This window comes from Rhopalosiphum maidis, chromosome 2 (genome assembly GCF_003676215.2).
Source record: "Rhopalosiphum maidis isolate BTI-1 chromosome 2, ASM367621v3, whole genome shotgun sequence".
Lineage (NCBI taxonomy): Eukaryota > Metazoa > Arthropoda > Insecta > Hemiptera > Aphididae > Rhopalosiphum > Rhopalosiphum maidis.
In genome coordinates, this window is record NC_040878.1 from 27,516,636 (window position 1) to 27,788,711 (window position 272,076).

General features: G+C 29.2%; 11 protein-coding genes and 8 non-coding genes across 33 annotated transcripts; 9 read left to right on the top strand and 10 right to left on the bottom strand.

Moving 5' to 3' along the window:
* Nucleotides 1–37,350: 37,350 nt before the first annotated feature.
* On the top strand, nucleotides 37,351–144,485 carry LOC113554641 (protein turtle-like). Of its 9 annotated transcripts, none has more exons than XM_026958577.1 (17): nucleotides 37,351–37,808; nucleotides 75,456–75,496; nucleotides 130,108–130,250; nucleotides 135,350–135,477; nucleotides 135,775–136,003; nucleotides 136,083–136,646; nucleotides 136,707–136,897; nucleotides 136,998–137,216; nucleotides 137,285–137,556; nucleotides 137,620–137,792; nucleotides 138,567–138,644; nucleotides 138,968–139,048; nucleotides 139,224–139,409; nucleotides 139,935–140,162; nucleotides 140,315–140,396; nucleotides 141,384–141,391; nucleotides 143,056–143,233. In XM_026958577.1, exons 3-17 carry the CDS (start codon nucleotides 130,157–130,159, stop codon nucleotides 143,082–143,084), a joined length of 2,562 nt encoding a protein of 853 aa, XP_026814378.1. In that variant the 5' UTR covers nucleotides 37,351–37,808; nucleotides 75,456–75,496; nucleotides 130,108–130,156; the 3' UTR covers nucleotides 143,085–143,233. The 9 variants fall into 9 exon arrangements, with proteins under 9 accessions (XP_026814378.1, XP_026814379.1, XP_026814371.1 ...); XM_026958578.1 differs by having other exon boundaries at nucleotides 141,384–141,439; nucleotides 143,056–143,192; XM_026958570.1 differs by lacking the exon at nucleotides 141,384–141,391 and having other exon boundaries at nucleotides 143,056–144,485.
* Nucleotides 144,486–150,111: 5,626 nt separating this feature from the next.
* On the bottom strand, nucleotides 150,112–175,274 carry LOC113555156 (filamin-A). 5 transcript variants are annotated; one of them, XM_026959503.1, is made up of 44 exons: nucleotides 174,911–175,274; nucleotides 173,247–173,371; nucleotides 172,772–173,116; nucleotides 172,598–172,709; nucleotides 172,309–172,496; nucleotides 172,054–172,212; nucleotides 171,818–171,946; nucleotides 171,518–171,736; nucleotides 171,219–171,447; nucleotides 170,441–170,500; nucleotides 170,185–170,226; nucleotides 170,003–170,121; nucleotides 169,800–169,935; nucleotides 169,617–169,721; nucleotides 169,404–169,548; nucleotides 169,109–169,188; nucleotides 168,859–169,026; nucleotides 159,603–159,761; nucleotides 159,265–159,489; nucleotides 158,532–158,699; nucleotides 158,299–158,445; nucleotides 158,016–158,234; nucleotides 157,765–157,938; nucleotides 157,545–157,688; nucleotides 155,854–156,075; nucleotides 155,624–155,791; nucleotides 155,189–155,410; nucleotides 154,965–155,102; nucleotides 154,732–154,905; nucleotides 154,428–154,658; nucleotides 154,232–154,344; nucleotides 153,955–154,153; nucleotides 153,685–153,858; nucleotides 153,373–153,594; nucleotides 152,891–153,316; nucleotides 152,672–152,818; nucleotides 152,010–152,606; nucleotides 151,660–151,941; nucleotides 151,448–151,586; nucleotides 151,232–151,374; nucleotides 151,017–151,151; nucleotides 150,711–150,893; nucleotides 150,418–150,599; nucleotides 150,112–150,331 (listed from the first exon to the last, which is right to left on the bottom strand). In XM_026959503.1, exons 1-44 carry the CDS (start codon nucleotides 175,272–175,274, stop codon nucleotides 150,254–150,256), a joined length of 8,136 nt encoding a protein of 2,711 aa, XP_026815304.1. In that variant the 3' UTR covers nucleotides 150,112–150,253. The 5 variants fall into 5 exon arrangements, with proteins under 5 accessions (XP_026815304.1, XP_026815307.1, XP_026815305.1 ...); XM_026959506.1 differs by lacking the exons at nucleotides 168,859–169,026; nucleotides 169,109–169,188; nucleotides 169,404–169,548; ... (12 more) ...; nucleotides 173,247–173,371; nucleotides 174,911–175,274 and adding an exon at nucleotides 162,068–162,083 and having other exon boundaries at nucleotides 150,113–150,331; XM_026959504.1 differs by lacking the exons at nucleotides 168,859–169,026; nucleotides 169,109–169,188; nucleotides 169,404–169,548; ... (12 more) ...; nucleotides 173,247–173,371; nucleotides 174,911–175,274 and adding an exon at nucleotides 161,840–162,041 and having other exon boundaries at nucleotides 150,113–150,331.
* A 5,746-nt stretch (nucleotides 175,275–181,020) lies between these two features.
* On the top strand, nucleotides 181,021–185,618 carry LOC113552046 (fatty acyl-CoA hydrolase precursor, medium chain-like). Its single transcript, XM_026954711.1, has 11 exons — nucleotides 181,021–181,585; nucleotides 182,867–183,001; nucleotides 183,070–183,217; nucleotides 183,312–183,497; nucleotides 183,577–183,767; nucleotides 183,827–184,031; nucleotides 184,161–184,253; nucleotides 184,399–184,520; nucleotides 184,573–184,777; nucleotides 184,843–184,993; nucleotides 185,063–185,618. Exons 1-11 carry the CDS (start codon nucleotides 181,307–181,309, stop codon nucleotides 185,463–185,465), a joined length of 2,118 nt encoding a protein of 705 aa, XP_026810512.1. The 5' UTR covers nucleotides 181,021–181,306; the 3' UTR covers nucleotides 185,466–185,618.
* Nucleotides 185,568–188,515, bottom strand: LOC113552048 (IST1 homolog). The gene is made up of 5 exons (XM_026954712.1): nucleotides 188,070–188,515; nucleotides 187,593–187,725; nucleotides 186,344–186,487; nucleotides 186,005–186,157; nucleotides 185,568–185,943 (listed from the first exon to the last, which is right to left on the bottom strand). The coding sequence occupies exons 1-5, from the start codon at nucleotides 188,336–188,338 to the stop codon at nucleotides 185,620–185,622; spliced, it is 1,023 nt and encodes a 340-aa protein (XP_026810513.1). The 5' UTR covers nucleotides 188,339–188,515; the 3' UTR covers nucleotides 185,568–185,619.
* Nucleotides 188,516–189,871: 1,356 nt separating this feature from the next.
* On the top strand, nucleotides 189,872–190,943 carry LOC113552303 (39S ribosomal protein L32, mitochondrial). Its single transcript, XM_026955109.1, has 4 exons — nucleotides 189,872–190,085; nucleotides 190,198–190,437; nucleotides 190,505–190,650; nucleotides 190,708–190,943. The coding sequence occupies exons 1-4, from the start codon at nucleotides 189,989–189,991 to the stop codon at nucleotides 190,825–190,827; spliced, it is 603 nt and encodes a 200-aa protein (XP_026810910.1). The 5' UTR covers nucleotides 189,872–189,988; the 3' UTR covers nucleotides 190,828–190,943.
* Nucleotides 190,944–190,972: 29 nt separating this feature from the next.
* Nucleotides 190,973–193,164, bottom strand: LOC113552302. The gene is made up of 4 exons (XM_026955107.1): nucleotides 192,667–193,164; nucleotides 191,939–191,973; nucleotides 191,349–191,523; nucleotides 190,973–191,251 (listed from the first exon to the last, which is right to left on the bottom strand). Exons 1-4 carry the CDS (start codon nucleotides 193,034–193,036, stop codon nucleotides 190,995–190,997), a joined length of 837 nt encoding a protein of 278 aa, XP_026810908.1. The 5' UTR covers nucleotides 193,037–193,164; the 3' UTR covers nucleotides 190,973–190,994.
* Nucleotides 193,165–195,796: 2,632 nt separating this feature from the next.
* LOC113552419 lies at nucleotides 195,797–198,098 on the bottom strand. Its single transcript, XM_026955302.1, has 2 exons — nucleotides 197,773–198,098; nucleotides 195,797–196,160 (listed from the first exon to the last, which is right to left on the bottom strand). Exons 1-2 carry the CDS (start codon nucleotides 198,096–198,098, stop codon nucleotides 195,953–195,955), a joined length of 534 nt encoding a protein of 177 aa, XP_026811103.1. The 3' UTR covers nucleotides 195,797–195,952.
* A 1,223-nt stretch (nucleotides 198,099–199,321) lies between these two features.
* LOC113551999 (senecionine N-oxygenase-like) lies at nucleotides 199,322–206,348 on the bottom strand. 3 transcript variants are annotated; one of them, XM_026954636.1, is made up of 8 exons: nucleotides 206,161–206,348; nucleotides 205,887–206,079; nucleotides 203,100–203,336; nucleotides 202,858–202,999; nucleotides 202,289–202,585; nucleotides 201,049–201,199; nucleotides 200,660–200,826; nucleotides 199,416–199,715 (listed from the first exon to the last, which is right to left on the bottom strand). In XM_026954636.1, the coding sequence occupies exons 3-8, from the start codon at nucleotides 203,285–203,287 to the stop codon at nucleotides 199,416–199,418; spliced, it is 1,245 nt and encodes a 414-aa protein (XP_026810437.1). In that variant the 5' UTR covers nucleotides 203,288–203,336; nucleotides 205,887–206,079; nucleotides 206,161–206,348. The 3 variants fall into 3 exon arrangements, with proteins under 3 accessions (XP_026810438.1, XP_026810437.1, XP_026810435.1); XM_026954634.1 differs by having other exon boundaries at nucleotides 205,887–206,348; XM_026954637.1 differs by lacking the exons at nucleotides 205,887–206,079; nucleotides 206,161–206,348 and having other exon boundaries at nucleotides 199,322–199,715; nucleotides 203,100–203,287.
* A 2,347-nt stretch (nucleotides 206,349–208,695) lies between these two features.
* Trnam-cau lies at nucleotides 208,696–208,767 on the bottom strand. The gene has a single exon. It is a non-coding gene; the product is annotated as a tRNA-Met (tRNA).
* A 585-nt stretch (nucleotides 208,768–209,352) lies between these two features.
* On the bottom strand, nucleotides 209,353–209,424 carry Trnam-cau. The gene has a single exon. It is a non-coding gene; the product is annotated as a tRNA-Met (tRNA).
* A 2,506-nt stretch (nucleotides 209,425–211,930) lies between these two features.
* On the bottom strand, nucleotides 211,931–212,002 carry Trnam-cau. Its single transcript has one exon. It is a non-coding gene; the product is annotated as a tRNA-Met (tRNA).
* Nucleotides 212,003–213,293: 1,291 nt separating this feature from the next.
* Nucleotides 213,294–213,365, bottom strand: Trnam-cau. The gene has a single exon. It is a non-coding gene; the product is annotated as a tRNA-Met (tRNA).
* Nucleotides 213,366–214,397: 1,032 nt separating this feature from the next.
* Nucleotides 214,398–214,519, bottom strand: Trnal-caa. The gene is made up of 2 exons: nucleotides 214,482–214,519; nucleotides 214,398–214,443 (listed from the first exon to the last, which is right to left on the bottom strand). It is a non-coding gene; the product is annotated as a tRNA-Leu (tRNA).
* A 14,608-nt stretch (nucleotides 214,520–229,127) lies between these two features.
* On the top strand, nucleotides 229,128–233,844 carry LOC113552420 (dual specificity protein phosphatase 14). The gene is made up of 4 exons (XM_026955304.1): nucleotides 229,128–229,151; nucleotides 230,968–231,251; nucleotides 231,449–231,683; nucleotides 233,460–233,844. Exons 1-4 carry the CDS (start codon nucleotides 229,128–229,130, stop codon nucleotides 233,667–233,669), a joined length of 753 nt encoding a protein of 250 aa, XP_026811105.1. The 3' UTR covers nucleotides 233,670–233,844.
* Nucleotides 233,845–237,154: 3,310 nt separating this feature from the next.
* Nucleotides 237,155–237,226, top strand: Trnam-cau. Its single transcript has one exon. It is a non-coding gene; the product is annotated as a tRNA-Met (tRNA).
* A 677-nt stretch (nucleotides 237,227–237,903) lies between these two features.
* On the top strand, nucleotides 237,904–237,975 carry Trnam-cau. Its single transcript has one exon. It is a non-coding gene; the product is annotated as a tRNA-Met (tRNA).
* A 1,277-nt stretch (nucleotides 237,976–239,252) lies between these two features.
* Trnam-cau lies at nucleotides 239,253–239,324 on the top strand. Its single transcript has one exon. It is a non-coding gene; the product is annotated as a tRNA-Met (tRNA).
* Nucleotides 239,325–258,636: 19,312 nt separating this feature from the next.
* LOC113554387 lies at nucleotides 258,637–261,246 on the top strand. The gene is made up of 5 exons (XM_026958208.1): nucleotides 258,637–258,730; nucleotides 259,748–260,138; nucleotides 260,200–260,429; nucleotides 260,502–260,836; nucleotides 260,899–261,246. Coding segments are annotated over exons 1-5 (1,305 nt in total). The 5' UTR covers nucleotides 258,637–258,729.
* Nucleotides 261,247–263,629: 2,383 nt separating this feature from the next.
* On the top strand, nucleotides 263,630–265,381 carry LOC113554476 (tail-anchored protein insertion receptor WRB-like). Its single transcript, XM_026958352.1, has 4 exons — nucleotides 263,630–263,823; nucleotides 263,948–264,113; nucleotides 264,193–264,260; nucleotides 264,971–265,381. Exons 1-4 carry the CDS (start codon nucleotides 263,755–263,757, stop codon nucleotides 265,160–265,162), a joined length of 495 nt encoding a protein of 164 aa, XP_026814153.1. The 5' UTR covers nucleotides 263,630–263,754; the 3' UTR covers nucleotides 265,163–265,381.
* Nucleotides 265,382–272,076: the final 6,695 nt, after the last annotated feature.

Below are 272,076 nucleotides of genomic sequence, written 5' to 3' on the forward strand. Positions count from 1 at the left end.
CTTTCCTCATTCATTACAGTTTCAGTATCTCACACATTATTGATCACTCATTACGTATATGTTTAGAAAATTGTCTATATTGAACTCCTTAAAAACGGTCGGTATCGAATTACCTAAAGTCGTATGTTATTATGATTAGATTGATTATGACTGATATATTGACAATATTATTATATAAGGTGTAACAAGACTATTTGACAAATTTCCATAACAAATATTACTGTATTTGTTAAATAGTCCTGTTACACCTTGTATATTATACGGATTTATTTTACTATAACATTCGTACCAGACTACCAGATTGACTCGAAACCACTAAATCACAGCCCAAATGGAAATCAATCATTCCGCGATGTAAAATATAAGTAATTATAATATCACATACCGGATGGATAACGAACGTCGTCATTACGGAATCGAACGTTGTTGGTGTTGCGTACTTACGTTCTCCCAAAAAACATCAGGTGAGTTCATCGAATAACGTCAAATTAGCTTTTTTTCTCTAACAACGACCAACCTATACAAGCTATATATTAATGTGTTATTCTTCAAAACAATAATAATAATAATGATAATAATAATAATGATAATAATAATAATAATAATAATAATAATAATGCTAATGCTAATGCTAATGATATTTTAATGAAACGCACACTTCTCACCTGGTTCATAATATGTCATATTATTTAAATACGTGGGAAATAAAATACACTATATTAATGTTTGCGTGTCTTAGTGTGCTAGTGCATGTCACCCTCATTCTCGACAGTTCTGTTCTTACGATTTGATGATAATATTGAAGTTATCACCTGCCAATAGTGACAATGGCTCTGTCTTTTACTGAATAGTATTATTCACTATACCATATTATCAGCCAACCAGGCTCAATTCAAGTATTAATTAATGTATTCGAGGATAGACCTTAAACTGTTATTCGTTTTAGATAATTTCTTGTTGCCTGACCCTGTTTCTTTTTTTTTTTATATTCAATTTTGAAACTGTTTATGGTTCACCTACCTGAAAACGATGATATTCAATAATAATTTCAAATATTGATTCACTTAATCATTAATTGTTTCTAAGTACCATTGGTTTAGTTGAACAGAGTCACATCAACATGTGGAGGGCTGTTTTCCAATATAGTAACCACTTGTTTTAACTTGACGTTAAGTGTTTATACAACTATAATAGACTATAATATAATTAGTATCTATAAGTTATACGACTTATGGCTTTATAGTTTCAATATATTATTTGCAATATATTTAATTTCCGTAAAAACGATTAATTGAATTGTATGGGCAGTTAACAATATTATATACCAATATACTATACCTATACTCTTATATACTAGGTAAACAATTACCTAGTATTTTCGATCACTGTTTAAATTTGAATAAAAATGTATATAATATCATTTATTAAACACTTAAAGTTTTATTGTTACACACGTTTAAATATTTAGTTTGAAAATTTAGATTTGAGGTATAATCACACATAGTAAAATTATTCATATTATTCCAGCAAATAGTATTATGCAAACACTACATTATAATATTAACCACTCGGTTATATTACACGATCAGAGTGTGTTATTATAAATAATAATTAGAGTAATAATTCAAACTTACGAGTACATAATAATTAGACTATTGTTGATTCCGTCTTAAAAATAATTAATGTATTGTTTATTATTATATTTTAATAAACTGTAAGAAAACACTGTAAACATAATATAATGCACGCATAATTTATTTAATTTTGCAGCAGTTCTAAAATCTTAATTAATAAAATCAAATAAATATATCATCATACAGTTTGTTAACCTATATTGATAAATACTACAGCTTGACGAAATACGTTTGTTTAATAATTTTATTAATATAAACTAAAGGTATAAACAGAACAATACAAACAATATAAGATTCCATCCAAAAATATAAATGTAAGTTGCGAACTAATGCATTACGTCACTGGTTAGTATATAGAATAACATTATGATTCTGTGAAAAAAAACATCAAACTATTTCTATGGATAAATAATCAAATAATATTATACAATTCATATAGTTTTAATTTTTATATATTTTACTTTATTTTAAATATTGTGCATCATAATTTCTTGGAATATCGCTTTTTGCTTCGCTGATCTAATTATGTATTCTTAAAATTATTTTTAAAACAATAAGAAACTTTTGCTTCAATATTTATACACCGACGTTCTTAGAAAAATAGCCTGCTTCAGAAAAATTGATCTAAAATTTAGATTGGCATTTAGAGAATAAAAAATTAATATTTGTTTGTGAAAATATATAATCATGAGCCGTTTAAAATATTAAATTTAATGTAAAAAAAAATGTTATTAACTTACTTTGATAAGGAATACCTATAATTTTTTGAACTGTAAAAAAATTAACTAAATACATGTAGGTTGTATATTAACGTGATATCACATATTAATATCATGTATATTGTATATTATTGAATAATATTGTATATATATATATATATATACCTTTCAGTAGCGTATTTACGGAAGTGAGATCATAGGTAACTGTTTCAACATCAAAATAAAATTCGAGACATAATTTATCAGTTGGAGAAGTTACTATTAAATTAGCAAGAAAATCAAGAAAATTCAATTTTTTATTGTAATATTTTCTTTGTAATAGCCTATTACTAATAGGTATTCAATTTTGTTTTAATAAAACAATTAATCTCGAATAACGTGTTACATATTATAATTTTGACGACATATATTGTACATATAATGTTAATAAATTATATTATCATTTAAGTAAAACTTAGGAGCTGAAGGGGACACAGCCCCTTTTGAATTGGTAACTACTTGGTAAAATCAAACCCTCTCCCCCTAAGATAAAAACTTAAATACGCCACTGATATACCTTTTACGTATAATCTAAATATCTAAACGGTTGTAAAACATATAGCGTCCGAAGAGGTTCCTCTAAATTGAATCGAAATTATATTATTCAATACATTCGATCCGCTCAGAATCTAAAATATACTTTGTGCAGTCTTCGTGGTGTTGGATGGATTAGTTGAGTTCCGCGGGAATTAGTCAACCTCGACACGGGCAACCGATGTGTCGACGTTTTATCTCTTAAAATCTTAAATCGATTAATCTTCTACAATGTACAAACAAAAAAGTAAAATAAGAAGAATAAGAAGAGAAAAACTCCAATTTAGGGCTATACGCGTAATCCGCTGAGCGATTTTGATCGCCTGTAAAGGACTTTGGTCACTTTTTACTGTAATATCGAAAAGAAACTGTTTGGAAATATAAACTTTTCTCCCCACACACAGAATTGGCTAAATCTAAAACTTAATTTTATTGCTGTACTTATTATCAATGTATCTTATAATTATAACAATTTATTACAGTACTTTATTTAATTTATACACGTACATGATATTATACGTAACGTATCGTCCACTCAATGTAGAATTGTAGGTTTTGAAACTTAAAAGAACACTTTGTCAATAATTCCCGATTAACAAAAAAAAAAAAATTCAAAATCTATCTGAGGTCTAAATATTAAATTTTATGATCGTTTACAAAATATTGTACCTAAATATTATTCTATAATAGTATAATGTTTTAATAATATTACGAAATCATGTATATCAGATTACCGACAAAGTAAATGGGGAAAACTGCAGTAAAATATTTTTTCAAAAATATATTGTAGAACCAGCTTTAAAACTGCATAATAATATGAACGTCACTCACAATTATGGTTAAATAAATTGTATAGGTGGAAAAATGTGTCACGTACATACGCCATTTTAATTGGATTATTCGTTGCAGCGTTTAAGTCATCGCGTGTCACAGACTACATTTATTTTATAATTGTTTGCTGTTTTCAGTGGGATTTTTTTTTTGTACCACACGCATTTAAGTTTTTTTTTACGTGTATATAATGTATAGTAAATGTATAATAATTTTAGTAAAACAAAACAAAAACCTATTTCCGAAAGAAAGTAAAAAAAAAAAATCAATGGTTGCTGCATGGTACTCGTACAACGTTCGATAATGGTAAGTTTGGTGTTTCAATTGAAAATAAATTAGAAAAATATAATAAGACATTAAGCTTTTAAATTCCTGAAGAACTAATAAATGTAAGTCCTAGAACTCATTGGGAGTTATGCTAACACACACTCCCTTGAAGTATATTTTTTTTAACAAATTAAATAAACATCTTTTATACTTAATGAATACTATAAAAAAAAAAAAAAACAATTTTTAGTTACAAATTTAAAATATACTTAAATTATATACATTTATATATGGCCTTGAATGTTTATTTAATTATATGAATGAGAAAACAAGAAGAGTCTTGAGTTCCCCGTTTTAAACAACTTTTTTTATCTAAAATTTTTTTCTCACTTTTTATCCAACTTTTAACATATTATTCTTTAAGCATAAGTTCTATTGCATACGATAAGTCCAACATGTTTTGAGTTTCTCTTTTAAACGTTATAAAGTTGTTTGTTGAGCTAAATGATCTTTTACACTAGGATGAAGAATAAAGAAATGGTAATAGTTTGTATAACAATGAAAAATGGACTTGATAAGACTATAATTGAGAAATTTTTTTTTGTATTTAAATCCCTGAAATCATAAAAATAATTAAAATCATAAATCATTGTAAAATAAATATATTCATTCTTTTCCTTAAAATTTAACAAAAAAATATGAGGGTTCCTTAAACCAATCAATTTTTTGATTTCAAAGGACTGAAAACTAGAAAACCTCCTAAAATCAAGGTTTGCCTTAATAAATTATTATTAATTATTAATACATGCCACTAGCCATTCTACACTTTTCGTAGTAGATTTCATGATGTACAATGTACATACTATTAGCAGCGTATATATTAGAAATGGTACTCAATTATTTTGTTAAGTTTTGTTTATTGTGCGATGCGCGTTCGCAAAGTAGAATAATATAACATCATGTTTTTATCTACGTCTATCACGAATGCTGGGAATTATTTGGACTTCCGGAATTGAATTCTACGGATGTATGTTTTTTATTTACAAAATTATTTTGAGCGATTAATTACTATAATTAATTTTATTACCGTTTAAAATTTTAATCAACTAAGTATTTACCGGGATCAAAAATAAAACGGGATTATAAATAACAGTTATCCGATTAAATAATCATTCTATTGAAATATACAAATCTGAAAAAAATTCAGATTATCTTATAGTTGATAGTTAATAGTTATACCTATGAATTATAATATACAAAACTAAATACATTTTTCTTTTCCAGCATCTTATTGTCTTGTTTATCGAGTATTAATTCAGTTCTTAATAAATGATAATATTATCCATATACATTTATATAAAAAAATTTCAAATAAGTTTTAATGCAATAACATACAGTTACAAAATAGGTTTGCAACAAAACCTTTAAACTTTACAGTTACATTATTAAATATGTTATGATTATATCAAAATATTATTTAATCCCTTACAATTAAAAACAAATGAATATTCCTTTCATTTTTTATTTCAAAGCTTAATTGAAAGATATCTACATTTATGACAAATTAATTTAATTTAAACATGGTTTAAATAAGTATTTCCATATTATTATTGACAGGCTAAAATAAAACTGTACTTAACTAATAATAGTAAACTGTGAATACAATATAAATGAAAATAATGCGTATATTGAAAAAAAAAATTCACATTAAAAAAAAACAAAATATTATACATTTAAACCAAAAATATAACTATATTCTATATCAATTTTTTTTTTTTTAAATGAAATAATTTGACATTAACATGATTGCTGCAGTTATTTTTAATTAAAAACAATAAACATTTAATTTATTTAGTTACGCATATCAATAAAATATATAGATGTGTGCATAGTAAAAATGTTAAGCTCTCAAAATCACCAATCACAACAAATTTATTCTTATTTCGTTTATTATACACCAGTCAATTTATTTAACATAGGACACTTGTTATTTAAAAAATGATTAACTTTTTAAAACATTTTTTGCTTCAAAATATAAAATCAAAGTTATAATATATTATCATACATGAGTGAAAACTTAAAACATACAATACAATATTATGTAAGTATGAAAAATGTTTTCAAAAATGTGAGTATTTATTGAAATAATGAATGTTTTAAGTTAAATGGATCAGCCTGTAAATGCATTTATGTATTGGTTTTGATGCGTAGAGTAGGAGAATAAATCGAGTTTAAGTAAGTATAAAATTTAGAGGTCACTCAAAATTTCAATACAACTATATGGTATAGTTTAATATGTAAACACAGCATACGCATATTATAATAAATACCATATATTTTTATATGGTATTGCAATATAATAAAATTACACTTAACAGGCGGCTACAGCGACGACGACAGTTGCGATACGTGCGTGCATCATAATAATATAATAACGTCATCATACAGGACGATCGTCTACATTTTTCGCTTGCAAAAATTTACCAGTGACATCGTACACGGTCTCGTTACGCAAAATTTGAACGACCTGCGTATAATACAACGGTACATATATTATTGTTATAATATCGCAATATCACGTACAACAATACGCAATAATTTGCGTAAACAAGACGTGTACTTACAACGGGTATATTATGATATCGGATCTTTTCTCGGATGTGTGCTCCTCGAGAGTGCCGGAAGTGTACACAAATAAGTATTTACACGGTACGATATTATTATATTATGCGTGTGATAATAATAAAATACGGCGCGCGGCTATTGTGCGGTTTTTTCCTCTCGTTTTTCCCACATATTTTAATAACGACGAGTCGTATGTTATAATAATAATAAATATAATATAATATAATATAATGTATATATATGTAAATATATTAGTACCATGTGTCGATTAGTGGAAGAGGGGGGGTGATGATGATGGCGGTGTTGGTGGTTGTGGTGGGAAGACGACAACGTATTGAACGATATATTATATTATTATAATAGTGTGTGAGCTGCTCTGTAAGACCAAATATTATATGAATGAACGGACGACGATGACGACAAGAGACAGAGACAGAGAGAGTCAGAGAGACGAAGATGGAGAGAATAAAACGTACATTTATTACGTCCGGACAAAAGGATAATGATTTATAAATTGTATACTATCATATAAAAATAAACATCGTTCACGCAGTTGATTTCAGGTAGACTCTGTTATGTACACTATGATATGATACACGTACGTATAAATCGTACGTGTCGTCGCATTTTTCATCGGAATTAACGGCGCGATTATTATTATTTCTTTTTATTGCTCTCGCCGACGACGTCTACTTATCCCCGTCCTTACCACCAACTGAATTCAATTGCCCACGTATAATATTATTAATATGTATTATGTACATAGCCGTTTAATCTCGGCGCGACGATCGAGTAACGAACAGTAAGTAATGTAAGTATAGTAATATATATTATACAATAATACGTGTAACGATTTTATAGTATATATCAAGTATGTATATAAATATATATAAATATCAGGGCCGGATCTGGAGGGCGGGATGAATCGGGGCACTTGTCCCGGAAGTCTTATTGGTCGAGGGCGCCAAATTAGCAAATAATAACTGGATATAGATGTATTAATAGTTTATTTTTATTACCGTGCTAATTTTATACTTTTCCCCGGGTAAAATATATGCTAGATCCGGCCATGAATATTATTCTGATTTCCGAATATTCGTTCACTTGCAGTCCGATTATAGAGTTATGAAACTAGGCATTCAAACCCCATAGTGTTCTACATTATGAACATATCAGGTATCTATTATTGATCATATTACTATAGCTGCACCTGTGCACCTGTGGTAAGTGAACCTTGTTTCGTCGACAATACCTTTGTCGGGATTTCTTAAAATTATATTCATTTGATCGTATTGCGCAAAGCATTAAAAAAAATTTAGATAGATAAAAAAATACAACTATATAACTATGTAACTACGTTACTATAAATTAGCAGGCGTATAAAAATAACGATATCTATATATCACAATAATACAGTTATGGTGACCACGCATTGTTTCAGTATGCCGGACAGTATAAGTAAGACACGATATTCTATTTCGATGTTGTATCGGTAATCGCAATCCAATGCTGATAACGTCGTATTATTGAGTAAACATGAGCAAGACATCTGAAAACCAACAACATTTTTGTTACGAAAAGCATCAAAATACTGGGACTAATCATTATAACAAGAATAAAACAAAATACATGCGTATCGACAGGAACGGACGTCATATGCAGGCAGTTGGACTACAGGTCGACAAATATATATTTGAACTTTTTAAGAATGAAATAATTTTAAATATTTAGGTACCAACTTAAGCAGCATAAATGATAATCAATAATCACGAAGAAATTAAAAAATGCATCACATCGGGAAACAAATGTTTCTATGCCGTTCTCGAGGTTAATAGGATCGAAGTTGCTATCGAAAAACTCAAAAGAACAATAATTGTACAGAGTATTAATAAGACCAGTAATAATATATACGGACGTGAAATATAGCTCACTACTTAGGAAAATGAAAAAAAAAACTAGTTGTCTTGGGAAAAAATTCTTTGGAAAACGTACAGACAAAAAAATAATTAAAACGACTCAAACACACGAAATTAGATCTAATATTGGAGTATAGGGAATATTCAGAAGACTAATTAATAGAATAGAGAACAAATAATATATTCAACTGGTCACCTAAGGGTAGGAGGTCGATTGAAAGACCAAAGCAGAGATATATTGACAAAAGCAAGAAGGAACTAAGACAACTAGAGATCGGCAATGCTATAGTGAAATAGCTCTGGATAGCTATAGAGTATAGACGGAAAGAAATTTCTTTTGTAGCCGAGGACCTTAATAGCCTCCAAATAAAGCCGATATAGAGAGAGAGACAGGCTGAGAAACAGAGAGATTATCGATAATTGTAACGTTCATATCATCGTAACCACAATAAATGTAGGTGAAGGTTTTTGCACTTTCAAAATACGAACAAAAAGGAAATGATTTTCTGTTCCGTGAGGTTTTTAACAATTTTGCTCCGGGTAAAGATGGTTAACGGTTACATATTTTCATTGTTACAATGCATATGCATTTAATATGTACTAGAATACATGCTCTTTACGGAACATAATAGTGATGCGTGCCTATAAAAAGACGCTTGTAAGTTGTAAGTTATAACTGAAATTTAAGCTTTTTTTTCTGCATAATATTATAAGTGTTGAGATGCCGGTTGGATAGAAATACAGATTTTGTAGTTGAATTTTTAATATTATCCGAAAATGCTGGCTATTCAAATCAACATAAAATTTTACTATATAATATATTTAATCGAATAATTACTACCTTACATTTACGAACAATCACATAACTTAAAATAAAAATTTTTATTGAAATGACAAAAAATAAGAAAAAATTGGAAGAGGTAACCGTTGCCTCTGCATCACAGAATACGATTGAATTGCGATGGTATCCACTGATCACTGCAAGATAACGTTTAATGATTCTGTAAAATAAATTTATCACAGTTTTCATTTTTACAGTATTTAAATAATTCCGACCTCCACACACTTAGGGGTGTTTACGGGTGTATATGAGTAGGCTATAGCAACACCAACATCTTTTATTTTTGACAAAGAATTTATTTATATATATATTATATAAATGAAAATTATGACTAAGTCCTAAAAGTCATAGGTATACCTAATGCAATTTAAAATAATATTGACATTTTTTTTAATCAACATTACAAGTCAGGTTAATATTTGATCACATAGAATAAATACTCATCTGTGATCTGCGTAGCTATAGCGTTATTGATCCTAACATTAATGATCTATTGTAAAATAAATAACAATTATTCCGGAATATTTCGGGATTCTGCAAAATTTGATGTAAAAATCTGATCTCGCATTTTTTAAGCGGCTTTTTCTATTATTTATATCATTTTAGCAGCTTCTTCATATTTTTACTATACTTTTGTATTGTCAACGGTCGGCATTTGGCGCTTCGGTTGTCTGGACCGCTTCGTGCGTCCGTGAAACTGCTGGTCCCGAGATCGCAAAATTCTATAGATTTGATTTCACATGAAACCATATTATATGATATTATTTTATCATAGTCGTGTATTATGCCATCAGAATATTGACGATTGTTATTATTATCGCGTCGTATATATTCGTCGCCGACGACACGAACGACCGATGAATCGGTTTATCGTTTTTACGCGGCCGTGTCATTGTCGTCCCCGAAAACAATAATAATAAACTGAAAACACTCGAGCAATAGTGTCGGCACGTGGATCGTGAATGAGTGAGTGTGTGTGTGTGTGTGTGTAGATACGCCTGTATAAAAACACGTATAAACTCGCGTACTGTAATATCTCCGATTCGCGGTCTCTCGGCTCGCGTACGTGGTTTGGTTTCGTAAGTCCGTCGTCGTGACGCCGCCTCGCTGCAGCCTCCGCCGTATTTTATCCAATCGACGGTGGTTAATTAAAAGGGGAAAAAATCCCCGCTATATACCAATAACCTATCGTAGCCGATCCTTCTCGTTGTCGTTCTTATTTTTCCGCCATACACATTAATATTAGGTACTGTCTCGCGACAAGTCGCATTTTTTCGCTAAATTGTTTTCGTATTCCACCGGCGCGTCGACTTTTTTTTTCTTGCACAGATCATTACACGTCGCCAATGATAAATCCACGCGCACCACAGCGCAAAACCTGCTAACGTATAATCTAATCATTACTATTATTATTATTATTTTATTGTTATTGCAGTTAATATTATTACTGTTGCTGTCGCGAAATGTGCAGCAGCACTGTACACTGACGTTCGGCTTAATTCCCGACAAGTATAACGTAATGGCCTGTACAACGGCCAATAATACCTACAATGGATTCATCGTGCATGCACCGAATGCACTGCCTTTATTTTTCCCTTTTATAATGCATTTATCTGTATTTTAATGAGTGATTTACTAATATCAAGGATTGTTTGATACAAACTTTTTTATTTTAATGTTAAAACTGCTCTCATTTGCTCTAAATTGTTAGGTAGATTATTATTTTATTTTAATGTTGGTGTATTCGCTGTAGAAATTGATGATAATTCATGAAATACCTTATTGACAATCGACTTCCGGTTTCCATGGCTGACCTTGTGCTTTGTTGATTGTTAGTCACATTAAACTTTAATTGGAATTTAAGTCGTTTTAAAATTAAAAGAAAAATCAGTTAGGATTAAAGGATTTTTGGGACTAAAGATTCTTTCTCCTACAGTATCATATCTTATATTTATATTTTATTAGGTATTGACATAAATGGTTAAAAAAATAATAGTTAATGGATTATTTTCCTAAATAAAACAACCAATTCGATTCTTGACAGTCCTTAATTATTATCATTGCGGGAACACAATATATTAATCGAAATTTGAACGAGAAGTTTCTGAATAATTATTCCATGACAATAGATTCAAGTATATGGAAACTATGATAATTTGAAAATCATATAGTAATTAATAATATATTAGCACTTAATGCTTGTATAAATTGTTCGAGTATATTATAATAACAAATAAGCATATTATACTAAACAGTAAATATTACGTATATTTTATAGTAGATATAAAACCAATATATTATATAGATTATTATAATTGGTACATAAAGAAAGTTTAATTACTTAAAAATAATTCATTCAAATTTTGATTTAGTCTAATAAAAAAATAACGTGCTTAATAATTAACAGTAAAATATAATGATATAATTTGAATAAAAGAAGTCTGAACACAAGACAATCCTTAGAATGGCATAAAAATCTAAATAAATAAATAGTACCTATATCAATTAATTATAAAGTATGTAATAATATGATCACTATAAAAAGTATATAAACTTCACAAAAATCAGGATTTCAATAAATACATCAATAATAGATAAAAATGAAACATGTCCGGTGAATAACCCTTTATAATATAATATTGTATATATATATCCATATGTGTACGTATAATTGTTTTAATTACAGTGTAAATGGTTCAGCATAATAAACATTAGAAAAAACGTCACTTTACAGGTGCGTTGCGTTCACTGGTAGTTCGCAATAATATGTAGGATTAAAGGCATAATGTATATTATACACATATATATAATTTCGCGCACGTGCCCAGTATCGTTCATAATATAATTAAATGACAGCCGTCGGCGCCATACCGTGGTAGCTTATGGACTAGGTATATGGTTTGCACGTATAAAATACAGCGTGAACCGATTAGTCAGCCACACTAATTTTCTCAGTAGAATTTGAGACAACGTTGTTAGTCCACTACAACTATTCCATGATTTAAACTCTAATTCAACATTTGATGTTTTTATTTAAATTTTGTCAGAAAATTATTCTGTTTCATTAAATAACAATTGAAAAGTGTATACCGTCATTAAAAAAAGTAAAATACTTAATAATAATAAAAAAATAACGATTTTTTTTTACAATGTTATTTTGTATATTTAATTATTTTAAATTATATGTTAAAAGTTAAAATAATATTTATAAAATTGTTAAAATTTTTCGATATAATAAGTATTAATAAAATAATCACACTGTCTATACTATATATATATTATTGTTAAATTGATGTAACTTGGTGTTACATCGATAGTACTTGTAATAGAAAAATTAAAAACTTAATTTCTTATTTTTACTGAATTGATATTCTTATATTTTTTTTTTTTAATCATATATAATATATATTCTAAATACATTTTTTTTTTTTAATGTTAGCTTAAAATTAATCAATGGAGTCAAAAGTTATAAGATGTAAGATGTATATTTTTTTTTCTTGGACAATATTATAGCGTTACGTATATTTTAAATGATGTAACAATATTTGCTATTTTTAAAAAAAAAACATAACAATTGACTGTAAAAATTGTATACAAGCAAGTAAAAAAATACCATTGTGATTATGTTTGGTTCACGTGATTGTGCACATTTATTTGATTGTAACCTTTGCGTTCCGTTAAAAAAAATTATTACATAATATAAAACTAAATATAAATATACGCAAACATGTTTTAATTTTTATCGCTAGCTATACGATATTCCCAAGCTGAATTAAAGATTTACAATTGTGACCACAAGACATTTAGTGGGTTCTTATTAACTTTCAAACTTTAACTTTATTTCCTCAATTCATTTTTTTAATCAAATTATCTACCTCGCTCTATATTTATTTATAATTTTATAATCGTATACCTAGGTACCATTTAAAAATAAAATTGCTATTTATAATAGCAAAACCAGCACTAAATAAAATATATTGTTATATTGTTATCAAACATAAATATTTGCTATGCATTATATATAAGTACATTTATGTTTTATTTTTTTTAATTGTATTTTAAATAAGTGTATTAAAATTGTGTTGAAAGGAAATAGGAAGAATGCCTAAAATATATGGCCTAGAAATGGCTTATATGGCATAGGCTATGCACTCCCCCCGCCACAACATTACAATCTGGGCACGAATATCAGTACCTACCTGTTTTAAATGATAATTTGATGAACGACTACGTTGACCGATAAAAGTATTATAAATAATAAAAATATACGCATAGACCGTAACAGTATACTACAGAGATTTCATATCATGATATAGAAACAATTAACAATGGACAATGTACATCATTAGAACACAACCTGCAGATGTGATGAATAATTGATGAATTATGACGTGCAGTTTGTTATCGGCTGATGTATATTAGAATAAAGGTGGGATATGAACCAACCATTAACGCGATTTTACGTAATATATTATAATTAAGCATTATATGTTGTAAAATTACATCGCCAAATTAATTGTTATTATACATAAGTATACAATCATAATGTACTTTAAGATTCGACAGTACATTTCGTGGTCCATCGAAAAAATGTGTTGTACACATATATAGCATGTAATAAATGTTTTATGCGCTGACGATATGTTCAAAATAAAGTATATATATATATATATAACAATAATAATAATAATAGTACTTATTGCCATTACGAACGGTGTACTGTATACACAATAAGTACGTCATATATGTAGGTACTCAAAAGTCGACTTCAGTAGGATCCGTAACGTATACACTAGGTTTTATCAAGTGCGCACTCGCAAAACTAAATGTCAAGTCGAAAAATGTTTTCACGTAAAAAGTAAATATTATTATGTAATTCTAAATGTCATGCGTCTATATCGTAGTTCTACACATAGTCTACACGAAATGAAATACGAATTGTATAAACAAAATATAGTGGTTTTAATTCAGAAAACAATTTTTTATTTTAACTTTACCTAACCAACGTTTGGTATTAATAATAGCTATTAAACACAATATTATGGCTTCAACTTACATTATTTATAATATAAGTATTACTATATAAAATTATTTGAAAATATTGAATAATTTCAAGAAAATAATTTAAAAAAAAAAGTAAAAATAATAATAATAATAGATAATAATATAATTTAAAAATATAAATAAATTTAAGCAAAACAAAAAATTTTTGATTTCAATAATGCATGCAAGATTGTAACGTTTCTGGAAAGCTTTTTATTTATCTGGATATACCTGATATTATTTACTTTTTAGTTACTGTAACTATATTAAATTATTATTAACTGTTAAAATCAGCGACGTGGTGAGAGAGGATGTACGACATCCTAGGACGTAGGTGTAACTCCACCTTGACCGCGTTTATTGATTACAAATACTATATTGTATTTCAATATTTCTATTATTTAGTATAAATAAATTTTCAAAATATAAATATCAGTATTTAAAAATATAGTATATTTTATTTTCTCTATTAAATTTTTTTGAAAAAAGGTTTAAAATAAATGCATTTTTTCAAGCTTATACTTAGTAGAAGTTAATAAATATATCATTTATAATTTATAATTAATAATAATTAACTACAAATCAAATAATCAAATAAATTCTTAAAAATTTAAATAGGAACTTTTGAATTCTTAACATTTTTCGGGAATCGTACAAACAAGTAGGAATTTGTTATTATAATAATAATATATCATACTATTTTTTGTATTTCATTATTTTATACATATTTATATATATATATATATTTATAATATATGTTATGACATTTGATATACGTGTTAAAACAGTTCAAACAATTATTAACCATAGAGGGTATTCTATAGTGGCTTATTTATGCATATCCAAAATAAGGTGTCCCAGAACTTTTTTTCTTTAGTAAAATAAATGACTGAAAAGTTGATTTTTAAGTGAGTATACAAAGTTATAAGCTATTATTTTTAATTCATTTTTTAGTTATAACACAATAATATTATTATATATTTATTTCCTTAGCTTTTAGCGTCTGATTTTAGCATTAGGATTTAATGTGTGAAGGGGTTTCCATTACCTATAGGCCCTAAAGGACCACCAAGTTTCTACTGGCATTCTACATTTCTAAGAAGGTATTTAATATTTTTAGATAGTTTAAATTAAATATTATACATTTCATTGATAGGTATGTATGCTATATAAGCTGTAACATAGCTGTATATATATAATGATTAATAATAATATTCCTATACACTCTGGTCACTCTATTTTACGAATTAAAACCGCCAGTGCTAAAATTATGGTGAATAATAATTGAATCAAAGTATAATAATTGAGTTAAAAATCTCGCATGAAACTCACACAATCGTGTTATCATAAATTATGAAATATTATATGTATAATAGCATCACTCAAAGGAAATTTTAGGAATAACTTTATAACCGATGTCAACACGATCGTTCATCATTTAGGATAATATGATATTTCGTACAAACTGTCAAGGATTTACAGTTGTATAAAAAAAAAAACCGTATGTATTTGGTATGTGACGTTTTGTATAGGTCAAAAATATGTCATTTATAGTTTGTACCGCAAAAGTGGTTAGAAGAAATGTCATGTCAAAATATAGGTCGCCGTCACGTGATGAGTTATTGTCGTATATAAATTGCAATGGTGCGTATTAAACAAAATATTAAATATTGTTAAAAACAAGCGGAAACGCGTGTGTGAAAAGAATTCCCTGCAAAATCTACTCCAACACTCGGCGATGGCGGCGCGGCGTAGACAGACCGTCGTTTTATATTAGGTGTATATCTGGCCGCTCGGATGATAATTTATTTTATAATTTCGATTTCCTAATGGACTACCTACGGTGCGTGAAAAAATAATAATATACGAACTGACTTTGGAAGGTACGCCGTGCACAACGATTGCCAGTAAGACAGACTTGGTTATTACATAAAAATCGATTAGATTTCGGTTGGTGCATACGCATCCCGAAACGCAGTGATCGAAGTCCTAACGCTATTGCTTGTCGTGTCATAAATCACTACGGCCGTGGATGATCGTAACGTAATAATTATAATATAACGTTATATCATAAGATATTTATAGCTATACGCCGGCGAGTCGTCGGGATGATTATTTCGTTCACGATGTTCGTAAATCGATATCTGGTTTTTTCTCCGTCAAAACCGTCATTAATTTAATATTGTTTTAATATATTATTGTTATTTTATTCCCAGACCCGACGACGATCACAGAAACAGAACGTCCGGTAAATTGGTTTTCGTTCGAAGATTTTGTTATCGGTACAAACAAATTTAAATACCCGTGTATTTCTACTTAATACATAATAAATAATATTATAGTACGTTTTCGTTGTATTCCACTTATGATTTTTCGTCATCGTATACAACAGCGTCGGAGTGCGATACAAAAATATTATGTCGGCAAACATAATATTGTACTCTATATCGTGTGTACATTATAATAATAATAATAATATAGTATGTGGATACGATATTACTGCTGTATGGCACGTTATTAGTTAATAGTGTTGTATACAAACAGTTAAAACTTGAATAAGTAATTTTAGCGTGTGCAAGTGACGTTTATAAAACCACGTAGTGTATATGGTAAATAACGAGTATCATGTTGTCCGTATATATATATATATATCAGTATATACATAATATTATAATGTATACCAATACGGTTATAGGTATACCACCTATGTATGGTATGTGTGTAGTGTGTGACGATTTCTCCAATTAAAATAATTACTCGGTTATTCCGTCATCGGTTATAATATTATATACTATTTACACAGTACACACGCGTTGTAGTCAAAACAACATATAATATAGTTAATAATATGAATACGCCTACAATAAATAGATAACTATTATTAACCTATGCATCTCCCCATGACATATTATATTAAATTTTCATATTTTCGATAAAATTTAAACAAACAAACACATCTCCATCGTTTCCTGGTTGTATAGTCTCGTTTACCTATAATGTTATTATTAATTTTTTTTTTAAATATTTTTATTCAGTTGATTTGTACATAAATATATATTTTATATATATATATATTTGTTCCTTATCAATAATTCAGCATATAATATAATATCTTAATTAATGTATAAACACTGGTCCTACCTGTAATAAATTTGTTTTAACCACAATATCTTATTAACAACGCATTCATTGAGAGTACCTAATATTTTAGGTCACTGATCAATATAATAATATATATGTATAGACATTTAATGATTTTACTACAGTATGTGTTCTGCTTAATGTGATAACATTTGTACAGGTCATTTTGATTGTATTATCAACTGATGTCATAAGACATTTTTTTATTTTAATTATCATTTATAAATAAACTTACGTATTAAACGAATTAAAAAAAAAAACTAATTACAAATATTATTAGAAAAATTATATAAAAATCGGGTGTCCAATAATTTATTTGGATTAGTATTAGAGACGTCATTGTGTTATGCCGTGATATGAATTTATTTATTATTATTAAAATCAGCTAAAATGTTGACTATTTAAAGCCCCATAATTGTGATTATATTATCCAACGACATTGACTGTTATGAATAAGGCCAATTTAATATTACAAACATATTGTTATGTGTATTCAGAATGGCAACAAAAAATAAAAATATGTGTTTTTTAATTACAACACACGGTTGGTTCTATTAACCAGTGATTTATTTAGTGGAACTCAATATGACAGAATACTTAATATACCGATGGAATCTGATAATAATTCAACAGTAAATTTAATATAATACACATAATTCATTAAAGTATTAAGAATTAAATGCAAACACATATTCTTTAGAACATATAGTTTTAACTATGAGAACTAATTTCATTGAGTGCATTTGCGTATACATTATATTATACAATATACATAATTTCATAAAAAAAAAAATGTTAAAAACAAACTATGTATACAGTATAATTTATTATGAATATTTTTTCGTTCGTTAAATTAATTTTGTCTGAAAGTATAATCTACGTTATTTTTTTTTTTTTGGCGCCAATAACGAATAATAAATTATTCATCAAAACGAAAGCACATTTTCCGACATACGCAAAAACGTCACTCCAATTGAAATTAATTTTTACACTCATATTATAATAGTCGGTATACATGAAAAAGCACATTCACGAAATGACGTACACTATATAATGTATATACATAGCTAACCCGACTAGCCGGCTGGTACACAAAAGTGATTCAAATAGCGCGCAATCGTATGCCCGTGTATAAATAATTAATTTTTCGGTAAAATTTTTGAGATTTTTTGGTTTGGCAATCTTTGTTTTATAGAATATAGATGAGAAAATGTAAATAAAATAATATTTGTATTTACTATATATCTATATTGATCATTTAAACATTAAAAAAAACTAATTCAATAATAAATAAAAAAAAAAAAAGTTTCTATGCATTGTTGATTTTGCAAAGTAAAGTAATAAAGTAATAAAATACAATATTTATGGTGTAATTTGTTCGATAAATTATTTTTTCATTAAATGGAAATGTAATTTTGTTTTTCATTCAAAACTAAAAGTCAATATTGAATTGAATTTCTCATGTTTATACTTCAACGTTGTCATATAAAAACGATTTAATTATAGTTATTTAGTAATTTCTATTTTTTTATTTGAAATAAAATAGGTACATACCTTGGCACTTGTAATATAGTTTAAATAATATTAATGCATTACCATGTTAATTTGAAATTATTATCATGAATGAAAATAGTAATACTCTTATGTACGATATAATGAAGTATCTACTTATATATTATAATAATTATAATATATTTGACTATACAATTTTAGTCAAAGGAAAAATATAATATATATGATATAATTTATGGAGTGGGTACCTAAATTTTATTAGAATTAAAAAATTTAACTTTTACATAACCATAAATATTAAAATATACGATTAAAATAAAAAAAGTATTTGCATTTTAAGTTTTATATAATTAATTTATCGATTTTTATAAATTATAAACCAATAACAAAAATATTATATTTATTTTATTATTATTATTTGATGAGTTAAATGTTAATCTACATATTTAATATAATATAAATTTAATTATTGCCCATTATTTATTTACATTCGTCAATAAATAAACAGTTCATAAATAAAATATTGGCGCAATCAGAAATTCAAGATTTTAAAATGGGGTAGAGAGATCTCCTGAATTTTATTTATGTGTAATCTCTACAATTTGTGTACATGAACTATACATAATATGGTGAATTTCCATTTCGCATAACTGATTTTGTGTTGTTAGCATTAATATTAGAGTGAATTGACCTGTTACCAAACTTAAAGGTAAGAATATTTGGTGTCGTTCAAAACCGCACACTTACCATTCATAACCGTACACATAGATAATAGATACTTATAATAAATTATATTTTTAAATAAATGTAAGATAATCTTATTTTTATCCGTAATTAATTGAAAAGGTCATAAAATAAAATGTTTTATAATATATATTTTCATATTTGAACAATGCAATATTAATGATAAAACAATTTGATTTTTAACTAATATATATATATATATATATTCGTCTGGAAATAGTAACACAATAATATGTATACAATTATAAGTAAGATTAATAACATAACAATACATTAAATAGTATATTATAGTCAAATTTAAATTTCAATAGTCAAGGTATCCACTCACTGCGACTTCCTTTGTGAAATTACTTAATAAATATAATAATCAATTTTCAATCACGAACTTACTGCTTTTTATAATTATTTAATGGGTTATTCCACAACACCACCCCAATAGTGGTTTAAGATTTTAGATTAAAATATTTTAGTGATTATTAATTTAATTTTTTTGTTTATTTATTTATTATACACTGTAAAATGATATAAACAGCTGACGTAATCGTTAAATAATAAATATTGCACCCCTAAAATAAATAATGTAAGTACCTATATAATCAATTGTTATTAAAAATTCATTGAACAATGGGACAAATGTAATTGTTTTTATCAACTCATCGCCAAATTACAAAACATGCGAAATCTGTTAAACCTCCTCATTCGCATACACAATCTAAAATAGGTATAACAATACATATGCGTACTACCAACCTATACAATTGTAGGTTTTAAGTACTGTAAACTTGGGAATTGGAGCAATAACGGCATACTCCTAGACACTTAATCGTCCAATTGTCTCGACAAAAGAATAACTATATCACAGTTGATACCTTTAAAACATAACACGAAAAATTATAAAAATAATTCATATATGCAATTAAGTAGGTATACAAACCTTATATATTAATAGTAAGTTATACCTAGCTGTATAATTACTAGAAGTAGGTATGAATTGTAAATTCACTCAGCTTATTATCATTATTTATTTGATAACATTACCGAAAAAACACAACTACAAGAAAAATAAAACGTTTATTAAATATTTATTTTTAAATAATTAATAATCATGTAATACATGATATGTATGTATATATTTTATTAACTGAATATGGATTTTAATGTCAGGCTGATATGAAAATGAAAATAGTAGATTCTCAAGTACAATCAAAAATATATAGTTTCCTTACTTTATTTTAAATTTATTTTATTTTAATCTAATTTTAAACATACATACAAAATATAAACTCATCAATAAAAAAAAAATGTTTTAATGATTCAACCGGTTAATATAATCAAAATAATTTGAACCAATGTGATCACATTAAGCGGAACTCACTGTATATCGAAAAAATATTCTCTGGATATTATTATGAACCAAAAGTCGGTTACAGGGGGTATGGTGAACCCTGCAGAGTACAGATCCATATTCAAGTATAGGTCTGATGAGAGAACAGTACCTACTTAAAGGGTTTTAAGAGAATATGAGAGTTTGAATTGACATGCGATCCTTAATACAATCCCAAGTAATTTCATAGCCTCGCAGAACATATTATATTTTTAATGTGAAAACCAAGAATACATTTGCGTGACAAACAGTATTAATATTATAATAATATTTCATGTAAATTATTTCGGCTAAGCCAGTAACTAAAGAAGGCCCCTAAATGTTTGTTAAGTATTCGATAAACTTAATTAGTGTTTGGTGTACATATAGTTACGTATAAAAGTTTATGATGAATTTACAAATAATATTTGTTGGTATTATTCAAACCAAATATTAATAACGATTATTTCTTTTTCATATTAGTTTTAATACTAAAAATACGGACAAGTGAATATCGTTCTGCATATACAGTGAAAAACGATTAAGAACGAAGACTCTAAATTTTGATAATCATGGTTACAAAATAATTGTTTTAATAATAATAATATTAGATTTGCGTAGAAGTTCCAGTTTTTTCTTAAATTTTTGTTTGTTTTTCCGGATTATTTTTAAAAATACTAAGAATTAATAATTTGGATTTCTTTAAAATACAAAATAAATTAAATTTACTGTCCAAAATCACCTTCGAAGTTGAAAACCGAACCATTTTTCTCAAATACTTATCGTATATACATACACAAAAAAAAACATACGTAATTGTAAAATCAAAGCTTCAATAAATTCTGCTATTTATTTTCCGCTCATAAACTAAAAATATATTAACTCTCTTTCAAGTCTGTTAATGAGTTTCGATTGAACATCGATGGCCCACGGACACACGGTGCTTTTAGTAAAATGTTATTAACAGCAAACCGGGTACAAGCTCGTATTTTCTTTAGCTTGCACATCTATTAGCAAAATATTGCAATAGAAATTAATATTTGTATTTCACATTACGTAATCGTAAAAATATCCAATGATAATGCGTGTTCAGATACGTGTGTTTACCGTTCGTCGCTCGCATGTGTTCTAACGCGCAAACCATATATGAGTATAATATGACGCGTATTCTTGCAATAGGTACACTTCACCATACGTGTACGTTTTGTCAACTCTATCATGGAAATAACGTTATACAAATACATAGGTACTGACCATGCCATAATAGATCTATACAACAGAACTTTGTTCTATATTCTTTGTTTAAACATTTTATTTAACTTTGTATATTAATGTCAAAACCATGAGCGTATAGTTTATACAAATAGTGCTCCGCGCTGCACATAATATATATTATTATGTTGAACAAACGTCCAAAATAATCATATTATAATCTAATTATTTTATATCTTAACTGAAAATTGTACTCTATGTTTTACAATATAACAGCCCAACCTAAGTCCTAAAAAGTTTCTTTACTGTTTTTAAATTGTCTTAAATGTATGAGCTAAAAAAGGTTTCACATAAAATTACATTTTTACTTACTTATTTAATTGTATTAAGTGAAAAAATAAATAATAATCATTATTCAATGAAAAATAAAGGTACCACAATTATTGTTTTAAATACGCGGTCTTGTGGTAAATAACATGGTTCTGATCGATTTGATGTGATATTTTTTATCTTTTCTATTATTTGTGTAGTTTAAAAAAAAACTAATTTTATTATTTTTAATAATATAATATCTCTCTTATATAACTATGTTTTCGCGTGAATATTTAATACCTAGGTACTCAATTTCCTTAAATTCTAAAAAAATGTTCAAGTCACAAAAAAAGATAATATTATAATAAAATCATATATTTTAATAATGAATTAATTATATTTAGGTATAATTTAGTGTTTGTTTTGCTAGTTATGTCAATTATTTTATTTTAAAGTTATATACAATTAAATAAGTATAATAATATAGTAGTGGTAGTAGTAGTAGTAGTAGTATTAAGTACATAACCATAAAAAGGGCAATTAAAAACAATTTGAAGTGAAGAGAAGGGTTAAACTTTGAGAGTTGAGCAGGCCCCACTGAGGTTTTTTATTTTTCAGAGCCCAGTGGATCATTAAATCGGGCTCGTGAATACGAAACGAGCGGGGAAAAAATGCACCAATAATATATTTCGTTAAGTACGAGGAAAGGCGGTGCACTTGTGAACTGTATATATTATTATATAATTTATATACGTGACCGATATACGCGCACAGTCGTATCGTTTTTTCGCATTATAGCAATATATCGCATGTACGTGATAACAGTGAATAATTGTAACTACGCAGAACGCTTTGAGTTTAACTGATAATATTTACTTTCAAAAAATATTTTATAAGGTGTCCAAAAATATAAACATACTAACCACTATCAACAATATATTAATTTGAAGGTGAATATCTATATAGTATAATGGAAAAAAAATAGTACCTATTGGCAAAATAAACAAATGAGCATACTTGTCAAATCACCCTGTATATTATCATTATAACTATATACATATCGTATAAGCATGATTTAATAATAACATTATTATTATTTATCGATAATTCGTTTGTTTATTACATTGTGTATACCTTTTTTTGCTTATGAGTATTATCATATTCGTAGACGACAGCGATTTGTGATTCTGCATCGTTTCGTTTTTTGTTACAGTTTTATTTTTTTGAACATATAAATAAAAACAGGTGTCATGATTTTTTTTGTTCGTCATTTGAATTCCTTGCACCAATTATCCCGACACAAGTCGAGTGTCACTCGAAAATGGCGTGGTATTCAATCGATATCATATATGATAGAAAGAGAGAGGCGTACAAAAGGCTGCGTTAAATAATAATATTAACAATAATGTAATAGTGTGATAAAAAATAATTAAACATTTCCAATACGTATAATATATAAATCGACACGCATCATGCATTCATTGCACGTCATATTGTAATTGGATTAACAGTTGTATGACTAGTGCAGTACCCACAATACATAATAATAATTGACGAGACAGCAAAATTTATTTTTTATTGTACCCTATACTCCGAAAATATTGCGCATAAAAATATTACATAAACGTATTTTTAAAGGAAAAAAATGTTAGCATTATTTAATTTATGGCCAAGCAAAAAACAAAAGCAATATCATTTTTTTGTCGTAAACATTTTATAATATGAATAAGTTATATACGTAAAGCGACACTTATACGACAATTTTGAAATATCTATTTCACGTGGTAAAATGGACGACGGCATTCACGTCATTTATTTAAGATGTATATATATAAATGATAAATCAGCTATTATTGTACCGTGGTACCTATTATTATTGTGTATAAATAGTATTGTATTTTTTTGCTCAATGCTATTATATTGATGAGCACAAATTCATAATTTAAAATCAATATTTTTTTTCCAAGATAATATTTCATAGTAAATATAGTAATATAGCGTATGTACTTACTATACTACTATGTACATATACATAAAAGGTATGAAATACCAATTTAAAACGATAATTTATTTTTGAAAGAATTTTTTGAAATACAAAATTGTGTATTCAATATACAATATTAGTTACCTATACCAACTATATGTAGATACCTAACCTATTATAAGCAATATTTCTAAACATAATACAATGATATATTTTTACGTACTATAAGTATATGTTAAAATAAAAAAGGTAGGAAAGTGGGTAACTCTCTACAATAGGTGACAGCTTGGTGTATACCGAGTAGTCCCTGCATGTAATAGATGAGTTGAATTTGTATTCAATGATGTATTATTGTATAGGAAAAACGATTCTGAGCAAACTGTGTGCCAGCCTATATCATTATATGGCACTAAGTACATTTTATGATATGGTTTTTGATATCGTTATTAAAGTAATTTATTTTACTATTGATTTTAATTAAGGTAGGTTAATTTTACTTTCTAAAAACATGATAGTTATTATATTATAAATACTTAATTATTAAATAATATAATGTATTTAAAGAATATTATAATATGAATACAACTTTTGTGTCAATACCAAAAGGTTCCTATAACAGTGTGAATATAAAATATCTTAAAATGATGTACTAAATGTATATATATATTTTTTTATACGCTGGTTTTTTTCGTTATTCAATCCAAAAATATTTTCAACATATAATTTTTTTAATATAGTGTTGAATACTGATGATTTCCAAACGTTAACGGGATTCATACTTTTGTCTAAGGATTAATATGTTTAGAAATTTAATATAATTTATAATAATTCTAGATATATATCGTTAGATAAAAGATTTAGTTAAATTTCAGTTTGCCGTTTTTTAATATTATCAAAAACTACTGGTAACTTATAAATAATTTTCAATCTAAAAAGTGCCTATACACACCATATGTTTCCAATTTCTATTTTACTAAAGAGTCATATGTATATTAACAATGAATTTAGCGAATTACATTTTTAATCTCCAAAAAAGTTTACAGCCAATTTATAATAATTAAACATGTAAAACCACGATTGTAATAATTAAAACAAACCGAGTGGACGGAGAATCGTTTCTCATACGTAATATTCATTTAATCATTACTACACCTACTGTGTATTATTGGAGTAAAGTTTTTCATTAATTTATCTTCGAAAGTTCGGAAGTTTTAAATGCATTTTAGTAAAATTTAGATTAGATAATATGTGTATGTGTGTGTGTGTGTGTGAAAAACGAAAGAATAAAGCTAATTATCATACCATAGGTTTCTCAGACTTTAATCTAGAACATTTTTTAAATTTATTTTATATTCTAATGCATTTAAATGTTCGTATTATTAACATTATAAAAATGCATTTCGTTCAGCACTTAACAATGCAACGTACGTTTAACATCGAAGAATATTATTGGTGAAGTTCGCGGACGAAAATAACAAAGTGCAGTAAATATTAATTAAGTAATTAAACCTAATATAAATAATACTCAATCGCATTTTGTTTTCAATTGCATACGCTTAATAATGTTATAATACGAAAAGTTATTTACAAATTATATGTTTAAAGTGGGCGTAGGTATACCTATAAATTCAAACTTTTTACATTTTAATAGTTTAAAAGAAACAAAATCAATACATTTGTTATTTGTACTGACGGTATTCAAAATTATTTAGATTTTACAATTTTTAAGAAAAGCCTAATTATATACTTAAGTACAATTTAGTATAACAAGTTTTTATCTACAAAAATAATTAAATAGCTTATTGGCATTATATCATTTATACGAGGATACTCACATTGTTGCACAATAAACCGAAATACATTATACAAATGTACAAAATTTGACTTTTATCAAAAATATTCTTTTATACTTATAATAATTTATTTCGAAGTACAAAACATAAATAAATACAGTAGCGTTGCACGTATTTCTGTAATCAATCGTGTCGTATTTTCGTATTTTTTTGGATTCCTATTGTTTGATTGCATCTTACATATCTCAACCGGGTTGTGAAAAAGGTAAACTGTGCTCAATCGGGTTGCAGCCATATTATATTGACGTGCACTCGGAAATAGAATGTACTATGTAAAGATTGTGTTTATTTTTTTTATGTAAATAAATATCGAAAATATGTCAACTGTCACTTTGAATATTTACATAAATATACTAAAAACTATTTAACATAATAATATATAAAATGTGACATTTTGCAGTCATACACTGTGTTCTATTTATGCATTTAGTTTTAAGCATATAAATATAGGTCATTGATCTGTAGCTGATGTGAAATATCAATAAAACGGAAGTAAAAACAAAATATAGTTAATTTTTTATTGATATTTTTACCACGAGAATTCATAAGACTACCGAGTTGTGGAATTGACAACAGTACCAATATAATATGTTTAATAGATATTAAGAAAAACGATTATAAAATGCGAATCAAGGTTTTGGCTTTATATTAGTTCGTTTTGAACAGTTGATAGTTACTATCGCTATATATTATTATGATATGATGGTTATTTAAAGGATATTTTTTTCGGAAAAACGAGACAACTTTGAATTGCGCTTTTGATTTAGCTACAGTTTACCGAAATGGCCTTTTTCACAATTCCTATAGGTAGTAGATGCTTGATATTCACACAGTATAATATATACGCTAAAATAAGTTTGTTAACGTCGTAGGTAGGGGTGAAGATAATTGTATAGGCACATTTACATATGAATTATGTTTATCGCAGATTTAATTAAAACATATTTGTACTTGTACAAGTACCTACTTAACGTTGTAGCCGCAGTGTATATGAATAAATATTTAATTTATGGATGACTATTATAGAATATATGCTGGTAAAGGCGCTTAACAGAATAATATGTAAAAAACTGACTTGATCATATTTTTTCAAATAATTTTTATAATAATAAAGAATAAGTAATAGAAATAATAAAAAATGAAGCGTTTATTACATGCATTTCTTATGGGGTGAACCAAAGGAAGCAATTTAGAACGGATGTGCGTTTTTTCCCCCGTCGTTATTTGGTAGTATAGTTTTGCGGCGTAAACGAAATTAAACGAGAAAAAATAACACTGGTATTTTTTTTTATTCATTTTGTTATACTTTATTTTAAAATTACAATGTCTGGCGTACAAAATGTAATAATGTATAATAACCAATAATGCCATGAATGTTAAACACAATAGGTACAAGCGCTGCAATATTACAGGACTTCGTCGTAGCCTATAAAATACATATTAATTATAATTAAATGTTTAATAAATAATAACTAGCAAACACTAAACGATCAATTTGAGAAATATATGAAAGAATGGCTGCGAATCATTTGATAATAATACTTCCCGAGCGTTCAAAGTTTCAGTAATTATTTTTCAAATGAAATACTAATTATTATTATAGTTATATCGATAAAATATGTAGGACATGTGAATATTTGATAGTTTGTAAACAAAATTAACTTTGAATGTTTTATTTTTTTAAATTCGAAAAGGAAACAAAATAAAAATAAACAGTGTACCTATAGATTTATAGATATTATTATTTAAGTATTTGGACACGGTATACTGTATAAGTAATTATTATAGTTTTAATTTACAAATTTGTTAAAAAAAAAAATGGATTAAAAGTTTAAAACGCATAAAAAATAATATTTTTTAGAATAATATATAATCACACTTAAAGTTTGTAAGTATATATTTTATTTTTATACCTAGTATAAAAATTATAGAGTGATTGTAAGCATAACATTTATTTACATTATTAAAGAACTTTTTTCTTTAAAATAATAACTGTTCTAAATTAGCTAATTTTAATTTTTATATTTGTCCGTTAATTTTTTCTACACAATGAATATTGAGTATATTTTGTATAGTTTAACACAAACCATAAAACCAAAATGGGAACCCAATTTTTAAGCTTTTATAATAAATTATTTACGATCCCTCTAGTATAGTTTATATTTTTATAATCCTAAAAACAGGTTAGATAACTGTAAAGATACTTTTGTTTATTTTTTTAAAATCAAAATATCTATTTAAAATAATATAACTATTACTATCGAAAATTTAAAAGTTTAAATCGAGAAAAAATGTTATAGACATCATCTTATTTTGAACGAGAATACGTTTTATAATGTAATTTTGGCCGTTACCAATAAAAAATGAAATTCTTTTCTGATTACATCGTAAGAAAACTAAATTTACGAGATCAGATCAAAATTAGAAAATACGTTTTAGAAAAATGTATCAATAAAAAGGACAAATTCATAAATTATATAAGACACCAGGTCATCAATTCCGATATTTTTATAATAAGCTCTCGACTCGCAGTGTACATCCCGTGCCTCATGATATTGATTACTACGGTTATTGTAATTTGAACAATTTAATACGAAAATTAGAAGGTAACTAATATATTTCTTCTGTTGTATGGTAGATACTGATATTAATTATTTCCTATAAAAGTGCTTACGATAAATATTTAAATTGTGCTTTCTATTCCAATTTACAGGTAGAGAATTGGTAAAGATACTCTTGATTTTGAATGTCTTGAAACCAAAAGTTCTGTTCCTGAACCAACATATAACATTTATGTTGGTATTTTTAATCCTAAAAAAAAAATTAACTTTTATTTCATTTCAATGACCGAATGTGGTTATTATGGCAGATATTTTAACTAAAATAAATAAGATATATGAATAGATGCGTTATTTATTTTACAATTAACACAATTTTACTAAGAAAAATCATGTTTTATAATTAAAAACGCGATTGTTGTTCTGTTTTTTATGATTAATTTTGTTCCTCTTTATTTGTATTAATTGTAAAATATAATTTGTATTATGTTTGTATTAAATATTTATAAATTCAGTGTATGTATATTTATTGAAATTTATAAATTTAAGACTATATATAACAATATAAACATTATAAGCTTTGATCATTAGTTGCATCATAGAGTTTTGTTATTTACTCCACAATGTGCCTTAAGTATAATAATAATATATGTAAAATAAATGCTTGGCACATTATTGTTTAGTATTTACTAACGGTACTTGGCCTAGGTCAGCGTTAAAGAATAGGTGATGCTACTATAATAGCTATAAATTATAATAATAAGCATTATATTGGTATATTATATTCACATCAATTTAGATGTCTGGGAGTTGAATTACCGCACGGGAGTACCGCTGCTGCACAACACTATAATAAAGACTAGCTAATAATTAAAAACAAACAAAAATAATTAGATGGCGTTCACTCGACTATTAAATAATACTGTTTTGAAAAACAACATTTTATACGACAAACAAAATAATAATATCCATTGGCGTTTCCAAGATTAACGTTTTCAGCATTTTTTAATTCAAACTCGGTTACTACGTCCTTTTTAGTGTGCGTACTATTTCTTAGAACGAACTTCGAATTGATATTGTAGTCACACGCCAAGTAAAAATAAATTTGTGACGTGAACACGTGATAATGTCAATACGTCTGCTACCGTAATAATATTATGGTTACATCTGTCAGAATAGTTCCTATTATTTATGAAGTTAATCTCGATCAAACATTTCGATATTAAATGATAATAATGTCATCATGTACTACTATAATGCAACTATCACAAATCACAATAAAATAATATATTGTAATAACTTATAAATAAAACTTAAACTAAACTTAAAACAAATTGGTGGCTTCTATCACAGAAAAAAATGTCCATTTCCGATTGAATTTATTATGTTTGATAGCCCACTGATTATTCTTATAATTTAAAACCTATATGCGGTATTATTGAACAGAAACAATGAAATATTCTTCATAAAAATTGGTTAAAAATATTAAAAACAATGAGATAAAATTTAATTTTTATTATATTTGGGATTAATAATTATGTAAAAAAAATATATGTATTTTTTTTATAATTCCCTGATCTATTAATTATTACGACATTTTTTTTAAAAGGGCAAAAATATTGTTGATAGCTTGATGATATAAAAATAGTTATAAAATACTTCCAATAATTGTGTCAGGGGATTTGGGTAGGCTAAATATTTTAAAAGGTATTTGCATTATATTTTCCAAAACTTTCAACAATAATTGAAATTTGTATGACATTATAATATGAAAATAAAAATAAATAAATAGATAGTAGCTAATTAGGTTTTTTATTTATTTACCAGTGTATTTCTTGAAGGGTAAGAATAATATTTTTTTGAAGTAGCTTTTTCCAAACAATTAAGTGCAAGTTAAATGAAAACTTTTATTTTTCTCCGGTGATTTGAGAGAGATCTTTAAAATTAGCAATTTACCTAATATATTAGGTACTATACAAGTATACAACTACTTACATGCCCGCTAGTCCTAAAATATTATTATTTTGAATATTAAAACAATTACGGAATTATAATATATTTGATAATATGAATATATTTATGTAAAATGTGTAAGCATATACATGACTGAACAGTGTACACGTAGGTACTTGTATAATATTGCAATAATATTTCAAACTTTAAAACTTATTAAATTTATTTAAATTAAAAAAGAAAATGTTATTTTTGTAAACTATATTTAAATTTAATATAGTTTAATATGAAATGTTTTGGAACGTTTTCTTACATATTATATACATTATGGCATTATACGATTACATTCAATTTTACATTACCCATTGATAAATAAGTGTAAATGTGTATCAGAACCGTATAATTAATGAAGATATTATGCATAATTAAAGATCAATAAATTTTAGGTAAATAATATATTAAACCCAAAAAGTTAGATAAAATTGATATTATCGGGTCTAAAAATTATCAGCTGCGAGAAATTCACAGCGTTTATAAAAAAACAAGTCTTTCTGTATATAAGGATCTGTGGTTGTCGCCCGAAATACAAAATTAGACACAATATTATATATATGAAAATAAATACCGTCGATAATGTGTGTTTTATGTCATAAGAGTCAGTTATACGATTTACTGCATAAATAATAAATTGTTAAATTGATTGTAATACCTATTTTTGAATGTTATCTAATATTATATTAATATGTATATTGTAAAAGGATAAGCACACCACGCTTATATGAATATATAATATTAATATTGAAAGTTCCTAGTTTCTATAATCACTTAATATATGAGCCCAAAATTAAGTTCAACCTATGACAATCTCCCTAATTAAATCTGTTACAAATGACAATTTAGTACGGCGGTGCAGTATAATCGGCATGGGTTATACTTTGCGAAATGGTTAATTTTATGTTTGCAGTAAATCGTAAAATAGTTCAAATTAAAACGCTTAAGTTATAAAAGTTTATGAACAGAAATAAATAATATTTAATATTCGTTGAAAATGTTTTGTTTTAAATATTGATAATCAAAGACACGTATACATACTTCGTTAGTATATTATAATTTAGACGTGTTACTATATCAAATCTTATAATAACTACGAATGGACAAAAATGTAATACATTAACGGTACCTAAAATGATACCATATTTTCTATTAGTTTTTTTCAATTTAATATGTACAACATATCAGTATTCTGCCTCATTCATTATTGTAAGTATACAACGTCGAAAAGGCGAAATCTGTAAAGAGTCATAATGATAACAACGTAATCGCAACATATTTATGTGACATTGTTCTACGTCTTATTACTTATTATTTGTCTATCTTGATTTCATGTAATATATAATTTTAAATTGTTGTAAAAAAATTAAGGTTTAAATAAAGTTTTTATAAAATAAAATATTTCGACGTACCTATTTCAAATGTTATTTAATTTTAGTAAGAAAAGCTTATATGGAACGTTTTCAAGCTTTTTTTTGACAAATATTGTAAATATTAATATACATAAATAAAATATAAAAAAATAATTTGTTTAATTTATTAAATTTTAATATGAATATTTGAATTATGTGAAAATTGACAGTGTTTACAGTTATTAGTTTTTGAATTATAATAATAATAAAAAAAATGATTGTTTAAAATTTCCATTTTTTTTCTTATTTTTTATATTTGTGTTTTTTCTGCGATTATTTTTAAACTATTGCAAAAAGTTTAATTTAGACCCATCCAAAGTGCCAATCATATACAATTTGATATCGAAAACTTGCACTTTTGATGATGAAGATTGAAGTATGTTTCTATAATAACATTGACCAATACATATGATTTTTGCTATTTATATTTTGAATATCAAAGTATTCTTTATAAATTATAATAGCATTGTATATACATCGAATGTATTAATATCTACAGGATATGTGTACGTTATAACTATGAATCATATTAATTTTTTGTTTATATTATATGTATTTTTATCTTTCTGATGGAAATTAAACACTTACAAAAATTAAATTTTGACTAAGAATTACTTTTTGTTTATCATATAACAAAAAATATAAATGGATATATATAAATCAACTATCATATAAATAAATTATATTTTATCTATGAAAAATAAAAATAGCGTGTAAAAAAATTGAAATTGATTTTTTTTTTTTTTAATTAACATGTTGACTATTATTTATTTAACATCAACAGTCAAGTAATATATAGTTATATAATATTACTTTAAAATTAAAACTGTAATTGATTTATTTTAGAATATTTAAACTTTTTAAGTTAAAAGTTTTTATTTTAACTTATCAAATTGCAAATTTAACGTACAAAAAAATCTGTTTTATTCTGCTTTTTCTAATATTACAGTGAATTGATAATTTACATATCATTAAATTGAAAGTTAACATTTAAAGTGATCTAAAGCTCCACATGAGCTTTTTTGATATTTCAATTTCAAAGCAATTTACAGTTTAAAAATGATAATAACCTGCTTCAAATTTAAAAATTAAAAAAATCCATGTTTGGGGTCCTACAAAATATTCTTGTACTTAAATTTGATAATAAGTCAATCTATTTTAATGTTAAAAAAGGTGCAAGTATATAACCATTCTACTGTACTATAGTAAATGCCGAATATACCTTATTATCATTGATTAAGTTTCTTCACATTTTAGGTAAGAATATAAAAATTTTAAAATAAACATCAATGGGTCGCGTAAAAATTCCTGTTTCTTTAAGTTGTTAAAAAAAGTACTAGGAATTTTTACTTTTGACTTCCCAAAATATTATCAAGGCTTTTTTTTTTACAAAAAAAAATATTTTAAAGTTGAAAATTTAAGAATTTTGATGCTTAAAAAGATGATTACAGATTATACAAAAAATAAAAACGTTATTTATATACAATCAATACATCATATAGATAGCTCGGCTCAAAATTGAATATTATAACAGCGTAAAACGTTGAGCGTAAAATTTGCTATCATAATTTTTAGACTGTTTGATTTTGTTGATTTTCTTAAATGTAAGTTGGTTAGTAAAATAGTACGTGATTTGTGTTAATAATCATTTTTTTAAATTGATTATAATAAGATATATATTATACACTATATATAATAATATATGGATAGATTTCTAGTTTTATTTTTATGTAATATGATATCCGTAATGTAATGGAAGTTTTAACTATATGCTTGTATGATAATAATGATAATTATTAAGTATATAATAAGATAATAAATGGTATAATTCATAGGAAATTTTTTCCGTTAAATATAAAATTTAACTATACTGTACAAACTGAGCATAACATGGCATTGCTATATATATAATAACTATATATTATTAAACAGCTATATAATAATATATTTGTACTATGTATTATATTCTGTATAATAAAATAAATAAAATAATAATAACACTAATAACGATAAAAAAAATTATCGGTACATGATTGACGACCGTATAAAACACTTTAAAATTATTGTCACTATTTCATTATGCATATACCTACAATATACATAAAATACTTTAATAATATTATTAGATATATAAAAATATATACTATATAGGACTAATGAAAGACTAAGTAGGTTCTACATGGACAATTTTATCAATCTGATTTTATAAAAGTCTTACAAGCAATAAAAATACTAAATAAATACTTGCAAATATTCAAAATTAAAAACCTGTATTGCTTAATGAATAGGATTAAATATACCATAGTCCATATTATGAGCGGATAAGCTCTGCAGCAGTATACGTAAACCTATGAAACGTATGAGTATTATATTATTTGAATTCGCCTTTTCAAAAAGCCAATTTGTTCCAAAACCCAAACTTTTAGAAAAATAAAAATAACTTATCTTGTAACGTTACTCTTGACACCTACAATTTACACCGCTATTAAATACTACATATATTTAATGGTGGAAAAGTCGGTATTCTATTGAAATTTGTAAATATCTACAAATTATAGAACCCAAAAACTGTGATAAAATGTGTTTCCTTTCTTTTTGAATAAGTTGGGTTTCTCAAACAACTAATTAATTTATAAATTAGAATCATAAGTCTAATTATATTTCCCAATTTACATACAAAATAGTAAAAACATCCCCCCTGGCACTTTTACCAGATCGTGATCCAATTCTCTTGTGCGACTCTATTATAATGGATACACAATTTTCGTCTAAAAATACACTGTAGCTTAACTATACAAATTAGTTAGTGCTTATTTTAATTGATTATTGTTCATCTAAAAGCTTTACATTTAAAGTTGTACGCGGATAATAATAACATACGAGGGTGTTTATTTAGGCCTGCATGTGGTAATGGTAATCTTTATTTTGAAATGGGTGTGTTTCGTATTCATATATATATATACATATTGCAAACGTTAAACAGACAAATGAGAAAAGGAATTATTTCTAAACTTAGACACGTACTACGCACATTATACTGCATAGTGTATATTATATGTATACCATACAGACACCACGCACTATACTACTGTTTTACATGTTAACGGACATAACATTTATATCAGGGTCGTAAAAATAACGAATAAATTTTAGTACGGTGCGGCAGTAAACGCGTTTTTTCCTCAAAGTCTGCAGAAAACGCACGCACAGACATATAATATGTGTGTATATATGTATATATATATCCATAATAGTACTGTAAAAACAAATGCGATAGGATTTGTCGTCGCGGTTATTGTGGAGGCCACTTTTTTTCGTTTTGATAAAATCGCTACATATTGTTTTTGGTGAATCGATTTGCGTCTCGAAACCGTTTAAGGTTGCCATCAAAATCGTTTAAATGGTTTAGCAAACCGGACGATATTGTTGCAGTCATCATTTTATTATTAAATTATTTATACAATTACATGAATCGGATGAAGTGGGTTCAACAACGACGTGTGAAAATCATGAATACAAAGTGCGCTTGTCTCGAGTCCACCATCGTGACATCATTGGTGTACACAAGCGATCTTATCATGGTGAATGATGTGGTGTATCAGTTTTTAATTGAATCATGGCATCTGCAGGCTGCAGTGGCCGATAAAATAAACCAAAGGTATTATTTTAAAGAAATACATTTTTTTTTAAATATTTTGTACAGTGATGTATACCTACATACTAAGGTTTGCTGTTTAAAGCTAATACCGAACAATGTTATGGATGATCTACCTTCTACGAATGGTGTGGACTTTCTAGGTTGGATTTATAAATTTTTGAGCTTAGGGTAATATCGTTCCTCGAGAGGAATGGATTTTTTTTACGAACAAATGAAAAAATTAAAAATTGAGTTTAACTGTAAATTATGGGTATACATAATGCGAGCCAATAAATATTTACAAAATACTTGTGTTAATGTAAGTTTTTTATTTTTTTTAAATACTTTTGCATTTTCAACTGAATTGTGAATATTGTCATACAAGTAGCATCGATTATTCTAATCGATATATTATATAAATTTGTACAATTTACGTCTATCTATGTATCGTGCACATCTCATGTAATATATTCATATAAATTATATATTCTTAGAAATATAATCAACGATGTAAGCGTGATTATTTACACTGTTATTCATACGTTTTTTGTCACAGTGAAAATTAAATTTTTTTTTTTTTAATTTCAATTAAGTAAAAAATCCAAGTGTATACATATAAAAATAATGTTTTTGTATCTTAGGCGATGCATTTCAAAACCTTCGGTGGTTATACTGAATCATCTTCATTCTTGATAGTTAAAAAAAGATGCTAATGGCTGGACGGAGAAAAATATAAAAAGGCTCACCTGATACACACACACTTAAACACATACATACATACACACATACTTACATACATACATACATACATAAATACATACACATACGTCCATGCAGCCATACAGGTACAAATATTATAATTATTATTACATCGTCGTTATTGTGACATTATCTCTATAGGCGGCGGTAGTCGACAGTTTATGCAGCCGCGCACGCCGCAGAAAATCTCGTTGTTCAGCAGCAGCAGCCGAAAACTATATTATTATACTGTGTATAGGGGAAAGGAAAAAACGGTGGCGGCGACGGAAAACACGATCCCGCCCGGGGTCAGAAAATCGATGGTCGGTCGACGTCGGTTCAGATCGCCGGCAGTGGCCGACGCCCGAACGCCGCCGCCGCGCACCGGGGATCCTTTCGACCGGAATTCCACGCACACACCAGCACGCACGTTCATTCCGACCGGTTGGTGTATAGTCTCTGTCGTCGTTGCCGCCGAGTTTCCGACGCCGTTATTATTAGGAAATATTGTGTTTTCGTATACGATTTGTCAGTTTTCCGACGAGTTTCCCCAGTGCCTTTCCCGCCGATACGCTATATTATCGTTGTTGGATTTTTACCGGTCGAAGCAAATCCCACACCACCTATGTTTCTCGTCTATTTATAAAACGAATCATTACTATTCATAAAAAATATTAATTATACAATATAATTATAATATATTGGTACGTTTGTGTTTGTGCTTATTTGTGTGTGTGTGTGTGTGTGTGTGTGTATGTGTGTGAGTTCGCGTTGCTGTTAAGTTTTTTTGAAAAGCTATGCCGAGTGCCGAAAACGTCACCGCGTGCACTACTAGAGGATTACGCTGGTAATATTGCCCCTGAAAGAGATATCTCGACCCACACTACAGGTGAGTGCTGTTTTAAAAACATAACATTACCTTCATACATAATGATATTCAGTGATAGTGTCCGTTTAGAGGGTTCCGGATTGTTGGATTTATAATATAGGTAACTACCTGTGTAAGCCCAACAGCCCCTGTAACTATTACGCATCTTCTATAATGAATAATATGCTTATGTATAGATATACCCGTTTGAATTATATTATTGTATAATTACGACTGCACATTTTAAATTTTTGACTATAATAATTGTATAATTGTTATACTTAGGTATTAGCACATTTAGAGGATTGGTCGGGGAGGGGGGCAAAAATATGTGAAAAGAAATCATTACGATATTAGTCACTAATTTTCGTTCATTTATTTTCATAGAAAGATAAAAAAATGGTTTAAAAATAACAATTCAACGCGCCGCACCCTAACCGTTTTTAGGGTCTGTTCAAACACCATAACATAACAAGGCGATAATGGGTTTTTTGCCGAAGAAAATGGGCAGTCATCGAGCGCTCACGCATCCCCTCACCGTATCCTATTATGTTAATAATAAATAATCGACGGTACTGTGAAGTAAGTGATTTTTTTTCGACGTCAACAAATACCGAACGATTTTTCATTGTTCATAAATCGCATACCTGAACCCATCAACCGAACAGAGCTGTGTCGGGTGTGTAGTTGGGAACGAGTATAGAATACTTCATGACGTTACGGAACAATCATAAAATTTGGATCCGAAGAAGAACTCTTGCAAACATTTTTCAAACAACATTTCAAAATATTTTAGTATTATTGTATATACATATAATATTGATCGACATTGATGATATTTATATTTCCGCCATCTACCTGCATATGTAAGCCGGCACAACTGCCTGACCGGTCGACAAAAGAGTCTTTTGAATTCAACTCTCTTGTTTGGGCTCTCTCTCTCTCTCCTTCTCTTTTCACCACCAGACCATGGATTACACAATCAGAACAAATTGTTTGATTCGGCCGAATGCATGTGCAATTTCAGATTATTTTATGGACCATCGCATAACGGCGTTATAATAACACTATTTCCAAATCAAAATATACCCAAAACTGTATGACGAGGTCATTTCTTCAATCTACATTAGAATATGATAACTTATTCTAAAGGATAATCCCAGTCTTAACAATTATCATGTTACTATATAGTATATACAATAAGCTGAGATCGAAATCAACAACCTATAACTTAATATTTCATGGTTTTTTTATATAACATTGTACAGGTATAGGTACGATAATATTTGTATTTCATCTAACTTAACGTAGCACCTATTTTTTGTTAATAAAAAAAATCAACAGTTAAAAATCTCGAAGAGTCATTCCAGAAACATTTATAATAATCTAACAAAAGGTTTCCTTTTTTGTAATTCTAAATAATATTAAAATAATAATACGAAATTGTTATAACTGTAATATATTATGATATTATACTACAAGAAAATATATTTCCATTAAAGTTTTTGGGTACCAGTTCTCGGTAAGCCCGTACACGGTCATCATTCTATAGGAAAACAATATAAAATTGGAGCCGCAGCCGCCAATGATGAAGAAATTATATAAAATGTTATTCGTTAGAGTTCACATGCGATGATAGATTTTTTTCTCACTACGGCCCATATAAATGCTAAACACGTTTTTACGGAGTTTCGAAATTGTGACAAGTATTATAGGTTCGAACGCAGAAACGTAGAATATAATAATATGTAGGAAGAGAAGATGACACAATGTTGATATTGTGTATACGACTATGTGTAGCACACGTCCTCTTGTTGCCTGGCATCTTGCAAAATATATATTTCTTCATAAAAAAAAAAAAAAAAAACGTATGCCTATAGTCTATATACGCAATAGACTTCATTTCGGCGGCGGCCTGAATGAGAACAATAGATGCTTGTTCTACATCGTTTATACGATTTATAAAATAAAATAATGACAATATATAATAATAATAATACATAGTAAACACTCTATTATCATTTTTAATTGTGCGTGTTGTGTTATTGTAATATTGTATATTTGTATATTATAAATTCATGCGTGTGTTAGTAAATAATGTCTCAATGCGCCGCGGCCGTCCGTCGACACGACTTGGGTTCCAATTTCACACTGGCGTTGACGAGGATTTAGTTAAATTTTTAAAACGTTACTTAATAATTGTTTCCATTCCATTAAGTAGACGTTTTAATTACACGGCTTGGTGCAACAGATGCAAATAACTTCCTTCCGACGATTCACCCGCATTCAGTTATCAGTCGGGTACGTCTTTTTCGCCGATGTCGGGACAATTCATTTTCGCAAACGCTAGCGCAGTTTACCGTTACAGGAAACAACCGAGTTAGTATTTTTCGATGATGTTTTTTATTCATCTTACCACTATCGTTTTTTTCTTTTCAGTCTATTTTTTATATTTTGGCGATTTTGTCCGTAATAAAAAAATAATAAAAATCATAATATCTTATAATAAACTGTCTCAATATCGGCTTGGTGTTTGTGTATGCGACCATAATATACTAACGAGATTATCTTAATAATTTTAAGCGGCGTGACTTTAAATTGAATTGCTTGCACGTGTATTGTGTGCGTCGTATAATGAGTCAGTTGCAGCAATATTAGCATAAGTAATAATAATAATAACAAGTTGGGATGCCGCAATTGGGCGGCTGGCTGCGGACAGAGAGAGAGAGAGAGAGAGAGAGAGAGAGAGAGAGATAAATGAATAGAAAAAAATCACGATTCTTTGGTACATGAGTAGGAAAGGCTTGAGAAAATGAAAAAATTATATTTTATCACTTAATCTACGGCTAGAGTTTGGCGGGCCGGTAGGAATGGGCGGACGGCGAGGGAGAGCCGTAGCGTGCTCCAGCGCACGGATTACTGAACTTAATCAAGAACAAAGCTTTCAACCTGTCACAAAGTTTGAACAAGAGAGATATAAATCCGTCTAAACCCCGGTTTTAGACTAACGAGAGCTAGCTATATACGGCGCGCTCGCACTGGCCCGCGCGCGCTCGTGTGTGCGTATACAGTCAGTGCAGTGCGTGGGCGGTAAGCGCGCGTGCGCGTGTGTGTGCGCTTTAGCCGCGGAGTATTTTAAATATGTTAATCGTCCGGTACGTGTCAATTATTCGGCCGACAATACACGCATAGCAATTTGTCAAAAGCTTAAGTGCATACGCGCGCGCCCGTGTGTGTGAGTGTGTGTGTGTTTGTGTGTGTTGGTGCAAGCTCGCAAAGGACTCCGCGGAATGACAACAGCGTGCCGGTGTGTGCGCGTGTGCTTATAATACATACATACATATATACATATACATATATATGAGACCTTTGTCGATATACATAAATGTGTATACATAATATTATGTATAATATACGCACACATTATGTACACGCACACAAACGCACCTAATATCGGCTGGGGGCACCATGCAAATGCCTCGAACAAAAGCACAATATGTATGTATATATTTACCTATGTGTGCTTGTGTGTGGCGTGAGTGTGAGCGCGCAAGTGGTACAGAGAGTGAGGGCGTTTTACCTGGGTTGTATTATAACTAAAACTGTTGGGACCAGCGTAACGGCTGTTGCCGAGCAACACGCCGCCGCCGCACACCAGAGTTTTGGCATTGATTAGCTTCACCTGCTTTTACCACTGGTGTCTCCCCCCCTCCTCCCACTTTACTACCTAAATATCTCGTTCCTGTTTGCTAATCATTTTTCTTTTTACCACCCGGTAAGTTTCTATACACAGCGAAAAACGTTATTATAATATATATTAATATCTGCGCTCGCTATTAATATTAAATACGATACGTGCATAATAAAATAAATTAATAATGAAAAAAGGGTTTGAAAACGCGAGCGAAAATCGATTAAATGCATTTTCTGTGTACACACAAGTAAAATAAAATATAAATTTATACTCGGGCACTTGGCGTTCCGAAATCGCCGTATATACACTTTGTGTAATATCATCGATCGCAGCTAGCCTTTTCGACCGATGTAGCACAGGTTCTGTACAATATATTAATTTCCTTAAGAGGAAAAATATTTTCATACAAACTTATATTATACTATACGCGTAATCCAAATAAAATCTTGACGTACCTATTATTATTATAACGTCATAAATTTTGTTTTACAGTAATAATTCCATAAAATTATTATTATCTAGAAATATGTACACGAGGAGTATTTGTATACGATCAAAATGCAAATTTAAATGTTTTATAAAAGATGACACTTTTTATGTATATACGCCCCCGAGAGGGAAACAAATGACGCATTTTGAATTCACGGCGTCGTCACGGTTGGAGTGCGGCGCGTCTCTTCGACGATAAGAGGCATTTCTTCATTCCGTTCGTTTTTCATGTTTTATCAAATTTCTAGCGCCAAGGTATAGTTGCAATTTATTAGTAAACATATCGTGCGCTATTTCATTCCTTCTTTTTTTCGCTGCAATAGCAGAAAACTCAAATTCACCTCTCTGTTATTATAGGTAAGCTTAAGATATTTTAAAATTAAATTTGAATTATACATTTTTACAATAAATTATATACTGTACGATTCTATATAAAGTATAAAGTATATACAGTATACACGCAATACACACTGATTAAAATATTTATATCCTTTTAAAATAATACATTATTTTATATTTTGTATAATATTATTATACAAATGTATTGATATTATAGGTAGTATTCAAATTTCATGAATTAAATTTTTTTAACTAAACTTTGTATTTAAGTAGTGAGAAAATACTGATAACAAGGCTAATCTTAGCCACTTATTGCTCAACATATAAGTTTATTCTTTTTTTTATCTTTTTAATTTCTGAAAAATGGAGACACTTCGAAAGATGAATATATGCAGGCTGTGGGAGCAATATTTTTTTTACTGCTTACCAATAGGTTGTATGATTTATAATACTATATGTACAGAGAAAAATATTAACGAAAGTTATCAACGCAAAAATTTAATCTGTTTCACAATAAAAGAAATAATTAATTTATGATGAAATGGCAAAATTATTCGTACAAAAACTGCAATATACAATGTTTTATTTTATTTAATATACTCGTAACTGTATCATATTATTTTCTATAAGCGTATATAAGATAATTAAAAATGTAATATTATTTATTTTACATAGATGCATACCTAATACATTTTATAATAATATTATTACACGTTATATGTGGTGGTGGTCAAAACACGTACGATATCGACAGAAGAATAGAGAGGAATCTGAATTCGGTTTTTTTTCGATACGCGATTAATTAGTATTAAATTCCTGTTAATTCTTAACTACGCTTTTAAAATTCTTACTGTGGCCGTTTGCCTTATTTTCAGTACATTTGATTTTTTTTTTTTTTTATTAATTAATCCGCGGCAACAAAGGCCACTGGATGGTTTTTATTCATTTGTAGAGAGGAGGAACGGTAGAGGTTGAAACACGTTTTTTTTTTGTATGTGTGGCAAGGATTTGTCACCAAAATCCCGGGTGGTCACCCATCCGGGAGCTAGCAACACCGGCCGATACGTACACTCATAGCGTTTCCGCAGTTGAGTGTACGATCGCACCACACCAAGCCACACAGTACATTTTTAATCACGCAATAAACGTCAGAACAATATTTAAAACTTAAACGCGTGTATTGTTATGACGCGATGATAGACTGAACATGAAACTTCTTAAAGTGGATGGTTTGAGTCCAACTTCTAAAAGCAGTCATTTTATTACTTCTAGATACCGGTAAATTAATACAAGTCATATTGCTTAAAATTATTACTCATTACAATTTTTCCAAACCCATCAATATCGGTACTCGATAATATCATAAAAAGATTATAAATATGATATACACCTAAATAATAAAGAATAAATTTAAAAACATAATATACTCGTACGCAACAACATAATACTGAAACATTTTAAGATATATAATAGAATAGAATTTATACATGACACAAGATGAAAATTAAATAGATAACTATATGTAATAATAATAACATGTTTGACACATAAATATGTCTGTATCGCACAATATTCTCATGTGCATCTCGATGGGGCGGAAAATTTTTATGGGTCGTCTCTCGTTTGTTTGCTATATAATATTAAAAAAATGTCATGAGGGCACCATATTAAATATTCAATTTATACGTATTTGTGGTATAGACTAAACGTAATAATATAATAAACGTCAACTGATTTTACACGCCACGCAGGAGGACCAACTTCGATACAAAAAATCACCCACCCACTTTTACGTGATAAATTCAAAGCCTTCACTGATAGCTAAAAGCTATACAATAATTATCTATAGTTTGGAGATCAGCTATTTTCGAGCGTGGAAACCTCGTCGTTGATGGACCGACTCCGACTATGCGTAGATCATTCCGATCATGAAATATAACTAAATAATTACAATACGTACAGCAATAAGGGACGCGATTGTTAGTTTTTGAGAACTTAAAAATAGTTCGTACGCTATACAAGAAGTAGATGATATCGACGTCGATCAAAATCTCAACGCAAGAAATGTACAGACAAAAACTCAATCGGAAAATAGGAAACAAAAATATCTCATTCGCTCCGCGATTATTCGGAATGTTGTTTTTTATTTTATTTTATTTTTTATTGTTAGAGCGAAAACCACACCAATACAGCGCAGCACCGTCGGTGCGAGATGGAGGAGTAGTAGGAGGACTGACGATGTAGAGGAGCCGTCTCTAGCCGCGATTTCCTTATCGTTCGGTAGGCAAGGTACCTATACAGAAATGTAAGGCAATAATATACCGCGACCGTGGTGTGCGCGTTTCGCGCTCGATCATTGCGATGAATGGTGATATATATATAAATTGCGGGCGCGCAGCGGGCAGGCGCGAGACCGGAGAAAACTGTGACTGATCGGCGGCGGGGGAAACGGACGCGGACGTGTGACGGTCGTTTTCCGCGTTTCCCCGAACAGCGCGTTACACGAAGAGTGTTATGCAAGACAACTTCGAATATACACTTATATTATACTCGGCAGTGGCGACAAAAATCTATTCTTCAAAAATCGCTGTGTGCGAGTGTACGCAGCAGTGGCGGCGCCCGACGGTGGTTCCGCGATACCTGTCTCCGCGAATAGGTTCACCGACCTACGGTCGCGCGTCCGGCCGTTATTATTATTGGCATTATAATAGTGCGGCAACCGGTGGGTCCGCTGCGGTGGTGCGGTGCGACGTCGCCGTCCGACAGACCAGGAACGCGGTACTTATAGCCACTGAATCGGAAAAATATATAATTTTTTTTTACATAAAATAGATGGTTGCAGAGAATGTTTTTAGCATAATATTGTATCCACGCCATAACGATACACTCCTGATATCAAAAATGTACAACGAGATAATAATAACCAGACAAATTTATAAAAGTCAAACAGAAAAATTGAAAATATTATTGGCTTATAATTTAGTTAAATGCAAATAATTAATAATTCACATTGAAATATTACTAATTTTACACTTAAAAGTTAAATTTCTCTTTTGCATATTATGCCATATCTTTTTATATTATAAAGGTATGAGCAACCATTAAAAAGCCCATATCTAGTCTATAATTGCTGATTGCGATTTCAACTATCTAATGCTAAATCAATATACTCTTCTATCTATATAATACTAACTAGTCTACTGTTAGTTAAAATACAAAAATAAATTCTTTAAGCTTTATTATAACAAAAAATTGTGATTATTACCTAAAAAAGTTATGCACTATATCATTATCGATACCTTCAATTATTTCTAAATACTTTATAGCTATAGGTACTTGAATGATTTGAATATTACCATGTCAATAAATTTAACATATTATATTATAACAAATACTTCAAAATTTAATATTTTTTAATTTAATAAGACAATTATTATTTAATATTAAAATATTCCGGTTTGCATTTTAAATATAATTAATTTTAACTTTCATGTGAACAAAAATTGACCGGTTAAAATAATTGTTTTTCCTATTATTACCGAACAACAATAAATACAGTTATTATTTTTATTTTTGACCATAGGTAGAGGGGAGTTCTTAAGACATCCAACGGCGGCCGTACTATATTATAGGTATAATAATTTATGTGTAATAACCCATGGGGTTAGCGATCCACGGGTTTTTTGACGAGTAATTTGTCTATATTATTACATAAATAATAATTATACTTGTCTTTGATTGGATATAAAATATACATGTATATATGTAATCCAACGAATAAAATTGTATACACACACACATACCTGCAGAAGTGTTTGTGAAGTCATCGATACCGGTATTCAAAAACGGTCGTCAAAATAATAATATTGACTTTCTTCGACCGGTCTTCCCGTGATCTCGTCGCTGTGTGGTTAAAAAGGCGATGGCAGACGGGTTACATACGAAAGGTCAGCGTCTTGGCGAGGGGGTGGAGAGATTCTTAGTCGATCCCGTAGCTGCATCTGTATACATAAACACTCACACATTTACACACATATACATATATGATATTATAATAATACATTCATGTTGTAGACTCGTAATCCTGTTGAAATAACACAGAGCTGCAACTTTCGGAGGGGTGCCTTAAAACCTAATCCAACTGTCCATGGTGGAACTAAGCCTTTGAATACACGCCGAGTATACACGGTCGGCCAAGCACGTGCATTGGTTTTGACACACCTATATCTACATTTAAATGCAGAACATATATACCCGCCCTCTTCTTACCATCACATATACATATATGTATAGGTACCTCAAGAAACGCAATGTAACCATAACGTTGAAATAGTCGTATTTAGCCTGCATCTAACAAACAGCAGGTTTGGTTTCTCGTTTGTTGTTTATTGCCGCGTAAAGGTGTTTAAAGAAATATTAGGTATATAATATATGTACATCTAACGGATGCAACGGTCGATTCGATTCGACCAAACATATTATATACATATACGACTCGATGTATAATTGTTATACATATAATACGTTTTTAACCAACCAGCGGGGAGGGGTTATTTTTTCCCGAAAAACATTAACGAATTTGCCACAGCCGCCAGGCGACTGCGGTGTATATACGTATGTGTACGTTGGGAAGTGCAAGAGGAGGATTCGTCGTCCGTCTGGGCACTTTATGTACATATGTATATATATATATATATATATATATATATATAATAGTTGAGCGCAATAAAAGTCGTGTGGGTCATAAAAGGGAAAAAATCCGAGTGGACGAGGAGAAGAGGTCGGACGACGTTTATTATCAGGTCGTGTCGCCCGCTCCATAGGTACGGGGGCGAGTAGTGCTCCTCTGTCGTCGTGCAGTCGGGTTGAATGAAAATTTATGGGGCGCGCACAACGGAATTTCAGTCCCACGGTGGCGGTGGTGTCGGCGGCATCGGGGGGTTGCAGCGGTTTTGGGTCCTTGCGTCCCGCCACTGCCGCCGCCGAATGTTTCCTTTAATGAGCGGCCACGCCCGGTACAGGGGGGTGACGATGTCAGTGGTAGTAGTAGTGATGTTGGTGATGGTGGTATCACAGTGTTACCAACTTCACCAAGTTATGAAGACCACTGCCGTTGGTACTGCCTCCGCCGCCGCGGTGCGGCGCTCGCTCATCCCCACACGTATAACTACGAAAGTATATAATAATATGCCCTCCCCTATATGGCTATATTAATTTTTACACATTATAGTTCAATTAAACCATCTCGTATTCTCGTGTGTGTCCACATACCTTCGTTAAGGAAATATGCCTCACTATACATAATAATAAAAGTTTATACATAAGTTTTTTTTTTGTTAATTTTATTTTCTGGTTATTTTCGTCGAGACGACATGATAATATAATAGGTACGTATCAAGTACACAATCAAAGAGATTTCTTAAATATACGCAAAAACATTTCAAGACCTGATAAACTATAGCTTAAGCGTATAATATACCTAAACTTTACTATAAGCATATAATACATTAAAATATTCATTACTCTAAGATATAATGTACGTATTATAATATATGTTTTAGTAATCTAATTAAGATTGGTCATTGTCGTATCTCGTATGTATACAATTTATCTTTTATTCGAGTCTGATTACTTTTTATAAAAAAGATTCTTTCAACAAATTTCAGTTAGTTTATAGCGGTTTTGTATATTTAGAAATATTATACGATTCGTATATCAAATTATCAAATTATCACATTTATACAAATATCAAATAGTAAATCATACAAAACGCCATAAATATGTTTTCATAATTTTAATTACTTTTCTCTCGACCAAAAACGATTTGAACATAATATTCTTCTATTATTATATTTTTCTCAGTTTCTATCGTTCCTGACACCGTTTAACACGCTTATTGTTGTGGCAAAGAAGTACTAATTATTCTCATGGAAATATGTATATATAATATCAAGTATTCTACAATCTTTTAATTTTGTAGTGGTGCATTCATTTAATACAATAAAGGTAATATCCAAGAGTTTTGTATAAATTTTAAAACATCATGGAATTTTTTTTATAAAGTGAACTTTGAAAATACGTTTCCATTTGTTTGTATACCGTGTATGCGTGTGTATGCGTGTGTAAAACATTGTTAACACGAAAAATCGTTAAGCTGAAAATACATTAAGTAAATAAGAAGTAGTGACCCAAATAATTGTACGTAATACGTGTACCTACTTTAAAATATACAAGCGCTGTACGTATAAATTTAACTATTTAAGAAAAATAATATACAAGTATAAGCACCCTCTTATAAATTACAATTTAAACGCACTATTCTTTTACTAAGATTTTAAACGATATAATATGCGAGATTAATATAGTGATATTCTCGTGTGTAAAAAATTGTGAACTTTTCTTATATATATAAAGCAATTTTGTTAAAACAAGGTTTAAGCGAGTATTATCATGGCTGGTTTTTGTTTATTTAGACACATACTACTATTACCATGGTATAATAAATGTTTGATTATTGTCTACACTTAAAGACATGCAAAAAAGGTTCACACATTTGCTATTCAAAATATAATACCTATATATCATCATAACTGTTGTCAATTTACAATAAATAACGCTACTACAATATGTGGGGATATAGAAAAATAATAAATTATTTCTTGCGTATATTATAATCGTTTTTCCCGAACGAAAATTGTGATATCAGAAAATACCAGGGCCTCTTTATATATTATAATTTACATGTAATATAATATTCGATGTTAATTCGTGTCATTTCTATTTCTCCCATACCGACCTAAACGCTATAGACTATGGATTTTTCCGTTTATTAATATAAAACTGCTATATTGACATATGGTAGAAATCTCGGAGATCCACGAACCAGTGAAAATATTAGTAAATATAGACATTACGCACATATTTATTGGAAAAGCAAATATTACCATAAAACGTAGGTAGTGTTTTATAAAGTTATATAACATATTATAAACAGGTACATATAGAATAATTAATAAAGACTGACGTGAACGTAAAATAAATCTATTTTTACAGCGTGTATTTTCGTGTTGTATAATAAACAGAAAAAAGATGACGATGGTGGTGATAGACTTAATATTAACTTTGATATGATACTATGATAAAAAATAATACAGAACTATTGGTGTATAAAGGCATTATATATAGTTTTTTCGCACGACAATTTATTTTGATACCACTTGACGCGTGTTGTGAAAACCGTTATTTATATCGGAGAATTAATGAAGTGCAATAACTTTACTCGGTATCTGGTATTAAAAAACTACTTAAACGCCAGTGAAGATATGTAAGAGTATGGTTTTTATTTATAATACTTGCGTGCATACCAATAAGTGGAAAACAATAATATTAAATAAGTTTAACTAAAAAATTTAATTAGTTTATTGATTTAAAAAAAATAAATAAACATTTGTCCTATGTATTATAATATATAGATTGATGATCATTTTTAGTTTTTCAATATTATTATTTACTAGCACATTTAGTTATAATGCCATATGATGTACATGAAAGTACATTGTATACGTTTAATTGAGAAGACACAGTCAATCTACTCGCTAAGAATAGATAAAGATGTTAGATGTACATATAGTCTATTTGATACAAATAGTGTAAAGTGGTAATATAAAAACATTAAAAATCAATATTTTCAAAAACTAAATCTATAATCTTTCAAAATAATTTATGGTAGTATCAAAAATAATGAAAATGTAATTTTCTTAATATATCAAACACTTTCTCATCGTCAGTTTCTTGTTAAATTTAGAATTTATCTCAAATTTCTACACTTTAAAACTTATACTATTGTAAGATAAATGATTTTTTTATTTAATAATAATATTTATTGGCCAAGAAATTACAATTTTCAGTGTGTGTATATATATATATATATATATATATATATAATAGTTCTAAATGGCCCATCTAACCACTGAGGATAACCGCTTATCTATTTAGTATAAGACAAATACCTATTAGGATTTACAACACTAAATACCTAAAATCAAGCTTAAATTTAATTAAAAATCAGAAAATATAACAATATTGTTTATGTAGATTACAAATGCATATACATAGTAGTCATATAGACAATAATATTTTATTATGACGCCTATTTTTAGGAAGCTCATAGATCAGAATAAAATTTCCAAAGTAAATATTTAAATGTATCACAGTGGATATGTTTTACTATTTTACTACGATAAATGATAATATACTCACTTATCAATAATATATACTGTAGTTGTTGACTATAACAATCGGCGATCCTACAGACATTTTTATATTGGCCTAGTCTAGTGATTTATATATAGCTAGTCTACAATATATATAATTAAAAAGTAGGTACACATATTTAATGTAATCAAATAATATTATATATCCGTAAAAATTATTAAGTACCTAGTTAATGTGACAAACCGATATCAGTTAAGATAACTATACACACACAATGGTTCATATTTTAATCGTTTGCTACACAAAATATTATCACAATATAAATAAAATAAGTATAATATTTAAAGTTATAATCATGTATCTAAGGCACCGGTAGATGTATGGTGGGGTTTGTTCACGTCAACCTTGAAAGCTTTTTTTTATATTTCAATTGTATCATCCCGCGGCTGAGGAAATGTTGAAGGACTTGGTAATTTTAAGTGTGTGCGCGATGATGGATGCAAACGGGAAGAGAAAAGAGCTATTGAAAGCATGTATATATGTCTATTATACGCGTTTTAAAAACAAAACAACGAGAAAAGAAAAAAAACGTGAAAAATATTATATTATATATATTATACATCTAATATATAGACAAACGCACAAACCCACACACATACAATCGGGGACGTCGGGGCATCAATTAAGTCAGTTAATTCAAAGGAACAGAAAAAGAATAGAAAAAAAAATATGATACTCACACATACACACACACACACACAGTTATTACATAACACCACAGTAGATCCACTCGTATTTTGTTTTACCCGTAATGTAATTACTACAAAGGTTTTTTCGTCTACTGAATTAAAACCTCCGGTTTTCCCATAATGTTCATGCAAAAAGAAAGCAAAAAAAAAAATAACGAAACTTTGGGTTGATTATTTTTACAAATTAAAAAGGCCTCCCACCTGGTTTTTAATTTAATTATGATTATTTTAATGTACACTCGTTTTTTTTTTTAATGATGTAACCGATTCGTTTGACATTTTAAAAAAGCATAAGCTGAATTACATCTGTTGGTACTATAGATAAATCTTATACACACATGAAAATTCCTTTTAATGGATTTAATGACTATATAATTACATAATTTTGAATACATAAATATATACCTATACATTTTAAAACCATTATTATAATCACGTAAAGTGGAATCTTATTCTATACATTTTCTAAAAACTATATATTCAATAATAATTTAAAAACTACACACATCAGTTGCCATGAATAAATTTGAAAAAAAACTTTTTACACCGATTCAGTAAAAACGAGTAAAAAATCAATAAACATTCATATTATATATAAATACACACACTTATATATAAATATACGAAGAACGTATATAGATAATATAGAATATATAATATAAACAGAAAATAGGTTTCATTGCGCCACTTGTATGCACATAAACGTATTTTATTTTATATTAATCATTGAAACGATAGGAGGTAATGTTTAATTTAACCTATAAGTAGACAGTAATACAAAAATGACAATCTTAAAAACAATACTATATCAAATATATTATATTATATCACCGAAAAACTAAAGTATTTTGCTGTAACCAGTTAGTATAATATGTGTTTTTGTTATATTGTTTTCAAAATTTAAAACATCACGTCAGTAATAAAATTGTAGGAACATATAAATAAATATACATAATATTGAAATAAATCACGAATGCATTTCCTAGGTAGATACATATTATGTATATTACAAACTGTTACATAACATCTCACGACACGCCAACGCAGTGATATCTTGGTAAAGACTTTTAAGGCCGTTCTGGTCTAATGGTTGTGTTTGGTGTTGACATCAATGTTAAAAAAAAGTTTATTATTTTATTTTAAAAAAAATATTATTAAAATAGGATGTGGGTGGGCTCGGTTTATGTACAGCAGTGGGGTAAAAACGGTTGCGCATGCTAAGTGCGACGTGGATCGAAGATGAAGCGCGCGCGCTTTATACAGAAAGATTTAACAGACAGTGGGTATTATTATTATATCCATTGCTTCAAATCTGATCCTCGTCGAATCATTGGAAAAACGTATCATGAACTTCTAAAACTACGTAGAAGAATATAATACATCCTAGTGTGATTCTGGAGAGGCCAAATAACCGTGTATATTTAATGTTTATTGTCTACACCGATCTGAATAGCATTGATCAAAATGTCGCAGTATCTACGTGTCAATTTAAAAATTTAAATTGATTGTTTTGGACTTACTTGTCAATATAAAATTAACAATTAAATAAAGCATATAAGTTGTCTTTTAACGTTGTAACCACAAATTAAAAAGTTCCAACTGGCTTACTACACGAACTGAAACATTATACTTCATACTTTATTATTATTTCAAGTTACACTATTTCAGTATTTATAAGATAGTCTCCCAATTTGTTAGTTAATTTTAATTTTTTTGGACTTCTTTAATTACATAAAAAGTTAATATTTTCTTTATTAAATGCTCAATTTTTTAATTAAATATTTTAGTATACAAAAATAATAATCATCCAGGATGTACAAAAACTAATGTACGATAAGCCATCAATATCAATGACGATGATAATGTGAAAGATATAAAACAATAATATTATAATTTATAACCGCGGAATTATTTAATTATTAGCACATGAGATAATGTTCTTATTGGTAACAATACGAAAAAAATATTAATAATAACTGATTCATATTTTATTATTTATAGTTAGTAGTTTAGTTTCCCATTTAGCCAATAACCATACATAATACAATATTGATTCAATACATAAAAATAATTATATTAGATAGAAAAATATAAACAATTATAATATATTTATATATTACCTATACATTATATATACATATAAAGTATATACAATTATACTAACATTTATTCATTAGTATTTTTTATTTTAAGTGTAATAGAATATATGTTTACGTTTATACCAATATCATTTAATTTTCAATATGTTTACTTCTTGTATCTTACTAAAAGTTATTTGTGCGTTACTAAGTATAAAAAATGATCCGTGAGTCATATTTGTATAAATCAGTTAATTTATAGTTATTTTTGTAGAATAGTTTGTAATATTATTTATATTATTATATAAAATCAGAAGATCAAGATGTGTGGTTTTGTTCATCGTGTGTTGATACCCATATAAAAATGTTATACTGAAATCTGAAGCTTTTTAACAATTTCAAAGTTAATCAACTGACGTTTTGAAGTTAAAATTTTTAATTTTTTTATTATTTAATTTTTTCTTTAAACCCAGCTCAAATCTTTCACATTGAATATTTTGTATGATAACGATAACAAATAGTCAAAAAAAACACAAGTGCTTACCTATACCTACCTCTCAGCAAATAAAAAAAAATGTGTATATGGTATAAGTTGGGCTCAATGCTTAATTCTACACATCACGTGTGATGGACCATGCAGTTGGATCAAAGAAACGGCCGATAAATCTTTGTATATTTATAACCGTATAAGTGCTATCTAAAACACATGGAATAAGTGATTTTTTGAAATTCTATTACAGAAACCCGTGACGAGTAAAATATGTTATTTTAACAGTTATTATTGAGACATACTTATATAAAATAGTCAACCTATAAAACGAAGAAAAAAATCTAAACAAAACGTATAATATAATCTGAACACGTGTCGCTTATGTATGAATGTTTCCCAAACAGGGTGGCTGTATTATTATTACAGTATACACACACACACATAAACCTATTTTTTTTTATATATATGTAGAAATAGAAATTTATTTCGAAGGGCGGACGCGACCGAAACAAAAATTAATGGAATAGTTACCTATTTTCTCAACGCCCCCCCCCCCCCACACACACCTGTGAACGTTATTTATTTAACTTATCTCACTCTTTTTCTCTCTCTATTTCTCTCTGCCATCTCTATCTGCTCCCAAAATTAGATTGTGTTTTGCTTGATTGTTATTTATACATATATAAATATATATACATATAGTTATTGTCTTGTTCGGAGATCGACTATGCAATGGATGGAAACGTCTTGCACACGACATAGAGGAGTACCTGCGGACGACATGGGATTTTTCGGTTCACTCAACTAGGTACAAAATATAATAATATCATTATTATTACACAGACATCATCATATTGTGTGAAAAATAATAACTTCGAACAGACGGATCAAAATGCATTATATCCACAAGCCAACGATATGATGATGATTCTGATGAAGATTTAATTAAAAACCCAATGGAAAATAATGTACGAGTAATATAATAGTTACTATTTACTATTATCTACAATAATACGTAGAGCAAAGCATGTTTGGATCAGTTGGAAAAATTCTATTGAGAAATTGCTACAAATTTAGGCCAACGTTTAAACTGTCGATTATTCCAATTGTGTTAATAAGATTGTCAATTTATAATAATTTGATAGCTACACGAATCTCGTCCTATAATCAACTGTTTTTAAGTCATCGTTTACGGATATATTTTATACTGCAACGTCCTGCAACCTGGTGAAATGATCTTTTTTTAAACTCTTTAATCACCACTAAGGCCCTGACCCTACAGCACTTACTATATCTGTTTCCGGAGGAATATATACGTTTCTAACGGTCCGTCGAGGTGGAATGCACTTAGTCATAAAGTTAGGTTAGTTTCGTATGCCTATCCGATTGTTATTTACAAAATTAGAAATAACCATATGTGCATAATATTTTCATTATGGATAAATTTGGAAAATTATTGAAATAAATCCTTTGTGAAATAATCGCGTTTAACATTATTCATGCTGTATGACGATTTTTAGTAAAACACCATAATATTATATACTCGTAAAGTCGTAAATATCAAGTAGGGGTTATTGTCAGTTCGTTTAATAACCGGCAACACATTTTGCACATTTTGGTGTATTGTATAATGTGTAAAACGCAAGTGTGTTCATTGTTTCGATTTTGTCACGAGTAACACCACGTTTCCGTTTTTTAATCTAAAATGCCCATGAACCGGATCATTTAGACGTATATATACGTCAAAAAATTAAACTCTCAATGAGGACTATCATAATGAGGTTTCATAACAATGTAAAAAAATTTATAAATATTTATCACTGTGACGAATCCAGGTACTTCAGTTAGTGTTATATATAAATTATTATAACGAGTCATGTTCGTCTATGCATGTATATAATATATACCAGAATATACGGGTATTTGCATTCGTCGTCGCGCAAACACATTTCTAAAAGTGGCAACAACGTTAATTCGATCCACAAAAGCTTTTACAGGAGACGCGACTATATTTATACATAATATATGTGTGCGCGCGCGCGCGCGTATGTGTAATAATATGACTTATAAGTTCGAGGACTACACATACACCTTTTTGAACTTCTAAATATAAGAGCTCAAGAATGACTGCATCATGCAGGTACTGTATATTACGTATATAACCTATACTATATGTATATTATATATATATATATTATACGCGTCTCTTGTTATCTCATATATATATATATAACCTATGGTTGTACAAATACATCCGATTCGAGGATTATACGATAAAACGGCAATGATAGAGCAGTTGAGAAGAGTGGGTGGAATTAACGAGTGTTTATTTTTTCGTAACACTCCCATACACCTATATTTAATATATGAATATAATATTATATTAAATGTCAATATAATAAGTACCTACGCTATATTTGTATTGGCGCTTTACCGATTTCAATCATCGTCACTTCGGCTTTATCTTTGCTCTGCTTATTATCACCATATTATATCATTATAATATGATGATGAGACATATCGCATATGTCATCCGCTATAGTACTATACGAATAATAACTTTGTTTCGTATTACATATCCTGAAGTTTATACTAAAAATAATTTTCTTTTAAATATATATAGGCGGTCAGGGCCCTCACATACAATCTCGGGCCCTAGTACTCAAGGTCCATCAGCTCTCCCCCCTTGTGGGGGCCCTGTAGGTTAAAGTTTGATATTATGTTAAGTCGTATACGATTTATGGACTTATTATAATCATTTTTTAAATAAACCTAAAACATGTATACGATTCATAAAATATAATTGATTTAATATATTTTAAGTAAATGCGCTACGAGGATGATAACATCATAAAATATATAATGTAATAATATAGAGTTACAAAATACGACTTATTGTTATATTTAACACGTTGAAAAAATAATAATAGTGTACTTTCTATTCAAACGACATTCTTTTTATGAGCGTATAATTTTCATGATACCAAAAAAATTTTAAAAAGGTCACATAATATATTATAATATCATGTACCTATATATGATGCATAATATAATAACAAATAGTAATATATATATTTTTTTTTGTCGAATTCAAACGTTGCTATAAAAAGCATTACCTATTATATCACTATATATTATATGCGTACGTCTTATAATTGTTATTTGACACACTTACAGTATAAACACCTAGACCCGCGGTGCATGCACTCTGGCGTCGACACCGAATTGGTTTGTACGAATGACAAAGACGAATCGTCTTACACTAAACCTGTGTAGTGTGTACTATATAATATAGTATATGTATAAATGTATATATTATTAAAGTTGGAACACATCAAAGAACATGTACCTACAGATCAGTCGGGCTTTGGGTAGATTTTTCAGTGATACATATTATAATATAAATACTTAGGTATACATATTATATATAATATATATATGTTTATAAAATACTAGCTGTCCCCGTACACTTCGTCGCCCGTTCAAAATTCACCCGCGTTAAGTTTGGTTGCCTATAATACTAACAATGTTAACATTTAGCAAAAGGATAAAAACTATTTTTGGTTTTTTGATTTAGTGTATAGATGATATCATTTATTATTTAAGATATTAAAGATGTAAGTATATAAAAACTTCAAGATTATTTACTTAACGGCGTATAAATGTATAATATATAACTTTTTTCGTTGTCATTATAAAATATTAACGTATAGCTCAATCATTTTAATTTTATTATAAATTTACAATACAAAATACATACATGAAGCTTAAATGTTCACATAACACATTTACACATATACCTATATTCTGATTAGGAATTACGTTTTACATTTTACAATTTTCTTTAATAAATTACCTTAAATTTCTTGACAAACTTTAAAAGGTGTAGGGAGGGGGGGCTAAGCCCCCTAAGTCCTTCAAATTTACGACTATGTGTATATGTACTCGTATATTTATGTGTATACAATTTATACAATTAACACGTTAATAATACACGTTTATTTTAATTAGTAGATGAGGTTTTTTTAATTTAGACAAATTCTATTGTGATAGATACCTTCTTCGTGATATACTCTTCCGTTAAAAAAAAAAAATCAAAAAGAATTGGTAAGTAGTTCCAGAGTTTACCCTATACAAAGATTTTCATTTCACATTTATATAGTTAAATTCATAATATATTTAGTATATTATTATTTGGATTGAGTAATTTTAATTTTAAATTATTTTCAATAACAGTTTAACCATATTATACACTTATAGATTTATTTATATTTTATATTAGATACATCATTTTATAGATTGGAACTATTTTAAATTTTTATACTGTTTTTGTTGTATATTAAAATGTAAAATAATATCCAAAATATACATTATTTACTTAATTTTTTTTGAGAAATATTAACTATATTTGACAATTAAATAATTCTATAACTTTCTTTTTCAAAATTATTGCAATTCAAAAATATTGAGGGCCCTAATCGAGATAAAAATTATCCTATTTTTTAATTAGGACTAAATTACACACGGTGTAAAAAATTTCATCAAGATCGGTCCAGTAGTTTCGGTGTTCATCCCGGATAAACATTATGACACATGATTTCTATATGTATAAAAATATATTATGAAGATAGAAGATTGTATTTAGATAGATTGTCGAGTTTTACTTTTCGGAACAATTCATATCTACACGCCGCCGGCGATAAAACACACACAAAAGAAAAAAGGTCAGGTTGCAGGTAGCTAGAAACCTACTATGGCGGTCGGTCATGGGAATACCCGAAATACACCATGCAATTATACATAAGTATGTAAATTTATTAAAAAGTTAATAAATAAATTAAAAAATTTGAGACAAAAACTATCCTATTTTTTAAGTTGGACCAAAATACACACAACGTAAAAAATTTCATCCAAATCGGTCCAGTAGTTTCGGAGTTCATTCCGGACAAACACTGTGACACGAAATTTTTATATATAAGATATGTCTAATTTTTCTATTTTGTCAGTAAAGTATTCTACTGGTATCATATGATTATACATTTGCCCAAATATCGTACTGTAGTATAGGTAGGTAAATAACGTGCGTACGGCGAATAATAATAATAATTATTATTATCAACCACGGTGTAGCGGTTTTCTGTAACAACGAAAACAATTATTCATTCCTCTCTGGGGCGTATATATCTCGTAGGTAAATATGTGTGTGTGTGTGTGTGTGTGTGTGTATGTGCTGCAGGTATATATTCGGATAATGATCTTTATTTTCATTCGTCGAAGAGTTAAAAAGCAATGTAATTTTGTTTTTTGTAATAGAGAAAAATACCTTTCTCGGAGCCACTGACCTCACGAAAATATTACTACGAAATACGCTGTATATATACATATAATATTTGTATATATAGGTATTCCTAGACTACACTAGGCAGTACATAGGCACTATATACGTATTATACGAAGGTACAAGCCAAGCACGTTTTTTTTTCTTGGTCCGAAGAAAATCGTGTAATGATGGACAAAATACGTGTGCCTACGGTCGAGCTCAAAGTATTAAGAAATATATATGATATATATTATACACGTGCATAAAGTATTAGTTCTGCAATTATACATACATATGTATGTCTTGGCTACGAATGGCGTAAATCAAATATTAAAGTAACATATTGTACAGTACGGCGCGTGGCCATCGGGATTTGTCATATTTCATAAATTGAACACAAAACGTTTAAGTATACTAACGCATATAGCATCCACATAAAGTGTTGCGTTACGCACTCAACAAGCAAATATTGTATTAATGCAATGTGTCCATATGCATATACATAAATATAATGTTTATTATAGCCACGTTAAGAAAATTAAACTAATATTCTGGGATGCTGTACGTATTTTAACGTTTAAATAAATCGAGGTAGATATATTTAGTATATGTGTGTGTGTGCGCGTGCGCGTGCACCTTGGAAAATAAAAAAAATAAAAGAACTTGCTAAAATACCGCGGTGATGTTTTTTTTTCGAATTTCCTTTACACGTTTAGTAGAGCAAGGTACAATATTTAATAATTTTCCAACCCATCACACGATAAATATATTATAATAAATTCTCATATTATGGAAACATATTTATAGTAGCTCCCCGTGAATATAAGCTCAGTGATTATATTTTTCAAAACTTGCACCCGGGCAATGGAATCCGAAACGCTCAAACAAAAATGCATATTTTCCTAACCTTTCGAACAAGAAGAATGTGGACTTCGCCGGAGATACCCACGAAAAAAAATGGGTCGTATAAATGATCTTTTATTTGCATATTATAATAAAGTCTGTTGAAGAATTTAATCGTCGATGATGATGTGAAAAAATGGAAATAAAGAGGGGAAAACTAACGGCCGGGTAATAATAACGAAACTGCAAAAGCTCTTGGCTAAACTATATTACACGGCGGAGGTGGTGTGTCAGAAAACTTACATTATAAGTAATAATTTAATGAATTATTTGACGAATATATTGTTTGATATTGCAACGCTTTTGTGTATATAATATATGTACAACTATACAAGTCAATTTGCAAATTATATATTTTGTACCGGGTAAAAAATCAAGATGGTATGCATTGGAGCGTTTCAGTCGACTATTATTATGTATCGATCGGTTGACGGTAAAACGTTTTTATAATATTATATACATTATGTTATATCTGCGGGCATACGATATGAAGTACGATCAACTGAACTATTTCAAGACTTACCGAAACGACAAAAATGAAAATCCAATCTTAGTAGTATCAAACGAAAACGGTGCACGAACGAAATGAAACACCACAGTTATATACTACGTTCAAGACCTATTACTATACGAATTACTAAATAAAAATGTATTATGTGTGCGTATACGCTCATACGGTATACGTCTTTCTAAAATAAATTTTCTAAGTTATTATAAAAATGTTTAAAAAAAATAACGTAATTTGATAATGATGTGTGTTTCATAACATAAAATAGTATAACTTTTTCTAAACTCAAATTATTTCTTTTGAAAAAACATTAATCATAAACGAATTAATTTTAAAGTAATACCTGTAACAAAGATACTATATACCTAAACGGTTTTCTAATATAATATTACACACTTTCTTCTTATACGATTATTATGTTTTTCAAATATTTTACTTACTTCCGTGTTACTATAACTAAATTTTTTAGTTTACCATGTCACACATGTGCCAACCGTATTTAAATAAATAATTATCGTCAAATGCAACATTAAAATAATTAAAACACTTTGAAGTTTGAATAAATTTATGTGTGCAATCTTGAATACGTTTTTAAAAATTAATTATTTTATCAGCTATATAAAAAAATGAATAATTTTAATAAGTTAAATTACATTTAATGAATGTATAATCCACTAACTCCTGGTTTTTAATAAAAAATATTTAATATAAATAAATTAATTACTCACCATTTCTTATTTTTAATAATTGAAATAGTTTTGTTGATGATAATAATTTTTAATAAATAATAATTGATGGTATTGAGGAATTCAAACATTCGACATCTTTGGAAGAAAAAGTAAAGAAAAACAATCTACAAAATAACAAGTATTTCTAAAATACTAAAAATATTGAATTGTTCTAGAAAAAAGTAATATTTAAAATGTACTTCCAAAAATAAGTAAATTAAAAATATTTGAATTTTCGTTAAAATGCCAAAATAAATGTCTTTTCATTCAAGACTTTAAAAATTTACGTTTTTGACAGTCTTGTTGATAGCTAGTTACGTAATTATTATCAATGTGCATACAATATTCACAACAAAAAATGTGAATAATGAAGCTAGTTGATTATCATGACCTAAAACAAAAATACAAGGGATAATATCATAGAGAAAGTGTTAATGAAACATTAAACGAAGGGTAACACAACTACACAACCAAAGCTCTTAGATGATAAAAAGGGATGAAGCGTGACGTTGATATCAAAAAGAAATCCAAACAAAGAACATACAGAAAACTTAACATATTATAGTGGTATAGTATAGTGTTATTTCTTTCACGGCGTGTGTATACGATGAGATTGAACGCCACAGAGAAAAAATATAATATATATACACATAGTGTGCACATATATTATAATAGAGGGGAAGAAAAGGAAACATAATCAACTAAACACATCCATAAATCTTAAAATATTGTCATCAACGCCATTGGCATACATATATTATTATGGTATATTTTATCGATTTTTGATGAATTCGACGAGAATAAAAAAATCGTCTCTAAAATAACATTTTTATACGAAAATGTTTTAATAACTTTTGTATAATAATTTGTATATGTGTACGTAGGTATTATGAAATAGTCGTTAAGCGAAAAATTTACATAATTATTATACCTGTACTGAGGCCGGTAAACTTTGTTTTTAAAGTTTCGACTATAAATCAAGACTGCAATGTAAGAAAAAGAAGGCCACCCCAAAACTCAATACGAAATCTTTCGGGGAAAAAATAATATATCGGTTTAATGTGTATACTTAAATTATATTATTATTAAATACCCATATACATAAATTAGACTGGCACTCCTAAACGGATTGATATACCAATATATTAGGTATTATAATATTTATGTTTGTTGTTTACCTATTATCAATATATGTAAGCACCATTTGAATGTATTTACGCGTATTTTCATTAATAATATAATATTCTCGAAATTGATATAATTTATTATATTAATAACAATAATAATACGTCGTTCCAGGGTACGATAATATATTTATATATATATATATATATATATTCAGAAAGCTGATTGACGAAAATGATTTATAGTTTCCAGACAACGATCCGTATCCTTTCAATGAATTTATGAATATAATATAATATGATAGGTAATGTATTATCTTATGCATCTATTTTGGAGAGAAATTAATTTAAAATCGAAATTGTATTGATAAATAAATGGACATTTGAACGATCATTACATGTATAATATACCAACGTTAAGCACGGCCATTCCTTTAGCATAATACTTCACGTCACCGTGCCCGGAACACGTTGTGAATTCTATGTGACCATATTGCTCGTACCTATAGTCTTATGTTTATTATGTAAATGAAGTAATAACAATGAAGTATGGTAAGAGAGTAGATTTTTCAAAAAACGAGTTTCTGACGTCGATAAAATGACGATTGCAATAGAAATTCACGAAGTTCGATTTAGTTTTCAGCATTTCTCTTTGATAAAACGTGCGAGTCTAATAGCTATCTATCTAATAAATCGGCAAGGGGGTGGCATAGTAGGGGCTTGTAATGTACGCAACAGCGTGACGAAGGGTGGTAGACACCGATCGTAAGAGGGCGGACATCGCGGAGTACACACAAACGTTACACGTAGTGTGTATACACAAACACACACACACACACACACACATCTATTTATGTATATTACAGTGGTATGGGCGTAGATTCTATTAGTCGCCGCGCGCCGCGTCACCTGGTCAAACCCGATCAATTAGTCGGACAAGCGTTTGTACCTATACATATTATGTGTGTAAAATGTAATATATATATAAATTTGTCGTGAGTGCGTAATACATACATTTGTGTATAGTACGTGTAATCGCGTAAAAGGTCTTGTGGTGTGTGTGCGTGCTTTGTTGGTACACCGCCACCGCCGAGACACGGTAAACACGCGTGCGGCTTCAGCGTCAGCGACCAAAAGTGTAGGTACATATAATTAAATGGCACCCTAGGAGCAGTAGGGGAAGTGCATATTCGAACGGCTTGCTAGTTGCTACGGAGGGTCAAGCGGTGTTGAGGGGGTTTTACGTGCTTATCTAGGTCAGAACAATAAGGGTTTATATTATTATTGTACTTGCGACAATGCGATACTATATATTATAATATGACACCCTCCTGCGTAGCCCTCCTACGCGAATCGTATCACTTTAATATAATATGTCGATGACCTAAATGGGTTCGTTTAATAAATCTCAAAAACTTCAACTGAAACGGTTTTTGTTCGAATCAAATAGAAAAACAAATCGTCCGATAAGTATTACCGATATTAAGGCATATTGAAATAATATAATGTGGCTTTTTAAAAAGTGTTGCGGTAGTTTCACGTGTATTATTATCGATATTCACATAAGAATGTAATTAATCTTTTGTAAAATGTATTAGTGTATATATTTTTTTATATACTCAGCATTTGTTATGACTCGTGTTCGATGTAAAGATATTTAATTGCAGTTTATTTATACGTTAGATATTTTTTTTAACATCTAAACCCTAAGGGCATCTATTATCAAATAACTTATACATTCACACTAAATCATTGGAATAAAATATATTACATACCAATGGTATGACGAAATCACTTGTTTATTTAATATATATTAGGTATACCTATTACTTAAACGTTTTTCGAAGTTATCGAATGATTCATAATTAAATTTATTTCATTACTAAGCAATTCAAAAATGTGAAATCGTTTTATTGTTTGTAATAAAAACATGATTTGGGTGGAAATATTAATCAGCGAGCTAATAAATATTTAATATATGAGGATATTATTAGAATAGTAAATAATGTATTATATTTCGAGAAATTTCCCCACACTCAATATAATGTTAGATTAAACAAATTTAGGTTATCATAATTTTTAGACAATAATATATTATAATATAATAAATCATAAAGAATAATGATAAACGGATATAATAGTTTTGACCTATATAGTAATTGTTACGTAATATTCATTAATATCGTATTGTATTATTTGTATTTTATTTTCTCATATTTTTCATGTAAAATAAAATATTGGAACCCTTCGGCCTTCACAACCTTTTTCTAAATAGATACATAAACTACAAATTATTATTATTATTATTATAATGATTTTGATAAAAACGAAGCTCCGGCTCAAAAAATATGATACCAATTGCTAGATTTGGAGGATTTGCTAGCTATAATGGATATTTAGTTAGGAATTATTTTACAACATTTTCTAACAGTAAAGAAGGATTAATTATATGGCAAAACTATGAAACTCAAAAAATAAATAAGCATTTATTACACTAGGTTTGGTTACTTTTTATATTACATATTATTACTTATTACATTTAATTACTTATTAACTTTTAACTATTTATTAATACTATAGTTTGAAAACATTATGAAAATATGTTTAGACGAATGTATTTATTACTTTTTTTTTTTTTAATTAATCGACATTACTTTCCATACCTATTTGTTAGTCTTCATGTTATGATGGAGGTTTTAAATCAAACAAGCGAGGATGTTTGCTAACAAATTCAGCCAACATTGAATCTTTTTCTTATGAAAAATAAAGCATTTTGACGACATTTTTGATATGTTGTGGAAAAAAAAGTTCTACACCACTATACGAAATCCATTATATTTAAAAACAAGGAAAATTAGTGCTGGCGCAGCTAAAATCTCAGTTGCACTAGCCACGCGTCTCTGAACGCGTCATTACTCATCACATCCTTATGCGATTCACTCGATCGGACGAAATACAATTATACATAATATGTATGAGAATTTATATTCACATTTAACCAAACAGTTTAACCAAAATTGCACTACAACTATTATTATTGAACTATATCCAATCTCCTCTTCCATACGAAATAATATTTTTATCTGTAATATTTTATCGATAAATATATTATTAACATAATAACAATCGAATGTGTTTTTCGTGCTATATAGCGACAATAACATATGATATCCCAAAAGTACGAAATCGTACGTGTCGAGGTGCGTAGGGTTGGAAGTGTACAGACCAACTAGGTATAGGTATACTATACGTGTTGTATAATAACATAATCATCTGCAGTGGCGCCACATAAAAAAAATACGTTGCGGTAGGGTGGTTCGGGGAGGTGTCAGTGGTGATGTTCGAACCACTCGAGACTCGGGAACAGTGGTTAAAACAAAAAAAGTCCGCACACCGAAACTAGCAAAGGCCCGCCGCCCGGGATATCGACATGCACGAAATTCGAGCGGTGGCTGCGGTGGCGACGGCGTGCGCGCAAAGAGCCACGGGGCGGCGAATCGCAAACAAGACGGAAACGCGAGCGGCGTCTATTTCGGTGCTTTTTCTGTGGCGTGAGATTAAACACAAAAAACGCTAGTCCATCTCGACTAGCGCGTCGTGTAAAAATAGTAAAAATATATCATATTTAATCGGAAAACACTGCCGTTCGCATACATATATATATATATATATATATTATATTATATTATCATATAACACGATATAATATATCAAATGCGCGTGCGTATTTCGTCGTCGTCGCGGGCGAGAGACGACGATCGGGCGGGGTAGTATTTTTCGGTCTTTTATCGGTTTATCGCGGCGCGGCATGGCGGGCGGACGGGCGAGCGAGCGGATTTTGGGCGAAACGAGAAAAAGATAACGTAGTCTGCGACGAAGAGAGTGAAAACGGAGTGAATGAGAGAGAATGAGCGAGCGAGAGAGGTTGCGTGTAGTACGTACCAATGTGTGTTAGTGTGTGAAAGACCGAGAGGGAAAGAGAAGACGAAACTGTGTGTGTGTGTGTGTGTGTGTGTGTGTGTGTTGTATTGCACGCATAGCGGAACATTATCGACCGTCGCGCGCGGCAGCCGACCGACGGGTGCCGCGCGCTGCCGGGTTGTCGCCCTCCTCCGAAAAACCGCCACCCGGGTTTGTGCCCCGCTCGGATTATAAGTCGCGCCCGGCAAACAACGGCCGCCGCCGCCGCCGCCCTCGTCCGGCCGAATAAACTATACTCTCGCCGTCGCCGCCTTCATATTATTATTATTATACGCGCGCACGCGCGAGTTTACGGCGTGGTCGAGCTTTAATAATTATTTTCGTACGGATTAATAATATGGGTAATATAGTATTATTATTATTATTATATACTGCGACAATAATTGCAGAAGGTGATAATATTTATTATATTATTGTGCAGCTGCTCTCACGCCGTACAAAATATGTGGTAGCTTGTGGTTTTTGTGGGCGACACCCCTTATTGCCTAACATCAAATTATAATACAAACGCGATGCGGGAAAAAAGGAGAAAACGCCACAACCCACCCTGTACACATATACAATATATATACACTATGTGCGCGCGTAATGATATGTGCTCGTTTGGTTCGGTGGGGTTGTTGGTGTATATGGATTGGCGGTGTGGGCGAACTCGCCACCGCTCGTTTAATGTTTACCTCCGCCGCAGCATCCAAATACTATTATATTATTATTGTGCAAAGGTATACAGCAGTTGTATACGACCGTCGTGATAATAAAATTATATTATATTATTGTGTACGCACGCGGAATTATAGACGTCGTACTACAATACGCTTTTTTGTAATTTCCGTGGGATCAGGTACCAATGTATATATATGAATAATATTATGGCGACGCGGTCAAAGCGTACCTAATATATTGTAAGTTATCGTAACCGTCAGTGGTTTATCACTGGACCGGTTGCTGCTAAATGTTTTTCACTTATCTAGAGTCTAGACACTATATTCGTGGTTAACTATGTGCATTGAATCTGGTAACAAACTAATAGAAAAGTTTATTATAAGTTACAAGTAAGATTTTTACGATTTAAGAGCTTTCGAAATCCATACAACGATCGCAACTGAAATTGTTATTTAATTTGTTCAGTAATTGACCTAATAATTGTTTAATTTTTATATAAAGCAAAATATAGTTTAATATAAAATTCACTAATGTACAACGAGTTTTCTAACAGACGCTAATAATAAAGACATTAATGGTTTTAAATTGAAACGTTTATTTTCTACTGCAATCCCCTCTCCCTTTCAAAACAGTATAGTAATATATATATATATTTATTTAATTAACGCCAAACTTTATACTATCTCCTCGTTTATTTTTAGAAATATTGTGAAATGTTATTGGTTTCCATCCAAATAATGTGTAGAATACGAAAAAATAACCAAAAAACCCAAACAAAAAAATACCTATAGTAAAAAACTTTTCATCGCTTTAAATGATACACGTGAGCATTTATAACTTTATAAGTAAATACAATTTAAAAAAAAAAATAATATACCATTCATCAAAGAAATTTTTATCTTAACTTTTAAAATACTTAATTGTCTCTCGTGTTCGTCTTATTTGAGTAGTCATTATGAGGTTTTCTAGGAAATCCTGAACACCACGAGTATAATATAATTATAATTATTTTATATGTGGAATTATAAATAAAATACAGAGTTTAATTAACCCATATTAGTTACATTCCTCCCTCAGAATTCATCTTAGATATTATATTATTAATTATTGGTCGTGTACTTATATACACGGTACTCATATATCACATACTTTGAGCTGAAAAGTTTTTTTTAGAACTTTTTAATTCGTTTAGTTAATAATGAACTATTTAATGGTAATAAATTACAATAGTTGTATATGGAGATATATACTATATAATGCCTAAACAATAATGATGATATGTTATTAAAAAACTATTTTCAGAACTTGATAATTATTTTAGCATTAGTGTTATTAAAATGCAAATACTTATTTAGATAATATATGAAATAATTAGCTTGCTCATGAAATTAGTAAATTATAAACACAAAAATAATGACATTTTTTAAAATCATTCATTAGTATATCTAGTATCTACCTGCTATACAATTGTAAAAATTATCGGCTTTAATTGTCTTTTTATTTTCTATAATGTATAAAAATAAAAATCAATTATTATACATAATGATAAATTCGTACGGTTTAATGTAAAATGGCTTCTAAATTAAATGTAACAAAATACAAATAAAAATAACTAAACAATAAAATATTTATTTAATTATTTATTTGGAACGGATAAATTCTTCTCTTTAATATAAATTATAATGCCCTTGTTGTTAGAAAGCTTAAAAGATTACGAGACTGGATATCTTATATGTATGTAAGCAATACTTAAAGTTCTAATCTCAGTTTTATGTGTATTTTCACGTTAAAAAAAATCAATCGAATTACATCAAAAATGAAATTCGAATTTATAGAGTTATTATAAAGCCATTTTCAATAAACATTGCATTTTACAATAATATAACATTCAAAATAACAAGAGCTCACAAATTAAAGAAAATAACTAATATTTCTAATTACTTATGAAAATATGATAAGACCACTACAGCTATATTATATAATATGCATAGTTTTTAAATCTTATTGTATGCAACGAAAAAATATAAATTTAAAAGGAAACAAAATGTTTTAATTTTGGCATAAGCCACTCTATATATTATTATATATTATATTAGTATATATACGATAAATGACTTAACGTATATGTTGATAATTCTTTAAAGTTTATTCCGATGTAATAACGTTATTTTTTAATGTTAATATTTTTCTATTTAAATTAAATCTTAAATGAATCGTTAATATTCTTATGTATCTATTATAATCTAATTATAAAGATATTTTATAATCTTAAATAATAATTATAGGTACTTGAATAAAATTGTATGCATTTTTATTTTTATTTTATTTGATAATTAAACGAATTGTCAGCCATTGTGATGCTACATAATTCAATATTTATACGTATATACAGATAAGTTCTGAGGTGATTTTTAATGATTTCATAATGCAGTATTTACTTTATATTATTTTACAGAATTAGTTATGCATAATATAGTAAGTACTTTAATTTAATAAAATATTGATTTTAATGTCTGTTATATTTAAAAAAAAATAATAACTATTGTAGAGTAACCAGCATATTGAGTTTGTATTATTTCTGTAGTTCTGTAGTTTTGTATATATATAATTTTACTTTGTTATCATTCTACGTAATGTTTATACACATATCCCTACTTTTTATACATTTTAAACAAATAGGAATGCAAAGCATACTAAATAATATACATATATATTATATGTTCATACCATAAACGTGTATACTATATTATTATATATTCTATTAATAATTAAAAATTATATTTACAATCAAGATTTGTTTGTTCTCTATATAGTCATAAACAATAATTATTTCAATTTTTCAAAGATTTCAAAAAGTATTTTATCGAAACAACAACAAAAGCATTAATCTTTTTCATATACCTATAAATAGATATTTAAAAATTCAAACATATTATACATCTGAAAATTGTTATTGAATATTTCTTGTAATGATATTGCCTATTTACTCTATATAAACATGTATCTATATGAAAAAATGTGTATAAAGAAAATAAATTCTAAAACATGAAAAAATCCATTAACAGAAATCTAGTAAAAATCTTAGAGAATAATGAGAACATTATTTTTACATAACCTAAAACGTCTGTGTGTATTAAATCAACCGTTGAGTGAATACTAAAGTGATTAATAATAATAATAAAATGTTTGAAACTTTTGCTGGCGTAGAAATAAGGCGGGGCTGAATGATGTGGAGAAGAGAGCGTATACCATATTTCTTAGTCGACATTAGAGAGAGATGAATGGAGATTGTTTAACATAAAAGCCGGCTGGAAGTATTAAAGTTTAAAAATTTGATTACGCAAAGTCGTCCCAGCGGAAAAGAAGGGATTTAGAGTAGAATTCGTAATACTGAAGAAACGGAAAATGTTTCAGATATGACACTTATGGTTACCAGTATAATACGAGAAATAATTTAAATGGCGCATGTTCTAACCGAAAAATGTACAGTTATATGTTGTGACGGTTATCATACATTTTCAATTATACTCTTCATTTCTGAAACATTCAAGAGATATCAACATTTGGTGAACATTATATAAGAGGAAAACATAATGAAATCTGCAGCAGCTCGGAAGTCTTTAATTAAATTATTTTTTACAATTTCAGACAAGGTCATTTTAATAAATACGCTGTTTGTTTTGGATTTTTTTTTAGTGACGATAAGAGAAAGAAAATCGAAGTGCGTATAAATTATATTATACACGAAACAATTTTAGATGATACGTAGACTTCGACTGATCAACACCGTTCATTTTTAGGTGATTTACATTCATTTTCAGTACATAATTTAGTGTCAATGTGTATAGTGTATATAGGTACATCACGCATATTAATCTATTGAACCTGTACAACAAATATATACGCAGTCTAGTCTGTAGCCGATAGGTAGACCCGAGTTTGAAATGCATATCTAATGATTAATTTTAATCGGAAATTTCGCGACATTAAAAAAAAAAGAAATTAAATGTATTTAATAATATACTCGTACATTATATAAAATAGTTCAGTCATTATATGTTTATCATTTTGTATAATTCCTCCCACGATCTAATTAATAGTTATATACAAATTGTAATTTGTAATATAATATACAGTAACATAATACAGGTACACGTAATACGTACAGTATTCCATACGTTTCTTAGTTTTCGTAGAATTTCTTGTAATGTTTTCATAGGCGGCTTATGATGTGTCATATTTTTCAATAACGCTAAACATTTTCGTATATAACATAATATAATTATATAAATATATAGACGATGTAGTGGGCGCGTCAAATGATTAGTATACCCATTAATAATACCATCGACAACGACAGTCAACGTGATTTCAATGACACTATGTTCGATTACGACGTCAGTGGGTTCATTATAATACAGTATTAATGTACAAGCATGTATGTAAATAATATCGATATTGTACCATTGATGTGAACACGGTTGAATACAACAATATTGTTTATATTGTATCGTAGTGTTGTACAGGATTGTTTGTAATTTTTAAGGCAACAACTCGATATTTTTATATCATAATACATTAATAATAAATATAGTGATCACATACAAATACTATATAATGGATACTATTCTGTGGATTCACTAGCTATCTCCCAATTGGATTGCATTTTAGACGTAGGTACATTATGATAATAATTTAGTGTTCTATTTATTTTTTTACTCTCGTGTGATCTCATGGAACGCTCATAAGCCATCTGGAGAAACCGACGCGAATCGGCTGACTACCGCTTAAATCTGCTGTTGTATAATATCGTAATTGAGTAATTCGTAACAAACATGCGCGAAACATGATATTATAATCTGTATATTTTAGCAATTCCCGCGACCCGCGTGTAGATCATTTCGGTCGAAAATCGTGTGGAACATTTAGTTGGAGAGAATAGCGTTCATGTATACGTCGTAGCGTGGCACGTCGTAATAAGAAAAAGAAAAATGTAACAAGTTCAAACGAAAAGATATGTACCGCCGTGAACATTGCCGTCAAATGTATATAGTAATAATATATAATAATATAATATACCTACGTATTTGTATACTGTCATTATTTTATATTATATTGTATTATAAAATATATATTTTGTATCGTTTCGTCAAACGGTCTATTGCATAATGAGGGTATAATATATTGTAAAATACAGTATACACTATGCATACTTATATATATATTATATTATTATACAACGGCGGGTTGTGTATGTGTGTGGAACATCAACCCCTTCATCGCGGACCGTTATGACTGATTTTTGTTTCCGGTTACGAAATTCATATTTATTATCATTTGTATTATTATCGCGATATCGATTTGGGCCGTCGTCGGCGAATAATGCGAGACCATTAGCTGCAGAACGGAGCGGCCAAGACGAATGGTTGTATTATATTTTATGTGACGCACACACCACCGCCGCAGCCAATATAAATTATATACAACTATAATGCACCTACTGAATATATATATATTTATATTTATATACTTTGTATATGTATTGTATATTATGTTTATACTTTATACCTATACCGGCTATACCTACAATAGGTACCTATTATATACGCTTATAGACGTCACTGTGTTTATAAGGGACGGCTTAGCCTTTCTTAAACCCTTTCGATCCCAGTTAAGACGGTTTACTCGATTAAGTCTATGTTTCTATATATATAATATACACAGCTATTAAGATATATACAATATAATATAGCTGATGACTTTCTTTGAATTTTTTAATTTAATTGTATTACCTTTGCACGCGTTCATTGTTAAATGCTGACGCCAAATGATTTCATCGCGATTTAATCGAAAATCGTACTTATTCATAATCACTGTAAATAAAATAATATATATTATATTGTATGACTTGGTTTATTGCCAAAAAAACATTTTTATTTTTCACTGTTACGCGTTTACAGTTTTTATTACATTTAATATTTACTGTGGTCTGTAATAATAATACTCTACATAGCATACACATATTATTTTGGTGTTAAAGTAAATATATGAAATAAATTGATAAATATTTAAGCAAAGTAAAAATGTGTTAATTAAAATCTTAATTAATGACGAATCCTCTTTTTTATTTATAATGTATAAACAGTATACACCTATGCAATATACATTTATACGTTTGCGTTAGTGGAACCATTAATATATGTAATAATACTAATTAGATAGCAAAAAAAAGATAAAGAGTAAAACAATAATTATAATTGTATCAAGGGAGTGAGCGTGTGTGTAAATAATGTATAATAATTAATTAATATCTTGATTTGGTTATAGTACGTATATACTATATACGCACTGCAGCAATATCCGACCTGTGGCAATATTTGTGCAACGCATCGGACCGGACTTATATTTGCATGTAATATGTATGTACATATATAGTATATAGTATAATAATAATAATTAATAATGCAGTAAAATCGACTGTGGTCCATGTCATACCTACATATACGTACATACAATAATAGTATTAATAATAGTACGTCGTGTGCGTACTCGGTGGTCGCGGTTCAGATCATGCAGCTCAGAGGAAACAAAATTTAAAACTCATAAGGGCGGAACGACGTGCACCCAAACCCTTTTGCCTTAGCTTCTCGCCACTGCCGCCACTTCCGGCGAGTCGCCACGTGTGTGGTTTGTAGTTTTGTATACATATCGCGTTCTTGGACAGACGGACGTCCGAAAGCGGTATGTCCTCTCCTCATGCGTACATAATATATTAATGTGTATATGATTTTGAGCGGCCGCGGTGATTATTTTCGTCGGGTCGGATAGAGGTGAAAACGGAGAGACGGAGAATACCCGTAAACGATTTCGCCACCCATCCGTATGTATAAAATATATAAATACCCGACAATCCGCGAGTTCTCTGCCAACAACCGTTAACCTACATAATAATATTTTAAAGGCGCGGGGGACTGCGCGGTCCCTCCTGTATACGCATTTCCCTTTCCGCCCTCGTACTCGGCGGCGAGGTCCATTGCAAATCCGACCAACTGCGCCAAAAATCTGTTCTTCTTGTATTATATATAAATATATATTCCTCCGCGGTATAATAAACATTCGGCGTTATCCCTATCCTATACCTTTACCACCCGTTTTTGCAAACGCCATATATATATAAGTTTATAATATTATATATATATAAGTGTATACGAGTATATATATATATATATATATTCGTATCCGTGCGTGATTATAACTTATGGGTTACGTTAATTGATTTGGTAACATTTTTGTTCCGTTTATTTATATAATACAGACTACTATCGTTCGATATCATATCTCAATGGCCTAAAGTTCGGCCTGTCGATACAACATGCGCACCTATATCCTGAAATAAATAAATAAATAAATATTTGTATATGTGTGAGGGGAGGGATTACGAGCACAGCTGATACAGATTAACTGAATAGGTTGTAGCCAAACTTATAAATCCATATAATATTATCTAAGAATTCTTTAATTTGAAGTGCGATCACTTCTGCTTTTATGAATATCTTACGAATTCAATAAATTCTCAAAGAATTTTCACAATGAAAAAAAAAACTTTAAAATATAAATTTCTTTTGACCGGAAATGCGTTTGAAAATACGCCAAAGGTAATCTAACATAATAATACCTATACAAATAATCATTTATATATAATAAGCTGACAAACTACGTCATGTTCTAGCTTTTCACTTCGTGTAAATAGAAAAATCTGTCAGCCACCTGTAGTAATCGTTTTTTACTTCACGTTCCTTTTGTAGGTTTTTTCTTTTATCTAAGAAAAATGTCCATTAGACTGGAAACCTTTTTATGTAATAAAGAATAAAATAAAACTACTTTAATTTTATTTAAAATCCGTTCGATCATAAAATTGACAACAAAAGATTTTGTATGTACCGATTTACTTATATACAGAGCACTGTAATTTAAATTTCCTCGCATTCTTAGAATATTTCAATATTTAAACCCAATTGACATTATTTTTTCGATTATATATGATAAATCGAGTTATATATAGTTATATTTTATATGTAAATAAGACAAGTAAGAACTGATGATATGAATAAACTCTTAAACCAACTATAGCTATAACATTTATGTACATAACTAAAACTATAATATTTATAATAGTTAAAATATGTCGCCATGTTTAATTTATATTCTTTGTTTTTCAATCTTTAAAATTCATTTAAATATTTACTACATACTACATAAAAAATATTTTGTAGATATTTTATTACAAAATAATTCTATACAGTCAAATCTGAAGACGGCTTCTGATCTGGTGGTTTTATGTCGTATTTTAACATTATTTATGACACGAATTTTGTTTTTATGTTACAGGCGTATTGACTTGGCTGTGGATCGTTACACCAGTAGAACAGGTAAGTGTTTTTATAAAATATCATTTATTTATTATATAAGTTTTTTTGGTTGGAAAAATACCTACACATCTGCAAATAAAATATTACCCATTGAAATTGAAATCTTTTCGAAGAAACTCAATACGACGAAAACGTATAAAGGACGTACAAAAACGTATTCGAGACTTGATTAAATGCCCCTCAGCCCCTCTCTGTTTAGGTGCGCATACGTCTAGGAAAATGTTTTATCGTCTCGAGTTTGCACCGAGTTTATGGTTTATCGGGAATATATATTATATATGTATACACATATAGTTCCTATAGTTATAATGCCAACACTTCAGCAGAGGCCCATACATAGACCGTTTACGAGCATTTTATGGATAAATATAAAATACATTCAGACATTATATATATTATATCCATGTGTGCGTGTTTTATTAAAGAAATGACAACCGTATAACGCAGCAATGAGTGTCAAGAGTAAAACGAATGTTATAAAAATAACAATATTTAAGAGAGAATTTCGAATTATGTTTATATTATTTGGAAATAAACTTAATTTATTGGCAAAAATATTATAAATTTATTTATGTCACTGTAAAAAAAACACATGAAATTATTGTGTATATTATATTATAATATTTACTTAGTGGTTTTCTCAATCACTTAGGTTATAGTGCGCGCACCGAAGATGATATTGAGCTGATCATAATATTATTAATTTCAATCGGCGTGTAGGTGTATAAGTAAAGAAAATTTCGAGATATGAGATAAATAAATGTTCGTATATATATATAGCTTATTTTCAGAATAAGGAAGCCGTAATTAGAAATAATTATTGTTTTTCTCGCGTAGACGTGTCAAACTGTTAAAGATAATAGTAATATTATATGTTATGTGTACGTGTGTGGAAATAAAAATTTTAAACGAATTAATTAACGTAATAAAATTACAGAATAAATCAAAATCAAATGAAAAATACCTATACATGTACATATTCGTTTTAGTGTGCTGGAGTAGAGGGAATTAGAAAGTGGACTATTGTTTCAATGTGTGGGAGCAGTGATTCTATATGTAGGTTGTGTGTGTATGTTTGTGTGTATGTGTGTGTGCGTGTGTAAACAATAATAATACGACGTTATGGCAGTGGTGGAGGAAAGGGTGAAACATAAAGCTTCTATTCTCACGCCCGGAAGAGAAGGACTCGTTCAATTATCAGCCCATCTCTCGGTTTAATCTATTTTCCACGGGTTCTTTTTTCTCATCTTCTTCTTCTTCATTTTTTTCTTAGTTTCCACTCGTTGTTGCCACATATCCCACACTTCCCCCTCACTTCCTGACGTGTAAGTTTACTCTAACCGGGGTTTGTGCGTATATGTGTGTACGCTTGGGATAAAATTGAAAGTGTGTGTATATACCGGGTTGACGAAGAAAAAAAATTGGACGTGACCGAAATCAGCACGAGAGACTTACTTGGTTTGACACTGGACTTTCTTCCGTCACTACGTATATATATATATATATACATGTACATGTAGTTCCCTGAACGAATTACGGGGACACATCCATAGAGATTATTATCAACTGGCTAGGGAGAATTCCTGTATAATATTATTTACTTTTTTTTATCGACTGTGTACTATTTCACGAAAATGACATTACCCTCATTTTTTTTTATTATTCGCAAAATAGGTAGTATAATTATACATGAAACGTGTTAAATATTACAGGTACCTATAGGTAATACCTTCTTTTATTATATATATAAATTGCACTACTGAAATATCGAAAATTACGTTCTAAGTATTTTGAACAGTTTTATTATAGAATGTCTTAGTGTTCCTGATAGCTATTTAATGAAAGAAATGTGCATTGACCCAGACGAAGTGCACGGAGTATGAGATTTTATAATTCTTTTCTGTTGCTTGAATCAGAAAAATCAAATATGATGGGTATGTATACTTGGAAGACATATACAATATTTGCATTTTGCAATACAATGGTATATACCTCGTACTACTGCATACACTAACCACCCTCCCACAATTCAAAACTGTTGTCAAAAACCAACAAACATTTCATAATATACAAAATATTTCAATTCTTCAACCAACAAAACTTTACTAGACGGGTAAAACAACTTTAAAATTAAATTGCAACTTCAGTATTAAATTTCTTCATTCAATTAATGTCATAAACCAATAAATAGAAAAACAATTTTTAAATTTTTTTTTTAAGTGTATAAAAATATGGGCAGTTAACATGTTGGTTAAAACATCATACTGCCCTACGTATTTTATATTTCTACTTTAAAAAAGTATGAGTGCCTACGCTAAAATATCTGAAAAAATAATTGGGGTACTCAATGCCTATAACGCCTCCTCCTTCCTAACTCAAGCATTCGTATTTGCATGCAATTTGCGTCACAGCTCACATCATCTTAAAAATACTCATAATTTATTTTATTGTTTTAAATTGACTTTTTTCAATTAAATTATAATATTCTCTTGAATTATAATCCAGCGTATATTGTATATATTAATTATTGTTGCTTTGTATATCTGCCAACGCTGTTACTTTTATTGATCCTACTCAAACAAGCGGTTTATAAATTAAAAACAAATTTATAATTGGTAAGATTTACATATATATATATATATATATATATATAAATAAGAAACTTTGATTACCGAAAGTCATGTTTTTTGAGTTGAGTCTATATGTGGTTTCATTGTTCCAGTAGGTAGTGCAAATTATAATATGGTCTTGTCTCACGAACATTTTCGTGCGTTGTTCCCTTTTCACAATAAACTGGTGTTTATACGTAATGTGTATGCAATATATGCATATAACTATACAAGTAAAAAAAGTCACTTACATTTTCTTTTGATATATTTTTATTAAATCAATAGTTGTACAAGGTCTTTTATGTTTTCCCTTAACAAAATGCTTTACACTTAAGATCTTTCCCTGTTTTCGTGCATATGTAACAATAATTTATAAAACAAAATCGTTTAATATTATAAATTATTTATATTGTATTCAAATCCTTTCAGTTCCCTATTATATAGAGATTATAATAAAATGTTCATTGTTTATTTTTGATTTATTAATTTCGTCTTAAATACGAAAACATATTTTATACCCGTGTGACGTATATATCATGTATTAATATACTATGTATACTGTTCTTCTGTTCACTAATAATAATAAATTTAATATGTAATTAATTATAGAAAGTTAAAGTTAGTATCATCTATTATATCCGACTTTAAATATATTCTTTATGTTTCGAGCACGGAAAATATTTTAACTACTGCTATTTAAAATAGCGCAATAGTTGATAAAATAAAAAAAATAAATATATTTTAGTACTCCCAATCATAAATAAAGAATGAAAAGGCTTTTAATTCGAGTAAATATACGTGAAACGCTTTGGCAAAGGCATTTTCGGTTTCCAAATCGAAGATACAATATAATGATGCACGCGTATTTAATGTATAAAAAGCAATGATTTTTAAATCCCCGTGAAAAAAGGAAACTCTTTTAAAGTCAACGTGGTGATATGTTAAACGTAGAGACTATACCTCTATACGTAAGTATGCGTAGCATAATGGATGTAAAGGAAAAAAAATAATGAAAAACAAAAAGAGGATTCATTGTACCTACATTACATGCTTTCCAGTCAATGGAAAACGAGAACAGTGTATCGAACAAGAAGTGTGTATGTATATATTGTATATATATATATATATATATATATATATATATATATATATATATGTATACGTGTTTTGTGTATGTTTCTCACGAAAGGCTCTCCGCCGTCGACCCGTATCGCGCAATGGTAAATGATCTCCTACTTTCTTCTCCCTCCCACTAACCCCTTTTTATTTTTATTTATTTTTCGTTTCGTCCTTTTCTCGTTCTCTCGCACTCCACCGTCGTCTCCCGGCTATCGTTTTCTCGGGGATTTTTTTTTTTTAGTCTACATCGACCGACGACGACGACATGGGTTTCGTCCTCGCGCGTATACACATCAGGCGACATCCACCCTTCCCGAAGCACAAAGGAGCCGAAGGGAGCGCTCTGCGCTGCCGCATGAAACGACACCCGGGGGACCGTTCGAATGGCCTTTACGTGATGGACTTTCGAGCTAGTGCGTGATCAATCATCTCTTAGACGCGACACGAGCGCACGCTCGCACATGTAATATATGTATGTGTTTGTGTGTGAGCGTGTGTATTTCGTTGTACAACAATAATAATATTTTCCCAGACCGTCGACTTCGTCTCACTCATCCTCACTAAGCAAAGTATAACCACCAAATCTCCATATCCTAGCATTCTACCATCAAAATTTCAACCAGAATATGACGCAAAATACACACACTTCTCTCAATCTCTCGCATTTTCCTCGTGCGTCGAGATTACAAGACAACTACAGGCATACCTATTCACATATTACAATTTTATATATCATAACATAATAAGTATAACTACAGTATGTATGATAACATATTGCATACGATCGACCCTCTCCGTAGTTTGCATTACACCGCAGTTAGAGTGCTTCTTCTATGGCTGATACGATGTTTTCAGGGCTAAGTGCACGCAGCGATGGACACGTTTACATTTGTTTTTAATTAATGCCCAAATACAATAGATATATTTATATACATTATTATACACACATACACATACCATGTACATCGCAGTACACACGGCGGTCCATCGGCCGGTCGAGGCATATTAATGTTTTGTTTATGTTAAACAAACCGTTCAATGAATAAATTTAACCAGAGATCCTACAGGAGCGAGCGCAGCCCGGGGGAGATATTGAATTATTTAAATTGGAAACACATTTTCTATATGACTATATGTGTATCTATTATTATATATACAGGCACTATACTACGTACATTCACAAGTACCAGCATATATCTGTATACTGTATGTATATGTATACGTATACATCTCAGAGAAATGACGTTAATTTCTGGCATAAAATCGACCAATGCTCGACATTTCAACACGCAATTCAAATATGTAATATTGAAACACATTAGCAATAACTAAACGAAAGATAATCGATAAAAATAATTATCTGCAACATAAATGTATTATACATTTAACCACAAATTACTATATACTAACTAACGATATATGAACCATACCGTCCGTAAAATTGATACGGACCAATAACTATTATTAATATAATTATAATTTTAATATGAATAATACGATCTTGTATAATCTTGTCTATTATATAATTATATTGGTTTTTTTAATTGGTTGCCTTCGTGTATTTAATAACGTCTCATATATATCACATAATGTATATGTATATATTATAGTATGTAATTACTAATTATTAAAAATTTAGGGATAGGATGTTGATGAGTTTTGAAATTGTTTTCTTTTAATCTTATATTCTTATTGTATATCTATATTGTACTAACCCAACTATAAATTTGTTTCATACTTCAATGATTAAGAACAAATACATTTTAATTTACATATTTCGAGTATTTTCACCTATAGGTAAATGCATTTTTTTTAGTTATTTTATTTTTTTTTTTCACATTTTATTACATTCTTTATATATAATAAGTCATTTTTTGTACATTATAGGTAATTATTTTTTTTATTTTATTTTTCAAGGGAAATGTTTACATTTTTAAAAATATTATGTTATTATTCAAGAATTTTTTGTGATTAAATTTGAGCAAGTGCTCGTGCTCGTACTTACGCTTATCAAAAATTATATTTATACATTTTATCGTATAAATCCGATAATTTTTTTTCTTCAGAATAATAAATAATTTTAAAATAAAAAAAATATTTTACTTTTTATGTCACCAACATCCTATTTCTAATAATCATTATAGCCTGGATATACTGTATATTATATTATTTGTGAACAGTGTACATTTTACATAATAAATATAATATTATTCGTTCTATGGTACAAATCATTACGAGTTTTTTCGGAAAATTTTCCCAACATTCGAACGCAAGTAATAATAAAATTGTAAACCGCACATTATCTGAAATAATAAACGTTTACCATTACAGTTTGTAGGATTAAACGCGTTGTAACAATAGATTAGGTACCTATTAAATGTGTATAATATATATATATATATAAATATAGTATATACATTTATACACATATACATATAGTTTTACGAGAAATCGGTAAAAGTTTTGGGAAAAGTTGGATGTTTTATAGAACGTGTAAAAATGCTCACACTGTGTTCTTAGAACTTTTTTATTGCTTTGTTATTTATTTTTCTAGGTATGTTATTTTATTGAAATATTGAAACACGCAATGGTTAAAGTTGTTTTTTTTTCATTGTTCAATCCGTTTGAAAGATTTAGAGTTATTCGATTTCTGAATGAATAAAAATAAAAGTACAAAGATGGCAAACAAATACGTATATGTAATAAATATAACGACATTGGACACTGTTACAGTACAGATAAAGCCTACGAATAAGACTCGGCGGCAATAAGCAAATAATATTATCGTTCAAATTTCAAAAGTGCGGTTTCCGACGGATTCCACAATGTGCAAGAACTGTACAATCGAATAACACGAATGTCACAAAACAGACTCAGTGTCAGATGAAACTATAAAATTATAGTTCACGGGATGATATCGTGTAATGATTGTAATAACGTTAATATATAAACTCGATGTCGTGGGCAAAGTCGTAATATTTTCAATTATCGCGGTGATCGATACCGCTGATGTGCTTTTCGTTAGAACATTATTATTTTGTTTTCATTACTATTCGAAACGTTCTGGGTTTTATTTTATTTACTCGCTTTGATATCGGTCATACCGGCGTGACTCTCGCCGGATATCCAGTGACCAAAATCAATATCCATAATACACCGTGTACAGCATCGCGACGCGCTGGTCAAACACCCACCAAATGACAACAACAATAATAATAATAATAATAATAACGTACACACGCGCGTGTGACTCGAGGTCCATATACACAACACAATAATAATGGATCTATCCTGTACCTCCTCTATTCAACACACACACAATAAAATAATATAAACACTGTATAGATCGCTCAACGTCCCATTTACTTATTATTATCGTCACACGATAAATGCGATATGGTATTGTGTATGCGTATGTACACGCACGTGGTTGTTGTTTTCTTTCGATGAAAACCGCGGAGACCATTTTTCCAATTTGATACTAGAAAAACATACACGTGAATAAACATGATTGACGCCCGTGGTAATATTTGTTTACCAACCGTATACATGTGAAGAGACGACGGTCGGTGTGGCGTCTTCGAACGCGTGAGAACGACGACGACGCGGTTACACCACACCGTAACCGACGCGCCCGCCCGGTTCGTCGATAATGCTCGAACGATATTATGCTCATTGGCGTCTTCCGACGGGGGATAAGAGTCATGATTGTCGTTTTGTTCGCTTGCACACAATGTTTTTTTTTTCGCTTTTTAAATATTATTATGAATAATGATATTTGTTCGACCTAAGACATCCGTGAACACAATAATTACAACCGAAATTACATTTACTCACACACAAAATATTGTTATAGATGCATATATTTCGCTCATTAAATTGAGTATGTCTTACTCGCTATCTCGGAAATTTGTCTGAAGATGCTACAGTCGAATACGAGTCACGATAAACTATGACACCATGTGTATTACCATAGGTAATATAATATTGTTACGTAAGCCCGGTATGGTTTTAGTGTCATTGAAGCAGCGTTAGGGAACGAAAATGAATGGCCGATCGGCCGATGTTTCTTCGACCAGACTGGAGAAACGGCATTTGAGAAGGCTAAAAAGAAAAAGAACAGGAATGTCACTCGATCCTATTATACTAAGCTATCGGTTTAAGCATAATATATAATATAAGTATGGTGTATAACGATAATCCAAACTATTACTAATCGTCGTCCCTTAGTCGGATTATTGAAAATTGTAAAAAAACTACATTTTAAATCTATATAAACAGTATTTTGTATTATTTGTACTTACGTATTTTATATAAGTGCATATAACATAAAGTATAAATACAATTTATTTATTTTATTAAAACATAATATAAATAGGTAATTTTATTGTACATTATACACGTGTCATCACTAATCATAAGTGCAATTGGTAGGAGTGAGGGGTGGGAAGGTTATCAACATACATTAATGTATCCTATTTATGGTTATTCGGTACTTATTAATTATTTTATTTTAAAAATTAATATGCACAGACGTTCAGAACAAAGCCATTAATAAATATGTCATGATAATGAATATGGAATAAGGGTTATAAAACTCAGATTTTTCATTAAAATTGTTCCTCATTATATCATTCGACGGATTTTTAAGAAATTGTGTATTGATTACCTTTCATGATAGGTAGTACAGCAATATTAGGTATTAACTTGAAAATTGGACTCTTCGTTTAACAAATAACAACAGAAAGTTTGATATCATTTTATAATTTGACTATATTTATATATTTATACATATATATATATATATATATAAATATATAATGTTATAAATTGTTCACCCCCCCCCTCAAAGAAGTTGTAAATACGCCATTGATTGTGACGGATTCGACTTTAATTCCAAACCCTCCGAAGTACATACCCCGTTCGTTGTAAACGCTTTTCTAGCTTGATGACTACTATACTGACTACTTACTGAAGTAGATTTCAAAATTCATCATATTTTTTACCTAAGTGTCTGTCATAAAATAATTTTCCCACTAAAACTATCAAATAAAATATTATTATAATCAGTCAGGACTAACCGAGAGGCACTGCAGCATGTTCCCATGCAGAACTTCATAAATGTTACACCATTGGTATTTCTTAGAATTTTCATCCTACGAATTAATTTCTAGTCCGAAACATTGTAAACACCATACCGTATTATACGTATTTTACACGAATAATTAATAGCAAGATTACTATCATGCATTAACTTCAAAGACATACATATTATACATATTACATGCATAACTTTTTGTATACTCGTCAGTCGTTTTCTGTGCTACTATAACGGACTTAGCATTGTGTATGTATAGGCGTATAGCATATATTACAATAGTACTTGACGTTTATAAATTATTGTTTTAACCATAGCCATTTAACGTGTCATACCTCCAACACTATACAGTATAAGCGGCGTCCACAGTTAACGAAAATATAAATATTTATGAGTCGTTTATTTCCATTAACGACAATTAAGTAATTATTATTACATTGCCCGTTTTAAATTTGACATTTTTAGGAACGTCTTCTGTTTAATTACGATTCCTTTTACTGCCGGTATATCAACATAATTATCAAATTTTCATTACCTACTTAGCGTCTAAATTATGTTCAAAACATTTATCGGATTAATCGACTATAGTTTTACAATTAAAAAAATAAATAATAATAATACAATTAGTAGATCAAATCGAAATATCAAATATCGAAATTGGCTATCTTGACACTCTCGTGTATAATAATCTCCAGGATACACTTTTCACGTTTATATGTCAACAATGCAATTATAATTTCTTCTCTCTTCTTAAATAAGTGGTCTGTCGACTTCAAACGATACTTACGACAACAAGTATACGCCATTCAAGGGAAAAACATTGTCGTACAACGGTTTTCAAATAAATACATACAGACAACAGCAGCAAAGATTTTAAAAGGCTAGTTAAGTGTTTTATTTATTCGGTTGTGAAACACACTTGTATACTAGACATAATTTATGAAGGGTAAATTTAAAACGACTATCAAATTTTGTTAAGACGTTAGTTAAATAACTGCTTCTACGCTAAATGAAATTATAACAAATCAAAAGAAGAAGTAATTCTATACTGTTGAGTAAGTATTAGCTTAATTATATTAATGATGAAATTAAAACGACTTACCAAAAACCAGTCAAAAAGGCAATAAAAGATTAATTTCAAACACTAAATTTTTAATGATGACATTTTCTTCCAATTCATTTTTAAGGTTTAACATAATTCTTAATATAGAATTAAAGAATTAGACCTAGTAACTTGAAAATAATATGACGTTTATAGCAAAATTGTGGATAATGGGTTTTGTAAAGATTAAAAAATCGAATACTTTTCGTATCCTTTTAGTTGTATACTTTAAAAACGTGACTTCGACAACAAGAAATCGCCGTAATGAGTAGTACATTCGTATAGTTTATATCGCGCATTAATTGCTTACTAGCACAATAAAATTATATTTACGCCTATTTAGATAGTTTTTAAGTGAAATTATATGTATATAATGGCTTTTAAAATTTCAATCATTTCAAATGCATATCCTCAGGTGTTCGCGTCAGTGTGCTTGTGCTGTTTCTCGTGTATTGTAAAAAGTTCAAAGGGTTTTTTTCCATAAAATTCAATCTTAGAAATAAACGCAGTTCACCTGTTTCGATCAACTTGATTTCCGCGCTATCGACTTTCCGTTACCGGATATCCGCTTTCCAGACAAAGGTCTCACTTCACTATACGACTATTGATATTATAACTTTTGTTACTCGAGGGCTTTTCGAAGACTGTATATAGTTTACAATATATGTGTACTGCCTAGTTTAAACTATAGCAAATGTTCATTTTCCCGTGTGTCATACGCATTTCCTGGTTTTTCGTCGAACAGTTACTACATGATGTCAATGATGATTTTTGGTATTTATATATTTTTGGTTAAGGTAAAACTATACCTAGTACACCTAAGAAGACCAAAACGATATAAGTTTAATAATTCAGGACCTATCTAATGACTAATAGTTAGGTTTATTGTATTATATAAACATGGCGAAGTTACACACATTATACACTATACAGTTACATAGTTGATTAATGTTGTATAAAATATTAAATATCAATTGTCCCGAAGCTCATCTAATATGATAACATGTACGTATATACGACACACGACGTATATTCACGATTTGCGGTGCGGGTGTATAATAAATAATAATGAATATGCGTACATATAAAATTACAATTTATTAGTCTACATTTCACCACAAAGAGATTCAACGCACCATGGTGGTGCGATTTAAATAAATAAAAGTGCTTTATACAGTTGTACGTGAATATAGTGTGCTAATTTATACGAAACAATTTAAAAAAAAAACATTAATACATAATACCCACTGTGGTGTGCCAAGCTAAATTATCAAACCGTAACAATTTAATCAGTACGCAGAGCAAGCATACGTTACTCATATGTATCATTTGTTGGATTTACACACCACAATAATATCATTATTTATTTGTTATTATTTATTATATGCACAATAGACCACGGTGGCGCAGCAGTTGTCGGTAAAACAGGATGAATGGCATATCTATTCGAGTATAATAATATACAGGTCAAGTGGATATCCTAAGTATTTCTTGGGTTTATAAAATATGATTCCGCGGATAATTATTTGAGTTATTTGTATACTCTGTACTATACAAATAATATTCGAATGCAGTTTAATATATGGAAAACTGCAGCAGGTACAGGGAGAAATGAGAATTATTTTTATCTCGTAATTGCTCGCGCGTGGTTTATTTTTTATTTATGCATTTAAAGTATGAATACGCCAGTACAACGGAGAGCTATAAACACGTAAAAACAAAACAAAACAAAAGCAAAAAGTATAAAAGTATGTGAAAAAAGCAAAGAGTGTTTAAGAGGAATAAACCACTAATGAGGCAAATATCGCCAGCCTTTTCTCGGCGTATACGTACCTGCAACGCGTATTTTATAATATAATGTAATGATATACACAAATTACACATGTATATAATAATAATACACACACAGGTTCAATTGATGCTCGACTACATACTTTGGTACGTGTTTTCGGAGCGTTTTGACACGTATCACTATATGACATACATTATATTATTATTATACGGCTCATCGTCTACTGCAGTGTTGTGTGTTATGTGCATTGCACATTATATTATAATTATTAGCCCTGTACAAACTCGTTAACGAGACTGAAAAACTGAAAACGACGTTTTATTACTGAGCCGGCAACCAGTACACGAGTTTAATTATTATAATATGTTTATATTATAATATATTTACGGCGGCGAGTAATCTTCTCCAGTAAATTTTTCCTCGTCGGTGCTCGTTATAATATAGTATACTGTACGCGATGCCGTGAAAATCGAAACCATCAAGCAATATGCACGTTTATATTTTGACTTTTTTAGACGTCTGTAGACAATTTTGGAACTCAATTTTTAATTATCTCACTCCCGCATTCCAAATTAATACCGACTTTTACTGACTGTCTTTGTCAAGTTCCAAGTTTCTGCATGATTGTAATGCCAACTTTGTGGTGTTGTTGGAAATGGTTGGAACCTCACTGTTGTAAGTACAAATTCCAAGTTTTGACATACAACACATAATACATACATATACAATACATAATGCTAGTTGTTAAATCGAAAGTACAAATCTCATAATTATAGTTTCAATAAATTGGGTTTCAACAATATTTATCGAATATGCTCAGCAAATAATAATATATTATGTATTATGATTTGTTTTTGCTTTTTGTTGCGCGTGTAATGTCAAATTTGCAGACATAATTATCGTGCTTGATTTTGCTAAGGTACCTAAAACCATTTACTATGTAACAATAGTACCTATATAATATCACAATAATATTTTAAACTTTGTTAGCCGGCAGTTGCACGTGGTTTCTCGTAAAATTTATTTTCTATCCAGCGTTGTTATAAAAATATTTTTTGTTCAGTCTCTTTTTTTTACGTAATTTTCCCGACCTGTCCCCTTCCTCCTATCACATCAGCTGGTCTTCGCCTAGACAATATAATATTATAGGAAGACTGAAAGAATAGTTTTTCATCGCTCATACTATTATATTATTACGCATTTAAATAGAACAAGCAACGTACACACAATTATGCGAATCGCCGGCAGAATGAATAGTACGAACCGGTGGCGCGGCGGTGGGGGTCCGCGAATTGTATAACCAGTAACCACGAGCAGACGTAGATAACTGTGCAGTGTGCAACCGCCGTCGATTTCGGTCACGGTCGTAATTAATAAACAAATTACTGTCGACGAAGGCGCGCGTGGGCGCGTATAGGTACGCACATATTTATTATATACGTATATATATATATATATAAGTAATGCGCCGATGCGCACAGCGCCCGCAAACGATTCGTCATTATAATATAACAACGTGCACCACTGTAAAGAGTTTGGGTTTGGAAAAAAATCTAAACATCATTAAAATTCGCATATAAAATATTTTTACGATTTTTCGAGGTACACGTGAATCCGAATGTGGTTTTTACGTAATTTCGTGCAAAACAACGGCAACAGGTTAAGTCTATATTATTTGATATTTATCATTACGTGTTGGGTCTCACCATAGTCACCGTCGTCGTTCGGCGTCGGCGATTCCGTTGCACGAGATCGAGTATATCATCGTAACTTCGTTAGGTATATCTATCGTGCGATAGGTAGTGTTATAACTTACTATAACAACACTTAAGCTACACGGCGGCGAGTGAGTTATTCGGCCGAAGTCCGCTCTCTTGGGTCTTACACATACGTCGTGCGATATTAATTATTATCACAACGCCGCGCGGTGCGTATTATAACATTATAAATTATAATACTCACACGCGTATATGGGTAAGTATAATGCGTGTAATGTGTATAATATGGAGAACGCAATCATATATATATACACATAAAACATAATACATATCACAGACACATAATATTATGATTCACGTGATCGAATGCCACGTAGGGACTATAATAATAATGCTACAGCCCTGTATAATATGCGTTTACAATAATATTATATTATACGCTGATTATCAACGGTCGCATGGGTATTCAAAACAATTATTGTTCTAAGGCTTCGTGAAACGGACAAAGTCTATAGTATATTTTAATACAAACGATGAGAGTTATAGTGGCACGAACAGGATTTTTTTTAGGGGGGAGGGGTTTAATAAGAAATTTAGTTTCTTTACACCTTTTTTTTCAACACTACGTTAAAATATAATTTAATCATATTAAAATGTATATTTATAGTTTATACATTATATAATATGATTATTAATAATTATTGCTCAGGTGTAATTGAACATCTCTTATCAATAAAATACTATGCAGCAACCCCCGGAGTCTACCCATTCTGTGCGCCGGAAATGAAAGTTTTCACCATATAATTTCGCTGATCTCGACAAAACTACCGGGAAAAATTATTTTACTTTCCAATGGCATTTTTTTTCAATTTTACGGGAACCTAGAAAACTGTACATCTATCTTTCCAATAGTGCGGATAATCCAATAACACGACCGACGTCTACAAGACAAATAATAATATATTATCGTAAGGCGTAGACCTTCGACTGTTGGTCTCGCAACGACGGTTCGGTGCACATAATATATAATATTATATATTATTATTACACACGCCGCGGTCGTCGTATCAAAGCGAGTGCTACGCGTTTCGTCGTTTGTATAGGCCTCTAAGCTGCAGACGCGTAACAATGACGCCCACGACAAACGTTTCGTCCGTGACAGTGTCGATAACGATGATATTATAATAATAACTACAACAGCCAGCTCGCGGTATTCCACCGCGGAGAATCCTAGGTGTTTTTTTTGTTTTCGTTTCCTTTCGACTAACCCTCCTCCCACTACCACCCGGTAGAAGGTAACCGCGGGCACTTTCCACGACAACACCACCATAAAGTATAGGCGCGCACACAAAAAAAAACATATCTATACACAATAATACTATTATGTATAATATTATTGTGGTCGGTCGGCTTAATCTCCCGCCGAGGTTTGGATGACTCGGACGGTCTAGAGAGTTTTTTCCCGCCATCTCTCGGCGACTGCGGCGGTGTTCTCACGCGTCTTACCGCCTGTAAACGTATATACGTATATAAATGCGTACCTACGCGAAGAGGAGAGAAAAAAGTGAATTCTTATCCGTAGAGAGAGGGAGTGAAGGATTGATGTTACCGCAGAGAACCGGTTTATTGACCCGAGTGTTTGTGGCCGATGCTGCGAAACTGGTTTGCTGGTTACACACATATAATATATATAATATTATCATTATAGTATTATTATTATTATTATATACACTCTATCCGCCGCCATCACATACACCGCCGTCGTTTTGTATACATACGTACAAACGCTTTGGACTCGAAGACCGTGATGCCCGGGGCGTAACGGACCCAGTAACCTTGCCCGTGAATACGAACGTCCGTCGGCCAAGCGAATTCCACACATGTGTGTAACAACTACCACGGTAATATTATTATACCATTTTACGCGCGATATTATCGTATATATAATATATCGTCCGGCAAGTGGCGACCTTAAGCGCGCTGTTATGCAACTTATTGAACGTGTAGCGCAACGTCCGGCGCGTCACGGATTATTATGCCACTGCTGCATTGCTGCCGGCCCGCGGCCGACGGACCAAGACACCGCAAATCGTGTGCATATTATTTACTGGCGTCTGTATAACACGTGGACGATGTATACGGTCCGGAAATAGTATTGTGGTAATTATAATATCATTCGGCATACTCGCTACGCTCAACAAATGGAGTGTTGAACGATTGAAAAGTTAAAAAAGAACGTCGCTGTGCGAAAACCCAGAAAAAAACCGTTTGTATATGGTAAAATGATCCAAACCTGAGTTTTAGTTCATTGTATACGAATAAGAAGTAATCTGAATTTCAATGGAAACAAAAAAGTTTATAATATATATTTTATACATAAATACTTATATTTTAAAAAAAAGAATTTTCGTAATTCAAACTTTTATTTGCTTTCACAGTAAAAAGTTGTAAGATCTAGTGTTACTGCATTATTCGTTACGCATCGTTCGCCTTATGGTAATAATAATATTCTCACAGACGGGGCCACAGGACGATCCGGTAAAGATTATAGTAATGATTATATCATCCAGTGGGTTACCTGTAGTACTTATATATATATATATATATATATATGAGTGTGTACACCATATTATACACTTGTGTGTGTATGCGCGCGCATAGAGGAGACAATATGGCGCGATTCGAATCGACGCGAAAACTAATCCTTAAAACCGTTTTACGGTCCGTTTTAATATCTAATATTATATTATTGTCCTGGACTATAAGCTTTAAGTGGCCACTTTAATACGCTACTGTATATACACATATATTATATACTAATACGTTTACCGCAAATCTACTTCCATGTTTTATAGCCCACTTATGTTGCGTTATTATTATTACTGTTTTAATACGCTGCAAGTTGGACTTTAAAAGTGTACTGATATTGCGTAAAAAAACACGTACGTTATTAAATATTACAATTTATATCTATAAATGGTTTTAATTAAGAAAAAAAACTGATACTCGCCGTGAAATAAAAAAAATAAATAAATGCTACGTTTCAAACGGACAGCACAAGCTAGAAACACGTCGTCAAGTCTAGAACAAATAATTATAGTACGATGTGGTGTGGTAAGAATTTCTCCAACTACCTATAAGGATAGGTACTCAACTATTGAACTGTACGCCAGTACGCCATCACGGTCGTCTCACGGATAAGACTAACATTTTTATGATATACGATTTACTGTATACAAGTATGAACTATGAAGTAACGTTTCGTCCGGAAAAGTGCGGGCTTATGATTGTTAGGAGAAGGACTGACGAAATCGGCGCGCGGAAGTTTTCACAATAAGATCACGGTCGGCGGTGGATGCACGCAGTGAAGTGGGTGAGTGGGATTTGGGTTTTCCATTATTTCTATACGCGTGGCAATGGGTGTACTGTTTGTGTGTGTGTATCGATGGATAGTGTGGGGTGGAAAAAAAACTCGGTTATATATATTAAATAATTTCCGCCTGAGTTTATTGGATTTCGAAGGCTTTTCTACACACCGAAAGTATTATTAGAAACGTCCGTAAATATTTTCTTTCTCTGTCTCTCCCTATCTCTCTCTTACTATATATCTCGGTCTTAATATAGACCGTCGTAATGATATTATATGATATAATTATATACAGAGAATTTATCGAGAAAAACAAAAATATCACGCAACGGAAAATTAATCAGGTGAAACTACTTCTCTGGTATATAAATAATGGCTAAATAATATACTACATAATATTTATATATTTTTTACGCAAGATGTTAAGTATCTTATTATATATACATATATATATATATATATATATGGCCATGTGGCTGCGTTAGTATTATATGGGTTCAAGGCTTTCAATAACTTCGGTGAACATTTTTCACTATTATAATCTTTTTTATTAACTTTATTTTTTACAATTCCAACATTGTACAAAAATTAAATATTACGATTCAGTAAAATAAAATGCGGTATTATGATTACGGTTTTCACTTATCATGCACTAACCGTCTGAATTGCCATATTTACATACAATTTATTATTTAGCTGCAGTAGCTGAAAAAAAGGTATGCTAATATATTATGTATTCATTCATCCAGCGTGATATAGGTACTACTGTGTAGATATGGTTGGGAAAAAATAAAAAACGATAGTTATTTTTTTCTTTGGTTTCAACACGAAAATAATGTTCACAACGTATAATATTATAAATTATAATATATTTTCCGCGGTATACCACAATAACGATTCCCTGACATATCTACTAACGAGCAACAACAAAAACAATAACAATAACAATAATAGTATGAATTTTGAATTTATCCAATCTTAAGATGATTAACACTATAACGATACATACCACCGTAAATAAAAAATCTATGAAATTTAATCATATATAGTGAAAATTACCGAGTTTTGCGTACATTATTCGTAGCACCTATTGTATAATATATTATATGCCACAATTGTCACAAATTATGATCTAGACGTAGAAAACCATTTGGGATAGTGGGTGAGGCTCGTAATACCCATAAACGTACGTAACCCTAAACCCATAATATACCGATACCACTAAACTTCTTTTTTGGCCGTTCTGTAGGTAAATATAATAATATATTATTATACTGTGTTATTGTAAATTTTACTCGGAGTAAAACGCACAAACTCAAAAGAGGTGTCTAAATAATATCTGAAACGTTTTAGTATATCATTATAATATATAATTATAATATTATGTTATATGAAAAGTGTATCGGCGACGCTTGACAATCGCTCGTTATTAGGTTGTCATTTAAATTGTCAATATCTCTCTAGATACACATTGAACAGGTGTCCAAAACGATTCAATAGACAATAATAGTCCACACACGATATTATAATATAATGTTATGGCGCTTTCTCCGCTGATAAAATGTGTGTCGAACTCATTCATTAGTTCATTACCGACCCGTCGTGCCATCGTGGACATTAGTGGACATCAACGGCGTCTGAGAACATATCAAATATAATGCGTTTTTGTAGTCCGGAGACCATATAATACGCGGTACACACAAATACATAATATACATGGTGTATAAAATCCGGTCGGGAAAACTCGTCGAGAATGGCGCGCGTGTCGGTGGACTCGGTAGAGCAAAGTGTTGGGCCGACTGTTTTTCTTTTAAATCCAGTAAAGCCGTAAAGGTAGAACGATAATAATAATATTATTATGTGCTAGGTATACGTCCGGTGACCCAAACCAGTTATGCCCAGTGATACCAACACATCCGGATGGACGATATTCGTTCGTAAATGGACGCGATACGACGGTCTTGCAAGGCCCGAATAGGAATGTGCGTTTTTTTTCTTCTTTTAACGGCATGAGTTGCCTAAACCGGTCAGTACTCAGTATGTTCTACGGCCCTTACGTTATTACGTTTCTTTGGGTTCGTTGTTATATTCTCGTTATAAACGGACACCGATAAAACGATATACAACAAGTGCAATGTATTAATATTTATGTAAATCGAATTTAGAATATGCAGAATAGCACTATTATTGCGCGTTTATATAGCTTTCTACGACGATTTCGGCTAAACTTCGAGACATTTTACAGTCGCTAGTGATAAATATATAGACTTCCATCTTCTGTTATTATTGTAATTCAATTTGAGCGAAAACTCATTTGGTCGAGTTCTTTCGTATTTTTATTCCACACGCGAGTGCGGTAAAAAAGACACGTTGGATCATTTCAAATTAGATTCAGACACGATAATGTGCTGTTTTTCACATAATATAGTATAAATTATACAGTCAATTTCTACCGCGATTAATCCTCCCGAAAATGATAATGATGTTCATCAAGCGCGTGATTTTTTTTTCACTTACTGCAACATTAAATTATGAATCCTCATACTGAAATTTTTATCTGCTGAATTCCAACGGACGAAATGCTGATTATGAACATGCGTTTTCCGCGTCACCGCAAGTGCCGTCACAACAGTAACGAATTAATCAGATAAACTTTTCAACATTTTTATGTCTAAAAAATGTAAAAAAAAATATAAGGATATTAAAATATTGAAATGTGTAACATGTCGGGAAAACTACTAAACACAAAAAGTATATTTTTTAACTTCAGTCTTATAGTATATGATTTAGAACTCGCACGAAAACACAAAAAGGCACATCGTATGAAATAAAATACGCACATTATCTTGACCAGTAGCGATTGACGTAATTTATGGGATTTGGGTGTGCTATATGCTCAGCACCCTCATAATTTATGCTGTTGATGGTCAATTACATTCTTGTTTTTTTTATATATTTTATGATAAATTGATAAATAATTTTAATAATAACATGTACATTGTACAGTACACGCAGAGCCGTTATTAAATAAGTGATTATTGAATTGAGCTAGGGGCGTTGTGTGGGGCAACGGTTCATATTGCGTAATTATATGATCAATCGAAGAATAGGCATAGGGGGGTTCAGCACCATCAGTTTTTCCATTGAAATTGTGCCTCTGCCGCCGATATAATGCGACGACTGTATTCGTTATTTTATCTGCCAGTTTATAACGCATACCAAATAAATAATATTGTCACGGTGCACGTGGTGCAGGGATTGTTCAATTGAAAGGCACCGAATTAATCATTTCTTTTTTCGATTTTCTTTACAGTACAACACGCGTATTATATGTACGCCCGGCTAAACGTCCTTGTATTATACATATTATACGCAGCAAGACGCCGCACGTAAAACACGGAAAATCTTACTTTTATGATGCGGTGACTTATTTTTTATTAGAGAACTCCGGCGCCCGTGCTGTTAAATAATATTATATTTAATAGTAAACGGGTAAAGCGCGTCTTGAAATCTAATTAAGTGTCGGTGGACACAATATTTGTTCACATGTACAATGAATATATAGGGTATAATGTGCAAATTGTATGTACGCGCGTAACGTATGTGGTATATGTATACATAAAACATATTATTATTATTATTATTATACAGATATACGGCACGTACTCGTATTGTAGTCGCTTTTGACAAAATAATAAAGCGATAATAATAGCCGAGACGTTCGGGACCGCATTTCTAATTAAATACGAATAAACATTCGGCTTTATTCGGTGGATACGTTATATTATTATACACATGCCAGCGGACGAAATTCGGGCTTTAACTCAATTTCCGTATCCTACTCGCCGCCTAGCGTATACACAATCCCAAAGCGGAATATTTCTCATTAACGAGCGTTTGTGTGTGTGTGTGTGTATGTGTATAATGTATACCTACCGACGACGGTTTGTTCAATTCACTTTAAATGACGAAAAATTAACATGTACGTCTAATTCGAATTCACAAACGATGACATTTTTGTCGACAAATATATTAACTAACGTCTGCGTACCTACAATGCAATATGATGTATAGAGGTATAGCACCGTCACAGCGGTATACCTTGCTCAGCTGTTCAGTTTGTCTAATTTAAACTAACTGACTTTAACTAACTGTATATACTTGACTTGTTCCAAACTAGTTGATTATTGCCATACATAATTATATGTATTAATTTAAGTTTCTCAAGTTCAATACGACGATTTAAATACAACAACAAAGTTCATTCAATTTCCTTGGGTCTTGAGGTCTTAAATAACCATTACGGTTTATTGAACATTGCGCTACAGTATACGTAATACACGACATTTCAATATTATATCGTTTCGAAACAAATGAAATTCACTGTGACACTACTATATTTTATTCTAACGCACATCACGTATATTTATATATATATACGTTTTGTCAAATGTCGTTATTGTTGTCTGTACACTCCAGAATAACGACGTCATCATCACTTCATCAGTTAATTTAACATATTATTATCAACTATCAACGTATAATATCTGTGTAATACGTTTAAGTTATAACCATATAGCCATATAAGTTGTTTTTAAAAACAAACTCAAATTAAGCAATGGCTGTTTTTTTTTTAAAAATTCATTTAAATGCGTACGATTAATTACGTGACTGAATAAACGAATACATTATTAATGTAAACGTTGCATCTTGCATATCATTAGTTATGACTTATGAGTTATGAGCAACAACACGAGATAGGTAAAGTTACGTGTTTTATATACATAATATCACTGTACAGACTGTACAGTGTCTATTATCCAAGCGCTGAGTTCATAATAGCTGAATTATCTGACACACTTATCATTTTTCTTTAATAACAACTATCATCAGTTTGAAATCACATAAAAAGTGATTTTAATTAAATTTTATAGAAAACTGTAGTGTCGCCTAAACACAGGTCACAGGGCTTACAATTTCCAAATCGAGACAACACGTAGGGTGTGCATTGTTTGTTTGATACATAGAGTAATATTACTCTATGGTTTGATATGATCGGTTTTTTTTTTTGCAATAATATTATTACTGATAAAGTCATAACCACTAACCAGGTACAGCACGTTGGAAGAAAAACGATATTGGTAATTGCATCAACGGTGGCGAGTGCATTGTGAGAATGTTAATGCATCAACGACGTTTGCAGCTACACGGAAACACCTGTTGTACGACATGATATTATACCTACACCGAATGATATGAACACTGCACTACTGTCTACTGCAGGAAACTCAATTTCATCACTGGTTTATCCTACGACGAGTGTGGTATACACAATATTTCTTAAGTCTCTGGAGTCTGGAGGGTGCGAAACCGCGAGGAAAAGACACGTCCGATAAAAAACAAACGGGTTATTATACTTTCACACTTTAATCGTATATGCATGCATTCATGTATATGGATACGTTTAATATTGTGCTCACATACAATATATTATGCCCACGTAACGTCGGATGAAAGGTTATGATAACACACATGACATGGGGGTGAAAAGTGGAAACGATCATTACGCACCCGTCGAGTGTCACTCGACTATTACGACACGCATTTTTTTTTTCATAATTATTATTTTTTTTTTAAAAAGCTATTTCCCATTCTCGAGCTTCTGAAGAAAAAAAAATATAATATCCGTGTGACACGTTATGCATGCGGTCGTGCGAATGTAAAATATGATATATTATTTTGTACGTTTATATACTCCTAATTCTTATGCATGTATTTTGTATATTATAATAATGTCGTTGATAATTTTCAACATTAAAAATTAAGATAACTAAACATTAAATACTGTAGTTACATTACATTACACCTATAAATTATATATACCTATTATTATTTGTACGGCATAGACGTTTTAAGATGCTCGTGTTTTATTCATTTGCACGAATCTATACTATAGTGTACAATAGTTTATTGATAGTTTTATCGGATGCAATTAATAATAAATTACCGGGCCGATGACTACTGTCTAAAATACCGAAAATGTTGATTTCGTGGTCTCACTGCCGTACGACGAGACGAAAAATACGAGTATAAAATCAATATTTACGGTCAATATTGAACATTCTATTGTTTATAAATTATAAATTATTATTGTATAACCCAAAATATTATAGTTCCGACAACTGTTTAATTACCAAACCGTGAATATATCGGACTATCGGAGATGCGACCGTGTGGCATTTGTTCAGTACTTTCGAAGGTATATGTAATAAAATCATAATAATATTGTTTTAATATAATTACAGCCAACATAACCTATTGACATAGAATAAACATGGCCCGATCGGCATAATGTACACGATTACGCTGTTTCGATGCTTGCGGGCATTGGTAGTAATATTGCCGTGACGCCCGTGAGCCCTAGACTTTCTGTAATGCAGGTTGTTGATATTATCTAAAATCATAAATTGGCTGAACATTATTTTGTGTATACATATTTGTTACTATCGTTACTGAATACTGATAGAATTTTAAAAACAACTACAAATGGTAAAAATAATATATGATTTCTTTATAAGTTACCTATCATTAATTTTTACAATTAACATACCTAACGTGATTATCGAAAGTTATTTTAATTTTATTATCAATTAATAGTAAATCGTACAAGTGCAATTGCAAACTATCGGTATTTTATACTATTGTCCTCAAGCAGATCTCTTATTATTTTTATCTACGTATTGTGTATGAATGTACAATATAAAACCAGTTTTTTTTTTTAAGAACAGTCATAAAAAAAAAAAATTGCTTTTAGACTTTAAAATAAAAATTCCCTTAAAACCAAGTATTGCAGATGCAAAGCAATTCAAAGTTCAAAATAAAATTCACATATTTTGAACTTGCTCATGTGTTAATTATATATTGTAGGTACTTGAAAAGCTATAGTAATGAAGATCATTAAAAAATATGCAAAAGCTTGCTAGAAAAAATGGTTAACTATTGAAATAATCAAATACTTTCTGAAAGTATGAGTATTCAAAATCAAATTCTAACTTTCTAACACTAACTTTATTTTAAATTTATTATACTTTATAATTTACTATACTTGTAATATTTGTATATATAGATATAGTCTTAAATAGTTCTCAAGTATAGGTATCTCTATTGTATCTGTTCTCAAAAATATACTATACAAAGCTACCAACTTACACGTATTAATAAATATCAACGCAGGAAAAAGAATAATTTTCTACTGACATACACATATTATTAGAATATATATTATTCTAGTTGATTATATTACTTTACATATTAATAAATTAATTACAACGGTCGAAACTATCATGAGGCGACCGTGACATTCCGTGTAAACACAACAACTTGCGCGTCATCGTATACTCAAAGGATACGACGTATGCGCTAAGTCAACACGCGCCGATCCTATATTTGTGTATAGGCAATCGACATATCTGACAACGGGTTTTATCCGTAATATTATACTATAACTACATTACCTATACAGGGCATCCCGCAAATGTTTACTATTCGAATGAGTTTAATGTAATATAAACATCACGGTATTATACCCACCGCAGTCACAAACTCACAATCATTATACTGTGCTCACGTGATACGCACCCCGCAAATAATAAACAGGAACGTATAACCTCTTCTCGTTCGTTTCCTTTCCGACGGTCCGACATCGTCATCGGTTTCCTAATACATTTGCTACTCGTCGTATATTTAATGGCGTTCTGACCGAACTAATAATGCCTATTTCTCTCCCTTTGATAGTTTGATTCCGTCTGAGTATTATAATAATGTATGCCGTCGACGCAAGTCCGTCGAACCTTCGTAGAAGTCGTCTGCAATTATTGGTCTATATACGAACTTTGCCGTTTGGCATCTTGGATTATTAGTCATTATTAGTTCGTGAATAACTCTACTAAGGTATGCAATATGCACGAGTGCCGCGTTCTTTGAATCATCAAGCACGATATTACTATACGTACTAAAATCCCTTCAAGGCTTAAGATTATCGTTCAATTGTTACGATATTCTTCCGCGTCATTATGTCTCCAAACTTTTTGAATTCCACGCAACCAAGTCAAACAAACTGGTGTGTCACTACTCACTACAATAACTGTGTCTATGTACATTTTAATCAACACGTCAGCAGCATATTATTGTAGCAAGTTTTCGTTCTGGTCGTACTATATCGTCTGTATTACATTGAATTATGATTCATTACCCGTATAATAGATATAGGTAAGGTAGGCATACTTACTATTTTTCGCTCCTGTACAACGCTGATACCATCATCATCATTATCATCGACTGCGGGTGTCATTTATGCGAATTTCTCGACGTATTATTAATCGCAGTTGGGTAAAAGCTTTACGCCTTCGCGGGCAAAGCGGAAATCACTACTAAAAATCTATTTATTTTGTATCAAGTCCCGTTACACGGCAGTAGTGCCCCCGTAAACCCTCTCCGGCACCGGTGACTGCCAATCGAAATCAGCAACAACAGCGGCAGGGCGTGTGTCGTATATACACTTTGGCGGTGGCGCGCTGCAGTGTTGTTCGTACAAAAGCGTCGACGACGAACGTATACACGCGAACCGGCGAACGTCACTATATAGGTCCAGCGGAACTACATTATTGTGTTTCCCTCTTCTAGTCATCGGTATTTCCAGCTACGGTCGACTGCTGTGCACAAGCGATATATTTCACCTTTATATATATATATATACCGTGTGGATTGACGTAAAAGCAAACACAACGATATCTGTACGAGCGAACGGCGACCGAAGAGCAATGATATCCCCGGAGGAGACCTCGGAAAAATGATCGATGGGACCTATACCGGATCGTGTCCGTTGTTATAATATAATGTTATATAATATATATATATATTTATATAACGACGATTGTTCGGGCCTCGGACGTAATCAATAACGATTTTGCGTGTCGACCACCGAGTGGGTATTTTCTTTTCTTTCGTTTAATGGATGTAAAAAGTACCAATTTAAGGAAACGTTCGGCTGTAACATTTAGACAACTACAACATATACACTATATCGCCTCGTTGAAATTATGATACATTTATCATTTATGGTCTGCACTCAGCACGCGAGAAACACTATATACCTACGTAGTGAGTTATTGTTACTAACAAGATGACAATTCGTGTTACTGTGTTTATTATGTATATATTCGGGTACAATTTTAATTTATAATTCTATGATTCTTATAATAATTTACAAATTTATAAGAAATTTGATAGATTGAATGTAGCTGTCGAAATTCCAATTTATAATAGGTATTTACTTTTAACGATACATAATAACATTAATACTTAATGGTTTTATAACGATGATACGAGACACGCGTGGAACTTTATAGAAGCATTAAAATAATTTTTTTTAAACGTTTATTTCCATGATTACAAATCTATAAGATAAGTTTTTTTATAAAAAGGGTTCTATTTTGAATTTTAGTATGTTATAATAAAAATAAAAAAAGCAATTTCATAAATTATTCGTTAACACAGATATTAATATATTGTTAATATGGATGATAATATGTACCTATAGATTCATAAATGTGTTGATATGTTTAATAATAATTTGGTTGCCATAGATGAAAAAATAGCAAGAGAAATTCAAAATGGTTGGTAGAGTCAATTTTTTCAGATAATATAACTAAAAAAAATAAATCAGAATACATCACCGATTTTACTAATGAACAGTTATTATTAATTATTAAAATGTTGAGGTCCCTTACCTCACTTATGGTTTCGATTTTATTCCATCAAGTATATTTATAAATAGCAGAAGCAAATAACAGTATAAAAATACTTACTCATTTAATCGATTTAAATTTTTCAAAAGTCATATTTCCACAAATATATAATATATAAAAAATGAGTTATAATTTATAAGCATAATTTTAAATTAATAAAAATATTAGTATTAATTTATATTAATAAAGCAGGAGATGGATAGGTAAGTTTCCAAATTATTGGTTAATTTCTTTGGTTTTCCCAGTAGTTAAGGTTTTTTAAAAATGCGGTACCTTAGCTTTAATCACATACGCTTATTATAGATAAATGACAAAAGTAACAGAAAATCGTTTCAAATATCCTAAATATTCTACCTAGTCTATAAATGGTTTATTTTGCAATAGTTCAGTCTGTAATAATAAATGTTAATTATATAATTGTATGGGACTCAGTTCAGATTACAAAAATGTTATTGGAACAGTCAAATAATAAAATGCATGAGAATTATTATCAGAGTACAATAAGTAAAAGTGAATCAGTTGTTGTAAACAAAAATAACATTTTTCGCTAATACTTATCTTGTTCAATAGCAAAGGGGCTGTCATAATCGCGACGCGATAAAACACAAATCAGTTTTAAAAAAAACTTACTCGGTAATTCAATGAGATAAAAAAAAGTCATCGTATTAGTCTTTTAGTGTATGCAAATACTGAAATCAGTGAAATTAAAAACAAAAATAATTTACATTTTACTGTAGGTACGATACCTACGTATGCATGCATGTATGTACTTGAAATGAAATAAATTCCGTAGTGCATCTTTGATGCGCCTTATTTCAACTCAATCACACCACAGCCGACGCATGTAACAGTGTATTAATTGCATCGTATCGCCGTTTTCCGCTGTCAAAAACACTTCGGATCGAAACAGAAGTTTGGGCCCGCGTGTGTGATTATAATACAACGTTTCGGCAATACGCGCAACATTATACCCTATACTTTCCACACGTGTAGTATATACAGGTACTCGATTTCATCATCTCTGGTGGATACGATATGTACATAGGTTTTTTGACCGGCGAACAATGTTATACTCCAATAATATAACGTAATTTTCCGTAACATAATACATGTAATATATTATATCCAGACGGAATACTGTACCTGCACTTCATATTAAACAGTCGCGCTAGAATTAGCGTCATCGCACGTCACACATTAACCTGACGAAACCAACGCATCGATATGGATTTTGACGTTTACGGGGGTTCGCAAAACCATCACATACATATTCATACATTATAAATCCAGACCAAGACGTTACACCGTTTTCAACTCGGCAGCAATTCTGGCGCGGCCCTTAATTGACGAGCTCAATCAATATTTGCGTTCGACCATCGACAATTTATGTAACCCGTGTAGTACGTATATATATATATATACCCGCAAGTATATATATATATTTTCCGGATAACAACAACAAATGACCGCCACCCATCATCCCCCGCCCACACGCCCATAATAATATATACGCGCACAGCGTCGCATCGAATGACGTCAACCGCTAAACCCTTTTTCATACCACCGCCATCCACGGACACGCGCGCGTGCGTCTCTCTCTCTCTCTCTCTCTCTCTCTCTCTATCTGTATTGTGTACATAGGTATGTGCGGCGTTTATGTCCTGTGGTTGAGATTTCGACAGGTAAAATTAGACGGGTCACCCTGCACTGATCCGTACAAGATCCGTATACAGTCCCTGTTCGTTATACGTCGGTCAGTGTTCACCTATATACTTGTTGCCTTTCCCTGCGACTTCCGAACGTAGTAATCGTCCCACGACACGAGAAAAAGCTCGATTTTTATTCATCTGTTATCCGCGTTTCGTAGACATAAAGTACTTTTGTTTAGTTTGACTTCGACGTGTGGTTAATTTACCGTATCTACATAATGGTTTGATTATTGGCTAATATCAATTAAAAGATGTCGATTGTGAAATTTGGAAAGCAGTCGCGCGTCCAAACCTTCATAATATAATATTACGTACACATTTAATAATACACCTTTTACTATAGGTCTATTATAGGTATATGGGACGCAGATTTAAATTGTAGTCGTTCTAACTAAGTTGTTTTTGTGTTTGAGTTAACACGGTCCGTAGTTTCTGTGGGGAACCTTTACTCGATATTCAACCGACGATCCGCTGCCTTTTAAGACCGGTTAGTGTAGTGAAAGTTAGCAAACCAATAATTGCTCCTTAAAGTTTTAGTGGATAGAGCTTTAACACGGGTATCCATTTACAGTGCCTTGTACGTATGTTTGTACCAACTACTAAGTAAGGTATATGTTTGTGTGATACATAGGTAATTCCGAGATATTTATTTATGAAGTTATTATAGCGAACACATCTATTCGCATGTAAGTCTCAAATTAGTGTCAAATTGTGAAAATTGGTATAGTCGTTAAATATGTATAAGATTGTGTAAGTCTATAATTTAATTCTAAAAGGGAATATGTAATTAACTATTAACAGTTTTTTTTTAAATTTTTCACATACCTCGATTTACTCTTATTAGTCTTATTATTTGAGACAGTTAACTTCCTAAAAAGAAAAAAAGGAAAGAAAACTTGAGTGGTTGATTTTACGATTTTATGTCAACACCATACATTTTTACTGACATTTTCAGTTCTATGCTGTGCATTTTCTTTGATTTTTCTCAGCTTTAAGTTTTTAACTATATCTGTCGAGGAATTCAAATTATATTTATAACACAATTATATATTAAATTTTAATTTATTATTTAAAATTATTAATATAGAATATTTGTATTAAAAGAAAAGCTTGCAGTTTATTCATGTTCGTATTTTTGAATTTTTCGATAAAATATCGTAGACTGCGATCAACTTGCATTGAAGAAATCGAATAATTTCTTATACATAATATATATATATATTATTTTTTTTTGGTTTTATACTTTAGACGTGTGTTTAGGGAATGCATAATCTCGGTAAACGAGTGTTGTGAAAACTGCTGTAAGTTACAGTTAAATGATTAAAAAATATACATTTATCGCACTGCTTAGAATCTATAATATTAAAACGAAAAAATAAACATATTTACTGTTGATTAAAAGTAAAATGAAAAATATCTATCGACCATTAAGTCTGTATTTCGTTTAAGTAATTTAAAATGGTGAGAGGAGAGGGGTTGATTAAATAATAATTTAGTATTTATAAACACTTCAAGACCATTATTATTTAATATTTTTATTACGTAAGAAGTATATAAAAACGTATAAAGAAAACTCAATGTTACGGTGAAAATTCTCAATATTAAAGAAAATATACAATGTAGGTAGACTTAACACGAAAGAGTTTGAAATTGTAATTTTAAACTACGTACCTTTTGGATTAAACCTAGCTTAATTGGTCCATTAAGGAAAATATACAAAAACAAAAAGGTTCTATACCGTCAAACATGACTAATATTAATAACTTTAAGATTAAAGCCCCGTTTCTCTCTATATTATACGAAAATATCTACATTTTCAATATCGGAAACAAATGCTTTTATGAAAAAAAAGTTTAATTATTAGAAGTAAACATTTTTTTATTGAATAAAACACTCTACGTAGATAAAATGAACATAATTATCGTCAAGGCAAACATTTTAAATTATCTATCATTAATCCATTAACATTAATTTATTGAAAATAGTTTTGGATTATAACGACTAATCGGGTGCAGCGAAACGTTCAAAGGGTTTTCATAAACAAGTAAAAGACGGTCGCGTGTTGATGTAAAGGATATAAAAATATAAAATCCTCTGCTAATGAGGCTGTCTAAATTTGTGTGCATTTATTCGCGTTCGTCGTCGCTCGCATTCTGATCGAAAGTATTCGCGAAGCAAAGAGAATGGCTATATATATAGTTTAACGAACGTAATTAACTTATTTTAAAAACCATTCGTAGAATATTCTACAGCACGATGCATGATTAAAAGGTCAATTTCGCCGTTCCCGTTCTATTCGAACGAATTTTTTTTTCGATTTATATTAAAACTAGACATTATAACATGCCCCGCTCGTTAGCCCGGGAAAATGTTGAATAAAAGATAGTGTTCTGCCTCCACTATATTTTCCAGCCGCGATCCTACCTCCTCCCTAGTCCACCATCACGTCCTACCATCCCCGGCGACCATGTGCCACTACCTCTAGGGACGCGAACGGGCTCTCTTTAATAATGTTAATGCCTCAGCACCTGTACGAATGATTTGTTCCCTCTTTTATTTGCGCTCCACGGACTGTATATAAAACATTGGATTTCCCGCAAACAATAGACTGCCCGACCGTTTCTACAAAGTAAAAATAAAACTGCGTCCGGTAAAGTAGTGTTGAAGACGTATTATATTATTTTCGTAAAAAAAAAAAAAAAAAACAGAAGGAAAAAGAAGGAAAAAGAAAACAGTACAGCGAAAAAACAGGGGTCCGCGTAAAAATATGTTGATTAGACATGTTTAATAACCAGAAACATTCTCTACACCCCCGTAAGTTTGGAAATGTTTCAATGAGGATAAAATATATTACAGTAAATTTATAAAATCCAATCAATCATTTTAAATACTGTATAGAATTCCTTTGATAGTCGTATACCCATGATCCCGACTAATTCTTTTTCGAATTTTTTAAATTATATAATAATATCAAAGCTTACATATTGATCTTAGAAATACATGTTTAAAAGGTCTAACCATTGATAATTCGTTTAACCGTCAATTGGAAGTGATTATAATAAGAAAAATATACGAGGTACATTTTATACAAAAAAAAAAGGTTCATAATATTATTACAATAATACAATTAATATATGTGACAAATTTATATTTTACTTTTGCCGATTTTTTCATCAACAAAATGCAAAACAATATCTCTGATGCTTAACTCTAAACAATTAATAGTCAAAACCAATTATGTATAAATTTTTACATGATATATAAAACTATTGATGTTTAAAATAAATTAATTAAATTAATACTTATAATTTGTTTTTGGCTTGTTTACAGGTAAATATGATTAAATCGAACGAAGTACCTACATGAGTACAAAATCAATGAACCGTCACTGTACCAAGTAAAGCAATTTATTTCATTAGAATAATTGAAATTCTACGTATGAATACTAACATATTATTTTATTATCAACTATCTAAAGTTAACAATAAAAAATTATTATGTTTCTGAAAGAAAACACATTAGTTCTATTTTACAAAATGTATTTTGTTTATAAACTGGTACCTATATTATGTTTTTAATACTAACTTTAAGACGTTTCAAAAAATATGTTTGGTTTTTTTGACGTTGTTATCCAATTCAAACATTAAAATAACATTATAATATTATGTTAGAATTTGTATCATAAGAATTTTCTTGAAGTATTATTTTTTATTCATGACTAGCAAAATTAATATTTTCAAAATATTATACCGATAGGCTAAATAAGAAGTAACCTACTTCACTACTTCCTATTAATTGTTTATTACTTCAAACCGTGTTATTGAAAAATTGATAAAAATTATTGAATATAACATACTTAGGTAATATATTAATATTATATTACTTAGGAATATTTAATATTTATAATATATCAATTTATAATTTATACAAACACTCGCAGAATTCGATTTTATTTTAATAGAATTATTCGATAATTTCTAATTTGATTAATAACCTTAAAATATTCATTACTAATAATTAAATGAAAATCTTTTACCAATTAAATAAAAAAAAAAAAAACCACAAATCACTACTACAGCCCAGAGGTATTGAATAAGTAACGGATTGTACAATAACGATAGATAATACTATACGTGGGACATAAGTACTTAATATTTTACTAAAAGTATTGCGAAAATTAGATAATAATGATAGATAGTCTGGCTGTAATAAAATAAAATTATAAAATAATTTAAAATTAATTATATAATATATTTTATAAATGGCACGCATATTAAATTACTAATATTTTGTTTTGGTTGTCCACGTTCTAACGGACAGCCGACTTATAATATATTATTGTCTATAGAGCCGCAATCGCTTTCGCCATTTTGCGTATAATAATACATGTATTGTATGTCAAACGATAAAATGCGAATGATCCGTAGGTATATTATACGAAATAATACTAGTAATAATGTGTACGTTTAATGTCGGATGATCACGATATTAGTTTCGGGGGAGTTATGATTGCCGTGAGACGTCGCTATCATAATAGTTTATATACGCATCTATTTTTATGGAACTACATATACCGTATAGTACGAACGCAATTACGCAAATATTGAGTTACGAGAAGTCGCCTAGAGGTACCTAAATAGTAAATAACTGGTATCGGCCAAATACGACTGTATGGCGGAGAATAAAATAATTTTAAATAAAGATATCATATTCTCAGTAAACCAGAGTGGTTTTGAGAAACTTTAATATCGCTGTCTACCATAAGAAAGCTATATAATATAATACAACAAACACGAAGCTGTAGCACAGTAACGGCGAGAATAGTACGTGGATCCCCTATATATTTGTTATACTATAACACAAGTGGAAGAGCGGTAAAAACTTTTCCTCCCCAATTCGTTTGTGTGTATTATATTTTTTTTTTTACCCCCGAGGTTTCGAGTCTCTCCATGGCCTGAACTCCGGCTCGTGTGTGATTAAACTTTAAACAACGGCACAAACTTTATCGGACGGCCACTAGGTTTGGATCCGGCAATGATTTATAAGCGTCGCGGTGACTGGCCCGCAGTGACCGCGAGGTTAATATCTCTCTATATATATATATGTGTGTGTGTATGTATATATGTATATGTATACACTTGCACAGGACGCGAATACGGTAATGTGTATAGGGGACGTATATATATTGCAATGCCGGGGGTCACTGTTTAATACTCTGGGAGGGCCCCGTCATAATTGAGATATTCGGGAAGTTTTCGGAGGCCATCAAAATGCAATATATATAGTCACGATAAACTAAATAGACTGAATCAAAAAGAAAAAAAAAGAATGAAAACCAACGAAAATCTCAATAATTAATTCACCGTAAACAATAATGATTTAAAAAATAAATTTCCCGTCCGTAAAATAAAATTCGTCCAGGGATCACCGTTTGTTGATCACTAATAAAATATAATATATAGACGCCAGCGGTTCGTGGTTGTTGTTTTTTCGTTTCGTTTCAGTTTTTTTTTATGTGTCATTGCTGTATACGGCGTTCACAGTTGTACTGCATCGCGATTAGAGTCGGACTACAACAGCGGTGTTCGCAAGAGTCGATGGCTGGGAAAACACCGTCTGAAAAATATCCCGCTCGCGGTAATTCCAGCACGTAATGTGTGTGTGTGTGTGTGTGTGTGGTGTACACCGACCTAGATGCGTCCGGACGATTTTGATTGATTCGGCGAGTGAGGGAAGGTGCAACGTGGCCCATGCAGGATTCCCGGTGATTTAGTATCCGGCGAACGCCCCTTTAGCCGGAAACGGGAAACGCCGGTGAGCCTGCGGAAAATTCACGCTTTTGATGAATGACCCTATATGTATATATATATATATATATACGTACACGGTGGCAAAAAAAATACCAAATCTTTCCTTATCCGCACGTGGTCAAATTTTTCGCACGGTCGTCGTGTCCCGTTCCGAAACGTCCTGCGATCGTGCGACGCCGTGTACACATGACGTGCCGGTTTTAATTTAGTTCCCGAAAGATTGTCGTGACGTTTTGGCTGATTATGTATTACGTATGATAATCAGTTTTTATTATTTATAATAATATATTCAACCGACAAACTCGCTGAAAAACCAACTGGAGATTATTACGTGTAATACAATATTACTTTAATGTATAGACCATAGATAATAATTTTCTATATTATTTAATTGCGGAATGGGAAACGGCATATTATATATTTATATTATGTAAACATTTTAATCCAAAAAGCACTTTAACTCATCAACCGCGTTGAATATATAATATAAAATAATAAAGTATCGTCCATATTATACCGTCAGTATTATACGATACTGTGCAGACACCCTACGGCACTTGATACAGCAGTGTTTATTTTATATGAGTAATTTTAATGTCCACTGTACCGAATCATCCGCAGTCCAATATCAATACTCGACTTGACATTATGGGATGATTACAAATTAAAATTCATTACGTTCCCAAACAGGACTAGTATACAGAATATGTGCCAATATCCAAGATGTCCGATGGGACGAGACAAATGTAGTAGAGACTGGTCATTCGTATTAATTTAGTCCTAGGATTTGTGTGGTGCGTTACGTTCATAAAACGAATTGCACCCTTCGGGAAACATTGCGCACCGGTGGTTCGCGTCACAGTGAAAATCAATATTTCATTACGAGCCCGAAAGTAACGAAAAATCCCGTTACACCTACACACCTAACACATACAATGTGAATTTAACCAATTATAACCGTTAGAATGATGCTATATCTAATACAAAAATTAAAAAGTATTCATCGTCGATTCATTATCTCAGTATGAACTATTTAATAATATAATATAATTTAACAAACCAATTGGGACATTATTGAAAGAGATCACGCTGTATATAGTGTGTACGATATTTATCGATTTCGTTTTATTTATTGTACCTACTTGTGAAGACCAAAAACGGTGCCGAATACGGGTGGCGTGTAAGACGTATAAACGCGTAAAAGGGTGAATGATGAATAGTGACTTAATTGAATGACAGATTCCGGAAGAGTCCCGGTAGCCGAAGTTTTCTCGAATAAAGTTCGGTCACGTTCACGAGTTCTCTGAATTCATATCGTGCCACATCACGGCAGTTTGATCATATAGTATCATATTATTATGCCCAAGAGTTCATTCCTAAGTCCCATCGATCTCTGCGAATCTTCGTACAATACCGCCCCCTGATCGAGTGTACACAGAATTATTAAAGCACATTATTACGTCCAAAACGATATGACTAAACTTTAAGCGTAAGCCGAGAGTATCTATTTATACGATAACGCTTATTACATCGAAATTATAACATGGTATATGGATATATATATAATATCCATATACATAGCCAAACTGGAAATGGATATGTAATGAAACGTTCTATAATTTTTGAGTTTTATAATTTACAAAATACCAATAATTTAGCTTTTTGTTATAATTTCAAAAATATATTTGCTGGGTACTTCGATATGTTTTGTAAAATTTACTTATGGAATTAAAAAACTATAAAAAAATATTTCAGAAAATATATATTTTTATTTAAGATTCCATAAATAAAACAGTAATATAATTTGATCTCATCAAAGGCTACTCCGATTTATCAAAAGTGTATTATCTACGTTACATCAAATAATTTGTAATGCAATACACAAGTACAACACTAGAGATCCTTGAGCGATCGTCAGGTATTACAGTTCATTTATCATATCGCACATTAAGTAGGTATTAACGCAGAGATTTCCAACCAGAGTGCCGCAAAATTATTTGAAATATAGTTTTAGTCTATAAGCCATAGGGTGCCTCAGGATTTTTAAAAAATGACTAAGATTGCCGTGAGCCAAAAAAAGTGAATGAAACAATAAAATATATTATTATTTTTAACAAAAAATAATTTTAAGATATTAGCATCTGATCAATCATTGATTTATAGATAGCACATTTAAATCATCACCACATTTGTTTATCTAACTTCTATTCATATAGACAATAAAATATATTGCCATTAGTTTTTGCACTTATATTTAATAAATCAAAAGAGAGTTATACTTGAGTAACCTGAGAATTTTTGATTTTTGAAAAGAATGTAAGCCTGATTAGTATAATGATTTTGAACAAAGTTTAATTGATGCATTTACTAACGTATTTACTGATGTACAAATGAGAGCTTGTTTTTTATTTTCATTTTAGTCAATGTTTTTAGTGAAAAATACAAAACCTTACATCAAAAATACACACATGATGTAAATTTAGCTTTAAAAATAAAACAGTTAATGGTTTTTGTTCCTGCGACTCATGTAGTTGAGAAATTCGACAAATTAATGCCCCAATAGTTTTTTGTCGACAATGAAAAATTATTGGTCCGTTTAATTGATTATTTTGAAAATACGTGGACTGTTAGACCAACTAGGAGAAATATACGACATCCTCCAATATTGGATTTACAATTATGGAACCAATACGATATTACACAATTAGGCTTGCTGCAAAAACAAACAATAATATTGAAGGTTGACACATAGCATTTGGTTCTTTGTTAGCTACGTCTCATTCTATTTTTTATACCATATGGTGACTTATTGAGGTTTAAAAAAGCAACATTTAACTGAAGTAAAAATAAATCAGTTTATCGCTGGACAAAAACCTCTCGCAAAAAAAGAAAAAATATCGAGTGTTGCCAGACGCATATAACGAACGTGATCTAGATGAGTACTTAATGGAATAGCTCATTACTACAATTCTACATCATTAATATGTTCTATGGTTATTTTTTTTTTTAGTTAATTCTATTATTATACATATATATTTAAGTGATCTGAAATCGCTCATAAGTATACATAATATTATATTTGTATTTATAATATGATCTACAGATTATTTTTTTCTATTAATTTTTAAAATGTATGTTTTTATTTTTTACAAACCAAGTCAATCTTAATGCAGTGTATTGCACGGAGAAATAGTAGACCAGGAAGTGTCCTGATAACTAAATTCGTGTCTCCAGTTCTATCGTTCTGGCCGTTCTGGGCATTTATTATTATTATTGCCGTTGTTGTTTTTGTTATATAATGTAGGTCGTAGGTACAAATTTCAACTATGTATATATGTCTATAAGAATACTAAATGTTTACCATTTTTTATACAGTACGTTACAACGAATACCAATACAACGAAAACTCCCGTTATAACGAAAGTCATAGAAGTCCACTGCCGAAAAACAGGGCTTATAAAGAGCTTATTCGAATTTTCGTCACAACGAAATTTCCGATATAACGAAAAAAAATTCGGTCCCTTGAAGTTCGTTATAACGGGATTTTACTGTATTATATTTATATGACGGCAGTATGAAATACCGGGCAATTAGAATTGTGAATACAATCAAATTATTTTTTATGTATAGTATTGTTATCATACATGCAGTTATCAATTATTCATACTATACAAGTACGAAGTGTCTTGAAAAACATGAAAACTCAATTGGTTAATCGAAAATATAAATTATTGTTCATATTAAATTGTCATATGGTTTTATCAACATAGCTATTACTTTTATTAATCCAATATGGTTATATGAGAAAATAATACAATATTTTAAAGTAATAATAATATATCTAATAAAAGTCATAATAATATAATACAATTTAATAAAACGAATAATTATCATTGTTTTAAAATATTTAGAATTTATTAATATTATATATTTTTTAATAACAGTAAATTTGATAAAAAATATTTCATAAAAAATAATTTGTATTCGTATTTTATAAGTATTTCATCACACCGCACGTAACATATGATGTATCATATATATATATACATTATACGGTCACAACAGTGCAGTGTCATATTCAATATAATAAAATAATACGATACAATATAGGTACTTACACATAATATATAGGTAACCAGCAGTTTCGTTGGTTTCATTCCTTTACACTCCTGCAAGATTTCAAAAAACAAATCTATTAGCATTATCTTATCATATGGTAAGCAATAATATTATAGAAAACTTAATCAGATTTATTGTCAAATTTTCCCTCGGCTATTTAACCTAACCAAGTAACCGATCATATAAAACCATAAATGCTTAACATAAAAAGAATTGGCATGCTCAGTTTACCCACGAATTTCTGATGGAAAGGAATGTAATATTCGAAATCGCTTCAGGTACTTACCGAAAACCACCTCAACGTCTTGCGTATATCATAAAATAATAATCACGATGATATGGTGGACTGCAGAGCATACCGTGAATCCAAAATAAAATTTAACATCTGATATATATATATATATATACACCATTGTGATATATTTTTAGTGTAATGTTATTCTTCAGGTATTAGGAAATATTTATTTTTTTCGTGACAGCCTGTATATGTATTAGGTAGTCCATATAAATGGTCATATATAGTTTCCACGGCTTTTCTTAATAAAAACAAATACACATTGATATATTACAGAGAACCGGGAGTGGAACCGTCGCCGTCACTGTGTCCCGCCGATAAAACATAATAATAATAATATTATCTGGATACCATAATAAATCATCATCACAGCGTCACGCGAAATCCTTTTTCAGCGACCGAGATCGCCCAAAGACGCGCACGCCGACCGTAAAACAGTACCGAGACGAATATACGACGGCGGCGATAAAAGAGCTGCACGTTGTACGGACATCTTATTATTATTATTATTATTATTATTACAGTATGTACGCTGTTTAGTCTTTGTACCGCGCGTGAAACTGTATAGGTATGTATATGTATAACATTCGAGTATAATATATATATATATACATTAAACTTGGGTACCTTACACGAGAGACTATACGTGTTGTACGCCACGCCGATGAGGCGACGGAGAGAAGAATGTTTAATAACTTAGACGCGCCTATACAATACGCGTGTATAACGTGCACGCCCGCCCCCCGCCCGCGTTCATAAATAATTGTTCACTCAGCCGCCGCGACGGAATTATTATTATTATTATTATTATTATACATACGCGTATATATATGTATATATATATACGCACCGCGGTCTCCGGGATTCATGTATATATATATATATATATATTTAACCGCGCCCCGGCGATGTTGCACACGTAGGTCCACTCACCCCTCACTGCCACTAGCCGAACATCCCCGAACAAGGGGTGGTTGGCGGGACGGTGCCCGAGATGACAGGGGGAAGGTGGAGCAGCAGCAGCAGCAACGTCGGCCGCGCGCGTACAGGGTGCGCCGAGGCGTTTTTCCACTTTCGAGTGTTGTCGACGCGTGAAGACGTGAAAACACGGTTTCCCACCTTGTATAATATATATACATAAAATGTATATACAGGTATACGGGCAGGTATATATAATACAGCCAGCGCTACCGCTTCGGTATGATATATATATATATATATTATTATTATTATTATTATTATTATTATTATTAATGGAAACGACGTGCCGGCACGTGTAATATATGTAACAGCGAACCTTAGCTCTTTCCTGATATAATAAATGGATAGTAAAACGTTATTAATAATATTTTGGCGCGATCTCCACCCCCGTCGTCATCATCCCCCGATTCACGCGGCGCGTATAGCCGCGGCTGTGGAGTGCGGCGTGGTGGGCCATAGGTGTAGGTATATCGTATATATGTATGTATGTATATACACCACACACATTATAGTAACAAGGATTTGGTTCAAACGAAATGGCGATGGCGGCGACAGGTTTTGCACTGCACTCCCCCGAACACAATGTATACGCCGCATAATACTATTATAATATAAATTGTATGTAAGTATGAGAGGTATACTGCACGGTTGTCGCGGTCGTAATAACGATAATAATATTATATAATATAATATGTACGCATAATGGTGCGACGTACTGCTGACAGGCCTGTGGATCGACATTAGGAGGAGCTAAAGTCCCGATTTAAGTTATAGTCCGGAACGCAATGAAGTTGAGAACATTAAGGTCGATTTGGGTGGCCGTAATCTTTTTGATTAAACCAATAAAATACTAATTCCTAGTCGAATCGAGATATAAATATTTTAAAATACCGGGGGGGGGGAATGATATAAAAATAGCCCCGGTATACCGAAACTCTTAATCCGGTCCTGACAGCAGACTGCGAAGCGGACCGGCAATGTCGCATAATAGGTCTTGGTTTTTTCATATAAAGAGCACGTCACACGAATGGCTTTTTCCGCTACAATCGTCAGTGCGTGAAACAAATTAATATATTCTAAATTACACAGAAAACCCGTCGGAGTTTTTATATGTCTGAATTAATCACCCCGTGAACGCAAAATCTACTAATAAACATTGAAAAACAAAAAAAAAAAAAAATCAACGATTATTCCTGGTTATTTAAAAGTGCCTTGACAAAATTCTCAATGAATGTATAATTCGTTTCATTTCCGTATATACCTACTCTATTGAAATATATAATTGGTACAATAGTTCAATACCTATAGCTGAAAAATATAACGTAATGTTTTCAACGATCAAATAACTACAAGAAAATTAAAACGATATAAACCAAAAGTAATTAGGTATAATTATTATATTATTCATAATAAATTTTGCTTCTTTCACACTCCGTTCTCAAGATATTGTAATCAAATTCTTAAATTCCTGGCAATTGTTAATATATATTAACGCTGTTATAAATGTATTACTATAATTTGTTATTATTATTCATCACAAGTCACAAATTGGCTGTTAAGACAATTAACTATCAATTATATTTATTTACTTTTTTCATAAAGAAATATTTACGTGATTTTCAATATTAATTCTAAAAAATACTCTAAAAACTTGAAACAAGACAACAGTTATTTAAAACATAAAAAAAATGAATTGCATCTAAATCCAAAAATTATACTTACAAATAATGCACGAATCATCTTTATAATTTATTTTGTATAATTCGCGTTTATGTAAAAAAACTAAATTCCGCAACAAATATAAATGCAATTAAATGTAGCCTAACTAACTCGCTACTCGTTCGTAACATTTTGCAAACAACCAAAAGAGATTCTCGAAGAAATAATATGTCGTTGTTCATAATAAAATTACCATACTGCATAATTTAAGTTAAACGCTTGATTACATTAGTATATTCTGAGTTTAATTAAAAATGAAAGGAGATTTATTTTAAGTATGTTTACTACGTCTCGAAGATTATTTCAAATAATTTGTCGTCATTGCTCATTATTTACGGATATTGGCGATAATACAATACCTACCGACCGCCACATCAAACGCGTTTATTATTTTTAATATAACTATAGAACATGTTTTTCAAAAATGATTATTATTATTATGTTCGGTAATCGTTATATTTTGACGGGAATATATAGCCAACACAAAACTATAACGCATTGTATTTTTCTTGTATCGATCGAACCCCGTGGCAACAATTTCTCCCCTCTTTTTTTTTTTGTCCTCGCCTCGAACTTAAACGAATTACACGTTCCAAATCCGCAACTACCGCTGCCGCCACCGTCCATTAGCTGTGACGTCACGTTTCTACGTCGACAGCGCGCGGGTAAATGGTCTACAGCATCCTAATCGAAGAAAACTTTCGTCCGGACATTTCATATATATTGAAAAATTTTCTTTTCTAATGCGCCTTTCGTGTACAATGTTGGGTATTAGTAACATCTAATAACACTGCGGAATCTATGAAAGGACGCGAACAACTTTAAAATGATTCATTCTATATTGTATACTGAAATCATAAAACTGTGTACGCGATGATAATCTGAATCGTGTTGTCCTCCTCCTAATATCTTCGTGATATTTAATAACTACGTTGAGCGGTTATTTATACATCATAATATGATTATATTATAATTAATAATGTAGATAATATATATATTATAATACATAAATATACAATAGCTAACAAGACAAGTTTATTAAACAGAAAAATACTACGCACAGTATGGCTGCACGTTAAACTTTATAATATTAAGGTAGGTTGTATGTGTACTGAACTTCGTATCGTTTTCAAAACACTAATGATATGATCAAATTATGTTTGTTTATGGAGATATTAATCGTTAAATTTTAATAATAATATATATTATATAATGTAATACCATCATATATCATTATAATTTATTTGCTTAATGAAATGGTCATGGTTTTTTGCTTAATGAGATTCCAAATCGATAAATATATATATATAAACATAAAAAAAAAAAAACATTTTCTTCGCAATTGAGCGAAATCAATAATTTTCGTTAACTACTTATTTATAGAAATATACGTAAAATATTCAAACCTTCGTGTACAATATTTTCAAGCAATAATGAAGCTGATTTAAAATAATCGTCGGCCATGTTTAATCATGTTGTGACACACACACGCACACATCTATATATATTACACAGGACTAAGGGGTCACAGATGAAACGAAATCGTAGTCGGGTTTGAAGCACACCGTTGGCCAACAAGGAAAGCTAAACCTCAATAGATTTTCATTGATCTTAGATAAGAGACCTTTTTTTCTTTTACATTTTGTTGACGAGGGTATTTGATCGTCATATACCGATGATCATTTGTCAATTGGTATTGCATCATACAGGACCTGTCGGTTCAAGATAACCGCACTCCAACGTATATTTATCGAATTCAAAAACGACAAAAACTCTGTGCCCAACCTTTTGCCAATTTGTGTTATGGTTTTTTTTTTCAGAAGCAAAAATCAACTTTAAATACATTTTCTTATTATTGCTGTATTGTACAAACGTTTCACACATAATAATTTACATTTGATTAAAATTGAAATTAGTATTAACTTTATCGACTTTGACTTTGTTTGTCGGTTGTATTCATTATTTATTCACCAAACATCTGGTATTACATAAACTTACCTTTACTTAAAATATTCATATAACTATCTATATTTTTAGAAATATAATACTCATATTATTTACAATACGATGCTAACGCACGCTGATACTTAACAGGTATTGGGGTACTGGGAAATAAAAAAGGAAGTATTAGGTGACTAAACTGAAAGACGTTTTAATTTTAAGAAGCCGTACCTATATTCTAAATACATCATAGTAAAAACGTTGTACATTGATAATTGGTTATAAATAGTATAAATAATTGTAATATATAATGAAAATGTTAGCATCAACATAATGTATGATAATACAATTGTATAATATATAACGCCTAATATATAGTTTTTATAACTATAACAGTAGTTAATAGTTAATGGTTATAAGCAAGTTTAAACTAAAACACATATATGTATTTACATTACGTTTATTAAATTAAATTTATATTAGCAAGTTAAATCTAAGAAAAACGTATGTGTTAACATTATGTTTATTAAATATTATTTATGGATGTGATTTGCATTTTTAACATTCATTCCGACACAATTAATTCTAGATGGGTGGATCCGTCCAATGAAAACATATAGGTGTAACATTAACGAATTTAGAAATAATTATAGTTATAATATTTATTAAAAGATCGAGAGATAAAAGCTTTAGAAATCTTTAATTAAAAATGTCAGATAAAAACATGAAATTATTGTGTATTAATTATTTACACCTTATTAATCGTACACAAATTTAAAAATTTAAGAACAAAAAAGACAAGTTGAAATAATAATACAAAGATAACAAAAACTTTTGAAGTACAATTACAATTTTTAATCCTTATTATAATAAACTAAGCAAGAATTTTTTTTTTTAGAGCAGTGATAAAGGTGGATTCCAAAACAAAATCGAAAACTTTTAAAATAAATATTTTATATTTTATAGATTATTATGACTCCTAAGTTTAAAATATAAAAAATTGTTATATTTACTTTTTATACCATATAATATAGTATACAATTACATATTTTAAACCACAATTGGAACTCAACTTTTTGAAGTACCTAATATGTATCCATAGTAAATTCCCAGCCATTTAAAAATTAGTTTTACATATTTTCATATTAATTGTTCAAATTTTGAAATTTTGAAACATTTTATACTAATTAATAATGAAAAAAAAATATGCATATGAAATTATAACACAATCATAAGGGACTATAATATATAAAGGGTTACTAAATGTGGCTAAAGGCCAAAAGGGTGTTTCTGTTGTTATGTGTGTGGAACGCGTAATTGGAAATTTAATGGACTCTGCGAATGGTTTTCACGCACCAAAACCTGACTTGGATGTGAAACAAGAAAACAATAACCCACGAAATAACAAGGTATTTGATCAATTCCTCGTGAGGATTAAAATTCCTATGAATTCACTTAATCGAAATACTATATATAACAAAACGAAAAATAATGTGTGAAACATAATTTCCGTATTTTTTTTTCAACGGAAAACATAACTTTTTGATAGAATATTATCGAATAATACTTATACCTATACTTAATGCTACAACACTGTATAATATATAGTAGCGACGGTGAGACATTTTTTAATCGACTGTGCTACGACTCTACGTGACATAAATGTCCACTAGAGACCCAGGTAACAGGATCTTCCATTGAACCTATTTATACATATAGCGTCTCACCGGTGTTCACCCCGTGCGATCTAATACCAGATAATTGGTCAAAAACTAATTTATCCCTCCGGAGTCCCGAAATACGGTCGGCCGATTTTCCATGACTGATGCATTTTGACGTGTTATCGGGATTAAAAGCGACCGACGTACTAATTCGACTCGTCAGTTGAGTTAAAGCGCCAAAACCGTAACCAAATGACGTCATGAACCCACGCTTTCCCGGTGAACAGCGATGGCCAAACAGTATTGTTATTCGTATTTGTATACTAAAAGTCTAAAACGACGACAATACAACCGTAAACAGAAATCAACCACTTGATTTGTGAAAATCAATTATTCGGAGAAATGCGTAGAGACGGAAATATAATATTATGTTGGAAGTCACGATTGTCGACTTAATAATATGAATAAATTATTTAATCGTCGAAATTGCAGCGCGTAACGAAATAATTACGGTCATTTATGATTCAAAAACTGTCGACGTTCAACTCGTAACCAAATAATATATAAAATTAGCTGTTTAACGGTTTAACTTATTATTTTATTAACTGATTGTTTATCAGTGATAATCTGGACAAAATGAGACTGCCGACTGATTAATAACAAAACTGTTATGAGTTCATGACAATCCATTTAACGTCAGAGAAATATAAAAACAAATTTAACCCATACGATATAGCAAAATACAATCTAATTGAACGTGAAACACCTAAGATACAGTATATTTCAATAAATCAAATAATGTTGATATAACAATAAATAATTCAAATTAAACAAGAACGGTTTAAAATCTGCAAGGTTCGAGTTCAAAATAATTAGTTATTAAAAACATTATTATAACATTTTATGATATTTAATTACTGATTAAATGCGTTCAATTTTGTCAATAATTAAAAAAAAATAAAACAAAGGTAGGTATACTTTTTAAAAAAAACGAATTATTATTAAGGAAATAAGATTTATTGTTATTATGTAAATTTTAAAATCGTCGCTTTTATTCATTGAAAAATTATATGCATTTACATAATCATATAATTTGTCTTTGATATTTCTACTCTGTTATAAAATATATTCATTTGCAAATTTAATTATTTTTTTATTTCTCGTCGAACAAACGACTAATAAACGTTTTCAGAAATACCTTAGTACCAACTTATTAAATAGATAACAATTAATAATGAATAAATAACAGTTTACTGAAAATATAAGCATACGTTTCTATGAGATTTATGATAGACATATTTTAATAATGCACTGTTAATATTGTTTTTGTTTTATTTCTTTCACTAGGCAATAGGCATATAAACGCGTAGGTAGGTACCTGCAATCAATCAGTCGTTTTAAAAACGGTACCTGCATACATGATAATCGAAACTTTGTTTTAATGAACTGTAAGCGTTATTAAGTAATACTTATTATTATTTAGAATTTTACGAGATAAAATTACGAACATTTTAAACTAATAACAATTATTCTAACGACATAAAAACAAACAAACTCAATTCGACACATTAAAATGATTATTGTTATTGATAATACGCGACTTAACGTGTAACGGCTTAATTACACGTACATAATACACCACTACTTTAACAGTTGTTGGTACCTAACTACCTATACGCAATATAATATACGAAACGACACTGCGAAGGAAATTGATGCCGTTACGATACGCACATACATACTATATGTACATTTTACAATAAGTGTATCTAACATTTTCTCAGTGATAGGGATTGTGAAGTTAAGGGTGAATGTTACGTGTACATATTATATGCGCGCACGCGCACAGACACAAACACACACACACACACACACACACACACATATACAGTGTACACGTACCTATATCGAACAAAACAGGACCTGATAACTAAAACTTAGAACGTTTACTGTTGAACTATGTCTCGCGCACAAGTCTCTTTAAAACAATCCTTAACAAAACGCGCACGAGTGATCGGTGGAAATGCGAGTGGCGAACTTTTTAAGACACTCGCTAAGTTAATTTAAACCCGAAAAATACGACTGAATCGTTCGTTATGTAACTTGGCGGAGACACAGCCGTACGCCGTAAGCCCGGTGCGTCACACCGAAATTGTGTGTAGTGTAGTGTACCTATATAATATATAGTGTGTGTAGTGTGCAGTGTCACACATTTGCACGCCCGTGAAGCCTAATAAAATTATCTACGCCATACACTGTGTACACGTCCTTCTTCTTCTTTTCAAATACATGATGGATAATCAAATAAGTTTATGCCGTGAAATATTGCAAAGTTTACGTTTTTATCTGAGAAAAGAGAGAGAGAGAGAGTGAGAGAGAAAAAAGAATAAGAAACCGTTATTCAAATAAATAAATATTCTTTTGAAACATTTTGAAAACCGACGTCCACTTCTTCTTTTTCATGCTAATGTAAAGGTAGTATGGAACTTTTCGAGTGTGAAAACAACGGGATTTTCTGCGTAACGTGGGCATAATTTTCACGCAAGGGGTTGTTCCCCAGAGAATGGGGCCAGTGGCGGCCACCGCTATATAGCCACCACTCACGTCATTTATCATAACGTCCGCTGCCGCTGCTGCTACTGATCGCGCAAGCTCGTTTCATCCACTTTTGGCCAGATGCCATTATGTAAATAAGCTTTATACAACCTTACCGCATGAACGGAAAAAAAATAATAATAACACGAAAAATAAAGAAACAAAGATTTTCTTCTTCTTTACGGGAGCAGAAAAATGTTACCAATTTTTATTTGTTACTGTTTTTTATTGATCAACGCCGTAGTTTTTAGTGAAGAGAGATGGAGTTATGAAAAAAAAAGAGACGGGCGGGATGAGTGAGAGACGGCGGAAGCGGGGCAGAGAGAGAGAGTAATAAATACACGAAATATATCCTCACAAAGTGTATTTTATTCACGAGGGACATATGAATTGCCTATGGTGGCATGGCAGGAGGAAGGTACCAGCGAATGTACATAAATCAAACCGGACAGATATAGAGGGACGTTGGGCGCTGAAGATATTAGATATATGGATATAATATTCCATAAATTGACCGTTTTTCCGATGACGCCACGTACGCCGCTGAAAATGAAAATGATGACCAACGGTGACCGCAATTTGTCCTCCAGCAGAGCCAGTTTTGTTTTACACACATTCATGTAAATGATAAGCTACTAAAACTTCCTGGATGGAAAAGGGTGCACTACAAAAATGTACATTCCAACCCATTTTTGGTTAATTTCGTATTTTAAAATATACACAATGTTAATATTAGTCAATGTGAATAAAATATGGTTATTAGTAGGAGCAATCGACGCGATAAAAGTATATTATTGTTATAAATTATTTTATCTATTATGATGTTTTATTTTTTTTACTAAAACGTCAATATAGAATAAAATAAGCTGATCATTTTTTATATTTGGTTCGTAATTCACATACATATGTGCTATAGAGCAAGAATCAATTATTTAGGTTTTATGACCCCTATTGTTTTGTTTTAACATCATTAACAATCGATGAAATTAATTTATAACATTTATATACATTATACATAATATTATGAGCACTTAAGTGTCATACCCCATTCATACACACGTATAGTACCTATGCATATATAAAATCTGTTTGTAAAATATGAGTTTGTGTTTTGTATAAAACGCTCATACAACACATTATTTGTACCGGATAAGATATGTGTGTAGATATAATGTCCGTGTCACTGTTATGTGTGTGTATTATCAATCAGCCGGAGGAACAGAAACACGTTTGACTCCCAAGGGTGTAATCTGGTCATAGCACGAGATTCCAAAACGCGTACACCGTTTTAAGCGAACTCCGTTGCTCACTTACTCCGTGCACAGCAGACGAATTGATCATTCTAACCGCATAGGTATCCGTTTCATAGGGATGGAAAGCGTTATTTATTTTTTTACGTGCGTTTAGATTGAAAATAATCACCCGAAATACGTCTGTCCGACTAGTGTGGGTTAGAGGGTTGTTTTTTGGGTCAAGAAAATATCGTTGGATTACATTTTGTGGACTTTTAGTGAGTAGGAGGGAAAGATTAAGGACATACGCCGCCGCTGCCGCCACCACGCATTATATATATATCGGTCACTATCCTGCACCACCCGCTCGGAACTTCCACTCTACCGCGAATCAGGAAGGGTGTAGTTGACAAGGATTATTTCGGGGATAAGAGACCGTAGGATAGAGAGAAGTTTAAGAGTTACAAAAAAATAAAAATATACGAAAGAGAGGGAACGAGTTAAAACTTGGCAACGGGTCGGTTAAGACCTAACACGAACGACGGTTTATGCACAGAGGTCGATACTTTCGCTATACTATCATGACTGTCCATTTTCACGACATTCAATACAATTTTTGAGAGTACAATATATTTTTTCATCTCAAACACATGGTCAAAGAGACACAGTTCGCTAGTCGTAAAAAAAATGACAATAGTACAGTATATTTATAGTCTTAAAGACCTATAGTATAATATTATAGACTCCTTTGATGACTAAACTGCGTGATATCAGTCATATGAGTTCAACTGTTGTTTAGTTTTTGTTTCAAATTATTTTTTATTTAATAATAAAGTTAATATATTCTATATTAGTTAATAATAAAATAAATAAATAAATAAGAGTCTTTCGTAAAAGAAATAAATCGAAAGGAGAAATCATCATTTATTATTAAAAAGTATAAAAGATGTTCAACTTTTTTAGCCTTCAAGGATAATTTGATATTTATAAACAGAATAAGTTATTTATACAAGACGAGAAAGCTTTACGAGTAATAAATGATGTGCTAAAATATTGTACTAAACCTAAACTTTATTCAGTAAAATATTTATAAAAAATAATACGAATTTTAAAATGGACGAAATGAAAATGATTTCTATTTATTTGTTTTGAAATTTAACTTTTAAGTCGCCATTAAATCAACTTCTTTTATGTTAATACTTGATAGTGTTCAGGAAAGAAAATTAAAGATGACTCTACTGAACCAATTTTATTATCAATTAACTATTTAACTCTTTATTATAATTTTAAATTATTTCTTTTCGTTTGTATATATATTTATTTATTCCTATTATCATATAAAACGTTACTATAAACGTATTATATTTAATAATTTAATTTAATTTAATTACTCGTTTGTTTGTTATTTTTTTAAGACTATAATATATCAACAACACTTTACAGACCAACGTTAGGCTGTAGAATGAAAAAAAACGTACTACCTATATACGTCTTCATACTTGTTTAAGTGTGATCAGGATTGAGAAATATGTATTGAATTATCAACGATTATCAAGAGCGAGCTCAGTTTATTAAAGTGCAATTGTCAACATGCATTTTAAGTGTTCAAGTGCTTAATAGAATTAATAAAAAAATATTTTAAAAATTTATTAAAAAAATAGCATATACGATTATGATGATTGTTGAATAACTTTGAACTACTACTTTCAATAGTATTAGCAATTTTACTATAAGATGAATCCGAATCTATTTATGTTTAACATACATATAACTATGATAATATAGCCGTAATTTATTTGTGGCAGTTATTAATTTAAAGTAAATTAAAAATAAAAATATTTATGTAAAATTGAAATTGACGATTTTCAAATTCTGATTAGAACAATAAATTATTATCAAGAGGTCTGCGAAGATAAAATAGAAAAAAATATTATTTTCTGAATTGTATAATAAAAAAAAAAAAATACAGTTATTTTTATACATACCTTGGATTTTTTTCGTACTATAGTAGACTGTGTGCTGATTTTCAGTCTATTTTTCTAATCGATCGATCAAAAACTGACCAAATCAATCTAAAAAAAAAAATACATCATTATAAAGTTGATACTTTTCAAGCTAACCGGATTAGTTGAAGGTAGTGTTACACCCAGTTAGCTAGTGCACAAAAAGCCAAAAATATAAAATGTTATGTTATATGAACTTTGTACAAACAATTGTCAATATGTCTTGTATTTTTCCTTTTAAAAAGTGTGTCTAATAACAGACATCGGTACTATAACATTCTGTTTACCGATTAAAACCAATTATTTTTCTTGTCAAAATATAATAATTTGTATGAATTTTAATTTTTCTTGTTAAGAAGTGGTGGAGCCCAAGTCAAAAAGAATTTATCAATTTATATTCATGACTGGAGTGTGGACCTATAGAGTATATATTATTTTATATGGCCTCTCGTCCAGGCCAAACCGTATATATTTTAAGCTTTCAACTGCGAGCAGCAAAACGCTTTGAAGGCTAACGCTCTATAAAAATAATGTTGAAACTATAAAATATTATAAAATATAAGCATATTTGATAAAATCAATGTTTCTGATGTTCTGAAATGTTTTCTTTGGTCTGCTTCGTCAGATAGTGGTGGCTTACGTATTAACGTGACTTATGATAAAATGATCACACTTTCACGTGGACTCACGCGCACACAGATTCTGATTCTGACGTAGACGTCACGTTATACTATACAACTAAACTTAGGCTGAATAACGACAAGGGGTCTTAAGAAGAAGCGCTAGAGCTCTCTTGAAGTTTCAGGAAATTTGATTTAGTAATATATACGCGTATATCTTAATTCTTAGGATACAAATCTTAAAACATAAACCTTCTATAGTAATTTCATTAAAAAATTTGGGCGATTTGTTACTATGCAAACGCAGCTTGCCGACGCGAAATACTATATTTTCAAAATATCTATCAATTAGACAGGTATGGGTAGTATTTAAAAATAATACACATTTCACATATTTTAAGTTTTTCAAAATACTTAAAAAACACTTTCTTAAATTTCCATTTTTATTCAACTTGTTTTTGTTCTGCAGAAAACCCTATAAACATAGTGTAACATAGATATTTTTTCTAAGCGTCTGTAAAAATAGATTTGTTCATTTGTTGAAAAGTAACGTGATGTGTATCTCGAGACAGTCCACAACAGTAAATTTTGTTTTTTATTATTGCCGATATGGTATTGTAAAAACCTAACACTGTATTCAAGTGGACGAAAGTACTTCGCCCTTCCTCGCCCATACGTAATTACTGTTATTTTACTCAAAACGTCACCTTAAAAAAATAATCTTTATACGAGTCCCACAACTGCCTCTAACACTGCCACTATATACCACTACTACCGCGCTAATACTATAACTACTATACTTCTACTACTACCACCACCACCACCACCACCACCAACACCACTACTAGTATAACTATTACTATTATAGTTTACTACATAGGTACTATTACTACTTATTACTATACGACGACGATGACGACGACGACGACCCGGCGAGTTTTGGCGACGGCGTCGTTAGAACTCGGGTGGTGTGGTATGTGCGTGAGCTCGCGGGTGATCGGGGCGGCGGTGGCAGCAGCGGCGGCGTATGGGTTGTTTCTCGGACCCAGCCGGTTGGAATGGCCGGGAAAGCGCAGGCGTCGATCCACGCCCTTGCTCCGGTCCAGCAGCCGGCAAATCCCCGCCGACGACGCTGCAGTCGCGCGCGCGTCGTCAGTGCTGCGCACTCTTTTGTAGCGTACACACGCCGCGTACACGACGCACGCCGCCGCCGGCGCGAAACGCCTTTTCAGCCGCGCGCGGTTTCGCACACGCCGCGTTTGTGCCGCCCCGCGATTACAGCTCAGTCGATACCCAGACGGATGCGGCAGGCAGCTGTCTCCGGTACCGCGTGTTCCTAAGGCGCGCAACGCCTGTATCGTACGACGATAACGTTATTATAGTACCGTGTGTAACGATGTGCTGATTGTTAAGTAACTCGTCGTGCGAGTCGTATAGCAATATTGTATTATTATCGTTAACGTTAACGCCGACGACGCCGACAACGGTAATCGCGAGAAGAAATAAATTGAAAACGAATCGGAAATATCGTAACGCCCGCCGAAACCGACCGCTCGAAAACAACGCCACAGCAGCAGCGGTCGCCCGCCCGCACACGGCCCCGAAAATCACCGCCGCCCATGGTGTACCAGAGCGGCCGCCGCGACCGGGCGACGGCCCGCGACGTTTCGCCGGCGACGACGATGACCACCACGATGACGCCGCACCCGGTCGTCCCCATATGTTACAACGGTGGCCGTCCCGGAACGGACTTCCGCTCGTCGTCCCGTCGTCGTCACGTGAGTAACTGCTCTCGGCACTCGGCAGCCGCGGAAGCGATAACACGCCGGCGATATCGGTCAGGCTACCGAAATGTATACATACAATATACTTACTGATTGGCAGTGGCGGTTCGTAGATGACTGACCCGCGCTTGGGGAAAAAAAGGACAATTTTATTGTCTACCTATTAAATGTCTTATCACCAATTTATAAATATACATTTTGTATACTTATTGTTTATATTTAAAGTTTAGATAGGTAAATTTTCCTTATCTTAGTATAATAAAATATTATACATATCATGCTATAAATAACGTTCGTCGAAAGCTGCAGTGATTTGTTCACATATAGAAATAAAAACAGTTGTAGAGCATATCGTTTATGATATATTATATTATTGTAAACTTGTCCGTAATCTGTATAATATGACTGTACAGTATTTACTATTACTTTTTTATTTTAACTATATTAATTCACTTTTTTTTAAAAGCGCCTCCCCTCCCTCCGTTTCCCAATCAAGGTATTTGCACACATGTGACACTTCACTGCAGCGAGCGGACCGCAACCACGATCCTTCTTACTCGAAATCGAGCGATTCCGTCTCGTCGCCGACCCGACCCCACGGCCGCCGCCGCACACCGTCATCTCGTAGTCCGTGTAAGTCCGCGTTTATAAATACAGTTACCGATTTGTGCACTGTCCGCGCGCGCGCGCGTTAAAAAACTACGGTTTTGTGTCGCGTGCGTGTTACGATGTTACAGTGAGCCTCGTGCGCAACACACATAATAATATGTCATAACGATTTACGCGATACGGTCCAATTTTTTTTTTGTCCCAATATATTTATCGACCACACACGATGATAATATGATAACATCACAGTACAAAACGGGTGCGTAGGCGAAATTAAACTATGCGCACCCCGTCTCGGTGCACAGCACAGTAATAATAATAATAATAATAATAGTGCGCCATTATACGATAGTAGATAGAATACATACAACTCATTTCCGTCGGAACGAATATTTGAAGCAGTAAAATCGAAAGAACGGTTGTGTGTTTTATTGGCGTCTGTACGAGACACGCTACTCTTATGCGTAACCCACTACACCGAAGACGACGTCTTATATTCCCCGTACATACTCGTATAATTAGATTGAACGTGCACGAAAAAGTGTGTATGACATTGTTTTAACTGCTGCGTATCTGCTGCGTATCTCGTGCCGTTATCATGAAAGCACACGGGACTACGTTTTTGGTCTCCAACTCTCCCCGTTTTGGTGTTTATATGCAATGTGCGCAGGTAATAAATGGTTCAAAATCCATCGAAACAATGTTATACGCACCTTCCTGCCGGCACATATTATTCGTTGAGTTATACCCCACGATAATTATACCACTCTGTGTACATAAACTGCAATAACCCGTGAAAATGCTGATGACCAAAATCATATAATCATTTGATATGTTATTGTATAATTACCGATAATTAATAATATTGCTACGTCGATTGCGACAATGTATTTGACCGTTATTTTTTCTTTTCGTTTTGCAGATGACTATGGCGTCGTCAGAGGTCTAACAAGGAGTATGGGAAGAGAGGCATGGGCCTACGGCTGGACCAGAGACTATTTAGCAAAGTCACGGTAGTCTTCGCAGCTCTCGTTCTCTCGCTGTTCAACAGGGTCCTAGTCTCAAGTGAGTGGCCATACTGCATTAGGGGAATTTGATTTTTGACGTTGAAAGTTTAAACACAACAACATACATAATACAATATATTATATGTTATTAAACGACTTTGTAGACACTGCGCGTCTTACATAAATACATCTCCTGCAACAGTTCTCGTTCTTTATACGGAGCTCACGATGAATTAATAATGATCGGGCGGTGTGCTATATTACTATATAAATGATATCAAAGAAACTACGGCGAATAGTGTATATACGTATATACAGTATATACCGTCGTCAATTTCGGATACATAATCATATTAGAAACAATAATACATAATAGATGCTGCAGTTTCGTTTTACAGCGTTCGGTGTGCAGTAGATAATTTAGTAATACACCGCGCGCGTCAGACTTTCGCTCGTTAAAACCTATTTTGATTAAATCAATGCAACTCCGTATAAATGTTCGATTATATTGGACGTTTAACGGATAATGACTATATGATTCATTACGTTTCGTTTGAATGTCTTTCGCCGTGCACGTTTGTCGCCGAAAATCGTAATTATTACAATATTTACCAACAGACCTGCACCGTTAAGTTCAATTTATAAAAAAATAAAACGTCACGGTTATTTATATGCAACATTATATTACTATTTATAATACTCTCGTCGTATATAATATTATGTTCATATTTAAACTTACAGTACCTAATATAAATAAGTCTTAAACAATACATTAAACTTCTTACACTATAATGTGTGCATGGAAAATATAACGTAGTTAGACCTTTATATGGCACGTGTTTCGTGCACATTATTTATGTTTTCACTGGTGTTACCCATATATTCCTCTCGTTAATAAACTGCAAAAGAAAAATTCGATCGTACCTATATGACTATATATTCTAGAACTCAGTTAAACCTAATTCATGCTAACTTTTTCTAATCATATCCGATAAAGCCGGCAGGTGGGCGCTTATTAATTTTAAATATCAGTTTATAACGAAATTATTTATTTACAAATGTAAATTTATAAATAATCCATCAAACATATTTCAATTAAGGGCGCTATACAGTAGTTACATCAAGTTGTCTATCTAAAGCCGTTTCAGTACAACGCCAGATTATTTTAATTTTTATTTTAACTTTAAAATAGAGATTCAATGATCGAAGATTTTTAAGAGGCTTTTTTTATCTAACTTACGTGTACGTTTTTTTATTTACAGTAACAATAATGTGGTTATTTAAATTATTTTAAATATTTATTATAATATATGAAATGAAAAATACATAAAAAAATTATCTGAATAAACATAGATATATTCCGTTAGACTGTTATATTTACTTTCATATTTCAAACAACTGTAACAAAAGTTATGTGTCTTAAAACATATAAAAAGTTCACATAGACTTAGGTAATAAAAATTAAAATAGTATCTTAGTAATTTTTGATTCAAAAAAATCGTACTAGAGAATTATGCAATTCAATAAACATAATTTTCGTCAAGAAACCCTAATAAATAAATGTCTGTCAAAATAAATAAAAAATAAATAGAAAACCCTCGTGACATAAGAAATATACTAGTGAAAACCACCGTTGTCCATGTCGAAATTAAAAACACGTCACGATCAACAGTCTGTGTGTTGAGACGTGACGGTTGATTATTATTTGGTCGTGAACCAAAGGTCCCGAGGAAATGTAATTTTTTTCGGCCCCTCAAAACATAATTCATATCCTACATAATATATGATTGGTATTGTACCTAGCTGTATTAAATATGTCTTAAATTTAATTTCCAATTATATTTACTATGGATATTGAGGAAGCCAAAAATAGTTGGAATACACTTAAAAATTATTTAAATTGTGAATTTCGATTTCTGTATGTTTGTAGTGTAATAACTGCAGTAAGTATTATTTTAACATTTTTTTCTTCACTTCAATTTTTAAACATAATTATGGTTGTAAAATAATTTACTTTAAATTCTGAACGAAACGATATAATTATTGAATGTAAAATTGAGTATTTTTCCTTCTATTATTTATTTTGTGTATATTAATTTTAAGTAAAATATCAGAACCGTTTTAAATTCAATTATTTTCCATTTTTTTTTTCAAATCAAAAGCCATACTCATAATACAAATTTTGGTTAGTGGTTGGTCGGTACAAGCAGTAAGTATCTACAGTATTATGTCTATAATTATTATTTTTAATTAAAAGCAGTTAAGACAATGTTATTAGTTTATTACTATTGTATAAATCAATAATCTAATTAAGTATATTTGGATATTAAATATTCTTTCTTAAATAAATGAAATTGATGGTCAATAATATTAATTAATGACTTGCTTTAATAAAAATCGAAAACAAAATATTATTAAAGATATATTTTATAAATAAAAAATAAAACATTTGTTATTCATAGGTTTAGTACAATAGTACCTATATTATATTTTAATCTGAAAACTATTATTACTTATGATTTTGCTCGTATAAAAGGAAAAAATTCCTTTAATTAGTCCCATTGTGATCATCTATTTGTATACAATTTGACGTTAAGCAATATCATGTTAAAACGTAAACTACCTAATGCTTCAACAATATTTTGCACATAAGATATGACATTATTATTACATACAAAAATGTTGGTCATTATAAGTATATGTTTTAATAATAGTATTCACAATATTTTACATCCCTTCTTGGACACTTTGGATCCAAGGATCCTCATTTTCTATTATTTTATCGTTCACGGGTTGAAGGGGAAGATGAGTAGTTTTTTCATAAAACCTTTCCGTGAACAATGAAAACTCCTTTTAACAAAAGCTGTTTCTCGTCAATGATATCATTCTCATGAGATTTTTTTTTTTTTGTTTTAAACCCGTTTTATTTTTCACGCCTGAAACCATTAGTAAATCTATATTCCTTTCCCGGAGGCTGGGTCAAAGGTTCGTTTATTTAGATCATTTAGTCTTATCAAATTACTTAAAACATTGCCAATTAGTGTATAATATATGTAATAAATTGGGTAGGTTCACGTAAAATTATAGTTTTGAAATCAGTTTTGATTTAAACTTTTATCGAAAGGTGTTAACTAGAATTATAAAAAAATATCATTTTTATTTTTCCATTTAGTATATTAATTATTAAATTATATTAATTTCTGAACTAACATTTTTCTTGTGAACCACAATTTCAATAAATTAATCGAAACATCAACAATTCCAAATTGTAATACAATAAATATATACATCCACTTTGAGTACGATTTTCATTTACGTAATAATAAGTATTAAATTACAAAAACGAATTTTAATTATACTAAATTAATTAAAATAAAATGTTCAAAGTTCAAATAATTACGTTTCAAGCGATCAAATTAAATGAAAAATAAACTTTTATTACCACCTAACAACAATAGATAATAATATTTAATATTTCTTACCTTGGACTTTTAATTTTATATCAAAACAATCGTTCAAAAACAATTTTGAAATTTTATTTTTGTTTATTAAAAAAAATTATATGATTTTCAAAATATTATATTCATATATATATTACATTAAAATTTATAGTATTTCAAATTAAACTAAATAGTTAAGTGAAGTTGGAATTAAAAACAATTTAAGACATATAAATACATATTTAAATTATTTTAAATGTGCCATTAACGCACAGTTAATTACATTTATTTAAAAGATAAATCTGCATTATTATAAAATATTTCTAATAATCATACAGTACCTTCCGTGTAATTATATTTTTCAATATCATAAAATATTGTTTGGGATATTGTTTGGCTTGAAATTTAGGAAACAAAACTAAATTAGAGTTATTAATCTATAGTACTAATTAGATATTATACTTTTAAACTATATAGATCTGCAGTATGTTTAGTAATGTATTGTTAAACACGCTACTACAAAATCAAGCAGATCACCGATTTGACTTTGTATTAAAAATAAAAATCTAAAAACAGACGTTTTAAATGTATATTATTGATTTTAACTTTTTATATTTTATAGCAGTCATATTTTGTAGTCGAAACACAAACTTTGATTTTCGACGGTAGTTTCTTCAGTCGGTATTGATCCAACATTTGGCTTTCCCGTGGGCCGGGTGAATATTATAAGGCATAGTACACAACTGTGATTTCTAAATTCTGTTATATACATTATGCAATAATTACAACAATAATAACATTTCAATAAAATTAATTTAACTTTTCATAATTTGTATAAATATTACGAAGACAGTATTCAAATTTAATAATTATTTGTTCGTATAATGAAACTATACCTGAATCTGTTTTCTATTATTCAATTGTAAATTATTTTACTTATATTTATATTAAAAACTCAATGGAATATAGTTGGATTTATTGATACAAAATTCTAATTCTCGACGGACACGCGTTTTGCCATTTATGTATCAAGACACCAATCTAAGTTCACGCGCAATGGCACAGCGTCACAAATCATAAACGATTTTAATTTCCTCTAAGAACGAGGATAAAAATATTAAACTATAAATAATTCAAAATTATCATCGGATCACCTCTAGAAAATATTTTATACGTTTAATAATCTGAAAAGAATTGCAAAAATGAATAATCACAATTCACCCGTCTCTACACAATATAATAGTCCTGAGCGCTATTATAGTTTTCGTTTATATTTTTTATTCGGAGAAGCTCATCTTTAATCTCTTGGGTCATGAAAAGCTTAAAAGGTTTTTTTTTACTCTGATGAATGCCGATAATTTGTTTCGCCTTTTGTGAAGAGCTTTTCTTTTAATTTTTTTTCGAATAATATTTAGATCGTAAAATGTTACTTCATCTTTCTGTTTGTATTGCATATATATATTTATTCGTCTTTTAAGATATTTACAGTATTTTGTAAATTACGACCACAGAAAAATGGTATAGAAATTTTTAGTGCGCAATTATATATACATATTACATCTCAAAGATAATAGGTTGTTAATATTTTATAAAGTGCAACAATATAAATATTATGATATGGTTAACTTTTTAACAAAACTAAATACCTTCAACAAAATATAAAGGCAAAAATAATTTTATATTACTTAACTGTGTGTTTTTCATTTACCACTTATAGCTACCGGGTCAACGTTCAACGATGCTGTACACATCACGGCCATCGTGGGCGAATCAGTCGTGTTCAACTGCCAAGTGGAGTTCCCAGCCGAACACCCCGTGCCTTACGTTTTACAGTGGGAGAAAAAAGTAAGTAAAAACATTATATTCTAATAATTATTTGGTAAACGATGGCCACACAGGTTATAAATTATTAGACGATAGGTACGCCATTTATTTTGTATGAAATATATCATTATACGAGTAGGCACATTTTGTTAAACAACATTATAAATCTCCAATGGCATAGTACACGATAGGCAAATCGTAATATTACCAAATAATATATTTTTATTACGGCTTACCGCAGTGTTCGTTTGAATATTAGACGATTTCATGTATAATTACATGAACTTGCGACAAAACTTTAATGGACGTGTGTTTTAGGGTCTTGACATACCGATATTCATTTGGTATGACAACTATCCCACTCACAGCGGTTCGGGATACGAAGGCCGAGTGGCTAGAGTCTCCCAGGACTCTCCATACGGTCTCGCTTCGCTCAACTTGACCAATATACAAGAGTCGGACCAAGGTTGGTACGCCTGCAAAGTGGTGTTCCTCAACCGGTCGCCAACCAATAAAAACGGCACGTGGTTTCATCTAGACGTCCACGGTTAGTAACACCGCGATTTATCGTCATTGTGATCGACAACCGATGTTTTGTATATTATACTTTAAATTCCGCTATTTAGCTCCTCCGAAATTTGTCACCACCCCCGGCGAAGTTCAATACATAAATGTCGGAGATTCCATTATTCTAAACTGTCAGGCCGTGGGAACGCCTACGCCCGAAATCGTATGGTTCAAAGACGCCACAGACGTACAGCCGACGACCACCGTGGGCATATTCAATGATGGCACTGAACTGAGGATATCTAACATCCGAACTGAGGACATCGGGGATTATACGTGCATCGCCAGAAATGGCGAAGGACAAATTAGCCATACGGCTAGGGTTTTAATAGCGGGTGGGGCCGTAATCATGTCACCTCCGACCAACCAGACGAAATTGGAAGGCGAAAAAGTCGAATTCACTTGTGGCGCCAAAGCCATGCCTGGTAATGTTACTGTCCGGTGGTCCCGCGACGGAGCTATCGTGAAGTCGATCTCATCGCTGGAAACCAGAGTGACCATCAAAAAAGACGGTTCCATGGTTATAAATCCCGTCAGCGCTGATGACTCTGGTCAATATCTGTGCGAAGTTAGCAACGGCATTGGTGATCCCCAATCCGCATCTGCCTATTTGAATGTCGAATGTACGTATAAATTCAATCGTAAGGCGATAAAATATCGACTATTAATATGTTTGTATTTAGATCCAGCCAAAGTTACATTCACGCCGACCGTACAGTATCTACCGTTCAGATTAGCTGGCGTTGTTCAATGTTACATTAAAGCCAACCCGCCTTTACAATACGTCACTTGGACCAAAGACAAACGTTTGCTCGAGCCTTATCAGCAAAAAGACATCGTTATCATGAACAATGGTTCGCTGTTATTTACCAGGGTAAATAATTTAAAAAACAAAACTTTGTTTCGAGATCGCGATGACCGTGTACGCATTTCATTGATTTTTTTTTTTTTTGATTTTATTTCAAATCACTTAGGTCAATCAAAACCACCAGGGCAGATACACGTGTACACCCTACAACGCACAGGGTACTCAAGGATCATCCGGACAAATGGAAGTGTTGGTCAGGAAACCGCCAACATTCACCGTTGAACCGGAGAACATGTACCAGCGCAAAATCAGCGAATCGGTGGAAATGCATTGTGACGCACAAGAAGCTGAAGGAACCCAAAAACCCAAAATTCAGTGGCAAAGAGTAAGTTATTCGATAACAATACCCAACCAATTGAACTGAACAATATTATTGTATGATTGATAAAACAGAGAGATGGCGCTCCGTTGCCAAAAGGTCGTCACAGCATACATGGTGGTAATATCACAATAGAAAACCTCAGAAAAACAGATTTCGGATATTATCACTGTGTCGCGAGTAACGAAGTTGCCACAATAGTTACAACCACACATTTGGTCGTCGAGGGCACTCAGCCGCACGCCCCTTACAACGTCTCGGCAAACGCTTCAGAGACGACTGTTACACTGCAGTGGCTACCCGGTTATAGCGGCGGTCCCGATTACAAACAAGACTACACGATTTGGTAAACTTTGATACACAGCCGCCATCCATTCGCTATAACAGAGTGTAATGATTTTTCGTTTAGGTACAAAGAACCGGGGATGGCGGACTGGTCTACAATACCGGTTACTCCGTCGGGGAGCACCCAAGTCACCATAAACAGACTAACTCCGGACACAACATACGAGTTCCAAGTGGTGGGGAAGAACGCGTTGGGCGATGGAATGCTTAGCAAAGTTATTTCGATAAGGACACTGGGTGAGTAAATGCAATGTGAACCGGACGTAGTTACAATAATACAGTGTTTTTCTTTCATTTTATTTTATTAAAAAAAAAAAGTATACTTGTTTTTAAGAAAAAAAATTAAACGACTGACGGGGGTTGGCTACACAGTGTCAGTTGTATAAACGGGCCGCACTGTACATTTAGTCGCTTTAGACGCTTATTGGAATATGGAAAAATCAATGTAATTTTATAATAAATATTTATTAATATAATAATTTATAATGAATGTGGCTGTTAAATTCACATTCTATAAACTAAGTATTTTGAATGATTTAAACACAACTGTGGTAGATCAAGGTCTAGATATCTTCTACTAAAGTTATACGTTGTATCCCCTTTTGGAGAATCAACGAGGCCTTGAACTTCCACATAATTTATGATTTAAACTACTTGTGCACACAATTTGAAATAACTTACGTTTTATTGTAGATAACGTATATTGTATTATATAATAATTTATGTCGGATGCTTACAAAATAAATAAAAATTCAAAATTAAAGGCCTGTGTAAATGACCACCAGGTCAAATGTGAAACTATTTTTAATATCAATATTAACTGTGTACCTCGTTGTATGATTTATAATAATTTTACTTACTTCATTGCTCAACCGGTCGCCGCGTACGCGACAGTGTCGAAGCTTTCCGTTTTTTGTTGTAAGCGTCCGCAAAATTGTGTTCTATAAATGCCCTTGTTGTATACCATAAGTTTGGTCTGTTGTGCTTATTCTATTCTCTGTTGGGTGGCAGCAGCCGTACCATTAACCGTGGCCAAAAAAACAAGTCCCGCGCCACCGGTCACCGAGTTACCTCCTCCCCCGAGCGACGGTAAGCACAAACAATATAATGTACATATTTTTTCATTTAGTGTAATATACAAATAATATATATCTAGATAATGCATGAAAACTTACTATTATATTTTCGTACTGTACATAGCACATTTATTTACCGCATGATAGCGTTGGTGTCACAACTATACGTTTCGTTAAGATTTAATAATATTTTTTTTTTCTACAATTTTTAGAAAATCCTTTATCGACATTATTTCAGGAATAACTATGGCTTTACCCATAAAATTACTATTTCATTTTATTTTGTTTTGCATGTGTTTATTTTTATTTTATTTTATTTTATTCCACGTTTTGCAGACGTTGTCGACTATAGTGACCTCATTTTACCCACTGAATCCTCTGGTGCTACAATGTACCCACCAGTATTCAGACCAAAAGGTATAAAAATCATCAGCTTAATTATTATTTTTGTTTTTCACCTTGCTCGCAATCCATATAACTTAGTTTTTATCATCAATCATTTGTTGGTAGAGCGAAGAGCACGTCATGCTTAATGCGACTGCGCCGATTGCCGGTTATTAATATTGTCCTTATTTGATTTTATTTTGTATAGGACCAAAACCTGGACCACCAAGAAATGTATCAATCGCCGAAGTCAAAAATGGCTTCGTCATATCTTGGCAAGCTCCGTTAGAAAGAGCTAATCTAGTCCGTTACTACGTTATCAACTATAAGACAGATGGGATTTGGAGAACTTTGAACAAGGCACAAATCAGAGCAGAGGATACCCATTACCTGAGTACATAATATTTATATACAAATAAAAAACACGTTTTGTATAAACATAAAACTACGACATTTGTACGCAATACAATATGAACGGAAAATTTATCGTTTTTAAGCGTTTTAAGCGGTGTCGCAAACGTAGTTTTAAATAAATTTAAAAGAAAACATAATCAAAAATCTATGAATTATCGGCATGATCGTTTCGTAATTTTTTTGAGGGATTTTATGTAGGGAATAAGACGTATTCAAAATATAAATTTCCAACTGACTCAAATATACCTAGTTGTTTTATTTTCCATACTTTCAATTATTTATTCGAAATCATATCAAAACCGTTCATATTAAGTATGCAATTATCAGTAATATTATTACTTATAATTTTATATGCCTGTACATTCGTCCATTAATATTTTACCAAAATTCGTTAAAACAAATAATAAAATATACCCAATATTTATCCGAGTCGTAAGCGAAACAAATTCCCCGAGGAAATTTGCAGATATCAAAATGATTGATTGCGTTTCTTTCTGTTTTTTAGTAAAAAGTCTAGTGGGAGGTCGTACCTATTATTTCCGAGTGGTCGCGTACTCCTTGAAGAGTTTCGAAAACAGCGAAGAAATCAAATTCCCCGTACCCGCCAGGGTGAAACACAAGGCCATCACGGCAGGTGTCGTTGGCGGGCTGTTGTTCTTCGTCGTCGCCATAATATTGTCCGTGTGCGCGGTAAAGATTTGCAACAAGAGGAAACGGAGAAAACATGAAAAAGGTATGTGATGAAAAACAAATGCATATACAATATACATCAATATTTTTTTGAGCCAAACAATAAATTAACGATATTCGCACGGGTCGAAATTTATCGACACATAATACTTTTTTTTTATACTCACACGGACGTGGCGTTTTGTGTGATTTCAGCTTACAACATGGTCGCGTGTAGAATTACGGACGCCAGAAATGGTGGCCAAATACCGGGGACTAGTCAAGTGCCTTTAAAAAAGTAAGTTCCGTCGCATATACCAGCTATATACCACTATATTATTATTATTATTATTATTGTGTGTACTAAATAACTGTTTGGAAGAAATATTATTACATATATTCAGGGCGTGTTAATTGGAATATAATATAATGTTATGAGAAACTGCGATACACATATAATATGATGTATAATATTATGATGCCTACATGGATACTATTTTTTGTCTATATATTATAGGCTCGCGGATACTCGTACTTACCGAGACTATAGACTCGAATTGTCCTAGCCAATAGCGAAATCCGTAAGCGAAGCATTTATAATATGTATAATTGTATAATATAACATTTATATATACCAAATAAAAATAGTACCTATATATGTCTACAGGCTATAATGCGCTTCACTCGCAACCGCTTATTTCGTTTGCGATTTTCGACAAATCATAATATTATAATGATAATGATGATTATAACAATAATGCACCGACACGTGTCACCATAATATTATATTATACAATGCGGGACGTGTGTGACGTATACATAACGATAGTTATTATAATATATTATTAATATTATAGACGGTCGCGAAAGCTATGAATCGATTATCGTCTAAAATTCGATTCAAGAAGAAACTAATATAAAAATATATCGCGTAACATAAAATATCACCTTAACGCGTTTGAATATAGTTTAAAATTAATATAACATTGTCTTGGAGTCATGACATTTTTTCACTATAATGATATAATATATTATTGGATGTGTAAAAATAATGTGATATATTGCATGCGTCTCGACATGAAACAAAAACAAATTTTATTCGTGCTAAAAACGGGAAGAGCTTGCGGATCATGATTACACGCACAAATAATCGCGACACGAAACGAACGATTTTTATCCAAATCGCTTGTCGATAATTTAATATTATTATTATCATGTTTATAATATTAACACACCAAATACGTTTATTTATATATTTATATTTTGTTTATGTGCTTTCGTTCAGGATAACAGGTGAAGAGCTAGCAAGCTGTTGAGCCGCACAAATTCAAAATAATATTGGTACATCACAGTATGCGTGTGTTTGTTTGCTTGCACTTTATTAATCAATAGCATTTATTATTATTTGGTTTTCAAAAGTTTTAGATTATTTGTACTTGTAGATTGTATTTAATGCACTGTAGGTACCTAGTTGTCTTGTATTTTTAGAATATCTATAGATGGAAATTGAACCAATGCATTTTCATTAATACATCGTATTAAAATTAATAATATCTATTTAAATATATTACCTATTTTAGTATTCAAACACGTCCTATAATAGGTACCACGCGAAAAGTATTTTTAATTTTTATCCGAATAGGTATTAACAACCTGTACCCGAAAACATTTTATGCTATACACCGATATTCGCGTACAATTCGGATCATAATATCATAGTTACACAAAATTATTAATAATTGACAACATTTTTAGAGTCAACTCTAGACTTTGCCATTGATTTGGTTACAGTTGTCTACCTATTGAATTAATTAAAATATCATAAAATAATATATTATTGTATATCTACAAAATACATACATTTTAATATTAGATACCTAGGTCTGTGAAATTATAATAACTGTGCACATATAAGAACCTATATAACAGATGATGTTCAAGTCTATCCAATAAATGTGCAAGTCCTTCGTTAGACATGGTCGGAAAATTTGTAAAAACTCATGAGTATTTATTAAAAACGCTTTCAAGTTCACGGCAATAGCCCTAAATTAATGAATATCGTTAAATGCCTAATAATGTGCATTTAGGATTGTTGGAACTGTTTTAGAAACTTTTTCTAGTAAAATATGAGACCAGACGTCCGTCAAAAGTAAATGATAATTACACACTGTAGGATATACCTACTTTTGTAAGATATTTTTGGAAACGTGGCTGTTGACATGAACCTAATAGAGTTTTTGGATGTACAATGGGCGACGATGTACTTTTAAATCAAACAAATTACAATGTTTTTCCAATAACTTACAACTATTAAGTACCGACAAAATTGTTGGATATGTTTGAATGAGTGCAAAATTCACAAACATAGCTCGAATGTATTTTAATATATACACATTCATATTTATATTAAATCAGATTAGACAGAATATGAATTAGTATTAAATGTTCACCACTCACCGTATGTTGTTTTACAAGACGCATCTAGGTACCGGAGCAGTCTATTTGGATTTGATTAACTTTTTTCCTCATCGGTAATTAGATTGGAGTTTTATGATTTCACATAGATACAATCGATTTTGTTTTTGTTCTGTGTTTTCACCTTTGATGTGCATTTATACGTAGGTATTTGTTAAACATCTGAGACGGTTCTTATCGTCTCTAGTCCGTAACACCGTAAAATAAGCATGATTTTTTTTTTTTTTTGCATTATATTATTAATATTTCCAACACTCGTATGTTAAATTGTTAACTATATTATAATATAGTTGTAAATCGCTACAGGCTTAGGAATGCATTTTGGAATGTATATATCACTATCATGTTTACATTGGCTTCGTACTTCACGACTGTATACTATACATGTATTATTATTATAGTTGCAACGATATATCACATATTATAATATTATACTTAAACGGCAGAACACAACTATAAACTCGCGTTCGTTGTCCTTCTAGATCTAGATCAACCCGAATATCAAGTCTGAGCAGCGGATGCAACGTCGTTCTCAACATGGTGGCGCGGCCGTCCCGTTCGAGTTCGTTCCTGGACCGCGGCGGCCAAGACTGCGTGGACGGTCTGCCGGGCGGCCAACGTCCACGCCGCCGACTCGGCCGGATCTCCCGGTCAGCCGACGGCCGGTTCGTGTTAACCGGCGACTCCAGGTCGTCCAGCCGGCGGGGCAGCGGGTCGTCGTCCGGCAGCAGCGACGACGGCGGGTTCCTGTCCCATCCGAGTTTCTCCAACAGGACGTGGAGCCGTCAACCGTTGCTGACGGTCAGCGGCAGCAGCGGGGGCGGCAGTGGCGGCGGCAGCGGTCCTAGGTGGACGGAGAACGCGGTCCCGGACGACCGCCGCCGGCCGATCGTGGTCGTGGCCACCGTGTGCGATCCGCGGACTCCGTACGGCTTCGACCGTCACCCGGCGGCACCCGCGGGTTCCGCCGCCGCCGCCAGCCACGACCAGACGACGCTGCGGAGCGTGCACGAGCGGTACAGCCAACAACTGCCATCGCTGAGGGCGATACACGAGGAGAACCACCGGACGCTGATGCAGCGGCTGCAGCCGGCCAGTCCCAGGTACCACCCGAACCCGGGCAGGTACCGGTCCAAGCACATGCGATACGCCCGGAGTGCGCCGGAACTGACGTCCGACGGCACCACCGCCGCCGTCAACAACACCGTCAGCGAACGGTCGCCCGAGAGCCGTTCCAGTTCCAGCGGGTTCGGTTCCAAGAACACCACGTCCAGCTTGCAACACCAACACCCCGGGACGGCCAGCGTGTTGGACGACTGGTGCGGCGGCGCAGGCCGGCCCGGGCCGCTGCCGCCTTACAAGCACCCGCCGCCGCCGCCGCCGCCGCCGCCACCGCCGGCACATCCGTCGTCGCTGTTCTACGCCGACGGACGGTGGCTGGACTTCGGCGCGCCGCACGTCCGGCTGCCGTCGTCGCCGCCGCTGCCGCCGTTGTTCGGCAGCGCCGACAGCTGCGGCAGTAGCACGGCGGCCAGCGACAAGCCGCCGCTGAGCGTGGACGACCAGTACGAGTTCGACCCGGTGTTCCCGCTGACGCCCACGCCCACGGAGCTGCTCCAGCAGACGGCGCTGTTCGGGCCGACGGTCGCGTGCACGCCGTCCCCGTCCCGGTCCCGGACGCCCACGCAGCTCAAGAAGGCCAAGTACGACAGCGTCGAGGCGCGGCTCCGGGCCATGAAGGAGGAGTTCCACGCGTACAAGCGCCGCCAGGCCCAGATGGCCGGCGCGATCAGACATCAACACCACTCCGCCGGGTACATCGAGAGCGCGTGTTGACGACGGACGTAAATGACTACTCATCGCCACCCGCGCGGGAACGACGTTTGGAGCGCGCGCAAAAAAAAAAAAAAAATAAGCTCAAAGACAAAAATCTTAGTAAAAACATTTCGCGCGCGATCGCAGAACAATGATGATTTGAATAAAATATATTAATATATGATGTGCATAGATTTAAACGTTACCGTAATTATTTGTTGTTAAAAAAAAAATAAAAAATAAATCTTTTTAAAACTCAGTGCGACGTAGGTACCTACACGTGTCGACTGCTGTTGGTATAGGCTGACCCGCGATGCGCGTCACGTGGCTCTACAATATTACATACTATTTAATTATTGTGTATTAATAATATTGCGTTTCAAATATATTAATTATTATATAGTATTTCTAAAATTTAAAAATATATTATATATATTTAAAAAAGAAAAAACTCGACAAAGTATTGGCATGGTAGTGTATAGTTAGTGTCGGAGAGGCATAAATTATAATATGATTAAAATTTCATGTTGATTTATTATATCGTTTTGTTTAGTTGTTTGGTTTTTTTTTTTTTCATTTTCATTTTCATTTTATTTTTTTAATATCCAGAACTGAGGATTACAAATTACATTCTCAACGTTTTCAGTTCATACAAAATTCACTTGCTCAAATTGTACGAGACTGTCCAGTCTGAGGATATATTTTAATTTAACGTTTTCGTTCTCGTTTGATATTTATGCCTCGTTTCGAAACTGTTAAGGAATAACATTATTAAAACTAAACCTTGTGATAATATTATGTCATTATATAAACTCAACGAGATCTGTTCAATGTACTTAAATAATTCCTTCGGCGTTATATTTGATGATTAGCATTGTGTTCGTAAATTTAGTTTCGGGCATCTCCGCCAGTTGTTCTCCGCATTGTGTTTTTAATTGTATTGCATCCCTAAGTTCCTATTAAATTAAAATAAATAACGTCCTAGGGCCTACCGAACGGGATCCTCGTTAAATTTTCTTTTTAACAATCAAAAACATATTCCACGCGATATGTATAAATTATATAAAATAAAATGTTTACTTTTAGACATATATAATATTATTATGACAAAACGTCTCAGCAATAAATATAATAATTTAGGTGATTAAATGAAAAACATTTTTTTTTTTAAATAAATAAATAAATAATAATAAATAATACTATCTAGTCTGAGAAATAATAATATTTTAGGTAGTTAAGACAATTTTTATTGTTTTGTTATTGAAAACGAACAGTGTCAATTACCCCGTTTTTACATATTATTATATATTATATAAACATTTACGAAACGAAGTCGTTTTCTATTGTGGTTTTCCTTCCCGTGAGTTGTAATATGTATTCCCTCACACACATCTCCGTAACGCGCGCAAGTCACCCTCCGGCTGTGGCAGGCACGACGACGACCGTCTCCATCAAACCGTTTCATCTGGACATCACACACACGCATCACGTCCCACATGACGACCGACCAAACGAGTCGTTCCTATAAATTATGTTCACGGACGTTTGATACGCGTACGCGGAGTGCACTCGTACGAAATCGGACGTACGATTTTTTTTTCGATCCGTACAATATAATGATATACAACGCGCGGCGGTTGGACGCGAAAAAAAATTTAAAAATATCGAAATTGAATCCTTTCTGGTCGGTTATAATAATAATAATTATTATTATTATTATTATAATATGACTTGGGACGTTGCACTTCTGCTGCAGAGATCGCGGAAAAGGCTCGAGCGGCAATCCTATGTATAGTTTTCGACCTCAGCGCACGTACTACGGACGTAAATAGGTATAGGGTACTACTCTAACTAGAGTCTAGTCAGAATGTAATTTAACCCAAAATCCGAGAGGTTCGATCGATGTGAATATAGCATGTGTGTCGCGGCGTAGTCTATCGACACGGATTTCGTCAGGAAAAATATCAATCGCGATTGCACGACAAGAGACTAACTGTTGGGACATAAACGTGCTACGTGCACAAACCGATGTAGTTAATTTCCTATTTTTCGAGCCGGACATCAAATATTATCATTATAATTCGTATCGCAGAATATTTCTGTATTGCGCATCGTTTTAAATAATAATATTGATAATAATAACGATAATAGCGTAGTAGCCGTAAAAGTCAAAAGGTAGCAGTGAACCGATATGAAACAGTCTGCTCTTGTCGACATACAAACACACGACGAAGCGATCCGGTGGAGCGCCGAAGTGAATGAATTCCGTGTCCTGCAGACCATCATCCTCTCTCGACCGCGGCGCGATATTAACATTACATCGGTGTACACCTAACCGGAATTAACAATCGTTTCCATTTTACCGGGGCTAGTATAGCGGCCTCCTAATAACCACGGTGTTCGTGTACCGCGAAGATGTTATTTATCGGCGTCGTGTTCGTTACACAAAAACGTACAACGCGCGCGAATAACGTTAATTTTTCGATCGGGAACCCCTCTTTTGCTTCTCCCCACCACCGCTGCTCTCTCCATACGCACACACAAATGTTTGCTGGTCGCGCCACCGAAATCGGTTTCGACACTTCGTATCGACTTGAAAACGTCCACCGCGTAGGCACACTATCTATGCCCACATTTTAAGAGTTACCTATACATAATACATATTATTTATTATGCGCACACACGGGAAAAAAAGAAACGCGAGATCGATATTGCGCACGACATCCGTGCCCTATACGGACGTCCGCCGTTGACGCGTACCTCTTACCATCAGCCACCTCATCTATTTAATATCATTATAACATTACGCGTTCACGGTCGAGATATTATTATGCTATTTAACGTGTCGATATTATAATCATTATTATTGTCGTCGTCGAGTCGTCATCGGTGAGCGCGCGTGCCCGACACTCGCGGAAACATGCATATAAATTATTATTATTATTATTATTATTATTATTCATAATGTGTTACATTATAAATGGTTTTTGTTTTTTAATTTTTGTTTTTAATAATTTAATAAATTATTATTATACTCGTGAAAACAAACGCTTTATACGATTTTTTAGTCATAATAATAATAATATAATATACGCATACGCATATACCTACGTGGCTTATCGTAATATCATCGTCATCCGAGCGGATGAGCAGATGACATCGCGATACCTCTATCATAGAATATACACCTGTAATACAAGAGACGATGTGGGCGTACTCGTCGCGTTCCTCTCCGCCGATACGATTGTTATGCGATTGACCATATATATAATAACACGTTAAAGTATATACGTATATATGTATGTATATGAATATTATATAATGTGTTTGTTCATTTCTTTCTATTGTCTTTTGTTTTCGAAGCGATCATCCACTTGTACGATTTTATAATAACCGTATTACGTTATTATTATTATTATCATCAATATTATTGTGTATTTACTTATAATATTCTCGTACGACTCGTTATATGAAAACATTCTGTTGTTCAATTTGTATAATAATATTATATATATATATATGATATTATTACGATTTCATGTAAAACAAAAATGAAAACGAGATCAAACGTCAAATTTTAGAATTTTTTTTTTTAAGTCTTTTCGCGGCAGTGCTAGCAGTTATATTATTGTGTAAGATGGTAGATCTTTTATTTATTTATTTATTTTTTTTTTTTTATAATAAATTTATAAAAAATATATTTATATAATAATCTTACATTGTTACGTTACTATATATTATATATAAATATATTTTATATTTATATATTTATATATATATATATATATATACTATGTTATTATATAGAACTCTAGACACACTTCCTATAATAATATTATGTAATACTACCTACATACCTACCTACGAAGACGATAATAACTCGACGACATTAATTATATTATTTTATAATATTGTTTCGTTTACATATTTTCTTTCTATTGTATTTCGCGTTGGTTATATTGTTATTATTACTATTCGAAGACAGTACATTTTTTTTGCGCCCATTTATCTCTGCCATAAAAACGATTATTTTTAGTTCGTAAGATCGACGATCTCATTTTATGTTGAAGCCATTTTGTTTTATTAATACATTTTGATTTTTTCGCCTTTTCAGGCAAGTTGAAACTTTAAACTACTTGATTACAGAAAATTATACTCCTATATGAAAAACAAAAAAAATATATTGTATTCTAAAAAAAGTTATATTTGTAGATTCTTAATTAATGATAATTATATTTGTAAATATAGTAATTTATATTAGAATTAAGTATTATTTAAATGAATAAAAAAGAAAATTCAAAGAAATTATTTGATGGGTATTTTTTTATTTCATCACATTTCATAATTTTAAATTGTTTTAACTGCAATACTGCATGCATAGATCCTTTAACATTCTATTCCTATTTCCTTTAATCCTTTTGTTATATAAATGCAGTTGGATAATATCGACTGATTAACTAAATTAATTACCAGACTTCAGTTAAATCCAGTACGACTTTATCTTATGCCACAGCATGTTTCATAATGATGACTAATGCGTCCTCATCTATGCAACTATTGTGCATGCATAGGTATACCACTTTACTACTTGCAAAAAAATTGAACTTTAACTTTCCACAATATTATTACAAACATTTATAAATATTTTTAATTTAAGATTGTAGTTACTAGTTTGAGAGGAATATTATTTGGTTTTAAGAGGAAGATATACCCGCATGTGTTGTCTCTGTCTTACATACATAGAATATGGAACATTTTTGTTCAGCAGAATTCATTTTGTAATATTAAAGTTAACAATATTACAAAATGTGCTGAACGCAAATTTGCTATGATGTATGTTAGTAAGCCAGAAACAACACATGCGTGTATATCGTCATCTTAACATGATGTATACCTTATACCTATTTAATATTTTCAAGTAGTAAATGTTACCCTAGGTTGTGGACTATTATAAAATAAAAATATAGATAACCAATTATACTAATAATAATTGATGGATCAAAGATATGACACGAGTTTTGTGCCAATATTTATTTAAAGTTTAAAAAAATATTGTTATATATAATTTGTAGTAATTTGTTTTCAAAGTTTTTCCCTAAGGTTATGCTAATTTGCTTAAAATAATAATTTACATACCAATATAAAATTAATAAAATACCTATATTATACTTAAACCAACTAAGAATTATATTAATTCATATTAATATATACATTTTTCAAGAAAATAATATACCCATCATGAAAATTAAATTTTAAGATTTTTGTGTTAATCTTTATGTAAATAATTATTCATTATAGATATATTTTTGTTATATCTGAGCTCATCACTAACACATCTTCAATGCCATATGATAATAATTTTATAATTGAATTGCATTTATCTATTGATTCCATAAACTATGAAAATCTGCATATTCATTTTTATTATTTTGTGTATTTGTTTATACTGCAATAAAACATAATTTATATGATTAGACATTTCTAAAATATGTTGTAATTTCTAAGCAATACATATATAAAAAATTATCCTGTCTCATTTAATGAAAATAATAACTAGACAACAATTATTATATTAATACATTTTTTATTTATTTATGGACTTTGTTAAATAATACATGGAAGACATATAACAAGAACATAGTACTAAATTTTGATTTTTTTATATAAGTTAATTTGTAAATATAATTAAAAAAAAATTAAATATTAAATAAATAATAAATATAATATAAATTTAAAAAAAAATCAATAGTCAGTTGGACGGATTTGTTTACCAATAATCCTAGTTAAAAACAATTATTTTTAATGTAATAAAATTGTTTAACAAAAAAAAAATCTATATATATTATTCACCTAGTAACAAAGTTTTTAAGGTGTGATATGAGCATAACTTGACGAGTAATTAACACTACTATATAGATCAGAACCTGCTGGTGAATGATTACCCTAAAATCATAAATAAAAGAGAAAAAATTATAAATAAAATTAATAGTTACATATTATATAAGACAAAACATATTACCACAATTTACCTGTAAAAAACGGTTAAGTTCTTCTTGTGTGTCAAATATCATGACCATGAATGGAGATCCAGGAACATGCTCCCCAGCCCATTTTACTTCAACTCTATAATCGCCAGGTTCTGTTGGATCAAACTTACATAATATAGTTCTGTCTTTTTGGTTTTCACGCTGCATTTCTACACGGAATGCTCCTGAAATATACAAATGTATAATAATTATATTAAATAATACAGTAATAACCAACAATATTGCATTGCAAAGTTATAAATTTAAGAAATGCGATAAAGTATTTTGGCCTTTACCTTTGGGTCCTCTAACCCTGACAGTTAACTGACCAGCGCCAGCTCCACGAGTATCACATATAAATCTACTTTGGAAAATTGCTAACACACCATGTTCAATGCCAGGTCCATACACTCGAACTTTACTAGCATCTGGTGCACCGCTAACTCGGACAGTAAAAGGACTTCCAGGTACATCTTCACCTAAATTTTTGGTATATAAAAAAAAAAAAAACAATTTGCAAAAATTGTGCTAATTATGATGTATATTTCTAATAAATAAATTCCTCTAAAATAATTTTTAAAGAAATTATTTACTATGCTAACCGGCATATTTAACAGTTAGTGTATGTCTGCCTGATTCTTGTGGTTTCACATTTAATGTAAAAGTACCATCTCCATGGTCATAGAGTTCACAGTAAGCAACTTTATGGGGTCCAATGCAATGAGCACTTAACTCCCCTGAAATAATCACGGATTGATTAATCAATGGTTTACATAAATAATGATCATGAAAATATGGAATATCTTATATTTTATACCTGGACCGGCTCTTCGCGTATCAATAAAACTTCTAATATCTTTTCCAACTGTACCAATACCTAGACCATCTCCAGTGCATAGAACTTTACTAGCATCACATACACCAGTTACATTTAACTTTAAAGGACAGCCTTTAACTTGCCTGGAATGAGGATATATATTATTAAAGGTTATAAAAAAAAAACAATTAAAAGAAAATAGATCTAATTATTTACCTGTGACCCCAAAGCACATTTAATAAATAAGCGCCTGGACTTACAGGAGTATAAATAGCACTGTACACATTGTCACCTGTTTTTTCAACATTTACTGGTATTTCATGTCTAGAGCCTGCTAAGGTAACTATAGGATTACCTTTAATAAAATAATAAATTTATGATAAAAACTGAAAAAACACATAAAAATCAAAATAATGGTATTAACATACCAGGCCCTGCTTGTGATCCATCAATTATGAATTCTGCTTGTTGACCACAAGTAGCCGTTGACAATCCACTTCCAGATAGTATTACTCTTACACCAGCAGCTCCACTTTCTACTAAAGCAGGATAAGGCGAACCTGGCAATGGTAGTCCAGCATAGTTCAAGTACAGGGCATGTGGGCCAGATATATGCGGTGTTAATACACATTTGACATTATCACCAGAATGATCTATCATTATTGGAACAATTGTTCCTCCTTGACTTTCTAAATGACCATCTAATTCTCCTATGATATTAATAATAAAAATTATAATTTCTATCATACAACAATTTAACAAGATGTGTAATGTTTACCAGGGCCAGCTACTGAAGTATCGAATGTCAATGTTGTAGGAGCATTAACTCCAAGTATAATACGGCTATTTAAATTTAATTCACCTATTGTCAGCACTTTGGTCAAATCAACAACCATACACTTATATGGTGATTCACCAACATGTCTTCCATTCCAAACAATATTTATATCACAAAAACCAATATGGTTTGGAATAAATAAAACTTCATAATCTCCTTCATGACCATTTGAAGATTGATTAATTGTCACAGGTATTATTTCAGATCCATTACGTATACTAACAACAGGAACGGCATGATAAGATGTTCCCAATGCCGAGATGTAAAATTTTGTTGAAACGTCTTTAAGAGCTTTAACAAGACCAGAACCCCAAGCACGAGGTATTCCTGGATCAGCGACATGCACTTTTAATGGGCTTTCAGTTATATGATCTTTGCCATAACAGATGTTAAAAATATAATCTCCTGGTACTGTGGGGTTTATTTGAACAACATCAATATCTTCATTGAATGATTTTAAACCTACTGGAACGTCCTCATTATCTGGACCAAGACAAGTAACTGTAAAATCAGCCAACCCAGCATTCTTCCGTAATACTGAAAATTGCAAACACGGTTAATCAAATTATACTTCAGAAGAATGTCTATTATTGTATACTGACATTTAAATGACATTGGTTTGTGAACAACTGCACTATTCTTCTCTGGAAGACTGTCAATTTTAACTTTACTAGCATTGTATACATAACTGGTAAATGGTGATCCTTTTAAATGCTTACCAAAGTGTGTGACATCAATATTATACTGTCCTAAATAAATGATAAAAAGGTATCATTAAGTTTTAATAAATAATAGAAATTAAGAAAAAAATGAAAACTCACCAACTTTAGGAGGTGTAAATTCAACAATCAGGTTCATACCATTTTTGTGTTGATAACATTGGGCTGGTACAGCACTATGTTGCATTCCGGTAATAACAACATCAAATTCATGACTGGATTTACCAGCACTGTCAATTATAAAAGTTGACATTTTGTTAGAAATACCTTGGTAAAGTCCCAGACCAACAACTCGAAGTTCAGATGATGTAGATGGATTTTGTTCTCGCACATTCACCATAAATGGTGATCCATGTACATTAAAATTGTTGTATTTTACATGAACATAATGAGGTACAGGTATTATAGGCTGATATGCTACTTGATAGATACCATTAGACTCTACATCTGAAGATTTTAGTTTGACATCACGGCCAGCTGCTTTAATTGCCACTGATAATTCCCCTTTACCAGCATTCCTTGTATCAACTATATAATGTAAGAAATACATTATAATTCAGTAAATTGCTATTTTTTTTTCTTACCTTTAAATGATGTAGGTTTATTACAAATAGCCTCATTGAGTCCACTAACAACGACTAACTCAGAATCTATGACTTGAACTTTCCAAGGATGTTTGGTAATTGGCTGATTTCTATGTGTAATTGTAACCATATGAACACCAACAATAGATGGTCGATATGTTACCCGATATAACCCACTATCGTGTTTGTGTAAATTAACAGGTATAGTCTTATTATCAGGATCTAATTTCAAAAAAACATTAACATTACAATAATATAATAATAGAAAAAATTTGTTAAAAATGGGTCATTTTTCAATACAGAAACACAAACCTTTTACAATGACACTAATAGATCCATGATCAGCAATATGCGGATTTATGTCAAAACGAGCTGGATAACCAAGTTTTACTCGTTGCAGTCCTTCACCGAACGCAGTTATTGATGAACCAGATACCCCTTTCTTAACTCCATTTAAATCAATAACGTCACAGCTGTATGGACTTCCTTTAAATTAAAATTTAAAAAGCCATTCAGTGGTTACATTCTCAAAATTGTTAGCTAGGCTCAAGCCTAACATACAAATATTAATTTTAATTTTACCTGGTACAATTTCATCATTAAATGTTATATTAACAAAATGTGGTATTGCATTATGAGGGACAAATGTTACATCGTATAATCCTCTTGAACAAGCGACTACTTCTGCTTTAACTGTACCTTTTTGACTGCTAACCACCAATTCCAATGTGCCTTCTCCAGCTTCTGTAGCATCTACACTGAAGGTAACTGGTTTACTAGCCTTTGTAAAAATATTTCATGAATACATATAATATAAATAAAATATATTATGTTATCATATTGTCTGTAAGAAACTTACTTTAGCATTATCAAGTCCTGTAACTTTTATATTGTTTATATTATACGCATGACAAGCAAATGGGCTACCATCAACTGGCTGATCTTCTATGAAAACTTCTATCATATGTCTTCCTAGAAATGTTTGGATTAATTATAAACTATTATTTTATAAAATGTTTTTTTGGTCCATATAATATGTTGACATTAAAGATTACCAATTTCATTTGGTGTATAATATGCCCCAATGGCATTGGCCATGATGCTTGTTTTAACATCAATCAATTGTCCAGATGGTGAAAATACATTGACTTTAAAATTTGTATCACTAGATATATCAGGACTTTCTATTTTAATTTCTGCTGTCTTTTTTATAGCACAATATCGAACACCATTTCCGGTTACTGCGACTTGATCAATATCCAATACTCTGCAAGTTAATGGAGATCCTGTATAATAAATAATTAATGATCGATTATTATTTTTAATATTATATGATATATTAAACACATTTTATATTACCTGGAATAGGTTCACCATTGAAGCGTACACTCAGACTATGGGGAGCAGCATCTCGGGGTTTAAAATTAACACGGAACTTAGCATTTCCTTCAGATTGAACATAATTTGGAACGTTAACTCCATTTACTGACACTATAATTTCTAAATTACCGGCACCAGCTTCACTAGCATTAACTAAAATAACAAAAATATTAACTCTTTGATCTTATAAAAAAAAAGAAGTATATTCTCACTATTGAAATTGACGGGTTTTCCCACAAACCCTGTGTTAATATCTGTAACACGAACTTTAGAAGAATCATATGCTTTAACTAAAAATGGACTGCCTTCGACGTGTATACCGTCTACTTTGACTTCAACACTATGATCACCTATTTAAAGGAAAAATATATCATATTATATATAAATTCAAAAAAAAAGAAGACATTGAGTATAAGAAAACATAATATAGGCTTACCAACATCAACAGGAGTAAATTGAACATTGTGAGTTGATGGTTGAGTAGCAGGTATAACAGTAACAGGTAAAGAATGTCTAAGAGGTGCAAGAACTTGTACTTGAGGACTACTTTCACATTGAACAGCAAATGATGCTATTTTACCGACAGCAACTTTATCTTCAGTAGCCGACCAGACAACCACTCTAGCAGCTTCAGAAACTGAACAAGTAAATGGTGAACCTAAAACAAGAATTGTTTTAATTTATTAAATCATAACATAAAATATAATACGTTTAGAATAAAATACAATAAAAATAAATTTATAAGATATTTTTCAATTGAATTTAAGCTTTTCTTTCAATAGTTACATCATACAACAAATAATTTTATAATTAAAAAATTTGGGATATTTAGGTTTATGACAAACTATTTCATTTTTAACCATTACTTTACCTGGTACATCATGATTATTAAAACGTAAATGTACAGTATGAACAGTTGGTTGACGAGGCGTAAATGATATCGCATATGTATGTGGCCCTTGAGCTTGAGCAGAAGTTGGCACTCTGCCACCATTTACTGTAACTTCTAAATTGCCTGGACCAGCTTGACTGGTTTCAACTAAAATTTACCAAGTAAATAAATTTACAGCTTATGTAAATTATAAAATCATATATACTTACCAATAAAAGTAACTTGTTGTCCAACAGTGCCCTTAGGTACAGATTTTACTTTAATAGCTTTGATATCATACACTTTGCAACTAAATGGAGATCCAGCAACTGGAGTTCGTAGATAACTAACTGCAATCTTATGTTCGCCAACAATTTTAGGGCAGAACTCAATTTTATATGATTGTGAACCAGATTCTTTTACTTGGGCGGGAACTGCCGACCCGTTAGGACCTATATAATCCTTCATTAGTGTTAGTATAATTATTTGAATAAAAAAAGCGCATAAGCATTAAATAAAATGTTTAAAACTTAAAAGTAAAAAATAATACTTCAATTAATAAACTAAAAACTTTAAATAAAATATAGCATAAAAAAGTAACAAAATACAATTATTTAATGATTAACATGCATAAAACACCAAATCAAAAATTGTACAATGTTAAGTACCTATATTTTATTAAAATATTAAAAAAAATATGAAAATTTTTTTATATTCAAAATTTTTTTGTTTTGTTTTTTTTTTTATAATTTTTTATGCTTTTGTAATATTTTATTGCATTATATAATATTTTTCTAATTTACTACATTAGAAATCAATTAAATTAGATTTAATATTATTAAAATAAAATATGTAGAAATTATAACAAGAATTACTAAAATGAAAAAAAATGCAGAAAAGAAATATACTAAAAGAAAAAGATAGTATTTCAAAAAATGTAAAGATTAAACTATATTTAATTAGTAAAATTTGATAAAATATTATCAAATAAATAAGTAGATATGCACAATTAAATGAAAGACTGTATATAAATCAACTTACAAGCTCTACAAAATATATAGCATGTAATATAAAATTTTTAACTCAACAAATACTATTCAAAAATTAAAATTAAAATACATAAGCTTTTAAAATATTTTATTAAATCTTTTAAAATTACGTTAATGTGTAAATGTGTTAACAAAATGTAACATAGATATTAATGTAAGTTAAATTATCTCATGAAAACATCTTTATTGACCATACCATAATTTATTCAAAATGAATTTGTGGAAATAAAATCAAAATGTATTATTAAAGTCTAGACCTCACAACTTTAATGTAACTAGTTTTAAAAACATAAACAAAAATATGAAATTATTCAAAAAGAATTCTAATAGAATTTCATTGGGCAAAAAATAAAAAAATTTTTGATTTATCCTCATTTATTGATCATAATTACTTAAAATTAAGTAGACAATAAAATAAAATTTATAAAATTTAGTATGTAAATAAATATTTAAATGTAATAATAAAGATGTGTGCAAAAGATAAACCTTTTAACAGTACTAGTATATAACAATACTTTGTTTTTTTTTGTTTATCGTTATAAACTAATAGCTATTTAATATTTCTAGATTAAATATGTATATATGTATATTTTTTAATAAATTAGTTTTATTTCAGTATATTACAATTACATACTACATTTGAAGGTCTACCACCAAATTAAAATATAAGCGTTAATAGCTGACTGAAAATTTTTAAAATGTTGTTATTAATAAAAGAGAGAAGTATCAGTATAATCGAGATTTTTGATATCGCCCACCTGTAAAAATATAGACACACATACTTGTAGACAAGCTTTAATTGAAATTCCATACAGTCGTGCTGAGGCAAATATATAGAATGAAAAATGAATATTATTGAATTAATAACTTACCCTCAACATTAACTTCAATGTCATCCAATGATCCGGATACATTGCTCATAGTGAAATGAGAAGTAGTTGAGACAGGAGCGCTAGTTAGTGAAGTACCACTAACTAGCGGTAAATCTCCCTCAACATGAGCAATAAAAGGAGACCCTAAAACAAACATAATTATTAATTTAAAATAAACAATTTTGCACAATTTTATTACAAATTTTAAAAAGTATCTAACCTGGGACTGGTTCCTTATTAAAATGAATAGTAATGACATGATCAGTAGGTTGAAGTGGTAGAAAACTAACAGCAAATTTAGCATTGCCTTGAGGATGTACTTGAGTGGGAATATTTGCTCCTCTAGCTGATATAGTAATTTCTAAATTGCCTTCACCTGCTTCACTAGCATCAACTACACAAAATAATGATATTGAATATTAACCATAATACAGTATATAATATTTAAAGTAAAAAATGTTTTAATTATACCAGTGAATTGGAATGTATTTCCAACATGACCCTTAGGCACATGTCCAACTAAAACTTTACTCGAGTCATAAGCTTTAGCTACATAAGGAGTACCATTAACAGCATGTCCATTGTATTCAACTGATATTGAATGGGCTCCTACTTGGAGTGGTGTAAATTCGGCAGTAAAACCTACATTTACATTTCCTGTGACTTTAACTGGAAGTTCAGTGGTAGGTCCTAAAATAAAAAAAAAAATAGTTACAAAAATACTGAACAAAATAATAAAATAAATAATATTTACCAGTTACAGACACAGACAATTCAGCTGAAGCTGAATTATCAACCATCATATGAAATTTTGCTACTTGGTTAACAGGTATCAACTCCAAACGAGATAAATTAACAGATACACGACTTGTGTCAGATACTGAACACACAAATGGACACCCTTTAAATCAATAATAATTGAATATTAAAATTTCATATTATACTAAATCATTATTACATTTTATAATCATTCAAATTTATTTTTACCTATAACAGTTTCACTATTAAACTTTATATCAATCATGTGAGGTTTAACATGTTCAGGTGTAAAAGATACTAAGCATCTTCCACCCCCAACTACAGTCACATGATTTGGTACTTCTCCTTCATTAATTGATATTTCCAATTGGCCTTCACCGGCATCACTAGCATCAACTATAATAAAAAAAATTAATAAAAATGTTGGTTGATATTAATTATTAAAAAAAAATATGTTAAATAATCCATACTGAAAGATTTCAAAGTAAAACAAATAAAATAATACACTATTGGGCATATAATAGTGTCAAAACAGTAGGATTTATGCTATTAATTGATATAAAATGTATATCTAGTAAAAAAAAAGTGAAAGAAAACTAAACATTATCTGACATATAGATACATTTTTATTATTAACTACAATTACAAAGTGTATATAAATCTCATATTTAATCAGTATAAACATTAAAATTAAAAATTAAATCATAGCTCAAAAAATGTTTTCCATCTTATAATCTCACAATCAGTTAATATGCGTTTTGCGTACAATTATTTTTATGATGATAGAACGTAGAGTATAATATTGCATTAGTAATAATGCAGTAGGGTACTTATGAGTAGGAAGAATTTTGTCTTGGAGATAACACGAAGAAGCATAGTTAGTAAGTTTAAATATTTTTAAATATTGTTATAATGTGTTAAAGTACAAAAATAAATAATAATTATATTCTCATAAACTAACCTCTGAATTGACAAGGTTGGCCGACAACAGCATCGGAAACATCAGTTACTCTAATCAGAGCTGAATTGTATCCTTTAGCTAATAATGTACCGGTTCCAAGTTTATGGCCAGCTACATTAACATCAACTAAATGAGTTCCCACTTCAACCACAATAAATTCTATTCTAAATATTCCATTTCCTCCTTCATTTATAATTTTAGCTTGTATATTACGTTTTGTCGGACCTAAAAATATGTAAATCATATTTTAATTTTTAAATATACCTGAAGTATTGTGTATAATAAATATTGATATAATTAAAGACAAAATAGGTAGGTATTCAACAAAACTAACTTACTTAATACATTAACTTGTATATCTTCTCGATGATAACCAATAGCACTTATTTGAAATATTGCTACTGAATCAACAGGTACTAATTTTACAGCATCACCAAGGACGCTTAATTTTGGACTATATGATCCTCCACTCATGATTGTAACTTCCCAGGGACTCCCTATAAATAAATAAATAAATAAATTAGATACTTATAAATAATAAGAGAAATTATTTTTTTCTGTATGAATACTAGCTATGCATAATTAAACCTATTAAAGCCTCGTAAATTATTTAAGTAACTGAGGCATTAAGTTACATACAAAATACAATACATTATTTTATAATATTTAAAAAGAAAATAAACTAATTCTTAATTATAAGATAAATTAAAATAATTAATATATATTACAGTAAATTCACAAGCTCTTAGAATCTTTAAATTATTAATTTTACAATACGTTTTATAATTTAAAACATATTTTTAAAGCTTTTTATAGCATGGTTAAAATATATTGTAAATTTATATGCAAAATCAATAATAACGAATAACATTTCAAATTAACAGAATTTACTTAATACTGTATATTTAATAATGAATATGCTTTTAAATATGAAAGGAAAAAAGTAGGTAATGTATGTATATATATACACTACTTTTACTTTTTCTTATAAATGTATATATGATTAATAAATAAAATTATTTTGATTAATTATACTTAATACTTTTTTCCGCTTTTTTTTAACAAGTAATTAAATATAATGGGTTTACCCCACTTGGTGAAAAATGTCTAAATTTTCAAACCTTACTGTTAAAAAAACATAAGATATATATATTTTCTATAATAGAATCAAGCAATATAAATGAGCACACGGTATATAATGGCAACATTTCAATTTGAAAATGAATAATTCAAAACCATTATTGCAACATATCTTATACAAAAAAACATGTGGGTGTGTATATGAATTGATAATTCACATTACAAATCATGAACACCTTAAGAATTTTCTAATAGTTGGGTCAGAAATGTATAACATTAAAACAGTTGAATAAAAATATATCTATTTTATTTTTAAACTTCCAAATTAAATGCGGTAAGCATTTATATAATTTAATAATATATTTCATATTTAAATATGATATTAATTAACTAAATACTAAACAGTATGAATATTAACAAAGTAGTAAATAGGAACAAGGCACAATTTTTATAAAAACAATTATGTAATGAAATACTTATAAACATTGAAATTAAGTTATAGGTACCTACAATTTAAAAATATATAAATTCTTACTACCTAAACATGAAATGTTGATAAATTAATAAAAATATATTAAAATTTAAATTTAAATTTTATGCACAATTTTATTCTAATAAATTGTATAGGATTAATAAACACAATTGTAATAGCTATTTTTATTTTATTTTAGTGAATCTAGTAGATTTTATCATTTTATAGCCTAAACATACTTCAATATACAATTTTAGTGTAGGCTATTATTTTACAAGTGAGTTAACTGATTGATACCTGCAATACCTTATAAAATATGTCTAAAAATGCTAAATAGGTATATAAAAGATATCATTTGTTTTTTTGTAATACATCTAATTTAAACAAAATTCATACATTATGCTAATAATATTACCTAGTATGGGACATTCCAGTTTTTTAATATTTTTAGTCAAATTATTAAATTTTAGAAAGTAGTTTTTGGCTATTATGCAAGTAAAGATTTCTATTATATCAGTTTATAATGTTTATATAGGTATCTATCATAAGTAAACCATTAATACACTATGCATATTAAAATGTATAAGTATTTCCTATAATTATTAAATACATTTAAAACTAAAAAATGTAATAATATATTTATAAAATAATACATTTAATTTTGTATTACTGATAATTATAATTAAAAATATTAAGCACCTAAATAAAATATAATATTTTAGGAAGAAGTATAATTAAATCCTTGTTGAATAGTTTAAATTCAAATAACCAAATATGAAATAGGTAATTAGTTGTACCATTTTAAGGATCTACAAAAAAAGTTGTATATTGTGTATGCCAAAAACAGAGTAAAAACAATTATAAAATAAATATTTTAATGAACAAACTAATAACTGAATACCAACTTGTGAATATCTTACAGTATTTATAGTATTAATTATTCATATCGTTTGAAATATACATCAATGAATATTACCTATTTTATCAAATACCCGACTGTCAGTAAAAACAAATAAACATTACTTTTATATAAACTTTAGCGAGTAATCCTTCTTCATTTCACTTTGAGCAATATATCGAGACAATATGTAATAACGCGAATTAAAATACATTTTACTAATATTTAAACCAAAAACACAAACTACTATAAAAAATTAAAATAACGAAAAAAACCTAGAAAAAAAATAAAAAATACAAAACGAACCAAACGCACACGACTCAACTACTAATCACGATTAATAAACCACCGACCTGTTGCATCTACCTGTTTGACGTGTACATGATAAAAATATCGATATCTTCGTTGTCACGATATTTGTGTTTACCAATTTCTGAGCGCGCCATTCGAATGGCTGGAAGATTATATTTTTTTAAATGTACAAAACAATTTCAATGTACTCATTGCACGTCATCCGTGTTATTAATTACGATTATCGTTTAATAATAATGCTAACACCCATTTGGGTGTAAATACCTAACATATGCGTTACGCATTTAATTCATATAAAAAAAATTGTGTGCAGGTGGGTAGTATCTATTAATGTATTCTGTAAATCGGCGATCCTTGTGGGTGTGCAATACACTACTATCGATGGTTGAGAAAAATTCCAAAGACACAGGCGCGCCAACTGGAATGTCTCTCGGCGTCGAATTTCCCTCCAAGAATTTAAAATATGTCGACCATATAACATTGTTATTATAACACGAATAACGCCATACTGTGAATCGTAAATGGAATTAAAATTTATAATCATAGAGTCGGAAATTCAACTTGCACTTATTTCTGCTTAATGACCGATCATATATTTTATTATCATCCAAGTGGACGTTACTTATTAGTGTTATTAGTTATTACTGTTATTAGTTAATAGGTAGTTCATTTAACGTTTAAGCCAATCTTAAAAATCTGTAAGCAACCCGATAAATCGAAGATAAACTATGCGTTCTTTAGCTATTTATACAACACAAAAGTTATATTCATAATCATAACACCTATTACATTATTTTAACAATAATTTGAATGGATATGACCAAGTAGTCGCCAGCCATGGTACGGATATAATTTATTGTGAAACAATAAATACAAAAGTAATTTTACGATAAAAATAATAAAACCATTCCTCTTTTGGAAAAACATATTGAATCGTGAACATGAATTTTTAATTGTATATTCAATGAATAATCTTTTTCCATGCCTACATCGATAATTCAATTTTTGATGTCGATTATGAACCATTAAAAACTAAATTTTTTTCCGTTCATCGAACATATAGGTACTGTCACGCTATTCCGCGAATGAAAAATTGTATATCTCAGTAATCTCAATACAGTACTACACAGTTGAATAAGTCGCTGTCCAAATCAGATTAATATAATAACACGAACGTATCGATACGCATTGTCTAATACGAGTATAATATAAAGTAGTAGCTGGTTTCCGGTAGGCGAGTTACTCCTATGCTGTAGTTTATATGAAGAGAATTTATGAATCTATGAAATGTATCGTATATATAGTAAATACCGAAAAGGCAAGAACTATTGAACTATAAATTACCATAATATTAATAAAGAATTTTTTGTTAACGGCAGAGGTATCGCCCCAGGCCCGGATTAATACAATCGTAGGCCCTAGGCAAAGCCGTAGCTGGAGGAAGGTCCAGGGGTCCGGACCCCCCAAGATTTTTTAAAAAATTGAAATATATTTAGGCACAGTGCTTTTAATTCCTATGCGCTTATACAGCATTGCGATGTCCAGTATTTTAATGAGTATAAAATCTTCTATTTAGGAGAGGAAGTGTTGAATTTCGATGTTAATCCTTTAAAAACAAAAAAAAATCAAATCTAAACTTTTATATGAAAATAATTTTAATAAATCTTAAAAACAATTAATTTTATTTAAATTGACTTCTCGCATCCGCACAAACCACATAATTACTATTATATTAAATTTGTCATGCATCAGATGCCTCTAATAACGCCTTTATAAATTGTATGTTCAAGAATTTTTACTGCGAGAGGATATGTTATCTTATAAGTAAATAAAGTACTCATCATAGATGCAATTTAGGTTTTAAAATTGGAAGGGCTATTATAATTTACATTTATTTTTCTAATTATATATTATTTTAAATTCAAACCATTTTAGGATTACGGTGGGATTTTTTTTGGGCGGGACGGGGGCTTAGCCATTATTAGTATAATATATAGATGGATACATTTGATATATTAGTCTGTACTGTATATACCTATATTATATTAAAAGGGTGCCTTTTCTACAGTATCAGACTATCACAGTCTAGACACTAAAAGTCCGGTAAAAAAAGTCCATCGTAATAAAAGCACAAATAAAAGTCCGGTAAAAATTTATTTTTAAAAATTATAGTAATATATATATAAAAAAATCATTTAAAATAACTAATACTTCTAATTTCGAAAAAAATTATATAAGAAAATGAAAGGTGAGTTAGTGATATTTTTTTAGCGTTTATACCGAATATACCTATTTATCGATAAACATCTAAATAGTGTCAAATCATAATAGTTATCATCTAAAAGAAATATCACGAAATTAAATATACCACGGATATACCTTTCTTTACCCTATATAGAAAAGAATTTACTTAACTAAAACATTTTGTAAATTATTTATTGAAATTAATAAACAAAGTATTTGATAGTATGTCCACTTATAATTAAAAACAATTTTTAAATCCAATTTGCATGCTTACCATCAATTTTAAAAATTCGGGGCTCATTTAAAAAGTCAAATTTTCAATCACTAAAAATCTTTTCGTTAATAGATAGTATTACGTTTTGAAGATATATAGAACATTTATTGAATCTTATGATAAACTGCAGCGACAAAAATCTCAGTATTTTAGTCTAGATTATCTTAAAGAATAAATGGATTTTCAAGGTTATAATAACAATAAGTGAATATTATAATACATCAACAGTGGGGTACCCATGAGTGGGAGGGGGGCTAAGGGGACTTTAGACTCTCTTTCGATTATATAAAAAAAATACAAATAATTCCGGTGAGAACGATTCCTAAAATTTGCGGAATCGTGTTGAATTTAATAGCCATTGATATACATATACGATTCCGAAAATTCCATATATTATATTATGCATATACGACTTCACATAATTTTTAATGGAACGTTGCTATTCCGAAAAGTAAATATAATTATAAATTTTAAATTTTAAAACATGGCGTTTTTAAATGCAATTAATTTGTGCATGAAACTTATTTTTATCTTGTTATTGGTAACGTCAAATGTCAATAATAATTTTGTAATGATTTAAATAGGAAATACATAGATTAATGATTTGATTTATTAATATCCATTATATTAAATACTGTATATTATAAAAGATAATTGGCCTATAAAGTATAAATGCTATAATTTATACCTTTATACCTATATCAATATCTAAATATCTTAACGAACATTTTATTTTTTCAATTTTAATGTGTTTTTTTTTTCGTATAAGTGTAGCTAATTAAGACGAGTGAGGGCAGTAATGCAGTATAGTATAGATTATAATTATAGTTTATACTATGTTAATATTTATTAATAGATTCCAAAAACATGGCTCTAATATTGTTTATAAATTAAGATATATAAAGGCGTATTTTGAAGTTTCGCCCTGGGTGCAATATTTAGCTGCTAGTTGCTACGGCACTGATTGTAACATAAAACTAAATAAAAATAAAACTAATATTTTAGTTTACATTTAGCTTATAGTTTGTTTTTTGTATGATATCAACATTATCAAATACCAATTGTCAAAAGTCCATCAATTGAATTTAGCAGATGAAGTATTAGAATATAAGATAAATAACAATTACGTTACACAATATAAACATATAGTTACAAATACTATGTATATAAATATAATATTCTACATTTCTACTGCACTGAGATGAAATTAGTTCCAATATTTATTTTCCCAAATCCTAACATTTACAGGTGAAATTAATTTAAACATTGAAAACATGAAACATACCAATATTACCTATACTTTATATAGGTAGATACATTATAATACAGTGGATTCCGCTTAATGTAGACATGTTGAGACCAACTCTGTTTGCCCACATTAAACGGTTGCCCATAAAAACCGAAATTGGTTAAAAAAAAAAAATTATAATATCAAAAAAAGTCAACAAAATCCTTTTCTGCATGCATTTTTATTTTTCCCGATAAAAATGTACTTATTGTAAAAAACACCAGGAGGATAGGAAAAATATTTAAAAATTATTCAAGTGAAACTACCCTTAAAAGTTGATTTTAATTTTTGGCACATAATTACGTTATATATTTGAATATTTCAATAAGTATTATACTTAAAAATCTATACTTATTTTTAAAATATTCTGGACAAAAAGTACTACAAGATAGATTTTTTTTACCAAAGATCGGTAATATCATTAGTATAAAATTGTTATTGTTGTAACATAAAGTGGGTAGTTTTTAACTTTGCACAACAATAATATTTTCAGTCGTTTATTTTTCATCTGAAGTTCAAAATTTTACTGCTAGGTAGATGTAACTGGCCGTATATGTAGTAATGTTGTAACTTTATTTTCAACAATAGAAATTACAAAAAACTAATTTATGCCATTTTTGGTACAATATGCAGAAAAAGATTTTAAGATTTAAATGGTACCTAGTGCTTTTTATTACTTTCGATAAATACAATCTCATAGATATGACGAAACCTGATTAAATTAGTCATTTTTAAATACATATGTGTATATTCTAACACTATGATAAAATAAAAATTGCCCACATAAGCCGAATCGAGTGCCCATAATACGCGGCTTTTTTTAACCTTGTTAATATACATTTATGTTGGGACCAGACCATTTTGACCATATTAAGCGGATGCCCATATTAACCGGTGCCCACATTAAGCGGAATCTACTGTATATGAATGAAAAAAATAATGTTATGTGGTATAATAAATAATGATAGCCGGTATAGGTAGGTATAAGTAATAAATTGTATTATGTATAAAGATAACTTTATATGTTTTAGTTTAAAATATACTGAAATTATATTTAAAAAAATATATAAGCGCCGTATTTTATATATTATAGCTAATTATTATTTTATTTATAGGAAAAAAAAACAAGACCCTCGGAAACATAGGCCTTTGGATTGATATACACATTATACAATCATTCTTTTATCGAAGAACACTTACTATTACCAAAATGATTTATGTGTTTAGAAACTAATCATATTTGATGATATTATAATAAACAACATTTTATGTAACATTTCGCCATTATCTGTTTATAGAAAATAAAAATATAAGTAACCAAGTAAGTCTCTATTGGAAAAAAAAATACTAAATTATGTAATTTTCATCATTTATGGAGGACAATATTTTCAAAAATTGTAATTGTTGTTAAATAATGATTATTAAAATATCAGCCTGTAATTATTATATTTTTTTTATTTAATCAAGCGATATTCCAAAAATAACCCACAAAAATTCAATTAAATTATTGAACCAAATAATAAAATGATTATGTCTATATGTAAAAGATAAAAATAAAAATAATTACTATAACATAAAGCACTTGCTACCAAATAACATTTATATATAATATTATTATAATCATTTATAATGAAAAAATGATTTACCGTGCCTGATTTGTATTTACTATGTTTAGTCCCTCCACCCACCATTTAAAGATCTAAGCCACTAAGGCATGTCACTGCCCGCTAATATTAAAATATTTCCAGATTACGTCTTTAATTTCCAATAGTTTACTTACATTTTACATTTATAGTTTTTTTTTTTTATTATTCTAAACGTAGGTTTTTGTACCTATATTTATACATTTGAAACTTTTGATTTATAATAGTAGTACGACATACGTGTAGTGTATATATATATAATATATGTATTATTTACTTTAAGTAAAAAAATACAGATGTACTCAACACATGAATTAAAACACATAATAAACATGTGGGAGTTGAGTGTTTAATTTTTAATTTTTAAACTACGATGAATCATCGAATACATAAACAAATTTGGTCATAGTTTTACCAATGAACGTAAATCATAAATTACGTTAAAACTTTTTTAGCTTATATATTCTTGCAATTTACTTTAGAATATTAGTTATTAGTTTATATTTGACATTGGCTAAAACTTATTAACAAAATGTTATAACTGTGTCGAATTTTACAATAAATAATAATATAATTAGCTAAATTAATTAGTAAGTTTTTTTATATAGGTAGCTATCAGAATTTATCTCAATAATTTAATTATTTACAGTACCTAGCGTTATTAGTCAATAGCTACCTATATTTGGTAGATAACATCTGTATGAGTATAGCAAATGACTGTATATAATATAATTATATATAATAAAAGACTGTTGTAATGACGTAATATTGGTAAAACAATGTGAATTTTATGTGAAATAAAGCACTAACATTGTATACAAAATCTATCAATTTTTAAATTATAACTAATTAGGTATTAAAAAATAGTCTAGTAAATAATGATAATATTCAAATCTATGAAGGAACATGATACGAGATAATTCATAAAAATGTAGATACCTAGTTATTATTTAGTATAGTCCATACACTATATTAAAACAATTGCATGCAAATATAATGTATATTTTTTATATTTTTGCACCTATATTATATTAATAACTAAGGTAAGTATACAAGTAGGTACTGAAATACTCAAGTATCTATACTTAACTTAATACCTACAAATTATCATGACTTCATTTTATTATTTTATAATTAACTAGATACATAGTTAATTATACTTATATAAATACTAACTAATGACTATATAGTAATAATATATTTTGCTCTCAAACACATTAAAGTACCTAGGTATGCGATATATTCAGTATAATTTAATAGACATTCTAAACTGTATTATTATAATTTTAGTCTCTATTCGCCTCATTTAATCTTGTTAACTTAATTGTGGGAACCTTCTTTCTCGATATTTTTAACAATAATGAATACATTAAAATATATTACCTGGTACTTGTTCATTGTTAAATTTCATATCAACTAAATGAATAAGTGCTTTATGTGGAACAAATGACGCTAAAAATTTTTGATTGCCCAAATTTCGAACGAAGCTAGTGACATGTCCTCCATTTACAAGAATTTCCAAATTACCAGACCCAGCTCCTGATCCATCAACTAGATAGTAAAATTTAAAAATGTTAGAAAACATTTTAAAATTTTTTTATTTTTAATTCAATTCAACTATAATTATAATTACTTTCAAATTCTACTGGTTCACCCACCACTCCATTTGGTATATGGCCAACTTTAATGGCATACACATCATATGCATGACTCCTGAGAAAATAATGTTTAGATAAACAATGTTAAATTTTTTATATAAATAAGGATAAAATTATATTTTATAGGTATTGTATTTTAAACATAAATTACAATAAAAATAATAACATTATTATCATTGTAATAATTTTGATTATATATTATACAACATTAAACAATTTTTCATTAACATAAATGTTTTATAGATATTCTTAAATCTACTTTAAATTTACCGGAATGGAGAACCAGCAACTTTAGTACCATTAATTTTTACATCAATTGAATGTTCTCCAATTTGTTCAGCTGTAAACTGTGCCAAAACGTGACCTTGCGCAATGTTCCTAGACATTCTCACAGGAATCGTCTTATTTGATGGACCTGTAGCAATTCAAATATTTCATGTAAAAAATGAACTAAATATTTTTGTTACCATGAAATTAACCTACCAATCACTGTGACATTAATATTGGCAAGTACTTCGTCAGAATTTATGTAAATCGTTGAATACCTATTTATGGGCATGAGTTGCATATTTTCTCCAAAAACTAAATCTATAAAAAAATAATAGATATACTCGTATAAAAATAAAATCATTGTTAGAAATAAATAATAACAAAAGCTATTCTTACCATTATTTTTTGATTTTGATGGAGATAAAGCACTTTTTGGTGATACATAACTATGATTTGGAGATAGGGAACTAGGAATATTTAAATGTAATGGTGATGAGATACTATGAAACCCAGATTCCGAATGGTTGGTTGACTATTAAATAAATATAAAAATATATCAAAAAATACGTTGATATATTATTATTAAAAATGAAACATACTTTATACACATTACTATGCAGATGACTAATAGGAGAAGAAGTGAATTTTGGCGACTGTAGAGGTGAAATAGGTCTAAGAAGGCCAATTTTATTGTACTCATTAGAAGAAGTAAAGTCATCTAAAAATATTAAAATATAATTTACAACCTAAATATTACAAATATAAAATTCTAAAATCTTACTGAAAGCAGAAGAGCTGTTTCCATTGACTAATTTTGTAGGTGCTAAAAAAAAAATATGTTATTTTAAGTAGTGATAACCATAGTTATCAATTACTACATAGTAGTTCATCTACAATGTATTATATAAAATTATATGACCAACATAGGTGGTATAGCAAATTATTCAATACTTTTGCAGTTTTGCATCATAAATAATATAAGATAGATACATATATAGATAATAGATTTTTTAATTTGATTCAAAAATAAAACGTACTCATGCTTCTATGTCGCTTGATGTCTTCTTTTGTACCCACTCTAAGAGGAAATGGACTTCCTACAATAAATTATAAATTTATAAATAAATAAACAATAATATTGCATATAGATTTTAATATATTTAGCTTATTGATATTGGTATTATAAAGATGTTTATAAATTACAAACATTTCTAAAAAAACTTTAACAAATATAATAGAATTATTATTAAATACATATAGTTTGGTTCAATAATAGTGATAATAATCATTATGTACAACAGATTTTTTTTTAATGCATTGTCATTCTTTATTTTAATTAACTTTCCAAGGTCAAGAGAAAAAAGTTATTATTTTATTTTACTATTTTAAAATTTCAATAAAATACGAAAAATGGATAGGTATAGATACCTACTTCTATTACCTATATAATACATTCTTAATATATTTAAAAGTATTTTTTATATAATACGAGTAGTTATAAGTTAATTATAATTTGTAACGTTTAAATTTTAACTGTGAGAAATGTACTCTTTCACAGATTGATATTGTCAGACAATATGCAAAATACAAATAATAAATATGAATAGAAATAGATGCATAATTTATTTTAGTGTATACATAGTATTGAGAACAGACATTAAAATAGTTAAATAGTTAAAGGGAAGTGGTAATATGAAATTAAATTTATTGAGAACATTTTAGAGTAAATTTTAAATGATTAAATAATTACTTAATTGTTAAGAACAGTTTTAAATTAAGTTATTTTGTATTACTATTTCGATCATATATACTTGCCTTTAACAGTTGCCCCGTTAAAATAAACATAAATTTTATATTTTCCAGGTCTTCTAGTGTGTAGAGAAACGTTATAAATAGAATTTCCTAAATGGTCAATCGTATGCGGAAGCGACTGTTTATCGTGAACAATATCAATCTCTATTTTTCCTAGACCACCCGTTCCTCTAGCATCTAAAGTCCAATTGACTATACTTCCCGCAATAGCTGGTCTATCCAAGCCAAGCAACTAAACCATAAAACAGTGAAATTAAATTATTTAGTCCGGGGCCTTTCGACGTCTCTTTCGTTTGTTTTACCTTTATGCCGTTTGGGTCGAATACAAAACACGTATATGGACTACCCTGAATTAACTGTCCACGGTGTTTTACAGCAATGGTCCATTCTCCCGGTTCGTCGGGTTGGAACGTCGTCCGGTATGCATCTCCCGATTCATTTACCGGACATTCTAATTCTCGACCGTCCGGACTCATGGCTAAAACTTGAATATTTTGAGCTTTAGCGCCGTTACAATTTATCTAAAAACAAAAACCAAACAAATAAGTCGTTATACTTTACATACATACTTTTCACTTTTGCAGTTGTACACAGAAACTCACCTGAACTTCGACAATAGATCCAACTGCACATGGTTCCATACCCGAGTGTTTGATTTCGGACACTTCAGGCATAGCTCGTATAAACATTGGGCACCCTTGGATCACATCGTCGCCATTGAAAATTGTAACCTATGCGATAAACACAAACATTAAAAATTAAAACCACGAACCGTGTCGACTATACGTATATGTATAATATACAATATACATGCAGCTGAGGGAAAACAAATGCATACTTTATACATTCCAATTATGAGTGGCACGAACGTGCATGTGCCACCATTGGATTTTAAATTCAAATTACACGGTATAGTATTGAGTTCCGGTCCAATTATTTCCACCGTGACATCGCTTGGGTCTACTTCTGAATCCAAAAATGACACTTTAAAACTAGTCTAAAAAAAAATGCCGTGGATTTATTATTACGTTAATTCTGATTTACATTTACTGATAATCAACAAGTTAATATTGTTTTTATTTAATTAACCTACTGGTTTATATACTCTGGTAGTGTGAGTGTCACTATGGGCGCGCACAGTATGCGATGGTCGAGTGCGCGGCTTTACCCATTGGAAATTAGATACATAAGACATCATGCCTAAATGTGAAGCATTTAGGCTAGACACATCTTTGGCTTTCAACAGCGGTTCAACGCCTAACTTTTTGCCAGCATTCATTCCTATGTATGATTATACTAATTTTAGTATAGAATACAATATTATAGTAGAAAATACAAATAAGTGCTTCACAGATTAAACTTTTATACACCACGGTACATACCAGCGTTTAAGTTGGACTCCCAAACCTCCGGGTCGTCATATTTTTGGTACTTGGCCGGGACACCAAGAGATTTTGTCAATTCACACAATACAATACCGTCTTTCCAGTCAGTCTAAAATATATACAAACCAATGAATTTGCAAGTTTGTTTTCGAAAGAACGAAATACACTTACCGTGAAATTAGACACCGTATGAGTTTTTAGTTGACTATTCACCCAGTTCAATGTAGCTTTAGTACCAGGACTCTTTTCTTTCATAAAATAGGACAGATACGTCATGCCCGATAGTTCATCTAGATAAGGTGAAGCTAAATATTCGGGCTCTAACACCATGGGAATGTTGAAACGATCTCGGGCCAATTCCATAGCACGGCGACAGTTGTTCACGCTATCATTGGCATCTAAATTTTTCCAATGTGGAAACAATCCCGGTTCACAGTAATCCAACAAGGACGAAAGACATATTCCGGAATTCCAATCTGTGGTGAAATTGTTCACGCGGCATTCTGGTAGTACAGACTATTCATACGTAACCAATAGATTAATAATAATGATAATAATTTTACAATTTTCATGATAATATTAATTTATTTTTAATTAAACATTAATAGGTGTAATTATACGCATTACGCGTACACAACTTATATACCTTGAGCCAAGCTAACATGAGCTTTTTAGGTGGAAATTTCGAGCGCCCGATTTGATATCGAACAATCAATGACCAAATAAGTCCTAAAATTAATTTCAGATTCCCATTAACAATGTCTTCGTTTCCTAAAGAAAAAAAAATTATTAGACCATAAAACAAGAAAAATAACTAAGATGAATTATAGTAAGTTCCTACATTTTTTTTTACTTCAAACGATGATACGACTATACAGTTATAAATTAAAAATGAGGTATGCCTAAATAACCCAATATTTAAAACATATATTTCAAGGTGCCTCTACAGTATTATCCTCTTGCTTGATGCAAACATGCGTGCTTGTAAAAAAAATAATGGAGATATGCTCCGCCTATATTATAGTAGGTATACCTATAATTGTGACCGATATTGTAATATCATTCATATTTTATAAATGAAAAATTATCCGATCATATTATTATAGAAGCATGGCAATTCTAGTGTTATAGCATGTGAGGTCAATACACCCACATGATTAACTATTGCATACTTCGCTCAGTGTTTTGTATAACACTCCCTATTTGGCGATACTACCCAACACCTGTTCGACGTCAAAAACAAAAAAATCATAATCCAATACGAAAATAACCAGTTAAGTGCAATTGAAGATGTTAACTCCGGATATTTGTATTAGAAAGACCGCATTCAATACTATATTAAAGTCTAATCGAAGGCATATATATAGACGTAAGAGCGTAACACACGATGAACGTGGTGTACGATATGCAAATACCACCACTTGCGGCCTACGTCTTATCACGAAGAGAAATAGATTTTATAATGGGTTAATATATGATTTACGAAATTTACAACTAATTATTTCCTCCCGACAAGAATCCAAAAAATTAAATTTTGATTTGAGAAAATCGTCTAACCGCAAATTGATTTGAGAGAAAAACAGTTGTCTTGTTTAATAAAAAAAAATCTAAAAATTAACGAATCTATATTAAAAGCAAACATTATTGCTTATTTTTGTTTTGTTTTTTTTTAAACAAAAATTATCAATTTTAAGCGGGTTGTTAGATAGGGATTTCAGGTTTTAGATTGAGAATGGAATGCACCACCTGCAGCGCACACCTATATTATGATCGAAAGTATGTACTATGTACAATACATATCGCGGTGACTAAAATTTAATACACACACCCACCAGTTAAAAGTAAATCGCGAGGTTTTTCCAACCACCTGTATCCTGCACAGCCACGCAATCTGATAAAAAAAAGCTCACACAGAACCGACTCCAAAGGCTCCGATAATAATTAACTATACCTATTTATAAGTACTGATGTAAATCAAGCATTTATAGCTGTATATTATTATATAGAAATAGTTAACGGTTAGAGGTCAACAGTACCCATATGATATCGTGCATAAAATTTAAAACATGTCGCGACGACTAAAATCGAATATACATCACGCCCACAAGTTAAAAGTTAATCACGAAGTATTTCCGACCATCTGCACAGTCGCGAGCAATCCGATAAAAGGCTCATCCGGAACCGATTTCAAAGGCCTCCGATAACAATTATTGGTGTACCCGTACACATATTATACTGGTGCATAAAACAAATGTGTAAAGCTGGCCAAGGGTGGAAGTATATAATCATTATATATATATATATACGTACCTATGTTGACCAGCTTGACGCCGTCGTCCGCGATCGCCGTCAGGGCCTTGGACACGTTTTCCAACATCTGGTGCCGGTTGCCGGGGTTGTGATTCCACGCGAACGCCTTGCGCTGCTGGAGGCTCTCGACCAGTTCGCAGAGGACTCGGCCGTCCCGCAGGTCTTCCGCGAGGTTCGACACCCGGTCGGCGGCCGGCACGTGCTCATTCACCCAGTTCCGAAACGTGTGCGCCTGTATGTCCACCCACTGGTCCTCGTGTCCCTTGATCTGCATCGTCTTGGCGGCGTGGCCCTCCGGGCTGCGGGCCACCAGTCCGATGTGTGACGATAATCGCGACGGCGCGACTGAGTCGGTGCGCATCATGTTCGGCGCGCTGCTGAAATCGTACTGAACCGTCTGTGTACGTACGAGCACAGTCGCCGCGCCGAGAGAAATCGTTAACAACAGTGCCTATATAATATATAAAGTGATATTATTATTCGGTTGGGCGTGGGTCCCGCCGCCGCCGTCGCAGACGAGATATATACCTACCTCTACCTGCAGCGGTCCGTCGCTCGAAATGGAAAGTGAACGTCGCTCCCACCACGGCGACCGGTTGCACTATTGCGTACAGGAGGCGCTTATAATGTATTTGTATACAAACGTGCGACAAGAGACGAGCGCGCGTGTGTGTTTACCGTACATCACCTATATATATATCGTATTCGGCGCGCGTGTCGCACACAGTTTCGGTATAAATGTCTTTGACTTTTTCCCGCTGCACAGTATTCGATGTTTTTGGAAAACTATTGTGTCGATACAGCACTATAACATAATACACAATTTACGTACCAACCCCTCGATCTCCTTGTTAGGTTTATGCGGATTTCCAACGAGGATTCATCCTTTTAGATGCGTTTTAATATACTTTAATACACTGTTAAATATTAATCTATAAACATTTATTATATTATACATATATACATATATATATATATATATCATAGTAACTATATTGAATCATGAAACTGTAAAATAATTGTTACTTGTACTTTCAAATGTTATGTTCACTTAACTCTGGGCAACAGTCCGTGGTTTTTAAAATAAATAAATACAGGTGGTGCGCAGTGCACGAGTAAAAGGGAATATAATTCGATTTGGCCGTCTTTCGACTACTTATGCAATATTGTAATTTGTAATTTTCTACGGGAGTTTCAGTTATAAAAATATTTACTTTTAGAATTTTTTTTCTCCTATTGTAATAATAATTGTATATGAAATACAAAAAAACCCTTTTACAGAAATCAGATGTTTTTCGTTTCCTGAAAAGTAGCAATTCAACTTTTTTTCTTTTACAAACACACCATCAATATTTAAATATTTAATTAATGATATTTTTTAGATTATACATTTTTGAACAAAAAAATATTCTTTTATATGTTTATACGATATCGCGATTCATAAGTATTAAATAAATACTCGCTAAAGCTAATTTATATGAATATATTAAAAATTGAATTACTACATGTATATTATATAGTTTCTATTAAACAATTATATTTTAATACGGTTGGGAAAGTTTTGAAATTTCCGGAAGAAGTGAGCCACGGGTAGACTGGTAAATATAATGTAATAATTATAGTATAGGCGAACCATGGCTATATTTACTTGACGAGTATTATAAGCACGATGAAACACTCTGTATACAAGGTTATTCTTTTATCAGCTTACATTAGTATAGAGTATTTTGTGTAGTATATATAATATATATATATAGTGTATAACACATACAGTAACTAAAGTCAATAATGTATTTATGGTAGTCCATCATGTTTTGCACATTAAATTATACAAGAATTATCAGTTCACAAATTTCTTTTTAATTTTTTGATGAGAGATCGATTATGATGAATATAATGAAATATAGTGATGTTTTTTTATCAATATGGTAAGATTAGATTTATCTATGGTAAGAATTAAGAACAGTACACAACTAGGTACGTTGAAGAAAAATACAAACTTTTGGTCGGTTTTTTAACATCATATATTTATGTTGTCAATAATAATATGTTATTCACGCAACCGATGCACATGAATAGAAGAATAAAAAGTATATGATTTAAGAACAGTTGCATCTAAAACATATGTTAATTTCAGTAGTATTACCTGAGTATTATAATGTTATGCCTATTAAACACTGTGCAGGGACAGTGATGAAATACTGAATGATGGGCGTAACTATGTGGATACCTATATACCTACTCGTTTTATACATTTAAAACAGTTACAGAAACGTTAAACCATTGTTGGTATTGTCTCTGTCTTATAAACGAATACAACACATCAAATTTGTGTTAAAAATAATATTCGCTATGTGTTGTTAATTTTAATATAGGTAGTAGGTACGGATGAAGTTATTGAGTTATTGTACAATGTAAAGGTTAGGTAATTTTCTTAAATTATCTACAGACTTTTATTAATTTTAAAGCGAAGCATTAGCATTTTAAAATTGTAATAATTTACATAGTTATTACTCACTGAAATTAAATTAAAATAACAATATACATTTAGCCAACGAAATGCGTAGATAATATTCTTACATTTAAATTATATAATAGGCTAGTTCACTACAATAATGAACCACAAAATAGATTCTTCATTACGCAAATTTACTTTACTGTACATTTTCTGAGCAAGAATAACACTGAATAAATACGAGTACCGGAGTAGGTACCTATTATAGTACCTACATACTGCATAGCGTCATATTAGTTATTACTCATATTATTCAAAACCGAACCTACTGTTTTTAAGGAGTTTAATGTAGGCAATTTTTCAATAATGTGCAGTCTTATAGTTGTATGAATGTGTGCTTAATTACTAACTGTTAGCGATTACTGTAGTTTAAAATGTTTTCAGATGTTTTACTAGAACAATCGACAAAATACTAAATAGGCAGTGCTTGATTCGAAAAAAAATTATAAGGTGGACTCAGCAAATGTTAAATGAAAGAGCATTCCACACAAGATTAACCGTCATATTATCGTGAATGGCTTTATTGCCCCCCCCCTTGATGCCTTTACCCATTAATCGCACAAATACAATACTATATTTATTCTACAAATATATTTAAAAAGAAAAAACTCATTTATTAATTATAAATTGTTATTAATAAAATACAAATATTATGGCTAATAGGCAATAGCTATTGGCTATTATGTTTTGCATGAGAAAAACTAAGAATTTACTAATTCACTAGTAAATATTGCGTTCCCAGTATTCCGTTTCAAAAAAATAAAAGCATCCTTTCCTCAAATTAAGCATTGAATATAGATATGTTTCGTTTAAAAAACTTTTCATTTGACCATGTCGAATTTGATATTCTTAACTGGACTGCATAAAAATTGATAAATATTAAATTACCAATAACGGGCCACTAAATCATGTATAAGGGACCATTAGTTCACTATTAATTCATTAATTGTTAAGTGATTGTTCACAAAATCCGGAATTATAAAATAGTTTCATATCAAGTTTAACGAAATTCAGTATTTAAGTACCTATTCGAAATTCGATTCATATATTTACTTCAAGATAATTAAATATAATCTCAAATATTTTAAAATAATTTATTAATACGAGTATATATAATACTTATTTTACACTATATAATATATATGTATTTATGTATGTTTATTTTTTATCGCCATAATGTATCCATTCTTGAGTACTGACTAATCCGCTAAAGGTCATTCAAACTTATTGTTAAACAATATTTTTTATCTAATATTATGAAAACAAGTGATTTGCTTTACCCATCACATAAAAATATATTTTTTTATAATGGTCAATATATTGAATTTGTACATATAAAAAAAATTAAATTAAAATACCTATCATCTTATATAGAGGTCGTATTATGATCAGAATATCAGTGTACACAATGTAAAATTTAATGATTGCAGGCTATTGTATACGTGAACTGTTTATACAAAAGTTGGCCCTGAAGTCGAATTCTTAACCGATAGTTACTTTACGTTATATTGTACTATATAATATTTTAGTTGTCAATGAGTAATGACCAATAATAGTATCACTGTACAGTTTGTGGCCGCCTAATACATACAATAAACGAGTAATTAAAAACCTAAAACTATTTATTACAATTATTAGTGTAGGTATTGCACATATAATAATAGTATAAACTATTTAATTTTAAATCTAGGTAGGTTTATTGGAAACAATGTACGAAGCATAATGCCATAATGATAAATATTATTAATGAAACATTTTTTTTTATTATTTAAAAAATATACAATATTTATATTCTAAATTCCAATATTAATTTTCCTATTGCCTTCCCTACCTACTATGAATGGCATATTAAGATACTTAAGACGCGCATAATAATATAGGCGATTCACAAGTTTCTCGACAGTTATAATATGAATACATTTCTAAAATTGTCATTGTCTGTTTATCAAGATACGTTCGTAAAATTATAGAACAGAATGGATTGACTAATTTACATAATATAATAAAATAGTCACATTATACGCTGTCTGGCCGTTGCTATAAAATATATTGTTGTATTTTATAATATAAATAAGTATGACAGGTGTAACAAGATCATTAAGATCAGAGCGATGGTATTAAAGGTATTATTGTATAAGGGACCTTCACACTGAATGTTTGCATCGTGTCGTTAATATTGTCCGTTGAACTGATTTATTCAACTTCTAGGTTACAACTTAAAGCGTATTGACTATTAAGTAAACACCTAAATTTATAAAATAATTTTCATAACTAAGGATTTAAAATTGAATGCAAGGTTTCCCTTAAGTAGATAGTTAATACGTTAACGAAAAAATCTTAAAAATATATTAGGTAGCACAGTTTTTTTTTATACACAATGTAAAATGTAAGTTCAAATTTGTTCGGAATTATATATTTAAATGAAGTTTAGGTGACGATTTCAGTTATTTTATTGTAATTTAAAAAATACTATTCGTGGGTACTTGGAACTTTAATGTATATTATTATATTTTATACACACAATGACATTTTCAAAATAATGTTTTCGTCGAAAATCAACTCAACCCACTATATTTTATTAATAGTAATTTAAATATGATATATTAAGATATCATTTAAAATATACTCATAGACCATAGTAGTCATAGTTATATTACTTATATTAACTTACAGATCGTTTTTGCTCAGATTCGTTTTTCATATTATGCTTTCATATGCCTCTTAATGATTTATCATTGAATTCAAATGTAGGTAGCTAACAAAATCACAATTTAATATTTATAGTAACTTACTCCGGTAACTCCTCAATGACCAAGTTTATTTGACACATATTGTACAGCAAAACGGTTAGCAACTTTCCCATAAACATGATAATTATACAAATATTTTATTTAATTAAGTATAATAAAATATTATGTACAAGAAATTAAAATAGTGGTAATAATATTGTTGTTTTTCATATTTTACAAGAACCTTCTTCGGGCTGTGGCAAAGCTTTCGTTGTCCCTGTCTGTACACTATAAAATCCTCAAAGCACCACTATTTATATTGTACCTAATAATCGCTTCATATTATTCAAATTAAATTAAGTGTACAAATAGGTGGCGAATTGCTACATTTGGACTTTGAAATAAATTTTGGGCGCCACTGTCTTAAATTTAATACGAATATATAATTAATAAGTATGATGTAGTTTAGGTAATATTGTATTTTTTAATAGTTATAAATAATATATAGGTTCATAATATTAAATTAAATGTTCTCGGGAGTGATATTTAAGCACCGTGGCGGCGAGGATATCGATCATGCAGATAAAATCGAAATCGCATTTGTTAAAAAAAAAAATTAAAATAAACTACGGTGTTCACTGTTATTAGTATATCGATTTACGAACGAGATGTGCAAATTTATATCATCGCGTACAGGTAACGGGCGACCTCCTATTAATATTCACCAGTACATAAGTAGGTAGAACGCATCTGAATAAAATTCTTGCATAACCTTGACCAAGGTGAGGTAAACAGGTTTAACGAAAACGTATATTTATTATAGATAATAAAAATATGAATACACATTACGCATAGCCATTATAATATCACCTACCATTGTAAGTGTAAATATCGTGGCTAATAGCAGCAGTATTATAGGTATGGGCAATAATTGTCGTGGTACCTACATATTATGTCGGCGTCATCGCTGAACAATTTGCAATTTAGCCAGTAACACACGAAATCCACTCGGTCGGCAGTCGACGCGATTCAGCAATAATAAGAACACGCTCGTCACATCGTCGTACTTGGAAGTTAACATCGCGTAACATAACAACACACTATAGGTAATAAGGTAATACATAAAAGGTAGTGGTCGACTCTGCAGTTGCGATGTTGTTCGGGACCGGTTTGGCGTTCGCCGTCTTACTGACGTTTTGCGACGCCATGTCGCGGCAAAAGAGAATCGTCGGCGGATATCCATCACTGATCCCTGAATCTGACGGGTTCAACGTCAGCCAACCGTCCCCCATAAAGTCTGACAATATCGTGGTACACGTGGAAGACGACTACCGGACCGCCACGGTAACCGGTGTTTTGGAACCCGAAGGTTATTACGCGTACAAAGGCATCAGGTACGCCGAACCACCGGTGGGGAGACTCAGGTTTCAGGTAAGGCTAGCTTGTTGGATGCGTGTATAAACAACGAGACTTTATAGGCCAAAATCTATATCAGAATATTTGAAGGAAATTCCTTGCAACAGATATCTTGTAGACACACAAATATATATATATTAACGTATATATGTGTGAACTTGGGGGTGAGCCAGCCAAAAGTCACTTAGGCACGTTATAGAGTTATAGATTCCTCCCTCCCCCAAATTTGGAAATTAACTCTCGAAGTCCTCAGCTTTTAGTTCACGGTTCATTTAATTTTGTTGATTAAATAGGTAAGGTATTATTATCTCGCAATATATCCGAATGTTTTAAAACAAAAAAAAAAATCAAACTAAAAGTTAATAATCTAACCATGTATGAGTTATTCGAGAACTGTACGAGAATAAAATATTTAAAAACCAAACCTAAATATGTCTAGTTTATTTTACCTACCTACCATTACAACATCACATACATTAGGCAATAGCGTGTAGTAAATATGGAAACATAGTAAGAATTGCGGCTTCATTGGGATCCTAATGTCTAGGGACCAGAACTGTTGGTTAAAAAAAATACTCTTCCTAAATTTTAAATATTTTTTTTTCGGAAAGGGACTTAATATTTTACGTCTGATAAAAATTCTTACATTTATGTCAATGTTTATTGTTAAAATAGATCTCAGATATCTATATCACCTAATACAAATTACCTAGGAACTCAATATTATAATTTGAAATACCTATGTTATTTTGTTAAGTAGGTATATATATATATATATAATAGGTACCAACTAAATAACCATATAAATGTCAAATGTGTTATTTTTGTTTCTCATTTCACATTGAATTTCAATAAAAAAATGATGAATAAATTTGTTAATACTATATAAATTACTCAGGGAGCTTGAACAAAATATTATCCGTGCCCACTGCCCTTGAACCTATAAGGGTTTAATTATACTAAATTAACATTATTATGTTCTAAGTAATTTTTAATTATATTGATTAAATATTAAAAAGTATTTACTTACTCATACTCTTGTTTCTAATATACTAATTTGCTGCATAAAACGGCAAGATAATATCCTCCTTCAATAACTTGGTTCTTTTTAAGCTATGTTCACCCTAATCATTTGAACTCTACTTTTTAATCATAAAATATGAAATAATTAAGTACCAAGAGCGGTTTTTCTGAAGTTTATAAAGTGTTATGATTCTAGTAATAAAAGAAGACAACAAATGTAACACACTATCTTTTCCATAATATTAAAACTATTAGGTATTATCTTATTTTTAGCGTCCATCACTTGTTCGACTTTCTGGAGAAGTCGATGCCACAAAATTTGGACCTCCTTGTCCACAGTTGAATTCTGATGGTAGTACACTAGTTGGGAGTGAAGATTGTCTATTTCTCAACGTGTTTACTCCATTGGTAAGGATTATTTATAAGTATAATATTGTAAATTTGTACATTTCCATTTGTTTATTATTTTCTTATAGAAAAAACCCAACAATACAAATTATCCAGTATTGGTTTGGATACATGGAGGTGGTTTCTTTAGTGGTTCAGCTCTACAATATGGACCTGCACATTTAGTGAAAAATAACATAACTGTAGTTACAATACAATACAGACTTGGATCATTAGGTGAATATTATAATTATTAATATACAGAAATTTAAATATGTATATTAAATTCAATACATAGAAAAATGTACAATTGTTGTACTATATAATTTAGGTTGGCTTACAAGTAATTTAAAAAATCTTCCTGGTAATGTCGGATTATTTGATATGCGTGCTGCTGTTAAATGGGTTAAAGAATATATTAGTTATTTTAACGGAGATCCAGACCGAATTGTTTTATCTGGTCAAGGTAGTGGAGCCAGTGCTGCAACATTACTGACTATGTCTGAGTTTACAAAAGGTAAGGTACCTATTAAAATAATTGTAAATTAAAATATTAGCTAATTCGCTTTAAAAAAAAAAATAAAAATATTCAACAGGAATGATAAGTGGAATTTTTGCATTGAGTGGTACCCCACTGTCAGCATTTGCAGTAGATCCTGTACCAAAACAAACATATCAAAATATGACTGCATTACTGGGATGTGATCAATCTGCATCATTAGAAACAATTAGATGTTTACAAATGTTATCAATTCAAACAATTATAAACTCTGATTATAAATATCAAGTTAGTGAATACTTTTTCTAATTTTAATCATTTAAATTTACTTAATATCTACTATTTAGATTACAAAATTAGGAAAAGAAGGATATTTAACTGGATTGGGTAGCTTGTTAAATGTTGGTCCAGCCATAGAAGGTAACAATGATGGCAGATTTTTACCATTTTTTATCCTAGATTCACCGCTACGATTATTAAAGAAACACAAATTACCTGTAATACCAATGCTTACTGGTGTTAATAAATTAGAAACTAAATCAGGAATTTTGGGTAAGTAAAAATGTCATCATTTTTAAACAATGATACCTATTACATTTTTTAATTTAAAAATACATTAGTGTAATTACTAAGTACATTTTAAATCAAAAAATCATGATAATTCACTAAGGCTATTTTTAGGAAAATTTCGAAATCAAGTATTAGACAATTTAAATAAAATACCAGACTATGTTAATAAAGTTCTGCCACAGAAAGTGCTCACTACGAATACAGGTAAAAAGTTTTAATATTTTATAGATTGAGTAAAAAATAAAATCTATTCATCAGTCAGATAAAACCAAAAAAATAATGTTTATGACAGATTTTCATTTTATTCAGAATTTATTTATAACACTTTTAATAATATGTTAAATTACAGGTTTATTCAAAAATGGAAGTGTAAATAATGCTCTAAAAAACTTATTTGAGAATATTGATTATTTAAAATTATTCTCATCACGACTTGAATCTGGGGTTAAAGAAATTACAAAAGTTATGCAAGTAAGTAAAAATAATATAATGTTAATAAAATATTATACACTCAACTTTTAAGGGAACAACGGACGCATTATTCAACTTACCAGCATTTTTTACATCGCATTTATGGTCAAAACGTAGCAATGCATACTTCTATAGTTTTGAACATAAACCAAGTATTAAATCTCCAGGAAAGTGGTTCTTGCCAAACATATTAGGAAATCCCAATAAAGAAACCTCCAAAAACGATGGAACTAATTCTCATAATGTTGAAGATAATGGTATAGTTTATTTAAAAAGATTATTAACAAAAATTGTTTTTAATTGTACACGATTGAACAAATAGGAGAACCAGGCCACGGAGATGAATTAATATATTTGTACGATGTGAGGTCCATTGAAGGTAAACAGATTTCAGGAACTGAACTAAAAGATAAAAAAGATATTGAAATGAGAGATAATTTTACATCATTAGTAGCAGAATTTGTAAAGAATGGGTAAATATTAAATTTAAAACTGTAAACAAATTACATATTACATAAAATATTAATTGATAAAAATTTCAGAAAACCAAAATTAAAAAAATTAGGTGATGAATGGCCTTCATTCACATCTTCAAAACAATCAGATTATGTTGTACTTGATGAGAATTCACGTATTGAAAATAAGTTTCGTTTTTGTGAAATGGGATTGTGGGGTGGCGTGCCAGACATATTACAATCAACATACTGCAATTTGCCGGGAATATCAGATATATTGAAAACAGTCCCAGATTTGTTACAAAACGGTGTGTTAGGTGATGTTACAGAAGGGACAGTTAATTTATTATCATATAACACAATTGATGGACTACTGAAAAATAATGTATTAGTAGGTACATTAGGAGGAAAAAAACCAGATGCCACTACAAAAACACCTAATATGATTACGCAAAAGCCAACTAATTTATTAAACGGCTTACTTGGATAGTACACTAAACAAATTATGTTTTATATTCAATACTAAACAAAGTAAAACAGTAATTACTAGTAAAAATATATATTTAAATTTAAATTTTGACAATGTAAGAATAACAATAACATTTTAATAATAATAAATGAAATATAATAAAAATATAAAATACTTATTTTTTGTTCTTTTTTAAATCCTCAAATCGATTTAATAATTCATCAAAATCAGTTTCTTCGTCATCATCCTTATCTTTAATATCACCATGTGGTATATCTGTAGGTACACTAGGGAGGTCAGGTAAGTTCGAAAAACCTAAGTTCTTATTGGGAAAAATTGGGTTTTTTGGAACAGGTTTAACTACATTAGCTGCTGGTGGTTTTGGAATCGGCTGCACTTTGGGTGCAGGAATAGAAGGTGCAATTACTGTAGGTAATGATGATGGCATTTCAAAATCCAATGGAACTGAATCTAACATTGAAGTCATAGTTTGCATATTCTAAAATTCATATAAAAAATGAGTCAGATATTAAATAATATTTATAAATTATAACACTTACTGGATAATTAATAGGTGGGGCCTGAATCGGAGCCATAGGCTGTGATGGAAAACCAATAAACCCTGTAGGCCGTGTGACATTTTCATTAATTGAATTTTTGCCATCAAAAAGTATTGAATCTATACTATGAGATTGTTCATATTCTTGCATGACCTAAAATCAAATATTAAAACATTCAAATAATTCAAAAATAAATAGTAGATATATTTATGGTATGAAAAAAATAAGCAAAAAAGCCCATTTTAAATCCCAAACACATAGTATCACTACTTTTAATGAATTTATTGAATTGCACAATAAACATGCATCAATAATCATAATATCAATACTTGATCTTACTTGTAAATCAGGTTCATAAGGTACATTATAATTTTTGGAGATTTCAATTAAATATTTCTCCACTAGTATCTTTGGCGGTGGTCTTAAACTCAACTTATGCTTAAGTTTTTCAGATACAGTGTCCATGTTTTCTGATCTGCATGCCTATAACATACACAATAAGTCAATAAGTATAACAAGATTATTAATTATTATTATAAACAGAATTCATAACATAATAAATACTAGTTATTGGCAACTCACTGATAATATTTAATTAGAAATAAAATATAGTAAAAAGTATAATTTAAGCCTAAATCTTTATTAGATAATATAAAACATTTTGAGTTAATATTTTAATAACAACAATAACAAAAAAATCTAAGATAGAAAATGTATAGTTTATTGTGAATACTATATTTATAAGAATAAATTTTTATAAAACAGTAGATATTAATTCTTAATCAATTAATATTTTTTATTTAATTTGAATAAAATAAATAATCATGATAAAACATATTTAATCATTATTAATTTTTAAAAATATACATAATTAATGTTAACTCATAATCTAACAACATAATATACTACATGACACAGGTAAAATCAAAATCAAAAAACAATTTTTTGAAAACAATATGAAATGTGTATGTTAAATAGTTCTCCCATCAATTTAACTTTTATAAGTTGTATAATATTAAACAATATGCAATTAATGTTATCTATATCAACAAAAATAGGATGGGTCACTTGGAATTACCAAACTGATGAAAATTAAAACTAAAAACTCCTCTAATATCCAAAAACTGAAAAAGAAAAATGCTGTAAGAGCATTTTAGTACACACTAATATACATAAAGATATTTAATAACACAGACATTATTATATTTATTTATTTATTGTGTCATTATACTGTTATAGTTTAGTATTACCTATTATAAATTATTTAACAATATACAAGCGGATCATCAATATAATACTGTGATTATATAAATTCATTTTATAGAAAATGTATTAAAAAATTTGAATATAATTATTCTAGATTTATTGCAGTAGGAGCCCTGCTCCCAAGTCAGTTTTTCATCAACAAAAAGTTACAAGGCTAACCAAATATTGATATAATTACTAATACGCGACTAAGGTAATCTATATAGCAATATTTTATTTTATCATATAGTAAATACTAATTAGTAACCATGTTATAAATACAAAATATACAGTTACGCATTTAATTAAGTAATTCATTATGATTAATACACATTATATTTACCTCAGTATATTTTTTACCAAATTTTTGTGTTAATTGATCAGATATCACTTTCATTTCACTGACATCAGCTTGAATATGAGGAGCCACCCATAATAAACTGGAAACTGATTCTGCAAGGGAAGAATCTAAAATCCTGAAAACGTCAAAATCAAAATCATTATAAAAAAATTTAGCTATACCTAGGTACATTTTATATAAAATAATTAATAATGATGTCAATATACACACCGACATAACCATTAATTGATTTTATAATATGAATGCAGAGAAATTATTTGATCACTAAAGTTTGAATACTACTCTAATAATATTAATAATTATATTTATGTATGTATATATAATATATTCATACATAAAATAATAATTTTATACTAAAAATCCCTACTGTGAAAATTTCAAAAATTGATTTCAATGTAATCAACAAAGTACGTCAAGTTTCCGTGTAAAAAAATATACATAGTATAGATTGTCATTTACTTTGATTGTTGTAAGAGACCAAATCTAGATAACAGTGCATCGCAAAACATCTCGACAATTTCAAGTGCTTCAACAAAGTAGTCTTCGCGTATGATGTGTTCAACTCTAATTTTAGCACGTTCGCTCTTCCCTGCTGCAACCATATCTGCAATTTCTTTACGCGCTTTTTGGGCTAGTTCAGTTTTCTTTTTTTCCAATAATTTTAGACGATTTAACGCCAGTCTCAAGTTAGTCTTGAGTTTTGAATAATTGGCATCGAAAGAAAACATCGTGAATCGTTAATGTCGAACAACAATAAATAAAAATAAAAATGTACGAAACAATAATTAACAATAAACAGAAGATTCAGAAAAATTCAGGATTTTGATTCCTGTCAAATTTCTCAATTGTCAAATCACAATTGTTAACAACTAAAAAGTTCACAATCACAACTAACTCCGAGTAAGGCGACGGCCCACAGGTACTATCACTACGGATAAAGATAAAAACCAATGAGTCATAACACTAAACTACAATCACAAGTCACGACCATGAAAATAATTGTATAAATAAAATAAAAAAACAATAATTATTGGACTAGTCTGTCACTCTAGTACAGAATAATTTTATTCTGAGATATTAAAGGGCAAATAAATGAGAAATTGAGAAATGTGAATTTTTCAAAGGAAAATCGATGCTAAGTGCTAGTATTCACTAGTCAGGACGCCCGTAGATTAAAATACTATATTATTTGTTATATTGTGAAACCTCTGAATAACGGACACTCGGTCACCAACATTTTGTCAACTATTCAGAGGTACACACTATGTTAAATTGTTAAATTTAATTTTAGTGTTTTAATAAATTGATAAATTTGTAAAATAAAATATAAACGAATACCTATTACTGTTATTATTTAAAATATAATATAATATCAATGCAACACCCATTTCCTTTTAAAGAAATTGTTGGGTCTATTGGGAAGGTCAAAGTGTTCGGATACCCCTGAATTTTTTAAAAGTAGAAACATTTTAGTGGTAAATGTAGTTTATTGACTACAAAATTTCGGTATCTATATTTAAAAAAAATGTTGGACCACGCTTAATTATAACATAATTTTATTGAGATTCATTTATGGAGTACCTTAGTAGGTTGTGTTATTTTAGAATGAAGACACTAGATACTAAAAATATATTAAATTTAAAGTAACCTTTTTGATTTGGTTTTAGAATTTTGATCTTGCCCCGGGTGGGATTTTATCCCGCACGCACGCTTGGAGACTAGGTCTAGGTCATACGGTATCTGGTACTGTTAGTGTCTTAGTGGTCCATTAGGGTAGGTTTCACTGTACTATATAATTAAATTTTTATCTTTAATATTTAATTTATGATTTGCTATTTTATAAATACATACTACATATTTTTTTTTAATAAAAGCTACAACCCTAAATCTTTATTACTCTAAGCCCTAAAGGGTCTATAATCAAGCATATTGCGTACAATATACAAATTGTATTTGTAGTTTACAGTTTGTAGAGCTTTTATTTTCATGGTTAAACCATAAAACATGGCTGTCACTGTCACAGCTGCAACTATAGAGTCGATCACGATTATAAAATATAGCACAAAATACAGATAATATAGTCGTGATTTCGTCAAAATATCTAATGAGTAGTGATTAGGTCTGGGATTTATGTGTAATAATGGTCTTGTGGATTAAGTCCAATTTTCCATAGAGTATATTCTATTCCATTTTCATTCGTTGAGCCGATTAATATCGCTAATAAGTGATAAGAACTAATGATAACGACGCTTGACCGACCGCATTATGATAATGAATTTAATCTTGCAAAACCACTACTCATACACCTAAATATCCGGACTTTTGGACGGATTTATTAAAATAATTCGTTTTGCCAGCACTAATAAGAAAATAAAAAAATGAACGGTCTCTCGGCGCTAAGAAGGATTAAAAATCGGCTGTACACAGATTTTGATGCCTTTTGCCACATGATACTCGGACATGCGCCTCCACCAGGTAACGTAATTATGTATTTTCTTTAGACCTCCTTCAATAATAGTTATTTTCTGGTTGAAAGCAAGTCTATTGAGAGTATATTAATAATAATATTTTGTTCCATTATTTTCAGCTCTTTCTTTTGCAAGTCCTGTGGAAACACTCAAACCATCTATCCCAGCCCTAACAAATGTTCAAAGACTATTTGGCGATTCTATTTTTTGGGCAGTACCCAAACATAGGCGTACAATTGAGAAAAGACTAAAACGAAAATTTGGTTGTATTAATGATTTTTACAAAATTCTTTTACCTCGTACAGATTTACTCACATGTAACCAATGTGGTCATAGTTATCAAAGACGCCATTTGTGTGGTGAGTGATGAGTTTGTAAAAGTTTATACATTTTTCATTTGCATAATATGCACATTTTACATTTTAGCCAATTGTTACAAGAGGGTTAAGGATGAAACTACAGAGTTTCAAGAAGTCATTGAAAAGGAATTGGGCTTGGAACCCATTGAACAGGAAGTAGTAGTTCTGTATAAAGGAGAGAAAACCAAACAACCAGTAGAAGAACTTTGGAAAGTAAGATTATTTGACTATACAATATTGTTATATTATTAACATATTATTTTATTGTAGGGTAAAAGAATCATTGAACTCAAAAGAGAAAAACCGTCATGGTTCAGTAGAAACTTATTACAAAGGACTACTATTGGCAACTCTGATTCAAAAGACGTACAACCATCAGAATTAGCTTAAAAGCCAGTTTTTCTTTTTAGTACAAACTTTGTTGCAAATGTATTGATTTCCATTTACTTTGATCGATATTTTAATTAAATCAAGTAGAATAAATTATATTATATAAAAAAAATTAACAAAATAAGAAATATTTTTATACTAATGATTAATGATTGTTACAAACATTTTTAATAGTGTCCAGATAAACTATCAATTATAGTTTCAGGTTCTTCATCGGGAAAATGACTGCTTACATGTTCAACTAATTTATCAAACATTTTATCGCCTTCAGCTCCCACAATGTATAATTTACATAAAGGGCATATTCTATGATTATCTGGTTTTGCACGAACCCCGCAAATACAAGGTGTAGTGGAATCTAAAGTAGAATTTGTTAATGTTTCTGCATCTCGATACTCTGCAGATGGCTTTATAACTTTGACTTCTGTAAAAGAAGAAAAATAAATGACCAATTTATTCATTTGTGTTGGATTAAAATAAGTATACATTATATTAAATTTAACAAAATTAATATGACTTACCCTCAACAAGTAGATTGAATCTTGAAGTGACATTAATAATTAAATCATTTTGATCGGCAAGTAAATGTTTAGCTAAGGTTAATTTTTCTTTGTATGCATTAAGTTCAGACAATAACATAGGCCAAGATTCATCATCCGAACTATACTGAAGACTTACTAAATCATCATCTGTATCCTAATAAATATATAAATGTTTTTGTATAATTCTTATAAACCAGTTTTAAAATATATGATATAAATAATTTGATGCCATAAAATTAAAAAATAATTAAACAAAAATATATATTATCAGTTTGAAAAAATTTTGGTAGATAATATTTTTTACAAATAATGTCAAACGCTATCCAACTGGTTCAATATAAACTGGAAAATTTAGAGTGGAAATATAATTAATTTTATTATTAATAATTATAATTTGACATACTCCAGTTTGGAATATCTTTTATGCTAGTTGACGTAATGCAAAATTATTTTATGATAATAAATTATTTTAGTGGGCATACAATTTAATTAAAAATTGAACCAGTTAGTAAAATATACTTTGACGTCAGTAATTTAAACTACAATTATTGAAATATATTATAACATACCATAATGCAATTAGAATTCATCTTGAAATCAACATCTAAAAATGAAATATTTATTTATTAAACAAGATAATTTTAAAATATAACTATTTTTTAAATGATACTTGACACTGCCAAAGTTAATCAAATTAGATGATTTTTTAATTTGCTTAAGCTTAATAAAATAAATAGGTAGGTATTTAAAGTAAGTTTATTAATTGATACATATACAGCAGTTTAAAGTTAAAACAATATATATTTTTTATAATTATTGAGATATGAATCAGAAATTGAGTGTATCAAATATTAATAATTATGAAGAACTATCAAAGACCAGCTATCAGTCTTTTAGCACATTACAGTGTTCTAAGTAATATGTGGATTTTAAGATCATTACTAATATTAAAAGTTATTTTTCTGTTAGACAAAAAGGTTCTAGGAATACAAAAAAAATTAAAGCAATTATTTTTGTACAGTAAAATTATTAATGCGTAATTTCTACCATATTATCATTCTACCAAATATAATAAACTATAATGAAAATTAAAAAAAAAAAAATTCAAGGTACTAAGTATGAATGAAATGTATAAAGTTAAATTTTATAGATGTCAAAAATTTATAGTATTACCATTGATTATACCTAACTATGATCAATAGTATTACCTATTTTACCTAATGAGATTTGTCATATATTATTTTATAGGTACCTAATTAATAGTATTTCAATGATTAACAAAATTGTTAGCTCGTACCATTATATTTCAAATAGTTGTCTATAATTGCTAAAGAGTTCTTCGGCTTGATTTTATCATTTGATTGAACTGCAGGATTATCTAGTGTTGACAATGTTGTCCACAGTGTACGATTTTCATTGGTAACTATTCTTAAGTATTCAACCAACTGTTGCTTTTTACTAGATAACTCTTGAATATTAACTTCTGAAGATTTGATATTGGACGTCTGACATGTACAGTAACTTTTTATAGTAACATTTTCTTTTTCAACTATGTCTAATCGAGATTGTAGCTTTTCACAGCGTTCTGCCAAGGTTTGGAGAGCTACACGCAATGCAGCGACTGACCCTATGTCATCAGTTATTTTACTGGGTATTGTAGAAGACATGTTATATAAATTTATTAAACACTAAATATTTTATAAAAAGATAGGTATTACACAATATTATTTTTGTAAAAGCTTTAACTAAATAAAACCTATTTAATGTTTAAAAAATAAATGTGTATACAATATAATATATTTATATAAAAATAACAACAATAATTAGGTAGGTATGTTACTGTTTTTTCTACGGATAAAAAAAAAGGATAAAATAAATTATACTATAAGCTATATGCGTAAACTGTTAAAGTGTAAAAGTGTAAAGATATTTCCCGTTATTTATCACTTAAGACTTGAAACCATAGAGTATACTCTAATAACAGTAATAACTTTATGCTTGAAACACTTTCTGATAAAGTGATAACAACAATACTGCTTATTTATTTGCCTAGAGATTTCTTGTAAGGAGTTTTAATAATTTAATTTTTTCTGTATAAGATTCAAAATGATAATAATAATAGTTTATAACAACTGGGTTATAAGTTTAATAAATTATATTACCTATTAAATAATAACTATGTATATAATTTGAAAACATGTTTATGTTTCTATTAAATGGAATTAAAATATAGTAAGTATAATATAACACTTTAACACTTACTAAAATGTAACTGTAAATAGTAGGTAATCACTACTCAGTGTTATAACGACTGAATAATATATACTCGTAAATAATATGATTTAAATTTGTAAAAGTAGAAATTTATTGAAACGTTTAAAAAATTTTAAAGTAAAAATAACGTAAAGAAAAATGCATTTTGAATATGCTGTCTTCCTGTATGAATTAAAACATAAAGAACACATCTCAAGTTTACATGTATGTAAGTTAACTGTTAAGTATCCTCTATGAATTATATATTTATATCTAAATATATTCGTGCTTAACTTGAAAATAAATGATAGAGGTATTCTAATGATATTAAAAAATGTGTATATCTAGCTAATTCATTTACTTATATAATAAGTTGTAGAGTGCTCCTCTATCTCCTCGACAAAGACACTCTTTATTGGCTTTATTATTCCTCAAAAAATATTACCACATTTTATTGAGTTGGTTATTTCTTATTCATAATATAATATTAGCATTGATTACAAACACTATTTATAATCAAGGATATAATATACACCAATATATAATTTTATATAAATATATTTTTAGCCTAAAATTGGTCCGTAATAATTGTAATTACAACAAGAAACATATAAAGACTAAACTGTGGACACCGCAAGATATGATCTTATCCTTTCAACGGAAGTCTTGGCAGTTTTTGTATCATTCCATCTTTTATCATTCATGGTTAAAAAGTTAAAGGTTATATAATATATATATCTAACTAAAACCTTTACCTATATTCTTATACCCAAATATTAATGGTAATGTTGTAAAAAGAATCCTAAATAAAATAAGTACTGTCTATCTGCGGTCTGCCCTATACGTCCCAATTCGAAAAAAAATGATGAAGTACGTTAAAATAAACGAAAATTTATTTGAGGTACCTACTCGGTCCCTTTCTCCTTGCGCCCTCCATCTAAGTCAAAAACTGTGTATATTTATCAGGACTCTGGACTGATGATTTTTCAGCACATTTTTTTTAAAATTTTTTTTTTATTTCAAATCATCATAAATTACATAGAACACAAATACATTAAGTTAATTTATATGATTATCTATCTCTTTTAAGTTATTAGCTTGTGTTAGAGATAAAGAATAATATTAATAATTAGTAACACAATTCATATTATAATATAAGTAGTAAACTAAAGTAATAAATACAATAGAAGTTAAAATAATATTAACAATAGAAAAATTTTAAGAATGAGATAATTTTACATATTATTAAATATAACGAAACATATGAAGGTCTTAGATTAATTGAGCAAATAACCAATGATATACAATTTTGTTAACATTCATTTTGGAACAGTGAATATTTTTTTATATTGACATGGCATACAGTCAAAATACACAGGCCCTAAATAATTTACAAAAGATTGACCAAAAGATTTATAAAAATATATAACAGGTATATTACATATACCTTATATTTTCTCTTTTACATTCCAACAATTTATAATTTTTGTCTTGTATAAACCTTCTAAAAGTGAACTAAATAGCAATTTTTGTACAGAGAAATCTAGTCGGTAAAACTCTCAGCTCCCTATAATTTTGATTCGTAGAACCTTGCAGGGAGTACTTTAAGCAAATTCTTATTATGTTATTCTGGTTTACTTGCAATTTGTTTAGAACAGTATCGCCTAATCCCCCATACTAACATTCCATATTGGAATATTGATTGATATAGAGCAAAATAGATAATCCGCATTGTTTGCTTGGGCACTAAACCCTTTAATTTATGGAATTTATAACTTATTGAGCGTAACTTCTCAACTAGGTTTTGAATATGAAGATTCCATCGTAAGTTTTTATCAAATATGATACCTAAATATCGGGTACTATTTACTTCTTTTATAACTATACATTTACTTACGTTATTACAACTGCTACCATCGACACATCTATGAATTTTTATGGGGTTGAGATTTGGAAAACTTTTATAAATTGAGAACATCATAAACATGATTTTTTGTTCCTTAAGTATCTGATATTATTATGGTAAATTCAATATTGTATTATATGTAAAAAATTCCCAATTAATTATTTACAAATCGTTTATTCGTAGAGAAAAAATATTTATAAATAATTATAATAAATAATTAAATCATTTTTAAAATGAATACAACGGTAAAAATAATCCATGGCGTTATTCCAGATAACATTGACAACCAATCGTTCGAATTACAATATTGTTTTATACGGCGAGTGTAATCGTTTTTATTTCATCTCCATGATGGAATTCAATCGCTTATAAACAGTAAGCACACTGATGCTGTTATTTGTTTTCGCAGAATTTTTTTTTAAAATTATTGTATAACATTATATCGAGAGCTGCTTGATTGCAAACATAGTGTTTCCCCAGAATCTTTTTTCATTCGTGATATACAAAAAGATCGAAGATTCGAATACACTAATAATACTAACATTAGTAAAAAAATTATCGGTATCCAACAGAAAAACAGAATGTAGTCGTTTTCAATGTCTTTGTCATCTTCGCCATCTTCGTCGTTATATCTGTAATTATCATTAAAAAAAATATTTATCGATTATAACTATACCTAATTATTATTGTTCGTCGACATATTAATATTGCAGTTAATTACGCTTCATAATTTCATACCCACTCGTGTAGTATAATCAATTATTATATTTTGACAGATAGGTCGACGAATCTCTCGCAAGATACCGATTACCAGTCGTATAATTTATGGACATTCAGAGTGTGTATTTCCTCCCTCCCCCCTGCACTATTATGAAGAGTTTGTTGATGTTCGGCTAGATGTAAGTCATCATAACGCCACAATACGCGCTAATCTTATATAAATATTTATAGGGCTGGTCTATAGTATGCGCCGTGCGGCCTCGGGCCTTTGACTTATTTTTTTGTAGTCCGTGGCTACCAATATGAATGAACAAACTAATAATTTATAATAGTAATAGTAAAATATTAATGTCGTGTCACAACTCTTAGATTCTTAAAGAGATTAAATGTTAATGTTAATTTTTTTTAAGCTTTTTTAATTTAGCTGTACCTGCTGTGTTTGTAAGCGTATAGAATAAAATTGAAAAATGTGTATAAAATATTTATTTTTTTTCGTAAAATTTTTATGTGCAGCCCGAGTAATAAACTATTCAATATTTTTGGCTCACTTAATACCAGTGACGGTTTCAGAGGGGGGATCGCTCCCCCCCTCCGTTCTCTTATATAAAAATAGTTTGAAGTCCTTGATTTTAATTTTTGACGTAATTATACTTCAAGGGTAACAAAATTATAGTGATAATTTTTTTTATTACTGTTATTATAAAAAATATTTTTTTTTGTTCTGTACGAGACTGTGGAAAGTAACATATGTATGTACCTAAATAAATACTTTATCAAAATTAATGTGTGCCCTTTAAACCCCCTCCTCTCTAGTTATCTTGGTCTGGATCCACCCCTGCTTGATACTTTGAGTTTGACTTGTCTGGTCTACACTAAAACGGATATGTTAAAAAATAAGAACAAAACATGTTTTTTTTTAACGACGGGCGGACACATAATCCGCATCTCTAATGCATCCAACGCACAGTCAAAAGCGAATGGTTTCATTTTTCAAGGTACATTACAAATGGAAAGTGCATAGTGTGGACCGGCCCTTATTACTGTTATAAGATAGCTCGTCACTACAGTGATACAAATAGGAAAAATGTTTAGAGTAATGCTGCATTGATATATTTTAGTATTTTACAGGAAACCCTGTAGGGCTGTAGGAGTAAGTCAGGAAAAATATATAAAGCGTATATAATATATATAAAGATAATAACTCAGGTGTCGTTTATGGTATTAGGTAAATATAAAAAAGATAGAAATTTACATGAAACTATAATTAGTGTAAATAGTCATTGAAAGCTAAATGATATTGAAAATTTGTCGAATCGTTTTTTGCCGAAGTACAGCGCTATCAAGTTTGTATTTTAATGTATTCTGTAGTTCATCAATAGCCACAGGAATATTATTAATCGTTATATCACCATTGATTTATAAGCCTATAGGTATATATACGAGTATATTAATAATTATTAATAATAATAGCAATATAAGATTTGTTGTTTATAATTATTATTATATCTATAGTCACAAACTCACTGGGTGTACGACGCGGTATCAGCTGTTGCTGTCTCGTTCGTACACGAAGGCTGTATCTTCTGCTGCGGGATGAGGTTCACGTCATCGGGTAACTGTGTACTCTGCTGCAACTGCTGTGGAAGGTTTGTCGTATCGCAGTCAGTTTCGACGATAGAAGTCGGGGTTTCAAATTGACGGGGCTCAGGTTTCGATGCTGGTTGAGTCCGAAAGATCGGGCCAGCGATCGACGAATATTTATCGATTGCGATCGTCGCGGGTGCTGCAACGGCGGCGGGTGGCGACCCGAATATTGTTACACACAGGACGGCGGCGACGGTGGTGCGCATATCGCCTTTATTATGTAAAATATACCTACACATAATGTATACACAGTATACACGGTATACCTACCTACAATTTTATTCGTACCTAACTGTATATTACTGTTTATTATATATGACGCTGAAACATGAATAGTATCAAATTATATTGTTATTACAGGAGGTATAGATGTTATTGATTTGGTAAACATTGGGAATTCATCGCCTATGCTACAGAATAAGATATGATAATAATTATTCTGGTAAGAAATTACAAAAAGAATCATTTTGGGAATTGGATTAGTGTTTAATAAATATAGTCGCGCGTGCAAGCACACATAAATAAAAACGGTGGTAAGAGTGCTATATTAGGGTAAGTCGACATAAAGTACATAAAATAAAAGTTATGAAATGTATGTTGGCCATAACATATTTACGCCTATACATCAATCTCATATTATCTATTATCTTGGGTAAAACCAGAATAGTGTAATTCAAACTTCGAATATCATATGATTTGAGAATTTAAATCTACATGTTATCAAATATATAATAAATTCGTATGTTCAAAATAATTTTTCACGTGATTAAAAAATAATAATTCTATTTTATTGTTTAATATTACTTCAAATTAACAAATTATAAGTCACTAAAATAAAAACAATTGTATTAAGAGAATAACTATATTGTTCTGTGCTATAAGTTATACAGTTGTATAATAATATTATGTAAATTAAATACTCGGATTGTTTATCAATAATGTTAATTTATTATTTGAAAAAAATGATTTGGGACTAATTGATATAAATAATTTGAGAAACATTGACATATATATTTATCATCATAGTGACTCAGATGATATAAAGATAAATCTCACAAATTATTTTTTGTTCGATTAAATCAATTATATAATTCATGATTTTACATAATACATAAAAGCTATTAAAACTTCAAAGCTGCATGTTATTTTTAAATTTACCATCAGAAACAGTTATTAATTATTTTTTATATTTATAGATTCAATTTGTTAGAAAAAAAGTATTTATTTATTAATAGTTACAAAATAAACATTTATAGTCTGTTAAAATTTTACATCTGTTATAAATATATATAGATATATAATATTATATTAGTGATTGTGTCAACAATTATAGACATATTATGATATAGGTAAGGTACTATCAAGTATTATTATACAAAGTATATACTACCATATTAATTAAATGTTAATAAAATAATAAGCTCATCAATATAATCTTTTTGTGTATTCACCAAAATAGGCAATCCATTTTTATGACCATTTAGATATTATTGATATTGATTATAAATATATTCGTTCGTACTTTATTTATTTTTTGCATTCTCTGCATCGAATTCAATTACATAATCATCATTGTTGATGATTCTAATGACCGATGAGTGATATGACCTATAATACTTTTCTTTATGTTTATGACATCCCATATAAATTTCAAAAAAGATTGATGGAATTGGTTCGACTTTATTTTTATCTGATATTAACGACTTGCAGTAATCTAACATGTTTTTGCCTAGGAAGTGTGTGTTAACCGGAGTCATCGTTGTCACCATATAATCCAACCGGGATGAACAATTTTTACGAAGAAATTCCAAATAATATCGAACCTAAAAAAATAAAGTAAAATTTCTTAAGTAATAATAATTATATTTATATTACTTATTTACGGGGCTTGAAACCGTTATCGAAATTATCGGTTACCACATGTTATTTGTTAGTCATCTAACAAACGTTTTGTTTAAAAATTATAATACATGTTCACTGGCCAATGGACATCGTCTTACCTTGGTCACTCTATAGTGAGATCATTATAAGTTTTATTTTCTGTGAATTATTTAATATTAATTTTCACTATTCATTATACAATATACTTTAATAATTATAATTTATAGTAATTACGTCTTATAAAAACATATTTTATTTTTCAGTTTTTCACCAAAATATTTTCAAGTTGATTTCAACCAAGTTAAAAACTCATTTCTGAATCGTTTCATATTGATTTAACACATCATAACAATATTCTACACCAAAAAAGTAAGGAAAGCAATAAGTGTTCAACAACCATGATCTCTATGTAATTCGATCCACATATTTTAGTTATTGCAATGCATTTGAAATATCTACATTTTCAGCATCTGAGCCGAATTTTTATACTTATGTCATTGAACTATGTGTCTATGTAGTATCAAGAACAAATATATCAGTGGCGTAGTTACCGCAGGAGCAACAGAAGTAGTTGCCTCGGGACACAAAATAACAAATAAAATAATATTGGTTTTGTGTAATTGTAAATTTATTTTTATTTAATTTGAAAAAAAATATTTAATGTGATATAAGTGTGATTGGGTTAATCTTATGAAAAAAAAAACTATAAATTTGGTCACGGCAAAGTTTTAATGACAAAAATCGAAGAATCGAATTTATATTAAGTAGGACGAAAAATATATTTTGCCTCGGGGCGCTGACGAGGGTAGTTACGCTACTGAAATATATATACCTAATATTATATAATTAATTATAAACATTGTTGTAAGTATATGAATATAGGTACCTGTAAGTCAAATACCCGGAACACAAAAGTCATATTTAAATATCCAATAAAACCCATAGTAGGATTATTCATATTGATGATATTTTTATGAAGCGGAGTGATCAATTTGTCGTTTAAAACATTAATTCCACAGCTAGGATTCAAAAATGGTAATGTAATTTTGTATCCTAAAAAAATCAGACAATATTTAAATAGTTTTTTATATATTTTATTTTATATTTTTTAAGCATCTATAATTTATTGATTGATTTATATATACCTACGTAAATTTTAAATATTCTTAAGTCATAATACATTATGCTTGGATATTGTTTCTGTATTAAATCCATTAAACATCCATATATACATTTTGACAGTTCTTTAAAAAATAATATTTTTAATGCATTTACCTGTACAATAGATTACAGCATCTAAAATCTGGTCAGTTTTGTCCTTAAAACAAACAGATTTTTTTGAAAATAACTCAACATCTGGTAAATGTGTAACATTTTTTGGAAAATCTTTCTCAATTAATTCAGGCATATGATGACTAAAATAAACCTGTAAGCGAAACATGGGGAAAAATCAGACATATTCATACATCATTATAAACTTAATATTATTTTATAAAATATTATAAAGTTAGTTAAGTTACGTAGACATATATTTGGTACTTAAAAATATAATGCAATTTAAGGTAGACGGTTCACGGGTAAATCAAGTTTTAATTGATCTATAATATTACTAATAACTTATTAAAGTAATACTTCATGTGAAATACATAGTTATATTTTATATACAATAATTTATAAACATTCAAATTATTTTAATTCTTATAGCTTGTTTTTTGTATAGATATAATATGATAAAAAGTTGTGATGACAACATATTTATAAAAAAAATGAAGCTTGGTATGAAAGAGACTTCCATTACACCACTACACGCCTTTACGTATCATACTATCATTAGGTATATATGCGTATATCTAATATCTATAGTTTAATAGTATATTATATTGTATACATTATACAGGAATATAATTTTATCATTATAAAATATAATTATGTCGACATTATTGTTAAATGGTATCTAGTATCTAACATAATTACAATTTTATTTATTTAATACCAACATTTAAAATATACAATATAATATACATTTCTGAAATTATATAGCTTTATTGAAAGCTTAAATGTAGCTAGCGGGTAGGCCTTGTATAACCCCGGGCCTACCTACAAATCTTTTGTTTAAAAATAACTTTTCCATAGAATTTTTTATTTTTAAATTCTAACGAAAAATAAACCTTGGCTACATCTAAGTATATAATTAAATATTAGCCTTACCCGTGAAAAATATTCAGTTACAAGTTTATAGCCATTTCACTAATAATACTAAGGAAATCAAATTGATTAAACCTAAAACTATCAGAATTAATTCGATGAAATATACTGATTTAAACTCTAAATACGCATACATTTATCTATATAATAAATTATAAGAATAATATTTAATCTTAAAATGTACCGTCCTTTGCAATTCTTTAGACATTATTATATTTTGTAACTTTTATTTATTTTTATATTTAATGTAACTACTTAGTATATAACTTATACTAACTAATTTATTGAATACAAGGTATTTTTCGTTTACCTGATTTGCAACTTTGGATACATCCAAGCAAATATCAGTGCCAGAAGGACCACTACCAATTATGAGTACATTCATATTTGTAAAATTTTCAGGTATCCTATAATCATGACTGTGTATCTGTATGCCCTCAAAATCATCTTTCCCTGGAATATCTGGGGTAAAAGGCAAAGCGTTGTGTCCATTACACACCATTACTGCATCATAGTATTCAGTCTTCAAAGTTTTTGTTTTCAAGTCTTCCACTGTCACTTGCCAGTTGTTTGTTAATCTTTCAACTGAAGTCACCAAACTACAAAACTACGAAACATAATAATAAAGACCACGATATAAGCCATTTCTAAAGAAATGTTACATTATAAAATAAATATTCTAAAATATAAAATCTCACGATAGATAATTATAAGATAATATAATATTTTGCAGAATTAGCTCACTTTAAAGTTTAAACACTTCTATACTCTAGACAAGCAATTTTACGTAAAAATTTAGTTATGTAAGTATATTATTCTATTTTTATATCCTCTTCCTTAAATTTAATGAATACAAATAAACAAATAAAAAATGCTTACTTGAATATGCTTATCAAGTCCAAAATGTTCAGTAAATTGTTCAATATATTCTTGCACTTGCCATGATTTTAAATATGATATATCGTCTAAACCCTTATAAGGAAAATTAGGAAAATCCATTAATTCTTTTGGCAAATTCGTCCTAAAATTTTTTTTAAATATCGCTAAGTCATTATATTGGATTGATATACTATAAAATAATATGCAATACATATACATACGAAATAATAATAAATACATACATTAGATTTTTATACATGCTTGTGTGGATTGGCAAACCAAATTCATCGAGACCGGTTCGTTCTTCATAAACCCAAGTTCCACCCACTCTTTTCGACCGTTCATAAACTATGGGTTCAAAATCATTTTCTAAACATCTTCTAGCTGAAGCTAAACCAGCAACTCCCGCTCCAATTATAGCCACTCTCATGTTGATAAATTTTAATTACGAATATTATACGTAATGTTATAACTTATACCTAAGCATAGTAAGTTGAACATCAATATTTACTTTGAAATTCGTAAATCATCCATACATTAAAAAATTAAGTCTATGTACAATGTACATTGTTTAACGTATACTAAATAATTGTATTATCAAAGAACAACCATTATTACAAAAACTAAAAACATTTAAAAAATATATATATTTTTTAAATTTAAATACTTTTTCAATAATGAGTGTTATTCTATAACAAAAAAAAGCATTTTGTTTTTACTATATAATATGCTATACATAAAAAGACAGTAGTATGACATAATGTAATAAATAACGTAATTTAAATTTATTTAAAACTAACAATATTTTTTCATTTTCTTCATAGATTTTGGATAATTCTAGATATTTTATTTATCGCCATGTAAACTGATACAAAATGAAAAAACAGCCCTGAATATTTGTTTTATAATTTTATAAAAAAAATTGTCCATAGTGTATGAGTAGTGTTTCCTTAAATGTCATCAAAGTATATCAAACACTAATAATCCACAACGATGTGTGTGTGTGTTTTTTTAACATTTTCTTTTAATTGTCAATGAAAACAATTTCACTGGGTAAAAAATCTTGAAAATTAAACGCAAAGTTCCTGTAATAAGCTGTTATTAATAAAAGTTAATTAAAAGTTGAGCGTAAATTCAAAAAATGTTTAAAAAAAAAGTGTTTGAAGTTAAATTTGAATTTCGTAAAAATAAGTAAATTAGATGGAAGTTAAAAATTCATAAAATATTAATAAATACTAAGATTTAAAAATTTAATACAATTATATTCCTCACAAGTATTTCATACTAGAATTAAAAAATTATAAATATAATTACTTTTCTTAGATATTTGAAATTTAAATATGAACGAAATTACTAACTTAAACAATGAAATTATGCCCATTATTTTGTTATAATTTTAAAACATTAATCATGGTAACTAAAACGTATAAATGTATTACGATCTTTACTTTACTGAATGAAATTTTCAAAATATATAGATTAATTTTGAAATATTCTTTATTTATACCATAAACCTATATTCAAACTGTTTTAGGGTGACTACATACTGGTAAAGAAAAATTCACTGAAGGAATTTAAGTAGGTAATGCTTAGTCATTTTGCTTACGGTATTACGGTAAGGAGATGTTGATTCAATAACAATAATAAAATATGGAATAAATTATAATTATTATTGTTATTATTATTATTATTATTATATTATAATGTTTCGGTAAAAATTAAATAAATGTACCGTAATAACAATAATAAAATAAATTACTATAATGATAGTATCAAAAAACTTATGAAATGTACTTAGTGCACTAATATATATCATGATATAGACTGACAAACGGTCTTTGCTTAGAATCCCTTTTTGTGTACAATGGTATTTTTGAATTCAAATTTAACACATCTTTTATAGTAACCAACTCGACACCTACTGTACATCTGATGACTGATTGATCAAATTGTACTTGGCTACTTTTTTAATGTTAAAATTTATAACATAAAAGTAAGGCGTGGTCGTAGTATTTAGTATTAAATCACTATGTAATTTGCTGTTTTATAGTTTAATTAATAATCAAATAAAAACAGTATTGAATAAAAAAGCAGTAAATATTAAATGAATAGGTATTCATAACTCATAGACGCTCATACGTAATTTTTAAGGGGAGAAGACAAAATAAAAAAACCTTAAATTTAAACTAAATAGAAGAGTAATGTTATTATTCTAAAAATAGAAAATAAAATGTATAATTCGATATCATTAAAGAAGAATTGCACATTTCTTCGTTTCATTAATTTCACCCTAATGAAGTTTATTTTAAGATGTCTAAATAGTAAATCATTAGTTATCTAATAGTATCATGGTAATATCACAATTAAATAGTAAGTTAATATTATTTTTACAAGGGAAAATAAATTGTCAGTCCCCCCTACTATTACTAATGGACGCCCATGCATACATAATACATTGTATTGTTAGTATTTAATTATTATAATTATAATATATTTTAAATTTTGTTGGAGTTTTAGAATGCCCCGTGTTCTTGTAAAAAACATCATCCAAACCACAATATAGTTCTACAATTTTTCGTTTCTTTGTTTGGACACACTGAGAATTGAACCTTGCAGAGTTGCAGCACATTATTATTAAACATTAAAATCTTATTGAATTTAAATTTGTATCACATCATTTCTGTTAATATTATAATTTTATGACTTAAATAAATGATAATAATATAATATATTGCGTGTGCAAGGTAGATTTATTTATTTTATGATCCAACTTTTTTGTGTTATGTGATAAGATAGATAATATTATGTATTATTATTATTATTTATTATAGATAAGAATAAACCTAATGAGTAATGGACATCGAATATTTGAAGTTTTGGACTTACAATTTTATATTTATTAATATTAAGTAGTATTGATTGATGCTAAAATCGAATGAAGGTAATAATAAAAATGATTACATATTAATTAATATATTATACTATCATGAAATTGTAGGTACTAATAAATAACTGTTCAAGGTACCTACCTTAAAGTCCAAACAAAATAGACTCGCCTCTCCGTCAAATGTTGCACGACTTATACGATTGCAATTTTTAAGACTAGTCACACACAATCGCTAATTTATATCGACCTCAATGTTATACACTTATAACTTGTTGCTACTATTATATTTATTTGGATATATTGGCCAACAATCTTGCCATAATTAATATTTTATCCTTTATAATACAAATAATTTATATAATTTTATATTATATTACATTAAACTGTCACTCTTGATACTCGAATTAAATATTCACCACGACAGCGTTTGTTCGTCCGAGTCGTCCGAGTAGAAACACTAGAAACGCCCCGTGATAATATCGAAATCCATTGTTGCGTCGACGGCTATAATATCGAGTAATGGTGATAATTGATAACATATTTTAATATGACCGGATAATCGATACTTATTGTCATGATGTAATGGCGTAAATAGGGTCCTCAAATGCATAGGACTTGAGCCCAAAAGGTTTCAAGAATTAAAAGAGGATCTTTTATAGATTTTAATTATCAGTGATATTTACATACTTGGACGACACCGTGAATATAACGCGCACATTTACGTTCGCTGGTCGAAGGACGATGTATTTTGTTCAACCTCAGCTGCATTTCTCACGGCAGGCCGTTTTTATAACTAACTACTTATAAGTTATAAATTTATAATAGATCATAAACTGTTTATAAAACGTTGAAATTAAAAAAATTAATGAAAACCTACCAACATGTTATTACTATTATAATATATTCATAGCTATTACCATTAAATATTAATTACCTATACAATATTTTTTTATAAATTTAAAAATTTAAAATAGTATTTCAATGAAATAAAATCTTAAGGAGGGCTAAGCCCTTTTAAGCCCCCCACTATTTACTCCATGTAGTTATTGTACATTTTATATCTGCTTTCATCATCATGCACATCGTGGCTACAACAGTGTACTCGGTTTGTTGCGTTGAATAGATGCCTATTGCTTAGCCAACCTTTTTATGAATATTTAATGTTGTTCGAAAATTGCAGAATTAATTGTAACGTCAGGAGAGATTATATGAAGTGGACGATTAAACAAATACAGTTACATAATATACGATAATTTTTAAATTACAGTAATAATATATTATTATAAATTAAAAAGCACATTTGCTCTATACAATCACTAATTTTTATCGGATGATAATGTGTTAAGGTAATATTATCGTCAAAACAACTGTAAATTGCTGGTTATAGAATCGACAAGTTATACAACGATAACACATTATAGCCATTGCACGATATGAATTTACTTTATTAGTTCACGCGTGATGCGTATAAAGATCAGATGCACACTAATCAAGCGCAGGGACGGACTTAAAATAATGCATGGGTTGGTGTAAGTAATCTTTAAAACTGCCGACTAGATTTTAAAATGCTAAATTTTTTACTGCTGACTGAATGTAATATTGCTGCTGACTAGATGGTGCCAGTAGTCAGCATATCACATCCCGTTATAAGTACCTATTAACGTACTATGATTTGAATTCATAAAACTCATTACATTTTTTGAAATAAGATGTTTAAGTTTTAAAGTTTTGATGGATTAAATGTGGCACGGTAAACATAAAATATAGTGGTATTATCATTATGATGTATTTATATTTTATACCATTAATTGAAATAATTGAATTGTCTAAACTTTAGTACAGGTAGCCGGGAGGTATTTATATAGTGGTAAACTGGTAACTAATTAACTACTTACCTATCAAAATTCTTAACTCCTAAGTAAATATTTTGCTTTAAATTATGAAATTATATATGTAAGTATGCTGTCATTAAAAACAAAAAAAAACATAAAACTATAAATTAATAAATTAATGAAAAATATTTTTTTGTAATGAGTTTAAATCGTAATAAAAAAAAATATTTAATAATTCTTTTTATAGTTATTATAATATTATGAATATTTAGATACTGTTAAAATAATCACCGTGTGACGTGTACCTGTGCATATATAATAATATTGAGTAGACACTGAATCAAAATATACAATATGCTTGCCTCAGGCGCATAGCTAGGAATTTCAAAGGGGGGTGTTATTCAAAATTAATTGACAAAATGATGTATATAAAATTAATAACTTTACGTATACTTTATTGTACAAACGCATTACAAGTAAATAGATAGTGATTTATAAGAAAAAATTTAATTATTATTATTATTAATAAAAAAATATGTAAATCCATGATAAGTATACCCTGGCTGAGGATGGGCGGGGGATGTTACTACACCTGTAACACCCCCCCTGGCTACGCGTCTAGCTTGCCTATATATTACTGTATAAGTGTGTGCTATTATGATAATCACAATATCACTGAATGATATTGCAATATCACTAAAATGACGAGATTCAATGATGAGAACATTGAGAACTCATCTAGGACAATTTAGTTATGTCTTTTATAATTTACAAATATTTCAATTTTTAAATTATTTTTTCAATAACTAATTTTATTTAGTTATTAAGTATTAAGTATACTTTTTATGAATATTAACTTGTATAATGTATCATGTATATGTTTGCAAATTTGCAATAATTTTTTATTCTATAATAAGCTATTAACCTTTAAATTGTATAATCAATACGTATTAGTTGAGACTGATATAGGAAGTTAGGTTCGTGAAAATGTAATATTACCATATATATTTACTAAGTTTAAGGTCTATGACACAATCATTAAACTCGTTTATACTTCCAAATAACTATAACTTAAAAAAAAACATCTATGATTAGTAAGAAAAAAAGCAAAAATTTCCTTAGCAGAGCGTGGTTTCGATCCACGGACCTCTGGGTTATGGGCCCAGCACGCTTCCACTGCGCCACTCTGCTATGATATCAATTTGGTAAAAATAACTATATTTATTCTAAAAAGCCCTTATTCAAGGGTGAGTTTTTTTAAAATTAATATTTTTAAATTCATAAGAAAATGTAAATATGTTAAAAAATCAGAAAAATATTTATAAGCTCTGAAAACTTAAAATTTTGCTTTACTGTACTACTTTACTATCATATATTCGCAGGAAGTTTATATTTGGCAGGAGCTAGGAGTACTTAAAAATGTAGTAATTAATATCTAATCGAATAGTGCAAAGGAAATATCGATTATCTAAATTCCAATTATTACGCAATAACTTTATGAGAATTTATATTGCCTACTCTAATGATGTATGATTATTAAAAATACCTAAGTAAAATATGGCAAATTATACCAAATAATATAAATAATTTAAATTTAAATATTTTATTTAAAGTAATATTATAATATATATTACGTCTTAATAAAAATGTAAATTATTAAAAATGATTAAAAACAGAAAGAATGTCAAAGACTAAAAATATAAAAAAATCAAATTATATATTTTCCAGATAAATATGCACACTTTGCTGTACTCTCATACACATAAAACGAACGTTTAGCAGAGCGTGGTTTCGATCCACGGACCTCTGGGTTATGGGCCCAGCACGCTTCCACTGCGCCACTCTGCTAATGATATGCATTTGTAATTCGGTAAATCATAACATATTTATACAACATTGTATATAAAAAAATTATATGAAATTTAAGATCTTAAAAATTCTCGAAGGCAATATAAAAGTCGTATCATACTGGAAACATAATCATTTAAAGTTTAAATTTTTTCATTTTGCTATATCAAGAATTACTGATTGTTGATTACCTATTTGACAATTTAGTAAAAAATATAATTATATTACAATTTAAAATAATATCTTCAAAACGCTCCAATTTTGGTTATTAACCACTAATCATTTTCTTCGAGAAAATATATAGTATATAAAAGAATTTGAATATACCTAGCAACCTAGTCAATCGTCATCGAGTGACGAGTAGGTCATTTTAATGGATGTGTTAATTTAAAATTTGTATTCACTGCATAGGCGGACATGGGGGGGGGGCTGAGCCCCCCAAAAATCGAAGGTAATATGTTATACTTGTGTATTAAAAGGGGGTGCAGGGTTACTTTACATTGGATTATTATAGTCAATGGCGCAGTCAGAAATTTCTCAAGGGAGGGGCCCACCAGATGAATCTAGGAAAAAAATAGCCCCGGAAAAAAAATCCCCATACTAACTAAATACATTATTCGTTATTTTATTATGATTTACATAATTAAATATAATCATTAGATTTATCTGTGTAACACTTTTTTAACATATTTATAAGTATAACTGAAATCTGCATTTAACATTGTCAGTAATTGTTATTTGTCATTTATACTTACATAATTGACAAAATATTTAAGTATAAAAATTTAAAATAATTGTAATTTTTCGTTTGTATATTACATATTTAAAAAAAATTTTAAATAAATTATTTAAATTATGTACACATGAATACATGATAGTTAATTAATTATATTTTTAATTTTTACGCTTAAACATTTTTTAAATTATGTAGGTACAAATGATAATGTTAAATGAAAATTGCAGTTATACTTTTAGATTTGTCAAAGAAATGTTATATAGATAAAAGTAATGATTATATTTAATTATGTAATTCATAATAAAATAACAAATAATGTTTTTATTTGATACAGGGCTTTTTTTTCCGATTACCCATCAGATATAACACCAAAATCATACATTTTAGTATATTTATTAATATTTAATTAAGATGTAACAATTTAAGTACGTATACGACTGTGTGAATTAGACTGTGACTTCTGCTATCCGTTATTCACGACGTCGTAAGTTTCTATTTTAATTTTTTTTTGTGTTGAGTTAAAAAAATTAGTTATCTTTGATGTTCTTTTATTTTGTTGCATATTTTTTAAATTCAGCTGTCAATTTATACAAATATTAAAATATATACATGAGTAGATAATTAAGTTATAAAAAATGCATTGACAAGTAAAAGAATACGTTGTTGACAACTACACGATTAGACTTATGCGTTTTATCGGCACTTAAACAGCAACTGAGCAACATGTGCGGTATCGACGTATTGTCCGAACGGTTCCAGAACAGAGAAACGGTGTAGTTTAGATATGATAATGCATTATATCAATTTTATCTTTTGCTAGGTATCGCACAACAATGCGTACTTAAATTTTACTATTTTTATTTTGGTTTTCATATTAAATCATTATTTAATCATACATAAATACATTATATAGTATAATAAGAGTACTAAGTAGTATTGTGTTATACTATTATATGTACATACTACACGGACCAGGGGGAGGGGCCCTTTGGCCCCCTCTAAATACGCCACTGATTATAGCCCCCCTAAAAATTCAACCAAATGTCTACCTATGAATTTTACTGACACATTACTTTAGTCCAGGGGTGGAGGGGTGGCCAACTTTAATAGATTTGCGATCGATCTCCAAGATTTTCTAGATTGTCGTGATCGACCAAAAACCTAGGTTGTCAATAAAAAAAATATGTATATTATATATGTACATGATGCGTGTTACACTTCTTTTATTCGATATCTGTGTAATACAATCTCGTTTTTTACAGTTATTTATTGCGTTTTCTAAATATAATTTTTATATTCGTTTATATAGATATTCAAATTTACAGAAAACAAATTTCAAGAAAATACGAAAGGGTGTCGCGATCGACTCAAATTCATTTCGCGATCGACTGATTGGCCACCCCTACTATGGTCTATAATCAATGCTTAAGTCTATGAACGTTAAAAAAAATGATCATGATGAGGGTGTAAGTGTAACGGCGTAATACGAATAAAGAATAAAGATAGGATCCGTACACGAAAATGTCCATTATTGCTATGTAATTTTTTACGTGATCTCAAAAAACCTGTTTTTTAAAAACTTTTTAAAACACATCATTGTGAAATCTGCAATAGAATATAAAATGATTAGACTGTCGGAGATATGATTAACTAGTTAAAAGTGGTTAAAGGTTAAAAACAAATAATTAAAATCACACATTCAACTTGTATTATTTTCCACAAAAACACACAATTATTGAAGTATTTTCTTATATTTATAAAAATGATGTTTAGCAGAGCGTGGTTTCGATCCACGGACCTCTGGGTTATGGGCCCAGCACGCTTCCACTGCGCCACTCTGCTAATGATGCATATATTTTACATACCTTAGTTATATAAAAAGCTATATACATAACAAACTCATAAATATCCGATAAATAAAAGCATTTTAATACCCAAATTATATAATATTTTGTAATTACTAGTAATGTTACAATTTTGCACATTTCATATTATTATGTTTATTGTTTAATACGTATTTCTATACTATGTAGATACTTGAGAGTTGAGGTACTACCACTGCCCACCGGGTTGCAAGGATATTAAAATAATTAGTTACTTATGTAACTCATATATATGTAATTAATTATATTATGACTCAAATTATTTTTCGTCTAGATAAATAGTCATAATCTCAACAAACGCCTTAGGTATCGAATGTGGCAAACCAAAGTTTTAACCATAATCAAGATTGTGAATTTTTATTATTGTGTTTTTTTTTATATATATATATTGGAATAGAACTGATTTTTCTGTATAAAGTTAGGTTAAATAAAAATTAGATTTAAATTTCAAAGTTTAATAACTTTTTATCACGCCATCTTATTCATGGTCATAGTATAATTAATATATAAAAATAATAAGAATATTTATAAAACTAAAATAGAATATATTTATCAAAATTTTGGATGTTAATACATGATAGAATAATATCTATTAACAACCATACGAAATAGGGACTAATAGCATAGGGACACATAGCCGCTTATAAACGTATATCAAGGTATCAAATTATTATGTATTTAGTAACATCTTTTATTATAAACATTTAATTTATAATTTTAATAATGATTTTCTAATAACTCTGTTGTGCTTTAAAAGTTCTACTTTCTAGTTAATATTACTAAATTATTCAATTTTACTTATGCCAGATTTAGCCAAAACCATTTACAAATTATAATAATTTAATATAATATAATATAATATAATACCTACTTGGCTACTTACATATTTTTATAATATTTTATGAAAATATACTGATTGTCAATTTATAGTAAAAAATATATATCATTTGATAAAATAGGTCTACTGCCTACAATATCAAATAACATCTTACAATATCTTTACATTACCAGTACCTATAAATAAAATATAGTACATAACTAGGCAAAAACTTTAATTTTGTTAATAATGGTTCTATAATCTGTATTATAACATGGCAAATGTTATTTACGCATTCATTGTCCAGTATTAAAATATTAAATACGTGTATTTATTGAATATTGTTATCGTTGATAATTTAATAATATTATCTAATATAAAATAAAATAAAAAATAAACAATTTAAAAATGAAAAAAATTGCATAAATGTATTTAGCAGAGCGTGGTTTCGATCCACGGACCTCTGGGTTATGGGCCCAGCACGCTTCCACTGCGCCACTCTGCTAGATGTTTTGGAAGAGTTGAAAATTGTTATATTTAGGCATATATTTTTCGAGATTCAATGTTTTTTTAAACAAAAAATTTCATACAATTATATTTTATGAGTATAATACTATAAATTTTTACTAAAATTATTAAATATTGTGTAATAAATTTTAACTTATAAAGACAAGAACACTGATAGTATTATACTTAATATATACAATGGAATCATAGATTCATAGGATATTATAAGTATTTATAGATAATTAATATTATATTTTATTAATAATAATTAGGTACAAAAATAATAAAATTGTTGTTTAATTTATCAAACATAATATGTCATAACTAAAATTTTTATATAGTTGAATACACCAAATAAATAGGTATATGTATAATATTTTAGGTCGTATAGTGGTGTTGTTTTTATATTTTTTAATACGCATATTTTTATGCCGGCCACAAACAATTAATTTAAAAAGTATGTCAAATCACAATAACATTGAATTTGAATTTTTAAATATCTAAATGTATACCTTGTAAGATCCACATAACATATAACTGTTTAAACCGTTTAGGTAGGTACTAGGTAATTCTGAGTTTATAAATACTTGCGTGTTCAGTAGTGTGTAGGTTATTTAGTACCTAGTTATTTTAATTTATTTTTCTAAAACTTAGATACCTATACTTAACTATAATTTTTATATTTATTTGTAAGTATAATTTTAAGTTTACGATTATTAATATAAAACAATTAACAAACGATAAATTATATGGTAAATAGGTATATGTATAGTATACGGTATACCTTATACCATTGATTATAAATACTATTTACAATCAATGTTTATACGTAAATATTAATAATATATTTTATTATGTTAACATAATAATAAATTATACCAATTACTCAAGATGTGTGCCATTAGATAAAAGTAATTAAATAATTTTGTGTTACAATTTCATCATATTATTTAAAAAAATGAATTAAGTAATTTTAATTATTAATTAAGTTTTTATTAATAAATAATTACATAAAAAAATACAAAAAGTTTGTCAGAAGTGGGATTCGAACCCACGCCCTCAGATGAGGACCAGAACGCTCAACTATCCATCGCTTTGACAGACAAGGGTTATCCTTGAGTCTGGCGCCTTAGACCGCTCGGCCATCCTGACTTGATACAAATATGTGTATTTGATAATTATTTAAGCAAAATATAAATTTTTTGTTTTCATAACTAATATAATATTATTAAATTTTAATTATGAATAATGATTTTATAATTAATAACTAACATTTTATATTATTATATATTTATATATAATATTTTTATTGACAATATAAACCTTCCATTTAGAGAAAAAATATATTTTACAATTTTTGGAATTTATCTAATATGTATTATAGCTTAATAACTAATTTAATAATAATTCAAAATTTGATAGGTATTTATTTTTGTATATTTGTTGTAATTTTATTACTTAAAATTCTATAACTTAAATTAATTTCAAGATTAATATACCATTTACTCACAAAGTAACATAGTTATTATCTTAGATTCTTTAGTTTCTCACTATTGAATATTAATTATTAGCCTAAATTAATTAATGTTAAATAGGAACCTACCTATCTAATATACAGATACTGAGATACCTAAGTAGTAATTTTGGGATACGTAAACTGCGCCCGAAATTGTATCTATACGTTAAAAGGGTTTAATGTAAATTACGCCTGAATTTGTATCTATGTTAAAAAGGTGTAATGTATAACTGCATCCGACAACTTAAGTTGTGCACCGTTTGTAAAATATACAAAACTTTTGACTTATTAAAGTCTCTATGATTGTGTACTTTTTCAATTATATTTCAGCAATTTTATTTTCGTCTAGATATACCAACATGTTATCGGGTTATCGAGTAACTAAGCTCAGTATCCACCTGAAATATGAGCTCAATCATTAGCAGAGCCAACTTTAACCATTAATGCATGAGTCTTTTCATTCTTGCTTAAATTATAGCTTTTATACAACTCATCCAAATATTTTGATGTTTATAGAAAAGTTAAAATAAATTCAAATAAAAAAACATGTATCAAACTAAATTCTAAATAGTATAAATGAACCCTTTAAATACCAAAATTCTAAAACAAAAAAGCGAAAAGTTACAAAATTTAATTAATAAATATAATAGTGGCAAACTTTAATTTATGAATATGTATCAAATATAAATATATGTTATTATTTGTAATATTTGTTATTTGTAATAATTATTTTACTTTTTAAAGTTATACATTTAATTTTAATTTTAATTATTGATATTATATGATGGCTATAACAAATAAGTATACTTACATTAAAGATAATTTTGCAAAAATATAGCTATAGATATAGATATTTATTTTTACACTTGATAAAAACTCGACATAGTTTACGTGTGTGATATTGTGTTTACCTGTATTTTGGGCGCAGTTTACGATCGCCGAGTAATTTAAATAATTTTATACCCTAATAATAATAATAATAATAATGGAATATAAAATCAATGATGTACCTAAAAACTTGTTATAGGTAGAATCATTTAAATAATTTTTGAAACATGTGTATCACTATTGAATTAAAAAATATTAAACTTATAATAGATATATAATTCTTTTTCAACCTTGATGATTAATTGTAAAAATAAACTTATACTAATGTTTAACTTATTAAACTTGTATTCATAATATGTAGACGACTGATGATTTAACATTATATTTTGATAAAAAAAAAACTGAAAATAGAGGTATCACAGTGTATTTAATTAACTTTTAATTAACTTTAATTTATTCAACTTCAATTGAAACCGAAATATTGTCATTTTTTAATAATATTACGATGTACATTATCATACAAATATATCCATCTATTTACCAACGTTTATTTATAATACAAAATTATATATATGTATCCAGTGGCGTATGTATGGGGAGTAAGGGTTCAACCCCTTCTGAAAGGTATGGTTAGTACGGGCATTGATTTTGATTGTATAAATAATTGGAATTAAAAAATTGAAATTTTTTTTAACGCCCTCTGAAATTAATTTTTTTATACGCTACTGTATGTATCTATATTTATATATTGTCCGAATAATGTCAATAGTAATTCTTGATCAATAATAAAATAATTAGTTATAATACGGCGTGTACCTCTAAAAACGTTGTAGCATGCAAAAGGTACCGTTGGCCTATCTATTTATATCATAAAAATCGCAAAAATCCAAATACTTAATACTCAGGGTCGCTAAAAACAATTTTTTCAAGAAAAAAATCGTATGCACATTTTTGGGGTGAAGAATTTATTTTTCAACTCCAATGCTTAACACGTGTTATTAGATATCTAGCCAAAATATTTTACGTGCGAAAAAACACTACATTTTCGATTTTTTTTTTTATTATTACGGCCCCAGTTATTTTTTGCCGCTTTTCACCTAAAAAACTAAATATATAGTTTTAAGAAGGCAGTGTACTCGTGGTGCATCTAATAACGTTGTAGCGTGCAAAAGGGACCTTGCAGAACCCTTGTTTTTATATCAATAAATTCACAAAAATTCAAATGTTTAATATCTAGAACGACACTAAAATCCACTTTTTTAAAAAAAAAAAGTAATATGCAAGTTTTCGAGGTGAAGGATTTATTTTTAAATTCTGAAACTTTACACGTATTATTAGATATGTAGCCGAAACATTTTACGTTCGAAAAAACTAAATTTCCGATATTTATTTTATATTTTATCGGGCTTGGTCACTTTTAGACGATTTCGCCGTAAAAACTTATTTTACGTCTTTTTAAGTGTTAAGATTGTATGGGAAGGTTCCGCAAACATTTTAGCATGCACAAAGGACCGTTGACCTATCGCTTGAATCTAGAAACTAATAAAATTGTGTATACAATACGTACCTATATCAAAAACACCCATACGAAAAAGAAAAAAGTTGGTAATTAATAAAGAAATTTAGTTCCAATAAATTTATATATAAATTTAGTTAAAAACAGACAATAAAAATGAATAAATTGAATCACGCATTTGTTTATCTTTTTTAAAAAAAAAACCACTCATTTGGCAAATATACACACTAATCGACGATTTGAATGCGGAAGATAAAACTAAAATCAAATTGCCCATACTTATTGCTTTCAAAATTATTTCAAAAATGTACTTCCTACCCACAAAATATTAATTATTTTTATTTATTAACGATTTATTCCACCAAATCATATTATATTTGAACGTTCATAGAAAAATAACACGTAAGACAAGTATTAGTGATTACCAATTACCTATACCTACAATAATAGTCCTACATGAATATTTTTCCAAAAGTAGGCACAATTATGAAGAGAGAGATTAGCTCTCAAAATCATCTATAGCTCTCACAAAAATAATCGATACTTTCCAATGAAATATCAAGGTAATTTAAGAAAATAATGGATAATTTAATATTATGATTAGTCTCCTTCCCCCACCCACGACCAAATAAAAAAAATCAAGTCTCAGCTTATAGACGAATTTATTACAATATATTAAATATTTTTGATAGTTTTAAGGGCATTTAATTCATTGTAAATTTATTTAATTTAATACTAGATATTTGATTTTCTATTAAAGGTATTTTTTATGGGGAATTTTTTCCACAATTTTTTAGTATACTTATAGCATTTTGTTAATTTGTTTTATGATTTTCAGATGATAAGATACTATATTATCTACAGTCCTACTGGTTGTTAAAGAGTAAAATAATCATCATCGATGTGAAGCAACAAAAACAAGAACATAATAATTTATAGGTAAATGATAATACAATTAATAAACACAGAAAATTTAATGTAATCTATTAAATTTAGAAATAATCATCGAGGATTGCATATAATTATAATATCGTACCTATCGCGAACAGTAATAGGTGTATGGACATCGATTGTCACTGCAAGACAAAATCGAAAAAAAATAAACAAAAACAGAATGCCATTGGCAAAATGCCATTCTAAATTCTTTGTGTAGCTAAACTGTCAAGATGTCAAATAATAAATTAATCGGAAAACATTTTATTTGTATGCCAACTACTACAGTGACAACAAATTTTATTGGTTGCATGTGTCAGTAATTTAGTTCAATCCATATAAGGACCTTATTCTATTTGCAGCACATAGTTTTTAACAATTCCATTACTATTACTATTTAACAACAATTTGTTAGTATTTTAAAATAATATTAATAAATATACATTATAAACATTTGTATAGTTAACATTTTTTACTTATTTTGAAAGTTTCGTATTTTAATGTTCTATTACCGTCTTATTAACTTTGAAAAATAAATAAATATATATTATATACATGCATTAATAATCAGAGAAGATATATTCACAATGATTAAATTTGAATAGGTATAATGTAATGATTTATTATCAATACTGAATGTATTATTAAATAATTATTTAATCAATATACAATATACTATGAGACTTATGTCGTTTATGATATTATAGTTATTGTTATATGGTATATAGATAAGTAGGCGATAAGTATACCTATGTCTTTTTTTAATTAAAATATTTACTATATTCTCATAGAGTCATAGTCGATTATGCTATTCTCATAACAGCTATCTTTAAATGGCTGAACAAAATAAAAGAAATAAAAGCATTAAATTAAAATGCATACACATAAAAAAAAACAAGTGGTAACGATGAATTTTTGATGAATTCCAGGAAAAATATTATATAACTATTAGAAAAATACATTTTAGAATATTATTTTCTATTACAATTTTAATTATTTTATCCAGATGAGATATGTTAATTTCTAAAAATAAGGTTTTTTTTAATTTATATTTTTATTCTTAATGAAGTAGTATTCATAATATGAAATTATAAAATAGTATAATACGAAGTTTAATTTATTTTAGAATCACAATACGACGAATCTAGTTCTTATCGCATTAAAAATACAAATAGATCTATTGGACACCAAGTAAACGAAATAACTCTGAAACAGTATTTTGTTTTTATTTAAAATAACTTATAGTTAGAATAAAGTACATCGTATATAATATAAGTCTATTTAGAGTGCAAAATATATAATTGTTCTAAAGATATTACTTTAATTACACACTTTGCTAACGATTTTAACCAAAAATCTGTGTACTATAGTCTGTAATCTGTATTTATAGAATTTCTTAAAAAATGTAAGTCCTCTTAAAAATGTATGAGTGATACTTTTGAATATTTTATATTTCACAGTTTTACACATAAAATAGCGATTTATTAGGTATTTATATATTAATATTTGCATTGAAGACAGTTTATAATATAATATAATATAAATTATGGTTTATTAATTTATGAATAACTATAAATTACAATACAATACATATTTAGACGGGTGTATAAACAATAATAGTTATTATATAAAGTTTCTACATAACCGTCACAAGCAAATTTAACTTGATGAATGACTTCATAATAATTATTATTTGATAGGATTATCGTAAAATTATGAATAAACTTACCTAATGTTTTTTAATGTTATTTTTTTAGGATTTGGCATAACAACAATTAATAAGAACCAACTACCAAGTGAATAGTGATCGAATTAGAACATATTGTCAACAATATAGAAAACAGATCCAAGTTTTTATAATTTTAACGAATGTTTATTTAACATATTTATAAAATTTGAATTCTTATGCCAATTCAATAATATATTTTAACAGTAAAATCGAGTCAAAAGGACGAATAAAAATAGTCTTATCATTTAACGGACAAACGACATCTTTTACAAAACAAACCTTGACCAGAGTATGTGAAGATATTTATGAAATAAATAAGTTTTCATCTGCCCACAAGTTTTTTGACAACTTTTTAGTAATAAGCAAATGAAACAATATAAAACATTAGTTATTATATAATATAACATGTGTAAACAAGACCTTCATGGCTTCATAATGGATTATTCATTAATAAATTTAAAAAATAAAAACTGGCTAACAAATCAGGGACACAATTCCAAGTGGTCTAATAGAAGCATCAGACAAGTGACCATACATACATCAAAACATTATGATGTATATTATTTCTAATTTTATTTATTTAAATAAATATTTATTAAATTTACGTTCAAATAGAATGTTTGCCAAAATGTGTAAAAAATATTTTAGATTATCTTTGACTATTAACAGCAGCCAGTAATACTATTTACTAAGTATTATTGGTGCACATTGCGTTTACCTAAAAAAAACCAACCAAATTTAGATTTAATCGTTGCAATTATTATAGAAGACAATAACTTACAATGTTTTAGATTTAAAGCATAACGAAAACTGAAAGGTTGAAAAATACGACTTTTTTGTCTGAAAACATCTATTAATAATTACTCATCTGATGTAGTAAATCACCTTTAATACCTTTGAATAGAATTAAAAATGTTTATGTATTTTTATGGTGCTATATTGTACAGTATAAAACTAAGGTGACGATTTAAGATGAACATTTTATACTATACTCTTTCTTGTTTTTAAATGTCTTTGTTAAATTATTTGAATAAATAATTGTTGATTCAATTTTTATTTCATGTAAAGGAAAACTTTTAAAACGTACTATTCAATTACAAATAAGTAAAATGTCAAAATAGATATCATCACATCTTAAAATTCTTCAAAGATTCAAAACGATCTCTCCACACGCGACCTATGTCAAAATTCTCCACTTTTTCCATTTGAGCTTTATTTTGAAATTAACCAATTATAGAGGATATAGTTGGTTATTGGTTTTGATTGTATTCCATTTAGTATCATTTTTGGTATGCGAGGATTTAAATTTATTATAAAAATTAAAAACAAGTCTATTCATAATATAATATATTCCATTGGTTGAAGTCTATAGATATAGTTAATAATAAATTCAAAACAATAAAATAATGTAAGTATTTTAAAATAGTCAAACATTCTAGGGTGACTTATATATATGTGTTTATAACAGCATATCAACATATACCTATATGATATGTGTATGTTATTAATAAACATTTGTTTTAATAATTATATTACTTTCTTACGAGTTACGACATAAATTATTATTCATAAACAATATTTATCGTTGTAATATTGCACATTTGCACATATAATTGCGCATTTTAATATAGTATGCGATTTATAGCTTAAACGTGTAAGTAACAAACTCAGTTCAGGATTATTAATGTATGCTGAAAGAGACTGAAATAAATAGAACCAAAACCATATCGACTGAGCGACAAAAATAAAATCAATAATGTAAAATGCATCATAGGCATAGTCAAACAATAAAGGTAAGACTGCTAAAAAATATTATTATTATGAAATGAGAGAACATCGCACAAATAATATAAAAATAATATTATACATACTTATATATCTACATTATATTATTATGTACCGACTTACATTCAATTATATATACAAAAACTGCACTGCACCTGTAGTGTATAATTACCGTTACGGTTGACTAGAGCCAAATAAACCATCCCCTTGTTGGCTACCAATTGATGTCGATTTATTATTTCTCAGGAATACATTTCTGTCTGCATGTATGCTGCTACCAGCCGTCGCCACCGACAAGTCACATCGTTTTGGATATAGTCCAAAAACATGATACAATTTTATACCTTTTTCTAGTTTTTTTAGTCGGCAGTGTCGGCACGTGCTTACACCAACGCTAACCGTAGCATCACATTCCAATGCAATGTCCGGAAACGCTCTTACATCGTTCAAAGAAAATTAATATATCCAACAATTTCCAATGTTCAAGGCCAGAGTCGTTGATAAGTGAATTAAAAGTTGACTTGATTTGAAAGATATTTTTTTCCGTAGTACTTATATAGCTTCTTAACTTCACTATAGCTATCAATCTTGATACGACGAGTTACTAATCACTATAAACGATAAGTACTATAATAACATTATAGTATTGATAATATTATGCAGAAACATATTTTATTTTAATATAGGTAATACAATTTTTAAATTAATGACATAACAAAAAAATAGATTTTGTAATCCGTGAAAATTTCATTATTATAATATATTAAAAATATATTTTCAGTAATAATTTTATGATAATGAAAAATAAATAAAACATTTTGTTTTTCATAAAAAGTAAAACGTTTGACACTCTTTTTATGACTTCTTATGAGTTTATATGCGTGATTAAGGAGTACATATTCAAAGTGTTATTTTATAATGACCTACTCTTAGTCTTTTTGGTTACTTTACAAAAATAAATGTAGTGAAATGCAAGTGTACAATGAAATAAAGCGTAATGCACTTTTATCATTGCTGAAGTACTTCAGATGCGCATTAAAACACCTACACATTATAAATTATTTTTAAACATCTAGTAGATGACACTAAAATTGTACTGTTTTAAGATTTTACGTTTATTTAAGATAAAATCTAAAAAATAAATTGTATTTAAATTTTGTCAATTTGTGAAAAGTACTAGGTATAGAAATGCAGCTAAACGCAATTATTTACTAGTTCAAACGTTTATTAATACACACTTTATTATAATCTTTTATTGCCTCACTCAAAAAACCATAAACCACTAAATAAAAGTAATTAATTCTGCCAGTTTTATGTAATTTATACTGATTTAAAAAACATTAAAAACGTTTGATAATCTAATTAATAATTATAATGTCAAAAACTGGAGCACTTAATAATTCAGTTTTAAAATTCTGTGGTTTAAATATAAAATAATAATAGATTATTTTGTTAAATAGGTATATTTTTAATTTTAATACCTTATGCCTGAAAATCTAATACAAGATTCTTGGTAGGTTTTTCTTATTGTATATTTTAAATAATAAGTTTAGAGTAGGCATGCGACTAATTTTTAATAAGCGTAATATTCTCAAAATTTTTTTGTTATTTTACTGTAAGCACCTAAATCATAAGTCAATATCTTAAAATTATCGTAGAAATTTGAAAAATTTAACTATTACTTAATTATCATTTTTAATATTAATACATTAATACATTAATATTTCAATTAATTTTTTAATTTTAAAACATTTATAGATATTTGAAGATTAAGACATTGTTTAGGTTATTTTTAAATTTTAACTGCTGCTAACCCTTAGTTAAATATTATTGTGAAATATGTATAATTGCATGAAAAATATTTCATTGGTAGTGGAGTTGGAAATATTTACGACATACATTGCACTACTCAATGATTAAGTCTACAAGTATACAGCAGATTTACTTCCCTGATACTTTTTAGTTATATTATATATATTATATAATTTAGATTATATTTAAAATAAATGTCACTTTTCACATAAAAAAAATTAAAATTAAATTGAATTCTATAATTATGAAACTTTCTACGAGTATGATGAACTCTATCAACTAAACCATGTTTGGATGCATATTTAAATAAACGTACAATTGGTATGCATTGTAACTTAGAAAAATAAAAACAAACGTACATGTGCCATGAAATAAGTATTTACATAGGTAATTACTTAGTTTCTTAATTTATAAAATTACTACAAAGAATATTATAGAAATTATTCTATAATGTGTTTAAATTATTTAGATCACAAGCTGTGTGTTTGACACTGAAGAATTTATGAAGATAATCTTAGTTTTTAGTTCTTACTGAATTTAAATTGATATTCTGTTTCTAATTCTTTCTTTTTTTTTCAACAATTCTATATTTATAAATTATTATGATTCTCGAAAATAATACGTAATTAATAATTATAATATGAAACTTCTAAATTGATATACAATTTTTAATCTATATTGAAATTATATGAAAATATTATAATATTTTTGTTAAGCTGTATGACAGATCCTAGCAGTAGATAGTATTACCAGTTTAGTTAAGCAAAATTAATTTTGTACAATATTATTATAATACTATTATACTATACTATATACAAAAGTGTTTAAAATCTAAAGTTGTATATTATATGTGCAAACTATCTACCTTTATTTTATTCAATTATTATTAGAATAAAAGTTTAAATTATGAGTACAACAAATTTTGAAGTATATGTAATATATAAGTTGTTACTGAGTGATTAATTTGTAATACTGCCCATTTTTTTTTTTTTTTGAAAACTTGAATCACATTAATAAAATTGTTGGCAAGAATATCGCAGAATAAAGGCGCCACATGAGTAGTGGATATCCTAGTCTCATATAATCAGCGTTGGCTATGATGAATAAACAGAAACGTGAAATTATATAAAAGAGTTAAATTTAAGAAATTCAAAATTAAAATAACACTACAGAGGCATTGCCGGAAGATGTAATTATTAATACAAATATAAAACTATATAGCTATATAAAGTTATAATATTGTTCTATAATATTTTAGATTATGAGTGGGATAAGAATGTATTGGTTTTACAAAGTATGTATGTGTTTTTGTTGTGTCTGTTTCGTCACTATGATATACATAATATTATTTATTTAAAAAATTTAGAATAATTTTAAGCTCATCTCTATACTACAAACATAATCACATTATTGTTCTACGGTATGACGATGTTGACTTACAAATTAATAACATTAATAAATGTTTTAGTATTATAATAACTTTTATTTTGGAATTGATAAAACAAAAAAATAAAAATTGGTAGCGCATCGAAAACTCTGGAGCACGTGTGATAATTTCAAATTTATTCATAGTATATTCCAATAAGTATTGTCATTAATCATCATACAATAATATAGCTACCTCGTCTAGTAAATTGAAATAAAATTCATATTTGTAATGTATAATTTATATTTTATAAAATGTATAATATATACTTTATATTTATTTAAAAATAAAATGTTTTTTAAAATTTCAATATAACATACTCGTTAAAATTTCAAAATATAAATTATTTTTTAATAAACTAAATTGTCAAAGAATAATGTGTTATTTTTTGTATAAAGTAAAGCTAAATAAATAAAATGAAAAATAGACGATAATAGTTACAAAAATACAATTAAATAACAGTGTATTATTTTAACAAGTTAATTCAAAGATCTTGTGTTTGTTTAAGAAACTAAATAACTGAAGAATATTATTTGTTTTAACTAAATTTAAATGTGTACCATGTGTGTAATTTAAAAGTATTCAGAATCTGATTTTGTTAGTTACCTATGTATAATGTATATCCAAGATGAACTATATACTTTTTTTTACTAATTTTAGATTCTGAGAAGAAAGATAAATTTCATATATATTATTGGTTTTAGATGTTATAAAATTATGAAGATTTTTTTTGTATCTGAAAACACTTTTTATAGCTATGAAATGCTTTGATTTTCGATTTTTAAAATGTCTTCTAATAGTAAATTGGATATACTTTGTAGTTTGGTGGTTTAATAGAAAACATTTTCTAATACTTTTCAAAACATTCGGGAAAAAGGACACGCAAAATTATTTTTTAATAAAATTAATTTAATTTTTATTAATAATTCAAAAACGAATTATCTGGAAAATTTGAAAATTAATAAAAACGTCAACAAATATTAATTTATATGAATTTTTAAGACATGATATAATTTTAGGAGTAAGAGCTATAAAGCTCAATTTTTTTTTTAGTTAACTTATTCATGATAACATGTTTGTTTGTGAGTAAATAAACTTGATCATTAAATACAAGGGTCTTCGTAAGTTTTACTTATAAAAATAATAAATATCAAAAATACATGACAGTAGTTTTTTTATACCTAAGCATGTGAGTTTTAAATTTTAACAAATATAATCATTGCAAACATTTTTCAACTATTTTGTAATGAAAATTCAATATAATACATTTAATACAGGATTTCTCATAAACGTTCCTTATAAGAATTTAAAATTAATGTTTTGTGTACCCAAACACATATTTATTTTCATAAAGATTTAAATTTCTAGTTTTGACAAAATTCATCAAAATTGTGAATTTTAATGTTGACTGCAGGTTAACAGGGTATAGGCTAACAAATTGTCTGCGCTTAGAATCGTGAATTCGCATTTAACATTTATCATAACCGCTACAGTACCGCTACTCAATAGCTAAGAGAAAATAGATATTTCGATTAAAATGATAAAAATTTTTTCTGACTTTTATTGTAAAGATTTTACCAAGGTCAACTACCTACGCAAAAAAGGTGTATAGCTACAAAGTTTTTTAGAATTATATACATATCTAAAATTGTCCCATAAATTTTCATTAAAAATTTGTATATACTATGTATATACAAAGAACAAGGTTAACAAAAATAAACATTTAAAATATTATGTTGTAATCAGTGGGAAAAATAAAGTGACTTTACAATAACAATTTACAAGCCTTCCAAAAATGTTACAAGCCTTCTCAAATAATACACAAGCGATATACCATATATTTATAGATACTATCAATACATTTCTTCTGACTTACACCGACAAAATTAAATCAAATTTATGAAAATTGATTGAACCCTCTGGACATTATGTCTATTTTAAAAATAGTATTTTTATCATTGATTCTACCAATTGTCTGCTTTTGATCTCATATCTACGAACGATTCTAAGATATGCTGTGTATATACCTGCAAGGTTATTTGCTCGTGCATCCCCAATAATAATATATGTATATTATATAACAGGGATGGGTAACTGAAAGTTATTAGAGGGCCAAATTTTAGAAAATTAAAATTTAACGGGACAGAGTATACTTTGAAATTGTATGATGTAATTTGAAAATGTAGCGGGGGCTAGATAAAAAAGATTCGCGGGCGGTCAGTGGCCCACCCCTGTTATATAACATTAAAATAGTGCACTATAATTCAGTGATATTACTAAATAAAGGGTGCATTCATCTCTACATTCGAATTTAAACGTTTAATCATTATATAATATACCATAATAGAACTTTAGGGAATTAAAAATTTAATATAAAATATGTATACAATGACAACATCTTTAACTCATATAGGTACTCTTAATATGTATATTCCCATTCATTTATTTACAAATATAATATTAGATAAAGTTAACTATCTACAATAACTTCACTATTGTGATTGTAGTTTTGTCAAAATTAAATTATTAAAGCAAGTATGGTGTAAATAAGGGATTATTGTTTAGAAAAATCTCTACAGAAATGACGTATCATTGCGTTGTTGATAGCCAAAATCATAAAAATATATAGAACATGTAATAATAATTATTATGAAACAAAAATGAACTAAAAATCTTAACCTAAAAAATAATTTCCTTATAAATAAATAATCAAAAAATATACCTATATTAAATTATTATCATATGAAATAAATGTGTAACAGTAAAACTTCAAATTATTTCCGTTTTTTTTTATTTGTATGTAACAACTAACAATACATAACTTTTTATGTTTTATTTGTTTTAATGTATGAGATTTTAGAAAATGTGCAGTTAGTATTAACTTTATTGAGTATTTTTATTTCTAAATGTGCAAAAAAAGCATATTTAATATGAATATAACAATCAAACTTAAAATAATATAAGTAAAGTCTAAAAACTCTTTAAATTAATAATGTTTTATCTATTAATAATGATTTACAATTTATTTATTTATTTACATATTTTTAACATTAAATTGTATGGGGGCAATGGAGGGAAAAAATAAAATTTGAGGGGAAGCACTTACCCACCCTTGCCCCGTGTAGCACCACCCTTGTCCTTAATTAAATATTTAACACTTATATTAAAATAGATTATTATTAATCTAAACGAGTACTCTGAATTTCTGATGCTTTCTATTCTAAATTTACAAGTTGAAAATTATTATCCCATATGTATATTACATCATAAATACAATTATAAGTACAAAAATACTGAACACTAAAAGACTCAAAATCCATTAAAATTAATAATCTTCGATTTTATATTAAAAACAAAATATTTTAGATAGCTTGTTATATTTTATTGGACCATATTTACGTGGACCTACTGAACTTATATAGTCATAACTTAAAAAATATATTGTACATTATATATAAAAATTTAAAATAAAATATAAAATTAAGACAATCTATTATATCACTATATCATTGTTATATTGTAATGCTACATCTTTATATTTTATAATTACACGCTAATGTGTTATTCTTATTGTATCAATTGTCATATTTGACGCGCTTTCAATATTGACGGTAACTATCAGCTGGTAAGCCTTGTAACTGCAACTGCAACTGCAATCGAACTATCGAAGCTACAATTTTAAACAGCACCTATACTGATACATAATATATAAATAATAACGTATATAGATTTTGTCATTTATGTATATTGTATACGTATGAGTCATAACGTGCATATTATTTCTAAAGTCAAATTTTTAATTCATTAAAATGTATTATATTAATACAAATGCATTTAGATAATCGGTTACAATTATTCTCGTAGCATTAAATACGAATTTTGAATCTACTAGATTCATCTATAGTCTAAACATACACATAGACAGTATACCTACCTACTTATTAACATAGATATTATATAGGTACCAATATGCAGATCCATATGGTGTACGCCATGACACTCTAAGTCGTGATTAATCGATAGAGCTATGGATTCAAACGAAACGCATCACAGATAAACCTATACCCGTTTAAGCGTTACATAGGTAGGTATTTTATATAAATTCAAAAACATAAGTCAGTAGGGCTGGACGATATAATTTTTAATTATTTGGAGGGAAAACACCGAGTCCGCTCACATTTGCGAACGAGCATGCGAATACGAGTAACGGTCGGAATGGAGCTTACGGGGTCAACTTTGGTAAACAAGAACATGTCATGCGGAAAATATGCAAACAATTCGGGGTCGGACGAGGCCGCGCGGACAAGCGAGGGAGAACGCGGCGCTCTATTTTTGTCGACGCATTCTTTGCGGCCTCGCGGCGTCGGCGGCGATATAGAGGTGGCGGCCGTGTGAATTGCGCCAAAAATACGAAACACCTATTGCACCGCCGCCGTACCGTTGGTGGATTCCGCGTATATACATACATACTATACACGCATTGCGTATAATATCTTACAACGTTGAACACCGCCGCGCAATATTAAAGCTCCCGAGACCTCATCTGCTCACGCCGCGGTTCTCCCCCGCGCGACGACGCGACGAATTCCATTCACGGCGATCGTCACGAAACATTCCTTACCGAAATCCAGTAACCTAAATAGTTATACAATCTTTATATAAATATATTATGCATGACATTATAACCGCGTTATGATTTTTGTGATGTTGAAACGTTTGGAATTCAACGCGACTCTACCACATATATATGTGGGAAAAAACTGCTATACAGTAAAAGTTAGGACTTACAGGACTTATTCCGAGTACGTGGTTCACTGGAATCACAATGATGATCATATTGATCTTGTTTAAACGCATTGTATTGTCTTAGCTAAAAATAGTTTGTGTTAACTTTGTAGGTAGATTTTAAAATCTATTTATCGGCACTACAAAACAGCTACCAAGAAAAACATAAAGAAATAATAAAAACAACATATAACCTGTAGAATGGCAAATGTGAAGTGTGAAAAAAATAAAATTAAAATAACAACTCAGGACGTAACGAATTTACATATTGTCATATTATTATATAAACTATTTTGAAACAAAGGTATTCGAAAATACGATTGGACTGAGTTCCAAATTTCCAATACTAAAATTAAAAATAAATTAGAGAATATACTTAATCGTACTGTTATTTAATACCTATACCTATTTGTATATTCGAACTAAAATTACCTATAAAACAACGAAACTCCCTGTAATATTATAAGCTGTTGAAAACTTTAAAATTTGCATATAATTAATTTATTGTTTTTTCTCGTGGTTTTATTAGTTATCTTATTATCATTCTTATCTCAAAAGTACACTTTCATATTCATGTGAAATTAAATTTGTTCTTGATTTTCGAAATTGTAGTGTTAAATTTACAACAACTAATTGTTGAATGCATATGAATAACAATAATAACACCCTTTATCATTTATGAAAGTTCTAAGAATATTATAAATATTATGACGATATAAGACAAATATATAAATTATAAATATAATATCATTTGACGTTTGACGTTTGTATCGTTTTATCAATAAATATTTATATAAACACAAAACACAGTAGTATTAGAATTTAGAATTAATTCTTGAAAATAAACCTTAAAGTTTTATACTGTAAACAGAATGAATTACAATTAATGAATTAAATTTGTCCGTAGTATGATAATACCTACTCGGAAGTCGGTTTACACGGAAACTGTATTCGACTTTGAAAAAAATATTCAATCCTCCTCGATATGCATACTATCATAATTATAACGATAACACGCAGCGGAAATGTTACAATACTAATTGAACTTCTTACTTCCTCTGCGAACTAACCACATAACAGGGTCAAAGTTATCGGTGCAGACGGTACAGGTCCATGTAATATAGTAGTAATAGTAATAATTATGATGAATTACTAAATTACATGCACACTGAGTGAACGTAACAGTGGTAGTGGTGGTTGTCGGTCATAAGTCGGTCGAATAACAAAAACAAAAATTTAAAATAACAATAATAATAATTATTATTGCAAGAAGAACAACATCAACAACTTACTGCGGCGGCGCATTGGTCCGCACGAGCGCGCGGCGGTCGTCGACCACGGCACGGCGTCGCGCGCGTCGCACCGGAGGAGTGAGTGTTATAAAAGCTCATGTCCATCCGCATTCTCGAAACAGCCGACTGCGGACATCATGGCCAGCACTGCAGTATTACTGGGCAGGTATTCGCCGCGATCCACGGATCTACCGCACGACCGACGTAACAACAGGGTCCCCGTCAACGGCGGATCCGCCATCGTTCTCGACAGATCGGACTTGTAAGTACTCAATACCGTCGTTATAATAACATTATAATATACAGTAAAATATTTCCCGCCAAAAAATTATAATATATATTTATTTGAAAAAAACACCTACTTAATGTGATTACGCGAAGAAATTTTAAGATTTCGATTTCATATGTAACCGGATGACATTATAATATGGTAATAACATGATGTTTTTACCTTTGTAGATTTAGCGTGTCACCAATTTGTCCCGGACTGGCTCTCTGCGGTGCTCTGTCCATTTACACGGATAAGGAGACGGTGGCCGCGCTCCGGCCAACGTGTCTGATCAATTGCGCCTGCGAACTGCCCGACACACCGCTACCAGACACCGTGCACAGGTACCACAAGGTACCGGTGGCGGACACCGCGGTTACCGACCTCGGACCACACATGGACACGGTTACTGATCTCATACACCAGGTATATACATTATAATACGCCTATTAACTAATCGGTATTATCCATATGTATCGATGATGCTAGCATACAAACTATTTTCAACTATTCAAACTACCAATACCCTCCTGAAACCAAACAGAATTCGTTTTCTAAGAACCTACGTAAAGTCAATAATTATAGTAATTATAGGGGAGTACCTAAGTTATATTTATATGTGTGCACTAGTATAAATAATAGTAAAATATAATTGATCACAGTGATCACACTTTATAATATATCCAATTTAATATTGATACATAATACTCGTAGATAGGTATTGATGGTGAATTGCATTTATTAAAGGTATAAAAAAAGCTTGAAACTATGATAGGAGGATTATCACGTCAATATTTTTCATGTGTGATTTTAAATGATAACTTAACATTTTATACGCATTGCATTTTTATTTGCTATGCGTATTTCTAATTTTATGGGTCCAAATAATTCCTTTTGAAAAAATATGCGTTTATGTACATATCTAAAAATAGAGTGGAACCATTTGGAAACGTAAATGCTGAATGGAGTTCCAGCCCGACATCAAATTAATAAGTTTATTTTAAGCTTGTTAACTTTCAATTTAATTAATAGGTACAAAGTATAATAACAACAATCTGCTATATTATCAAAATAAATTGATACAATATTAAAATAAAACAACGTAAATGTAATAAATCTATAATAGTTTTCGTCTTTACATGGTTTACATGATTAATAAAATGTTTTTATTTCAAAAATTAATTTCATCTTATCTTCCAAAAAAGATAACAATTATTTTTATTTGACACTTTATTGTACAATGTATTAATATAACATAGTTACATAAACTCCAATATTGTTTATTGGTTATATTTTAATAATTGGTTATCATTAAATACTTTTAGTTATTTTTTGTTTAAAAAAAACATTGGACAAAATAACAAATTAAAAATATTTATAATAATTATAATTGTATAAGTTAATATTTTAGAAATGCTATCAAATATTTTAAAAGTTTATATGTTATCTAATTATGAATTATCATATTTATATAAATATTTATTCAAACACTGAAACAGGTGTTGAATTAAAATGTAATATAAATTACCAAAATTACCTTAACGGTTATATACATAAACAAAAATATATACACATATGTTATACATTTGCGAGTACTTATTGAATATAGGCCAGGGGGAACACGTAGGATTAATCGCTTGGCGTCCATCCCGGTATGCAATTCCTATGGGCCGGTAGCCCGTCAAACGAGCATGAAAGAAAACGCACTGAAAACCGGAAAATAAGCTGTTGTCAGATAAAAACAAAAATGGCTGTCAACGGTATTTTGAAAAGTTTCTGCCAGAAACTTAAAAAAAATGAAAATCAAGAGGTAGATATTTATAGGATTGTGACTTGTAAAAACAAACATTGGGTGTATTTATAAATTTCGTAGAAAGAATGGTCAGGTAATACTTATATGTCAGCTTAATTTAGAAGGAAACAACACTTATGTACATAATATGGCTGTAAAGCTGTAGCCGTGAGAAACGGAAGGTTCTATTTCCGTTTTTACTTTAAATGACAGACAACGTGATGTCTAAAAAACAAAATTATTAGTTATTATACAAAATTATTTTAAAAGAATATACGCCTTATTATAATATTACACTAAAAAATATTATTAATAGTAGAATTATAAAAAACACCAATAATATTAACTATTATGTATATCTTTATTAATAATTTATTAACAATACATTCGATTTTTTTTATTTGTTGTAGGAATATATTTCCGGAGGTACGACAATAATACATTGTGCAGCTGGAGTAAGCAGATCGGCTACTTTTTGCATAGCATACTTGATCAAATATCGTGGTATGACCATGAATAGTGCATATCGCCACGTAGCAAAATGCAGACCTTGTATAAATCCAAATACAGGATTTATTAGTCAACTAATAGAATTCGAAGGAAAATATAGAGAGGAGTAGCAGTGAATAAAATAACGTTTATAATACACAAAAATCATTCCAAGTATAAATAATTGTTGTATTGTATATAGTAATTGTATTGTAATCTTTTTAAATGTTTTAATTCCTATAAAATAATTATTTTTGTTTAAAAATTTAAAACTGTAAATGTTATGATCGATTCTATCATCGTACAATTTATATGATACGTTTTAACTATTTTATCTTTTAAGTGTTATTTGTAATAAATAATAATATAAATATATAATATTTATATAATCTATATAATACAAATGTAATATTCATGTGTACCTATATAATACCTACGACTTACATTATTTTCATAGTTTTTTTACATACTGCATAAAAATAACATATAAAAACATTTAAGTAACACTAAAACGTCTAAAACACTTGCAGTAAATTCCTATATATATTAACATAACAACTATTCATTTGATTGATTCAACAAATCCTAAATCATATATCAGAAACCTAAAATTGTTTCGCTTCACTCATGCATCAGCGCAAACTATATATAAATATAATTTATAATAATTAATAAACCATTGTATTTTAAAAACGAACCTGAATGAAGTTTTACATACACACACACACATACCCTCATCATCTGCATTTAACATTTGTTTATACCTACTATATACTTATTTTTCCTTTTAAAATACTATTCTATCGCATTACCTAAAAGATACAAAAACTCTTATTTATATATAAAATCGAACAATTTAATATAAACCTTATGCTCAGAATGCAGTTTTAATTTTTTAAATAATATGTTAATTTTCAATTTATACAAAATAAATATAATGTGTATCTATATATTGTACGTCGTACAATAATAGTAAATGTGATATAAATTCGGGCATTAAACTTTAAATATCTTTTTTTCTATGTTCGTCAAGTTCTCTCCGTTTAGAACCACGACTACAATAGTGGATAGACAACTATATTCTCTCCAGTGCTTTCCATTATCCCTAAATATGTACTATAATTATAAACTTCCTATGAATATATCAATATGTGTACTGTATAGGTATATATTATAGCATATACTATAGTGATTGACGCAAGCCTAGTGTTGGCCAATTAGAAATATTCAGATACCTACTAATATAATTGGATTAACAAAACAATATATTAGTTTCATCAGTAGTGATAAAGTAATCATATTATTATATTATTATTATTATTATTATTATTTTTATTCTTGGAGAATGAATGTGTTCTTTCTGGTTATAAACTATAATACCGCTTTCATATATTATAGTGATATCATATATGCATTATGCATTACTAAAAATAATTGTACTTTATAAGTGTATCTAAGTATAATGTGTCAGTATGTCGTAAATCGATACAACTTTTTCTAAAGCTAATTTTAGTTGTAGAACAATTGATGTCAATTGTATGGTCGAAAATAAATAGACTTATTATGTGCAGCATTAAGATTCATAAAGCAAATAACGTAGGAATAATAAGTATATAAAAAGGCTAAATTTTAAATTTAAAAAAATGTTTACATTTTGGATAGTTATAGTTTGAAGTTGAGCACTGTCATGTTCTTTTTGGACAATATTGGAGAAAGGATAAATAAACTATCACCTAAGATTTGTTTGTATCATATATTACTAAAATGACCGATAATAACGAAATACACTAACAAAGTAACAAAATCGTTCTTTTACCTTAAGTTAAAGTAAAATAACTGTTCTAGTATGAAGTGCTATTTTGTATTTGTCTTTCATTTTACTTTCGGTACATTTTTGGCAATAGTCACGTAGTTTGGGCGTTGTGAATGGTATTTTAGTGACGGAAAATAACATTTTATTACGTCACTGTTGCACACATATTTTTTGTTCATGTCTAATCAAATGAATGATAAATATATACTATACTTATACGTACATGGCTCGGTACATTTACCTTATTTGTCATCCATAACGTAAACTTAAATGTAACACGGTATTATTTTTTTTATATTAATAATTTACTTAACATTAAAATCAACTGCGAGTGGGATAATAGGTAATAATAGTTAACGGATTATGACAATGTTCCGTCAAAAAATGTTCATTACCTACGCCAACAACGTATCATACTAATGTATTTTTAGAGAAATAAAATTAATATGTATAGAACACCTTAATGAAAATGTTATTTAAATTTAAAATAACTATTTTATAATTTTTATTTAATGGAATGAAAAATTTAGTTTTAATAATAAAATATATAAGTAATAAATAACTATTATTGAATCAACGTACCTATATAAATAAAATGAATTAAAATACATAAAAATTAATCAAATAATAATTTAACTAGCTAGTATAATTTTACCATTAGTTTTAATCATAAAAAAGGATCAAATAACAATTAGAAAAAAAACCAAAATATGTATAACAATATAATTCTTATTAAAAAGTAATGTTCAAAATGTATCTACTAATTATACAACTAATAGACAATAGTATTCCCCAATTATTTTATATTATTTTTCAAAATTAGGTTTATAATCATCAAAAAAATAATAATAAATGTTTAATTCTATACATAAATGTATCTTAATATTTTATACTAATACAACATTATTTATAATTTTATATTATTAAAATAGTATAGTACCATGTTTTGTATTTATCGAAATACCTAATATTATGTTTATTTATTAATTAAATAAAATTAGAACAATTTTAAAATATTAATTTCACTTGCACAGTTGCACAACGCATCTGTTTTATGTCTGTTTCGGACTTAACCATCTCAGTTATCATAAGATCGTGGCTCATTTATGTTACCTATCTACCATTATATAACATGTATGATATATTATAATATATACATTATACATAGTACATTTGTACATAGAATGTAATAACACTTTAATAACTAATAATCATTAATTACTAGTAAAATACCACAAACGTATCTGCTGCTGCTATAGTGCCGTGTGCAGGTAGGTAACAATAATTACATAACAATAATTACACATGAACATTGTACATTTTATGAAAATATATAATAATTAATAAGTATTGTATATAATATAAAATACTTTTGACCCTTAAAAATACCAACTTTAATTTCCATCCAATTTGCTGCCAAAAACCAATCTTTAAGTAAATTTGAAAACTGAAACATTATTATTATTTCAATACCTGATGAAATAAACAAAAAAACATTATTGTAAAATCAATGGGTATCTACATTTATTTTTTCCATTAAGAATCTCAAATTGACTTAGGTTTTCAAAGATGGAAAATTTGAAACATAAGATTTTTTTTCTAATAATAAATTGTCACATGCCTTATAGATTACAGCAATACCTGAGTAATAATTTAATCAAATGTAAAATATTTACATAGTATCTACCTATAACATATTGATACCATTTTCAGATATAATACTACATTAATATGTAAACAATGGATAATAATTTAATCTGCATGATATTGAAAGGTATACCATACACCTACGCACTCATCATTAGCAGAGTGGCGCAGTGGAAGCGTGCTGGGCCCATAACCCAGAGGTCCGTGGATCGAAACCACGCTCTGCTAAACACGATTTTTATAAATATTAAAAAAGAAACTACAAAAATTGTACATTTTTGTGGAAAATAACATACACAAGTGGATTGTGATTTTAATTATTTTTTTTTAACTAGTTAACCATGTCTCTGATGATTTATTTAGAATCTATTGATTTTATAATAAATAATGATGTATTTTAAAAAGTTTTTTGAATATGGGTTTTTTGAGATCATGTGAAAAATAACTTTATTGTGTATGGTCATATGGATCCTATATCTTTATTCTTTATTCAAATTAGCTGCAAATTAATATGCTCTCTAATCAATATTGTTTTTTTATCATTTGCAATGATATTTCAGTGAATACACATTTGAAATTTTACACATATCTATCATTATAGCGACCTGCTCGATGGCATTTGACTAGGTTAGGTTAGGTCGAAATACACTCAAAAGCTACTAAATTATAAAAATATTTTAGTAAATTGTTTAAGACAATTATTATTACTAATCAGTTCAGATATTCTTGAAACAGCAAATCGATAAAACTTAAATGTTTATTAAAACTTTAAAATATAAAGCTCTAACTAACGCTTTCAGTATGATCCATTTGGTCTTTCATATTTATCAAAAGTATTTTTAGATTTTTAATTTTTATCTTATTTATTCAATTGTTATAATTAACCGAGTTACACATTAATCATTAGCAGAGTGGCGCAGTGGAAGCGTGCTGGGCCCATAACCCAGAGGTCCGTGGATCGAAACCACGCTCTGCTAAACATTGTTTTTTATAGTTGAACTAAGTAAAATTAAGAATTTACGTTTTTGTGGTAAATATATGTATATATTAGTAGAATGTGATTTAATTTTTTTTGTTTTGTGTTTGGCAGTTATCCAGATACTCAAAAGATTTCAAAATACGGCTTTTTTCATTTTAGTGAAAACTCATGTGGAAATGGACGTTTTGTAATCCTAATAATCGGATTACAAAACGTCCATTTTAGTATAATACTATAATGTACTATACGTATATACGTATACACTATCATACGTAAGAGTTTCAGAACATACATTTGTCTAGAATCGTTTTTTATCGTTTACAATCATTTATCAGTTAACTCAAATTTAACACAGTCATTACAGTGGCTTAATATCGATTGATGAGTTGTAATTATAAAAGCTGCACAGTAAAGCGTCTTTTCAATATTTAAAAAAAAAATAATTTCAAATTAATAATTTTAGTTATCAATACTTTTTCGATAGATTGTCTTTAGCGTAACGAATGATTTTACAATGATAGGTATTTGTTGTTCAGATTGACAAAATTCGATATTTCAACAAAATATAATAATTTTATTGTAATTTTTAAATATTTTTCGTTTTTTGTTAAAACTACTAAACATCAAAAATATTATTTTGATTTTTGAGATAAGTATATACTTAAAATGTCTTCAAAAACAGATTATTTGTAAATAATAAATTTTCAACAAACTATAACTTTACCAATTTTGTAGCTATAAAAAAAATTTTTATGCAAAAGTTGTTTAGAAAAAAATATTCTATCCGAATCTGATCTGTAAAAAATTGGTGTTGCCATTTTAAAAAAAATACTTAAGTATCAAAAAGGTTAAAAATTTGAAGCTTTTCTGAAAATGTGTATTTAAGTACTCACTTTCATTCACCGAAAACTCCATTTCAATACAAGGTCATCCAACTCAAATATTTAGTGGTACCTCTTAGCATGAATGTACTGTATAAAGACATAAAGCTTATACAATTCTTAAAGACTTAAAAATTTAATACGATCCAATTAAAATTTCATATTGTCAAAATGTGAATTTTTTAAATTACATATTGCATTACCTATATAAGTACTTAAGTATGTATTAATATTGTTTATGATAACGAGATTTGAATTTTTTTAACTATTGTATTGTTCTTATATTTAAATTGTATTATATTGTTTACGATCTTAACTTTAATATTTTTTTATTTATTCTAAAGATGCGTGTTTTTTTAATTGTTATTAATCACCTATTCACAAGTTCATCATTAGCAGAGTGGCGCAGTGGAAGCGTGCTGGGCCCATAACCCAGAGGTCCGTGGATCGAAACCACGCTCTGCTAAACATTAATTTTATAAATAAATAAGCTACAACGAATAGTATACATTTTTATTAAAAACACACTAGTAGATTGTATTTTAAATTTTTTGTTTCTGACATTCTCTGCAATCTCATTACTTTAGATTCTGACCGGAGTGATAAAGGTATTGATTACAATGATGATATATGTTTTTTTAAGTTTAAATTTTAATATAAATATATAGTTTTAGGGATCATGTATAAAGTGATTTAAAAAATAGGAATTCGTTGCAATGTTGTCGTACAACATTATGGTAATACACTAATAAATATTATTATTAAAAAATAAATATAATGGGAATAATACAAGAACCTTAGGGCTTACGGCTCAACAATAATAATAATAAAGCCCATCAGTATAATATAATATAGATGATAATTATAATAATAAAATGTGAAAAAATGTGAAAAAACGGTAAATACAAGTGCACATAAATAATGAGCGCATTCGACAGTCGTAGTAAAAAGTTGTTGTCTAAAATTTATATTATCTATAAACACAGTAATATTATAAATTTCACTTGTGACTAAATTTGTCTAATACGCTCCGTAATACTCGCCTTGTCGGTCATGTACTCATGTCTGTATCTGGTCGCCGCTGATGTCGCACATCTATACACCGTACCCGGAAACAACTGTTCCATTTCAACATTATTAGTGACATTTTTTTTTTTTTAACTGTTTCCAACGACTGCAATACAAATATATCTCCATCACCTTTATCGATACTGCACATCACCAGCACCTGTACCGCTAACGCGTTTTTAAAGACGCTGATCTGGACGAGCATCTCGCGGGTGGCGTGTCTATGGCTGTATTTGAGAACGTGCGTGATTACTTGTGTTGTAATGTTGTTAGGTTTATTAAAAAAACGAAATATTATTTTATACGGAGCGGTGATCAACAAATGCCATCAACATATTTTATTTGTTTCAATTAAAAACTATTTGTTTTCCTTTCATATTGAGGTACACACTAAAGCGTTTGTGGCGAGAAAACACTTAAGTTAAAATAGCAATACACTATAATACTTAATTTCTCTTCCATAAAATAGTATTCATTATCGTAGTCAGTTGAGAAATAGAAAAATTTTGTCAAGATTAAAAAGATCTCACTCTTAAACATCCAGTACTCGTTATCGTGGAGTCCAGGCCAAAATAGCGAAACAATTAACCGTGAATGTAAAAATCGCGAATTGATAATAGTGAAAATAAAAATAGTGAATTTTAAAATAAGTGATTATGCATAATTAAAATCCTTTACGCGTGGGTTTTCACAAAACCTTCCCAGTTGCCTCTTACCCGTAGTGTCTTCCATGGTGGTTCTAACTATTAAACATATCTTTTGCTGTCTCTTATTTTTAATAACTCATACAATATGAGATTTTTTAAAAATATTTTAATGATTTTTTTATATTTTTAATTTTGTAAAAATTTATATTTTATTATATACTATAATGTATACTCTACAATACGAAAAAAATAAAAATATTTTTTATGTATATAAAAAAATGGCAAGACTCTGACGTAGACCTGATTTTTATTCTCAATCATCAGCATGAATGACAACAACTATATGAGAAAGTTACTTATATCTAGAAAAAAACATATACAAATCATAAGAGGGGGTATAGATGTATGATCGTACCTAATGGCTATAATAATACAGATAATACAGGTGCACAACGTGCACAACGTGCCGAACAAACTATTGCAAATAATAGCCTAACACCGTCACACTGCTGCAGTATTTCATTCGTATTAGAAATTAAAAATAACATAATATTATATAAACGATAACATGGATCTTATCTGATACAACAGTCGTGGTGCAATACGAGAGAATCTGTCATCTGATGACGCCCGGATGGTGGCGGTGAATGGCACTGCTCCTAACACGTCCCATTTCTTTAGCGGAGAACCAAATGTCTCCTAAGTACTTATATAAATATGCGAGTCAAAATAATGCCATTCGACTTAATGTGAGTACCAACTCTTTTTTTTTTACATTTAGTCGTTGTTTGCGTATATAATCATAAATATCTTTCTGTATTATACAAATGCTTATGTTTAAATTTCTGTCTTAAAAAATAAATAATAATCATTGATTTTCTCATACATTCAAATCATACACAGACAACTCGCGCAGATGCAGCACGTAAACCTACCTGCTGCATCCATGTGTAGACCTTTGATACATACATCTGAATATCATATTTAATATTATTTAATATTAATGAATGATAAAATAACAATAATAATAATTATTATTATTATCGTATACTCAGGTACGTGTCTCGATAATAATTAGAAAATCATTATCGAAGTAATAACGGCGTCGGCTAGCTGTGGCGGTGCCGCGGTAGCAATCTCAATCCAACGCAGATTGACTTTTGTACAATCGATCGGTAATAGATCGTTACGTAACAGTTCAACGGCGTTACGGCGCGGCGTAACGCTAATAGCACGTAACGACTGGCACGCGGGAACACGGTGCAATGAGTGCGAGACGTGTGTACAAAGGTAACGGCAGATGAGTCGATGACATCCGGAATATGCGGACGCGCGGTAACGGAACTGCATCAGTAACGCCAGTAACGCACGGTGTAACCGCCGGACGACGATAATGAACGTATATACTTGCAGTGCTTGCGATCACGAGTAAGCGAGAAAAGCGGCGGCACACATTCCATCAATATTGATTTCATGCAATAACAAAACGCGCGATATTTTGATTAATCATCATAATCGAGTAGTTTCTGGATGATTACATCAACATTTTCAAACATGTATATTAATCATATATGTGTAATTTTTAATTGAATGTTGTTTTTTTTTTAGTTATGTGTGTGTGTGTGTACGTTTATTCTAAATTTACAAACAGTTATTCAACTGAGCCGTTTTTAGCTCAAAATGCGGTTCCGATGAGCTCGTGTTTGCGATTATTATTACTGCATGACGATTCTATTAGGCACAACACACGCGCGTTAAAGTAAAAACTACTGGTTGTTCTGGTTTCCGCGACGACATGTATCACGTCGTTTTTTCGTGACGACTCGTGGTCCGAAACAAGACGGTCGATCGCAATCGGAGTCGCACGTTCTCAATGATCTGCGACGACACACGTCGACCGGTATAATATGCGGTGTTATTATAGTGCCCGATCCACGGTGCGATAAATGGTATTTTGGCATTTTGCTATTCCGAAAATTTCATTTACGCGCGTATTGCATTATAATATAAGTACGCGAAGTAATATAATATACTCGTAGTTTGTATTAGCCTGATTGATATGTTATTTTACGATGCAGTAACGTACCTATATTGCCTATATGTTTAGCCGTTCTACATAGGCGTGCGCACGGGGCGAGCCGGACCTAGGGGTATAGTACAATTTCAAATTTGTGCATATTATATTTAACTCTATCATTATATTCGTGTAGATCATGAAAATTTCATTTGTCGCAATAGTGAAATAAAATAAAAATATTTGTGTACTACCACATAATTTTTATTGATTTATTTATCTGACTAAAACATTGTGCACAAAATGTCAAAATATATACCTAGTATGACTAAAGAAGTACTAAAGAGTCTGTACTCTATAATATAGAGTCTATATTACTTGACTTTCCTTTTTTTCTTTTTGTTCAAGAAGAATTTGTTTTTATATCCTAAATATAACTTATTACAACGTGTTATAGTGTCAATAGTATCATAGTTGTACACATCAAAAGTGAATAAAATTTTAAATTAACAATGGTTCCTATTCTTCAGAACACATGCCCAGAATAATTTTATGAACCCACCTCAATGTTCCATAACAGTTAAACGTAAATTATAGAAACATTATTATTTATTGCGAGTCCATTTGATGGAAAGAATTAAAAAAAAATATTTAGTACCCTCAAATTAAAATTTAATACTCCTTGTTTTTTTATATCTAATGTTTATTTTAGTGAAATACCATTAATTTTATGTTTTTAAATTATGGAAAATTTAATGAAAAAATTTCAATTATTTGGTCATAATATTTATGTCATATAATATTCAGCCAACGGATCACATAAGAACATTATTTTTACCTAAGACCTAGGTCTTTCTTTCTTTCTTATCATAGATTATTCTGTTTCAAAAGACTTTAAACTGAAATTATGCACTCAGCTACATATTATTGTTTTCTCGGCTAACGAGTAACGATATACTTACACCAATTATTAAGGTAAATCAGCTGGAGAGTGAAGATAGTACGTTTAAATGCTTCGATTAGACATTATTATATAATATTATTAATAATGTGTTTCTCTACGCATAAGTGTAGTCAAATTGTCTGTACAATGCGCCGGAAAAGCCAAGTAATTATGTGATACACATAATATATTATTATTATATTTATATTTATTTGATAATTTTAATTTTAAACATAGGCGTTATTCGCTAAAATTACTTATTATAACTATACTGCAATATTTATTATTTTATCAATCATTCATTACTATGGCCACCCGTTGACGGTTTTTTTTTAAAAAAAAAAACTAATTTTTTGTCTTTTTTTTAAGAAAGTAGGGTATTTATTAGACTTGTGTACCTAGCATATTATAAGTAGCGAGAAAGATTCGTTATTGCTCCTGGTAATCTTGGAAAAAAAAAGCTTTTTTACAAATTAAAAATTGACGAATGTACGCGTTAATAACAATACTTAATGTGACACCGATGGAATATTTTGGATTTTCATAATTTCATTATTAACTTCGTACGTAGTGTACTAGTGTGTTACAAAATCATACACATTTCAAAATGTATAATGAAAAAAATTCCGTTTTAAAGATAGAATAAAAATAATACTTTGTTATTAATTTTCATATTAAATATAATATATATTGATTATTACTAATTTATAATTTACAATAATTTAATTTTTTTTCTATCTGTGAATGATTTTATTCTTTATACGATTATACGTGTATGACATCAGTAGTCTATTTCCCATTTAATATTAACTCTACCTTATAATTTACATCAGATAATTTTTTTAGTGGTTTAATAGGTCCTCTATATTTAGATGTTAATTTTTTTTTATTTGATTAGTTCCTGATTAATATAGTGTATTTATTTTGTTCCTTGTATTATTTTATTACTATTTATTATAAATTTTAATATAAAATATAAATAAATAGTTTACGTTTTATATTATGTCTACATATAGCCAACATACGATAATAAGAAATAATAATAACTAATAACTATACTAAATTACTATATGTATTAAATTGGTATAGCCAGTGGCGTAGCAAGTGTATGGCGAAGTTAGGTTACCTAAGTAGTATTTTTGTTCCATCTTCAAAACGAAATAATTTTCATTCTACATTTTTAAATGTGTGTGATTTTGTCAGTGGTTAAAGTGGAGGGGGACGGAGTCCCCCTTCTTATTTACGGTAAGATTCCACGTCCCCTTTAATTTAAGTCTCCAAAGTCCGAGGAGACGCTTAACAAGAAATGTATTGTAAATTTATGTCGCGTGTTAGTTAAAAAAATTAATTAATTAAATGGCTTACGCACACACACGCATCGATAATCACCAAATAAATATCAAGTAAATACATTTTTTTTAACATTTCAGGTAATGTAGGTATAGCGATTTATTTTTTATTTAGCAGGCATTAATATTTTTAAGTAATATTTTTATGGAGAAAATATTATTTTACATACTATTAACATAAATTTTTTTTTAACAAAGGTGTGTGAAAGAAAAAAATTATGGAAGTTTATACCTAGTGTGTTTCTTAAAAAAGTTTGGTTAGATAAAACTTTGGAAGAAGAACTCGGGAATGCTCTTCAATTTTTGGTGACTTTAGTCTCCCCTCAACATTTTTCCCACTTTAATCACTGGATTTTGTTTATTTATACACACTAGTACACTACGTGTGAATTTAATAATCAAAATTATGAAAATGCCAATTAGCAGGGGTGCAGAGTTCAGAGGGGCTCGGGGACTGCAGCCCCCAAAATTGAAATTGCTAATACTATAAAAAATTTATAACATACAAAACAGCAAATAACTATATTTTAGTAATTGTTTAACGATTAGTAATGTTTATTAATTATTTAGATAAAATTGAACATGTGTTTATAAAATGTAATTTTCAAAGCCTGCATGGCGCCTCTGCCAATTAGTATACCAATAAGTAATCTGCTTACTGGTGGTTAGTTGTAAAAATGCGATTAATGGTAACAGTAACGACAACAGTAAAAAAAAATTACGACGAAAGCGATACATTACGACGGACGGCGGCGGAGATGTTTCACTAGTCAGCAAATCAAAGTGCTCCGTTTAGTCCGTCACACGATGTCAGTGATGTCACCATAGTTTTTTTTATATATGTATAATAAATATATATATATATCGTCACCACAGCTACAGTCAGTACACAGGTCTTACATATATATATAAACAAAACATTAAATGGTTTTCGTTCAGCACCGTCGTGCCACCGCAAGTAGACATTACGACATGCATTCAAAGACATGCTGCCGACCATTATTGTCGTGTGTTCCCGTAATCCCATACGTATCACGTTTTTATTTTTTTTTTATTTTTTTACTCTTACGACATGTCGTCGAGACGTCTCCGACACCGACGTTGTACGGTTTTAGTACGATCGCAAAATACTCGTATTATTTGTCGGTCGTCGCATTATTTTTACGCGTCCCCGATTGCGTTCGGCCGTTCGTCTGCCACCGTCGTCGGTGTCGCGACGAGTAAACGTCGTACACCTGTACGTTTTTATTTTGACGTGCGTCCCCGAGTGTACCACCACTTCGTGGTCAGCCGCTCCCACGTCCAACGCCTTATTACGTTATTAATGTGTTAATCATTCCTGTTCCGCCGCCGCCGCCGCCAACTTTTCTACCGTCCGTCGTTACCTCTGTACGGACCATTAATTAATTAATTAAATTATTATTTTTAACATAGATATCGTATTATAATATCCATTAATATTGTCAAATTGTTTATATAACTTTTATTAACTAAACTTCAATTTAATATTCATTACTATAATATATTTTTTTAAATAATTGTTTGGTTATTGAATTCTATACGGCACTACAAATTCTCCTACTATGAATAGTCGCTCGCGATCAATTTACGCGCTAACAATTGACCGCTATCAATTGTCGCGCCATCTATTGACGGGACACCCTCCGAATACTACAACACATAAAAATATTGGTCCAGACATGTTTTTTGAAAAATGGTTTTATGATAATACTACTATCAATAGTTTTGAGCTCAAAAAATTTTATCTTGATGATTCAAATACTGGGATTAAACTCGATGATTTACCTTCCCCTTTGACTAAGTATGATATTTTCAAAACTATATTTGACGAAGATTTGGTACAACATTCACATATACATAGTAGACGATACTATTTTATCGTTTTGTTACATCTAATAAATAAATACCCGATAAATCAAAATTAAACCGTTAGACTGATACAAAACATAGATGAAATGTATTGTTTTTTTCCGTATGTCTTGTTATATCCCGTGTAAAAAAAAAAAAAATTAAAAAGTATTGGACAACTTTTTTTTTTGTGTCTACCCCAGCTTTTGAAGTATTTTATCACAAGACAGATAATATGAAGAACTACATCGAACCAGATCTTATAAAAAAAGTAATTACAATATATTTAATTAATTTAATAATTTAATAATAATAATAAAGTTTTTTCTAAGTCAAAGTATTTTGTTTTTAATGTACCTAGCTTATATTTGTAAGAAATGCCAACAAATCAAAAGGATTATTATTAAAAATAAATAATTTATTTGGGGTGACAATGCAAAGCGTACTATTTGGGTTTTACATATTTTACAGGAGAGGTCATTTTCTACTGTGAATTAAATAATTGAGATATAAATGTTGTGAAAATTTTTAAAAATAATATGTGATAATCATATTTCATAGTTATAGAAATTGTGCATTTATATATTTATGGAACTTACAACATTTTTAGCCAGAATAGCGAAGAAATAAAAGAGTATTAAACAATTTTAAATTTAAATATAAATCAAAAATAAGTGGTTATTAAACATGGAAATGCTCAAATAAAACATACACTACCTATACATATATAGTAGATATAGATATCTGGTATATAAAATAAATTGTCGCAGTTTGTATAATGTATATCTAATCGGTTATGTCGCAAATTGTATAATATTATATTTTTTTTGCCGTAGTTTACAATAACTTAAATGATTGCATTGTATACAAAATAATAGTAATATAGTTATCAGATGCGATATAGGTTCGAATCGATAAGAACAAACATCAACATCTGTAAAATTACAAAAGTAAAAATAATAATAAATCGAATAATTTGATTAATGTGTATGCAATATAGATACTTATTGTTACAGTATACAAACACAAAAACGTTATTTTACGATTAGTTATACGCTCTGATTTATATTGAATGCAGACACGATTTAGTTACGTTTTTAGTATTTCAAGTAAATTTTAATACACGTTTATACATACTATTTGTCATATAATCGGAGTAATCGTCTGAAATTTCTGTAATCATAATTGACAATTCCTTTACATTTATTTTTTATTTTTATTTTCTTACTATTTCAATATGTAACACATCTAACTTGATTGTACATTAGAATATTTGTAATAGTTTGTATCCTAAGAGAAATTATAAAAAAAGAAAACAATGGGAATATTGAGTTTTTTCAATGAGTTCTATTTTTTCACATATAAAACTAATAAAAATGCTTCAATCATCAAATTTTACAAAAGATAAAAATTGTGAAAATTCGATTCTAGTTTTGTTGGTATTTATATAAGTTGTAGTCAGCCCAGAACTTTTTAAAAAAAAATAAAACTATTTTATGGATAAACGACATTATTTATGCAACACTAGTTTTGTTCAATATAGATAGTATAACAGTATAACGGATCATAAGAATTTCCTATTAGGATTTATAATTAACACATAGTTAATTATATTCTATTCTATTCTATTCTTCGGATACTATTAAGTCTTTACTGTTATTTAAAATTATCTACCTTTATAGTTATTCAAAACAATTTTGATAACATAATGGTCTGTTAATAAATATTAATTTAATAGCAAAGGATTGAGAATGTAATCCAATACCATGTACTGTAAGCAGATATTTCTTAAATCATATTTCACATTCTTTTTACGTGTCATATCAATTCTTCAAAATATATTAGATGTGACACTTGTGGAATAATATTAAACTATTAGTGTATCAATAAAAATAAAAATAAATTATTCATTTACGTAAATTTGTTTATACTTTAAAAATTATTGATTGTATAATACAATGTTTTATTGTTTACAAGAAACGTACGTATAATTATCTAATTTGTAATTAATTGTATTGTTTATATTAGTTATTAATAAATTAAAAATAGTTTAATGAGTCATTCTCATAATAATTTTTTTAAACTGAATACTAAGAATAAACTTACTTTTAACTGCCTTAACTAAAAAAACATATAAATATAATTTGCCATTTAATGTGATATAAGTTTAGAAAACCAACCTTAATTTATACGTAGATTAACAAAATATACACAAGTATATTCTTTAAGTAGAATGTAGTAGATCAATAAGAAATCAACAGAAATAAATTAATACATTTTCGTAGAGATTATATTTTAAATTATGATTAATTTCTACAGCATAATAAAACTCAAATCCAACTTATTACACAGAACTAATAATTGTACAAAGTAATTATAATAATAGTGATACAAATAATGGGTATATATGCCTAAGTGAACACTTTTTACCTATGGATGAGAGTAAACGAGAAAAAATTTGAAGATTGATATCATTTAAAAATTTATCAAATACAAATCCCACAAATTTAGCAACACAATACAATAAATTATAAAAATCAATAGTAATCATATGAAGTATACACTAAACGTACTGATTTTCTCTGAAAAAAAAAACACACTAATTAATAAACAAAAATATTTATATTATGACTCAATAAATTGTTTTGTGTAATATCTAACAATGATCTTCTTATGGAAATCAATTTTTTGCACTTAATAATAACAGTTTTTTTATATATATGAAAAGATATTTATGATTTTTAGGAGCCTGGGTATTTGATAGAATTATCCATGGACAATATTTGTTGATGCTGCGAGACCTCTACAACTCTTCAATATAAGAGTAGTGGTTTCTATTGAATATATTTGGATGCAGTGAGAAATTATTTTTGAAATCTGCCGTGAATAAGTTTGCTTTACCAAGATTTGAGAATGCAAGCAGACAGGATACTCTAGAGAAGGTATTTTAATTTTTTTTAATTTAAGTATTAACTTATTAATAATTTAACACACTTAATATACGTAAGCCTATCACCAATGAGGATGTTTTGTGTTGAAATCACAACCTATCAAAAAGTGATTTTTAATGATGTTAAAATGAGTAAAATCATCGACGTTTTATTTTATGTCAGCTGAAGATAAGTTGAAAAAATAGTGATAGGTATATGGTTTTAGAGTGAGCACATTATTTGTGGACTGTGTACAGTTATTCAGGTACAATGACCGAATTTTTATACTTAAAAAGTAAATCATCAACATTTTTATGATTCACTTTCTGAATGACGTTTGTACATTTTTGTGGTTGGGATAATGTAACACAATATTTTGTGTTGACTCATAAAATTCTAAAAATTTATTGATCATATTACACTATTAATGATATTAAATTAATAAATTTTGAAACATTCGTTTTTAACTGAGCATTTTTAGTTCTCAATGTAAAATTTACATTTTTAGTAAACTTTATTCTTTATACATTATACATTTGTGTTGTATCAAAATTATTTAATTACCAATGGAAGCTGGAAAAATTTAAAATAGTAGTTAGTATACAGAATGTATTTATAATTGTTTTACTATACAATCATCATAGATTATAATTATTAGGATGTTCATCAACACTTGGTTTAAAAATATTTAATATCATATAATAATAATGTTTATTTGTAAATAATTTTTCTTTTTACATAGAACATATCTTACATCATGATTGAATCATAATTTCCAGATTCGATATATTCGAATGACGTCGACAATGGCGTGTAATAACCTGCAATCATTAGTTAACACAGTGTATACTGTTTTTTTTTTTTTGGTAATCTATTTTCTTAATATTTTCGTATTATTTTCAAACATAAAATGGAAAATAAGTTGAAGTTGAACAACCTACTACTCAACAACAACGCAAATGCTGTATTTTTAAATAAAAACGCATTTATTTTAAAAATGAATTAAGGAAAACTAAAACAACAAAATAGACTGCAAATGATTGCAATTTAATAAGAAAAATACGATGTTGTAAATACATCAGGAATTGAAAGGTTAGGAGTACCAGTATCGGAGGATAGTTTAATTTCAAAGTACCGCTATAATGGTGTATGTGGTAATAAATAAAGTAAAGTGGTTTCCCCTAGGTGTTTAAAACTATTTTTTAGTAATAATTAATGAAATAAAACCATTAAAATAATTATAAATTAATAATAAATAGTATTCATGTCAAAACACTTTTAGATAACAATATTAATTCTTCAATTGTAGATACCTAATCAGCAACTATTTAATAGATTTAAAAATCAATATTTTAAGTAGACAATGTTAACTTATTCCAACTTTGCATTGAAATTTAAGAAACATATAATATATTTTTGTATAAAATAAAATTTTTAGTAAACCAAAAAACCAACTTACTTGTGTCAACTATAAAAACAAATAACCAGTATTGATTTATAAATATTATTATTATATAGTATTGTAGAATTATGATTCAATAATCAAATGTAGGGCATTGTTTGAACATTTCTCAATAAATGTACAAATTGCAGATCTTTGCAATTGCAAATGTTTTAATTTTTTTGGGCCGTTCAAATAATGAGTAGCCGTTGACCAAAGATATGTTTAAAGTTAAAAGTTGAAGAAATGAAGATTAAATTTTGGACTTGCACGGACCTGAGACCATAATACATGCAGTGGTGTAACTTGGGGGGGAGGGTGCAAAAAATCTTTAGTACCTCCAAGTTTAAATTTAACACCCCTTGTTTTTTATATCTAACTTATTATTTTAGTGAAAATAAATATTCTACTTACCGTACGCGTACTACGTTTAATCTTTTATACATAAAATATAAAAACAATCGTATTTTGAAGATAAAAATTATGTTAAATTCTAACCGATAAGAATGACGAACGTACCGGCTGGTTAGTAATGAACTACGTTGTATTCGTCGTCTGTGAGGCACAGTATCGGACGAAACTCAAATTTAGTTCATTTGCAATTCAGACTTTAAACACTATACAAGAAGAATTTACTATGAAATGTCTGCAGATTACGAATCAATCAACATCATGAAATCGAATTCACCGTCTCACTGTTATTAATAATGGTCTTGTCGATAATAACACATTATTATCATAACCAATATGATGATTTCGTGAACTGAAGACGCGGTATAGTTGACGAGTCGACAACGTATGTAAAAAAAACGAAAAATGTGGATCTTAGCTGAAACCGTCGGATTGGTCGACAGCTATGCAAGATCGGGGGTACGAGAAAGAGACGAGGAGGCACGGAATCTGGCGAAAAGTCACAACCTCACGTTCTTCGGCACCCCGCGGCTAAACGATAACGCGGGTGTCGCACGCCCGGTTATTATAGACGCGTCAGACCACCTCCGAACGCGCGGCCCGGGGGCGACGTCGGCACGGTGGCTGTGTGCAATATATTGTATCAGAAAAGTAAATGGATATGTTATACTGCGATATGTGATGTTTCTTTTTACTACCCATTTGCATACGTGTGATGTTCTAGAGATGCCAAACGCCGTACCGGAGTGGTCACAGCGATGCTTCCTTAACGGCACCAATAGCAGTCAGGGCAATCGTTACTGATTGACGCGAGCTCGACAATCGGCAATCGTTACGTAATTAAATTGATTAATTAATTGTGCGTACAGAGGTAACGACGGACGGTAGAAAAGTTGGCGGCGGCGGCAGAACAGCAATGATTAACACATTGATAACGTAATAAGGCGTTGGACGTGGGAACGGTTGACCACGAAGTGGTGGTACACTCGGGGACGCACGTCAAAATAAAAACGTACAGGTGTACGACGTTTACGTGTCGCGACACCGACGACGGTGGCAGACGAACGGCCGAACGCAATCGGGGACGCGTAAAAATAATGCGGCGACCGACAAATAATACGAGTATTTTTCGATCGTACTAAAACCGTACAACGTCGGTGTCGGAGACGTCTCGACGACATGTCGTAAGAGTAAAAAAATAAAAAAAAAAAAAACAAATATCGCGTAGTGATACGTATGGGATTACGGAAACACACGACCAATAATGGTCGGCAGCATGTCTTTGAATGCATGTCGTAATGTCTACTTGCGGTGGCACGACGGTGCTGAACGAAAACCATTTAATGTTTTGTTTATATATATATGTAAGACCTGTGTACTGACTGTAGCTGTGGTGACGATATATATATATATATATTTATTATACATATATAAAAAAAACTATGGTGACATCACTGACATCGTGTGACGGACTAAACGGAGCACTTTGATTTGCTGACTAGTGAAACATCTCCGCCGCCGTCCGTCGTAATGTATCGCTTTCGTCGTAATTTTTTTTTACTGTTGTCGTTACTGTTACCATTAATCGCATTTTTACAACTAACCACCAGTCTTCGGGTGGACGAATAACACGCGTAGTTGACTTTTACCGGCATAAGCAGATTGAGGTAACTTATTAGTATACTAATTGGCAGAGGCGTCAGGTTTTGAAAATGTCATGGGGGGCTCACTATTTTATATAGTTTTTATTTTCATAAATAATATTTATGTTTCTTCAATTACTGTTCGTATTTGTAATTCCTAAAAGTTTTCCATAGCTCTTATTAACTTATTTTCTTTGTTTCTTTTTTTTTCTCATGTAGAATTTCTTTTTTATCCTAAATATAACTCATTACTACGTGTTAGCGTCATAGATGCGCACGTCAACATTGAATGCAATTTTATATTAATAACGGTTCTTATTCTTTAGAACACTGATCCGGAACAGTTTTATGAACATATCCCAATGATCAATGTTACATAACAGTTCAAATTAATTAAAACTAATAATAAATTATATAATAATTATAAATGAAAATAAGAAAATAGAAAAAAATATAATAATATTATATAGTGTATAATATATAAATTATATATAGTCCACTATAATGTGACACGGCTACGGCAGTAGGTGCTCAGTGAGTCCGCGGTGAGCCGGTCAAGATAAAAGAACAACACGAATTTCACTATTTGTACGATGTATTTTTATTGACGATAAACAACGGTACACAATGGCTAGTTGTCAAATGTCACTATGTCAGATGTCAACGACATAAATACGAATACACAATATTATGCTTTACGCGGTTATACGACTAAGCGACATTGTCGCCGTTGTTGGTAAGACGGTTCACGCAAGAGAGCGAGACGTCCGGTGGCCGGTACTCGTCCGGAATCCGGACCAACTTGTCTTCCCGCCCACCGTGTGTTTTTTTGGTGTGAGGAGAGAGTCGACGGTGTTGTGTCGTCGTTGCCAGTGGTAGCGGTTGATAAGGCGTAGACCGGTCGCTGCAGTGCTTGTACTTTGTACCGGCGACCGTTGCATACCGTTTCAAATGAATGCGTTAAATTTGAATTCAATGACAGGTATCATTGTGTACGAAAAACGATTCTGAATGGAGATTTTTGTCAGTCTAGGATAATTAGTAGGATATATTATATTATTACCTACTCGTGTTTACGATGGTTGTTTTTTGAGTAACAGCAAAATAAAAACATCGATTTTATCAAAAACTAGTTTGCGTAAAAATTCCCGTTCTTCCATTACTTTTTTAGGATTTTTCCTGACGTTTATGAAAATCACAGGAAATTATTTACTTTTGATCCCCCCCCTCAAGTACCAACTAAATTTTTCAAAGAGGGGCTGAAGTCAAAAATTAAAGCTATATTTCTACTCCAAAATGTGATGACAGACACAAAAATAAAAATAAAATAAAACATACATCATTGTAAAATCAATACATTCCTCACTCCGTTCAGAATCTAAAATATTTTGTATTTTTGGATTTTTTATCCGACTATAAAAACTGATCGTTTATTTGAAAAAACATAGGTCTTATTTAGTATTTGCTATACTTATACAGTAGTATAGTATTAACTACTAGTAGTACTACTAGGTGCCATCACAGAATAAATAAGTATTTTTTGATAAAATTAGCAATAGTTTTAATTTAAAAAATTTGAAATATTCCTACTGCTATCATTGTATTCCTCACAGAAATATTTTATAATTTTTCTTTTTTTTTAATTTTTATCTGTATTGATCATAATTTACACTGTGTGACTTTAGTTTCATCCGGTATATTTTATTATTTTTTTATTATTATAGCTTTCAACAAAAATTAAAAATTATTAATACTAAGAAAAGGTTTCGGCTCGCAAGAATACAAAACTATCTAATAAATAAATAAGATAGCTAAATATGAAGGTAATGAAAATAATTATAAAAATGTACACACCATGAATGTAAAATTAGTATTTATTTACTTGTTATTTGTTACTTTACATAGTTTTATCTAATAAGAGTTGTTCAAAATTTTCACCTTGCCGATGTTCTAAACATGATTCTAAGTTTTAAAAATTCTCTTGATGTGTGGTAGCGTACCAGCGTTTATGTGATCTTATTTAAAAATTATTACATGCCACTTGTATTTTGTTTTTTAAAACTTTGACATTTAAAATCGTAGTGTGTACATTTTTATAATTATTTTCATTGCCTTCAAATAAGCCATCTTATTTCGGATACAGGTATTACCTATAAATGAAAAAAAAGAACAGTAGGTAAATTTAAAAAACAAAAAAGTGTTATTTTATGTCTTATACTCTTATCTGTCTAAAACGGATGTTGAATAATGAATATGTATTAAATACAAGTCGTTTAAATAATTTACCTACATGATTTATTTATATATATTATGTTACTCTAATAAGTCTATAAAGTATGAGTATCTGCTAATGACTTAGCATACATGTATTGAATATTGATGACATAATGCTTAATGTATCTATAATCCTATAATCTATACTTATTTAATAATTTTTTGAGCATAATAAGTAAAAATTATCTTAATATTGTTTTTATGTTACCGTACTTCTATAAAAGAAATAACCATTGCAAATATGTATATAAAAGACCGTAAGCTTACAAAAATTTTAAAAAAATCATAGGACGTATCTACCTCTTGTTAAAAATTTTGTTGTAATATTAGCGAGTGGGGGATTGTCCCACCGCTAATTAATTGTTGATGTAATTGTGTAACCAATAAATGATGGGAGCCAGAGGAGAAGTAATGCTAACGCGGTTCCTTCTCTAGCTCTCGATACCAAAAAAAAAAAAAGGATGTATCTACCTATATAATTGTTAATAATTAAATAAAGTTTTTTTTTTAATCCAATAAAAATGGTAAAAATATACAATATATTACATTTAACAAACATTAAAAAAAACTGTAAAATGTTTATTGTTTAATGTATATCAAAACTTTTGTAAAAAAAAAAATTAATAATACTAATAAAAAATATAATTGACACAAAAGATTTGGGTTTATTTATTTGTTTATAGAACAAATAAAACTATATGTAAAACTATTATGTTATAATATATTTTAAAGTAAATCAAACAAAACAATTTTAACTAAGTTTTTTTCTAAATGAAATATATGTATTGTACACATAAATGCATAAGTGGTAAGAAATTATTTTTCTACTTCATAATACGAATTTAATGTACTGCCATTATTAATAAAATAATAATTCTACATATTACCAAATACAATTCAAATTAAAAACATCCAGTCAAAATACAAAAGATTTTACATTGAAAATATTTTATCACTTAAAATTATCACATGACAAACAGTATTCATATGGAATGACATATTATAATATAGACGGTATATAAAGGTACCTGGTACCTGTATAACAATGAAAGACGGCGTCCTTTGATCTTATACTAACTATTATATTTTATACTTAAGTAAATATAACAATATTATCATTTGTCTCATTAATAATATGTTTATATTGGAAAATTAAATTATTTCTTAAAATACATTTTAATTACTCATAAATTCTGAATGTGAGACAGGGTACTTATTTACAATTTATAAAACCAAAATATTTCTTCAATACCAAAATGGTTAAATGTGTATAGGTATTTATAAATATTGCTAGCTGTATTACCCGACTTTTTTGGGTTATAAATGAAACAGATGAATAATTTGCGATAAGTATTACTTATTTTTTACAATTAAAAATAAATGATAATACAGTTATGATTTTAAAATTATTAATAACGAGTAAGTCATCCTTAAATAACTGATTCAATTTATTACCTTTCTTGTATCGTCATTATCGGCCGAATATTATTTAAATATTATAAACCAATATTATATATGTCCATATACTTCGCTTTTAATAATATACAGTTATAATAGCTATTACTCATTAGTCATTTTACATTTATATATATATAGAATACCTTTATTATAGTCTAAATGACAAAATAAAATACAAAATTATATCAAAATATAAGACTATTTTATTATCAATTTAATTTATACTTTTAATTTTATTTTTTATTTTTTACCAATTGAAAATCGAAATTCTATAATATTAAGTTTTTATGAACTGAAACAAATTTCATGCATGAGCAATGTAATTCGTGAGCCAGTCTATAATATAAGAAGTAATAGCTAATTATATGAGATGAAAAACGAAGCCCCGAATTGTCATCAAGGTTCAAGGAATTTATTGAAATAACTTTTATTGAAGATGGTCCAGTAGTTTTTGAATCTATGTAGAACTAAAGAGAAAAGAAAAATTAATTTGTATATATGCTAATAGATTATTGTTCACGAAAAATGGAAGTTATAATGTTATAATAAATTGATAGCTTAATACAATATAAATTATAATATATATAATAGGTTATTTGTTTACGTATAATAACTATTGAACTACGTGAAGTATTAAATATTTTAATTTTTTTTTTGATAATATTTTTTTAAAACACAAAACAGTACCTACTTGTCAGTACGTTTCATCAGCCTATACTACCTAGCCCACCGTATATCTTATAAGTGATAATGTATTAACTATAAATTAATAAAATGAAATACCTAATACGTATTAAATAAAAAATTATAGTTTATATAAATATGAATTATAATTTAAAATAGTTTATTTACTTACTGGCAATATAGGTAATTGCTGTATAGAAAAATGTAAAATGTTATCAGTCCACAAAACTATGATTTTGATTTTTAGTCCAGAATATACTATAATTTGAGTTTGTTATGGTTAAAATGTTAGTTGTGTTGAATAATATTTTTATTTCAATATTGGATAAAAATACAATACTTAGAATAATCTATACAAATTAAAAACTATGTGAAACCTACTAAATATCAGTAATATCACTAATATTTGTCACACTTTTTTTTTAGTCTCGACTAGGGTTAATAAGTTATATGTAAGTAAGTTGATAGCATGATAATCACAGTCGAATAAATTAAGTAATTAATTAGGAGATATTTTTATTTAATTAACAATGCTCCAACGAGCTACTTAAAATTTTAATTAGTTCCTAAACCTATAGAACATAGTTCTAAGATAATTTATATTTCAAAGCATACCTAATATTATTATACATTTCAGATTAGTACTTATAGTTCAAAATTCAAATTATACACGATAATATAAAATATATTAATATATTATATGACTGCAATATAAAATCTTTTATACTAAAAAAAATAAAATAAATAAAATTACCAATATCTTCAACAAACAAAAAATGACAAAACCGCCTTTATAATAGTATTTATCAATTTTCTTTTTATAGCTCCATAAAAAGGGATGTAAGCATACAGCACCCGTCTTACCTACCTATTATGTATTCAGAAGTGGGTTTTTTTTGAGAGGGAGTATTTGAGAAAAACAACCTATACCGGTCGGTCGGATCAGGCGATGAACCAACAAAACGCGTTGTGATGTTGTATTAACACATAGCCGCACAGCCGCACAGAATATGTCCGTTGTATTTTTCAAAAGATTTTACGATTCTTTGGTATTTTACTTTTAATTTACTCGCACTTTACTATCAAACGCCATGACTTCGATTTAAAATCTATAGGTATCTACACAGTAATTATTCAACAAGTAAGTTAACAAGCAAGTAATATTTTATAATTATATATGTGCATTAGTCAAAAATCATCTAATACATAGATATTATATTATATTTATACAACCACCAAAAACGTGCAATTTAATATTTTTTAATAGATACTTATAAAAAAATGTAAAAGGTTTTATAGATAATTTCTAATTCATTATTTATTATACTTACTTACAACTAATAATAAATAACCAAATATAATTTATTAATTAAAACTTTTTTTTGAATAATATAGTTATACCTATAGTAATATTATCCACATTTATCCACATCAAAGAAAATAACTCTTTATTCTAATAATTGTATGATCCTTATGAAGTTATAAAGTTGTAATAAATAATAATGGAAAAAAACATTATTATAAATTTTAATTAATTCTGAAAACTTATATATATTAATATAATTTTCAATATTTCCATTCAATTGGACTATACTTATTAAAATGTTCAACATTTATGCAGGGTTATTATTATTCCTATGACTGATTGAAATAATTTAATTTAAAAAAAAAATGAAGCAATTTAACATTGAATGTCATTATTATTATTTATTTAAGAAGTGATTTTTAAATGTTGTCTATTTTTTTAATATTTAATTTTCTTTGAATATACATATAAACAAATAGACATTATTAACTGATAGATTTTAATTAAGGCGGCATAAATCTAGTTGAAAATGGAGTATTTTCTCGAGAAAATAAACCTTTGAAGGGTGGCAAAATTTAAATTACCTAGGTATACGAAAAAAAATTAGATGTTACAATAATAATTAATGTAAATAAAACAAATTATTGCGACATTTTTAAAATTAATTAATAAATAAAAATCTATGGTGACAATCGGTTCTGATTTTAATAATGACTACTCATGTCCCATATGAAAATGAAATATTAATTAACTATTAATATAAACAAAAACTATCAATTGTTAAAAGATAATTATAAATCAGACATACATAAGTATATTATTATAACCAATAAATATTATTTTTATTTTTAGTGGTCGAAATGAAACAACTAGCTACAACCTTAATGCAGTGTAAATCATTCAAAGAACGACAAGAACGTCTGAGTGAATCACTTGATCATCTGTCATTTGACTATCCTGATATATACACAATATTGTATAGAGAGATAAAAAGAAGAGAACTGGAATCTAATGATCCAAATAAAATTGCTAAATGGTTGAGTAATCCAACACAAAAATCATATATCAAGCTTCACGAATCATTAATGATGGTAAAAAATAATAATATTATGGCCAAAGAGGAATTTATGTACAAATTAAGAAGCATGCTAAACCAAACCATTGAAAATGGTGCCAACTTTGAAGTTGCAGTGAAAATATGTCATTTAATTAAAAAATCAACAAACCTCAAAATATTTCAAGAGTAAGTCAAAACTATTCTTTTTCACATTTTCTATCTAATATTATTTTAATATTTTTCTTAGGAATTTGAAACATCTAATAAGCCAAGTAAATCGATTGAACAACACTCAACACCAAATAAAAAAAGAAACCTTAAAAGAAAACATTTGGAAAAATAATTTCAAGACTTCTCATATAGATCCTTTCCAGCAATTCAATTTTCAATCAGCTCAACAAAATTATAACCGTACTTGGCAAAAAGTGCTACAACCAACAAATCTTAAATCTGCTCATGTTCAACCTCACTTTAGCAGTAAGAAACAAATATTGATTAAGTTAAAATTTATATGTAAATAATATTTAACTATTAACACTTTGATTTTAGTTGATTGTTATGGATACGACCACTTAGAACTGATTGCAAATGTTAACAATACTACTGCCTTGAGTGACTGTCTAACACTTAATAACTTGACAATTATTAACCAAGAAATGGATGAAGCAGTAGCAAAGTGGCTTCACCATTTGAAACTACATAAATACCAATGGTTCTTCAATAGCCTCAGTTTTCTTGAAATTGAATTAATCAATGAGGACAACATTGATGGTTTTATAGCTAAAGTAAATAAAAATTTCATTACAAAAGGTGCACAAAAAAAGATCTGCATATCGACAAAAGCATTAAGAGATCGGCCACAAAAGTTGAATGACTTATTATTGGTAATTTTGAATATGTTTGTAATTTATAAATAAAACAATTAATAAATTAATTTTAATTACAGGCATTGGATTTGGAAGTTACTCCAAATGAATTGTGTGAATTCATGTCGTACATGCGAGATATATTACATTATCCCATACCAAACAAGAATTGTGTTGTTGATGACCAATTACAACAAGACATAGTCCTTGTCATGGGGAAATTGTTAATTCAACTGCTAGAAAAACTAAGTATAACACATTATCTAGTCGCCCAGAGTCTAGTTGGAATGTCCATCAATAAATATTTAGAAAGTATATTGTTAATTATTGGTAATCAAACATTCACACAACTACAAATCGACACAACATTGATGTTTGCTGAAACTTTAAAATATAAAGTGTATAGAATTCCTAAACATTTTAACTAACATTTTTAGTATTATTCAATATAATTTTCTTATTTCATTTTTTTTTAATAGTTGGATTGTTATTTATTGTGGCTAATACTTGTTTTTTATTTAAATATTCAGTGTTATTTAATTTTTAATATTTATAATATCTGTTGACTTAATAGTTTTGTGTATTTGACATTAATATTTTGTATACATAACCATTTCAACTATTATTTTATAATTGGTATGAATTTTTATTTTTGTTTTTTAATTCTTAATTATGTAATTTAAAGACTAATTTGTTATTTATTTTATTGTCTCATAATTATATTTTATATTTTAAATCATAGTTGATTTAATTTTTACATAATATTTAAGTAAGTTTTTTTCAAAAATATTTTACATTGAATGATTACTATTTTATATTTTAACCACTACAAGAATTTTATTTATTTTAATATTATTAGTTTTTTTTTTTAATTGCAAGGGATGAATATTTTAATATTTTATTTTGTTGTTTTTTTTTATATTTTGTATTTATTTATATTTTTATATTATTGTTCAACAAATTATTAGATTATTTTATAAATACAATTTTGCATCTTATAAACATACTCTAATAAAATATGGACTACTTCAATGTTTTTGAAATATTTGTCTATTTAAAAAAATCAGAATATAACAATTGCTACTTCTCAAGCCTTCTTCCAAGACTTAAATGTTTTTATGAACTTTTCTATACCTATAATATTGCTTTATTAGAAAACTAAAATATAAGTACAAGTTTTTTTTTATAAAACTGTAGATTTGCTATATCATCAGTAATATAATAATAATTATATAAATAGTAAAAAAAAAATTGACTATATACAAAAGTCAAAAAGCATACACTAATTCTAAGAGAAAGAAGAAAACATAATCAAAATCAGTCTTGTATTTAGTTGTGTACTCATGTTATTCTTAAAATATTTCCCAAAAAAATATTTTTCACAAAATTACTGAAAGGCGAAAACTGAAGTATGTATATTGTGTATAATGTACACTGTACATATAATTATAAAATGTATGTATTTTTCCATAATCCATTTCTATGTTAACAACTTTCTACTGCCCATTTGGGAACTATAAGTAATTGAAATGCAATTATCATAAACATGGCTATTATTATTAATTTATTATTTTTAAACGTCTTTAATATTATAATTTTTCATTTGCCCTTGATTGAGACTTTGAGACCTTCACCTTCTGTTAAAGCTGGGTCTAACCTAACCTAACCTCACACAAACTCAAGTTTTGTACAATTTTTAAAAACGTACTAATCCATAATATATTTTGAGATATAATCGTGGTTTAAATAATGAACATAAAATAAATATTTTAAGTAGTACCTAAGGATGAAAATAAAAATTCAAATTAATTTGATATCATATTCAATCATTTCAAATGGATGCCTATATTGTATTGAACCATACACTCTGTGCCATACCAGGATTTATTTACAAGGGGGGGAGGAGAGGGCTTTAAAGATTCATACTTAACTCTATAGGAAAATAGGAAATAATTTAAAAACATACATATACACATACCATTTAAAATAAAAGATTTTAGGGTGGGATTAATCCTAAAAGCCTCCCTGGATACGGCACTGCATGTACCTATAAACTATAGTAGCTTGAACTTTAAAAATTTCTGAAAGTCAGAGGTATTCAAAGTTTATGAGAATATGGGCTAATTAGACTCTAATCTGTAATTATATAGGTACATTATAACACAAAACCGAGAACAATATAGGTTATAGCCGTTATGGGACTGATAGGTATAAGTATAAATGCTTTTGAACAAATTGTTAACACAAAGATTACTGGTGAATTATGATGTACTGATGGTACGTAGTATAAAATAATTTTGTAAATGTTCAGTCATCTGAAAAACAATCAATGAAGTACACAAGTTTACCAAAGTTAATGAACTTAAATAATTCTTTTATGGTAAAGCAGTTAAGATAAATTGAGTACCTAATTCAATTAATTGTAACATTTGTAACTGGATTTGCTTGTTTAAAATATACAAATAAATAAAGAACGTAATATAAAGATTTAAAAGTTATAAAAAGCAATAGATAATATTGTAGTATTTTGTAATCACGGATATAGATACTACTATCTATTTTCGTGTCTGTAATTCATTCGTTTATGAAAAACACATATAGTTACTCTATGGAAAAACACCAAATGGTGTCACCATCTAGCGGTGAAAATACTTGTAGTAAATATTGTTATCAAGATAAATATCACCTATAGGTTTATGCGCTCAACTCATTTATTTAGTGACCTTATCAATTTATTATGAATATTATTTATTTATTTAAATGATGATAAGAAATGGTTCCAACTTTCTAAATTATTTTATATTTGTTTAATTTAAACTTACAACTTAGTACTTACAAGTCAATTAAATAATATATTCTCTGTATGTGTGGTATATAGGGACTAGAACTTTTTGAATCTAATTCTATCTATTTATAGTATTTAATATAAAATCGTTATGAATTTGCTGGTTTGGTCAATTATTATTAGTTTTTATAATATGTTTTCAATCAAATTTATACCAAAGGTAAATTATGAATTAATATTAGAATTAAGAATTAACCAATTAGGTTCCATCTATTAAACAATCAAAGATAACATTGTAGTTGTGTTAAATTCTTGATTATATACTTTATATTTTTTTTATACAGTTTGTACTATGGCTTATGAATATGAATAAAGAACATAAAAAATTAGTCAACGAAATATCAGTTTTAAAAAATGAACAATCTCAAATTTCAATTGTTAAAGAGTTTGCTAAACATACAAAATTACAACGAAGAATCAACAAGTTAAATGAAGAATTGAAAACCCATAGTATGTCCTAATAATTTTTTTATTAAAGGTATTATTATATTCTAAAAATTATTTAATATTGTAAATATATATTTTTCAGTAAGAGAAAATTCATCTAAAAATTTAAAGATCAAATTTATGTGTAAAGTGTCTTTATATGCTTTCTCTGTAAGTATATCATCTAAACATTTATATTGTGTTAGTTATTGTTAATTAAAAACAAGAAGCTGATTAATAGTTAATACAAAATAATTAATTTATTAAGTACATAGATACTATTTTAATTTGCTTAAACAATTTTAAATTAAAAAAATAAGAACCAATAAAAATTATATAAATATAATATAAAAAAAATGATAAGCCCAATTATTTTGTAATTGATTTAATTTATAACTTATAATTGGTTTATACTGGGTTATTATTATTTTTTTAAGTAAAATACAATTATCTGATCATTCTTTCAAAAAATATTATAATTTTTTCAAATAATAAAGTCAAATACTTAGTTAAAGTTTCTGTGTTTTACTTAGATAACTGATTATGTACAAGGTTGCTAAAGTCCATTATAATATGTTACACTAATTTTAGTCATTCTCTTCCTATAGTATTTCTTCACAAATTATTACTTTTGGCTTCCTTCCCCCCCCAAAAAAAAAAAAATTGATATAGAATTATAAATTTTAGTATATTATATTATCACTAAGTATAGAGTACTATAGAATTAATAATATACCTTATTAAAAAAAACTTAAATACATTTTATATTCCACGTATCAAGTATTTAACTTATTTTAATCAAAACAATAATAAATTATGTTTATATTTATATTAGTTATTTATATAATTATTAATATATTATTATTATTATTTTGTTTCAGGTAATTTTAAATCTTCTATTTGTATATTACAACTATCATAAAACTGTCTTGAGAGAACTTCCAACTAATTGGTTTATACCATTATCTTGGTTAGTTAGATGGCCTTCCTCGCAAGTTGGTACAATGAGTTTTGTCTTTTGGTATAGTATCACTAATTGTGTTGCTAAGGTGACAACTAATAATCTATTATGATTAAAATAATAATGAAAATTATTGTTGAGTGATAACTGATCTTGTGTAAATTAAGCGTGCAAATTTACTAGAACATTTAATTTTGTAAAACTATATTAATCGTTAAGGATTTGGGATTTGTTTGTTATATACTATAATTTAATATTTTCCAGTTGTTATATTTGAATATTTCCACTTTATTTGCAATTTTTATAATTGAAATTTATTTATTCTTATATTTATCAGAGAAAAATAATTTTACATGGTGTTTTGTACAATACCTAGTGTTAATATATTAAAACTATTTTTTCGATGATTGTATAAATAAGTATAATAGTTGAATAATTAACTTTGTTTAAGTTATTCAATTGAACTGATATGTATAGTGTGATTTATTTATTAAATTTAAAGTTTAATTAAACACTTATTTCTAAAATTCGTTAAATTTTATTTAATTTGTTTTCTCATATACTTTAGAATATTATAAAATTATATTTTTAAATGACATATTTTACTTAATTTTGTTTAAATTTGAATCAGTAATAATTGTAATTCTTATTCATTTTACTTGAGTTATTGAAAAATTTTACCATGAATATTAACTCAGATCATAGATTAACTTAGGTAAATTCATTGCAGTTATTTTCAAAAATAAACTTCCACCAATTAAATAAAATTGTTTCTTAGTTAGTAATTACTCATGCTTTTATGTGCTAAGAGTTAAATGTATCTATAATATAATATTAATACCTATCTATATGAACTCTATACGGAATAGTACATACTCCATATCAATATTCTTTATTGCTTGTATTCTTTCAGTAATGCACCTCTTTTATTACAGTATTAATCCAACATTTGTTATTTTCCTTACACAATATAATAATTTTAATGTATGCATTTTATTAAATAAATGTTCATAAATTTATTTTTAATTTTTACTTGAAAAGTTATTAGGTTATTAAAAGGTTAGAATAATATTTTAGTAAATATTTTTTTTATGATACCTATTGGTTTTTCATTATTGTATATTATATTTTGTTTTAACTATTTATTTATTCAGAGAAGTAAACAACAAAATTGTTATGGAAAATGTTTAACTTTTTTAATTGTGCAAAATAAATGTCATGGACATTGATTGAAAATGACACTGTACAAAAATTTCTATTCAACCTCAATTTCCTTTTTGTTTTTTTCCAATTGTTTTTAAATTTACTGGGAATTTCAAATTTTAACCTCACAAAAGTTAAATATCAAAGTATTTTTTCAACTATAAATTGTATACATTGACAAAAATCCAACAACCAGGGGTGTTCCCATAGGACAGTGGTTCTTAACCAGTTTTCCGTGAACTTGGTATAAGTGTTCCGCCAAAATCTTAAAATCAGTAAGAAAAATATTAAAAAATTAAAAAAATGTATATAATTACTGTTGTATTTTATGGTTATGTTCTGCGAAAATCTAATAAAATGTTAAGTGTTTCATCATTCGAAAAAGGTTAAGAATCACTGCCATAGGGTATACTACATATACACTATATATAATCTTAAGATTTTTTTTCAATGTTATGGGTATACTGTGTATGCTCTCAAATTTCAATTAATTTGCAATTTTACTGGCCTAATTCCTATAAACCATAAAAAAAATATTTTTATTGTAATAAATGTTTATATTTTGGTATATTATAACTTAGTTTACTCTCAAAAAAATTAATAGGAACACCTTTGTCAACAACTACATAATTTTAAAATCAAAACATTCATTGCTTCACTCAGAATCTATAATTAATTGATACAGTTTTATCATTTTTAATATCAAGGGTTTTTGAATTAGTGTTTGAAATATTTAAAATAAAATTTTGAAGCACAGATTATTTTCATAGATCCAAAATCTTTTATTTATAAATAATAATTATTCAATTATATAAAATATTGTTCACATAAATAAAAAGTACAAAAAAGACAATATAGCTTTATAATAAATATAGTTGTCAATTGAATTAAAAAAAAAAAAATTAACTTAAATTGTACAATTAACAAACAATATTTAAAAATAAACAAATAATTCAAAAGTAAAAGTACTTATTTGTGTTAACTTTTAAAACATCAAATGAAATAATAATAAATCTTTGAATTGGTTCATACCAACTATACACATTTAAAATAATTTGAAAAACAGGAATGAGATGATAATTTTATAACTAGGATTAAAACATCTTTATTACTATGTTAATATTTTTGTCATAGGCCAATTTCATACTCTTAAGGAAATTTTCTTATTAATGACCTAGAAATCTACTATTCCTCTAACTTATGCTTTATTCACCACATCGACATAATTGTATGTAGAGCACTAACAGTTCTCCATTTCATCAAACTTGTGTATCGGTTGTTTATTTGAAATCCCTACCTGAGTAATCTTCTCTCTCATTTAATAATATTCATGATTTTGATTGTTCCCTTATTATTATGATATGTTATTAACATGTAAAGTAATTTAAATATTAATTTTAATTTATATTGTACTTAATTATTTTCAAACTGTATATTGTAGTCTTGGTATTGAATTTAAAAATAAATGTATTTTGATAAGTTGAAATATTCAATTTTAGGTTACAGTATCTATTTCAATTAATAATAACCAGCTCTTTTTAAGCATGGTTCCATATTATCAATCATTTAATCCATTATTTCATCAACTTCCCAAATGTAGTTCTCTTCCTTAAACACGCTGAATGAAATTAGACCAATGTTGTGGTGTTATGTGTGCTAATAACTCATTCAGAAGATTCCTGACATCAGATAGTTTTGATGTTGTATTATTCTGTTTAACATATTGTTTTACCATTGGCTAGGCCAATTCAATGGGAAAGTTCATAATGGAACGTAATATGATATGACTTTCAATCTGAGCAATGGAATCAATAATATATGTACTAAATTTTGATTTAATTTGCCTCATTTGTTCTAATAGCATGGGTTTCAGCATTGGCCTATCAAATATTTCCCCTTTTGACCCAGTTAAAGATTAGTAGTAAAACTCATTATTTCTAATGAATTTAATAGTCGCTGTCAAGTTGATTTGATTGATTTTCAATTAAATGCTGATAAATTTTTTAAATTTATAATAGTTTATCAGGATCATTTAACTAAATTTATCGTCATAAGACGACTGTTTTACAGATTGCCAATTTGTTGTTTGTTATTTTATGAAATGCCTAGTTATTTGGACTATATATATATTTCCCCCTCTATGAAAATTCCTATCCACGCCATTGCGGTTGGGGTCTAAACTCTACTGTTCTTAACTTTATTATGGTCTTAGGACAAGGGCACATTATTATTTTCAAAAAAGGATAATATCGTTTTAAACGAACCCTAATATATAATAAAATTAAAAATGCATTTAATAATCTAATTCAAATGTTATTGACACATATTACATTATTTATTGTTTATAATATTTATTAAAATACAATAAATATATATTTTTTTAAACGGCGCTTTGTGTATGCAATTTTAATGCAATTTGCATGTTTACATGTTATTACTAGAGACTAGACATTTTATTGTACTTATAATTTATGTAAACATGTTTTACTTAGTCATTAATGTAAAACTATCAAAAGTTTGTTGGATATTAAAAAAAAAAGTAGTAGAAGGTATAATAAAGGGATTCAAAATATGATTATTAAAATCTAACCTATGGTTTAACAAATTAAAATATTAAATTGAATTATAAATTAATAGAACTAAAATATTGACTACCATATATTTTCTGAATATTTTGAATATTTTGAATCCCAACCAATTTATCTTAACAGACAAAACTTTACTCATATTCGCTTAAATAAAAAAATTGGAATTGGTGCGCCATCTAGCTCCATGGTCAAGCTCTTTCTACTTCCTTAGATATATATATATATGGCTACATAACAAATACAAATACGAATACAAATCATGTATTTTAAGTTTAGATGAGTGAACAGAATATATAGATTTTTTCCAGAAATTTAGCTTTGTACCTATATGTAATGATTTCAAACCATTAAAAATATATATATATTTAGAAATATAATATAACCTTAATTTTTCTAGAATATGAGTGTTTACCTTTATAAGAACTATTTTGTATCATAGAAATATTTACAGCTTGCGATGGTTTATATTTTAGCCGTGTAATTTATTTATTAATCTTGCACGTGTAATTATAGTTTTAATTACAATTCAAGACGTTGCTATGCAGTGAGATAATGCTGAGATGCGCTAATAAAACACAAAATATAAATATAATATATACATATCGAAATCCTTGTCTTGGTGGATAAGTATAGAGTGCACAAATATTAACATAATATCGTATAGCCGATGGTAGTTAAACGATTATGTACGTTATTATTATTTTATTGTCTGCCCGCGTACGGCCCATATGGGTTTGGCGAGCACCATTATAACAGTGACACCTCCACAATACGTTTAATGATATATATGTATATAATGTGTTTGGATATCCTAATAGGTAATATTTCTACTATATAGGTGTAAGGACACCTCCTGTCAGCCGGCGGCTAAATTAACGATTTTGTAATTATCGTGTTTTTTTCGTTGTTTTTAATTTCATTATTTACGTGTTACCTACGTATAGAATACGTCATTGTCTGTGCGATTACTATATAGGTATAATAGTATAATACGCGTTTACACCGTGACCAAAATATTCACAAATCCAGGTATAGTTGTATTCATATAGACAATGGTTATGTCAGTTTAATTGTTACTATATAGTATTATATAAACGCGCGTGGATTAACGCGCTCGTTTAAGGAAGTCGATTCGTGGATTGATTTCTTTTAATGAACATATATATTATCATAATGACTAATCACTAATCAGTTAGTATATATTAAACACGTAGATGTGTTCGAGTACACTAATAGATATACATCGTACGAGTAAAATTTATCTACCCGGTGAAGTCAATGTAAATGTATAATACGTCAAAAATGCCAATTTTTTTTTGGTATTATTTCATTATTTCTAAAATGAAATGACGTAGTATTACACTATTACAATAAAACAATTGCATTAAATGTTAAATATGTCACTATCGACATTAATTAAATTTATTATAGGTATAATTTATTACTAATATAAACATAGTATCCTTACAGGTTACACTTTAGGTTTTAGTATTAAATCACAATTATATAGGTAACGTATATGAGCACAGATGAGACTACGGTCTACGACTGACTATATCTATATTCAAGCGAATTAAAATTGCTAAATATATACACCTCTCAGTTTAATATAGCATATGAAATTTACTTTACCTATATTGATTTATTGAAAAACAAATATATGTATAAATTATTAATTAAAACGAAGAGAATAATTTAATCTATAACACCTACACGGCTTCACTAATACAAAAAAAAAACATTGTACTTTTAAAATTTCTGTATGAATCAGATATCGTAATTCGTTATAATATAATACATATATTAACACTACAAAAATAAAAAAAACGTCCTTCATTTAAAATTTAAAAGATAGATGAGTCGTGACTTCGTGAATATGATTATCTCTGTATTTATTCAATATCATTATTCACTGAATTATTTTATAACTTAACTAATACACAATTGCAATTATTATTATACGCTTACTTTAAATGATTACATTAATTATATCTAGAATAGTAAATGCACTCAACACAAATCACAATTCATTGTTTATATCTATTTGGTTAAACAATCACAATATCTAATATAACATATAATATATAAAAGCTATGGCCGTAATTACTAATTTGGAATTGTCTATGTTGGATACGACTATGTACAAAGGTGTCACATTTGAATACACTGCAAATTTGTAATATTTTAAAGGATTAATTAAATATTTGCTAACTGTAATATTAATTAATTTTTCTTTAAAATGTTGAAGTAGACAACTAAAATATAATTGAACATATTGTATTCGACATTTATATTAAAATATTATCTATTAATAAATATTTCTTATATAATATTTTTTTAAGGAATGATGCAATATAATAAATGCTTGATCTATGAATTAATATAAATGTATAATTTCTTACAGCAAATATTGTATTATTCCAGGATAAACTTGTATAAATGATTAACATATAGGTAATAGGTATGTGTATTTTAATCATGCAGTATTTCGCATCTATATTATTTTTATTTAAATACCTACCCGTAATAATATTATGAATAAAATTATATAGTTGTTTTCAAACTAAATTAAACTACTTTTATTTATCTGAAGAAAGACAATTTGTTAAATATTTATCATTAGTTTTTTTTTAGCTTTCATGTATAATATATATGTCGTATCCACTTGATGAAATTGTCCTTTTCATGAACTGCATAACTTTTTATAAAATGGATACCTACTACAATTTCATATTGTGTAATTATTGTTTTCATCAAATAGTCATCCACTTGGTGAAACAAAATGTTATGTACAATTATATAATTATAATATTCATATACTGCCATTGGTTGTAATAATACATAAATAATGTATCATAATATTTATATTATTATTATTATTAATATTTTAATATTGTAATAATATCAATGTTGTGATACATGGTTTATGTATTATTGAATCCAATGTACCAATGGCGGTATAATAATATTATATTTTATTTCACCAAGTGGATGGTCATTTGATGAAAAAAATTACACAATATGAAATTTTAATATTCGTTTTATGAAAAGATATTCATTTTGTGAAATTTTTAATTATTTCACCAAGTGGAAAAAAACGGATGCGATTTATACATTTTGTAATTCCATATGGTACATAAACATATTGCAGTGAAACTCGATATAAAAATATTGTTAAAATTCGTTAAATTTTGTTCACATAACATTGATTTTAATTTCTTAATAACATTTTACA

Coding starts and splice junctions, on each gene's coding strand:
- LOC113554641 (XM_026958570.1), top strand. CDS start 130,157: ATGGGCCTACGGCTGGACCAGAGACTATTTAGCAAAGTCACGGTAGTC. Junction 137,793..138,566: donor TATTTCGATAAGGACACTGG/GTGAGTAAATGC, acceptor GTTGGGTGGCAG/CAGCCGTACCATTAACCGTG. Junction 139,410..139,934: donor AGAGGATACCCATTACCTGA/GTACATAATATT, acceptor TCTGTTTTTTAG/TAAAAAGTCTAGTGGGAGGT.
- LOC113555156 (XM_026959503.1), bottom strand. CDS start 175,274: ATGATGCGCACCGACTCAGTCGCGCCGTCGCGATTATCGTCACACATC. Junction 169,722..169,799: donor ATCAAAATCAAAAAATAATG/GTAAGAATAGCT, acceptor ATTTTTTTATAG/ATTTAGTTTTTGGAGAAAAT. Junction 155,103..155,188: donor ATTTACTCCTGTTGATGTTG/GTAAGCCTATAT, acceptor TCCTTTAAATAG/GTGATCATAGTGTTGAAGTC.
- LOC113552046 (XM_026954711.1), top strand. CDS start 181,307: ATGTTGTTCGGGACCGGTTTGGCGTTCGCCGTCTTACTGACGTTTTGC. Junction 183,768..183,826: donor ACTCTGATTATAAATATCAA/GTTAGTGAATAC, acceptor TCTACTATTTAG/ATTACAAAATTAGGAAAAGA. Junction 184,032..184,160: donor AACTAAATCAGGAATTTTGG/GTAAGTAAAAAT, acceptor GGCTATTTTTAG/GAAAATTTCGAAATCAAGTA.
- LOC113552048 (XM_026954712.1), bottom strand. CDS start 188,338: ATGTTTTCTTTCGATGCCAATTATTCAAAACTCAAGACTAACTTGAGA. Junction 187,726..188,069: donor GGTCTCTTACAACAATCAAA/GTAAATGACAAT, acceptor TGACGTTTTCAG/GATTTTAGATTCTTCCCTTG. Junction 185,944..186,004: donor CCCCACCTATTAATTATCCA/GTAAGTGTTATA, acceptor TATGAATTTTAG/AATATGCAAACTATGACTTC.
- LOC113552303 (XM_026955109.1), top strand. CDS start 189,989: ATGAACGGTCTCTCGGCGCTAAGAAGGATTAAAAATCGGCTGTACACA. Junction 190,086..190,197: donor CGGACATGCGCCTCCACCAG/GTAACGTAATTA, acceptor CATTATTTTCAG/CTCTTTCTTTTGCAAGTCCT. Junction 190,438..190,504: donor TCAAAGACGCCATTTGTGTG/GTGAGTGATGAG, acceptor TTTACATTTTAG/CCAATTGTTACAAGAGGGTT.
- LOC113552302 (XM_026955107.1), bottom strand. CDS start 193,036: ATGTCTTCTACAATACCCAGTAAAATAACTGATGACATAGGGTCAGTC. Junction 191,524..191,938: donor TGAATTCTAATTGCATTATG/GTATGTTATAAT, acceptor TATATTTATTAG/GATACAGATGATGATTTAGT. Junction 191,252..191,348: donor ATTCAATCTACTTGTTGAGG/GTAAGTCATATT, acceptor CTTCTTTTACAG/AAGTCAAAGTTATAAAGCCA.
- LOC113552419 (XM_026955302.1), bottom strand. CDS start 198,098: ATGCGCACCACCGTCGCCGCCGTCCTGTGTGTAACAATATTCGGGTCG. Junction 196,161..197,772: donor GATACCGCGTCGTACACCCA/GTGAGTTTGTGA, acceptor TGATAATTACAG/ATATAACGACGAAGATGGCG.
- LOC113551999 (XM_026954637.1), bottom strand. CDS start 203,287: ATGAGAGTGGCTATAATTGGAGCGGGAGTTGCTGGTTTAGCTTCAGCT. Junction 200,827..201,048: donor TGCTGTAATCTATTGTACAG/GTAAATGCATTA, acceptor TGATTTTTTTAG/GATACAAAATTACATTACCA. Junction 199,716..200,659: donor TCCGGGTATTTGACTTACAG/GTACCTATATTC, acceptor TTATTTTTTTAG/GTTCGATATTATTTGGAATT.
- LOC113552420 (XM_026955304.1), top strand. CDS start 229,128: ATGGAGCTTACGGGGTCAACTTTG. Junction 229,152..230,967: donor AGCTTACGGGGTCAACTTTG/GTAAACAAGAAC, acceptor TATTATTGCAAG/AAGAACAACATCAACAACTT. Junction 231,252..231,448: donor GTTCTCGACAGATCGGACTT/GTAAGTACTCAA, acceptor TTACCTTTGTAG/ATTTAGCGTGTCACCAATTT.
- LOC113554387 (XM_026958208.1), top strand. Junction 260,139..260,199: donor AACCTCAAAATATTTCAAGA/GTAAGTCAAAAC, acceptor TATTTTTCTTAG/GAATTTGAAACATCTAATAA. Junction 260,837..260,898: donor AGTTGAATGACTTATTATTG/GTAATTTTGAAT, acceptor TTTTAATTACAG/GCATTGGATTTGGAAGTTAC.
- LOC113554476 (XM_026958352.1), top strand. CDS start 263,755: ATGAATTTGCTGGTTTGGTCAATTATTATTAGTTTTTATAATATGTTT. Junction 263,824..263,947: donor CAATCAAATTTATACCAAAG/GTAAATTATGAA, acceptor TTTTTTATACAG/TTTGTACTATGGCTTATGAA. Junction 264,261..264,970: donor TGTCTTTATATGCTTTCTCT/GTAAGTATATCA, acceptor ATTTTGTTTCAG/GTAATTTTAAATCTTCTATT.